Consider the following 272,064-nt stretch of genomic DNA (forward strand, 5'->3'; position numbering starts at 1 on the left):
TTTTTAAATTCCAAACATTAAAACCGAGGCCTAGCACAAATACAGGTCCCAAAGGCGGGGAATTCATTTCCTCGCCTTAAAATTTTCGTCGATTTTAAAAGTAGATTACGAGCGAAATAATTAAGGGAAAATTATGAAAGTAGTCTTAAATAAAACCTGGAAACTTACTAAAAATCATATGAAAAATTCAAAGTTGAGTACAAACACTAAAATTATTAAAATCATGTCTCCGAATTGCAACACAGTTAGGAAAACAAATTCCCGTAGGAAAAGCATTAGGGAGAAAAAACAATTTTCACGAATATTCGTCCGCTTAGACTCAGTTCGTGTCTCCGCCGTTCGGCAGAGCCACTTGATTTTTGAACCCCTCCTCTTCTATGGAGATGTCCGCTCCTATTGACTGAACGCAGTATCAGTCACGTGCTTCCTCCATGGTAGTACCAGAGAGTGTAAAGATTATGAGAGGCGTCTCTTCCCATTCCCGTAACGTTAAAATTTCGTACAAGATTTTGAGAGCGCGCGCCCATAGGAGAGGTTCCGATACTACCCGCCACACGATGGCGCTACTCAAAGAAATTTCAATTTTGTAAACATCCGGAAAATATTTTTCATCGGTCATGGCTGTTGAACATATTTGAATTATGCTAATTTAAAATTAATAAAATTCAATTCCATGAAAATAAAGAAACGTAAGTACAAGAAAGCGGACTATTTATAATATTTTAATACTAAAATAATTAATTTGTTTGATTAACCAAGGAAATTCATTGTAAATTTTATGAAATGGCCGAGGCTTAACAACACAATAAATTAAAAATATGATGTAATTAATACAAATTAGAGCGGAATAAATTAAAAAATACGAGGAAACATTGAAGTAGGTAAAATGAGATTAATGTGGTATTTTTAACAGTTTCCTATCTAATCTTTTCTGGGTTTTCATGTATTCATGGTCGAGATCTTGTTTTTTAAGGGAACTATGTATGCAGAATTCTATGAAAAAAGATATCATGTTTTGGTATGCAGTTGCACATGGAGAATCTTCGGTAACTTTAAACCATTTCTTGTCAATTCTTCGGCTGATAAATCTCTCCAAACGTCCTTTAATATTTGTCATGTGCGATAAAAGCTTAAAACTGGTGTCAAATACTTCATTTGTCTCCGTTACAAATTTGAAGAAATTATCAGTTGGTACAATGAGGCTGCTGATAGAAGAATTCTTTGATGTTTTGAACGCTTTAAAGTAAGAGAGCAGATTTGTTGGGTCAACAATTGGATTGTCTTTTTTGAGTTGACTTATGCAAGAAGAGCATTGATGGTTTGAGTAGCAGCGGTGAATTAGATATCCGGAAATGTAACTAAGAACATTTGGTTTTAGCAGGTTTGGACTTTCAATAGAATTACAAATTTCTAAGTCTTCATAGGAACATCGCCCCTGGCTTTGCAAGACTAAAAGATTTTCAAAATTGGAGAAATCTTCATCCGGTCCTGGAGCTGCAGTTTTAAAAGTGTCAATGTTTAAAATGAACTCATCCAAATCATCAATGCAATTAGAATCCGGTGGTTTCAAGAGATTATTCACAGAGGCAGCCCTGTATGCAGCTCGAAATTGTTGTGGATTGGGATGATCATGGTTGCCTCCTTTCTGTCTTATAGATCCAAGAAAATTATCTACAAAATCTTGGCTAATCCTGTCCGTTAATAAAAACTTAAAACCAAAATTATCCTTTAGATCTTCCCAGAGGAGTAGCAAGGCTTGAATTGAAATTACCATTTTCTGAAATTTCCAATGGTGTAGAGTCATTAAGACTGAAAATTGTTGGCACAGCAGATGGTGTGAGCCTATTTTTAGTTCTAATATTCATGAAACTGGCATCAATGAAATGATTCGCGCAAATTCTATGGTTAACGTTTAAATATTCCGTAGTTTTATTTGTAAGCCCATCATTATTTACATTTTTCAGTCACAAAATAGAACTAAAATTTATATTAAGTTAATATGCCAATAAGCCTATCTAATGAAAATGCGAATTTACCAGTCTTTTTCCTATGGAAACTTATAAAAAGATAAACAAGGATTTCTTGTTTTCGATATTTCACAATTTAAAACGGAACAATATACGCCAGACACACTAAATTATTTAAAAACCTTGTAAAACTAGCATTAAAAATCTGGAAAGTTTTTGCGTCTCTTTTAAACCTAACATCGAAACGCACGCGCTGTGAGAACGGCGCCACTGGTGGCGCCATCGCTCTTACGGTAGTAGTGGACATTTTTGGGAAAAAAAAAGTTAGTACGCTTTTTTGAAAGAGAGACGCCTCTCATAATCTTTACACTCTCTGGTAGTACATTGGATAGCTTGGCAAAAAACCTCAATAAAATCCCTGTAGTTTTGAGGGGAATTAACAACGGAGGTTTATTTATTACACATGATTCCCTAATGCCGTATGTGTCAACAGTTACAAAAATGGTTATCGGATCAGTTTCGCCTATCATCTGATAGAAATAATCCAGGGAAAACAATTAAAGAAACTACTTCAGTTGTGAAATATGATTAAAATTTAAAGAAACATTTTTAACTATAGTTCGAAAAGTCCCAGCGGTGATTGAGAAAAGTTTCAATATAAAATATTATACACGACAGGCTACATGGGACATTATCAACTGAAGTTAGTAATTTAATCGGGGTGCAGTTATCCACTTTTTATTTCTTCAACAGTGTAAAATCTTCATCACAATTTGTCTCCTTAGCAGCTTCATTTGGCTCACATTTACGTTTAGCACATTTAAGTTTATTAGTTGTAAAACAATTAATTTCATCCCCCTTTTCTTGAGATACAATTGAACCCAAAATCTCAGTTTGCGATTCTGCATTATTACCTTGGTTATTACTATCATTGATTAAATAACCTTATAAGGTTATTTAATCCATGTTACTATACTAAAATTTGTCTGTACATCCCTATCTACTGGAATTTTAGTTAAGCCGTGGTTTAAATCTTCACTGGTTTGTATAGTACCAGAAATACATGAACCGAAATTATCAGCGAACAAATTTTTCTCGGGCGGCAATTTCCCCGTGTGACAGGGGAGGGTTAAATAGGGAGGCCTTGTTAATTTTCCGCCTCCCGCGACTACAGAGAAAATTTCGAATGCACCACGGGTAACTAGACCGCCATCTAGTGAGGCTAAGATAAATTATTTCATCGAAGAAAATCGTGAGCAACGTGGTCTGCAAACCTAGGCTTAGCCGTGTTTTGATTTTGATAGAGGTCAGTGGAACTGTGGAACGCGGTAGCTGCAGCTAAAAGTAAATAAATTTAAACCTTTTTAACTATTCTTACCAGACCATTTATGTATGAAAGAACAGAGAAATACTTAAGTTTTATTAGAATTAGAAAATATACAAATTACTTAAAGGCACTATATCATGACCTATTTAAAAAAAAAACTTTCTTGTAGTTCCATTTTTTTAAATAGATGGCGCCAGGGTAGAAACGGACCTCCTAAAGTTTTGTTCGTATTTGACGGATAATGTTTGCTATGTGGCGAACATAGAAGAGTCCATTTTGGTTTTCCGGGTAGAACATCGAAAGAAGGATGTTCAATATGGAACCCGCAAATGGGCTTTTCTATTTCGAACCCCGGCGGGTGGCCAGTTTCTACTTGTTCCGATAGCTGTAGGCAGTATATTTCAATCCTATTTGTCCGGTCGAGAATTAATGGGCGAGATACGGAGGGGGGGGGGATCGTGGCGAAAATTGAAAAGGTAGGGTCATACCAATGATACCATGAATTTTGTCCGAGTTTTTGAAAGTTTGCTTCATTGAGTAGAACAGTGTAAGGAGCTTATAAATACTGTCCGCCGAAAAGCGTAAAAAGCGTAAAAAGTAAGCAATATGAAGTGAATTTAGGACTCTAAGGGTTTTAGCGTTGGTCAACGGACAGAAACTAATTATCTCTCACAAATATGCAGTTTATAAAATATTTCTTTGATAAATGGTAAGTCCAAAACTTTTATTTACGAGGCAAATCAGTTCGTTGATTTCTTTCAATTCAATCCCTACTATAACTATATTAAAGTTTAAATTTGTTCACAATATTTAAGTTTAATATGTTTTCTATATTAAAGTTTAATATGTTTTCAATATTAAAGTTTTAATTTGTTCACAATATTAAAGTTTTAATTTTTTCACAATATTAAAGTTTTAATTTTTTCACAATATTAAAGTTTTAATTTGTTCACAATATTTAAGTTTTAATATATGATCAGAGTTATAAATATTACGGGTTGCCCGTAGGGAAAGAGGAAGATGCGGTTTTCTCGCCCTTACTAATTTATTAATATAATCTTGGATTAATAATAGAAGCTAACGCTTAGCTTCTATTATTAATCCAAGATCATATAATAGAGTAATATCGGTGTTACGTAACTTGGCGTAACTATAAAAAAACTGCAGTCAGAAAGGTGACCATAACCGAAAGCTACAGGGCCGTCGAGTAACTTTTGCCCCGGGCCCTAAATTCCGTATTGATTTTCCGTACAGATGGTAGCAGTATTGGCCCGTGGTTCTGTCAAAATATGTATTTTTCAAAAATAATACAATTTCAATGATTTTGCTTAGGTGGGATAGTTACCAATCAAGAATCAAGAATATTGCTAGCGGCCATTGATTATAACGAACATTCAAATAGACCGCAAGCCCGTTCGAAATCTGGCGAACTTCAATACAGAATGTTTTGGAGCAAAAAATCGAAATCATACAATATTGGCAAATTGTATGAAGCAAAAAAACGGAGATGGTGTTTGACGCCAAAAAGAATTATATGGTTACTAAACACTTAATATTATAACACTTTTTTATATTAATGTTAGATGCTATGTACTTTTTTCATTTCAGGGTAATATTTCTGATCCAAAACTAATGGATAAGACCAATCCTCGTTATATTTGTAAACATATAAGTTTACAAGAACAAATCCCGTTTAAAAAAGACGTTTTAGCCCAACATAAATCTAGATTTTAATTTGAGGCATGAAGCTGTAAAGTACAATGATTAAAATATTTTACAGGCGTGATGATTGTTTTAACAATATTATTTACTAGCTGGGTAGCCCGTCCTTCAGTCGGGCCCCAGCTAGAACTATAATCCCGTGAAGACTGTTTCGGCCGGGCCCCAGCTAGAACTAAAATCCCGTGAAGACTGAGGCATAAACAAAAACCTTCCCCCCCCCCTCCCAGCGCAGCCGCTAAATTGACAGAAAAATATTGGTTGTATAGGTGTATGAAGGTTGCAGGATTCATGGCACCGTTCCAGGGGAGAAAATACATGATTTAATTAATTAACTTAATTGGAAATCGATGAAAATTGCGCGACTCGCTGCGTTTGCGCCATAGGAATAGCTGTGAAAGGAAATTGGAACGGCTCGGACGTCTATAGAGAAACAGACGCAAGACAGACAGAAGACACTTAGGAATATAGTATAGATAGATAGATAGATAGATAGCAAATATTAGGTATTTACATTTGAAATTTACGCTAACACTATACAACTTAAGCCAGCGTCGTAGCCAGGATTGGATTTCGGAGGGGGGTATGTATGGCAACATTGTTTTTATGTCTCGAGTAGCGGCTCTGCTACACGAATTCCTACATTTTCACGGGATTAATTCTCCATCTAATATATCCAAAGGCATATTTTCCATTTTATCCATGGTTATAGACTCGCCAACCAATATCAAAACGTGGCACATGCTCCCCAGAAACGTATGGTCGTACGTATAAATATTTTTATTTTTTTACTTTTTTTTCAATGGCGTGCCCCCCCCCCTCCCCGAAACAAAATCCTGGCTACGCCACTGAAACGTGGGACAGATCTGATAATATTTCTAGAAAAACCGTCACGCGACTGCTATGGGTTTTACTCAAATATACCACGTTACCGAAATGACCCTTTCGAAAAACATCGAATGGACCAAAGACTATATATACGCTTCGTTTACTAGATAGGCGTGTTCCTTGGAAAAACCTGTTACCACCTCTGAAGCACTGTAAAAGCTGGGTTAATATTTGAACCCGCGGCGCCACTATATAGTAACACAGCTCAAGCTAGGGGAAAATTTTGACCAGCGTCGAGATGGAGCTACAATCGGTATGCAAGTTGAGCCATAGAACACGCCTGTCTAGTAAGCGAATCGTATATATAGTCTTTGGAATGAACTCAAGTGGAAACATTTGGAATTTCCCAATCCCAGGCAATTCCCTTTTTACAGGCCCTCCATAGTGAAAGTTTGGGACCCCTCACTACTTCGTGTCTTTTTTATTTCGTTGCCCCTAAAAGGGGGAAACGAAATTATCATTTCCCTCTGAAACAGGTGTTGGTGATAGGATTACATCGATGTGTTCGTAAAGGCGCGAGCTCGGTGCAGTATGCGCTTGAGGTTGTGTAATATTGCTTATGGTTTTTATCCGTGGAAGTACGGTTATAGCTTACTTCATTTGAAACAGGTAGTTTTGTTTTTATAGTTTTAGTAGATTGATTAAATAAGTCATTTACGTTGTAATATTGTTTTTGGATTTGTCTTAATTTTTTATTCGTATTTCTATAACATTTTGATTTTTAATTTGTATTTTTATGAAATTCAATTTATATTTCTGATGAGCTTTCTTAGGATATTGAGGTTTCCTAGGGTATATTTTTGAATTTGTTTTTCAATGAAATATTTTATTATTGATAATTGTTGTTTTGAGGTATATTTTCTTATTTTTTTAAATTAAATTTTTATTTCTTGATTGGAGTACTATTTTATTGTGTTGTCAGTCACTTACCAGGACCAGTTTCGGGGCCATGTAGCGAGTGTCTATAAAAGTTATATTGATCGCCTTTCTTCCAGGGGCTTCCCCTTTCGCTTTGTAAACAAGTGTAGTGTTATTTTTCAATAAAATTAATTATTATTTTACCAAAGTAAGCCTTATTTACTCCATTGAAAACGCAATTCTATTTTTAAACTTTTTATAAAATAAAATCAATACGGAGGATTTCACCTATGTTTTATATACAGTAAACGAAATGTATTTATCAATCTCGCATTTGCGGAAGCATTCTTACTCTATAGGTGATAAGCTAGTTTTAAAAATTCCTCGAAATGAATTTAGACGAGGGTAGAGTTGCTCTTTGTTCAGTCCAGGGAACTAAAAAAAGATTATCTCTCTAGGGGTCCCTCTTCGCTCGGATCCGCGCGACCGTCGAAAACTTTCATAGCCCAATTTTCGTTTCTACCCTCCAGCAGTTCATCCCCCTTTGGATGGAACACTTCTCGGTATCTCGGTTCCTGTATCTTCAACACATGCTGTCCGCTTTTCAAAACCGGCCGATCTCCCCCCCCCCCCCCCGCCTAACCTTGAAAGTAATTTTGAAAACTCCCGCAAAAATACGAGGTCGCCACTATGCAGAACGTAAATATGGAATCACTTTTTAGAAAACAAGTGAGGTCAATACCGATTTTTTTTCGGTGATATAGTGCCTTTAATGGAGCTACTTAAGATATATGAAACCCAGATAAAAATATTTAGGCCTGCAGTAGTAAAGAATATGGGAAGACCAAAGAAACAGAAGGCTACGGAAGAAGAAGAAACTGAAATAAACCACGAGAAAAGAGCCAGTAGAAATAAGAAATAAAATTGATGATTTCGTTTACGAGTAAGGCTACATTTACGTTGCTATTCAGTTTTATATTTCAAATAAAACAAGTACAATTATTTTAACAAAATAATACAAATATTTATTGTTTATAATTCTTAACGTAGTCAAGTTAGTCTAGTTTTTATTAGTCGTTAACTGGGCTTCATTAATTAATAACAACTGATTACGATGATATTTGTTTGAGCTATTCTTTCCTTGGACGTTGCTTCTATGATGCACTTGTAATTTTTCCCCAGCAGCATATTTCATTTATTTGTTTTTCGAGAAAGTTTCGCTCGGCCGTCGCCAGGTAGCGTATTCAAACCTTCGCCGCGGAGGTGGGGAGATTCTCTTTTCGAGGAGGGGAAATTCTCTTTTCGAGGAGGGGAAGGTAGCACGCGGCCACTAAGGTGGGGAAAACGGGGAACTTGCCTCCTTGGTTAGAGGAATAGGACGCTGATAATTTCGGTTCATGTATTTCTGATAGTACCAATTGAATACAAATCTTTTATAAATAAATTACACTGACTAAATTTACTTTTCGGCTTTAAAGCTAACTCTTCTGGTGTATATTTCTTACGAGCTTGAGCCACGCTGAACTTAACAGAGGCAAAATTTTTGAAAAAGGAATAAATTAACCGAAATTAACCAACGTGACAACGTCTTCGGGAATTTTACCAAGGAATGCTTCTTGGATTTACCGCTAGGTTAGCTAGCATCGCCCATCTGAACTATTTCCTCTGACCGTGACGTCATGAGACATAGGCCAAACGTAACAGAGTCGTTCCTGATTGGCTCAATCATTGTATAGGGGAAACAGCTCCTCATTTTTGAAGGAAACCACTGAGAAAGCTAACGAACCCTTTTCCTCCCAGACTTTCGGTTTTATATCCACTTTTGCCATCATTTTATCTCACACAACCGTCTCAATAGCTTCATTTTCAAGAGATTTATTGCATAAATAACAAGGAGCGTTCGCCATCATTTAACCTGGGCTACGTTCAGCAGCAGTCAACGGAAAAAAACCCGATGGATTTGATATTTTCCACCGATGAGCTTTTTCGTCATAATGACGTCGTAAGTTGCTGAACGCTTTTATTCAGTCATCGGTGTTTTTTAAAATTCCGTAGCTTTCATAGTAGTTTTACGTCAGAAATGACGTCAGTCATCGGAAAAACCGACTCTTCCAGCCGATGACTTCGGTGAGTAACCGATGACTATCGTGACGTCAAAACCGGAAACGCGACAAAGCGTACAGTAGAAAACCATAGATATAGGAAATGTATATAAAGGTCTAGATAAAATATTTCAAAGGGAGTGAATACGGAGGTGACAGCTAGCAGAAACGCGTAATTTCTGCAGGCTATCCGTATAAGGCGCTATCTATCGGTAAGAAAGCTCGTGATATTGTCGCGAGAGCCATTGTCTCCGGCTTAAAAACTATACTAAAAGTCACCAACAGATGGTGTCTAAAGACTACGGCCTGCGGAAAGGTCAAGCACTTAATACTAAAATGCTAAGAGAGCTCGCGCTCTCGGTCACGTGCCTTCCTCGGTGTCTGCTAGGTGTCAATTCCGTATTTTATGTTAGGCTTAGACGCCCCAAAATTTATCTAGACCTATATATACATTTCTTATATCTATGTAGAAAACCGATGTCACCGATTATTAATCCAAGGTCCGATGAGCTCTGCTGAACGTACCCCAAGATTTGACGATAGTCATCGGGTTTTTCCGTTTCAAAATACGCAGACGATTAAACCGAGGCTTAAGACTGGGCAAGATTCCGCGCCTTAAAATTTTCGTCTACTTTAAAGATACATTCTGAACGAACCAATGGATGAAAAGTTATGAAACTAGCTTTTAAATAAACCTTGAAACTTATTTCAAGTCATATTTATAATTCACCGATGACAAAATTCGTGAAAAGTATTAATATCGTTCCGAATTACAACCTACTTTCTAAAATCTCATTTTTCTTTCTAATACGCTCGTTGACAACGCAAACTTTACCTAGACGATCAGATGCTCGGATATCTACATGGTGCGGGAAAAATATTATTTTTGAATGTTATAAAGCGATAAACGATTTTTCAAGACGATTTTATATTACATTTAAGTTCATATAAACGGGAAAAATTGTCGGTGGAATATTTCTTATATCATTTGGTAGGTTAATTAACGTTTAATTATCGCCAACTTTACATTAATTTCAATGTAATCTTATAGGTACCTTGTCAGCCCACGGACATTCTATATAATGTCCGTGGTCAGCCATTCGATTAAGCGTTCTAGTTTGTTATCCGATTTCTATGGTGCGTTCTTAGCGATTGGAAATTATGGTAAAAAGAAAACTTTTTCTAACACTAACCTGTGAAAAGATGTTTTCTTTTGTGTATTTACTCTTACATGATTTAATTACCCAATTTTGAGCCATTCTTTAACTTTAATTAAACATAAGTCGCTTTAAAGATATAAAAAAACCCGCATTAGCGTCGAGCTAAAGTTGGCTAAAGGGGCTCCCAAGTTCAATGGCAAAATGTGTGTAAAGTCAGTAAAGTGCGAAATTTACGGTTGACTCTGCCTGCCTCTGCCAAGGCCGAGTGAGGGGTTGGGTGGAAGAAAAAGCATGCTCAATATTCTTTTTTTTTGCCACCGAACTTTGGAGTCCCTTTAATCTTAGGCGAAATAGAGTGTTAGTTCACCAGTGTGGCGCAGATGGCGTAACTTTCGTTGCCAGCCAAACGAAAAGCACGGGCCAAAGGCAGGGTTTTTTAAAAGTTCTAATCGGACCACGCGTCAAAATTTCAAAAATCTTTCTAGTTTGTTATCCGATTTCTATGGCTTGAATGCTTGATACAAATGCAAAAATATCACTCTATCACTAATGTTTTACGAAATGGGGCTATTCAAATACAGCTTAGTAAATCCGTGCCTTTGAATAGTGTACCACAATATAATATATTATACTTTATTTCAGGATTTAGAAAGTGGGATACACTTATTGCGCTCCTGAGTACGCACTTAGTAACATACAACAGGTAGTCTATAGGAAAGTAGTAATACAAACCAAAATACAAATAGAGAGGCTTAAGGGAGAATTTACACACACACTATGGAAAGTTAATTAATTGAAAAGTGACACTCAAGGGTATTTACAAAGAGTGGATGGAGGTAACCAAAAAATATATATACATAAGTATTATAAAAAGGACGGAGTAGACTAAAAAGTCCAGCCACGAAACTTGTCCAGACGGGATTTAAAGGCACAGACCGAGGATTTAGCTTTTACAATAGAGGGAAGCTCGTTCCAGTTATTAATCACACGTTGCGTGTAAAAGACCCTTTTGGTTAGACTTTTGCATCTGGTTACGAACAAATTTGGTACTATATAATATCTTAAAAGATTTGGCACTGAAAAAAGAAAAGGAGCGCTTTAGTAGGTACAGGGCTCTCATTCCCCGAGCAGAAGCAGCTCTGTAGTGAGTGTCCCCCAACATGCGGGCCGAGAGCATTACCCCTAAATCACGAATGATATGCTTGGACTCATTAATTCGGCCACCAAGACGATATTGGAATTGGGGATTATTACTCCCGCAGCGCAGGACTGATGATTTTGCCGAATTAAAGCTCATACCGTTAGAGCAGACCCAAAGGTCGAGAGCATTTACATCTGATTGAAGCAGCAAGGCGTCGGCCGTTGAGGAAACACCCCGTCCAACCTTGCTGTCATTGGCGAAAAGTTTCAAAAACGACTCCTTGATCACGAGGGGAGATCATTAATAAAGATGACAAAAAGTGTGGGCAAAAACACCGACCCCTGGGGGACACCACTAGTAACCTCGCACCAGGATGAGGCTACACCATTGAGAACAACATGCTGAGACCTATTGCTCAGGAAATCCGCAATCCAGTTAACAATAATGGGGGGAACCTCTAAGAGCTCCAGTTTGCGAATGAGTAGGGAGTGGGGGACAGTGTCAAACGCTTTTCGCAGATCGAGGTATATAAGGTCAACCGAGTTTCCATTGTCAAGTCAGCGCGTGACCTCCTCCATTGTAGACAGCAGGTTTCTGAAGCACTAACGTCTGAGGAGGAAGCCATGCTGGTCATTGAAATTGAATTTTCGCATTTATGGAATGTGTGTCATTTTTAATCCGATAACTTCAGTATTTCGGTACACGGCGATTCCCGTAATATCAGCTAGGCTAGGCTAGGCTAATACCCAAGGCACCACCCTAGGCCTAAGTCATCATGTGACTTTTGAAGCCCTTAATTCAGGTGGCCGGGTTACAATGCGTAGGAGGGTGGTGGCAAGCCCTGCATGCCACGAGATCGAGCCAACAGCTCCCTACACTAACTATTACCGTTAACCTCAACAAGTTTTTATATATGTTGCCAAAATGGTGTGAGAAAATATTTATATGGCGGAGGATAAAGAAGGTGTGTAATTTGGTGCATAGAAATCTCATAGGTAACTAGAATGCTGCCGCCTACGGCCGAGCTTGTCGCCAGTTCGTTTTGAACCTTCAGCCAATGAGAGACCGTAGAGTGGTTCCGGCAAGGAGGATAATAATCCTCCTTGGTTCCGCGTAACTATAGCGGGAGCTAGGCGTTGTCACTCTCTCTGGTGACATTAAATTCTTGGCAGAACCACTCTTTGAGCTCTGATTGGCTGAGATATGGCTATCGTCTGCCACGGAGTTGGGTCCATTTGCCAATTACACGGCAGCATTCTAGTTACCTATGAGATTTCTATGATTTGGTGTGTCGTTTAGCCATGGTTTAGCCCAGGCTTCGTGATTACGTCAAAAACCCATACTTTGAGTAACCAATGAAATCAAGTTGCGCGCTCTCCGCAGACTCCGCCATTTTGAGAAAAAGTCATAATGAATCGTGTTTCAATTTTACGCGTCGTGTAGGCTTTGTGTTGTTTTGTTCGTTATTATGTTTTGTAATATTTATTGGTAAATTTTTAATAATTTTCACGGAAAGGAAAACTAATTGGAAGTAAAATGAGTACCATAGTGCCGGGTAAACTTAAAGTCCTTGAGTTGAGAGCCGAACTGGCTGCGCGAGGATTGGATACCAAGGGTAACAAAGTGGCCCTCGTTGAAAGATTAAAAGCTGCCTTGAAAGCCGGTAAATTATTTTTATCACGCTTTGTAGTGTAGATTTGGTTGCTTGATATGGCTACTTATCATTAAAATCAATTTGACTTCCAAATATTAACTTCTTTATACTTATTGTGATTTCAATAAATTATTTAACAAATCATTGCTTTGTGGGCCTTTGAGTTGACAAACAAATACTGTTATGATTCATGAGTGTTTTAATGGCTGCCTGTTTCAATAATGACTTTGACAAGTAACAGTAATGAAAGTCATAAGTAAATTATTAATTGATCAACTGGGTTGCTTACTTGTAAAAGTGAATTTTTTTAATTTAATAAATATGGTTTAATAATTAATTTATATTATAACAGAGAGTGATGAGCTAGATGAGAATGAACCTTCAACAGAACAGGGAAACAAAATTTTGACAGAAGCAGATGATAATTCACCAACGGAGACTGATATAAATCAAACAAATGCAACTGATTCATCTCAAGAAAATGACAATGGTGTAAAGGATGACGTCTCTGATAATATAGAAAAAGATGATGACACTAATCTTAAGAAAGACAAAGAAGCAATTAATGGAATTCCTTCTGAAGACGCGCAAATGGGTAATGAAGAATATTATTATGGTGGTAGAAAAATTTTTGCTAAAATTGTTTCAAAACATGCAAAACAAAAGTTCTAACTCAGTTATTCCATACAGATGATTACGAGGGTGGAGAAAACTTTGAAGGGTACGACAATTATGAAGAGGGAGATTTCGCTGGCGATGATTATTGTGAAAATAACTTTGAAAATGATAGTAATTTTATTACGAACTCTAAAACTGAGCCAGTAATACAAATACCTCAAATTGGTGAAGCTAAATCTCAACCGCAAATTAAGAATGAGATGAAAACCGAAGCCACATCAGAAACGGAAGAATCGGAAATTAGCCCTGTTAAAAGTTCGGAACCGAACTCAACTGATGTTAAAAATGAACCTGGTAGGGACATCAAACCATTTATTTACTGAGTTACATAGTGAAATATATAATTTTTTAGTAGCTTCTGGCAAATCTGAAACAGAATCTTCACTGAAAGGAGATGATAGGTAATTATGGATTTTGGTTGTTTTAAGTTAAAGTTTTGGTGTTGGAATGTGTTACGACAGAGTCTTACCCAATTTTGCTAATGGTTGAATGTCGTTAGCAGTGAAAATAAGGAAAACATCTCAAAAACCGAAGATGAAGTAATTGTTGAAGCAGAAATTAAGAAACAAATGCATATTAAACTTGATACATGTAAATATATATTTTTGGTTGTTGTTTTCACATTTTTATCATTGATATTCCATTTTTTACATTTTACAGACAATTCTGATTTAAACTTGGTCATAAACAACATTAACTGCACAGCTACACCTTTGACATCAGATGGTTTTGCTTTTATGTGGGCTGGTGCTCGTGCCTCCCACGGAGTTAAAACTGGGAAAGTTTTCTATGAAATCAAGGTGTTTTTAAAGCCTTTTCTTAAACACACTTTGCAATTTTAATATTTACATTTTATCTTAAAAGGTCATGAATCATTTATTCTCCAAAGAACTGGGTGACGAAGTTAATCCTTACGTAGTTAGACTTGGGTATTCTTGCGATGAAACATCTATGCAATTAGGTAATTTTTTTAAATAAATAAAATTTTTGCTTTAAAATGATGGATAAACTTCTTTCCCCGACTGAAACGAATTTGAGGATTAAGATTTTCTGATTATTTCATTGTCTATATTTTACATAAGTGTGAATATTTGCCTGTGTTGGTTTATATCTTGGTAAAATTTCAGGTGAAGAACCCTTGTCGTGGGGCTACGGAGGAACTGGAAAAGCCTCTACTGAATGCAAATTTTTCGATTACGGGGTGCCATTTGCAGAAGGGGACGTTGTGGCAGCTTTTCTTGTAAGACACGTTTTAAGTTATGTAATGTACACAAAATGATGGACAACCTTCTTTCCCCGACTGAAACGAATTTGAGGATTAAGAATTTCTGATAGTTACATTTATATCTTAATGAATATAATATATTCTTGCTCTTGTAAGTTAATACCAATGAATTTTTGCTTAAGGATTTGGATAGCAGCTCTGCCAAAATATCGTACGCTGTGAATGGAAGACCGACTGGAGTAGCTTTCACTATAGACAAATCCACTATCCTTGATCAAGCGATATTTCCTCACATACTGACTAAAAATAGTTCCTTTAGTTTCAATTTTGGTCAAACGGTATTTTTAACCCTTTTTTTTCATTCACAATGTAACTTTAAAATATTAATAACTTAAAATTTTCTTTTTTTATAGTCATATTGCTCTTATTCCGAACAATTTCCTGATTACATTTACATAAACCAAGTAAATGAAGAAGATTTGGTACTAGGAGGTCAGGGTCCACAAAGTCCTGCTGAATGCGAAGTCAGTACCCCCTCAATTTAACATAAATTGTAGGCATATGCGATTCTTGATTTTTGAGTTTTAAGCCGAGCTTCGAGTACGAAAAATTTCATTTTTCCAGTCTCGAGCCGAGCTTTTAGGCTTAGTTTAAAAAGTGGTTTCCAGTCCTTGAATAATTAGGCTTAGCTTAAAAATGGGTTTAGAGTACTCGAATAATTAGGCTTAGCTCTATAAAGGGGAGTTTCGAGTACTCTATGATAGATTTAGCTTAAAAAGGCTCTGATTAGTTGGGTTTATTAAGTAAAACATATTTAAAAAATAAAACTAGATTTATTAACAAGACATATTTGTGAAGTCTAAATTAATAACTAGCCATAGAAGGGATTACACCAAGAAAATATTGGACTGATGAACTGCCAAACAACTGACCCTACATTATGTAACTTATGGTTTTCCAAATTTAAAATTAGTGACCAATCAGAAACAACTAGAACTTGTACCTCCCCCAGTAAGAGATCTTAAGGCTGGACCAAAGGGATTTTTTTAGTAGCTTTCCCCACCATTTTTAAAAGCTCGTGAGTAGCGCCTTGGTAAGAATAATAGTTCTGAGTTCTCAAAAGTTAAGCCTAGGCCGCGATTTGAGGCTCGAACCATTTTCAAGCTTTTCTAGCTGTAATAAGAGTACTCGGCTCAAAGCTCGATCAAGTACTCGCACATTCCTAATAATTTGTTAATGAAATTTGAAATGATGTATAAATTTCTTTCCCCGAGTGATAAGAATTTGAGGATTAAGATTTTCTGATATATTTATAACACCATTTTCTAATCACTTATTGGACAGAAAAGAAGAGGTTTCATACTTATTATTTTGTTTTCTAGATGATTATGATGTGTGGCTTGCCTGGTTCTGGTAAATCAACTTGGGTGTTGAAATACTGTCAAGAAAATACAGATAAAAGATATAATGTTTTAGGGACAAATAACATAATTGATAAAATGAGGGTAAGCATTTGAATTTTTGTTAATTTCAGCACTGACTAATAGCGAAGCGCTGCACTTTAAACGTTTAGCTGCAAACAGTGCAATAGAAATTTGACTGTGTTGATATTTTAGCTTGACCCAAAAAATGGGTTCTAACTTCTTTCTTAATATCAGTCTACAGTTGTTTTGTTTTAATTTTTATATATTAAGGGTTGTTCGTGGATCCTTAGGTCTACATCCTTGACTCCAATCAGCTTAGGGTTGTCAATTTTAAATTTTTTTGGGTGTTTTTTTCAAAAAGTGTGCGAGTCATCCTTTTTGGGTTATGAGTCGAGTCCCGAGTACTGGGAAATTGGACTAGTTTGAGTCTCAAGTCCTCTAAGAAGCGTTAAGAGTCCTACTAGAGTCAAAAAATTCTAGTAGAGCCCAATTTGAGTCCTATAGAAAGTTAATAAAAATCATTGTAATATATTTAAATTTAAATAGACATTGCTGTTAAAAAGAATAAGAGTTAAAGCTAAATAGTTTTATACAATAAAAACACGGTAGCCATTTTTCTGCATTTTATCTCTTCACTGGTAGTACTGCATAAGTTGAGTGTACAATTATTAAAACAAGTAAACCATAGAAATTAGTACTTAGAAAAAAATAAGAAAGTGGTAAAAATATGGACTTGCCCTAAAAAATTGAACTCATCAATAACATATTTGGAACGTTGAATCCTCTTAGAGTAAATTGTAAGCCTCGACTCTAGTACCTAGCGAGTTAGAGGGAGTACTTGTGGTTTTTTTTTAAATCAAGATTTACATAGTTTAAATAACTTAATTTATTTCAATGGAGAAACAAAAAAGGGTTAAAATAGGTTCTTAAAAAATTAAAATACATAGAAAATCTGAGTAAACTAAAATATTAAATAGTAATTAAATTTAATTTGGATATCATTTAATTCAAGATTAGCTAACTGATAAAAGTAAAATATCCATTAATTATACACGATTAAAACCATTAACTGTATTAAAATTGATAAAAGTAAAAAAATCTTAGTGCCAACCCTGGTACTCACACACCACTACAATTTATCATTCGTTGTTTTTCCTTCTACTTAAACAATATCTGGTTAAGAATTTGTATAAATTGGGTGAAGACAGTTTCAACCCATTAAATTATATTAAACCTCTCTCTGTATGATCGCTATTTTATATTTTTGTGTTATAATTTTAGGTAATGGGTCTACCAAGAAAAAGAAATTACCATGGTAGATGGGATGTACTTATTCAATTATCAACGCGTTGCATAAATAAACTTTTTGAGATTGGCTCGAAATTGAACAGGAATTTCATTTTGGATCAGGTATCATTTTTGCTTTAGTGTTAGTTTTTTTTTTTTTTTCAATGTTTCCTAAATTGATTTCCTTTTATTTACCTTAAAGACAAATGTGTACCCCAGTGCCCAAAGAAGGAAAATGAAAAGTTTTAGTAAATTTAAAAGAATAGCCGTAGTTCTTGTACCTTCAGACGAAGAATTTAAGAGAAGGACTGAGAAACGTGAAAAAGACGAAGGCAAAGATGTTCCTGACTCTGCAGTCCTCGAAATGAAAGGTAAATATATAAACAACATTTAATGTTATAAAATGATATTTATTTTTTTTTGTGTTTTCAGCAAATTTTGCTCTTCCAGAAGCTGGTGAGGTATTTGATGAGGTTAAGTTTGTAGAACTACCTCAATCTGAAGCAGAAGTGCTTGTTAAACAATATAATGAGGAAGGAAGATCAGTAGTCGGTGCCCCAGTAAAAAGAGCGCGTCTTAGTGATTCCCCCGCTGTGTTTGTAAATCAAATGCAGGAAAGAAACCGCCAAAGAAGTCCCCAGTCTAAAAGGCAAAGAGAAAGCTCTAATGATTCCAGGAGGAGAAACAGAAGTTCGTCTCATGATAGAAATCGTTCGAGAGACCACTCTCGCGATCATTCTCAAGATAATGACCGATCTCAAGGCAGATTTGGTAGGGGATTTGGTAGAAATAATAGACAAGATGGAAGAGACAGAGGTGGACGCGGTGGTGGTTTCAGAGGTACATTTGTTGTGATAAAAGCTACGATTTACTAATTTTAATTTGAAATTTATTGTTCAGGTCGAGAAGGCTTAGGCTATGGTAATAGAGGAGGTGGAGGAGGTAGTTATCAATTAGTTTATTCATAAATTCGTGATTGTTTTCACATAAGTGTCTTTTTTGTTTTAAATATTTACTGAGAGCCATTGAAATTGCTGTGATAGGGAACTTCTAACAGCTTAGGCCTGTAGTTATGCTCGGACAGCTGTTAAGAATCTTATTTGCCAGATTTTTGAGCCTGTTAGGGAATTTTCTACAACAGCAAAGTGAAACTAAAATTAAAAACTAAAACCAAGTACGTCAAATTATTTGGTATTCGAAATAATATTTTAACAGGACCGAGTACCCAGTTTGTATTGTTTCAATGTTTTAAATATTAGATTTTTCGGTATGTGCGAGTCTTGATTTTTGGGTTTCGAGCCGAGTTAAGAGTATGAAAAATTTCACTTTTCAAGTATTGAGATGACCTTTAAAATTTTATCGAGCTTTTAGGCTTAGCTTAAAAAGTGGTTTCCAGTAATTGAATAATTAGGCTTAGCTTAAAAAGGGGTTTAGAGTACTCAAATAATTAGGCTAAGCTCTTTAAAGGGGGGTTTTGAGTACTCGATGATAGATTTAGCTTAAAAAGGCTCTGATTAGTTGGGTTTATTAAGTAAAACATATTTAAAAAATAAAACTAGATTTATTGACAAGACATATTTGTGAAGTCTAAATTAATAACTAGCCATACAAGGGATTACACCAAGAAAATATTGGACTGATGAACTGCCAAACAACTGACCCTACATTATTTAACTTATGGTTATGCCTATAGATTTTGTATTTGACATACCTAGAAAACCTATCATTGATATCCAATTTGGTCTCCAAAAAAATTGTATTTGCACAGCACTGTCATTAGAGCTCCATCATTCGACACGTAGTTATCACTATCGTTAATTTATTTCTACTAGTTTTACACTAATGGAGCATCATTATAGACATGTTTTATTATTTCACTTATACGTGCTTTTAGTTTGAATTTTTGTTTATAATTTTGTGTTTTGTTAATTACTTAAATTTTTTTACAATTTTGTATTTTAGGGAGAGATAATTTTGGTGGCCCTATGGGTGGTTGGGGAGGTGATCAAGGTTTTCGTGGAATGGATGACCAACGTGGAGGAATGGATAGAGGTGATTCTAATTTAATGCATGCAAACTATTAGAAATGGAACATGAATTCAACAATAGTGCTTAACTGTATTTTAACAGTAATAATTTATCTAACATGTTTGGAAATGTCATTAACTTCAGTTGGTTAATAACTTAAATCATTTTACTCAGTTTTGATACATCTAACGTTATCTTCTGTTGATTTAGGACGAGATGATATGGGTGGTTTCAACCGAAGAGGCGGAAGTCCAGGAAATAGAGGCGGTGGTGGACCAGGCAATAGAGGAGGAGGTTTTGGAGGCGGCGGCGGAAGAGGTGGTTTCCAGTCTGGAAGAGAAGGATTTGGAAACAGAGGCGGTGGAGGATTTGGAAATAGGGGAAGAGGAGCTGATGATAATGGAGGGTATGGCTCTAGGCGTGGTGGTGGCTCTAACCAAGGTAATATTTCTTGTTTCCAGAAATAGGTGGTATTTGCAATTTTAACAAACTTTTAATTGCTTTAGGCCGAGACAGCTTTGGAGGAAACAATTTTCAAGGAATGGGTGGCTTTAACCAAGGTATGAATCAATTGTGTTTATTTTTAATCACGTTGATTAATTATTTTTTTTTTCAGACCGAGATAGTTTTGGAAATAGCCCGAACCAAATGTCTCAAGGTAACTTTGGTGGCCAGCAGGGCAGTGGTGGCCAGCAGGGCAGTGGTGGCCAGCAGGGCAGTGGTGGCCAGCAGGGTAGTGGGGGGCAGCAGGGCAGTGGGGGGCAGCAGGGTAGTGGGGGGCAGCAGGGCAGTGGGGGGCAGCAGGGCAGTGGTGGACAATTCAGTTTTGGAGGAAATCAAAGTAAACAAGGTTTGTCTTACAATTATTTTACATTTTTCCTTTTAATTAAAATGTTGTTTCTCAGGATTTGGAAATGAAATGAACAGTCGGAACAGTTTTGGAAACAATCAAGGTGGACAAAGCAATTTCGGGAATGATCAAAGTGGTTTTGGCAACAATCAGAAAGGAAGAGGTGGTGGATTTGGAAGTGACCAAAGCAGTGGTGGATTTGGAGGCAATCGTTCGGGGCGTGGCAGTTTTGGAAATGATCAAAACTCTGGACGAGGCAGTTTTGGATCTGACCAAAGTGGTGGTGGTGGTGGTGGAAGACGAAATTTTGGAGCGGATCAGAGTGGTGGACGTGGTGGTTTTGGAAATGAGCATAGTGGAAGAAGCGGTTTCAGTAACGATCAAGCTGGAAGGAATAGTTTTGGGACTGACAAGAGCTCACGAAGTAGTTTTGGCAATGACCAAGGTGGAAGAAACAATTTTGGGCAGAACCAAGGTGGAAGAAGCAATTTGGGTAGTGACCAAAGCGGAAGGAACAATTTTGGTAATAATCAGACTGGACAAAATAACTTTGCTGGAAATCAAACTGGACGCGGCGGAAGTTTTGGAAATAACCAAAATCGATTCGGAGGTGACAAAACTGGACGAAATAGTTTTGGTAATGATGAAACCAAAGATAATTTAAACTCGTACCCTAGATTCGAATACTGAGAGCTTTCACATTGACGATTTTGTTACGAAGCGTTTACCCTTTCCCGGCATGTGACCTCAGAAAAATCAGACTCCATCGGTTGCGGCACGGACAACTTTGATCACGCGCTATATAGCGTGACAGCGCATGATCGAAGTTGGCCGTGGTTGCGGTAAGGCGCAAACCATGGAGCGAATTTTTTTCTGAGTTCCGGCGGGAAGTGGGTAAACGCTATCGGCAACGCGCGAGAGAGTGACTTCAAAATCTAGGGTACGAGTCTAAATTATCTTTGATGAAACTAACCAGAATACGTTTGGTTATGATAAAACTGAGAGCAGTTTTGGCACTGACCAAACTGGCCAGAACAGTTTTAGAAATGACCAAGTTGGAAGAGACGCAATTATGAGACTTGTTATTTATTGGCTGATTTTTTTTTTCAAGGTGGAAATAATGAGCAAAGTACTCCAAGTGGTAAAACGGGTTATGGTAATAGCCAAAATAACCAAGGTGGACGGGATAGTTTTGGTATACTGTTTTGCTATTCTTTGAACATTTGTGATTTTTGATTTACCGTATGTACATTTTCAGGTGGAAATAGTTCTCAAAATAGCCAAAGTGGTCGAAGTAGCTTTGGTAAGGTCTCCTGACCCTCAAAAAGGATTTTGGTATATTTAATCTTTTTTCTTGGCTTATGTTAATCAGGTGGTAATTCGAATCAGAGTGGTCAGAATTTGGGAAGTGGCTTTGGTACTGCAAATTCATCTGTAACAGGTGATCAGAGTTCTCTAAGTTCTCAAAATACTCTTTCTTATGGTCAAGTGACTTATGGAACCAGTCAAACTGGACAACAAGCCAGCTCAACAGTGGGTTCAACTTGGTTAATGGCCGGTACAATGCCAAATTTAAATCAGTCAACAACAACTGGAGGACAACAAAATCAGTACCAACAATTGCAGCAAAGCGCTCAAGGCAAGACCTATCTAATTTGGAAGTTTGGGCCATGGCTTAAATTTAGAGGGGTGACCAAATGGTAACACTTTGTCCTGCACCTGGAGAAGCTCAGTTTGATCCTGCTTTTAGCACTGGGTGAATCTAGGATACACTACCACACGTATTCAGGGTTTCGAGTTCTGTTCCCACTGGTTTATAGAAATTTTACGAGTGGTTCAGGCTGGTTGTTCCATATCCGTTTGTTCCATATACACTTGTTGAGGTTTAGCGTAATATTAAATCAGGTTGCATGCTACCGCACACTTACACAAACACATAAATGTACAGAATGTCTAAACTACCTACTAAATAGGAGGCATGAAAAATTGGAAAAATTATCACCACCATCTAATTTGTCTTAGTTGTTACTTTACTTTTTGTCTTCATTGCCTTCTGTTTATAATCAGAAAATATCCAGATGGATAAGTTTGTTTTAAATCAGAACAGAATGTGAATATGACATAGAAGTAACTATAAAAGTAAATTTTCAACAAAGGTGTGAAATGATGAATTTATGGCTAAGACAACCATTTTTGTTGGGTGCTAGACCTCTTTTAAAATTCATTTAGTGCGTGAAAAACATGTTTTCTAGAGGTGATTTTTAAAATTGAACAAAGAAGTTACCAAAATAAGGCCAAGGACTAGATGTTTATCCGTTGACTCATTTTATAAAGTATATTATGGCAATAAATATCTTAAATCTTTTCATTTACATTTTAGGATACGCCCAACAGACTGCTGCTGCTTACACTGCAGCGTATAATCAACAATTGGCTTACAACCAGAGTTACAACCAAAATTATGGTCAGCAGACTGGAACGGTAACTCCTACAGCCAATCCTGCCATGACTGGAACTGCTTCGGTCGCAGTTGCCGGTACTGGCTCCGTCCCTTCGATGACACCGCAAGCGTACGCCACCTCAACGCAAGCTGCTTTGCTTTATCAGCAACAATGGCAGCAAATGCAGCAACAGACAGCTCAACAAATGACGCCAATGACGGCTCAGTCTTATCAGGCTTTAACACAACCAGCCATGGCTGGATATACAACAGGACAAATGGCGACCCCGTCTTATCAACAGGCTTTACAACAACAACCGACTTCCGTGGCTGGCTATACAACCATGCAAGCCAGTTACACAGTCCCTCAAAAGTTTAGTTAATTTTAATTGAAGATTGAAATGATTTAGATGTGAAAGTGGGAAGGGTTAGATTACACAAAACTCTACATAGTATTTCTAATTATAGATCTATTTTACCTAATATTCTTTCGCACAGCTGGGTAAAAACCCGCAAGCTTTATATTATCATTTGAAACTTTACTTAGATCAAATTATTTGAAAATTGCAGTGAAAACATAGCACTCTTTCTTTCACTTCATAATTTTAGAAATCATCGGAGTAGTAGGAAAAACATTTTGGTTTATTGATAAGATGAGAAACCTGAAAACCCTTGTATAAACTACCATCGAGAATATTTCATTATCGATATCACTCATTAGCTCATCGATACAAAAATTAGCCTTTGGCCATTTTAATTTGAAATTCTCACTTCGTCTCATTCATCATTATGATGTTAATAGGATGAACGCGTTGTTCAATATCGATGTTACCCCATAATCCCCTGATTTTGTTTAGCTCTTATAATGGCAATCAATGGTTCTTATTCCTATTGACACCAAATGTGGGTTTTGGATTTACACAGAGAGAAAGTATAGTCTGATGATTTATTTTAACAAGTTTGCCTGTTATTATTCGTTCCAAATAAAGGGCAGTCCCATTTCTAGTGACTGGGAAACACGGGATCGAAAATTAACAAACCGAAGTACACGGCAGCGTTGTTAAATTTGATTCTGCTTCTCCTGCTACTTTCGTCTAATTCCTAAAAAGGAATAAGTTCCATTCGCCATAACATTTGACTATACAAAATTTAACTCTTTATGTAATGTAGAATCCGTGCATTTTTATCGTAATATTCTTGACATTGCTCTTTATTTTAACACTTTTTTGTAACCCCAATTAATTTCCATTGCAAGAAAAAAACTTTTATTAAAACAAAAGAGACATTGATTTTTATGGAAAATTGTGGCGTTTTCATGCAAAGAAAAACCTTTTTGAAGAGCTCTCATCATTGTATTTAAATTGAGAGTTATCCTTGTATAAAGTAAAATGTCGGCTTCATTTTTTGGTGATATTGTAATTGTTTTTCGTAAAAAGAAAATTAAATATCTTAAATTTTTAGGTGGTTATTTTTCAAAAGCATGTTTTATAATCAGAGGAGCTGGTAGCCTTTCTGCCTGAATTGGTGCTTTAAACTTGAGATTAATAATCTAAGCTTACTTTAAGCATATTTTTAAACCGAGGTTCGTACTTTTCTCTTGATCCCCCCCTGGAACATTGTTACATTTTGCATTTCTTTGGTCAATTTCTTACAGGAATTTTAAATAATTGCGTTTTTAACTTTTTTTCGTTAGAAAAAGTACAGTTTTGGCTTTACTCAGACCAATTATACATATTACTGTACATTTTCGTCGCGTTGAATTTCTAATCAAGAAATACTATGGAAAAACCTGCCCATTTTCATTTTGAAAAGCGCGCTTATGCGGTCTTCAACTTGTTTAGCGGCTTTCCTTTTATCTCTATTTGGCAAATTGCCATCATTGGTATGACGTCACATCACTAGAGGTTGAGTGCCATAAAAATTGGGAGGATCCTTTTCGAGTTGTAATTTCTAGCTTAGATTTTTAACTATTTTGGAAATTATCAGAAAATGATCCTACTAGAAATAAATAACCGAATAGTTGAAGATATACTGAGGCTAAAATTCAAAAATGCGACGCAGGGGTAAGTCTAGTTGCGAAGGGAAACAAAACAAAGTTGCCGGTAATCGACTCAATAGTTGTTGAAAGGCCAAGGCCCTTCTGCTTTGTCAAGCAGAGCCTCAAAGGAGTAATGAAAAAATAAGGGTGGACGCTTACATGCAGGATATTGGATGTTAATTACAGTTGATGTACTCAGTAAAAGTCATTTACCGGCAAGCGAGCTAACTGAATTGAAGTTTTATAACTGTACCGAATTTTACCCTTTTATAAGGTCAAAACCCGAATCTGTTGATGTTATAATTGCCGATTTTGATGGTGTATTATTTCACATTTCTAATCCAAATGGGGACAAGACTAAAATTAGAGTATGATCAATTTTATTTAATTATGCCTTTCCACAAAGTAAAACATTTGTCGCATTATACAATCTAGGTTAGCATATCCCTTAAGTTTTATAGAGAGCTGCAAGAACACGGTGCTGATGAGGTGAGTTGTAGAATATACATTGAATAGATGAGAGTGGTATTACATTATAAATGCTTTATTGAAGCTTCTACAAAGAGAGTACGGCTCGCTACTAATAAGTCCAGAAGAAGGCTATAATGTAACCCTTCTGTTTGATTTGGAAAACATTCCCGAAGAATATGAAACCTTAATTACAAAAGCTGGTCTTTTGAAAAGAAATTGTTTTGCTTCGGTATTTGAGAAATATTTTCAGTTTCAAGAGAAGGGAGAAGAGGCTCAGAAAAGAGCTGTTATACATTATCGAGATGATGAAACTATGTAATTTAACTAATTTTATTCAAAATAAATATTTGAACACTCATCGTCACATTGTTTTTGGTATTGTAGGTATGTGGAAGCCAAACCAGATAGAGTTACGGTTGTCTTTAGCACAATATTCAGAGACAAGGATGATGTCGTCATTGGCAAAGTGTTCATGCAAGAATTTAAAGAAGGCCGTAAAGCTGGTCATACCGCTCCTCAGGTTCTTTTTAGCCATAGAGAACCACCTATGGAGCTGGCAAACACTGATGCTAGGGTTGGGGACAATATAGGATACATAACATTTGGTAAATTAAAGTTAACACAAAATTATTTTAGAGCTGAGCTAATGATCTTTTTATTTGCATAGTTCTTTTTCCGAGACATACTAGTAAACAAGCAAGGGATAATACAATTAATCTTATTCATATCTTCAGAGATTATTTACATTATCACATAAAGTGTTCCAAAGTAATTGTGTAATTTAAATTTATTTTACACCATTTTAAAACATTTAAAAATTAAATAATTTTTAAGGCGTACATCCATTCAAGAATGAGAGCTAAAACTTCAGATTTTCTGAAAGTTTTGAACAGAGCCAGACCAGAACCAAAACTAGTCGAAAAGAAAACAATGAGGTTAATATACACAATATTCAGGCTGCGTTCATCTACTAAAATCTTAAAATAATACGATACTTCTGATCACGTTACCATTCGGTCTGATTTTTAAATGGTTGTTGAATGGCAAGACGCTCTTAACCCTTTTGAAAATGAATAAATCAAAATAGCGAAAAGCAGAGAAATCTTCTACGTGCGCGTTCAACAACCATATTTTTATTAAACGTATCAGAAAAACCTGCTCGTGCAACAGATTAATTTGATACCTTCCCGATACCTATTGGGATGTCCCAACTGGAAGAAGCAAAATTCATTCAACAACTGTTACGGTTTTTCTGATACGTAATCGGGAATGAATCAGAAGGTTGTTCAACGCATCCTCAGGATAGGGTTTTACAAAATTACTAATAGTAATGTTGAGTATTTTTTTCAGCGGCCGAACATTTGTACGTTCTTGAGACATTTTTCTTTCTTTCTCGCTGTTATTTCTGTTGCGAAAAAATTTGTTAATGAGAAAAAAAGCTCAACAATATAAAAATATGTAATGGTAATTTTTATTGCCATTAATTTTATCAAATAAAAATAATTACGAAAGCCAAAAAGCTTTTATTTTCGCTTTTTTGGGCGGATAGGTGGCGCTTCTTATGTATAAACACATTTGTCTACATAATAGTCGTCTACTTATCTCATCCTTGCATTGTCACTTGTCAGGTTTAATTGTTCCTCGTGTAGCCATACTAGCCAATTTGTTTATTATTATTTTAACGGTAACTCGAGTATACCTTTTAAGTAAAAGTAAAATGGGGAAAAAAGATAAAAAGAAAGAAAAAAAAATTAAAGGTGCTGTAAAAACTGCTGCTAAAACTGAAAAGAATGCCTTGAAACGAATGAAGAAAGAGTTTTCTACCAAAGGAGTAAAGCTAATTTATTAACCAGTGATTGTATTTAAATGTAGACTCCTTTAAAATGATTTAAAATTATAGGAAGATTTAGATGCTATAATAGCATCAGTGCAAGAGGAGGAACGTAAAAGGAATTTGGTCACTGAAAAACTCACCGAACCACCATCATCTAGGTAACAACTTAGTTTATCTTATGATGTAATTTAATGTACCATTAACAGTAATTTAAGTACAGGAGTGGGCTTACTATGTGTGCAAATATTGAGAAAGATGAAATTGCATTTTTCGGAGGGGAATATTTTAATGGAAACAAGGTACCTTTTTACACTTTTTAATAGAGATTGGGTTATTTTAATTAAAATTTAGCATTTCAGACCGTGATGTACAATGAATTGCTTGTCTATAATAATAAGAAAGCCAAATGGCTAGAAATATCTTGTCCAAATGGTCCCCTACCAAGATGTTCACATCAGGCAGTTTTTGCACCTCATTTTGGTGGCCAGTTGTGGGTTTTTGGTGGAGAATTTTCTAGTCCTACTCATTCACAATTCCGACACTATTCTGATTTGTGGGTTTTCCACTTTTCTGAAAAGAAATGGGAACAAGTAAAAGCTAGTGGGGGTCCATCTTCTCGCAGTGGACATCGTATGGTGCTTTCTCAGAAAAGATTAATAGTTTTTGGAGGATTTCACGAAAGTGTTAGGTATGATTTGGGTATTTTATTGCAATTTTCATTGGTCTAAAATTTTTAATTTTCCAGGGACTATAAATATTTTAATGATGTTTATGCCTTTGATTTGGAGACCCGTAAATGGTCTAAAATAGAAGGGAAGGGTAATGGGCCAAGTGCAAGATCCGCTTGTGTAATTTCCTCTTTGCCTGATGGAGGTGTATTAATTTATGGAGGCTATAGCCGTGAGAAAGTCAAGAGAGATGTAGATAAGGGCACTGTTCATACTGATATGTACACGTTAAGACCCGAAAAGAGCAAAGAAATCCCAGAATGCGCTTCGAATGATTCTGGTATGATTATTGTAAATATGTGCCCTCAATTTCTTGTTTTTATCCTCAAATGAATCCTCATTTCAGGGACTTCCATTAAATGGAAATGGAATTTGGTTAAGCAAAGTGGATCGTGTCCCAGCCCACGTTGTGGTTTTTCACTGGCAACTGTCCCACCAGGCAATCGTGCAGTTCTCTTTGGTGGTGTTTTTGACGTGGAAGAAAATGAGGAATCTATCCAAGGACAATTTTACAATGATTTGTATTCTTTGGATTTGGAGTCTTATAAATGGACGCAGTTGCACTTAAAGGGGCCTAATACAGGAGTGGGTGAGGAAAAAATGAAGCGTAGACGGAAGGTCAAAGATGAACACATGGAAGGGGATTCTGATGAAGGGGAGGGTGCTAATATAGATCCCAAAGTGGAAAATTTGACAATAGAGGATAAGGAGCAAGTGGTAAATGGGTTTTGCTTCTTGCAAATATCATGACTTTATAACCAGTTGAATTAACCCAACCTATCTTCTGCCATATGGGTTAAATAACAATTTTACCGATTTAATAGAAAAAAGGCTACGGAGACCAATTTTACAAAAAAAAAAAATTCACCAATAAGGGTAGATGAGGCAGATAACCATGGTCTTTTAAACATTGATCTAAGTAATGTCAGTTGCAAAGGTGATTACTTATGTCAGGGCCTAAAATAGTGGGCAGTTCTGGCAGTTCTAAAATCGGATTTGGGCAGTGCTATTTATTGTTAATTTATCGCGAAAAAGTATGAAAAATTTAAAATAGCTGATTACCTCATGGGAGATGTTGTGGTCGGTGTCTCTTTCCGGTACATATTGACCAACGCAGCCAATTTTGCTGAGCTAAGTTACTTATTGACAGTCATTTTTTCTCTCTCATCGGCGCTTTTTTAGCTAATTGAAATTATGTTTTGGGGGTACAGTTTGTATTTGTCAGTTCTAAAAAATGCTTATTTTAACCCCTGATAACCGTGATCTTTTAAACTTTGATCTACATAATGTCAGTTGCATAGGAGATTACTTATGTTCCCTTTCTGGTGGTATCAGTACTTATTTGCTGTATTAGTAAAAAAAATTGGTATCAGTACTAGAATCAGTCAACACTAAAATATAAGTACTCCAATTATGGTTATAAAATCTTGATCTTAGTTGTATATCTTGGGATTGATGGTGTACGTTGAAATTTAGGTTGCTGATGATGGCATCTTTGTTGTTAAAATGGGTCCACAGTCAACATCCGTTGAAGATACCTCCAAGTGTAATGTTGACGAGGCCACTCCGTCCAATCGTAACAAAGCCTTTGTTCCACATGCTAGAATGAATTCCTGTCTAGTGGCCAAAAATGGCATATTGTACTTATTTGGGGGCACATTTGAAGACGGTGATAGACAAATAACGTTAGCCGATTTTTATATGTTGGACTTGAAAAAACTTGACGAATGGAAAATCCTAGTGGCTATGGATGCCAAAACTCAAGAGTGGCTTGAGTCAGATAGTGGCTCTGATGATGATAAATCAGATGATGATGATGAAGAATCTGATGATAATGATGAAAATGACACTGATGATGATGAGGAAAAAGATAAAATGGATGTAGATAACTAATTCAATTTGTTGAAAATAAAGTTTTCTAAATTGGATGTGTAATTTGGTAGTTTCAAGTACTTAAGCTTATAAAAAATCCACGGTAGTTGAACAAGTTTCTATACAAATCATTTTTATTAGCACCATTCACACCAAAAAAACTTAAAAAGTTTTGTGTGTGTATCATAGTTGACCGAAGTAAAAGGTGTGTCAATTTTAATCAGAACTTTGGAGGGCAAATAGGGAAGTAAAATTGGCCAATTTATGGTACATATAATTGCAATAAAATAAAGTTAAGGTACCGGAATAGTTAACAACAATTGAATTTTTTTTAAATCAAGCCAACTTAAATTACCAAAATGTATTTATACTAAATTTGGTATAAAAAAACGCGAAAAAAGGAAGAGTTAAATATTGAATCGATTAACAATCCACAATATCGTAATAATAGATTGAGTATCTTTTTTTTTTGCTCCTTTTTTTACAAGATTTACCAGAGATGTAGTAGTAAAAATTTGTGTGAAAAAGTTGAGGATAGGTTTTGAGGGAGAAATGGGTTAAAGTTTCAGTAGTGTTCCTCTTAATTTACTTAAAAGAAGTCACGATAAATATTTAAGAAGATAGTGTAAAAGAAAAGTCATAGTTTTTGCTTATTTTTATTTTGTTCTAAACAAAGTGGCATTTTTTTTAATATATATCAGTCCGTGAGAATTTTTTTAAGAGCTCAGGCACGGGGAAATCACAGACCATTTTGTTTTAAGTTGAAAAGTGGTGGGCAGATTTGTATAGTTAAAAATAAAATATCGGTTTTCATAATTATTTAACCAATCACTAAATAGATAACAAATAAAAGGGAAAATAATTGATGGTGGTTAAGAAGTTATTCTTAAATACCGGTTAATAATTTTCAAAAAAAACTTTATACGAAATAATTTTAAATTATTTCTATTTGGAACAAAAATTATGAAGGGAGTTCAAACCACAGGGCTTTCACGAAGGATACTTTATTTTATGTAAAGTAATGGGCCAAAATAAGTACTAATTCCAAAAAATCGAAAAATCAGTTTCTTCAAAAACAACTTAATTAATACCGGTAACGTATTACAATTCTCCCAGTACGGTATTTAGAAAATTTTCCCCATTGTTTTTTAATATGATTTTTTTGCATTTTTATTAATTTTTTTTCCTTCATTCTGTGTAAAAAGCTAGTAACATACTGCGTAAATGTTTCTCTTTTTTTTGGCCTACGCCTAAGTTTTAATAATTTTTTTATTTAGTCACCAAAAATATTCTTTACCATCCTAATATTTTTCTCAATAGCTTTAATTTTTTAATCTACCGCAAAAACAATCATTATAAAAACTTTTTTTTATTAATTCTTCTCCGATTTTGTACGCTTCAGAATATATATCTTTTTTTATTTTAATTCACTTCGATGTTTTTATGTAAAAACTTCTTCCGTACCTCGACCCGACAGACACGTTTTGGAAAAAACATAAGTCGGAACCTTCTTGTTCTCATTCTTTCCCTATTTCTCAAAGCCCCAAATCGTCAATACAAAGTGATGGTTTTTTTTTAATTTATAATTGAATCTCGCCATTTTTTGTTTGCGCAACTTCTTGTAATATTTCAATAATAATAATAATAATATTTAATTATTAGGCACACCAGAGAAATCTATATATCTTGTCATTTTTTTAATCGTAACCATCGTTTTAAAAAACATTTTTCTTTTATTTCTAAAAATGAGAAATTATTTGGTTATTTAATAGTTTTTCAAAAGTGCGGAGTATTTATAATGCACAATGTGGGATTTTTTCCGAGTTTTTTTATTTCTTTGTTTTAATTAATCGTTATTTTTTTTTTGGTCTTTTGGTATAATTTTTAAAAGTTTTAGGCATTTTGATTTTTCTTAAACAAATTTCTCGAAGAGCGCTTAAAACTCACTGCCGCCACCGCGAATTTTTAATAAAATTTTCGCATCATTTGTCAGAAAGTATAGTTTAAGACACGAGCTTTTTTTGTAATTTAAAGAACGTTTCGGTTTCTGGAACCTTTTTCTTTCGGTATTTTGAAAAATTGTACGAGTTCCGACAGATCGAGAAATAGTGTTGTTGTTGTTGATTAAGTTAAATCTTTAAACGGTTGTTACGTCAGTAGCTTGAAGAACATGATTGCTAAACTGATGTTGATGAATAGAACCAACATCACCAGCTGCTGTCTTGAAAACCAGTCCTGGAAATAAAATAAATATTATTTAATAAAATCTATAAGAAAAATACTTTGCTTCACGCCTAAAAGAGGGCGACACCATTTGTTCTCTCGCTGTTGCCCAAGGTTCTTACAAGCGGCATTGTTGCCGCCATTCCCCATCACGTGACAGAGAAGGCCATGGCTGTAACGTATTTTTGAAAGAATTTTTGGCCAGATTTTAAATATAATTTATGTGAAAACCTGCTCATTTATCGACGAAAGTTTGAAACCATACTTTAGTATACAATGAAATGCCGATATCTCAATTTCGATTTACAATATTGCTATATGTTGAAAAATAGTCTATTCACGTAGGTTATTTCAGCTCTATAAAAAAAAATCGACTTTCTGGCTGGCTATTTAGCTAATTAAAAGATAGGGCAGTGGCTTAGCGAGAAACTGGTCAAGGGGGGTGTCAGACTATGTAAAAGTTAAAAGGGGTAAGGAAGTGCGTAAAAATTTACTACCGTCAAAGATATGCCCACCACCTTAGGCCTAAGTCATCAAGCGACTTTTAAAGCCATTATTTCAGGTGGCAGGGTTACAATGCGTAGGAATGGGGGTGGCAAGCCACGCGAGACAACAGCTACCTGCACTAAATATTACCGTTAACCTCAACAAGTTTTTATGGAAGGGGAAACCCCTTAAACTTGCACTTGCAAACTCAACGCCCAGTGCCACAAGCTGGGATCGAACCCGGCTCCTCTTGCTGCGAGGTGAAAGTGCTAACCACTCCGCCACCCCACCTTACACGAACAACTCCCCTTGTCTACGCCACTGAGATAGGGTACGTGTCTTGCTGTTAGTAGGTGCATACTGCCTAACTAAAAACAACCATAATAGTCTTGTCTTGTATAACATGGCGGTGCCCATAAAGTTTATACAGTGTAAATAATCCATTTACCATATTGCTGGCCAGTAGTGTATGCATGATTTTTAAAAACTTTGATTGCTGGCTGCTTCAGAAATTAACTTAAAGGGTGAAACCTTTAAGAAGAGAACACCTAATCTCCTCCAATGTGAAACTAAGTCAGGGTGGGGAGATTAACGGTAATAGTGAGTGTAGGGAGCTGTTGGCTCGCGTGGTATGAAGGGCACCCAATTTAAAGGCATTAAAAGTCGCTAGATAACTTGGTGGTGCTTTGGGTATTAGCCTAGCTGATTATTGTGATTTTTATTATTATGAAATTTTGTTTTAACGAGATTAGCGAAGGTGAGCACGTGCTCCACGATTCATAAAAGTGTTTAACCTGAACCTGTAATCTATGAGCACTCAATTGACGCTTCATTAAAGCGGTTGGTTACGGAGCTCCCCATTCACTTTGAGGACGACTATGTTCGGGATGCTTTACCGTTTCACCCCCGATTTTGGTGAGAAAATGGAATAGTCCAGTCGCCATAACTCACACTTCTTTTAGTTTTTAAGCATATATTAAAGCTTTTGCTATTTAATAATTAATTGATTATACTCCTCGTTTTATAATTCGGAGTTATTTTTATTTAATTGTGCATTAGTCCTTGATTTCGTTCGAAATTTAGTTAATAGACGCTTCAATAAATCATCCTCCAAGGAAAAGTTTCCATTATTTTAACAAGCAATAATTAAACCGTGACTTGTAGGTCCTGGCTTTCGGAAATATTACTTCTTGGTAATTTCGTTGAAAATGTTTTATTGAAGCGCCTATTCCCTCGGCTTTTTTGAGACTACGCGTGGCCTAAATAGGAAGTGCCGAGGGGTTAGTCACTTAAGTAATCAGGTGTACAAATCATAGGTAATCAGTATCACGGGACTTAACTTAAAATAATCACCATAAATCACTGAAAAATTGTGAGTAATCACTGGAAATCACCGAAACATTGTGAGTAATCACTGGAAATCTCTGGTAATCACCGAATATTTTACGAAAATCAGAAATCAGGTGTATACAATATTTAAGAGTGACTATACCATCTCGGGAAGTGCTGCTGTTGAACGTTAGCCACTACGAAGGGTTTAATTAAACCATTCTTCCTCCATGATTAAATCCGCACAACTATCGCGTAGTCTGAACTAAAATGTTTCTTGATTTTCCCATATTTTAAGAGGTAAAACTACGTGGCAGAATTGGCACAAACTGCACAGTGACACTAAAGCTCATACCCTTAGCGTAGCACGCCAACACCACAGGATAACTCACTTAGAACTGAATATTAAAAGTTTCCCCTTTGCCCAGTTTCACGGTGCGGTTGGTTTCCCCACGCCATTTTGGTTATTCATTATGTTCCATATTTATAGTGAATAATCTAATTTCTCATTTTTGCCACCGAATTAACAGAAGCTAGGAGCAAAGATAATTTAAACTCGTACCCTAGTTTCGAAATCACTCTATCGCGCGTTGCCGATAGCGTTTACCCACTTCCCGCTGGAACTCAGAAAAAAATCGCTCCATGGTTTGCGCCCATAGAAATCTCATAGGTAACTAGAATGCTGCCGTGTAACTGGCAAATGGGCCAAACGCCGTGGCAGACGATAGCCAGATCTCAGCCAATCAGAGCTCAAAGAGTGGTTCTGCCAAGAATTTAATGTCACCAGAGATAATGACGTCACCTATCTCCCGCTATGCCGGAACCACTCTACGGCCTCTCATTGGCTGAAGGTTCAAGGCGAACTGGCGTCAAGCTCGGCCGTAGGCGGCAGCATTCTAGTTACCTATGAGATTTATATGTTTGCGCCTTACCGCAACCGATGGAGCCCGATTTTTCTGAGGTCACGTGCCGGAAAAGGGTAAACGCTTCGTAACAAAACCGTCAATGGGAAAGCTCTCAGTATTCGAATCTAGGGTACGAGTTTAAATTATCTTTGCTAGGAGTAACTAGGTAGCGCGTGTTAGCAGACGAATGTAACCCTGGCAGGGAAGGTCAAACTCCCGACATTACTCACTCGTGGCGCGACAGTCAAGAACGCAGAAAATTTCAAATTTCAATTATAATTCGTGCTGCGAGGATAAGACTCTTAAACGCGCCTCCCCAATCGACCGCCATTACCTAAGTCTACGGGAAGGGTGATGAAATAACCGGTTTTGGGGGGATAAAATTTATGTGGTAGAGCGCTTGCTCGTCGGTTGCCTGTACGATAATGGCGGTACCCAGTAAACTTTTCTAAAAAGACTGTATAGGCTCGCAGAGGGATTTTCTACCACGTTCTAGTTTGTGCGAGTAGTGTCGGAAGCTTGACATTCTCTGCTAGTGTTATACTCTCTTTAATGTTTTTTTCTAAGCCAGAACAGTGAGTCCTTCTAGATTCTTGACCCGTGGACAAAGGTTTTTGAAATCCGTGGCAGTGACCGCGTCACCAATTAATTAGTTTTCTTACAAGGCGGCCAAATTACACGATGATAAAAACGATTTCAAATTCGACCCTTCTATTAATAACCGATAATGACCGAAATAAAGTACTTGAAGGGCGACAAAAAGTGGCATGGGGAAAACTACGTGGCAGAAACCACTCAAATTGCACCATGATACTGAAGCAAGTACCTTTGGCGTTGTACGGCAGTTGCGCCACAGGCGTACTTTCTTTCAACTAGATCGCGCTATATTTTTTCCCCTTTCACCGGTATCACGGTGCATTTTGAGCAGATTCTGCCAATTAGGTTTTCCCACGCCACATTTGTTGTACTTTAATAATAGTAATAATAATATAGATTCGGCCTGCAGCCTTTCAAAGAGCTATCAACTTAGTCAGCAATAGGCTATATAATCGCTTCTAACTGGATTCTTTCGCCTTTGAGACACGACATACCTTAGCCAAATTAGTCAAGATTTTGAGGCCGGGAACTCGAGTCACGGAGTAAAGTACTCTCGGTAGCGAGAAATAGAGAAGGGTGCGCCAAGAGAAGGGTGCGCTGTTGGCCTAATCCGAGCTTTGAAAGACGTCTGGCATTGAGCCCGCTGGTACAGGCGTCTTGAAATGAAAACTAAAACACTAGACTAGCTTTTTGTTCGAAGCTCTGAGTCTTGCCTCGCCGGAGATTTTCGCGGAGTATACCTAGACTAAGATAGACCTACTGGATGGAGGGCTAAAAATGTTCTTCCGCTTTGCTCGTTAAGGGGAATACGGCTTAACCTATTTTACGAAACCATCCCAGGCATACATGTTGCTCGAGAAATACCAACGTAGAATTAGTTCTTGGAGAAATATTATTACGTGGAGAAAATGAATTTTCACGCGAAATTAACGACCCCGAGAGAACATTTTAACGCGTGGTTGAATTTCGTTCAGGGCCCGGTTTTAGGAGGAACTTCGTTTTGGATAAAGGCTTTATGTTTCACAATGGTTTATTAAGGCCCTGTATTACTTTTGGAATGTATGTATAGAGAAATAAATTATGATTTAGTTGAATCCGTGATGCAACTATGAGGCCGAAAGGGTTGGAAGCTTTTGCGGGGTAAAACTATGAATAATCTTGATTAATATTTAAAACGGTATACATTTTTAAGTACACTAAAGCTACAAAATTTTGATTTAATCTGGTTTAATTATTAGGGGGTGTTTTAGTAATTACACGATGATCTGCGTATCGTGAAAAACTCTTTGATTTTTTACAAATAAACGAAATTAAGAAAGAACACTGAAAAAAATCGTTGTATCTCGCCAGAATATTTATCAAGATTTTAATATCACTACTAACCAACCAACTTGCCCTATATGTAAACAGTCTAATATATTTCGCCTTGGCCATATTTAAACATTATAGGGGGCTCTGTGCTGAATTAAATTTTGTTTGCGCAATAACGCCGAAAATCAGTTCGGATAATTTTTTTTAATTGTCATACGTATTGTTATTATGTTACTTATGATTTTTCGTGATAAGGGCAGCTTTCCGAGAATAGTTGTAATGATTATATGTGGAACTATTTCAACCCTTTCGGAATTTGACAAACAAATGTCCTTGTCTGAAAGGAGATCTTTAGCTGTCCGTAGCTTAATAATAATAATCTGCGAAGCTAATACAAAAGGCACCACCTTAAGCCTACGTCATCTAGTGACTTTTAATGCGTTTAAACAGGTGGCCGGGTTGCAATGTGTAGGAGAGTGGTGGCAAGCCCTTCATGCCACGCGAGCCAACCGCTCCCTACACTATCGTAGGCTATACAAAATAGGATTTAAATTCTAAACATACAGACGTAGATTAACTGTGCGTAGACTGTTTTCGTTATACGTTCTCCGTAGGCGTTTTTTAGCCCGAGCTTGCCATATTTAATCTTTGTCAAACTTCCAAATTTCAAATTATGACATTCGAATTAGGCAGCTTTAGGTATTATTATCTAAGCAACAGCTTAAATTTATATGCAAGATTTTAGAGAGAGTGAGAGAGTTGACATTCGCTGGACATTTACGATCGTTCAGAAGACATATAGACGTTGTCTAATGAAGCGAGCAACCCAGCGCGATTCTAAATGGACCTACCGCGATAATCAACGAGGGGGATTTCCGCTAAAAGACGCCTCCCTAATACGGGACAAAATAGCTTTCCTGGCTGGCTCTGGTTTGAATGCAATTATTAACTGTATATCTTCATTTCCACCAAGGATTTACAATATTTGAAGCGAAGCGAGCGTCAGTGGATAATCAGCGTGTTCCTTATCACCAACTGAAATGTTTGTCATCGTCGTTGGCAGAACAGGGGCGGATTAACCCTTTCGGCGCCTTTAGGCACAGAAACATTTCTGCCCCTGGGCATTGTCTAACGGGCTGGTCAGCTAAGTAGGGGCAAACCAAGTACTTCGACCGTCGGGCTTTATCAGAGTTTTGGGGCCCCTAGAAAAATGGCGTCCTAGGCACGTGCCTACTCTGCCTAATGGTTAATAAACCCCTGTGGCAGAATACAATTTTGGAAGTACCTAGATCTACCGACGAACTATGTGCTCATCAAATTTTAAATTTGAATCTGTGGTGTGGTTAAATTTTAGAACACGCGAGTCTATGGGAAGCTACGTCCGAATTAAAAAAGTTCAGTGGAATAAATAAAAATAAATAAATTTCGAGAGATTTTATGTATGTATTTAACTCGCGCTTACTGACTTAGTTCATTTTAAATATCAGTTCGCAAATTTAAGGTAATTTTCCCTGTAAAAGTGTTCCACCCGCGGCACACCGGTGATAAGGGAGTAGATAATTAACGGGGTATCGTTTAAAAAAATGTAATGTCTCACCTTAACGTCAGGATTGAGTAGGTAGAGCAGCGGGTTGGCCCTTAACCTCTCGGCCTCTTCGTCCCTCCTCCTGAGTTCTTCCCTCCTCATGGAGGACAGAGCGGCCACCTCTTCCCTGGACATGACTTTGGCCTTGGGGATGACGGCCGCGATATCTGGAAGACTCTTCTTGCGTTTGGGGGTCGCGCCGACCGCGCCCCCACCTCCTCCACCGCCTCCTCGGCCTCCGCCGCCCATTCTGCCGACCGGGGCGGCTTGCACCCTCCCCGTCGGGCTGACGTGCAGGGAGGAGGTTCGGGCGGGGCTGGAGGTGACGGGGGCCTCAGCCGTGGCCCTCTTGCGGGGGCCCTCCTCCTCCGGCGGGGCCCCCGCGCCGCTGAGCCCCACGCTGGGGTTGCTGCCCTCTTCGCTGTCACTCGGGGCGAAACTGAGGAGGCCAGGCACAACCCCGACTGGGTTCTGAAAGCTCTCGGCGTACAGGTTCGGCAGCGTCGACCTACGACCGGGTCTCGTCGGTGACATGTCGTCATTGTCCATGCTTTCCGAAACCCCAGAGTCCGGGGTACAATCTGGCCCGTAACCGGCTCTACGTTTTAAGATTTTGGTAATTATAAATGGGCTCAATTTGGGTGAAATAAATATCTTACCCGGTTTGACCGTAGGACCTTTGTAGCGAGGGTCCGGCGTGAAGGTCCCTGTGCAGTTCCCTCTGAGGACTCAATGTCCGGTTGACTTTGGAACTGGAACTGGCTCGGTTGGGCTCTACTCGGTACTGGTCGAAATGGTCGTTCATTGCCTGCTGGATGGTGTAGTCCCGGGGGCCTTCGCCACCCATGCCAGGCTCGTTTCGGTATCGACTCCGCCTCATGCTTCCCTCTCGATTGATCTGCGTCGACGGCTCGAGGTGGTGGTAGGGGTTCCCTCCTCCTGGACCCCTTCGTCCAGCTAATCCTCCGCCTACAAACCACAATCGAGTAATTTGTTCATCAATGACCATTACCACCACGTTATAGGTACGTTACGAAATAAGACGGTCCCATTCGGTCATGGCTAAACTATAATTAGCAAAACTGTAGATTCTAGAAACTGTCGTCTAAAGAATGGTGGTTTAGCAACGATTCTAGATTCTAGAAACGGTGGTCACCTTAATGGTGGCTCACCAATGAATCTAGATTCTAGAAACGGTCGACACCTGAATGGTGGTTTAGCAACCGCTCTAGATTCTAGAAACTGTCGACACATGAATTGCCGTTCAACAACGATTCTAGATTCTAGAAACGGTCGTCACCTGAATGGTGGTTTAGCAACAGCTCCTGATTCTAGAAACTGTCGACACCTGAATTGTCGTTCATCAACGATTCTATATTGTAGAAACTGTCGACACATGAATTGCCGTTCAACAACGATTCTAGATTCTAGAAACGGTCGTCACCTGAATGGTGGTTTAGCAACAGCTCCTGATTCTAGAAACTGTCGACACCTGAATTGTCGTTCATCAACGATTCTATATTGTAGAAACGGTCGTCACCTTAATGGTGGCTCACCAATGAATCTAGATTCTAGAAACGGTCGTCACCTGAATGGTGGTTTAGCAACCGCTCTAGATTCTAGAAACTTTCGTCACCTGAGTGGCGGTTCACCAACGAATTGAGATTCTAGAAACGGTCGTCACCTAAATGGCGATTCACCAACGAATCTAGAGATGGTGTGAGTGTAATTACAAGTTTTCGTCAGCTACGACAAGAATTTGCAGTAGGAGGAATCTCTAGTATATTTTGGCAAACGTAACCAGCGGAAATGACTGGTATTAACCATTCATAATATCCCACGTTTTTTCTTGACAATCTGGCATACGAAAATCGTGTTAGTCAGAGAAAAAACATCCTGTATATTAAGGGGACTATGAGGAGTGTATGATCTTTATGGAAAAAAAACCCCGAATAAGATTTTCATCGGCAGTAAAAAGCAACATTAGTATTAACGAGATCCTCGAGTAAACATAGATACTTTCGTAACGGCCGTAGAAGTGATCAAGATTGTGGAGTAGAGAAGTGCTTTTACCTTGCTGTATTAAGTCGGAGGCGGGATTGTGCGGCCGATTTAAGGGTCCTCCAGGCCCCGAAATTCCGCCTCCGCCGCCCAGGTAATTATGTTCGCTGTAGTCGTGATGATGGTGCGGCTGATCGAAGGCGCCGTCCCTGGAAGTGTCCGCGATGTAGAGTGAGCGCGACCTGGTGTTGAGAGCGCCGCTGCCGTACTCGTCCCTGCGGGCTCCCAGGCCCCGGCCCCGCTCCAACGACTCCCCTCTTCCGCCTCCGCTGTCCACTAACTTCCTTTTCAACAAATCGGTTCCTGCGTGACAACGAAGAGAGGATTAAATTAGCGACGGAAACCCCTACTCTCGATGGAATCTTTCCAGAGAGCTCCGGGGTCATTTGACAGTCGATGTAGCTACGTTCCATTTCGTACTAAATATCACTGCCGAATGACTCCGGTAACGTCTTAATTACTCTGACAATAAAGAACGATATTTAAAGGGGAACGGTCAAGCTTTAACCAGTTAGATAGCCCTATAGCCCATTAAAAACTAATATTTATGGCGAAAACCGCATCAAAAAATATTGAGTGGTTCATTTTTAATAAAATAAAGAAATTTCGGGAAATCGAAAAGCGCGCGTCCGCCGCGACACCTGGTGAGAAGTCGGTGAGACAGAAAAACAACGTAAAAGCGCGCGCTGCTGAAGACGTAAAAAATTAGTTTTTTCACGCGCGGCGCGTTCCAGTTATAAGAGACTTAAGCCTAAATTGCGCGATTTTAAAAGTTAGGATAGTTCGCAAATCGCTCATACGTGGTTAGGGGCGCTGGCGGCAGCCCCTAAGATGGCGGCGAAAATTCGAACTCAAACACCTGGCGTTATTTTTCATTTCAACTTTTTGGGCCAAAAGCTATTTTTTCAAGACAAAAAAAGGTACGTGTTGGTATATTGAACGTCTTGTTAATATTTTGATACGGAAATAAGGCCATATTTGGAAAAGCTTGGCCGTTCCCCTTTAAGAAATAAAAATAATTTTATACTATTGGAAAAGGATTTTAAATCTCCACTTTGTAACTTCGTATAAGCAGAAGTCTATAATATTGTTCCATATTATGCAAAATTTGTTATTATCCATGGTTAAAATTGTAATTATGGTAATTTAAAATAGAAGAATTAAACATGGTGGCATTTAAAAAAATTAAAAGCCTTTATTAAGGTTGTTTTAAAATCATAGGAGCTTTCTTTGATAAAGCTCGAAAGCTCCTATGATTTTAAAACAACCTTAATAAAGGCTTTTAATTTTTACCTCTCCGAGGGGACAAAGTCCCCTAGGAGGGGTTATACAACGACCGTGTCTGTCTGTGGGTGGGTCTGTGGGTGTGTCTGTCTGTCAGGACTGCGAACGCGTTCGCATTTTCGGTGCAAAGTGTAATCACTGCGTACGCAGTTTCTCAAAGGGTTGGCAAAACCACCGTGTGACGGTGAGCGTTAACGGATGCATTTGCGGTTTGGTTTGGATGGTGTTTTTTCGCTCACCGTCGTGACGGTTTGGTGTATTACGGTTTTTGTAATGTTTATGCGTAGGTTGTGAGTGTTGAATTTGTTGTGTTTGTGTTCTGATGGATGTGCATGTTGAGTCTGTTGTGTTTATATGGGCGTTTTTTCTCCAACTTCTTCTTAATGACTTTGGGACGGACCGAGTGCTGAGTGTAATGCTACCTCTCAACGTCCAATGGCAGGGTTTCCACCAGTTGTACACGGTATTCGTCTTAGTATCAATTTGCGATCGCATCGGGCGGGATTTGAACCCGAGACCTCCTGATTGACAGGCGGACGTTCTACCACAGAACCACCGACACTTGTTACGCCTTATTGAAAATTAGACCTTCAGCTTTATCGGAAGCGTATTTAATAGAGTACGAAATTTTGGTTTAATTGAAATAGAATTGAAATTGAAATTATTGCATCGAAGAAATTCTAATTTAGCGTTTCTCTATTGATTAAAAACAAATGCGCCACCCAGGTTTCGAACCCAGACCATTCGGCTTGGCAGTCGAGCGCTCTACCACAGAACCACCGATAGCTGCTTAGATTCACTGAAATTAAGACAGGCATCGTAAGCATAATAGGTAATAAAGTCTTTTTTTATTAATGAATTTATGAAGGCCTAATCTGGTATTTTTTAAAGGTTAAATCTTGTTTTAGCGCAGTCAGCCGAGATTAGAGGGTTAAAGGGTAGACCCTGTGGGTGGTCCACTTTCTTAACGACCTATATATAGTTCTGTTAATTCAAAGGAGATAATTTAACGTTAATTGCTTTAAAAGCTGGCGGTTAGTCAAGTGGCTCTCTGTGCTTTGTTGATGGTAAGGTTTTTGCTTCTTGTAAATACATTTGGTGTGGATATTTGGATATCTACGATTTCTAACGCAGTCAATGATTTCTTGGGTGTGCGAGTCATTATATGATATTGGAAATTGGACGGCATTGGTCTTTTTCATGTGGTATGCGTCACAACGTCAACAGGAAGTGAACGAGTCGTCCACTACCAGATATCTACGGTATCTTCATCAAGGGCGAGTGTTGAAATAAAATGAGCGTTAAAGATGCGGCAAGTATTTCGTAAGCGAGTAATTCCAAAAAGCCTCTGTAGATATTTCATTAAAATTTGCTTCGTATTATATTTAACTGATAAACTTGTTCTGTAAAAGGGTTTAATTCAATTGTGCATTGTTATAGTACGTCTAACTTACTGTTGTAACTACTTAACTTATGATATTCTGAATAAATTAAAATTGGTCGTTTCGTCTCAATTATTTTAATTATAATTAAAATTTTATACCGGGCGGGATAGAAATGGGTTAATATTTTTAACAAATAACTCTAAATTGCGGAGATATATCTTTAAGGGTTATCTCGAGAAATTAATACCACTAGGGACAATTCTTCCGAGGAGAGGTATATTTTGGCTTGCCAACTTGTTTTAAATGCCACCACGTGTAATTCTTCTATTTTAAATTACCATAATTGTTCCATAAGCTTGTAACTTTTTTGTAGAATTGTTAATTTTTCGGGAAAATAAAATGCGGAAAAATTTCCAGAAAATTTTCCGCAAATCGGAAAAATAAAACATTTTAATGTTTTTATCGATATAAAATGACTAATAACAGTAAACATGCTACAAAACATTAAGAAAGTGTTACATTGTTAATCAGTTTAAACTAATCTAGAGGTTTAGTTTTACTTTTAGATTCGAAAAAAATGAGGCGAAAAATGCCGCTTCATTTAAATTTGAAAACAATATATTAGACTAATCATGGAATGAAAACATATTTTATTTTTTTCGGAAAAATTCGGAAAATATTCCGGAAAAAATGCCTCGGTCATTTTCAGAATATTTTACTGAGAGCTAGTAACGGAGTGACGTCACCACAAGAAGAAAATCTCCCCCTAGCGAGGCGCTGTCTAAGGCTACGTGTGACGCGTTAGCAAGCGGACGCAAAACGGCGACGAAGCCCGTAATGCAGTCTGTCTTGTGAATAGCTCAAAATATAACTTTTTCATGTAAAGAATAGGAAGTGTCATGCTTATGTACCAATATTCTACACGTATGGTATAAGATACGTTTAGTTTCGGCGGTTCCAAATCGTAAAAAGGTTGTTATCGAGCCTCGAGGGCTGATCTAATCACTCCCTGTACGAGCGGTTCGTACGCTCATGGGAAAACTACTACCATAGTAGTTTGCCCATGGTACGCTATAGGCTTCGAGCTTAGGAAATATAGCGCCATCTACCTTAGTATCTGTCAACTAAATATGTGAAGAAATAGCAGACGACTTTTGAATCTCAATGTTTTTCGGTTTAAACTTTCAGCTGTTGTGCAGAGATAATTGCGAACGAACAGACAGCTTTCACATTTTCAATTTAAAACTCGGTCGGTAGAAGGCGATACTTGTGACCAAAATTTAAACTACGCACTAAGCTTATACAGAAAAATTATTTTTGGAATCTCGAAACTAGATTAAAATTGGAAAAGTGAACAGAAAAATCTGAAAATCTGTTTCGGGTTACCGAAATCACCTTGAAATTCCAAATCAGCTACTCCCTAAAATGCATAGGTGGCATAGTTGGCATAGTTCCGGGATAGGTCGATTTCCTACCGTAAACGTTGCTACTATAGTAAGTACACCAAGGAGCGGAATCACTATTTATAAGGAATTGTTGTTTTGTCGAGATTCGTAGGGATAGAATACTTTCCACGCCCGACTTTACCTGGTGCGTAAGGCTTGGTGCTGTCCTCTAGGTTGCGTTATAGATGGCCCATAGCATTTTTTAGTATGGGGTTGGGGGCGCCGTGCGAAGACTTCGATCGCGCGCTAAGTCCGGCGAATCCAAACCGCCACGTTTCTCGTGGGCCGATGTCGCGTCGGTCGATTTTGAGGAGCTATGCCAGAGAATACATATATAAAGATATCTAATACGAAAAGTTATGTCAGAGCAATGCCGATCTGCAAAAAGAGCTATGCCTGATTCAAAACAACAATGCCTTATAAATAGTGATTCCGCTCCTTGGTTTACTTGCTATAGTAGGAAATCGACCTATGCCGGAACTATGCCAACTATGCCACCTATGCATTTTAGGGAGTATCTCAAAATCAGTATTGGACCGTTCTAAACTGATTTTTTAACTGATTAAAGATTTAGCATTCTCAAAGGCGAGGAGTTAGCTACTCCATAAAATTCTGTACACCGATTACAGGCATATGAAACGGAGTGCAACCTTTGGTAATGCTAAATCCGTAATCAGTTACGTAATTACTTTCGAACAGTCAAAGCTACAGTCTTGCACACCGATTACGAGTAGTGAGCACTATTAAGTAGCATCTGCTTGTAATCGATTCCATTGTACAGATTTTAAGAAAGTGGTTAGCCCCTGCAGGGACCATGCTTAGCTTGATTTGCACCGAATGAAGACTAAATTAAGAGTCATTTTCTGTTCTCAATAGAAGACTGCCTTTGTAAGCTTTTTTTCGAACTAGCGAGGCTCAATGGAGACTGCCGTCATCGACGGAATAAAAAGGTCTATTGAACATTCGCTAGAAATTGTGGCCAATCAATAATTGACCCTTTTCTCTCGGTCAAGAAAAATTCGGCCCAAAAAGGAGGTCGGATGGAGTCTTTTAACTTGTCTTTAGCAGACATTGCCTCTGATAAATGGCCATCTACTTCCACGTCCAGCCCCCAGGGGGCCATTGCCTCTCTTCCGCCCATCATTTCGCAAAGTTCTTGCAAGCCTTATAATCCGTTTCTGGTGCGCCCTTCTAAATCATTTTAAATAAAACTTTAAGCCTTTTTTAATTTTGAGTGTTTTAATTATAGCGGATAGTTAAGCACACCAGAAGCGTATAATATATATCTTAAGAGATAAGTATCCATCTAGGCTCTAACTATTAAATAGAATCGCGGCCGAAAACTACCGCAACGCCCCTTTGGTTCACCATTGAAACCTAGATAGGTAGCGGTTATTAGTTTTTCCTCATCTTTATTCGTAATTTTGACTTTATAAATAATGATACTTGCATATTAATATAATTTTTGCTTAAATTTCGGTAAGTGTGTTCTTATGACTTTTTAATTTGTCTGTAGCAGACGCTAGATCATAGGCGCTACCTCGGAGAAGCTAGCGCCGTTACGCCACCTATACTCGTTTCAGTCGCGAAATATTTTCCTCGAAAGATATTTTGTCAAATCAGAGGGAGATTTCGGAGGTGGATGTTAAAATCGAATAATAATCAGTGGCGTAGTGAGGTTATATGGTGCCCAGGGCCAAACTCCAAAATTTGCGCCCCCCACCTCCCCCCACCTAAGCCGTCCCCAATTTACGCCATAAAATTTCTTGTTTTTAAACGAAACCTAATCATTATCAATAACAGAATAAATATTAATTTAATTGATATATTAAAAAAATTTCAAGTTTCCAATATCCGCTTTAATACTTTAGGCGCCTTTTTGGCACCCCCCTGACCGTCGGCGCCCGGGACGTATGCCCCCCTGCCCCCCTCACTACGCCTCTGAATAATAGTAACAGAAGAAGGGTACGAATACTTCCCGTTTAAATATGCATGATATACTTTTGGTCTCACTCATCTTTTTACAAAATACAAGGGTGTAGTTTGAAGAAAGTTAATTATAATAATAATATTAATCAGCTAAGCTAATACCCAAGGCACCACCTTAGGCCTAAGTCATCAAGCGACTTATAAAGCCATTAATCCAGGTGGCCGGGTTACAACGCGTAGGAGGGTGGTGGCAAGCCCTGCAAGCCACGCGAGCCAACAGCTCCCTACACTCACTATTACCGTTAACCTTGACAAGTTTTATGGGGACCAAATAGTTCAATGAACTGTATTTAATATTTATAAACTATTTAGTTTCAAAAAAATAAAGCTTTTAGAAGAAACGGAATTAAATGATGGGCTTGTTTCCCTTTTCTCTCACTAGAGGGCGAGAACCTCTCGGAAGGAGGAAGTGAGGGGAGCGTCGTCGTCAAATTAACGAAAGAAAATATGGCATGCTCTTCCAAGCGGTAAATATGTGATGTTTTCTGCTAGCATTCCGGAAAAGTCGACACTCGGCTCGACCAATCATTAATCATCAGGCGTCATACAACTTTTTTTCCTTACAAATGGCTTTATAAAAATAAGGGAGGGGTAACAGTTGGCTCTTTGGTTTTCCATAAAATAATAGACTTATGTCTTGTGATATATATTTTTCGGTTAGGTTGAATGTGATTTTTTATTGTAATTTTGTTTGTTTTTACTTTCTGCATTTTTACTTGTTATTTTGTGGATTTTATATTTGTTATATCTTAAACAGATATGATGCAAATTAAAAGAAATGTAAATGTTTATATTAGAGAAATTAATATTTATTGTCTAGTGTTCAAGGAGAAGCCCTCTTTACACGTTTTGGTCTATTTTACCACTTGATTTTAAAGTTTTTATAATATTAATATATCTATTTGTTTTATTGAAAATAAATTATTCAAATATTGATATTATTTGATATTTAATATTAATATTAATATTAATATTATAAGTTTAAATGTATTTTTAATAAAACACTATAAAATTAATATGTTTTTATAATCAAATAATATAACATTTCATTTGGAGTATAAAATAACCATTTTAATAATAATAATAATATTTATAATATTAATATATCTTTTTGTTTTATGAAAAAACCAATCATTGAGATCTACGGATATGTATTAATATTAATTATTATTAAAATATGTATGATTTTTTAAATAAATAACCACTATATAATATTAATATATTCATACAATCAATTAATATAACGTATGTTATTAAAACACATAATTGTTCATTAAAACCATCAATTTCAAATACGTAATATTTTTTAATTAATAATCACTGTAGAACATTAATACGCGAATCTATTAAGAATCTAAGCCAAAAAGATCTACAACAATTACAAAAACGGGAATTATTTGAATACGTTTTATACGCGCCTTGTATTTAAATATTTTCTAAAACTATATTCAAAGGAGTCAAAACGCACGATTTAGAACCGTTTTGGAAGTAGCCTTACAAAACTTCCCTAGTTTCCGGATCTGTATAAGAGAAGGGGATTTTTGGACGCCAGTAATCCGAGATCGAATGAATTCCGGTGGGAAGACTGCTGCCGGGATGATCAGAATATCGGGATTTTCAATCTAGAGAGCGATGCACGTTAGTTTGCGAAAAAGGAGAACGCGAGGGGGGGTAAAATGCAACCCCCCTTCACCTTCGTTCGAATATGCCCTCCCATCCCCCCCCCCCTGGTAAAGGTGATGAAAAGGAACCACCGGTGATAACCCCCGGAGACCTCGGAGCTTTAAGCTCGCTTCAATATACGTATATAAATATATATATTTATATATAAAATCATAACCTTCGTAAAACTCACGGTTTTGCGATGACGCCGGCTTTGCGAATATCTCTTCTCTCGAGGGACACGGATGCGCGTTCTACGAGAACCGCCGCGAATGATGCTGGAAAAATACTAATTTAACGGTAGCGACCTCTATCCGTATGCGATCACGACTAAAATCGTCTACGTGGCTAAGAAAACTTTATACAAGTCGCGTTCCCATTATGAATCGTTAATATTAATCATATTTAGTAAACGGTTTTTGAATAAGTAATCCGGTGGGATTTTAATAAGTAGCGTCTCCGTTGACGCTCGACTCTTGAATGAGTTTTAAAAGTCGCGTAATCCTGGATATTTTTTTATTTTTATAATCTATATGCGATCATATTCAAACTTATCCACTCAATTAAGGTCGCGTTCGTACACTTATCTAAATCGGGGAAAACGCGCGTAATGTTAGATATAATTAATGAGGTAATAGCCGACTAGACTCTTAATAATCCTTTTTAATCCGAACTTGACTAAGAGTTGCTAGATTGCCAAAAGACATTGGGTCCCCACCTCGAACGAAATTCTCGTTGGGTTAATCTTAAGAGTCTGAAACATTGCCAAACGTTGGATAGTGTGTTGGGACAAAATAAACTTTTTTTATTCTATACTTTTTCCAGCCCTCCAGAAACCGTTATAGCTTCTGCAGTGTGGATTACTGCAACGTCACCGGGTTATCGCTCCGTCGATGGAAGCCTCTTTGACTTTACCTTCGTCTATATCTTTACCGAATTACACGGTTAACTCGTCGTTTAACCTACAAGATACAGCTCTTTTTTCAAGCGATTAACGAAAACGGATTCTACGCGCTTTATTTAATTGAAAAGAACTTAAGTATTGAGGTTTATTTTTAGGTGTTTAGAGGTTATATTATAAAATAGAATGCCCACCAAAACACAATGGAATAAATTCCAGGCCTACTTCGTGTTGGCGTACTATTTCGTGTTGGTGAGAACGTAGTCAGGGTAACAGAGAATATGCGGTTGTAAAACTATAGCTTCTGTTGTCATGATTCCCCCGTTTACACCGGAGCGTCTCCCCCCTTACACTGCCCTTTAACCGGTAGAAAAGGGGAAAAGATGGCACGATGAAAGGCGGAGGGGCGAGGTACACCCCTCTTTAACCGGGAGAAAAGGGGAAAAGATGGCGCGATGAAAGGCGGAGAGGCGAGGTACACCCCCCTTTAACCGGGAGAAAAGGGGAAAAGATTGCGGGAGAAAAGGCGGAGGGGTGAGGTACACTCCCCTTTAACTGGGAGAAAAGGGGAAAAGATTGCGGGAGAAAAGGCGGAGGGGTGAGGTACACTCCCCTTTAACCGGGAGAAAAGGGGAAAAGATTGCGGGAGAAAAGGCGGAGGGGTGAGGTACACTCCCCTTTAACCGGGAGAAAAGGGGAAAAGATTGCGGAAGAAAAGGCGGAGGGGTGAGGTACACTCCCCTTTAACTGGGAGAAAAGGGGAAAAGATTGCGGGAGAAAAGGCGGAGGGGTGAGGTACACTCCCCTTTAACTGGGAGAAAAGGGGAAAAGATTGCGGGAGAAAAGGCGGAGGGGTGAGGTACACTCCCCTTTAACTGGGAGAAAAGGGGAAAAGATTGCGGGAGAAAAGGCGGAGGGGTGGGGTACACTCCCCTTTAACAGGGAGAAAAGGGGAAAAGATGGCACGATGAAAGGCGGAGGGGCGAGGTACACCCCTCTTTAACCGGGAGAAAAGGGGAAAAGATGGCGCGATGAAAGGCGGAGAGGCGAGGTACACCCCCCTTTAACCGGGAGAAAAGGGGAAAAGATTGCGGGAGAAAAGGCGGAGGGGTGAGGTACACTCCCCTTTAACTGGGAGAAAAGGGGAAAAGATTGCGGGAGAAAAGGCGGAGGGGTGAGGTACACTCCCCTTTAACCGGGAGAAAAGGGGAAAAGATTGCGGGAGAAAAGGCGGAGGGGTGAGGTACACTCCCCTTTAACCGGGAGAAAAGGGGAAAAGATTGCGGAAGAAAAGGCGGAGGGGTGAGGTACACTCCCCTTTAACTGGGAGAAAAGGGGAAAAGATTGCGGGAGAAAAGGCGGAGGGGTGAGGTACACTCCCCTTTAACTGGGAGAAAAGGGGAAAAGATTGCGGGAGAAAAGGCGGAGGGGTGAGGTACACTCCCCTTTAACTGGGAGAAAAGGGGAAAAGATTGCGGGAGAAAAGGCGGAGGGGTGGGGTACACTCCCCTTTAACAGGGAGAAAAGGGGAAAAGATTGCGGAAGAAAAGGCGGAGGGGTGGGGTACACTCCCCTTTAACCGGGAGAAAAGGGGAAAAGATTGCGGAAGAAAAGGCGGAGGGGTGGGGTACACTCCCCTTTAACCGGGAGAAAAGGGGAAAAGATTGCGGGAGAAAAGGCGGAGGGGTGAGGTACACTCCCCTTTAACCGGGAGAAAAGGGGAAAAGATTGCGGGAGAAAAGGCGGAGGGGTGAGGTACACTCCCCTTTAACCGGGAGAAAAGGGGAAAAGATTGCGGGAGAAAAGGCGGAGGGGTGGGGTACACTCCCCTTTAACCGGGAGAAAAGGGGAAAAGATTGCGGGAGAAAAGGCGGAGGGGTGGGGTACACTCCCCTTTAACCGGGAGAAAAGGGGAAAAGATTGCGGGAGAAAAGGCGGAGGGGTGAGGTACACTCCCCTTTAACCGGGAGAAAAGGGGAAAAGATTGCGGAAGAAAAGGCGGAGGGGTGGGGTACACTCCCCTTTAACCGGGAGAAAAGGGGAAAAGATTGCGGGAGAAAAGGCGGAGGGGTGGGGTACACTCCCCTTTAACAGGGAGAAAAGGGGAAAAGATTGCGGGAGAAAAGGCGGAGGGGTGAGGTACACTCCCCTTTAACCGGGAGAAAAGGGGAAAAGATTGCGGGAGAAAAGGCGGAGGGGTGAGGTACACTCCCCTTTAACCGGGAGAAAAGGGGAAAAGATTGCGGGAGAAAAGGCGGAGGGGTGGGGTACACTCCCCTTTAACTGGGAGAAAAGGGGAAAAGATTGCGGGAGAAAAGGCGGAGGGGTGAGGTACACTCCCCTTTAACCGGGAGAAAAGGGGAAAAGATTGCGGGAGAAAAGGCGGAGGGGTGGGGTACACTCCCCTTTAACTGGGAGAAAAGGGGAAAAGATTGCGGGAGAAAAGGCGGAGGGGTGAGGTACACTCCCCTTTAACCGGGAGAAAAGGGGAAAAGATTGCGGGAGAAAAGGCGGAGGGGTGAGGTACACTCCCCTTTAACCGGGAGAAAAGGGGAAAAGATTGCGGGAGAAAAGGCGGAGGGGTGGGGTACACCCCCTTTAACTGGGAGAAAAGGGGAAAAGATTGCGGGAGAAAAGGCGGAGGGGTGAGGTACACTCCCCTTTAACTGGGAGAAAAGGGGAAAAGATTGCGGGAGAAAAGGCGGAGGGGTGAGGTACACTCCCCTTTAACTGGGAGAAAAGGGGAAAAGATTACGGGAGAAAAGGCGGAGGGGTGGGGTACACTCCCCTTTAACAGGGAGAAAAGGGGAAAAGATTGCGGGAGAAAAGGCGGAGGGGTGAGGTACACTCCCCTTTAACCGGGAGAAAAGGGGAAAAGATTGCGGAAGAAAAGGCGGAGGGGTGGGGTACACTCCCCTTTAACCGGGAGAAAAGGGGAAAAGATTGCGGAAGAAAAGGCGGAGGGGTGGGGTACACTCCCCTTTAACCGGGAGAAAAGGGGAAAAGATTCCGGGAGAAAAGGGGAAAAGATTGCGGGAGAAAAGGCGGAGGGGTGAGGTACACTCCCCTTTAACCGGGAGAAAAGGGGAAAAGATTGCGGGAGAAAAGGCGGAGGGGTGGGGTACACTCCCCTTTAACTGGGAGAAAAGGGGAAAAGATTGCGGGAGAAAAGGCGGAAGGGTGAGGTACACTCCCCTTTAACCAGGAGAAAAGGGGAAAAGATTGCGGGAGAAAAGGCGGAGGGGTGAGGTACACTCCCCTTTAACCGGGAGAAAAGGGGAAAAGATTGCGGGAGAAAAGGCGGAGGGGTGGGGTACACTCCCCTTTAACTGGGAGAAATGGGGAAAAGATTGCGGGAGAAAAGGCGGAGGGGTGAGGTACACTCCCCTTTAACTGGGAGAAAAGGGGAAAAGATTGCGGGAGAAAAGGCGGAGGGGTGAGGTACACTCCCCTTTAACTGGGAGAAAAGGGGAAAAGATTGCGGGAGAAAAGGCGGAGGGGTGGGGTACACTCCCCTTTAACAGGGAGAAAAGGGGAAAAGATTGCGGGAGAAAAGGCGGAGGGGTGAGGTACACTCCCCTTTAACCGGGAGAAAAGGGGAAAAGATTGCGGAAGAAAAGGCGGAGGGGTGGGGTACACTCCCCTTTAACCGGGAGAAAAGGGGAAAAGATTGCGGAAGAAAAGGCGGAGGGGTGGGGTACACTCCCCTTTAACCGGGAGAAAAGGGGAAAAGATTGCGGGAGAAAAGGCGGAGGGGTGAGGTACACTCCCCTTTAACCGGGAGAAAAGGGGAAAGATTGCGGGAGAAAAGGCGGAGGGGTGAGGTACACTCCCCTTTAACCGGGAGAAAAGGGGAAAAGATTGCGGGAGAAAAGGCGGAGGGGTGGGGTACACTCCCCTTTAACCGGGAGAAAAGGGGAAAAGATTGCGGGAGAAAAGGCGGAGGGGTGAGGTACACTCCCCTTTAACCGGGAGAAAAGGGGAAAAGATTGCGGGAGAAAAGGCGGAGGGGTGAGGTACACTCCCCTTTAACCGGGAGAAAAGGGGAAAAGATTGCGGGAGAAAAGGCGGAGGGGTGGGGTACACTCCCCTTTAACTGGGAGAAAAGGGGAAAAGATTGCGGGAGAAAAGGCGGAGGGGTGAGGTACACTCCCCTTTAACTGGGAGAAAAGGGGAAAAGATTGCGGGAGAAAAGGGGAAAAGATTGCGGGAGAAAAGGCGGAGGGGTGAGGTACACTCCCCTTTAACTGGGAGAAAAGGGGAAAAGATTGCGGGAGAAAAGGCGGAGGGGTGGGGTACACTCCCCTTTAACCGGGAGAAAAGGGGAAAAGATTGCGGAAGAAAAGGCGGAGGGGTGGGGTACACTCCCCTTTAACCGGGAGAAAAGGGGAAAAGATTGCGGGAGAAAAGGCGGAGGGGTGAGGTACACTCCCCTTTAACCGGGAGAAAAGGGGAAAAGATTGCGGGAGAAAAGGCGGAGGGGTGAGGTACACTCCCCTTTAACCGGGAGAAAAGGGGAAAAGATTGCGGGAGAAAAGGCGGAGGGGTGGGGTACACTCCCCTTTAACCGGGAGAAAAGGGGAAAAGATTGCGGGAGAAAAGGCGGAGGGGTGAGGTACACTCCCCTTTAACCGAGAGAAAAGGGGAAAAGATTGCGGAAGAAAAGGCGGAGGGGTGGGGTACACTCCCCTTTAACCGGGAGAAAAGGGGAAAAGATTGCGGGAGAAAAGGCGGAGGGGTGGGGTACACTCCCCTTTAACAGGGAGAAAAGGGGAAAAGATTGCGGGAGAAAAGGCGGAGGGGTGAGGTACACTCCCCTTTAACCGGGAGAAAAGGGGAAAAGATTGCGGGAGAAAAGGCGGAGGGGTGAGGTACACTCCCCTTTAACCGGGAGAAAAGGGGAAAAGATTGCGGGAGAAAAGGCGGAGGGGTGAGGTACACTCCCCTTTAACCGGGAGAAAAGGGGAAAAGATTGCGGGAGAAAAGGCGGAGGGGTGGGGTACACTCCCCTTTAACCGGGAGAAAAGGGGAAAAGATTGCGGGAGAAAAGGCGGAGGGGTGGGGTACACTCCCCTTTAACCGGGAGAAAAGGGGAAAAGATTGCGGGAGAAAAGGCGGAGGGGTGGGGTACACTCCCCTTTAACTGGGAGAAAAGGGGAAAAGATTGCGGGAGAAAAGGCGGAAGGGTGAGGTACACTCCCCTTTAACCGGGAGAAAAGGGGAAAAGATTGCGGGAGAAAAGGCGGAGGGGTGAGGTACACTCCCCTTTAACCGGGAGAAAAGGGGAAAAGATTGCGGGAGAAAAGGCGGAGGGGTGGGGTACACTCCCCTTTAACTGGGAGAAAAGGGGAAAAGATTGCGGGAGAAAAGGCGGAGGGGTGAGGTACACTCCCCTTTAACTGGGAGAAAAGGGGAAAAGATTGCGGGAGAAAAGGCGGAGGGGTGAGGTACACTCCCCTTTAACTGGGAGAAAAGGGGAAAAGATTGCGGGAGAAAAGGCGGAGGGGTGGGGTACACTCCCCTTTAACAGGGAGAAAAGGGGAAAAGATTGCGGGAGAAAAGGCGGAGGGGTGAGGTACACTCCCCTTTAACCGGGAGAAAAGGGGAAAAGATTGCGGAAGAAAAGGCGGAGGGGTGGGGTACACTCCCCTTTAACCGGGAGAAAAGGGGAAAAGATTGCGGAAGAAAAGGCGGAGGGGTGGGGTACACTCCCCTTTAACCGGGAGAAAAGGGGAAAAGATTGCGGGAGAAAAGGCGGAGGGGTGAGGTACACTCCCCTTTAACCGGGAGAAAAGGGGAAAAGATTGCGGGAGAAAAGGCGGAGGGGTGAGGTACACTCCCCTTTAACCGGGAGAAAAGGGGAAAAGATTGCGGGAGAAAAGGCGGAGGGGTGGGGTACACTCCCCTTTAACCGGGAGAAAAGGGGAAAAGATTGCGGGAGAAAAGGCGGAGGGGTGAGGTACACTCCCCTTTAACCGGGAGAAAAGGGGAAAAGATTGCGGAAGAAAAGGCGGAGGGGTGGGGTACACTCCCCTTTAACCGGGAGAAAAGGGGAAAAGATTGCGGGAGAAAAGGCGGAGGGGTGGGGTACACTCCCCTTTAACAGGGAGAAAAGGGGAAAAGATTGCGGGAGAAAAGGCGGAGGGGTGAGGTACACTCCCCTTTAACCGGGAGAAAAGGGGAAAAGATTGCGGGAGAAAAGGCGGAGGGGTGGGGTACACTCCCCTTTAACTGGGAGAAAAGGGGAAAAGATTGCGGGAGAAAAGGCGGAGGGGTGAGGTACACTCCCCTTTAACTGGGAGAAAAGGGGAAAAGATTGCGGGAGAAAAGGGGAAAAGATTGCGGGAGAAAAGGCGGAGGGGTGAGGTACACTCCCCTTTAACTGGGAGAAAAGGGGAAAAGATTGCGGGAGAAAAGGCGGAGGGGTGGGGTACACTCCCCTTTAACAGGGAGAAAAGGGGAAAAGATTGCGGGAGAAAAGGCGGAGGGGTGAGGTACACTCCCCTTTAACCGGGAGAAAAGGGGAAAAGATTGCGGAAGAAAAGGCGGAGGGGTGGGGTACACTCCCCTTTAACCGGGAGAAAAGGGGAAAAGATTGCGGAAGAAAAGGCGGAGGGGTGGGGTACACTCCCCTTTAACCGGGAGAAAAGGGGAAAAGATTGCGGGAGAAAAGGCGGAGGGGTGAGGTACACTCCCCTTTAACCGGGAGAAAAGGGGAAAAGATTGCGGGAGAAAAGGCGGAGGGGTGAGGTACACTCCCCTTTAACCGGGAGAAAAGGGGAAAAGATTGCGGGAGAAAAGGCGGAGGGGTGGGGTACACTCCCCTTTAACTGGGAGAAAAGGGGAAAAGATTGCGGGAGAAAAGGCGGAGGGGTGAGGTACACTCCCCTTTAACTGGGAGAAAAGGGGAAAAGATTGCGGGAGAAAAGGCGGAGGGGTGAGGTACACTCCCCTTTAACTGGGAGAAAAGGGGAAAAGATTGCGGGAGAAAAGGCGGAGGGGTGGGGTACACTCCCCTTTAACAGGGAGAAAAGGGGAAAAGATTGCGGGAGAAAAGGCGGAGGGGTGAGGTACACTCCCCTTTAACCGGGAGAAAAGGGGAAAAGATTGCGGAAGAAAAGGCGGAGGGTTGGGGTACACTCCCCTTTAACCGGGAGAAAAGGGGAAAAGATTGCGGAAGAAAAGGCGGAGGGGTGGGGTACACTCCCCTTTAACCGGGAGAAAAGGGGAAAAGATTGCGGGAGAAAAGGCGGAGGGGTGAGGTACACTCCCCTTTAACCGGGAGAAAAGGGGAAAAGATTGCGGGAGAAAAGGCGGAGGGGTGAGGTACACTCCCCTTTAACCGGGAGAAAAGGGGAAAAGATTGCGGGAGAAAAGGCGGAGGGGTGGGGTACACTCCCCTTTAACCGGGAGAAAAGGGGAAAAGATTGCGGGAGAAAAGGCGGAGGGGTGAGGTACACTCCCCTTTAACCGGGAGAAAAGGGGAAAAGATTGCGGAAGAAAAGGCGGAGGGGTGGGGTACACTCCCCTTTAACCGGGAGAAAAGGGGAAAAGATTGCGGGAGAAAAGGCGGAGGGGTGGGGTACACTCCCCTTTAACCGGGAGAAAAGGGGAAAAGATTGCGGGAGAAAAGGCGGAGGGGTGAGGTACACTCCCCTTTAACCGGGAGAAAAGGGGAAAAGATTGCGGGAGAAAAGGCGGAGGGGTGAGGTACACTCCCCTTTAACCGGGAGAAAAGGGGAAAAGATTGCGGGAGAAAAGGCGGAGGGGTGAGGTACACTCCCCTTTAACCGGGAGAAAAGGGGAAAAGATTGCGGGAGAAAAGGCGGAGGGGTGGGGTACACTCCCCTTTAACTGGGAGAAAAGGGGAAAAGATTGCGGGAGAAAAGGCGGAGGGGTGAGGTACACTCCCCTTTAACTGGGAGAAAAGGGGAAAAGATTGCGGGAGAAAAGGCGGAGGGGTGAGGTACACTCCCCTTTAACTGGGAGAAAAGGGGAAAAGATTGCGGGAGAAAAGGCGGAGGGGTGGGGTACACTCCCCTTTAACAGGGAGAAAAGGGGAAAAGATTGCGGGAGAAAAGGCGGAGGGGTGAGGTACACTCCCCTTTAACCGGGAGAAAAGGGGAAAAGATTGCGGAAGAAAAGGCGGAGGGGTGGGGTACACTCCCCTTTAACCGGGAGAAAAGGGGAAAAGATTGCGGGAGAAAAGGCGGAGGGGTGAGGTACACTCCCCTTTAACCGGGAGAAAAGGGGAAAAGGTTGCGGGAGAAAAGGCGGAGGGGTGGGGTACACTCCCCTTTAACAGGGAGAAAAGGGGAAAAGATTGCGGGATTATTAATTTACTTATGGTCTTAGTCAGATGCATTGCCCTTGAAACGTAGCCATTTTCCTGGCGAGCGTAGCAATATTTCATAACATTATAAGGCAATTTTATTAATGGATGGTAACGTAATGAAGATCCCTCCAATGCCGACGTTGCCAAGTTTTCGCTGAGTTATTATAACAAGATTCCTCGTATAATTTTACTGCTTGGAAATGGGAATATAAACATACGCAAAGAAATTTCCCTTCAGTGGCATTTTATAAGACGCAAGAAGCTACTGTGTAATCATCCGCGACGGGGAAAAGTACCGTTATAGATACTTATTGGTTTCGAGAGTTGAAAATATACTGCCATCTGTTTTAATATTTTTAAACTAAATAGGAGGAAATATGAAATAATTTTTGTTCCAACTGTTGTACATGGAATTTCCTAGCAGACGACTCCCCCCTATTTATTTGGGAAAAGACACCACTACGGGGCGACACTGGTGGCATTTGGAACGTAACTCGAAATTAGAAATTGACCATTTACATTTTATTGTTGTATAAAGTCCTTTATGTTCCAACTACCGTACATGGATTAGTTTAGCAGACGACTTCCCCCTATTTAAATGGGATAAGTCACCACTACGGGGCGACACTGGTGGCATTTAAAACAAGGCAAAATTAGAAATTAACCATTTACATTTTACAATTTCTTCACGTGTACACTGATAAAAATTGGACTTAATTTATATCGCATCTTTTACATAATAGGTCTATTAATATATTTTAGACCCATTTTACTCTTTTATGTTGAATACAATACCTTTTGGGGTATTGAAAGGGTAGTAGCGCTAAGATTAAACCTTTTACAATTCTTGTGGCAAAGGTTTAAAAAAGTTACGTTCTGAAATTTAGTCCTTTTAAATAACCATTTAATTCCCTTAAACGAAGAAATAATTATATGAAAAATTTCAAGACTGGTATTAGAAAACTACGTTATTTTATTTTATTATATTTTCTTTAAAATAACACAATGCGAAGAAATTCTAATATTTAACCATATTTAAGTCTTTAAATTGCAGATTTTTTATATATGGGATATTAATTAAGGCGCCAGACTAAGCGTACCCAAATAGGGGCACCGAAGAATTTTGTTATATCTATATCAAATACCAAAATACTTCATCATTGGGCTATTGCCACCACCCGTTTAATCAGGCCATTTTAATGGTTAATATATTGAGTCGTATTGAATAATAAAAAAATGTAAATAAATGAAGAAAAGTGGATAAAAAGTGAAACATTTATAAAAACAAAAGTATAAAATAAAAAACACTGCAGATAAGGACTGAATTTGGAGAATAAAAGGTTTAAATATTTTAATAATAATCAGCTATGCTAATACCCAAGGCGACTTTTTATGTTCCGTGGCATTACCCTGAATATTGGAAAACGTTTTAGCCTCGGTTTTAACCACTTTAAAGGTCTAAAATAAAACCTTTATTTCTTCGCGCGTACGGCTACAGTGAAAGACTAAAGGTTTTGAACTTTGAAAATCGCTAAGCTGTGCATTTTTCTTCTTTTTGTTTCGCGAAATGCTGAAACGGGACATCCTATTTCAGAATCTCTCTCTCAGTCACTCGTCGACAGAGACAAGGACGGATAGAAAGAAGCTGAGCGAGTTTAGAGGTTTCTAGTCTGATGCCGTAACAATAGGGAGGGGGGATCATCACCCCCTGCCTCCTCTCTTCATCCGCTTCGTCCCTTTCGCGTCTCTCCTATCATACATTTACGTTTCTGGCACGCGGAGACCGAAGGAAGCTCAAGATGAATTTGGGATGGGATGAATACATTTTTCTTTTTCTGTGCCAAGAGAGATGCTAGCTGGCTGCGGATCGCTCTTATCAACATCTCTCGGAAAAAGCCCTGCCACGCGCTTATTTTTAATTTGAGGGAATTTTGGTTCCTCTGTACTTCGTCGGGTTTTTACGTGGACGACCAACTGTTATTTAACGGTTGGGAAAATGTCGACTGTGGTGGTTATAAAGTAGCAGTTCGAAATACATTATTGGTCTCATGGGGTAATAACGGTAATATTCATCCTTCTGTATACTGCTAATGTTATTCGCTTGCAACAAAAAGGTGGTTTCTTTAGGGTAAGAAGAGTAAGGCTATGACGTCATTTTCCTCCGATTCTGTGGGGGCGAATAATTTGAGTCGGAGTAAAATCGTTTTTCCAAAATGACTGCCTGTGGCCTTTTCAGCGGATAAATTCTGGCTAGCAGACGACAAAACCCGAACTCCTTTACACCTAATTTTCAGAAGGTGTAAAAAGAGTAGCCCTAATACTCCGGAACAAACGAATAGTTTATGGGCTAGCCAGAATTCAGTGGCGTACCTAGGGGGGCGGTCCACCCCGGGCGGCACTTTCTAGGGGCGGCATTTTTTTCACTCAAGAAAAAAATTGGTATTTTTAGTAATGGTTAACGTTTAGTCTTTTGTCGTAGTGAGCAGGCCCGGATTTAAGGGTAGGCATCCTAGGCACATGCCTAGGGGCCCCCACAAAAATTTAAAAAAAAACAATTCCAAAGGATTGAAAAAATCCGAAAATTTATTGAGACTTAGCTACGGCCCTGGGGAGTTCCAGAGGGCCCCTCTTTAGTTCATTTTATGACCTTGTTTTTATTTTATTCTATCACGGCACAAGGTATTCAGTCCTTAGGAAAAGATTTTTCGATAAATCGGGGATAATTATTAATGAAGAAATAAATACGAATTTTACATTCCTGAGTCCGGCGGTTACTATCGTAGTAATAACCGTAGATAAATGTCCGTCGAAGTTTTAGCCGATCGTTTTCAGTTTTTAGATTAACGGAAACGGATTATACGGATAGTTGAAATATATCTGTGCTGTGTAGTGAAGATTACTCATTTGACATTGACACCGACTTTTAAGTTTGTAAGTTCTTTTTTTTCTGTATTTGTTTTTACTTCATTAATTTTACATGACATTGATAATACATATAGTAAATTGTTAACCAAGTTTATTAATCTTGAATTAACCCTTGGTTTAAAATCGAAACTCTAACAATATTATCAATATATAATCTAAAGCAGTGTTGCCAATGTTTGAAAGTTGAAATTCCCATTGCTGGGTAATAAATTTCCCACTAATTCCCACACCCATATTTAGCCCCGCCCCCAAGGAAAACATAACGGAAAACATGCCATAATTTTCAAAATTTTTGAAAAATTACTTTTTAAAATTAAATTTTATTGAAATTACAAAACATTTTGGCTGTTAGGCTTGTGCATTGATTGATTGCAGTATTAGGAGGCACCTCCTTTATATTATTTATAAAATCACAAGATTCACGAAAATACACAGCTCTAGATAATTTTGGGCTTTCTGTTAATAGTCAAATTAAAAAAAAATAGAATAAATACCCGCGGACATGAAAATTCCCACAAAATCAACGTTTTGGAAAAAAAATTACCTTTTCCTACAGAGCCAAAATTAACCCTAAAAATTCCCACAATGTGGAAAATTTCCCACCATCTGGCAACACTGATCTAAAGTTAAACCAAAACTTTATCGTTTCCTTCAAACATAGTAGTGTGCACGACCACACAAGACGACATAAAAATATTTTTAGGTAATACTAATATACCGTTATATACAGGGTCTTTTTTTTTGCTCGGAAAAGTGTTTTTTTTCAAAAACTATTTATAGTACCGATTTCAAATTTGGAAGGTCAATTCTCTATACCGGGGGACATCAGTTTGAGAAATTTGAGCGTTTTCGGTAATGTTTTTCACCAATTTTGAAAAATTATTTTTCGACCACTAGGTGCGAGATAAAAAATTTCTATTATAAAGTTGTAGGCCGTCATCGAAAACCCTTAAAAATTGTTCACTCGACGAAAAACAACTTATTTATCAGTGAAAATTCGAGCTTGAAAAATTTACAAGTTGGTGAAGCCAAATTACGATTGTTTGAAACGATAATTGAAAAGGGAACAAGTCTAATACAAACGTAGTAGAGTTTTCACACTTGAAAAAATGTACACGTTTGGTTTTTAAATGCAGATATTTTATTCACATAATTTTTACAAAACATTTTCAATAATATCACCATTGGCTGCAACACAGGTTTGTGCGCGGACAATTAAGTTCTCAAACGCTTTCTCTACCATTTCTGGTGTGACGTCTCGGCAAGCACTGATTATTCGTCTAATGAGTTCCTCCCTAGTTTCAATGGGCGTGGCGTATACCTTTGCTTTAACGAATCCCCAGAGAAAATAATCCAGCGGTGTTAGGTCAGGTGACCTTGCTGGCCAATGCACTGGACCATTTCTCCCTATCCACCTTTCAGGAAACTCGTTGAGGTGCTCAGTTACTTGCCGGGAAAAATGCGGAGGGGCGCCATCTTGCTGAAACCACAACTGACGTCTTTCAGCCAATGGAAGGTCGTCGATTGCGTCACTCAGTTCGTTCTGTAGAAAATGTAAATACCTTTGGCCGTTGAGGTTCGTCGGCAGGAAAAAGGGACCAATCAAACGGTTTCCAACAAGTCCAACCCAAACATTGACCCGTTCAAATTGAACCTGGTGATGATATTCAAAACCCCAATGTGGGTTGATGTCAGACCAAAGATGGCTGTTTTGATGATTAAAGGGCCCATCTCTAGAAAATGACGCTTCGTCGGAGAACAAAACATGGCGCAAAAATTGTCTATCTTCTTGGACAGCATTTAGTAACCAGTTGCTAAATTCATAACGTCTTTGATGGTCTCCGTCAATTAGTCCTTGGTGGAGCGTAGCTCTGTATGGGTGATAGCGATTCTTACGAAGAATTTTCCACACACGATTTGCAGAACAACCCAAATCAGCAGCGGCGTTAGCGCAACTGTGACGAGGATATGCCACAAAGTACGCGAGTACATTGTTCTCGAAGTCTAAATCCGGTTGACCCAATCCGCGAAACCTAGGTTGCAAGTTACCAAATTGATTGAAATCGTGAATTGCTCGTCTTACTGTATTTACAGATGGTGCTCCATTTGGATGTCTTTCTGCGAAGATTTCAGTCACTCTTCTAAGGTTTTGCGCTGCTTCTCCATAGTAAATGGCAACTATCTCGGTACGCTCAGCTACTGAATAACGAGGCATTGTTCGAAATATTATCAAACACTGATAATAATCTCCCAAAGTTTTCCTTTAAATACCCAATGCATGTTTAGGATTGACCTATAGCCACGTGTTTTTTAAATCCGGTCGTTTTTTTAACCAAAGTTTCAACTGGATTAGGTAATTCGGTTTCAATTATCGTTTCAAACAATCGTAATTTGGCTTCACCAACTTGTAAATTTTTCAAGCTCGAATTTTCACTGATAAATAAATTGTTTTTCGTCGAGTGAACAATTTTTAAGGGTTTTCGATGACGGCCTACAACTTTATAATAGAAATTTTTTATCTCGCACCTAGTGGTCGAAAAATAATTTTTCAAAATTGGTGAAAAACATTACCGAAAACGCTCAAATTTCTCAAACTGATGTCCCCCGGTATAGACAATTGACCTTCCAAATTTGAAATCGGTACTATAAATAGTTTTTGAAAAAAAACACTTTTCCGAGCAAAAAAAAAGACCCTGTATAATCCGTTTTAATTCTTACTAAATACTAATATACCGTTATATATAATCCGTTTTAATTCTTACTAAATACTAATATACCGTTATATATAATCCGTTTTAATTCTTACTAAATACTAATTATACCGTATAGTTATACGTAGACACGTATAATACAGGGTTGCCACAAAATTTTCAGATTCAAATTCCCTGACTATTCCCTGACCATTTTAAGAGATTTTCCCTGACTTATTAATGCCAAATTTTTTCTTTTATATTTTACTTTTATCAGTTAAAAAATTTATATGGACTTATATTTCCGTAAAAAGGTTATTGCAATGTTGAAAAAATTAGCCAAACTTTCAAGGAAATAAATGATAATCGTGGAATTTGTCATATATCTAGAGTTAAATTACCTTAAAAAAGTGCCCAGATAAAATTGATTTCCCTGAATTTTTACCAATTTTTAAAATTCCCTGACTTTTTAGGCCCATTTTTAAATTCCCTGACTTTTCCCTGTTTTCCCTGACGTGTGGCAACCCTGTAATACGTGTCTACGTACCATAGATATAGGAAACGTATATAAAGGTCTAGATAAAATATTTCAAAGGGAGTGAATACGGAGGTGACAGCTAGCAGAAACGCGTAATTTCTGCAGGCTATCCTTATAACGCGCTATCTATCGGTAAGAAAGCTCGTGCTATCGTCGCGAGAGCCATTGTCTCCTGCTTAGAAATTATACTAAAAGTCACCAACAGATGGTGTCTAAAGACTTCCGCCTGCGGAAAGGTCAAGCACTTAGTACTAAAATGCTAAGAGAGCTCGCGCTCTTGGTCACGTGCCTTCCTCGGTGTCTGCTAGGTGTCAATTCCGTATTTTATGTTAGGCTTAGACGCCCCGAAATTTATCTAGACCTTTATATACATTTCTTATATCTATGCTACGTACGCTATGATGGGGAAATATAATTTTAAAACCTTTACAGCACGAAAATCGAAAAGAGTGCAATTTTGTTCGGTTTAAATACGTTTATCACATCTTAACGAGTTCTACTCTACTTCACTTTAACTTTCATTGTTAGACTGCCTTGAAATCAGCGTTGCCAGACGTACAATAATTATTGTACAAAACCATAATGTTAGGTTAAAATTTTGGTCGTACCATAATGTTAGGCTTGCACAATATTGTACGCTTATTTACAGTAATATAATATAATATTATATATACTTTACATTGCGTTTTGGCTCTTTTGGAAATTGGGAAGGGCGGCAAATTCGTGACCCGCCCCGGGCGTCAAAGGGTCTAGGTACGCCACTGCCAGAATTTGTCTGTTGAAAAGGCCACAGGCAGACCATTTTTTTTAGTCCGACTCAAACTATTCTCCACTGCACAGAATCAAAATAAAATGACGTCATAGCCTTACTCTTCTTACCTTACTCTGAAATCCCGGAACAAGCGAAAAGAAACCACCTAATTATGACCAAAATATAAACTACGGACGAAGCCTATTTTAACATTTTATATCGTTATTCGGAGTAATACACGCAGTAAAATTTGCGCCGCGGTGAGGGTTGGAGAGAAATTCGCGGCCCAAGGGAATCTTCATGGAACCCAAATTAATTGGGGAGGGAACGAAGTAAAAATCAACAAATATCGACTCGTAGTGAGGAACACGGAGGAACTAAGTAGCACTGGTAAAAGTGTATTTTTTGATATTTCGTCGTTCTGTGGAGATGCTATCGCCATCTACCTACGATATAATACCATAGACTAAAAAAAGATCAGGAAGGCGACAATAAATAGTCTTTTATGTGGTCGATCTCGAGTCGAGCATTCATTAAACCTTTTGCATACGAAAGTACAGGGATTGGTAATTATGCCACTTTTGGTAGCATCCGATGTATGTGACGTCATCAGATCTTTACAATAAAGGCCTAATTAAATTTCCCGTATCTTCTATTACATCATTCGCAAATCATGGAGGAAGAAACTATACTATCCTGGATAATAAAAGCAGGCGCGTGAACAGCGGTACAATTGACCTTTGTGCCTAGTAGAGTGTCGCCACCTATGGATGAACAGAATAACTATATGAAAATTCCGAAATGGCTGTCCTAAAATAGGAGTCGCTAAAGCCTACGAACCAGGCGTAACGCCTGGCGCCTCTAGCGGATTTTCGTGCCACACTTCGAATAATCGGCCCGTGCTAGAGGTATCGTATTCACCTCTCCATGCGCCAATGATGTAATTAAATAATATCCGAAGTTTATGATAAATATATGGAGAAATATTCACATGGGACAATAAAATCAACATGTATATTCGCGGGTTCAATGAAAAGGAATTTTTCACCAAATCGCTGAAAACTTACCGCTTGTATTACTTAGCTTAACGATGTAAAATTTAAGACTTACAATGCCTGGGGATTTTCACTTAATTAAAAAATGCTTAGTGCAAAATACTTTCTCCATAACTCAAAATGCTTAGTGCAACATACTTTCTCCATAAGTCAAAATGCTTAGTGCAAAATACTTTCTCCATAACTCAAAATGCAAAATACTTTCTGCATAACTCAAAATGCAAAATATAAAATGCATTTGAAAGTTGGTTTTTATAAAGTAAAATGTATTATGGTTTTGCAGCTCAAAATAAAAATACGAAATGCCTTTTGAAAGTTGGTTTTTCTAAATGCAAAAAGTAAACTGTAAAATGGTTTTTGCAGCTCAAAATAAAATACGAAATGCCTTTTGAAAGTTGGTTTTTCTAAATGCAAAAAGTAAAATGTAATATGGTTTTGCAGCTCAAAATAAAAATACAAAATGCATTTTGAAAGTTGGTTTTTCTAAATGCAAAAAGTAAAATGTAATATGGTTTTGCAGCTCAAAATAAAAATACAAAATGAATTTTGAAAATGGTAATGCAAAATGTTTTTACAAATGCACTCTGTTTACTTTTAATTATTTATATTTTAATTATTAATAATTAATTAATTATTGTTATTAATTGTAATCAATAATAATTAATTAATTATTGTTTTTAATTCTAATCAATAATAATTAATTAATTATTATTATTAATGGGTTATTAATAATAATTACGTAGAGATTTCAAAACCATCCTCGCAGCCAGCGGTGGCACTGTACAAATGTTCGTCTGCTTCTGAGTGAGTGAGTCACTGAGTATCGCCATCTATGATTACTTGGGAGTAACTAGCAGACGAACTTTCTCTACAAGAGCTGCGATGATGGTACCAGAGTAAAAACATTTTGAAAAAGCATTTTGAAAATTTTTTTCCACATATCAAACCCACAAAATGGAAAATGTAAAATACAAAATACTTTTTCTACCTCAAAATGCATTTTGAACAACCCTGTAAACCATATTATCTTTTAATAGTTTTAGAAAATCATAATATTTCAACCCGCCAATAACATTAGCAGTTAGAGTTAAATCATAAACTTCTGATAAAAATAACTTTCGTAATTAATAATAGCAACAACATTAAGAGTTAACCGAGAATTGGGGGTACGCACCCTATTCGCCTCATGGTCCCCGAAAAAATAGTCACTCTCCCTAAGTATAAATAAATATATTATTGCCAATACATATCCAATGACCCGTATTTATACTTTGAATTCCGCTGAAGTGTACAGTTCGGGAAATCCGCGCGTTGTTAGCACTATATCCGACCTCCTTTTAACGAATAACTGACAATGAGTGAAAGGGAGAGTGGGGTTATTTTTAAAAATAATGTTCGGCTGATTGGCACGCTTGCCAACTGGGCTTCCTCAAATACCGAAGATCTTCAACTCCATTCTTACTGAAATACCTCTCAACCTTTACCCTAAGGTATATATTCTAAATATACACTATCGGGTGTCGGTGAAAGAAAGTCCTCATTTAAATTTGGAAGGTTATTTTAAGCGTATTGTTTTTTCAGGGGCGTAGAAACGTTTGGGGCAAGGTAACTGAAACCTTGGGCTCCTTCAGGCGCCTAGGGGCTGATCGCACCCCGCAATCGGTGCCTGTATATTTTTGTTTGTCACTGATTACATATTTAGTACTACCAATAATGTACTTATTTATATTTAGGGAGGATAACTGTGAGAGGGAAGGACCTTACTCTTCGATCATGAGGAGGGAAGGAGCTAACCCTTAGAGCACGAGTGGAAGGAGCTTACACTTCGAGCAAGAGGGGAAGGAGCTTACACTTCGAGCAAGAGGGGAAGGAGCTTACACTTCGAGCACGAGGGGAAGGAGCTTACACCTCGAGCATGAGGGGAAGGAACTTACACTTCGAGCATGAGTGGGGAGGAACTTACACTTCGAGCACGATGGAAAAGGAGCTAACACTTCGAGCACGAGCGAGAAGGAGCTTACACTTCGAGCAAGAGGGGAAGGAGCTTACACTTGGAGCACGAGGGGAAGGAGCTTACACTTCGAGCATGAGGGGAAGGAACTTACACTTCGAGCACGAGGGAAAGGACCTTACACTTCGAGCATGAGGGGAAGGAACTTACACTTCGAGCATGAGTGGGGAGGAACTTACACTTCGAGCATGAGTGAGGAGGAACTTACACTTCGAGCACGATGGAAAAGGAGCTAACACTTCGAGCACGAGCGAGAAGGAGCTTACACTTCGAGCAAGAGGGGGAAGGAGCTTACACTTCGAGCATGAGTGGAAGGAGCTAACCCTTCGAGCATGAGGGGGAAGGACCTTACTCTTCGAGCACGATGGGAAGGAGCTTACACTTGGAGCACGAGGGGAAGGAGCTTACACTTGGAGCACGAGGGGAAGGAGCTTACACTTGGAGCACAAGGGGACCAAAATAGTATATAATATAGAGAGTTGCCACAGGTCAGGCATACAGGGAAAAGTTAAGTACTGTGAAAATAGGCAAAAATTTGGGAAAAGATCAAGAAATTTTAGGAATTTTTTTCAAAATTTAGAAAAAGATTAGGAAATTTTAAGAATTGGTAAAAAGGGAATTTGTCTTGATATTTTTGACGTTAGATCTGTGATACATTCGATGATTATTATTTAGTTCCTTAAATGTCCTGGTCAGTTTTGAGCGTTTCAATTATAAAAAGTGTTTTAGTTCAAACATAACTCCAAGTAAATTCGTTAACTTCTGATAAAAGTATAATGCAACTTTAAAAATTGTCCAATTTTGACCTTAAAAAGTTTCAGAAAAAATGGCCGGGTATAATTTAGCTAATTTGAATTTGAAAATATTGTGGCATTAAGGATAATTTATTATTATAATATAATATATATTCAAAACTAAAGATATTTCTCGTCTGGGATTAATTTTGGCTTCATTAAACCTTTAACAACTTTAACAAGTCAATTTTTACTTCAATACCGATCAAAAGTGTTGGAGGGTGCAAATAACATTTTTACCCCTACGGATAACTTATTATTATTATTATAAGTCTATAATATTATTGTATACAGTTTTGGTTAATATATAATACTAATAATATATAATAATAATAATATTAATAATAATAATAATAATAATAATGGTTTCATGTATTGAAGCCGTTTTGTAGAGCAATACATTTACAAATATGTAATATATCACTCCAGTAAAAACATGTGCGGGGAGGGGTTAGTAATAGCATAAGTCTATAATAATATTCTATAAGTTTGTCACTTTGGGGAATATTTTACTGAGAGCTAGTAACGATGTGACGTCATCACAAGAAGAAAATCTCCCCCTATCGAGGCGCTGTCAAGGCTACGTGTGACGCGTTAGCAAGCAGACGCAAAATGGCGACGAAGCCCGTAATGCAGTCTGTCTTGTGAATAGATCTCGGTTTACACTTTTGCATGTGAACAATAGGAAGTTTTACACTTATGTAACAATATTATAGACTTATGGTAAGGGGAATTACCCCTTTGGGTTCATACACCCCTGGTTTTTTGTGGATGAATGATGAATTTGAAAAATAACTCACCTAATTGATGAAAATCGGGAGCGAATTGTTTGGCGATGAGTCGAGCAATGTCGGAATCCTCTCTGGCGTGCATGGCCCCGATGTCGGCCTGCTCAGCTTTGCCCCTGGCCGTTGCCGTCCTGCAAAATCATCACACGCCATCGTCATTATTAGTTGGAGTGAAGCTCCCTTATCACCGACTCAAAAGTCGAAATGTTTGCAGAGTAAATGTTAACCGATTTGAATCGAATTTTGAAAGTAACTAGTCCTAACATTTGTGGTCTGAGATAAAAGATAAACTTTATAACACGGGGGTCTTTAGGAAGCTACGACGGTACGACCGCTCGTAACGTGAATGACGTGAAAAATATGTTTCTTTAAATAATGTAACTGATATTCGTTCTCTTCAGTTCACTAATTTAAATTTATTTATTTATTAAAATTCATAATATTTCAATGACGTATATTAAATATCGTAATGTTTGTCTGAGAATTCAATTAAATTTGGACTAAGAGCAAATATTCTTTCAACTTATTTGAAATTAAATTAATGGTTAAAATGGCAATGATTAATCATGGCATAAAATCCGATTTATTCAAATTTCCAAGTATCAAGATACGATAGGAATTATTTTAAAGGGGTCAATTTAAGATATAAGGAAATTTTGTCTAACGCGTTTCGATCATTATGCAAATATCGAAAATAGAGCGATAGAAAGATTACGTGTATTTGGTCATTACCTGGAAATGGCTATATCCGCTTTCTGAAGGGCGATCTGGGAGCCTCGAATGGACGCGCTGACGGCGGACTCGATCCTCTCTTTGAATTTGGCCGATCTGAGCAGGAAGAGGTGCTTCTTCTTTCCGGAAGTGACCAGGACGTTGTTCTTGTACTTGCCCTCCTCTTTGGTGCCGTCCTTGAAGGTCGTGACCCCGTAGCCGTACTTCTTGTTGTTGTACCACTCGCCTTCGTACTTGAGGCCGTCGGACCTCTCGGCGATGCCGAAGCCGCATCTCTTGTCGTTCTTCCACTCGCCCATGTACGTCTCGATCACGTTGGCGTCCGTGATGTCGTCCTGGCTGACGAAGCTGATATTGCTGTCCGTGTGCGCCGAGTTGCGGGTCAACCCGGAGTGGCTGGACTCCGAACTGGCCGAGCTCATGTTGGAACCCGTACTTCTGATGGACCCGGACCCTCGCTTATCGATGTCCCCCGTACTACGTTGTTTCTTGATTCGCAAACCCTGCGGAAGTCACGAGTTTAATGATTATTAGAATATTATCTTTATTTAAAGGACTAATCATTACGCGTAATCGGTGTACATGCTTCCCGTAATGAGTAATCTCGACCCTAATACGCGTAATTTAGACGACATCTTCTTACGCTCTCCCCGTACTTTTCGCGTAATCTCCCTGTACACCGCGTAATCTTCACGTAGTTCTCCCGTAATCTCGACGTACTTATTGTAATAATCGAGTAATCTCGACGTACTTATTGTAATAATCGAGTAATCTCGACGTACTTATTGTAATAATCGAGTAATCTCGTCGTACTTCTTGTAATAATCGAGTAATCTCGTCGTACTTATTGTAATAATCGAGTAATATCGTACTCCGCGTAATCTCTACAAATCCTTGGTGTAACCTGAGCGTATTCTTGGCGTTTTCAGCGTAATCTTAGAGTACTCTGAGTAACCTCTACGCACTCTTCACGTACTCATTGTAATCATCGCTTACTGTCAGCTTTCCCGCGTACTCTTAGCTTTATCCGTATACCCTTAGCGAACTCTTAGTGGTATCCCCGTACTCTAAGCGGTCTCTTCGTACTCTTAGCGGTCTTAGCGGTCTTTGCGTACTGAGTACTCTTATTGATCTCCCCGTATTCTCAGCGGTCTCTTCGTACTTTTAGCGCTCTCCGCGCTCTACGCCTACTCTAATAAATAATAATAATAATAATCAGCTATAGGCTAATACCCAAGGCACTACCCTAGGCCTAAGTCATCAAGCGACTTTTGAAGCCGTTAATTCAGGTGGCCGGGTTACAATGCGTAGGAGGGTGGTGGCAAGCCCTGCATGAAACGCGCTCGAGCCAACAGCTCCCTACACCTATTACCGTTAACCTCAACAAGTTTTTATGGAAGGGGAAACCGAAGATCTCGGGGGAAAAGCCCTTAAACCAGTGGGGGATAACTTGCAAACTCAACGCAGACTGAGTTGTTCCGAGTTTTAACCCAGTGCCACAAGCTGGGATCGAACCCGGCTCCTCTTGCTGCGAGGCGAAAGTGCTAACCATTCCGCCACCCCTCACCACTCCACGTACTCTTAGCTTTCTCCGCGTACTATTAGCTTTCTCAGCGTACTGTTTGCGGTCTCCGCGTACTGTTTGCGGTCTCCACGTACTCTTAGCTTTTTCCTTAGCGGTCTTCCTGTACTCTTAACTTTCTCCGCGTATTCTTAACTTTCTCCGCGTATTCTTAACTTTCTCCGCGTACTCTTAACTTTCTCCGCGTACTCTTAACTTTCTCCGCGTACTCTTAACTTTCTCCGCGTACTCTTAACTTTCTCCGCGTACTCTTAACGGTCTTCCCGTACTCTTAACTTTCTCCGCGTATTCTTAACTTTCTCCGCGTATTCTTAACTTTCTCCGGGTACTCTTAACTTTCTCCGGGTACTCTTAACTTTCTCCGGGTACTCTTAACTTTCTCCGGGTACTCTTAACTTTCTCCGGGTACTCTTAACTTTCTCCGGGTACTCTTAACTTTCTCCGCGTACTCTTAACTTTCTCCGCGTATTCTTAGCGGTCTCCGCGTACTCTTAGCGGTCTCCGCGTACTCTTAACTTTCTCCGCGTACTCTTAACTTTCTCCGCGTACTCTTAACTTTCTCCGCGTACTCTTAACTTTCTCCGCGTACTCTTAACAGTCTTCGCATACTATTAGCTTTCTCAGCGTACTCTTAACTTTCTCCGCGTGTTCTTAACTTTCTCCGCGTATTCTTAACTTTCTCAGCGTACTCTTTGCGGTCTCTGCGTTTTCTTAGCGGTCTCTGCGTATTCTTAGCGGTCTCCGCGTACTCTTAACTTTCTCCGCGTACTCTTAACAGTCTTCGCATACTATTAGCTTTCTCAGCGTACTCTTAACTTTCTCCGCGTATTCTTAACTTTCTCCGCGTATTCTTAACTTTCTCAGCGTACTCTTTGCGGTCTCTGCGTATTATTAGCGGTCTCTGCGTATTCTTAGCGGTCTCCGCGTACTCTTAACTTTCTCCGCGTACTCTTAACTTTCTCCGCGTACTCTTAACTTTCTCAGCGTACTCTTAACTTTCTCCGCGTACTCTTAACAGTCTTCGCATACTATTAGCTTTCTCAGCGTACTCTTAACTTTCTCCGCGTATTCTTAACTTTCTCCGCGTATTCTTAACTTTCTCAGCGTACTCTTTGCGGTCTCTGCGTATTATTAGCGGTCTCTGCGTATTCTTAGCGGTCTCCGCGTACTCTTAACTTTCTCCGCGTACTCTTAACTTTCTCCGCGTACTCTTAACTTTCTCAGCGTACTCTTAACTTTCTCCGCGTACTCTTAACAGTCTTCGCATACTATTAGCTTTCTCAGCGTACTCTTAACTTTCTCCGCGTATTCTTAACTTTCTCCGCGTATTCTTAACTTTCTCAGCGTACTCTTTGCGGTCTCTGCGTATTATTAGCGGTCTCCGCGTATTCTTAGCGGTCTCCGCGTACTCTTAACTTTCTCCGCGTACTCTTAACTTTCTCCGCGTACTCTTAACTTTCTCCGCGTACTCTTAACTTTCTCCGCGTACTCTTAACTTTCTCCGCGTATTCTTAGCGGTCTCCGCGTACTCTTCACTTTCTCCGCGTACTCTTAACGGTCTTCGCGTACTATTAGCTTTCTCAGCGTACTCTTTGTGGTCTCCGCGTACTCTTAACTTTCACCGCGTACTATTAGCTTTCTCAGCGTACTGTTAGCTTTATCAGCGTACTCTTTGTGGTCTCCCCGTACTCTTAGCTTTCTCCGTGTACTCTTAGAGGTCTTCGCGTACTCTTTGTGGTCTCCACATATTCTTAGCGGTTCCAGCGTACTCTTGGAGGTCTCCTCGAAACCTTTCGGTCTCCACTTTCTCTTAGAATACTGCGAGGAATCTCTACGTACTCTTCCAGTTCTCATCGTAATCACTGTATAATATTTGCGTCATCCACGTAAACAGTGCACAGTCAAACTCTAAAGTGGTTTCCACTAGGGCCCTTCAAAATGTATTTTACTTTACGCGCGTAAGCCGTTTGTACGTCTCAAAGTTGAATGACGCACTATTACGCGTTTATATGCTTTAATTTCGGATAAGCTCCGGTACACGCTCACCTGTAAGATGGATCTCTTGAGGTTGGTGGATTTTTCGACCAAGGATCGCCTTCTGGCCGGTGGCTCATCGCTGCGGGCCTTCAAGACGAACCCTCCGCGGCAATCGTCGATTTTCCGGTCCCTCTCGGATGCCGGGTCCACGTGTTCGCTTCGGAGGGATGTCAGAGATTCTCTTATGCTCTTTGGCCGGTAGTGAGACGCCAGTCCGAACGGGGCGCTGGACCTGACGCCGTACCCGTGTCGCATACCTCGCATCCATTGCCCTTGGTATATACCTGCAAACATGTACGAAACAAATATTAACTTAGCATAATAATCGTGTTCGCATTAGTACGCAATCGGAATATGATCCTAAATGTTGCCTTGTTACCAAACACCAGTGTGTTGCGTGTGGAATACTTTTAAGGCGTTTGTAGGTGGCGATAAGTTGTGCATATCTCTTATGAGATGAGTATCCATCTAGGCTATAAAAATGATACACGTACCTTCGTAGTACCTAGGAGCAACAAACACAAGGAGAACGCAGCTAGCCTTTAAACACGCTAACGCAGTGTTGTGTACAAATTTCATTGGACGAACCTTTACGCTGAACGATTTACGGGCGGGGGGGGGGAAGACAATTTCCGAATTTTCCCCTTCCGACGGCTGCAAGCGCTTAAGCGTCTAGCCAATGAAAAACGTACGCAAGAAAATCCACGACTTTTGACGGGTTGCGTTCTCCTTGTGTGTTTGTTGCTCCTAGGTGGCACCACATTAGGCCCAAGTCAACAGGGGGCCGGGTTACAATGCGTAGGAGGGTGGTGGCAAGCCCTTCATGCCATGCGAGCCAACAGCACACCCTGCACTAACTATTACCGTTAACCTCTACCAGTTTTTATGGAAAGACGTTAGCCTATCGAAATACAAGGGTGTAATTATAAATACTAAAATTTCGTTCCATGGTCGATATAACTTAAAGTAAAATTTAATAAAAGTTCTGCTACTACATGGAGGTTAATAAAATAAAATAAAATTTATTATTGGTAGCTTTCGGACCGCGGTCCTTCGTCAGCCGTTGTTACACAAGGGTGTAATTTGAAGGTAATTAATTATGATAGCTGGGGCCAAATAGTTCCATGAACTGTATTTAATATTTATAAACTATTTAGGAGGGTGGTGGCGAGCCCTACATGCCACGCGAGCCAACAGCTTCCAACACTTACTATTATTAAAAGTAACATAATAAATATGAGTATGGCACAGAACGAATTCGGTTAATGTAAGTCTGTCGTGGAGTGATTGCGAAATAGGAAGTTTCCGAACAGGAAACTCGTCCCTTCCTACTCTTTCCGTTGGCAAAATAGTTGGTTAGTTTGATGACGAGAAATATGAGCCTACACGCGTTTAGATTTGAAATTCGAAAATAGCTAGCTTCTGAAATGAAGAAACTGATTATAATCGTTATTTTTATCTTCCGATTCAATAATTCATCATTCCATTTTCCAAAAGTAAGCGTTATTTACACCGTCACCGATTTTGCGGGCATCCTCCAAATACTAGGAGAGTTGTCAGTCCGTCGGTACGTAATGGCTTAAGTTGTCATTGACGAAACAGACCATCATTAAAAAAATTTACATTGGGTGAATAGGAAGTGTCTTCCTTATATTTATCATGTTACTTATGCTATTGCCGTTAACCTTTTCAAAGGGGAACCGAAGAACTCGGGGGAAAACCCCTTAAGCCAGTGGGGAGAGAACTTGTAAACTCAACGCGGAAGGAGTTGTTCCGAGTTTCCACCCAGTGCCACAAGTATCCTGCTCCTCTTTAAAGGCCGACTACATAAATCTTCGGTTTACTCTGTCTTTCACTGGAAGTAGGCTTACTGCAAAACACGTGTGCCACGCAGTCAGCCTACTTACTGTGAAAGACAGACTAAACCGAAGATTTATGTAGTCGGCCTTTAAGCGGTAGCCAACGAAAGTACGTTTCAAGCTAATTTTGCCAATAACTTTAGCAATATTGGAAGATGAATACCTCTTACGTAAGAGATAACTTATATACTTCTGATAATAAATATTATTTTTGAAGAAGGAAATATTTATCTTCTGAAGATCGTTAATTAAAAGTGTATTAATTAATATAATGGAAATTACGCTACAAGAGCTCCCTAAACATTAGCGAATTAAAAAATTAGTGTTTTTCCCGTTGGCTCAACCTATAATTTAATTAATTACTCGTAATATTAGGGGTAGGACCCCGATATCAACTCGGCAACGTTATTCGAAGCAGCTACACTTGTGGGCCTAATTGCTACGTCTTGTTAGGCGCAGGAAAAGAAAGCTGGCCCTTCTCTAAATATACCCCTTTCATCAAGTATAATCATTACCTTTACCCGGAAGTGGGCGCTGGTACCGGAAGTTAGAGAAAAAGCAAAGAAACGCCGCCCCCTATTTTAACTCTGACAGGAACCCACGGGGGTAGTACCCATTCAAATCGCTATCTTAGTTCCAAAATCAGGTATCTCAAATAAAGGATATTTTGTGTAAAAAAGCATTTAAATTTATAAAAATGTATAGAGTTGCGAATTGCTTTTAATAAATGATTAAAAATCGTTAACTTTGAAAATATTTAGGCCAAATTTTACATATTTTTACTATAAACAAAATGATGATTTGGGCATTGCTACCAATAGACTTCGAGCTTAGGAAACATAGCGCCATCTGCCTTAATATCCGTGAAATAAATATGTGAAGAAATAGCAGACGACTTTTGAATTTCAATGTTTTTCGGTTGAAACTTTCCGCTGTTATGCCACGGCCAACTTTGATCTCTCGCGCTACAGCGGCCATCTCATTCGTTGACGTTTCTGTGTTAATCTATGAGCAAAAGATGTGTATGACGTGAGCGCCCCTAGCGGATTATTATTTTTAGTATAGTTTTTACATTGAAGTCAATATAACAAGCGAGCGTGACGCTGAACTCCTACACGTTATAGTACAGTTTATAGGGGGAAAATCCTTGCTCGCGGAATTTCGACGAATGTGTTGGCCGTTGTAGCGCGAACAACGCGTGATCAAAGTTGGCCGTGGTTGTGCAGAGATAATTTTTAACGAGCAGACAGCAAGACAGCTTTCATACATTAAATTTAAATATCGGTAGGCGGCGATACTTGTTATCAAAATTTAAACTACACACGAAGCTTATCGGCTGCCCCATGGCAAAACCTTATAACCACCAAATTTTTGAAAAATTAGATTTTTACGCATCAGTTTTACTAAGGCATGTATAAAAGTACTGTAAAAGTTTCAGGTAAAAGTCATAAATATTTAACTATTTATGACTTAAAAAATGGTTTTGGATTTTATAATTTTCGCATTAAAAACCACGTTAAAATCTTATAACTTAGGTTTTGAAAAAGTCAAATATCTCAAAATTACGATCGTGGTGGTTAAAAGGTTTTGCCATGGGACAGCCGTTATATCCCAATACGAAGTCATTCTCCCTTAAAGCAAGTGGCGGCTCTATCATTGCCACCTGTATTATGAAAAGGCCCCTGTTATTAGAGATGGCCATGAGTCTATCCGATTCTTCGAAAACCCAAACTTAACTGGAGAGCATGGTGCCATCTATTTATGGCAAAGGAAGCTAAAATTGAAAATAGCCAAATGATAACGTCGTCAGAGAGCCATTGTAGAGTATTATAGTTAGACAAATTATCCTCTATTTAGTGGATTTTAACCTATATTATATATCCCATGTAAAAATATTCATTATAATTGCTGTAATTATGTTATTGACCAATTTACAAACGAGCCAATCAACGCGAGGGTACATATAAGTACCGCCTTTTTTATTTCGACGCTAGCGACATCTATTGAAAAAGAGCTACTTAAGGTCGAGCCGCCACTTTAAGTAGAAATAAATTCTTGGTATAAATAAATAAATTCTGGCTATAAACGAAGGTTGAAATACCGTTTCGAAAAACTAAAAAAAAAAATCAAATTCGCGTAAGTGAAGTTACCTGATTTTGGAAGTAAGGTAGCGCAATGTTAAGTCGTTCCAGCTCGTAAACGATTTCGCGGAAAACGTTTTTACAGTCGCATTTCGGCAGAAATTTCAAACCATAATTTAAGTCTGAAATGTCATTTTTAGAGTCGAATTCGTTAATGATATTCTTGACACCAAAGCCTAATAAACTTTACAAACATCCCGCCTTCCATTTAAAGTATCGGGTTAAGTTGATGATAATGGCTATGTATCAATGACTATGTATCTAAAATTTATAATGTATAATGTCGACTGTACCGCCCTTAAGGTTTGAGCTCCACTTTCAACTTAAAGAGTGCTTTCGCTAATGGTCTACCCGGATTATTAGGTGTTATGTCGAGTCGTTCACCCACAATCTAATTAATTTAGACTTGTAAGTCGGAAAATTACCGAAGCCTTTTTCCCAGAAAATGTTTCGTATTTTTCAGAAAAAATGGAAAAAAAAAGGTTTTCATACCATGATTAGCCTAATTTTTTCGAATCCAAAAGTAAAATTAAACATCTAGACTTGCCTAAAACAAAAAACCCTTTAAAAGTAATTAATATAAGTTTAATTTTTTTATTTATACGATTACCGTAAAATGATCCACAATTCGAAAAACGTTCTGGAAAATTTTCCGGAGATTTTTCCGCATAATATTTTTCCGGAAAATTAACAACTCGAAATTAATTATTAATTGAGTTATTACCACCTACATTTTTCGCTATCATAAGCTCTTAATGATCTTTGAAGACATAAAAATTCTAGGCAGTGGAAAACACGTACTTTCCCTTAATTTTGTCTCCGATAAAATTACCGGCAAAGGTGTTTTCTGGACGAAATTAATTATTTGATCACCCTTGGGTGAAAATTTGTTATCTTCAACGTCCTTAAATAATATTAATTGGGTAATTTATCTGAATTAAAAAGCAATCAGACCAGAAAGTGTCAAAACGTCGTCTAGAGGTCAAAGGGGACCCGAAAACATTCAAGGCTAAAATCTAGTTCCATCCAAACGATTTCTATTTAACGTTAACAGCCAAAAACTACTTTTCTGTGATTAGTGCGTAAAATAGTGTTGCTGAGATTTTGTGGTTTAATTAAATTGATATAATGTAAAGTTAATAAATTATAATTAACTATTTACGTGTTAAAAACTATTAAATATTTTCTACCTTAAGTATATTAATTAAAATATAACTTATTTATATTGTAACTATATTTCCTTAATTTCTATGACTGGTGAAATGATCAATAAATATTCATTCATTCATTGGTCTAAAGTATTTTCCCTGTTACAATAATTATAGTAATACTAGCTGAGAAGACCGCTTTACAGGCGGGTCCTCAGCTAGTGCTGTGTTTCGAGGCACTCTTTACCCCATAGTCGAACCCCCCCCCCCCCCCAGTAAGGCCTCCTCCCCCTTTTTCCCAGGGGATAACTTCCATGGTACTCTTTCCCCTATAGTAGAACCCCCCCAGTAAAGCCTGATCCCCCTTTTTCCCAGGGGATAATTGCCATGGTACTCTTTCCCCCATAGTAGAAACCCCCAGTAAAGCCTGCTCCCCCTTTTTCCCAGGGGATAATTTCCATGGTACTCTTTCCCCCATAGTAGAACCCCCCCAGTAAAGTCTGCTCCCCTTTTTTCCCAGGGGATAATTTCCATGGTACTCTTTCCCCCATAGTAGAACCCCCCCAGTAAAGTCTGCTCCCCTTTTTTCCCAGGGGATAATTTCCATGGTACTCTTTCCCCCATAGTAGAACCCCCCCAGTAAAGTCTGCTCCCCTTTTTTCCCAGGGGATAATTGCCATGGTACTCTTTCCCCCATAGTAGAAACCCCCAGTAAAGCCTGCTCCCCCTTTTTCCCAGGGGATAATTTCCATGGTACTCTTTCCCCCATAGTAGAACCCCCCCAGTAAAGTCTGCTCCCCTTTTTTCCCAGGGGATAATTGCCATGGTACTCTTTCCCCCATAGTAGAAACCCCCAGTAAAGCCTGCTCCCCCTTTTTCCCAGGGGATAATTTCCATGGTACTCTTTCCCCCATAGTAGAACCCCCCAGTAAAGCCTGTTCCCCCTTTTTCCCAAGGGATAATTGCCATGGTACTCTTTCCCCCATAGTAGAACCCCCCCAGTAAAGTCTGCTCCCCTTTTTTCCCAGGGGATAATTGCCATGGTACTCTTTCCCCCATAGTAGAAACCCCCAGTAAAGTCTGCTCCCCCTTTTTCCCAGGGGATAATTTCCATGGTACTCTTTCCCCCATAGTAGAACCCCCCAGTAAAGCCTGTTCCCCCTTTTTCCCAAGGGATAATTGCCATGGTACTCTTTCCCCCATAGTAGAACCCCCCCAGTAAAGTCTGCTCCCCCTTTTTCCCAGGGGATAATTTCCATGGTACTCTTTCCCCCATAGTAGAAACCCCCAGTAAAGCCTGTTCCCCCTTTTTCCCAGGGGATAATTTCCATGGTACTCTTTCCCCCATAGTAGAACCCCCCAGTAAAGCCTGTTCCCCCTTTTTCCCAAGGGATAATTGCCATGGTACTCTTTCCCCCATAGTAGAACCCCCCAGTAAAGCCTGTTCCCCCTTTTTCCCAAGGGATAATTGCCATGGTACTCTTTCCCCCATAGTAGAACCCCCCAGTAAAGCCTCCTCCCCCTTTTTCCCAGGGGATAATGTCCATGGTACTCTTTCCCCCATAGTAGAACCCCCCAGTAAAGCCTGTTCCCCCTTTTTCCCAAGGGATAATTGCCATGGTACTCTTTCCCCCATAGTAGAACCCCCCCAGTAAAGTCTGCTCCCCTTTTTTCCCAGGGGATAATTGCCATGGTACTCTTTCCCCCATAGTAGAAACCCCCAGTAAAGTCTGCTCCCCCTTTTTCCCAGGGGATAATTTCCATGGTACTCTTTCCCCCATAGTAGAACCCCCCAGTAAAACCTGTTCCCCCTTTTTCCCAAGGGATAATTGCCATGGTACTCTTTCCCCCATAGTAGAACCCCCCCAGTAAAGTCTGCTCCCCCTTTTTCCCAGGGGATAATTTCCATGGTACTCTTTCCCCCATAGTAGAAACCCCCAGTAAAGTCTGCTCCCCCTTTTTCCCAGGGGATAATTTCCATGGTACTCTCTCCCCCATAGTAGAACCCCCCAGTAAAGCCTGTTCCCCCTTTTTCCCAAGGGATAATTGCCATGGTACTCTTTCCCCCATAGTAGAACCCCCCAGTAAAGCCTGTTCCCCCTTTTTCCCAAGGGATAATTGCCATGGTACTCTTTCCCCCATAGTAGAACCCCCCAGTAAAGCCTCCTCCCCCTTTTTCCCAGGGGATAATGTCCATGGTACTCTTTCCCCCATAGTAGAACCCCCCAGTAAAGCCTGTTCCCCCCTTTTCCCAAGGGATAATTGCCATGGTACTCTTTCCCCCATAGTAGAACCCCCCAGTAAAGCCTCCTCCCCCTTTTTCCCAAGGGATAATTTCCATGGTACTCTTTCCCCCATAGTAGAACCCCCCAGTAAAGCCTGTTCCCCCTTTTTCCCAAGGGATAATTGCCATGGTACTCTTTCCCCCATAGTAGAACCCCCCCAGTAAAGTCTGCTCCCCCTTTTTCCCAGGGGATAATTTCCATGGTACTCTTTCCCCCATAGTAGAACCCCCCAGTAAAGCCTGTTCCCCCTTTTTCCCAAGGGATAATTGCCATGGTACTCTTTCCCCCATAGTAGAACCCCCCCAGTAAAGCCTGCTCCCCTTTTTTCCCAGGGGATAATTTCCATGGTACTCTTTTCCCCATAGTAGAACCACCCCCCCGTAAAGCCTCCCCCCTTTTTCCCGGGGGATTATTTCCGTGGTACTCTTTTTCCCGTAGTAGAATCCCCCCAGTAAGGCCTCCTCCCCCTTTTTCCCAGGGGATAATTTCCATGGAACTCTTTTCCCCTTTGTAGAACCCCCCAGTAAAGCCTGCTCCCCTTTTTCCCAGGGGATAATTTCCATGGTACTCTTTTCCCCATTGTAGAACCCCCCAGTAAGGCCTCCTCCCCCTTTATCCCAGGGGATAATTTCCATGGTACTCTTTTCCCCATAGTAGAAACCCCCCCACCCCCCAGTAAGGCCTCCTCTCCCTTTTTCCAAGAGATAATTACCGGAGTACCCCCTCCCCCGTTTACCATGTGATGACTACCGTGGTACCCCCTCCCCCTTGTCCCATGTGATAATTACCTTGGTACTCCCTCCCCCTTTTCCCATGTGATAATAACCGTGGTACCCCCTCCCCCTTTTCCCATGTGATAATAATAATAATAATAATAATAATAATCAGCTAGGCTAATACCCAAGGCACCACCTTAGGCCTAAGTCATCAAGCGACTTTTGAAGCCATTAATTCAGGTGGCCGGGTTACAATGCGTAGGAGGGTGGTGGCAAGCCCTGCATGCCACGAGATCGAGCCAACAGCTCCCTACACTAACTATTACCGTTAACCTCGACAAGTTTTTATGGAAGGGGAAACCGAAGAACTCGGGGGAAAACCCCTTAAACCAGTGGGGAGAGAACTTGCAAACTCAACGCAGAAGGAGTTATTCCGAGTTTTCACCCAGTGCCACAAGCTGGGATCGAAACCGGCTCCTCTTGCTGCGAGGCGAAAGTGCTAACCACTCCGCCAACCCACCGTGGTATCCCCTACACCCTTTTCCCCATGTTATAAATACCGTGGTACCCCCTCCCCCCTTTTCCCATGCGAGAATTTCCGTGGTACCGTTTTCCCCGCTAAAATTACTTCAAATCTCGCAGGCGTCCCAAACGACTCCTTTAAACCCCCTGTACCGAATGGCTGATTTACTCTCATGACGAACAAATAAAAATACGGTCGCCCTTGAGTCCCGATTTACAGTGCGAAATTTGAGCCAGTGCGAAATCCGATCCGAAAATTCAAAAACAAACTTAATGACCAAAATAGATTTGACCTAGTATTAAAATTAAAACTAACGAACGACTGAAGAAGAGCCTCGGCTCGAAACGTCTTGTATAAAATAAGTTTTATCTTCTAATACCATGCCGTTTTCTCTGAATTAAACATAATTTCTACAGAGAAATTACCTTCGGCGATGTCACGTTAGACCCGATTTCTGAAATATACTCAATGACCTAGTATTAAGGCGAAGCTTTAGGGATACCTTCGGCGTGTACCTCCGGGTACCGTCCGGGTACCCGCGGCGATGCCACGTTAGAGTCGCGATTAACAGTCAGAAAGAAACGCGACGAAAGGCAGTCAGAAAAAAACGCGACGAAAGGGGCTTAGAGTTTTATTATATAGATTAAATATCAGAGTTAAAAAAATTTAATTTACAAAATGAAGTGTCTTTTTAATTTTATATGGAGCTACATTGAAATATAATTTATTTACAATGGTTAGGCTAGACACAGTTTATAAAGTCAGTGTCACATTTGTGAAGTGAGAAGATCCCCATTTTTCAATACCAGATGGCGCCATCTGTAACAAATAAAAGCATCAAAATCGAACATCTAATTTCTTCGCCCTAAACGTTCGTTTTCCGATGAGTATTTTCTGAATTGGTCCGTTGAATTTTAAATTACAAAACACTTTTTCTTAAACATAAAAAATTGCGCCCAAAATGGAACAACTTCTACGTTGAGTTCGCAAGTTCTCTCCCCGCTGGTTTAAGGGGTTTTCCCCAGAGTTTTTCGGTTTCCCCTTTCCATAAAAACTTGCTGAGGTTAAAAATAGTAGTAACAGTGCTTCCACTTTGAGGGTATTTTACCCTTTTCCGCGTAAAATTTACCTCGAGAGTTATTGTTTTTAGAGATTGAGGGTAATGGGTAAAATGAGAGTATTTTGAACATTTCATGGGAAATTTAAGGGTATTTAAAAATATTGAAAATAATCTACCATGAAATATAATTTCCCTTTTTGACAAAGTGTAACTAAGTTGGCCGTAAGTGGAAAACTGCTTTTGCTTATGTCGAGACCTTTTTAGGTTCTTTCTCTGTTGTCAGCTTTGCCAATTGGAGCAGACAAAAATATTGTTTTCGTCCCTTAGTAAGCGAATTGCATACCTACCATTAATATTAGTGTCTTTTTCTTTGTAAAAATTAGAGAAAAAACTGTGATAATTAAACTACATTTTTTAAATCGCTGTTTTTTATGGGAATTTTAAGGGTTTTTTTAAATTAAAAATGGGTAAAAGTGGGTATTTTATTGTTTGATTCTTGTGGGAATTTTAAGGGTATTTTTGAAATTTGGAAAAGGTAAAAGTGGGTATTTTTCAGATTATGTCTGGGTAAAATGATCTTTTGGAAGTGGAAGCACTGAGTAGTAAGTGTAGGGAGCTGTTGGCTCGCTTGGCACGAAGGGCTTGCCACCAAACTCTTACGCATTGTAACCCGGCCACCGGTAATTGGCTTTAGAAGTCGCTAGTTGAATACTTGAATTAGGCCTATGTTGGTACCTTGGGTATTAGCTTAGCTGATTATTATTGTTATTATTAAGCTACGGAGTGCTAAAGATCTCCTTTTAGTCCAGGAAATTTGTTTGCCAAATTCCGACACAAATTATATTAACAAAAGCACTTAGGTCGGAAAATGGTTCAAATAGCTCCACATATAATCATAAGTATTATCAGCAGCCAAGCTATAACATAATGTGGCTTTGCCTAATCTAACATTACATCATTTAGTTGCCGGGGGGTAATAGAAAAGGGGGAAGAAGATATAGCTTGTTTAGTCCATCAATGTCAGACAATAGTGGCCGAACACGGAATAGAATTGTATCGCGTCAAGAATGCATATATTTCTACGTAGGTCGAATGCCGTATGTCGAGACTATCCGTACAAGGAAAATCGCCAAAAATCGTCATTCTCCGCGTTCGAAATAAACGCGTTCTTGGTAGCGTATAGTAGCGACAGAGTGTAACGTAGGAAATAAACGGCTTTGTTTACGACTCGTTACTATAGTGACCGTACTTCGACCCTAACGCGAGCTAAAACCGGCGTCCGTCGCTAATCCGTAACTCGTACGTGACGGTAACAAGTGGAAAGCCGTTTGAGAGTACGTTACAAAGTAACAAAGAGGTTGGAATTTTTCGCGTAAATGGCGTTAAAATATGTAAGGGGAGGAGGTAAAGTCGCCAAAAAAGGAAGGGGGGTTGCGCAAAGGCTTATGATGAGAAGCACGTGCCCCGCGAAATTCCCAGCAATTATTTCAAGCGGCCTTCTCGATTTCTTTGTTTTTATTTATCACGTAGCGCGTGAAACTGCCGCTGGTGGCGCTGTACGTGGGCTACAGGTTAAAAGACAGGTTGCTGGTTTGGATTCCGGAAAGGCTATAAACTATAACGCCTTTAAATGAGTTTTATGGAAATACGTCTACTCCGGAACACCCTTTTGAATTACTTATAAAATAAATAACGCCTAATTAAGAATTTATTTCATTTATTTCGTTAGCTTTGTTTGCTTCCGGTTTATACGCATTTTTGGTACGCGTGACCTCGTTTGGTTGACCTGCCATTGTCATGGTACATGAAGTTATTATGAATACATAACCACGGTTTGATCTTGATTGTTACCTTTTTTATTACTAATTTTGTAAGAAATATTTGCGCAATTTCAGATTAAATATTTATTTATATAGAACCATAAGTAACTTAATATTTAAGTATGACAAATTTTATAGTCTTAGTCGATAGCTACGCCGCAAAATTTTCGTTTTGAAAACGAAAACATTTGAGAGAGTTGGCCGTTTTCGGTCTATCGAAATCTGGCAGCCTTGCCTGCCTTCCGGCCTGTATCTCCATACCGAAAATGGCCGACGATTACGCCGCCGAAAATATTTCACTAACTGATCGGCGGCGTTTTTGACCGTTATTTTGAATTATCGACTAAGACTATTAACAAAGCCATCAAGGTCTATTGAAAATTGAAAGGTTTTTAAATAAAACTACTTTGGCTTCCTTTCTGAAGGTAGCTATTTCTTGACTCAAATTTATTTCCGTCAAAATAACCTGGCAGTCATTCTGCCAACAAAGAGAGGGACCAGTTTCCGGTTTCGAAACGTCCGATTACGAAATAACTCTGTAACCGATTATCATTAACAGATATCGGTTAGTGTCATGTTTATGTTTATTAAGTTACTTATGAAATTACGTATTCTAATGCCATAGTTTATTTTTGAATAGTGAAAATTGAAAAGAAAATTGAAACACCAGGAATTTGGAAAACTATAGAGTGAAGCTATTCAACATTATACTTATTGAATCCAAGTTTAGTCGAACATACAAGCGTGATTATTTTTGGAAATTAATAATTATCCTTTATATGAACAAATATTTTCCCGAAATCACACACTTGCTATTCGCAAAGTATTTGCTTTCCACGTCAAACCACGTCAAATTCGATAATCACCAAAACGTGAGTGCGATTTCCTCTCAATATGTCCTTTATCATTAATTCATACCTCGAACTTGGAATGGTTATCTCGGCCAATTTCCGTCTCGATCTAGAGGGCCGTTTTTTTATCATTTTGACGTCAGAGCATACGTATTTTCTCTTACGATTTTCATTGGCTTAAAAATCTACCCAAAAATATCCTAGATCCTCCAGTGACTTAGTATAGTCGTCTACTAGAAAATCTGGACAAACCTAACCCTAAATTTCGAAATGGCTGGGATGTCGAAATTAAGGTTAAATCTATTGAAACAAAAATTAAATTCAATTAAAATAGATGAAGTTTTATAGGAACAAAAACGTTGGATAGGAAATTGCCATTTAAATTTCACAGCGAGCCAGAAAGAGATACAGGAATTCAATGAGAATAAGGAAACGCTTTCGAATCTTCACCATTAGGCCTTTGCTTTGGGTTTGGAGGAAAGAAAAAATGATCTTTACGCGTAATAATCATGACTCGATTTGAAGATGTGGGCTGACAAACTGATTTTGATTCTAAGTTTAATTTTTAATTGCTGCTTCAAATATGCAAAAGGCATCGGAAGTCACACTGGTCGCCATCGAAACGGTAGACGAATATGCGAACTGAGCAGACGACAACAAAACTACAGTTGTAAAAATAGGAAATTGCGCGGGGTAAAAACTCCTAAAGAGGGCAGACGCGTGCGAAGGGGAGATTTTTTTCTCATAGATGTCACCGAAAACGGTCCCCGAGATCTTACCATAGGGAATACCGCCGGATAACCATTCCAAGTTCGAGGTATGAATTGCTGCCTTTATCCATCACCTTGCAGTGATTTAGAAATAAAACCTCCCATGTTTCTAGACTCATCCTTCAGGCTACTGATAGATATCTTTCTACCTTTTGAGTCTCAAGCGGCAAAGTTTTTCCAGAGTTTTGCAAAGATTTACTCATTTATCGGTAAAATTTTTAAATAAACCATTGTATTCAGTGCAATAACGATATCTCATTGATTGTGTGAATATTCCATTACTAATATTACTATATTTTGAAAAATACTCTAGTCACTTATGTCATCTTAGCTAAATACAAAGAAATAGATATTCTGCCTTTCGAGCTACATACAAACCAAAAAGATAAGTGTGAGAATTGAATAGCTCCTTCCCTTTCTTACCTCATAATGTACTAGGATTATTTGCGTCCTGTTTGCGGAGTTCGCGAGTTAATAAAATTCAAACAGAAATAGTATTATTCTGGCAGTAATTAAGCACGGTCACACTAGATCTAGAGCTAAAAACCTAGTTTACGTCTGTTTCAAACAAGTTTCGACCACCGACAATAATACTTGGCTCACACGTCTGAAATCGCTTCACCCCGGTTCGCTTATAACCAAGGCTTAACGCCTTTCAAATTATGACCAGAATTTTGAATATACTAAAATGTATCCCAAAACAATGTTTACTATACATACAATAATATTATTTGACATTATTTAGAATTTTATGCCCATTATATTTGAAAATACGGCCATTTTTACTTCCCCACCTCGTTTGGAAAGCGATTCTAAGCAAAGCGACTTGGACAACAAGAATCGATTTCTCACGCTGGTTTGGAAAACTAGTTCTTTAAAACGAAGTGATTTTAGGGGTACGTGTGAACCTGACTTTAGATTCAAAGAAAATATGGTGTTGGTCCATTTGATCGAAAAATATGTGATCGACAGTCGATCATTATACGTTGCAATTGATCGAAATTCCATTTGATCGAATCCCATTTGTCATTTGTTTCATAAGATCGAACCTTCAAATGATCGAATTCAAAAGTATTTATAGTACCAGTTGGTATGTTTTTATTTTACCGAATGTCAATATGAAGTGCAGAAGGAATAATGATGGAATAATTCATTGCTTAAGTGCAGAAGGAATAATGATGGAATAATTCATTGCTTTAACTGTATTAATCCACAAAGATGAAGAGATTTTTACTTTATACACTATATGATGGAATTTTTTATGACATCGACGATAACGGCCCGTTGTTTTTGATATATATAAATAGGGTCAGGTTAGGTTAGGTTGATGTACGCACGCCGTAGGCGCGTATGCACCGTTGTCTTTTCGATTTACTCCCAAAAACTAGTAGTTTTACCCTACAGTAGCTTTCGATCAAATTTTGTTCGATCAAATGCCATTCGATCAAATGGAAATTCGATCAAATGGGACCCGTTCGATCATTTGGTAATCGATCAAATAGACTCAAACCGGAAATATACTGCCGACTAACAAACAACCAAGAAATCAGCGTTTCCGGTCATGGCTTGTTCATAATGACGGCGTGCACATTTTGTGGAGAAACAAAAAATATAACATGATTAAATACCCAACAGAAAGACGTTTATTTCCTTTTTACTGGAAATGAAATGTAAATGTAAACGGGGGGGGGGGGAATGCAGTCGGGGATTAAATTTGTTTACGGCGTAGAGCGCCTTCTATCTTCGTATTTGGATTTTCCAAGCTACAAATTGAGCAAATTAGATCTGAAAGCGGCGACGCTGCGTACGTGCTATATGGGCCTTAAAGCGCTTTCTAAAGGCCTTTTTATGGCGACGAAATTCGCCAGCCATAAACCATTCGCGCAAAGTGCCTACGTGTTTACGGTCCTTGCTTTTTAGCCGGCCTTCTGACTAAATTGACCAAAGTTCTGCGCCGAAGCATCTCGCCATGAGGGAAACGAATTTGTAAGCGTGTAGAACGGAGTAATTTAAGGATAATGCGTTAGCCCTAACTCGGACAATAATTTTGAATTATCAGAGTTGAAAGAATTCTACTAAAATTTAAGCTTTTACGCCTTTATTGAACATATTTTACACTATGATGGGCATTTTTTCAAACATCGTACTCAGCTCACAAGCAGCTCATTTTAATTTTCACAGGAGCACTTCAGATCATATCTCTGTCTAATGCACTCGTACCAAACCTGTTTACTTATAGCAACCTCTTTTCTGGCTCTAATTTCTAAGAAAATTCAGTGCTCTCTCATTCACTCACCATGGAATTGATAACAGCTAAAGATTTCGCACGCTCAGATCAATAAAGTTTGTAGAGAGTTGAAAAGTAAAAGAAGAGCGAGAGTCTTCTCTGGCTCATATTTTATTTTGGAGAAGCGCTCATCTTTTAGATACTATTACTTTCAGACCGAAGGAGACGCTTCGCTCTCCTGCGAATTAACCAAACTAAAATTTGGATACTCAGGTCAAAATTCTCGCTCATTCGGATTGCAAACGCTCCCACCGGCTCTAAATTGAGCAGAGCGCGCCCATCTCTGGTTTTGCTACCTTACTTCATAAATTAAAATTTAGTCAAATTTATTTGAAATCTAAGGAAAAATCGATAAATATTTAAATATTAGGGGTTTTTTAAAGAAAACTAACTGAAAGTTTTTGTTTGTGGAAGATTCCAGCCTATTGAAAAATTATTATTTTAAATTATTTTCTTTTACGTTGATTCCTTCACAATACAGCTCTATAAACTGTGCTATTTTTAAAGAAGATACATTTTCGACATTATTTAATTGAATTTATTTGAAACTATACGTGTATTAGCACTTTAAAATATTTTTGGTGTAAATGAGAAGCAAAGACACGTAAAAGCATTAACTTTGTAATCCAGGTACTGATTTCAGCTATTTCAATAATGGTAACACAGGAATCCATGGCTACCTCTGCTTGGAATGCTTATCGCAGCAGATTTTCGTCTCGATGTGGGTGACGGTTTTTTTGACGTCACTATAGCCACGGTCACACTAGAGCTTAAAACCCAGTTTTTGTCGGTTTGAAGGCCAGTTTTGACCGCCGACGATAATTCTTGGTTCACACGTGCGAAATCGCTTCACCCCGGTTCGCTTATAGCCAAGGCTTAACGTCATTTCAAATTATAACCAGAATTTTGAAAACACTAAAATATTTCCCAAAACAATTAGTTAATCATGTTTACTATACATACAGTATTATTATTTGACATTATTTAGAATTTTATTCCCATTATTTTGGAAAATACGAGCAATTTTACTTCCCCACCTTGTCGTTTTGAAAGCGATTCCAAGCGAACCGACTTGGACGAGTTTCTTCCCGAACCAACACAAAGCCATTTCTCACACTGGTTTTGAAAACTAGTTATCTAAAACGAAGCGATTTTAGGGTTAAGTGTGAACCGGGCTATGTTAACTTAACAAACAACCACGTGAGAGGAAGGCGGGGCCAAAGCCGTCAGAGTGAGCTTACCATACGTGATACGGCAGGATAAGAATTCCAAGTAGAGGTATGCAATCATGTAACACATTATGCAACTTCTGCTATACCTTATACCTAGGAGCAACAAACACAACACTCCACACAAGGAGAACGCAACCCGTCAAAAGTCGTGGATTTTCTTGCGTACGTTTTTCATTGGCTAGACGCTTTAGCGCCTGCTGCCGTCGGAAGGGGAAAATTCGGAAATTGTCTTCCCCCCCCGCCCGTAAAACGTTCAGCATAAAGGCTCGTGACGCTCGTCCAATGAAATTCGTACACAACTCTTCGTTAGCGTGTTTAAAGGCTAGCTGCGTTCTCCTTGTGTTTGTTGCTCATGCTTATACAATCTTCAATATTGAACAGAATTTATTAACGCCAAAAATCTTTTCTACATACACGCGGGTTAATATAACACGTTTTTCCATCGACTTAACCTCGCAATATATAATCTCTATACGTCTAGTAAGCTCCTCTAAATAGGAGCTATAAACGTCAAGAAATCGTGGTTAACTGGGAAAGGTGACTCGATTCGACATAGAACAAGATCATTTGTCGCTGAAGTGTAATGGCAGCGATGGTGTCCCCTTTTGGTTTGGTCCAAGTCCCGTCATATTTTTCCGATAAGCATCAACGCCAGTAACGGCTTTTGCCTAGCTTCCAAGCGGACGGACTTTGTTTTTCCGATGTCCGGCCGACTACCGGACCGCGTGATTTAGCCCCCAACCCTCCTTGGCCTTCTCGTGATGTCCATTTTTGCGCCCAGTTTGGGTCAGTGACTGTAAATGGTCTTCCCAAGCAGATATACCCGCGTCGAAGCGAGATTTCCAACGGCAGATATTGCTTTTCCGGGCGCGCCTGGAAAAACTCGTTCGTATAAGATCTCTTATTTCGGTAGTAAATCGACACTTTCGCGTGGCCCCAACCCTTCCGAGCCTTTTCCCTTATAAGGGATCAATATAACCAGGAAGTTAACGGGAGGAAGATCCTCTTTTTGGGTCCAGATTTTACGCTCTTCATAATCTTTGGCTACTATTTAGAGCAGTCCGCGTATACCACCAAGTCGGAGACACATTGCGAAATCTTCCCTCAGCCTAGATCGCTTTATGAAAGGATAGTCTTTTATTAAGAAATCGATTGTTAAAAGGCGATTGCGTTTTCTTTAAAGAACAGTGTAACCGTAGGACGTTTCTTTTTTGTCTTACTAATGCGCTTTTTATTTCGTTGTAGCTTTTATTTAGAAGGCATTGGTTCCGGTGATGTTTGTTTGTGGCATGTTTTTTCGATTGTTCTAGGTTAGGTTTTCCAGTTTATTGGACTCACAAGGAGAGTACCCGAGGTGTTTATTTGCCGATTTGGTTCAAAGTCGGGCGTAATGTAGACCTATATGAGATATGAAATTTCCCATTCGATTTGCCATGGCAACCGAAAATGTTTTTGATCACTTAAAACAATAAAATCTCCATTTCAAAAAGCATGAGAAACTTTAAAAATTTGAAAATCACGAAATGGGTAATCTGGACCACATTTAGGTAAATGTCATCAAGTTTGGGTAAATTGGAAAATTTTTGGGTAAAATAAGGAAAAAATCTGATTTTTGTTTTAAGTGGTCAAAAACATTTTCGATTGCCATGGCAAATCAAATGGGTAGAGCAACGTCTCCTTTTGGGAAATTCCCTATCTTATATAGGTCTACATTACGTCCGACTTTGAACAAAATTGGCAATAAACAACTCGGGTACTCTCCTTTTCAGTGTTACCTAAATGTCACTTTTTACCTCTCCGAGGGGACTTTGTACCCTAAGAGGGGTTATACAACCACCGTGTCTGTCGCATTTTCGGGGCAAAGGGTAATCACGGCGTACCCAGTTTCTTAGAATCAGGGAAAAGATTTTTCCAAAAGCGCCCTCTTTTTGTCATTGGGTGTAGTATAATTTTTTAATCGGCCGGGATTCGAACCCGAGCCCTCTTGCACGACAGGTGAGCGCTCTACCGCAGAACCACGGATAGAGTTACGCTTCACTGAAAATTAAAAACTCTTCCGAGGAGAGGTATATTTTGGCTTACCAACTTGTTTAGAATAAAGTCTATGTCAGTGTTAAATATGGAAAAAATTGGCAAAAAGTGTCAAATAGTGACTAATAATCAGTAAATGCATTTAAATGATGTAAATAATATCTTTCAGATATGTAGCATCACTTACATGTGAGATATAGTCTTAGTCGATAATTCAAAATAATGGTCAAAAACGCCGCCGATCAGTTAGTGAAATATTTTCGGCGGCGTAATCGTCGGCCATTTTCGGTATGGAGATACAGGCCGGAAGGCAGTCAAGGCTGCCTGATTTCGATAGACCGAAAACGGCCAACTCTCCCAAATGTTTTCGTTTTCAAAACGAAAATTTTGCGGCGTAGCTATCGATTAGGACTATTGTTTCAGTTTTTCACAAAAGAACCATTAAAAACAGCTTAAAGATATAGACTCTTAAACGCACCTCCCCAATCGACCGCCATTACCTTACAGTCTTCGGGGAGGGTGATGAAAAACCGGTTTGGGGGGATGAAATTTCTGCTCGTCGGTTGCCTGTACGATAATGGCGGCGCCCAGTAAACGTTCCTAAAAAGAGTGTATATAGCAGACGAATTCAAACTATGGAAAAATCGTTGAAATAACTAGATTGGGCTATAATTGAGTTTCTAGCCCAAAACCTGGCAACTAATCCAATATATTTGTCTAATATAGCACAAATATATTTTTTCTTTGATATGTTTTTTTTATTAAAATTTATTATTTGCCACTATTTAGCCTGTAAAAGTATTATTCCCCATGTCGGTATTTATTATTTGACACCTGACATTTATAGCTTCGGAACACTGATTGGACTGTCTTAGTATAAAGAGAAGTGTATAATATATAATATAAGTATTAATCTCCCTTTAATGGTAACTGCAATATCAGGTTGGTTACCAGCTAAATAGGCATCTGCACCTGATGGTCATCAGTGGGAACTTTACGTGAGGGGCAAGGGCGTATCCAGGATTTTATTTCAGGGGGGGTTTTGAGGAAAATTTCAAGGGTGGGGGTGCTGACGGAAGTTTCACTGGTTTTTATTAGGCACCCCCTCCCCGGTCATCAGCATTTCGGGGGGGGGGTTGAACAAACAAAACCTCCCCCTTAAATACGCCCTTGGTGAGGGGCATGCCTTGCAGAGGAGAAAACTTCCACTCATGACCTTTGAGTCTGTGAGTTTTACGCGCCCCAAAGGTTTGAGCATCTTGGTAGGCGCAGGTTGGAAACGAGAGATCTTTGAATATTTCGAATATCTCGGTGAAGCAGGTCTTGAGCTTCGTTTCCAAGAAGGGGCTTTTTCAGGTCTAAATGGCCGGGGCAACACAATGAACCTCTGGTCGAAGTGCTAGATAAAATAACTTCGTATAAAGATAGGAAACTTCATGTTGTAGAAGTGACGCCAGAATTTGGGCCGACATCTGGTGGCGGCACCCGAATAATATTATTTGGTGAACCTTGGTGTAACGCAATCCCAATTGCAAAGGCTTAAGTGAGCTTTATGTATTAAAAGTACCTTTTCTTGAACTGAGAGCAAATATAAAAAAATAGCACTAAAGAAATAGCATTAAAGATTTCCAGTTTGTTTTAAACGCTATTTCTGGTATATTTGAAGACATTTACCTTGCAAAATACGTTTATTCACAAAACTCAGACCTCAAATTCCTCAATACGTTCTACGCTCTTGAGAACACAGACAACTGGCACAGTCACTAGATGTCAAGGCAATCTCGTGGGAGTCAGTTTGCTCCATTGAAGTTTCCTATCTATATACGAAGTTATTTTATCTATGGGACGGACCCAATCACCCAACTCCTAATAATAATAATAATAATAATAATAATGGTAATGTTATTGACCTGAAACGTCTTTCATCGCACGATCCCGCTGATATTTCGAAAGACATTTTGTAAAACTAATGCATCAGAAAATATGCGTTATAAGTAAAAAAATAAACAAAAAGTAAATTTGTGTTGTGCACAACCGTAGATTGGTAAAAAATAGACCCACATTGGCATCTGCGAAAGTACATGCTTCATTTTTATGGCATAGATGAATACGTATCTAAAACAATCCAAAATTGAAACCATTGTTACAACTTACAAGGTTTTTTTTAATTTCTTAGTTTGCTTTTATACCTACGCATCATTATGCATAACGTCAAACTTTTGTAACAACCATCTCTATGTCAAGAAGTGTAAAATTATTTTCAACGAAATTACTAAAGAAATAACTTTGTTAAGAGTAGACTGATAATTCAAATGAATGTTGCAAGAAACTCGTGTAATTAGAAGGGGTTCAGCTAAGGCAGTGGCGTAAATAGCGCCCTTGCAGACCCCGCGGTGGGGGGGCCCCCGATAACTAGGGGCCCCCAAACGTTTATGATGAAAATCAGTGCTATTTAAAAGGGCCCCGAGTTGTTTTTTTGCGGGGGGGGCCCGGGGTTCCTAGTTACGCCACTGAGCTAAGGTAATACCCTAAGCACTATGGTAGGCCCAAGTTATCTACCGACTTTAAACGCCTTCAATTCAGGTGGGCGAGTTGAATTGCGTAGGAGGATGGTGGAAAGTCCTTCATGCCACGCGAGCGAACAACTCCCTTAACTAAATATTACCCTTAACCTTCAGTTTTTATGGAAACGGGAACTGAAGAGCTCGGGGAATACCCTTTAAACCAGTGAGGAGAATACTTGCAAACTCAACACGAAGATTTTAACCAATACCACAAGCTGGGATCGGAATTAGATAAAGCTTTGTATTAACAATAAACTTTTTAATGACAAGTTGAAAATCTCCGTTTAACACAGAGCAGATGAAAATTCCACAGGTAAGCGTTACCTTCACGCTTTAGTCGCTAGGTGTCTCTGTGGGAACTAAAAAAGCTAATTTTAGTATTTTAAAAATGGCTCCATAGAGAGGTTTTTGAATGAAAATGAACGCGTGCGCGGCTGCGAATTCCGTGAGCCATAGAATGAATCATGTCTGACTAATTCGAAATTGACGGGAAACCGGGTTTCAAAAATATTCTCTCTCCCCGTCTGCCTCTCGCTTCGCCCAAAACGAACCCGTCTGTTCAATCAGGAAGTTGCAAATTATGAAGAAAGACGCTCAAAAAATACGAACGTGATGAATCGTTTTCCCCAAATCGTTTTAATACCGCAGTGAAGAGACTAAGATGAGTATCAGAAGTATACAGGGTGTTTCAAAAGGTTATGCAAAAATTTTGAAGGAGTTGTAGGGGATGAATTGAGAAGTATTCCTTTTTTCCCATTTTCATACGATGAGTTAAAAGAGCGCCAGAGAGCTTCTCTCGGGTGGTGGCGGAGTGGTTAGCACTTTCGCCTCGCAGCAAGAGGAGCCGGGTTCGATGATTTCGATCCCAACTTGTGGCTCTGGGTGAAAACTCGGAACTAATCCTTCCGCGTTGAGTTTGCAAGTTCTCTCCCCCACTGGTTTAAGGGGTTTTCCCTCGAGCTCTTCGGTTTCCACTTCCATAAAAACTTGTTGATGTTAACGGTAATAGTGAGTGTAGGGAGCTGTTGGCTCGCGTGGCTTGCAGGGCTTGCCACCACCCTCCTACGCATTGTAACCCGGCCACCTGAATTTATGGCTTTAAAAGGTCGCTCGATGACTTAGGCCTAGGGTGGTGCATTGGGTATTAGCCTAGCTGATTATTTAAAGTGTGGCCTACTAGCCATTGGAAGTAGGCTGCAACTAGCACAAACCAAGACTTTAAATACTGTTTAAGTTCATTAATTTACGCTGGTTACCTCGATTGGTTTTCAAAGTCCTTTTTGACCTATCACATGAACCAAACTTTAATGTTCGCTTTTCCCTGCTGTTTGGTTTTGCACTTGTTGCAGTCTACTTCCAGGATCTAGTAGGAAACACTTTGAAGCTCTCTGGCGCTATTTTCACTCACCGTAGGAAAATGGGAAAAAACAGGCACATTTCTCAATTCACCCCTACAACTCCTTCAAATTTAAACACCTTGAATATATTTCTACGACTTAAAAATAACACATTTACCTTGGATAAACCTAGTGTTCGGCAGTCGATTAATTTTTATCCATGAATAAAATAAGCTTGGCTATATTTAAATAATATTTATTTAAATAACCAATAGTTGAATAAAAATATTAAAATGTTTAAATAATCGAAGGTGAATAAACCTATTATTTAAATAAAACAAACAATTATTTAAATAAAACAAACAATTATTTAAATAAAACAAACAATTATTTAAATAAATACCACTTTTATTCAAATTAATGCTTGGTTGCGTAAAAAACATAATTAAATAAGTTAAAATGATATTCGTTTTACCAACGTTTTTTAAATAAATCGGAAAATTTGTGGATAATGAATAAACAATTCCGTAACACTAGATAAACCCGGAATGCATACAAAATTTACCGCGTTAATTACGTCATTAAAAATGTATAATGTAAAAATTACATTTCGTAGGGATTTTTGCATATTTATAGGAAATATTTTTAGAAAAATGCTAAAATAACAACTTTCTGTTATACCAAAAATGTATTAATTTATACTTGGGGATAATGACTATTTTGAGACTATATTCGCAGGTATCATGGTCTAATTTTCCCATAGGGGGGGGGGGGGCACCCAATGAGATAAACTAAAATCGTATCACTGTATTAGTAATTCTCCTTAAGTATAAATACATTTTTGACTTAATTATTTATTCTTAAACGTATTTCGAAAAATCAGAATGAAAAATGCTTCGAATTAATAACATAAATAGCATAGGAAGATAAATACTTATCTCCTAAGATATTTATTATATACTTCTGGTTATATTGTAATTTTAAATTTTAAATTAGACCATATTAGCTTAACGCCAGGCTTCCAGAATTGAGAAGGTAGGCCAACTATTTTATTTTCTTCTAGCAAGTGCCCTTTAAAAATATTACGCGGAATTTTAATGAAGTTCAAAATTAAATCCCAGAGGTTTAATCCTATTTAATTTATTTTAATCGTATTTAATTTATTTGGGCCCCTTGGTAGGATTTAGGCTCACCATTTTAAATTTCACGGTACCTATCTTGCTGGCCTATCCCTAGCGCTGGACAAAATGTCTTCAAAGTTTTAAGTAGGTCTAAACCTTCGCGTTTATAACGAGGTATTACTTAACCTCTATAATGACAGGCTTCAAGGTCCTTATTTTTTACATTTCAATTTCTGGGAAACGGCTGAAACCTTTTCTTGATTCCTACGATCTTTGTTTGCTCCCCTCTCTCTCAAAACTCGGAAGATGGAAAACTGTTTATTCACAGGAAATACACAGTTTTCCTAGAAAATATACCGTTCTTACGCATTATTATATCAGTAGCACTTTGTATATTGTAAAACATATTTATCTATATTTTTTGTTTATTTATGTTCCGTCGCCTCACGTGCGCGGGTCATTATTATACCTTTGTATATAATGAAGTACTTTTTAATAGTGTTTTTAAACTTAACATAATAATAATCATAATTATTATATAATAAGTCATCAAGCGACTTTTTAAAGCCATTAATTCAGTTGGCCGGGTTACAATTAGAGGTCGGGGATGGTTAACTTTTATTCAATAGATAAAGCTCTCAAAATTAATCGTAAAACGTTTTGATCAAGTAATTTATATTTCCGTATTATCCGATTAATTTATTGATAAATTTGTAAAATTAATCGGAAAAACGAAGTTTTTTCCGATAAAAAGCTCAAATTTTCCGAATAATACATGTTTTTTAATCATTTTCCGAAATATTAACCGGTAAATTTCTTTGTTTACATTTTTTTCCCAAAAAAAAATCAATTTAATCATGGATAATGATTAACCGTTACCGACATCTAGTTACAATGCGTAGGAGGGTGGTGGCAAGCCCTTCATGCCACGTGAGCCAACAGCTCCCTACACTAACTATTACCGTTAGAACTTGCAAACTCTACGCGGAAGGATTAGTTCCGAGTTTTCCCCCAGTGCCAAAAGCTGGGAGGTGAAAGTACAAACCACTCCGCCACCCCACATATATTAACATGAAACATAATTTTAAAATTTATGATTATACCTTGACCTTGTTCATTAAATATCCATATTAATTCGAATGTTTTATTTTATTTACTATTTATTATTAATTCCCTTATTAATTAACGTTCCAAACTCGGCAAATTACTACGGAAAACATCTGGCCTATTTTACATCTATTAACGCCTGTAGAAGTGTTTCACCCGCGGCACACCTGTGTTTTTGGTGAAGGCCACTTCCAGGTTTATTTCTTTCGTTGCACTTTAGACAAAGTTAGTAGGAAGTGGTATAAATAATCTTAAAGCGTAAATTTAGATACGGTTTTACTAAATGACGTGACAACAATGGGGTCAAAGGGGAGGGAAGGTCATTTTCGAATGAAATCGTTGAAGCGAATTTAAAAATATATAAAATGGACTACCACTTTCAGCATCGCGTCCAGTTTAATCTCTCAATTCGGCAGTTTCGCTTCTAAAATACAGTCTCTATCAAAAAGATAGCCCCGATAAAAAGATATATTTTTCACGGTCCTTTGAATCTACTAAAGTGTCCTTTTCTCTAGAAAATTTTCTAATAGAGTTATAAGAAAATTTATTTTTGGGTTCAGTATTTTTATACAATCTAAGCCAGCCCATGAAAATCTCCGTTTTATAAAGTTGGTAACGCGTATGTATATTTATATACATTATTTAATGACGAAATTTTACAGTTGAATTACTTGTAATTTAAGGTTTTGACATTCTTTGACAACTTAAATTTTATATCGTAGGAAAAACGTTTTAAATTGGGACGTATTTTTTGCTTTCAGCCAAAGTTCTTATCGTTGTAAACTGATCTAGACGCTTGGAAAGTAGAGGTTTTTCTCTTTTGAAAAGTTATTTTTTGGGAAAGATTCCAGCCTATTGAGCTATTACTATTTTAAGTCGTTTTTTATTTCAACTTGATCGCTTTACTATACAACATTATAACTACGATTTTTCAAGCAATTCTTACGTCACCTTCAACCTTAAAGGGGAACGGTCAAGCTTGAACCAGTTAGATAGTCCTATAGCTCATTAAAAACTAAAATTTATGGCGAAAACCGCATCAAAAAATATTGAGTGATTAATTTTTAATAAAATAAAGAAATTTCGGGAAATCGAAAAGCGCGCGTCCACCGCGACCCCTGGTGAGTAGTCGGTGAAACAGAAAAACAACGTAAAAGCACGCGCTGCTGAAGATGCGAAAAATTAGTTTTGCACGCGCGGCGCGTTCCAGTTATAAGAGACTTAAGCCTAAATTTCGCGATTTTAAAAGTTAGGATAGTTCGCAAATCGCTCATACGGGGTTAGGGGCGCTGGCGGCAACCCCTAAGATGGCGGCGAACATTCAAACACAAACACCTGGCGTTATTTTTCGTTTCAACTTTTTGGGCCAAAAGCTATTTTTTCAAGACAAAAAAGGTACGTGTTAGTATATTGAACGTCTTGTTAATTTTTGGATACGGAAATAAGGCCATATTTGGAAAAGCTTGGCCGTTCCCCTTTAAGCAAAAATAAGACTCTGGATATCGTTTAAAAAATACATAATCAAAAACTTCACAGAAAAAGTCGTTAGCCCTGCGAATCAATTTGAAATAAAATTTCTTGGTCTCTTGGTTAATTGCTACTATTTAATTATAAGTAATTTCATCTTAATATAGTATTGTAACATACTGGTATGTCTAGATAAAATACTGGGGATAGCGGGGTAATGTTAAAATTATCTGAAAAGACTTAAAAGCTAAAATAAAATTGCGGTAGATTTCGCGTAGAGTCTATTAATCAAGTAGTTTCGTTACGTAGCTTGTACCCTCATCCGATATATTGAGTGAACCGTCTTCTAGGGGAGACCGAGATAAGTCCTCGCAAAGGCTTAAGTTAATGGACGCCAAAGGGGGAAACGGAGCCTCTATCTATCCGCGGTTTTCTGCCTCTTGGTGTTCTCTTTTTAAACATCCCTCCCTTTCTCGCCTCCGTTAAGTTTTCTTTGATATCAATGGCCTTGGAATTCAAACACCCCTTTTTTACCGTCAATGAGATCGACCAAGGACTTTCGGTTGTCATGGAAACCATGGCGCCCCATTTGGAACATTTCTACACGGAAATTCCTAGCCTTTTCTTTTTGCTTATTTTTGCTCTCAAAATTGTTTTAAATCGGAAGGCAAATATTTGTGAGAGTTCCATTATGCGCGACCCTCGCCAGAACCAACTCGAACTCGCCTTTTCCTTTGAAACATCATTCAACTTTATTCATTCTCATTCACTGTCAAATTCATTATAGAAAATTTTACTAGTTTATATTCTTTGAAATTGTTTCGTTTAACTATATATTACTCTTTAAAAAATTTATATACAACGATATTTCAGGTGCACAAGGAATTTTATTTAAAAGAAATAAAAATATTTACAACCCGACTAGTTTCGGACACACTATTGATGACGGACCAATAGTGTGTCCGAAACTAGTCGGGTTGTAAATATTTTTATTTCTTTTAAATAAAATTCCTTGTGCACTTGAAATATCGTTGTATATAAATTTTTTAAATAGTATATTTGCGCAAGCTAAAGCTTAAAACCATTTTAATATATATTACTCGATAGTATATATATATATATATATATATATATACTATTACCAAAGAAAAATCTGTCTTTAACTATATCTTATCAAATAATAACGTTTAATTTAACTATATATTATCAAATAATAACGTTTAATTTAACTATATATTATCAAATAATAACGTTTAATTTAACTATATATTATCAAATAATAACATTTAATTTAATTATATCAAATAATAACGTTTAATTTAACTATATATTATCGCATAGTAACGTTTAATTTAACTATATATTATCGGATAATAACGTTTAATTTAACTATATATTATCGGATAATAACGTTTAATTTAGCTATATATTATCGGATAATAACGTTTAATTTAACTATATATTATAGGATAGTAACGTTTAATTTAACTATATATATCGGATAGTAACGTTTAATTTAACTATATATTATCGGATAATAAAGTTTAATTTAACTATATATTATCGGATAGTAACGTTTAATTTAACTACATATTATCGGATAATAAGTTCAATTTAACTATACATTATCGGATAATAAGTTCAATTTAACTATATATTATCAGCTAAAAGAGCTTAATTTAACTATATATTATCAGCTAAAATAGCTTAATTTAACTATATATTATCAGCTAAAAGAGCTTAATTTAACTATATATTATCAGCTATAAGAGCTTAATTTAACTATATATTATCTCTTTTCATTTATATATTATCAGATAATAATTTTTATTTTATTGTTAATTTTCTTTTCTACCCTTAACTTATTGAAACTCGATATTAAAGCTATACTATAGTATAAGTCGCTTAAAAATTTAACGTAGCTTCTTAGCATAGTTATCAAAAAAAAATTTGGGGTCAAACTTTCACTTTTTGGTTGTGGAAATTTCTGGGTCGATATTTTGAAAGTCGTCTGCAAAACGTTCATTAATTCCTCGCCTGTTTTGCATACGTTAAATATCTCTGCTATTAATTTCAGGCGGGCGATCTTTTTGAAAAAGATTTATTTTAGGCCTGCTCTGGTGGTTTCATTCTGAAAAATTACCTCGTTTATTTCCAGAGTGATTCATTTATTTTAAGAGAAGTTCTTTTTAAGTGACTTGCTTTTTCAGACTAGATAGACCATGGATAGTAGATTTTGGAGGATCGGTAAAAAGCCTGGTTTTTAGCCCCCGTAAACCAATCACACTAAGGGAGTCGTCCAAGGTTATTTGAAGAAAAAAAAACAAGTATCGCTTGTATTCGAAAAAATAAAAAAAAATAAACACGAAGTACATTTTTACGCCAAAATGTATTTTTTCACGTTTTTATAGATTAAATGTGATATACTAAATATCAGTTGATAGTTTTTATTGAATTAAAAATCTAAAATTAAAAATTACTAAAATATAAAGTGCAAAAAATTACGTAACAATATCAACCGCGTTAGATTGCCCTTTTGAAATTTTAAGATCACGTGATACAAACGACCTAGACTCCCTCGGAGTCTCTCGAGCTGATTGATACGCGGGGAGAAATAAAATGCACTGTGGAAGGCTATCGAAAACCTGTCCTCTTAATTTACTGTCCATGGATAGACCGAATAATATTTTTTTTCTGACATTGTGATTGAAGAATTCTATTAAACCCAAAAATTATTTCTACGTGTAGTAGTAAAGATACTATCATTGCATGGGAGTTTTCAGCTATAAGACATCGAGATAATAGCAACTATTCCTACGTAACGTAGTAACGATATAATCATTGAACGTTTTTTATTACAATACATCGAGTTAATACATGGACAGTAAATTAAGAGGACAGGTTTTCGATAGCCTTCCACAGTGCATTTTATTTCTCCCCGCGTATCAATCAGCTCGAGACTCCGAGGGAGTCTTGCAAGGTCGTTTGTACCACGTGATCTTAAAATTTCAAAATGGCAATCTAACGCGGTTGATATTGTTACGTAATTTTTTACGCTTTATATTTTAGTAATTTTTAATTTTGGTTTTTTAATTCAATAAAAACTATCAACTGATATTTAGTATATCGTATCTATAAAAACGTGAAAAAATACCTTTTGGCGTAAAAATGTATTTCGTGTTTATCTTTTTTCTTTTTTAGAACAGTATCGTCACACTCTTAGCGATACTTGTTTTTTTCAAATAACCTTGGCCGACTCCCTGGTTTAATACTATCATTGAACTTTTTCTGATACAATACATCGAGTTAATATTATTACTATTTCTACGTATAGTAGTTAAGATATTATCATTGGGAGTTTTCTGCTATAATACATTGAGTTAAGGATTAGCCTATTAGGAATTTTCCACTAACACCACATTCCTCGTTATTCTAAATTAAGTAGACACTAGATCGAAATATCGTTTGCTAACACGCGTTATGACTTGGTTTTAACGTAATTAGCGCCAGCTAGGAGCAGTGTTCCAAAAATACAGGTTTTTTCGAATATTGTGCATACCACTATGGTAAATAGTGGTAAATATGGTAAGTAGTGGTAAATAGTGGTAAATATGGTAAATAGTGGTAAATAGTGGTAAATAATGGTAAATATGGTAAATAGTGGTAAATATGGTAAATAGTGGTAAATATGGTAAATAGTGGTAAATATGGTAAGTAGTGGTAAATAGTGGTAAATATGGTAAATAGTGGTAAATAATGGTAAATAATGGTAAATATGGTAAATAATGGTAAATATGGTAAATGGTGGTAAATAGTGCTAAATAGGGGTAAATATTGGTTTATATTGTGAATATACTATGTAAAATCAAGAAAATCATTCAAAAAAGGAATATATCAACCTTAGAAGATCTTAAACGTTATTTTCATTACTCTACACATCTGTTCCAAATCTTAAAGGTTTTATCTCCATAAATGTAGGTATAAGTTTTAAATACTGTAAATAATTAATGAAAATATATTATTTACCATTATCCACCACTTTTTCCATTTCACACGTTATTTACCATAATTTACCACTTCAAAACCCAGGCTATTAGCAATAATCACAGCACCTTGTCCACTTTATATCTTGTGATACAAATAACAATAATTATCATAAGTAAGTAAAATAGTAATGATAGTACCATTAAGTATGACAATTAGGCAAAATTATCTCCGAAATGATTTTAAGTGTTAATACGCAATCAAGGTTTAGTTCTCAGAGCAGATAAACCTAGTGCCAAAAATATGACCAAAGACTATAATATACTACTAATAAAGACGAAAATATACTTTTCATTTCGGTTGCGAGTCCAAGTTGGAGCTTGGCGAGAGTGTCAGTGTAGAAAAAATATTTGATAGGAAAATTCGGATTTCGACAACTTTATCTAAATTTTACCGAAATGTTTCTTCAAATAGGCGAAACTATAAAGTAAATTTGGTCTTAGCCAACTTGTTAAAATGGGAAAACAAAATCACGTGACTACCATATCACAGCCAACTTTGATTCGGTAACTGGTGTTCATAGTTGGCCGTGCGAAGTTAAAGGAAAAAATTATTCCTTCCAGAGGCAGATATTGCAGAAAGCAAATTAACTTTTACCTTAGTATTACAAGATATTTCAAATAATAATAATATTAATAATTAGATAATTTAGATGAATCAATTATCAATCAAAATTTAAACCACGATTGGCAAAAGAAAATGGATAATAATTCGTATTTCTTACGATAGATGGCGCTACAGCTCCCCACAAAGTCACGTGACTACCATCTTTTCAGCCCCCTGAACTTTATAGTTTCGCCTATTGTTTTTGAGAAAAAAATGGTTCCTAAAAATATGGCTCCAAGTCAACCTCATTTTGCCAATCACCTAACGTATTGGGGGGTGGTTTGCTCTATTCCCTCCAAGAGGACGTCCCTGATAAAGTGTAATACTTATTTATATTACGTTACTTATGTAACCACAAAAGTATTCTTTCGAAAGCAATTGTACATTTGAGAGCACAATGATTAGTTAATGCGGAATAAAATAGCAATTTGAATGGATGACTGGATTGTTTTATTCATTGGGGGATTCGATTTGCGGGATATTTCTGGTATGAGGTGGAAAGAGTCGTTATATAGACATTGGCGGGGTTTCCTAATAAGGCTGGGCGGGCTTAACCCCAGTTGATTGGGTTTAGCGAGCTGACAAAAAAATCGTCTTTTTGCGTATGACGTCAGTCCTGACGTGGCCTTTCTGATTTGGTGCCTCAGTGGGATCAGGGCGGTTCCCTTTTACGCGATCTAATTTTACGCTTAGTCGAGGCAGTGGCCGAAAATTATCCAAACAAAGCAAATGTCCCATTCGGGGCGGCCTATGTTTGGTTTTCTATTGTTTTGGTGTATCTCAAAAAGTAATGGATCCAAACAAGCATTTTAACAGTTAAAATGCTTGTTGTTGTTCTTAGCTTGATAGCGGGTGGAACTGTACCATCATTCGTTTGAAGAGTTGAATATATCTACCACCATGTGTAACATAATTACTCATAAGTATGCCACTAGCTCTATTTCTTCACTAACGGTTTTTTTTTCACAGATATTGAGTCATCCGTACCCTACGTAATATTTGACGTCATCGAATCTCTAATGCCGATTATGCCGTCGCACAATTAGCTCTACGTCTGATAAACCGACGGCCATTATTTTAGTAAACACACCGGTTTGAACAACCAAGGCTTAGGAACTAGAATGAACTACAATATACTGTCAAGTGCTTTTAATTCAATAAATATGCAAATTAATGAAGTTTTCAGAGACTCAGGTTCTAAAATAAATTTGCATTGTCAAATAAAAGAAGCGGGTTTATTGAAAAAAATAGTTGAAATTCAGGTTGAGCTTTTCTGGGGCATCTTCATGGTTGGAGTTGAAATTCAGGTTGAGCTTTTCTGGGGCATCTTCATGGTTGGAGTTGAAATTCAGGTTGAGCTTTTCTGGGGCATCTTCATGGTTGGAGTCTTTGCATATTCTTTTGAGCCTAGGCCTTACTTTTCTAGGCTTGGTATGGGTTTTAATAACGCTGGTGGAATATACCACTTCGACGACTTGTTCCATTTTCGGAAAGCGACCACTGAACCGTATTGGTCGTTTTCCCCAACATTTTATTTTTCTAAACTACTCATTATTTAACTTCATCCGCACAAACCGAGCGAGTTTATAAATTTCAATAAAGCTACATTGGACTGACTAAAATTCCGACACCACAAATTTCTTCTCAACTTAGGGGTTTTCCATTGGCTTAAATAAATATGTTACTAGCCAATAGTGTGACTTCTAAAATTTACTAGGATGAATAAAAAGGTTAAAATCTAACGTAGTCCACCTTTTTACTGGTTCGTGGTGAAACAAACCGTTAGTGAAGATTTTTGAATGGAATAAAGGTACAGTGGTATACTTATGTTACATATGATACCACGTGTGGCGCTCTTTGTCTTTGATAGACTGGTACCAAGGCTTAACTGTTTTTTTTTTTGTTTTTTTTTGGTATTCGACAATCTAATGGATATTGAGTAAGTACCGGTATTTAGGGAGTAGCTAGGTTATATATTTCTAAAAACCATACAAGTCATCGTATAGGTTCTTCCACCAGCAAGTATGAATAGGCGCTTAAATAAAACATCTTAAATTTAATCACCCAGAAGTAATATCTCCGAGAGCCAGGACCTCCAAGTTACTACTTGTTGAAATAATGGAAACTTTTCACTTGTAAACAGAACGTCGTGTTTTTGTTAAGCCTTGATATCGAGGGGTGGTCACTCGACTCACTCCGCGAACTCCGTGTACTCTGTCGTACCTCTGACTGTGCTAATAAGAGTTCGTGAACTCTTTAAAATCCGTACCTTTAACTCGGTGTACAGGTCATCCGAGAGTGACTTACCCCTCGCTTGATATTTCAAAAAAAGCTACCCAGTGGCGTAGCTAACATGGTTGACACCCGGAGCAGATATCATAGCATGGGGTGACACACAGGGCGGATATCATGATGTGCTACTTACTAGTCTCTAGTCTGTGTATTTTTTTATTTTTTCATGGTTGGGTGTCACCCCCCAATGACGCCCAAACGGGTGGAACCCGGGTTGGGCCGCCCCACTAGCTACACCACTGAAGCTACCTCGTTAAAAGGAAACACTTATTGCATGCATGGGCCCAATAATGATAAATCCAGGACCTGACTCTATGCGAAAAACCCGTCCAACAGCGCTAACACCCGACGACTATTGCCCCCTATTGGAAAAACGCGCGATCGCGGACCTACGTCATTTTTGTGGCAATTATTTTAGGGAAAGTTTTCAAAAATAATACACGTTGTCGTCGTAGTAAATATCCTGGAATATTTATTCACGGTTATCATATCTACGTGTGGTTATTAATGTAAGTACTTATTTTTATACGTACTAACGACGTAAGTTCATAATTAGTATAATATAATAGCTGAAAACTATTCGTGAGTTCTGAACCGTTCAACCAGTCCCCATGCGCACTATTCGGCAAAAAAAATTCTAGAACTACCCAAATGCAAACTATTCGCAGACAAGAACCTCTTGTTGAACCGTTCGGAACCGTTCTAAATGGTACCTGCTCAAGACCAAGTACTGGCCGGAACTCAAGGTTGAAATCTCTAAAATTCGTCTGCACATCGGGCTGCGTACGTCAAATCGTACGATTCTAATTTGAATGACAACTATTCGTACAAAAGTTCTGAACTATCCAGAACTTTTTCGTGACGTCACAGCTCAGTCCTAGGCCGTTCTCTTAACGTTTCAGAACTCACGAATAGTTTTCAGCTATTATTAAACATATACTGTCGTAGAATCGTTAAAATAAATCTAAAAATGAGGGGCCCAATATGGCAGGATTTTCTAATTACAACCGCCAATTATTTCCGAATTCCGACTTAGTCAACACTAGATGGCGTTCGGGAAACCGGAAATTTCTGCTTGATTTTGTTCCCAATTTATTTATTTGCTCCCTTCTCCCCTCCCCCCGTACTAAAATGGCCGCCTGTATCTTTTGGTGGACCGATTTAGTACGTGTGAAGGTACCAGAGTCATGTCCTGGATTTATCATTATTTGGCCCATGTAAAGGTGAAAAGTTTCAATTATTTCTTTAAGCACTAGATTTAAACAGTAACTTTCAAGTCCTGGGCTGCGTTCAGTAAGAGTAATCGGACCTGCAGCGGTTCTGAACCGTTTAATATCGTTTGCAGCGTTACGTCAAGAGCTACTGAACGCTTTTCTGTACTCACGCAATCGGTTAAACGCCATTACTTTCCTTAACGTTGTGACGTCACGCTGCAAATAAACCGGCTCGCCCAGACGATTGAAATGATTTCAATCGGTTGAGCAGCGTAACGTCATACCGGAAGTTTAAAAAATCGTACAGTAAAAAACCGGTTTCTAAATCTTGAACCGTTGAATTTGTTGCAAGTTACTGAACGTACCCCTGGTGATTTCCTTGAAGAGGTTTTAATAATACCGGACTGCAGATATTTGGAACCATAATAATAATAATCAGCTAAGCTTATACCTAAGGAACCACAGAGGTCTAAGTCAACTAGTGACTTGTGAAGCCAATTACCGGTGGCCGGGTTAAATTGCGTAGGAGGGTAGTGGCAAGCCCTTTAAGCCATACCCTCATGTACTTTGAAGCGAAAGTTCATTTTTTGCGTCAAATTTTCTAACAGACGATCGCCATCTATGTTTAATTTTTGTTAGTAAGAAGTAGACGAACTTTCACTTCGGAATAATATCAGAGGCTAATGCTATGGGCGGTTCAATAAAACATCTTCAAGGAAATCGCCAAGAAGTCATATTTCCGAGAGCCAGGACCTGCAACTTGCTGTTTATTTGGTGCTTGTTGAAATAATAGAAACCTTTCAGCTGTAAACAGAACGCTGCGTTTTTTCTAAGCCTTATTATGTCAAAAAAGCTACTTAGTTAAAAGAAAACACTTGTTGCATACCGTACAAGTGAAAAGTTTCCATGATTTCAACAAGGACTGTATAAAACAGAAACTTGCAGGTCCTGGCTCTCGGAAACATTACTTCTTGGCAGTTTTCCGGAAGATGTTTTATTGGAGATTCTATTGCACCATAATTTTAGGTATTACATGGTATTCTTGCCATTAGTAAATATTCTGATAGTAGCTTATGGTAGCACCTATTAAAAGAAGCACTTTTGAGGAATAAAGTATTCGAATAATAAATTATGTGACACATCGTGCCGTAATGGCGATGATATTTCACCCATAAACGGCATTTAGATTTTCTTTACCTGTCATCCTTGTCTTAGTTGTTTAACATTTACTACTAGTACTAAATCTCGAAATGTTAAACGAACAAGAATTAATTTAGGCAATTAAGAATATTGGGCTGCGGAAATTCTAAATCCTACCATCATTGAAGCGAAAATTCGTCTACTTTGGATTTTCGCGTCAAATTTTGTAACATACGATCGCCATCTAGGGCTGCGTTCGGTAACTCTCAACGAAGAATCTGAAAACTAATTTTCTCTGAGACCGTTGCTAAAGTTCTTGTTGAACGCTTTTTACGCTTGTTGTAAATTTTGTAAAATATCGTCTGTTGCGGCGTCTGCAGCTAGTCTTCCTCCGTGCTGCGACGTCACGTGACCGTTGAGCAACGGGAAAAAATTGCTCTTACAGCCGGTGACTTCGTTGCTCAACGGACGGGCAACGTGACGTCAAAAGCGGAAGTCAAAAAACCCGTTCAGTAAAAAACCTCTGACCGTTGAGCTCAGCGCTGAGCTTTTTTATAGTTACTGAAGGCAGTTAATGGCTACGTTCAGCGGGACTCAGCGGACTCAGCGCTGAGGTCAGCGCTGAGCGTTGAGCTTATGGCGTTTTCCATTGGAGTCCTCTGAGCGCTCCTAAATATAAAACGTGTTCCATTGGGACAAAAAGGGCAACTCCAAAAAGGAGGCACGTCTTCCATTGGCACTGTTGCCCCCTCGCGGATTGATCCGAGCTGCCCCAACTCGAGGGACGGGGCAACCAAAAAAGAGCAATTTTTAAGCAAAGTGACTCCGAGAAAAATTCGTATTCCATCGGGAGGGCTGGAAGTCTAGTCCTCCGAGCACCTAGCGGAGTTCTCCGTGGTAGAGACGTGACGTAGAAGGCAAATCCGGATCACGCTCGGAGCAGTCCCAATGGAAAACGCCATTACTGTACGCTTTTTTGAACTTCCGGTTTCTACGTCATGTTGCTCAACGAAGTCAGCGGTCGGAGGAGCAGGTTTTTCCGTTGCTCATCGGTGTCGTGACGTCACTCGACAAAGTTAAAGGAGGGGTAGCAGACGATATTTTGTTCGTTAAGTCAGCGAACGAGAAATCGTACAACAACTTTTAGATTTTTGTGACGTAGCGTTGATTAAAAGAACTCAACGATAACTCAGCGGTTTTTCTCCGTTGATAGTTGTTGAACGCAGCCAATGTTTACGATTTGTGATAAAAAAGCAGACGAACTTTCGATACGAAGCAAGCGAAGATGGCTAACGCTGAAATCCCCATATTCTTAGGTAGCTCAATGCATTCTTGATACGGGTATGTTATTTTGAAATGGGCTTACCTCCATCGGCGTACGTCTCGGAACCATATCCATCTTGCAAGCCGTTGGCCCAGGTGCCTTCGTACTTGGCTCCAGAGGTCAAGCTCTGTCTGACACCGTACCTCCCTTTGAAACCTTGAGTCCACTCTCCTCGGTAAGCCCATCGACCGCGAGTTTCAACTCCTAGTCCGTGTCTCTTTCCATTCTGCCACTGGCCCTCGTAGGCGCTTCCGCTGGGCCACGTATAGATGCCGGACACTTCGAAACCGTAATGCCAGGAGCCACTGTACTCGCCCTGACCTTTGGGGCCGGTGCACACGCCGTGACCGTGGGCCTTGCCATCTTCCCAACCACCGCAGTAGGTCCCGCCATCGTCGAAGTCGAAGCGACCGCCAGTAGCCGTGGGGGTCACGCCTCCCGCCATGGGCCCACCGGAGACCGACGGGGGCCCTAGGGACCCATCGGGGGGACGCGGGGGTATTTGATTCGGCGCGGCGTTCATTTTTTATATTATAATAATAATAATAATTTAATAATTAAAATTTAATAGTAATACACTAATATTAAAATTACTAAATATAATTTTTAAATTTCAATCCTCTACGTGGCGAATAAAACGGTACAGTTCTAACGTCCAAATTCATGTTGACCGAAAACGGCCACTCCCCGCCTACGATCGTAATTATCGATACAACTATCGATATTTATCATGATTTTAAATTTTTCAAATGCGACTTTTTTGAAAATATATTTTAAAAAATGTTTTTTTTTTACCTTTTTTTTTCAACGGGGTGTAATTCGGAACGATTCGCGAGAATTTCGCCTCGCGTTTACGCGCATTTGGTCGTTGTCCTAGATCGGTCACGCATTCCGCCAAAACTTTTTAATATCGCCTTTTTTAGCCAACGAAACCGACACGCGCACAGCAAAAAATCCCGTCTTTTTTTCTTCTTGCGCCGTTGTATTCCCCCGTCGACGTATTCTTATGGCAGAAGGATTCCTTATTATAGCTCCGCCACTTCTCTCTGTCGCAAAAAGAACTGTTCGGAGGAACCCGTCTTCTCTATCTGCAAAATAAGATATTTTTTAACACAAACGGTTTTAAAAACTCAGGCTTTTTCCAATTTATATACCTTTGTAAAAAAAGAAATTAAAAGTTCGAAAAAAAAATATATTCGGTTTTCGATTTCGATTGATTTAATTTCCGTTAAGATGGTTGGGATGAAACTATTCACTTTTTTATTTATCTGTATTTAGTTTTTACTTGGATGGGTTATATTTTTTTACCTCGCTCGTAACACTAATTATTATAGGGAAGCTAAGGCTTAACGGAATTGAGATTTATATATAGCCATTTTGTTTCGACGAGGGCCTGATGCTACGGCAAGATTTTCCCTAGCCGTAGCGGGCCCCAGTTAACCAACGGGGGAACAGGATGCCGCCAGAGGAGAAGTATTTTTTTGGGGGAAAAAAGGTCCCGGATCTAGATTCTAGTTCCCTTTGCCAAATTCTGTTCCTCTCTCTCTCTCTCTCTCTCTCTCTCTCTCTCTCTCTCTCTCTCTCTCTCTCTCTCTCTCTCTCTCTCTCTCTCTCTCTCTCTCTCTCTCTCTCTCTCTCTCTCTCTCTCTCTTCTCAACTCGGAGATCGCCTAGATGAACTTATAGTTGGGTTAAAACAAAAAGGTTTACTATAAATACTTTTCTCGAGCACCATTTAAATATGAAATATTTTGAATATTTTTTATTATTTTTATAATAAATAGAACACTATTCAACCAATAGTTATATTGGTTTTAAATTCGAAGGGGGTGATAAAAAATAACGTACCCCCCTTAGGTCGGAGTGAAACACGTGCCAAAAAGGTTCGTAAGGAGCATTCCGGTCTGATACTATTTTTAGTAATAATTGCTCTCCGCTGTGAACAAAATTTGATGAGTTAACGTCGTTGCTATGGGGATTTGCACCTTCCAGCTGACGTTCTTGGGAAGCTAAGCACTTTTATTTTTTCAGATGGAATTTTTTTTGTGTCGTGGTACTTTATAAAAATTAAAAGTCTGGATGTGTAACTACACAGCGCCGTTGGACTGTTTAGAAACGTATTACAAACCCGGAAATACTACTATCTATAACGGAAGTTGTATTTTACTGACATCTGGTGTGTGGTAGCTTAATATTTTTAAACTAAATGTGTAATTTAAAATTTTTACCATAATATAATATTTTGACTTTTTTTAAATTCACTTTATTTAAGATTGTTTAGATTTTAATTAGATTTAAATTTATTAAGTTTATAATATATTAACGTTGAAAAAAAATGTAGTCAATTTAAGTAGTCAAGAGTTGAAGCCTCCAAACTATGTAAAATATCAACTTTAACCAGTGCGTTTTTAAGAGCTTATTAAAAGTACCTCTTTTTCAAGATAATCTGCATAAATCTACGGATCAAAGCCCATAATTTATTAATTATGTTATTCTTTATACAGGGCTTAAACTATATAATATTTTACTGACACCTGGTGTTTGATATAAATATTGGAATAATCTATATTTATAATTACAGTCAACAAATATATGATGGTTTGATTTCATAAACTTTTTACTAAATATAATGTATGCCTTGTTTCCCCTGGAAAGTAGCCTATCCCTGAACGGCGATGTGTTGTGGGTAAAACACTTTTACAGGAGATAATCTCTCTTAATTTGTATTGGTAAAAAACTAAATAAAATGTCATATAAAATCACGTTAATCTCATTTTCTTTTCGATAAGCCGAAACCTAAATTGTATATATTAAATTAACGCAATCTGAACAATCTCCAAAAGGTAAACAAATCATTTGATGCTCTAATACTTACCATGAAAAACAAATTTAATAGTATTCCATTTTACGAGCTCAAAAACGTAATATTTGTTCCACACAATTTTATAATCCTGAATGTTAGAGATGGTAAAGTGACGAGAGACTTAAGACAACTTCATATCGAGATTAAAAGCGTTGATAAGGGTCCATATAATTACGTAGTACATACGTATAGTAAACAACGCACCGCGTATAATTCGACACGAAAGGCTGAGAATATAGTTTAGCGTTTGGGGATAAAAATTGGGAAATAAAACACACCTAACGATATAGAAAACGAGTCTAAAGAGAACGACAAAGGCTTACGGAATAAATGAAGTTAAAATCTTCGGAGACGCGTACAAAAAACGAACGTGGATTGGGGTATACGGTTTTGACGTTCGTGAAGGTGATATTCTCTCGGCGCGCTATTTATTTGTATAAAAAATAACGTAATCCAGACGTTTGAAGAATGAAGGAGGTTAAATCGAACCGCAATTGTTTTTAAGCTGGCCGTTAAGCCGAAAGGACAGATAGGAAAGTTATTTATTAGAAGATATAACGGCAATAATATCGGTGCGGAAGGCTTAACGAATACCTGCTTCGTTCCTCTCCGGCAGCGGCTGCGTTTGGAATTTTATTTAGGGACAATCGCTCCCGGTAGGCGACGTTGGCCGCGCTCTTCTATCCCCGGACGCGATCGAAACTACGGCGAGAGTTGCTGCAGCCCTAGGCTTATGCCTATGTCTCTCTCTTTACAAGTTGTCTACCAGACCAGCCATTGCGCCTTTTCTCCGGCAACGTTCAGGAAATTGAAATTATTTCTGAATGGTCTGCACGGACAAGGGCAAGCCCGACGACTGAGGGGGGGGAGGGAAACCGGTACAAATTACCGGGGCCCGTGCAGCTGGCGGGGCCCCGAGTTTGGACCTAAAGCTCCTACGTTTCTTCCCGAAATCGAATATTTATCTACTGTAATAATAACTCTCTTTGGGGTCCGGAATTATTGTTTTTATCGGGGCCCGGGCCCGCTTATGGCGGCCCGCCGTCTCAAGGGTGTCTGCTAAACGGTTTTGGGTTATAGGAGGCGGGTTGTACGGCTTGTACGGCTAATCTCATGATGGAATATAATTAAGAGTAATTAATCGCGCTAAATGGATTTTCATTTCTTGATTAATTCGGTGGGTAATTTGGTTTTTGATAGGCGAATTCTTTTAACCTGTTTCCGAACAGTTTACGGACATTTTCTTCTTATATACGTTTGCTGGAACAGAATGTAAAAGGTTGGTAGTGGTGTAGCTCGGAAAAAGTTAGCTAGGGCAAGATATATTTTTTTCTATTATTGTTTGGTTGTAGGTTTTACGATTTGGATTCCATGTTATTGTTCTATTACGAAGATCTATTTCTATGGTTTATTGATTTAGTAGATCTTTATTCGTACGCGAAGCAAAGAGGGTAGTTTTAAATTATTAATCTCTGCTATTTTTATTTGAGCTTGTAGATTTTCAATATTTTTACCTACTGCCCCTTCTGTTTTATGGGTACCTTTCCAGAGTACATATTGATGGTGATGGTCTATTTTGTTTTAAAAAATGTTTGCCACTGCGTAGAGATGGGAAAAATCCCTGCAGAGAAGCGTATTTCAGTTTTCAAACTTTATATAACTCGTATATGACCTCGCTGGAATGAGATATCTTCTGATGGTGATCTGCCCTACTTTTGCCCCTCGAGATGCCGGATGCTGTACGGCAGAACACATTGATGATGATCTGGCCTATTTTACTTTCGATCTAGTGAAAATGTTATAAATTTTTTAATCCATATTTTTAAATAAACATAATTAAATATTTTATTATGTGGGTTTAATATAGTCAAATTTTATATTAAATTGTATTTTAAAAACTTGTATGACAGAATTTTAAATGATAGATGGCGGTACTAACCTCGTTTCAATTTTTTTCTTTAAATCTCTAACCCAATCGAAACTTTTCTAGCAGACGAGAGCTAAGAGCTTAGTTTAAAATTCCATCATGTGTACGAAGGGTTTTATTGTTTTCAATTTAATATATAAAAGGTAATTTACATACTAATTTATTTATAATCATGACAATTTTTCTAATGAGTGTGTTTTTCAGTAACAAAAATTACGTTCTTTTAAATAAGAAGTTAAATAGGCAAATAACTCCAATATGTTTGGCAAGCAGCAAAGTTGTGCAACAGCTATATGAAAGGAAAATTGTCAAAGATATTTTCCCTGAAGATTGGTATGCCAATTCATTTAATATAAGTTAGTGTTAAATTAATTGATTAAACTATTTTTATTTCAGTCCAGAATTACCCAAACTGCTATTAAGCCAATGTGAAACACAATGCGCCTATGCTGGATTCGATCCTACAGCAAATTCATTACATTTGGGAAATTTAGCAATAATTATGGGACTACTTCATTGGGCCAGAACTGGACATAAAGCTATAGCTTTGGTGAATTATTATCTTAATTATATTTAGGAAAACTATAATACTAATCGGAGGGATCTGTTTCAGATTGGAGGTGCTACGGCTCTTATTGGTGATCCGAGTGGTAGAAAATCCGAAAGAGCCGAATCGAAGAAAGAAATTGTTGAAGCAAATTCCTTAGCTATACGTCAATGCCTAGAAAGAATTTTTGGTAATCATGTTGAGTACTTCAGTAAAAATACCAAATATGAACCAATTAGGTACGATAATCATTATTAACGTAAGTTCTGTTAAAATATTATTAAATTGAAAATTTTATTATAGTATCCTTAATAATGAAAGTTGGTATAAAGATACGAATGTAATTGACTTTCTATCAAGCGCTGGTAGGTGGTTTAGAATGGGTCCAATGTTATCTCGAACAAGGTATACCCCGATAAATTTCCAACTCTTTGGTCATATTATTTAAAATTAAATCGTTATTCCAGTGTTCAAACCAGGTTGAAAAGTAGTGAAGGGCTAGGATTTTCCGAGTTTTCGTATCAAGTTTTTCAGTCTTACGATTGGTTGTATTTATTTGAGAAATATAAGTGCCACTTTCAAGTTAGTAGTGCATTATTTACCAGTTAATTAACCCCCCTTAACTGATGGAATGTAATGTTTTCTAAGTAGTTTGGAGGTCAAGACCAAATGGGAAACATCCACACAGGACGTGATGTGATTCATAAAGTTAAAAAAGCATCGGTTTATGGATTAATGTTGCCCTTACTACGGTCGGAAACTGGTGATAAATTTGGCAAAACTGGTGGGGAGGCACTATGGCTGGAATGGGAGCGTACTAGTCCATTTGATCTTTACCAGTTCTTATTTCGACTTCCGGATGCTGATATTGAACAATATTTGAGAATTTTCCTATTTGAAAGTGAAGCTGCGATACAATCATTGATAGAAAAACACATTGTAAATAACTGTCGTTTGCAACCCCGCTGAAAATTTATTTATTTATTCTATTTTCAGAAAAATCCTGAAAATCGTTCCGCTCAAAAAAAATTAGCCGAGACAATAACATTATTAGTTCATGGCGGTAAGTTTAACCATAAGTCTATAATATTGTTCCATAAGTTTGTTACTTTGGGGAATATTTTACTGAGAGCTAGTAACGGAGTGACTTCATCACAAGAAGAAAATCTCCTCCTAGCGAGGCGCTCTCAAAGGCTACATGTGACGGGTTAGCAAGCGGACGCAAAACAGCGACGAAGCCCGTAATGCAGTCTGTCTTGTGAATAGCTCTCAGTAAAACTTTGGCATGTGAAGAATAGGAAGTGTCACACTTATATTACAATATTATACACTTATGGCTTAACTTATGGAGTTTGAAATAGTACCTCTAGAATTAGTTTCAATCTGCCTTCCGCGAAACAAATTTTTCAAAACTGAAAACTCTATCATTTGTCGGTGGCGCCATCCGCTGTTAGCGGAGGAAACTATATCCTATGAAAATGACTTTTTCCAATATTCCAACTATAAATTGATAGACGGCGCCACCGTATAATGATAGAGTTGACGGCTGAGTGCGCCGACTCACAATTTCAGAATTTGTTTCGCGAAACCACGACTCCCGAACGCTCCTATGTAATTCTAGCGGTGCTATTCGCAATTCAATGGTTTAACTTTTCATTTACAATTGATCGTAAACAAAATTAACTTTTTTTTGATACAGAAAAAGGTTTGCAATCCGCAATAGCTTGCACAAATGCGTTATTCAAATCTACTCCTGAATCTCTAGGAGCATTAAATTCGCACGAGATTTTGGAAGTATTTAAATCTGCCTCAATAGCTAAATTAAACTACAAACCTGGAATTTCATTCTTAGACATAGCAATGGAAGCTAAATGCTTTAATTCAATAGGTCTGTGTTAATAATTAATAATAGACTAAAAGTCTTGGATTTTCACAATTACAAATTATCTTCATTCAGATAATGCACATCGGATAATTTCAAGTGGGGGATTTTACTTGAATAACTTAAAAGCTACTAATCCCAAGCAAGTTTTGGTTCCCGAAGATCATATTCTTCCCAATGGTTTAACTATCCTTAGGGTTGGCAAAAAAAATTACTACCTTGTTAGATGGAATTAAAATAAATTTATTTTTAAAACATTTTTTATAAATATTAATTTTGCGTAAAAATAAATTAAGGATAAATTAATTTAAGCTTTCTTCTTTTTATCTTTGTTAATTTCGTTCGAAATTAATTGTACTACACTCTTAATTCCATCCCAACTCTCTTCCGCAGTTGGAATAATTTGTTCTTTTGGTAATAAGAAACCTTGTTGTCCTTGATCTCTCAATTCCAGGATAAAACTGTATTTAACTCCACCAACGTCGTGAGCCCAATCGGCAGACGAACCTGTCGCAGCGTCTGTGGGAAAATTTCAAATTAATAGGATCATACTATCACTAACTTCTGAACACAGTCATATATGGATAATATTGGGGATTGTAGTCGTTAAACGCCATAAACCCTACGCTATAATCAGGATGATTATATGGAGAGGTCACCGAACTGGCCTATGTCAGTCTAAAATATAACCCGTTCGTCACATGCGTTCATAGAGCTAGAAATATCAGTGATTCGTCGCGCCATCTAACTACTGTTATTGGTACTAATATGATTTTTTACGCTTTAGTTAAGGTAGATTGAATCAGATTTGGAAATAGTGATATTTTTAACGGGAGCCCTAGGGTCTCCCGGCCCCCCTTAAGTTTATTTTTATTGTGGGCCCCTGGCATAGGGGGGTTGAAATGGGGGGGATTTTAAAAATAGGGAGGGGAAATACGATAATTTAAATTGGTTACGTTATTTAAGCAAACATTTATGGACTTTAAAACGTTAACTTCAACGCTTGATTTCGCTGTTGACTACGGTTGGCAAACAGCGTTTCTGAGACGGCTTAAAAAATATTTTCCGGAAATTTTTTTTATAGATATTTTTATTAAATTTGGGGGCCCCGGTGGCCCGCAACTCCCTTTCGAATGATTTATTTTAAGGGCCCCCTGGTTTTTTTAAGAGCCATTGGCGACAGGACTCCCGCTATTTCCAAGTCTGGATTGAATATATAATAATATAATATCGATGCTCTTTATATTGAATCTTAACATTTAAACCTTTATGTAACATATCTTTAAATATAAGAAATAATTAAGAAGACAAAATAATTATTTTTGGGTCATAATATAATTTGTTTGGTATAATTTCTTATATGTAGTTTAGATTACCAGTATAGATATTACAAAGTTAAGTTAGAAGAAACCACCTATGGACTATGAGAAGGATGATAAAATACGCGAAAAAGTAGATAAGTCCATAATTAAAAGGGATAATATAGCTAAATCCTAAACAAATTTGAAGAAAATTAAAAACTTACTAATAACTCGTACCGATAGGTCTTCGAGCAACGCGAAACTCGGATCAAATAGATCTTCGAGTAATAAACTAAATTAAAAATAAATAAAATAGCCAGAAATTCCAACGGTAGACCGGTTTCGTTCTATTTGGAACTCATCAGTACCGTGCGGGTCTACCGTTGGAATTTCTGGCTATTTTATTTATTTTTAATTTAGTTTATTACTCGAAAATCCATTTGATCCGAGTTTCGCGTTGCTCGAAGACCTATCGGTACGAGTTATTAGTAAGTTTTTAATTTTCTTCAAATTTGTTTAGGATTTAGCTATATTATCCCTTTTAATTATGGACTTATCTACTTTTTCGCGTATTTTATCATAGATATTACAAAACCGTACTGAGTTTTTCGCCGGCCTGAAACTGACGGATGAGTTAGAAAATAAATCGGGATTGCTGTGACCTCTACGTTAAAAGATCCTGCTATAATAAACTCAATTGAATTTTTATACTTACATAGGACATCAGCTACGGGTCCATATCGGTAATTCATGCCGTGCTTTCTTTGGATGGCGTCCGTCGCGAGTTTAGACGCTTTTTGCTGCAATGTTTTAAAAATTAATATAAATTAGTAGGGTGTTTACGTAGTCTCCACTTTCTCGCTTGCGATTTACCAGATCTTCGTGATGCTTGCTATGGGCACCTCTGGCGTAACCGTACGGCGTGAGCCACAGTTGCGAGTAGGAGTGAATGGTGAAATATCCTTTGATGCGATCCTTCAACCTGAGTACGACTTCCCTAATGGCTTGACTTTCACGCTCAGAGAAAGCGCGGGGTCCGTGATACACGTCCGAACATGGGTTTCCACTCGTACCGGCCCCTGTCATTACGTTAATTTTGTATTTCATTCAAACAAATGAGGAAAGTGACAAATATTAACCTCCAAAATTGGCCTGGAAGTTTCGGTTCGGATCGGTTCCCAAGCAATTACGGTTGTATTGCGAACTTGGAGCTCTGTTTTTCCTCCACAATCGATTCTAGGAAGCGACCATAGAGATACTTACAATTACAGTTTACCATCGTTTTTGCCATAGACGTACCGTGGACCAAGTGTATTCGTATCCGTCGGGATTGACCATAGGCAGAAAATAGAAGTCGAATTTATCAACTAGATCTTTCAGTTCTGGGTCCGAGTCGTACTTGGTGATCAAATTAGTGAGCATATGCAGGGCGGACGCCGAAGCTACCCATTCTCTAGCGTGGATACCAGCGTCGATCACGATGGCTGGTTTCACCCTTACCAGTCCCGTTCCAACCTGTAAACCCAATCACGCGTTAATTCGATACAAAAACTTCAAATAGTAAGCAGTAAGTTACTTTAATTCCTCTTATTCTGTTGCCATTATGTGTCTGTCCAATATCGAACATTTTCGATACTTTTGGGTACTTCTCCGCGAGCATGGCTATGTACGAAATGATTTCTTGTAGCGGATGGTAGGTATCCAGAGCGAAACCTTCAACACCTCGCGCACTCAAATCTCCTTGTTCTACGATGTTTTCCCGTCGTTCTTTATCTATCCAACTACGTAAAAGAGTGCCAATAGTGTTAAACATTGTCTTGTCTGGGTTAATTTCTGAGTTATTTACCTTTGTAGATTATCAGTCATGATATAATAGTCAATACCCTGATCGCGCAAGTTCTTTTCGACGGTTTCTGAGATGTTTGGTGATAAGTGGATGGATACTTTGTCATACGCGGATAGTGGTTCGTTCCAGAGGTCAACCTTATAGAATTTTGAGTTTCTTATTAATGCGCAACTAGAGATCAATCTTATAAAGTTTCAATTTTGGTCTATCTTTTCCAATCTGGATGGTATTATTGTATCCTCAAATCACAGATTTTTTTATGGTCTAACATTAATTGCAACTTTGTTGGGTTTCATTTAAAAATTAATCGCTATTCGCTACCTCATAACCATCCAAGGATAATAACGTTTCAGTGGGAAAAAATAGGCCAAAATTTATAATTTTTATATTTATATACTTCTGGATCGTCTTGCAGTTTTCTTAAATACTCTATCTCTTCTTTACTGCTCGGAAAAGCGCCTATGACTTTATGACTACGTACATGAATGAAATTAGTTCTAATGTTACATCTAGCGCAATATTGCTGTCTCTCTTACTTGGTAAAATCTTTGACTTTCTCCATCGGCATAGCTTCGTCCTCGACCATTTCTCCGTCGCCCTTGACCATATCATCTCCACCCTTGACCATACCACCGTCCTTGACCATATCATCTCCACCCTTGACCATACCACCGTCCTTCGGTATTCCGGCGTCCCTACTCGTAATCATATCGTCATCGATGGGTCCCATTTGATCCATATTTAGCACGCTGGCGTCGGAGGTGACTCCGAGAAGTCCCAACAGAAGGCTTCCCAGTAGCCATACCCTGAAGAGTACCCTCAACATAATAGCTTAGAAATAAATCACGGTCTCGTTGATCGGGTATATTATTAATGATACTTTGTGGGGAGCAGTTTCTAGGACCGCTGTGCTTCGACCACGACACCCTTGCGTAAATTAACGGTATCCGAGGAATGGACGGCTGTTTTTAGAGTGTTTGTTAGAAGGAGTAAAAAAAGATTTGACCTTGTTTTTCGTATTTGCCCCCTTAGATGGGTAGATCTTTCTAACCAAGGTGACTTATATCAGCATTTGAAACCAGTTTGACAGGGTGTTCCGTTAAAATCGGATAAGATGGGGAGTAATTATTAAAATGATTGAAAATTCAGTCAATGCCCTCAAGTCCTTTCAACCGTCTAGCTCCGTAAACTTTTCAAATCGCGCTCTCAAATCCTTTGTCGCGACCTTTATTAGGCGAGATTTAAAAAAAAAGATGTCCCGGATATTTGATAATTCTTTGGTACATGTTTCCAGAATTTTAAAGTAGATCTCTGACGAGATCAGTATTCCTATACGCCACCAAAAATGAACGGGGTCTATGCAGTTTTCAAAAGACGCATATAACTCCAACTAACTATGAAAAATTTAAAAACTAAACTAGTTATTTACTAATTTACATATACTTACGTTTAACATTTGCAATATATTTATCTCAGTACGTCACCCATGCTCTTTCCTATAGATAAAAAATTTGCGACCAAAATGGCGGCATTGGCCAAAGCTACGGAGTGCTACTACTCTATTTATGTGTTATTCATTTATGATGGTTGCATTTTCACTGGAGAAGGGATAATTAATTATTAATAGTTAATATTTATTAATTATTAATAGTATTATGATTCTTCATCAAGGCAGTGGTGTAGCGAGGATTTTGGTTGGGGGGAAGCACCCAATTGGAAAAAAAAAATTAACCTCCTAGTTACGCCACTGCATCAGGGCTGGATTAAGAACTTAAGTAGCCCTAGGCTCCTAACAGAATTTGGTAACTCCTTATTCAATTCAAAATTTAAACAAAAAAAAGCCGGTTTTTTTAATAAAACAAAATTTACATACACCTAATATAATTACATTTGAAACATTTTCTCATCGTTTTTCACTTTATCTAATATTCTCGCAATACCCTAAGAGCGTGTTTATTTTGCCTAATGATTACTTCACCATGATTATTTAATTATTTCGGATGTTTTGACCAAATTTAAAAGATACTTAATAAATGTATTGTGTTCTTTGGCGGTGTTAAACAAATTACAATCGAAACAGTTAGTAAAAATTCTCATTTGGCAATGCAATTTGGAATTCTCAAATTTATAGTTTTTGGTGGAATTATTTTAATACATTTTATTTGTTTAGTTAATTACAAAAAGTACACGCTTGCGAAAGCTTTGCATCGAATTAAAAGGTGATACATTATGAAAATTTTGTACAAAAATAAATATAAGTTTATTGTTTTTCATTTGACTAAAGACAGACTTGGTAAATAAAACCATGAGATGAAACTGGAACTACATCCATCATCAAACAAAATAGTTTTCAACTTCTATTTCCGGTATTTTTGGGTGTAGGGCAGGATTCTATCTTCGTAACTGGTCTTATTATCAGTCGGCTCTCTATCTCTTTGACATAATAATAGACAAGTTAAGCCCGCGCTAGAAAACGCGAAGGGGAAACGTGTAGGATTGTACACGTAGCTCTATTGTACACAGACGGACGAGACGGTTTACCCTACATGTTCCCCTAGCGTATTATCCAGTACATTTCTTCCATAGGAATCTTTACACAACTCTTTAAATCCCATTAAAAATAAAAGGATATGTAGATAGCGCATCAAATCATCACTAGAGACTGAGCAACGGATGATTCGAGGAGTCTTCTTTCCTTCCAAGTGAAAAAACTGGTCTTTAAATATCTTTGGGTCAAACATTTACCGGGTTCTCATATTTGTTATAAAAAATATAATTAGACCTGTTTATATTGCATATTTGGCTTTGCATAGGATGATTGGTAGATAATACACCATTCAGCGTTGCCAGACGTCCTATAATTATAGGAAAGATCTATAATTTTGCCACAAAATATTCGGTGTCCTATAATTTTAACAGTGTACTATATAGGGCGTTTTTTCCGATTTTCGATATTGATGACCTATAAATCCTATAATCTGAAAATCTCTTACTGTAAGCGTTAACCGTCGAAGAATTTCTCGGATCGCAGCCGACAAATGCGATGAATAAATGTGTTTTTATTATTTTTAATATTTTATTTGTTTTTATTTAAAAGGTTTTATTTTACCATACGTCAATGGGTTTATTTGAAAGTGAAATTTTATCAAACATCAGTGGTATATCCGATGCAAAATTGGAATTACCGCCAAATACAATGTTTGCTATAATTTGAACTGGAAATCTATAATTTTTAGTCCTTGGGCCTATAATTTGATTTTGGCTATCTGGCAACGCTGACACCATTCTCTAACGGATAAATATAACTCTTTGCAAACGTTTACACTCGCAACGCGGCGCTATTTGCGTATTATAATTTATAATTTCGGCTACAACGTTGCTGTGGGAACTTGGGAAGTCATAGTAGTAAACCTCTATTTTATTCGTTTTATAGCCCAATGTACTCGAATTTTACCATTAACCAGTCAAATTAACCTCTTAATTAGAAGATTGATTATGTCTACCTCTTCTCAAAAGAGAAAAAGCGATAGAAATGGTACTCACAAAAAGTTAGGCCAAGCCTCGGTCTGGAGCAGGGCAATAACTCCATGTTCTCAATGGCCTGATAAGGTAGGCCTACCAGATATTAAAATCAACCGAGTTATTTTTAATTAATTCCTTTTTTAGGACGAATTTTTGGACATAATATATTGGTCCCGTCAAGTTTTAGGTTTTATATTAGGTCTAGTGTGGGGTGTAATCCCATTAAAAGGTCTTGTAGCCATTATATTGTAAGTGAACCATTATTGCATATCATTCTAATTTCTCAGTTTTTAATGATGAATATGTTCTAGGTTTTGTATCGTCAATACTGTGGTAATTTATATATACTCCAATTCATTTCAAAAAATTGACGAAGAGGAATTCGGAGGGGCTTGGGAATTAATAAAAGAAGGGTTTATGACATCATTTGCAGGGTTTTTGGTATATTCTGAAGTTTTTTATACGTAACAATTGTTAAAACTCATAATTTTTTTCCCATTCTAGGTATCGTGGGTAATCGTCTATTCTGCCATTCATTTTGATTAGCTAAATAATATACTTTTGAAATGGACTGTTATACTTTACCAAAATTATGATCCTGTATTGTACAAAGAAGTAATATATTTTATACCAGGCTTCATTGAAAACTAAATTGTGAATCATATCATTTCACATGGTAGATGGGTCAACAAAGAAAACAAATCATTCTAGGATTTTTTTACAAGACATTATACATATTTTGTACATAAAGTTTTACAAGTTTACTAAAGCCTTATAAAATTTGGTTGAGAAAATAAAAACAAATGCGTAAATGTCTATAGCTTTGTGAACAACGCAACCAATCAATATATTGATTCAGTTAGTAAGATTTACTTACATTCCTAAGAAAACCTTTTTTTAAGAACGCTTAACATTTTATTTGATGGGAAAATACTTTTTTCTACATTTTATTTGATGGGAAAATACTTTTTTCTACATTTTATTTGATGGGAAAATACTTTTTTCTACATTTTATTTGATGGGAAAATACTTTTTTCTTTCTGGGCCTTGGCTGTAAGATAAAAACAGTGTGAACACTGTCATCTCTGCCGGGATTCGAACCCGGGACCTTTGGATTAGAAGTCCAACGCGCTAAATCCACTGCGCCACAGAGACACGAGGGGGGGAGGAACAAAGGGTACAGCAGGTCGAACCCCTTTGACCAATAATTTAAATTCCCATTCCTGTAGGTCCTGTGCGTATACAATATAGTGCCATCTGCATTTACAAATCAAACTATAGTTTTTTTATTTCCCCCCTTGACTCCGTATTATCAAGGATTCTATATTTTAAATATAGAATCCTTGGTATTATGTCTTATTTAGCAGTTGCTAAAGTGGTTTGTTTTTAAAGGTTTTGAAAATGAATAGAGAAGATAAAAAATACAACCGGTTTTTTCATTTTCCACAGCTCCACGTAACTAATCTTCCAAAAAAAATTAACTACTATTTTCCCATTTTCCCAATCACACTCCCATCGATTTAAAAATGGCGTATGGCGGCTCCATGTGAAAAGTGCGACATCTCTGTTTCGACAAACGAAGTATTTTATAACTATTTAACCTCTAAATCGTCGGAACTTATGAAATTTAAATGATATTTTGACGTATTTTTCACTGTTTTTCATTGTTATAACGCAATACAATACACATTAATTTTACTTTTTAAGAATTGTATTGTTATAGAAATGAACCTCCCTAGTTATTTCCGTACGTACGGTATTTATAATAACCAAGGCTTATATTTATTTTCAATATTTTTATTTACATTTTCTTTTAATCATATTTATAGGGTGTACCTTAAAGTTATCATCAAATACGTTTAATTCCATATGCGCCAGTCTTTTTTCGACATCATCTACATGTTCATATAACAATTTTTGGAGAGAAAAGTATGCAAGAATTGTCTATGAAAATTGAACAAAAAATTTATTAAATGTTAAATTTTAGACGTAACATGACGAGATGTGGCAATGAGTATGGACCCCTGACTGATTTACCCGATTGGTCCTACTTAGGTATATTTAAAATATTTTAAAATAGAAATTTAATGATTAATGTAATTTTTGTGTAACAATTAAATTTAGATGGAAGACCTGCTCCTTTGGGTGTTCGACAAAATTCTAGACGATTGAAACAAATTGAATTAACTGTAAGGGAAATAACATTTGAAAAAATTTCAATTAAATAAAATTATGATAAAAGTATCCATTTAGTGTATTAAAATGAACCATGAACCTTTGCAATCATAAGCAGTTTTGAATGTATAGCAAACCACGAATGTGTCCACTAAAATTTAAAACTTTTATTACCAAACTTGAGGTTTAAAATGTAAACATTACACTCCGTAGATCTTTATAGTTAATAATAAATAAAATCATATTTTATCTCTGTAATAAAAATCACTATCTGAAGTACTTTTCCCTATATTATTTTATTATTAAAAATCAACAGAAGCATCCGAAGGTACATGTTTCAAGCAAATGATATTACAGTGTTGTTAGATGAAACGTTTTTTTTTTAGAACAAACTTATAGTGTTGGCCAGAGGCCTTAGACACCAAAATTAGATGAATAATTATCTTGTAAAAGCTACGCTCCATACTACTGATAATAATAAAATTTTATTTGCAGAAGAGAGTGGTGAAACTTCTTCATGAAGTAGATTTTGCCACTGAAAACTATCCGAAAATAGAAGAACAACAGCGTAATGAAAGAAATTTGTTATTAGAAAATAAACTTAAACCTAAGGGCTATAATTTATTGCGATCTAAACAGAAATAAATATGTACTGTTGCCTTGTTTATTAAAAATACTAAATAAATAGTTTTCCCCTTCAGTATTTTTACATTATTGGTTAACAAATTGGCATATTATATTACTTGACTTATGAGTTTTTGTCATCCTAGAAAAATCATAACAGCGTTATAGAAAAACAAATCTCATGAGTTTGGTTAACAAAATATAGGTGAGAGCTAAATCATAGGAAGTCGAAATACTTGACTTGTGGAAGAAATTCTAAATAAATGTTTGCCTACTTTTAAATAAGTCTGATTCTATACTTAAATTTAATACTTTTTAGTTTTTTTTATTAATATGTTAACATTATTAAGACATTGCTATTATTAAACATTTGAAACTCGTTTGCCTCCAAAAAGAAGTTTTTAAACTTGCTTGATTTTTACCGTGAAGGAGGAAATTTTATGGGATCCTCCCAATGTGGCTGCAGTATAGAGCTCTAGCCGTTAGCCTCCCCCCTCCGGGTCTCTGTAGTGTAGTGGATAGCACATTGGACTTCTAATCCAAAGGTCCCGGGTTCGAATCCCGGCAGAGATGGTTATTTTTGGTAAAATTTAATTTATTTTCTTTTCAATACCCGATTTACGGTTCATCGCGGACAATATAACTTTTCGCGTGAAACAAAACCACGCAATAATGCAAGTTTACAAGGCCAGATCATATTTATCGACATCTTTGGGTCAAAATGGTGGTTTATTTATAATATAATATTGTACAAACTACACTTATAGAAAAAAATTTATAACAATTTACATAAAAAAAACAGTAGGTAAAATTTTTACATAGGTAAATTTGGATAAAACCAGACAAGCGCGATTTTAAAAACCTGATTTGCGTTCCAAGAAAAAATATACCACGTTTCATCTGAATTTTCCAAAATTATATTCTTTCGGTACCTGCAAACCATAAATTATTATGTATTTTAATAAATTGTTTAATATTATAGTATAATAACATAAATAAAATAATTGTGTTACTCACGATAATCCATGCCAATAGCAATACATTCGCTAAAAGCGCGAATGTTTACAAAACGCGTCAAATTGTAATGCAATACACAACAAACGTTAAAAATAGTCTGATAAACCCAAATATTTTCAGAAAAAAACCCATAGGGTTTAGCTTTTAATGCGATATGTCGTAATAATGGCCCATAAACTTAAAAGGTCCCGTTTTCCCGGGGTCTGCTCAGCTGTGATGCGGTGTAGCCCAACTTTCGGTAGGTAAGGTCCATCTTCGTCTACCAAGAAAACCTGAGGGATGATCTATCGACGCCACCCTCGGACTAGGCTAATGAAACCATCCCGTCTCCATAGCGACGATCATATGGCATCACCCAAGCTGCTCATCCTTTTGTTATTATGAATTCCCCATAGGTATAAGTCCTACACGGGAGAGGGGGTTGTTCAAACGATATACACTTTATTGATAAACTCGACGAACGGAGGGGATAGGAGGGGGTTGGAGGGCAACGCTTGGTCGGGAGCAGCTTGGCTTCGCGGACAGGATGTTCCTGTAGACCGACGAGACTATGTAGGTCGAATTACGGGGGATGTAGGTCAAAAGAGAGCGTCCCAGGGTCGTCCATAGTAGGGTACTGTGCTTCCAATGTCCAAAATATAGGCTCCGCGAATTCCCAAGGTGAAAATCGACGTTTTAACCGGATACAAGACATTCTTCGAACGAGATGGCCTTACGTCGCGTTTAACCGAGTTTATGGGAGCAATAATTAGAGTGAAAAGAAACCGCGTCTATTTAAAAGAAAATGGTCTGTAAAAAATGACATTGTATCCTACTTTATTCTTTTAAAACCGTCAATGTTTCCTTGACTCTTAAACGAGAAAAACCCCCCTGACTTTAATAATAAACTCGTTCGGTCGCATTGTACGAAACGAACTTGAGGAGTTACTCAAGTTTATATAAATTAGATTTATAGATTTGTAGAGCGTAAAGCGTTGACACATATTACAGAAATACACCTCGGCGAACCGTTAGTTGCACCCCTGACCGAATTTCAGTGTCTATTACCCCTTATTTTGTTTACCTGAATACCTAGTAGTCTAAATTTCGCGGCCCAAACGCCGCTATCCTTATAACACTTTTAAAAGAAGTTGAACTGTTGACTTTGTTCCACCGTTTTTGAGAAGGCATTTTTTTCTTAATTTTAAGTCCGCGACTTGTGGGTTTATTGGTTTCTAGGACCCGGGCCACTGACCTATAGTCACCGCGTTACGTTTTTTGACAATGGCATCGAACTAGATTCACGCCTTTATTTTTAATTTAGTCAAAAGTGGGTATATAGAGAATGCGGCGGCGTTCGGTATCAAGTGTTATAGTAGGCCAATATGTTAGCGGGGCTGGAACTGGGAGTTTATTTCGGTGAATGTGGCACGCTCCGTCGCCAAATAAAATTTGAATTGTGTTTCGGGATTATTGTGTTAGATATTTTACCTTGTAAACTAGTTTACACGCGCTGCTATCAAAATTAAACCATGTCTAATATCTGAACTAAATACACACTTTGCATATGGGTTTGTAGACTGATGTGTTGATTTCCATGGCCTAATCCGATACCCTTATTTACGGGTTTAAGGGGTTTCAAATTAATTAGGAATTTGCGTGTTAAGATTTCATTTACGAATATAAAAGGAAAAATATTTCAACGATAGTTCAACTTGGCGTTAAATGTATATTTTATGTTTAATTATGAACCTTAATTAAACCAATATTTGTTTAAATTATAAAAAATAAACCTCAATTAATGTTATTAAAATATTATATTATATTATATCATTAGTTTATTTCCTAAATTAGTTACGAAATGTAAAAAGGAAATATTTCACTAAAAGTCGTTTGCTATGTCAGTTCAAACGTCTAGACTCCAAAATCAAAACTTAATTTGTCTTCAAAGATCACTAATGTAAATTTTCGAGGATGCTAAAACCATAGACTAAGAAATGTTAACATTTCTTAGTCTATGCTAAAACTCATCAAATGTAAACTTTATTAAAATATATGCATAATATATACACACTTTATGAAAATTTTACGAATAAAGTTAATAAGGGTAAATTTCATCGTCGCTAAACAGTTCTCAAAATAAAATAAAAGGCAAAAAATAAAATGTTGAAAACAGGTAGCGCCTTTTTATCGGCTTCCACACGCAACACGTCTCCCCCTGGCAATGCAACTACCCCTCATATCGAGCGTATAAAGAGGGGAAGCCGTCGACTTTTTTAACGCTCTCCTTTCACCTAGAGCTAGAACATCCACCTACGCCTCCCTCACGCCATCCCCGCGATGTCGTAACCGTCTCACTTTCCGAAAACGGGGGATCGTTCTACTCCCATCCTGAAGAAGAGTCGAAAAAGTGTCCCGTAACCTCGGCACATTTCGGTCTCAACCCCTCCGGGCGGACTGTTGGGGCGGCGTGGGAGTCGCTCTCGAGCCGGGGGAGGACCTTCGAAGGTCGGCTGCCACGGTACGCTCCCTATTTCTACGGTCTCAAGGACTCTTCCGGCGGGGAAGAGACCGCGATTAGCGGCGTCCAAGGTCGAAAGTTCGCCGGGTCGCCGACGACGAGGTCGTGAGACGGGGAGAAAGCGGGTCCCGGCCTTCGCGGGGTTCCTGACCTCCCTCGTCCACGGCGACCCCACTCCACTCCCGACGATTATTTGCCACTCTATCCCCGCTATTTTGCTTTCTCTTTCTTTCGCGGGTCGATACGCATTTTTTTAGGGCCCGATGTAAGGAGAGTTCCTTTCCTTGACAAGAAAAAACATTCTATTATGTATCACACCCCTCGACCCGGGTCCCTTTCAACAATAAAGGTCTTTCCCCACTTTTTCAAGTTAACTGATGAAACACTTAATCCTTATAAAGATTCACTATTGTACGTGTAACAGTACCGTGATTTCCCTTTTCGATACGAATGGTCTTGCAAATTTCGAAAATTTAAAATGAATTTATCAAGTATTAGGTAAAGTTTATTCACATTATATTATTAAGGAGGTAAAGTTTATTCACATTATATTATCAAGGAGGTAAAGTATATTAACTTTACATTATCAAGGAGGTAAAGTTTATTCACATTATATTATCATGAAGGTAAAAGTTATACACATTATATTATCAAGGAGGTAGAGTTTATTCACATTATATTATCAATGAGGTAAAGTTTATTCACATTATATTATTAAGGAGGTAAAGTTTATTCACATTATATTATCAATGAGGTAAAGTTTATTCACATTATATTATCAAGGAGGTAAAAGTTATACACATTATTTTATCAAGGAGGTAAAGTTTATTCACATTATATTATCAAGGAGGTAAAGTTTATTCACATTATATTATCAAGGAGGTAAAGTTTATTCACATTATATTATCAAGGAGGTAAAAGTTATACACATTATTTTATCAAGGAGGTAAAGTTTATTCACATTATATTATCAAGGAGGTAAAGGTTATACACATTATATTACTAAGGAGGTAATGTTTATTCACATTATATTATCAAGGAGGTAAAAGTTATACACATTATATTACTAAGGAGGTAACGTTTATTCACAATATATTATCAAGAAGGTAATATCTAAAATCTAGTTAATTACTCTGCAAAGAAAACGTTTTAACAGACGAAACGTAGAACAATTTTCGAAATTTATATTAGCAGATCTGACTCATCTGAGAGCTTTTTTAAAATTAATGTCGCAGTGCCATCTGTGTATTAATGGCTGAACTAGTCCAAAGCCATCGCGTGAAAGTGGAAGCACACTATTCGAGGTTTCAGGGGCGTAGGAACGTTCTAGAAGTTGGAGGGGGCAAAGAGAAACCAAAATTGGTCTGGAGAATGGTTTTGAATTTTTAATGGAGTGTAGCTTTTCCGAATGCACGTGTACATTTTACTACTATGTAAATTGGCGGGAAAAGACTGAAATTTAAACACAGTTGAGGTTCTATAAGTTTTTTATGTTTTTAAAATGAGAATTTGAGCCTTTTGAAGATTTCAACTGACCAAAAAGTTGGAGGGGGCAATAACATTAGTTGCCCCTCCCAGCAAATTTCTATGGAGGGGCATTGCCCCCCTTGCCTCACCCTGGCTCCTACGCCCCTGCGAGGTTTATTGAACATGACAGTTCTATAGAAGGCGCTGACTGAGTAAAGACTAGCTACCACTATCAAAGTTCCTACGAGATGAATACCGAGAAAATAGTGCGGCCAAAACCCACTTTAATTCGAAGCGCTACCTCTCTCCGATTCGTTTCAAGGTTCATTCAATTTGGCAGTTGTATCAAAGGCAGGGCTGGGGTAAAATCTCTTTAGCCTCACTACACTTGTAAGGTAACCTTTAAACTAGATATACTGGCGTCCGTGGCGCGGCTGAGCGGCCCTTTTCACGTTTTTCAAGGTAGCGCGAGGCGTCTGTATGAAGGTAGAGGTGAATTACAGGGGCCCCTTCGCCGCTCTCAACGTACGGAAGGTGTATTTCAACCCTTTCGCTCCTCAATTGTGGCTCGAAGGTCTTTGGCCAGGTAGAGTAGGAAGATCGAGTCTATCGCAAGGCTACCTCTAGGGTAAATCGTCGTATCCGGCTAAGGTGAAGGGGAGAGATTTGAACTCAAGGATCCCGATGTTTTCCTCCCCTACGCCGTCTCTACCCCCTCCGCCACCGCCAAGAGCGAGACTACGGCCAGGTGAAAGGCGGTTGGGGGTTACCCCTGGTTACGGAGCTCCCCATTCGCTTTGAGGACGGCTGTGTTCGGGATGCTATACCATTTCACCCCCGTTTTTGGTGGGGAAAATGGAATAGTCCAGTCGCCATAATTCACACTTCTTTTCGTTTTTAAGCATATATTAAAGTTTTTGCTATTTATTAATTGATTATACTCCTCGTTTTATAATTCGGAGTTATTTTTATATTATTGTGCATGTTTGAAATGTATTTGCTAACGGAGAAGTTTAAACATTTAGTTAATAAATCATCCTCCAAGGAAATCGCCCAGAAGTAATATTTCCGAGAGCCAGTACCTGCAAGCGAGGGGCTAACCACTCTTAGAAAGTCTGTACACCGGATTACGCTAAGATTACCACTGCCAAAGGCAGGGACTTCAAAGATTACGCGTAATCCCATTAGTACAGTCAAAGGTACGGCTCTGTACACCAATTACGCGGAGTGATCAGCCCCTCGCCTGCAAGTCACTGTTTATATAGTGCTTGTTAAAATAATGGAAATTTTTAAATTTTACGGCAGCAACAAGCGTTCCCTTTTAACCAGGTAGCCTTTTTTTGACATATTAAGCCTTGGCAAAAACACGACGTTCTGTTTACAGTTGAAACGTTTCCATTATTTCAACAAGCACTATATAAACTATAACTTGCGGGTCCTGGCTCTCGGAAATATTACTTCTTGGCGATTTCTTTTTAGTAAGATTTATTTAAGCGCCTACTGTAGTGAGTTTATAAAATTTATTAATCAATGGTACACCACTGTTTTTTATTGTTTTCTAATTTGATTAAGCTCATGTTGTGCATTCGTGTCTTACGAGAGAGAATGAGAGTTTGTACAAATTTTGGGGACAATTAGCCAGAACAATTTGCACAATCAACGTTTAGTTTAGTGGTTAAATATGCCCAAGGTGAAATATATAAATATCATCAATTGTTTTATTAAATATGCAAATATAACGAAGTCGTTTTTATTCCTCATAATTATGTTACTTATGTCTATAGTAATAATAACTCTCATGAGACCCGGAATTAATAAATTAATTATAAAAATAATAATTCGTAGTTTAACGCTTTGTGTTTATAACATCAAATCGTCTGCTTAGCAAAGGAAAATCTTGTAATTTATGAACTTATCACGTTGGCCGCTACGTGGCTCTTTGTAAAATAAAGAGGCGGATTAAACGCCCGTAAAGCAATCGAGAATGGACTAGCGCATGTCTCTAGGGAAAGAGGCTAAAAATGCTTGTTCCTTGTAGTGGCTTTCGCGTGTTCCTCTTGCGGAGAGCGAATCGCGGATCCTTGGTTTATTTTCCCCCTTCGTCGAACGCGTCGCTTCCTGCTCAGTTCCTCGCGTTGCTCCAGATTCGAGCTCGGAGCGGAGATAGCGAAAGTCTACGCGCGGACGTCTGCCCTTCGCCGAGTCAATTTGACCTATTTCTGGGCCGCCATTGTACTTGAAGGCGTCTTTTCCCGCTTTCACCCATTCGCCAGTTTTCCCTTCTTATGATCTTGAATTCGAGTCCACTCGCGCGGAGCTTCCCCCGCTCTCTCCTTCGAACGGGGAAAAATCCAGATAAAAAGTCGAAACGAAAGTTCTTCCCCCAGATAAAAACCGTTACTTTTCTATTCAAGGACAACGATTTCTCCCTCTACGATTTTCCTTCGTTATTACCCGACATCTCGCGGCCGATTTCGTAAATACTATCGGAAGTTTAATTTGGTAGTTTATTTTTGAAATTTCATATTTGCTACCGAAAATTTAAGTTGCAATTTATTTATATAATTAAAGTTTCCTAGAAAAGAAACTAGAAATGTATTAATTTCGGGATTTAAATTATTTTGGGAGGAGTTTAAATAACTTTATTATACCATTGCATTAAGTTAAAATGAAATTAATATTACTTTAATTCCACGATTAAATTTATTCTTGATTGAGTTTTAACAATTTTATTCTACCATTGATTTTAGTTGAAATTTATCTAATTAAGGTTTCTTCGAAAGTTAATTAAAATTTAATAATCCCATAATTAAAATTTTTTGGGAGTATTTCAACAGTTGATTAATATATTTATTTGTTTTAATGTAAATTAAAATTAATTAAAATTGATATAAAATTAAAATTAATGTAAAAATGGACTAACGCCTAACGTCATACTTGTGAGTAATACACCCGTGTTCATGGAGAAGCTAACATTTAGGCGTACGTTTCCCTAATTCAATTCAGCACCTACCATTAAATTCACATTGTTTTAAGTTTTATATGCCAGTCAGTCGGAAGTCTAGATAAAATATGTTATCCCTCCCCCCAATGACATTACTTAATAAATAATAAAAACGTCAAAAATCCATAATTCCTTCGAAGGGCCCCCTAGCCTTGATGATAAAACGCGGAACCAAAAACAATGAGCAAACAAAGATATGTCCTAGGTCACGGTTTTATTTTTGGAAAATGGAGTGTGAAAATAACAGAGAAGGCCTTAGAACGTCGGATTTGACCTAATTTTTCTCTAACCGGGGACCGTTTGTTCTTGAACGCTTCCAAATGCCCGGTTAAACCCTTAACTCTTTCGATTTAACCGTTAACTCTTTTGCTTTACCCGTTAACTCTTTCACTTTACCCGTTAACTCTTTCGTCGCGTAGAGTAAAATGATTAGTCAACATTATACGTTAACCCTTTGCTCTACAAAATCTGTCTCTGTGTCAAGGATATGAATACAGAAGTAAAGCGCTAAAAGGGGGGAGTTCGTCGAATGGATTCCTCCGATTCTAACAACCTTCGCCCGTATTCCGCAATCTTTACAACAAAGTCATCCCCCCTCGCGACTTCAAATTTTCAAAATGGGTCTCGTCCTAACATAGCTAGACGAGACGACTTACTCACTGGCGCGGAAACTTTACCCCAATCTCCGCCTTTTCGTAAATATTAGATTGAATCGCGCGAATGTCTTAAGAGGGATCTACTGGTTTTTCGACGCGTAAACCTTACCCACGTACGCGCCTTCGGCCTAGCTAGCAGCTGAGCGCAATTTTAGCCGAAAGCCCCAAAACCAATTGACGGGGGAGGATGCGATGCCTGCGCGCGATCGCGGGGACCCACTCTCGAGGTGTCTCCGTTAAAGAGGTGAGCGACCTCGGGTAACCGGGTCATTCAACTTAGCCGGTGATGGCCCATCGTCGGAGGCCAAATCTCGACCTCTTCCGATCCCCCCCCCCTCCTTCGCGAGGTCATTTTCATCTGGCATCCCTCCGCTTCCAAAGTCACCTCACCCCTGGTTCGGTTCATTGTTGTTTTACGCGATTATGAAAATGGACTATTCCGGCAGCGGTGGAAAAGGCTACTGGGTTTCCCCCCTCACGTGTTCACGCCGGTCCACCATCCACACCTCCCTCGTTGTTTCGCGTCTAGAATACGCGCTTTACGACACGTGTTGCTGCGGAGATGTACAACAGTCGCTAACGGGCCCTCCCTCGCAATCGTGCTTTAGAACTGGTCGGACTGTCCCATTATTCGTTATTAAGCTCAGGTGCTATCCGTTTTTTTACGATATTTTTTAATTGGGTGTTATAACTATAATATAATAAACCCATAATTACATACAAAAACCCACAAATACACCATAACTTACATAATACCTATTGCTAATTTTCTTAACGATTTTTGTTAGGAAAGGTGTAAAAAACAATGAAAATAATTTTGTTTCATGAGTGAAGGTATAATTGAGAGCAGTGACGTAGACAAGGGGAGGGTTTCGTGTAATTTTAGCTGTACTAAAATATCACCCCCTTCTCACGTATCTTTCATAATTTGAAAACTTTGAATCCCACCCTTGAAGGATTTCTGGCTACGCCACTGGTTGAGAGTATATTAGAAGGCGAATAATCATCTGTTAAAACGTTTTGCACCTGGTTTTTAACGCAACTAGCGCTAATTACCCTACGAGAAATTAGGTGATCCATCATGAACATGACAATTTATAAATCCCATTAACACCCCCCAATCCGACATGGTCCCTCCCAAAATGAACCCTGACTCCCTTTTAAAATAAATGGTTAGCTCCGAAGCTATCACTTTGATGACGACAGTAAAGACCATTCTTGTCAGAAAAGGGGTACTAGCAGCAAACAGCGCGCACAAAGAGGGAGACGTAATCAATCAAAAGGCGGTTCCATGGAATATTTTCGGAAATAACATCTGCTAAGCGGCAGCCTAGTTGGGGTTCATCAGCCCCTACCCTCCTTGAGCGCGTTTCTTTTTGGTATTGTCCGCTTTCCCTTCCCTTGCATTATACGTAGTGGAGTTCAAAGAGTCTAAACAGTCTAGGAAACGAGAGGGGAGATCCCTGCACGCGGAAGCGATTGTCGGCTTCCGTTTCCAGCAAAATTGGGGAGGTTGGGGGAGTAGCGGCGGGAAAGGGGAAAGGGCCGATGGACCACTTTCACTGGTGACTGATCCCTCTAGCGGAGGAGGCGGAACCAGGAAACGTAACAGGCGCCTCCGAAGGACGAGAGCGCGTTGCACCCCCTCAAAACGCCGCAGCCCGGCGTCTGAACAAACTATTTTGGAAAAGCGCGCCAAGTGTTACGTAACGCGGCGCGTTCCCGTTTCGGCCGGGGTGGCGAGAGCATTCATCCCGACCCCACACCATCGCTCGTATCATTCCACCCGGACCCGAAATGGGACGGAACGCTAAACGATTATCTACTTACCACCCCTCGCGAATGGAATATTCCGTATAAAATAAGCGACGAGAGCGGTTCACTAATCATCTCCAGGGGTACGATATGATTTTCTCATCCCTTGACTCGAAGGTGGAATAAACCCGACCAGCTCTTGTCCCCGCTCCCGTTTAGAATTAATCCTTGTTTTTTGTTGCAAAAAACGGCGCTAACCTCTGTTGTAATAAAATATAGCTCGACGAAATCAGAGTTGAAACACCTCCAAACGGGTCGGTTCGATTAGCGAGTATTGTAACGCTACTCGTAAGTTTTAAACTATATGAGAGCGTCAACGAGGACAATTCGGGGAGGGGGTTTTTGGTTGGGAATTCGGCGCAATGACCCATCTGTTGGTGCTAACGCTCTCGATTTCGGGGAATTACGAGTCGGTGAAAGCTTAAAGGCCTATAACGGGGTTAACGGAATTCATTATGAGTCGTTGAATCCAGGAAGACCAATTTCGGCTGCGAAGGACACTGGGTTTATTTTTGAAAAAAAACGGAAAGTTATTGATCCACTTTCCAAATTCAGTACCACTCTCACACAAGGATAATTTTGTACTTTCGTTTACGTTAAACAAAAGCGTTTTAAATTTAAAAAAACATTTACAATAGATGTAATAGGAAAGTTCGTGGATTAAAATTTCGTTCCCTCTACCTGGTGAAGATTCACTTCCCCTACGTGATGACGCGTAGTTTCCGTGGTCTTCCCTTAAAGGGAATATGAACTAATGTTAAATTCGATCATTTTTCGATGATCATAGACCCCCTTTAAATAAGGGCGGATGCCAGGGGGGGGGGACACAGGGGGCAAATGCCCCCCCCCCAAAGGTATGGTCGTACGTACAAATATTTTTATTTTTTTACAATGGCGTGCCCCCCCCCCGAAACAAAATCCTGGCTACGCTACAGGCGGATGCACACATAGTCTTCGCGCGCGAAATTTCGCTGGCAAATCGCGTGACTTAGAATGGAAGTCATGGCGCATGGGAACGTGCGCGAAAATTCCCAGGCGAAATGGCTTGTGAACCGTATGTGTGTTTGGGCCTTTAAGGAGAGTGGGAGAGATATGGGAAGGGAATTTCCATCCACTGACTTTCGGTAGCTACCTATTCGCAGCATTGCATTCATTTAATCAAAGATAATATAGAACTCCATACCCTAGATTCTTTCTGATTGACGGTTTTGTAACGAAGCGTTTACCCGTTTCCGGCACGGGACCTCCATTCGGTCGCTGTATTGTTCTATCACGGCCAATTTGATGACGCGCCAATTTTTCAAAAATTCTCGTCGATGTTGATTTTTTTCGGTGGCGTGAAAAGTTTCTCCCATAGAAATCTCATAGGTAACTAGAATGCTGCCGTGTAACTGGCAAATGGGCCAAACGCCGTAGCAGACGATAGCCAGATCTCAGCCAATCAGAGCTCAAAGAGTGGTTCTGCCAAGAATTTAATCTCACCAGAGAGAATGACGTCACCTATCTCCCGCTATAGTAGCGGATCCAAGGAGGATTATTATCCTCCTTGGCGGAACCACTCTACGGCCTCTCATTGGCTGAAGGTTCAAGGCGAACTGGCGTCAAGCTCGGCCGTAGGCGGCAGCATTCTAGTTACCTATGAGATTTCTATGGTTTCTCCTCCCTTTTGAAAATTTGGAAAAAAAATTTCCAAAATGTTTTTGAAGAAATACCAAAAAAAGTTACGTAGAAAATCTCAAAAACAAAATCTGCGGCGGAATCAAAATTTATCGGTGACGTTAGGCTCTAGCAGTAAAACGCTGAGCTTGATTATCAAAACGTCTAATGAAGAAAAATGTCGGCACAAGAGAAAATTTAGACTTTTACAAATTACTGAACGCATCCTATAGTTGGTTACCATGGTAACTACGGAGGTAATTTTTCCGAGTTCCGGCAGATAGTGGGTAAACGCTATTGACTACCTAGGAGCAACCATAGAGGAATAGCCCTGGAGTGGTATTGATAGTTCTGATTGGGCTAAGCACTGACGTTCCTCTTCAGAAATCGCGTAAAGGGGGATGTAGAAACGGGGGGTATGTCGAAGTAGACTTTTATCTATTCCTCCATGTTTTCATACATTCCAACACAGGCAGCGCGATCATGGCGCGATCTACCGGTTAGGGTTTGAATTCTTTAAAAAGTCTACCTCGACTTTCCCCCCCTTTTACCCCCGCCTCGAACTGGCACTACGCTGTCGGATTTAGCGTCTTCTTTCCTTTCCCCTCCTCTACTATTCCTCCATGGAGCAACAAACACACAAGGAGAACGCAACCCGTCAAAGGTCGTGCATTTTCTTGTGTACAGTTTTCATTGGTTAGACGCTTTAGTGTCTGCTGCCGTCGGAAGGGGAAAATTCGGAAATTGTCTTCCCCCTTTCCGTAAAACGTTCAGCATAAAGGTTCGTCCAATGAAATTTGTACACAACACTGCGTTAGCGTGTTTAAAGGCTAGATGCGTTCTCCTTGTGTTTGTTGCTCCAGCTCCTAGTTGACTACGAGCCAGGGGCGCGTCAAAATTCTGAGAAGAAATTCTTCTCTTGAGAAGAGTTCTTCGTGAGAGTTTTGCTCCCCGTGAGAACTCGCTAAAATGCGGCAATGTAAAAAGATTCTTCTAAAGATGGCGGCTTACGATAATGCCAAGAACGTTGTAAACTAAGCCTTTGACAATAAATATTATTTTTACTGTTTTACACGATTTCACGACAATATATGAAGGAAGAAAATATTTTATTTATAATTTAAAAGGAAATGTTTCATCGGAAATTAACTAATCATTCTATTTTCTCTGAAATTCATTTTCGTCCACAAAAATATCCTAATGTTTATTTTCTTCAGCATCAAGTAAACTGATTAGAATATTAGCTGCCATAGTTAATTTTTTATTTATATTATAATATCAACCCCTTTTTGACCAAGTGAGAATGCTAAGAGAACTCGTGAGAAGAGATTACGTCACCTCCTGTGAGAAGGACCGTCAAAAATTTGAGAAGTGAAAATTCTCACTATCAAAGGAAGAATTCTTAGAATTTTGACGAGCCCCAGGCAGTTTTTTCAATCTAGGCCACGAGGTTTATATTATCTTTGACTTAATTTACCGTTTTTTAAACGTTAATTGTTTTATGAAAAACAATAATAGGAATATAAAAAAATTATATTTTATTTCCAGTATAAAAATAGTTTACTTTAACATATTTTTTAGTTATTCATACACAGAATTTTCTCACAGTTTTCTTGGTAAGCCTTGTTCATGTGGTCAAGATTTGAATTCGCGTTTAAAACCTGGGGAAATATAAATCCATTTTGAATTTGCCGCCATTTGTACGAAAACCAAAAGTACTCTGCTCATGCGTATTACTATAACGGGACGGTAGGAAGGTTTAAAATTACCAAAATTGGACCTGGAACAGCAAAACATTTCTTGTGAATTAGCCAGTTTTCATGCAATTCGTGTAGTTTCTCGATGTAGTCCTATTTTATTGAAACATTTTAGTAATTATACTTAATTATAATTCTTATGCAATTTCACCATAGGTATACTCATTTCTTCTGGTCTCTTTCTCTCCAAAATTCGTTTATAAACTACTTTAGGATCTGTTCTTAGATAAACTTATAAATAATAATAATAAATAATAAAATAATTTAAATAATTTTTACCTCAAAATTTTAAATATTTAATACCTATTAAATCTAAATTGACTTTTTCATTTTGAACTATCCAGTCAAACCATTCCCCCAGGACTACGTATTCAACCTCCGGCAATTTTCCACTAATATTGAGTATTATATATTAATCAATAGGTAATTATTTTATATTTTGTCTATACCTTTGGTATAAATTTTCTACAAAACAATATTTGGCACTGTAAATTGATCTTTCCATCAATTTAACATGGCCTTTGTCTTTGGAAGTGTGTTGTTGTAACATTGTCAGTTGCACATATGTTTGAAATGTCAAACCCCATCTAGAAGGATCTTGATACATCAGACCCTAATTACAACAATTTAAAGATGATTTCTCAATATATAAAACACTTATAAGTATTCAAACTAATTTACCAATAAATTATGGTCTTTTAAATTTCTCCATTTTTGCACTGGTTCCTCAATTGTCTAAGATTATAGAATTTTATTTATGTGAATATTTAAAATTTTAAAATTTACACACCACAGTATTTGGAAATTTTGAAAAGTAATTTAAGAGGGTCGTTTTTCCTGAACCAATATTCCCTTCTACAGCAACTGTAAATTTTCTCTGACTTTGTTGCATAACTGGTTTAATGACTAAGAATATGTTTTTTATGAATCTTGTATTCATAATTTACTAACAAATATTAAATGTTTAATTTGATTACTAATAATCGCGAACATGAGGCTATTTTATTTTGACGGCTTAAGGCCTTAAAGCAGAATCTCTTTGGATGAAGCTACATAGGCAGCTGTCGCCATCTAGGTGATAAAGAAAGAAACATTTCTTCAAAGAATTTTAATTTCTCGATTTAAAAATAAACCTTTTATAAATACATAATTTAAAAATTTCCCGAACATTTGGTAAATATAAAAACTGTAAAAAAAATTCCTTTCTAAAGTTCCAAAGGAATTCCTTTGCCCTTTCTCACCAATGGCGCAAATGTTGATTTGCCTATAAAATAAAACCATCATTTTAATTTATAATACTTCTTAATTTATTTCTTAAATATTATGAAAGCATATGATAGTAGCATTACTGGGCGGAGGATTCATTTTCGAGGTTAAATATATAAAAGGTTCAATCAAAGATCTTGGGTCTGCTACACTAACTTCGTAGAGTTTAACTGAAAATGTTTAAATTATGATATTTACAGTTTGCTCGATAGTCATAGTTTATAAAGTAATTTACTTTTCTCTCGATGTGCCCATGATTGTGCTGAGACAGTATCTACTTGACGCTCTTGGACTAAATCTGCTTTGTTAGCAAGAGCAACTATAGCAATCTTTTTATAACAATAAAGCCCCGTTAATAATGATTAAACAATTTAAACTATAAAATGCTGCATCACCTCTTTCTTTTCTTTATGTTTTTCTAAATCCTTTTTCATAAGATCCATCAGTCTAAAAGAGTCTATATTATTTACGCTAAAAACTAAAACAGCACCCTATAAAAATAAAAATTGTAAATATTTCACTTTTTCTGTTATTTAATATCTCTTTTAACTAATTACATCTGCGTGAGCTATGTGCGCTCTTGAGACTTCAAAATTCTTCAAATCCTATGAAATATTTTTTGAATTCATACAAATTTAATCATCAAATACAATTCCTAATTTAGTAATAATTTACCAATCCAGAGGTATCGTAAAATATAACTTTCTCCTTGCTACCTCTGTCCGTATCTACATGTGCTAAATAAATATCTTCAATAGTAGAATGCATATCCTGGTAAAAATTAAATTATGATTAAATTTATCATTAATTAAAATATTATTATATCTTACAGTTCCCACTGCATGGCTTCCATAGATGAATTGTTCCAAAATAGCAGTTTTCCCACATCCTTGATAGCCACAAACGACAACTTTGGAAACTTTAGCAGCTTGCACCGAAGATTTTAACATTATTTGCTTCAATATTTAATGAAAATGGTTAAAGTTCGATAGAAAAGTTGACATTTGTTAGGCCTTGGCTTTTTCTAAACTGTAACTATTCTTGTCGAGCTTATGACCTTGGCCTATTGACACTGGGACCCCACGCTGGCGGGTCTGGCGCCAAAGTATCTAACACGAAATTAAAAATTTCGCTGCAGTAGTATGCTAGTTGAGGTTTGTCGCAGGAGCAGTGCAGTCGTTGTCCCGCTTGTAGGACACCTTGTCCCACAACTCAAGCCCCTTAGCGTCGCGCAATTAAAGTGTTTCTCATTTTAAAAGTTTTGCAAATTTAAGTCGTCTTCCTAGGTCCAAGCTTTATCTTTAAATAGTTGAAAGAAATATCCTATGCAGTTAAGTCTTTTTGCTCAAAAACTCGTGTTTTTTCTATTTCGCGTCGTAAATTTCCGTCCGCAATAAACTTTATTGCTTAAGTTATCACTTCATCTTTGCCCTCTAAGGGATTTTTCCAAAATTCTTCCAAGATCAAGAAAGTATTGTAGCTAAGCCTTAACAACTTAAGTACTCGTGAATTATCGCGTCAATACACCCCCATTCTTATCAGTGGTAAAGTCCAAGTATTCACCATGCTTCCGTCGTCGGTAAATTGCTTATCCTCGTCGGCTCATAATCGTATCCTTGCGAGGTCTCTGTTTAAATCTCTCGGTGAGGGAGTGAGTTGTAAGAGTAGGAGATACAAAAATATCAGCTCCGCGGTGCAATTAATTCAGCCGGTAAAAGGCACCAATTTAACTGTAATCAAAAGTTTTCACTCCACCACTTTGAGGAGAAACGCACCTGCAACCACAATGGCAGGCAAAACTGTTACACTGGAGAATATGAATCCCAATATTAAACAGATGGAATATGCTGTAAGGGGTCCATTGGTAATCAGGGCTGTTGAACTGGAGAAAGAACTTCAAAGGGTAATATATTTCTTCTTATAATATATTAATTCTTAGTTATGTTATGGTGTATGAGTTGAGTTGTGTCTTATGCAAAAAAAGTTTAATTTACATCATGCCAGTGATATTCATTATGATTGCACAATTGTGTGAGATATATAAATTCTTAGAAATAAAGTAATGTATGCATGGGTGTCACGGGTGTGTGCCTAGTAATATCATTTGCTTATATCAGGAGTGTTATTTTAATGTAGACCTGTCTGGAGCCTACAATCAATAGTTTTTTAGGCTGCAACTCCTTAACCTATATTTCTTAATGATGTGGGCAGGCAAAATTCCATCTTATCAAAGTTTCATTGGGCATCTAGCTTTTGCTCTGATTACAATTTATTAGCGCAGAAGAAAATTGCTGTACAAATATAAAATAATTATATTGCGGATATTGATATGACTTGATACTCTCATAAAAAAATAATCTTTTTTTTAGTAGGTGTATGAAGTGTTGACATAATGTATAGGATAGTCCTTATTTTTCCCCCACTGATATATTATAATTTCTAAAACTTTGGTTGAAAATTTAAATAAGAAAATAATAGCTTTCACCGGAAATTTATAAAAAAAAAATTATTTCCTGCTGTAATATTACATTTATTTTTAGAATGTTACATTTGCATTGATTGTCATGTGTCTACTGTGATCGACAGTAGGCTTTTTTAACATTTTACTTAACAGCTATAATTATTTTTAGAAAGTACAAAAATTGCTTTCTAAAAGGCGCATTATGAGGGTTAAGGGAAAAAATTTTAATTTTTTTTAGGCCAAAATATAGCAATGTTTATATTTTGATGTCCATTTACTTAAAGAACACAAAGATTTAAAATATTTATTTTAATAAAGGGAGTAAAAAAGCCATTCACAGAGGTTCTAAAAGCCAATATTGGAGATTGTCAGGCTATGGGACAAAAACCACTAACCTTTATAAGACAGGTACAGGTTTACTTATTAGCAATTCAAATTATGATTTCGTAAAAAACCTGCTTTTTTAAATGGAAGGTTCTGACACTGTGTGCTTACCCAGAACTTCTAAATGATAATAAATTTCCAAGTGATGCTAAAGAGAGGGCTAAAGCCATTTTGGATGGATGTGGAGGACATAGCGTTGGCAAGTTACCCCTTTTATGCAAATTAAATGGGAAATTTTTAATAATACTTTTACTGTTTTAACTCGTAGGTTCATACACTGACAGTGCTGGTATTGAAATTATTCGCAAGCATGCAGCGCAATACATTGAAAAACGTGATGGTGTTGCCGCTGACTATAAAAATGTTCTTCTTTCCACCGGAGCGACTGAAGGAATTAAAGTACATTAATACCATAGCCATCTTTGACAGTTCAAAAATTCATGATTTTCTACTCTATTAAGTCAATCCTAAATGTATTCAATTACACTGCGAATGGTAAACCTCCTGGTGTTATGATTCCCATTCCACAATATCCGTTATATTCGGCTACTCTCGCTGAATATGGAATCAAACAGGTTAATAACTTTTCTGAGGATTAAATCTTGTTCACTGGAAGGAATTTAACTGTACAATAATCAATTTTAGATAAACTACTACTTGGACGAAGACAAAGAATGGGCCCTTGATATTAAAGAATTGAAGCGTTCCATTGTTGAAGCTCGTCAAACGATGATGCCTAGAGCTATAGTTATTATTAATCCAGGAAATCCAACTGGTAATGCCATTATTGAAACTGATCTGTGAAATTTTAAACCTCGCACTGCTAATTTAACACGTATCTTTGAAAAGGTTCCGTGTTAACTAAAGAAAATATTACCGAAATTATAAAATTTGCGCATGAGGAGAAATTATTTATTTTGGCTGATGAAGTCTATCAAGACAATGTTTATGCTGAAGGGTGCTCATTCCATTCGTTTAAAAAGGTCATGACTGAAATGGGACCCCCTTATTCGCAAATGGAGTTGGCTTCCTTTATGTCCTCTTCCAAAGGATACATGGGAGAGTATGTTTTTTTTTTTTTTTAAAGATCGTACAGGGAATTCCCAGTTTTGTATCCCTTTTGACGGAATCAGGGTGGCCAATTTTTGAGATGGGTTTTACAAAGATTTATAAAACATTTTTTCCTTTGTTAACATTTGTTCCAATGAAGCATTAATATTCTAAGAAAGGATTAGAAATGTTAAATTGAGTTTACATTGGTGTCTAAGGCCCTTGGCCGACACCATAAGTTTTTTCTCAAAAGAAAATTGAGGTTATAGCATAATTTCTCATTAGAAATCAAATCTTGTGTACGATCTCAAATTTTTGAGGTTGGTTCTTTAGTTAATTATGCATTTTCCTAAATTTCTTTAAAGATGTGGGCTACGTGGAGGCTATTGCGAGCTTATAAACGTTGACAGTGCTGTGCTTCAAATGATACTCAAATCCATATCTGCTAAATTATGCTCCAGTGTCTTAGGACAGGTATATTTGGATTTAAATACTGACTTCGATAGTATTTTTTACTTAATAAAAGCTATTTGTGATTGAAGGTTGTGATGGACTGTGTTGTGAACCCTCCTCAACCTGGCGAACCTTCCTATGAGCTATTCGCAAAAGTAAGAAATCTTGAGTGTTCGTTTCATTGAAAGCTCATTGTTTAACTTCTTTAAATTTTGAAGGAAAAGAAAGCTGTACTGGATTCCTTAAAACTTAGAGCGGGGATGATTGCAGAAACGTTTAACAGTATGCCTGGTTTTAAGTGCAACAAAGTTGCGGGTGCTATGTACGCCTTTCCAAAAATTTCGCTTCCAGAAAAAGCAATCGCCAAAGCTAAAGTAAATTAGTTTTGTTATTGAGGGTAATATACTGTATCTTAAACTTATTACTTTTATTTAGACCCTCGGGCAAGCGCCAGACTTTTTCTACGCAATGCAATTGTTAGAAAGTACTGGTATTTGCGTGGTACCTGGTAGTGGGTTTGGCCAAATTCCAGGAACGTATCATTTCAGGTAATAAAACTTTTACTATAAGTGTGTCAGGTCTGTATTTACATGTTAAATTCTTAATGAGAAACGTTTCTAAAATAATATAATATTTTGGGTGTAATACATACTCTTTACTAAGGGTGTGCGAGTCCTGTTTTTTGAAATTCGAGTCGAGTCTCGAGTCTTAGAAACTTGGACTCGCGAGTCCTCGAGTCCAAATATTAAGGACTTGATCGAGTCCTCGAGTCCTAAAGAATTAGGCTTAAAGCTTTCGAGTCCAATACGAGTCCGGAATGTTTTTAACGAGTCCAATTCGAGTCCTAATTTTTATCGAGTTCAATTCGAGTCCAAGTTATCGTGGCTAATTCGTCTGAAATTTATTTGTCGCTGTTTAAGTAATCGCCGAGAAATAATGGACTTGCCCAATAATAATGGACTCGCCGAGTAATAATGGACTCGCCGAGTAATATTAGACTCGCCGGGTAATTTTCAAATTATCTATTTACTCGAGTCCGCTTCGAGTAATTATGTACCCTTTTCGTGGGAATCGGGTACCCGTGCGAGTAATAAAATTACGTATTCCGAGTCCGAGTCCGAGTACTCGGACTCGGACTCGATAACGAGTACTCGCAATTTTCGAGTACTCGCACACCACTACTCTTTACCTTATTGTTAAAAATGAGCACGTAAATGGGATTTAGGACTGGTGCATTATAATTAGTGTATTTTCTTATTGGTTACAATCAATTCTGCATCAATCTATAACTATTGGCAGAAGCCTTATTAATAGTTATTATACATATAATGATAGAAGTTTCCAAATAGCTATAGTAATAATGCTATATACTTGAAACACGTACCATCTCAAACTCCTGTTAATTTTTAATAATACATTTTGAAAAAAAAATTTGCTTTGGAAATTCATTGTTATAGATAATTTCTTAAATTATTTCATCAGGAAAATATGGTTTAAAAAATACTAAAAATTCCTAACTTTTGTAATTTTTACATTTTAAATGGGTTATCCTTAAATGATTGACCTTGATGAGGTGGGAAATTAGCGGCCATTGGATGGTACCTAGAGCCCGCAAAGGTGCATGTTTAATTTTTATGGCCTAAATGGATGCCACCACCCTCCTATGCATTGTAACCCCTTCTCTCCTCCAAGGTAACCCGGCCACCTGAATTAATGGTTTTAAAAGTCGCTTGTTAACTTAGGCCTAAGTTGATGCCTTGAGTATTAGCCTAGCTGATTATTATTATTATTATTATTTTATAATAAATTACAATTGGTAACATAAGTGTTATATTTCCTATTTTTCACATGGAAAAGTTTTACTGAGAGCTATTCACAAAACAGACTGCATTACGGGCTTCGTTGCCTATTTGCGTCCACTTGCTAACACATCACACTTAGCCTTTGACAGCGCCTCGCTAGGAGGAGATTTTCTTCTGGTGATGACGTTATTTCGTTACTAGCTCTCAGTAAAATATTCCCTAAAGTGACAAACTTATGGAATAATATAATAGATGTATGTCGGTAATTATTTCTACTAACTGACACGTTTATAGAAAATAATTAATTATAGACTTAATTAAAATCTTCCCTATAATATTTAGGACAACGATTTTACCGCAACCTGACAAACTGAAATCCATGCTTAATCGATTCAAAGAATTCCATGAGAAGTTTGTAAAAGACTATAGTTAAATGTTAAAAGCGGATACCCCAATTATAAGGGTAGCAGTTGTTGATTGATTCCGTAAGTGTGATTTATGTATTGGAAAGATTTGCCGTTACATGTTGTAATAATGAGTCAAGTTCGTGTCTTCTCCAATGTGTGACCAAAAAAAATACCACCGTCTTGATGAAGGAACAAAATTTTTAATCTTAAAATATGCGTACAAGAAATTTTAAATTTGTAGCTTTGTGAGCCATTTTATGGTAAAATATTGGTAAATATACCAAAAAGAAAAGAGTAATATACAAGTTACTTTGGGGTGCTGCTTGGCTATTTTCTACCACATGGCTATATTTTCACACTGCCCCCTATACCGAAACTAATGCACTTTTACTGCTTAAAATCAAAAATCATGAGTAAATTTTTAAAGTGAAAATAATGAGGTGGTAGATTATAGCCACAAATATGATTTGGAATAATTAATTATTATTTATGAAAGTTTACTTAAGTTTTAATTTACATTACGGGCAATAATGCAGTGCCTAGAACCAGTTTAAATTATTTCTATAACTATAAAGGCAGGGATGTCATTCCTTGACCTAACTAAGCCTAGTGTTACTATAGGCTTATTTTCGTACATTTCAATTTACGGAAGAAACAAAAACGTTGGATCATTGTATAGTTTATTGACTGTTGTTAATAAAGATTGTTATAAACAGTATCATTCAGGTTTAATATATATATCCTCATTTATACTTTCTTGCATGGACGCAACCCTCGCAATTGTAAACAAATAATCACTGAGTCTGTTGAGGAAACGAAGGGCTTTATCGTCGACTTCTATGGCTATTACTAATGGCACAACTCTTCTTTCTGCTCTGCGGCATATAGCTCTTGCTAGATGCAAATGCGCGCTGGCTTTTCCTCCTGATGGTATTATAAAATTTTTAAGTTCTGGTAGTTTATCTGTATGTTCGTCGATCCACTTTTCTATCTGTATGACATGGTTTTCATCGAAATAGGTTTGGCGTAAGTGAGCAGGGCGGGCAAATTTTTTTGGAGTTGCTACATTTGATGACAAATCTTGCAGGATACATTGAATTTTAAATAGCTGATCATTTAGTAATTGTAATTTTTCATCACCTAAGTATTGACGAGCAACACCAATAGCGCTGGTTAATTCATCTGTAGCGCCTAAAGCTTCAAATATAATATCAGTTTTGGGTCTTCTGTCACCCGCAAAAGTGGCTGATGTCCCTTTATCACCAGTTTTGGTGTAGATTTTTACGTCATTTACACTAGAAGTTGCTATACTCTTATTTATTGTAATGTATTTTAAAGAATTATCCATTAAATAAGACTTCCTAAACAATTTTTGGTAGATCAGGTTATTTACTTCCGAAAAATTACGCAAATTATAATATTTTGAAATTAAGTTTCTTAGTAAACTCATGTTTTACGCGTAGATGGACAGTCAAACTTAGAACATTCATAAGCCGCTTCTACAACACGCTGACCTTTTAAAGTTTAAAGGGAACCACTTGACCTTTGCACATAGGAGGTTGTTACTAGCCTTAGTTTATTTTGTACCAGTCGATTTTGTAGAATCACCTTCTAAATATTTGTCTTTTACGATTACTTCTGTGAATAAGCAACGGCTTTCGTGGGTGCTAGTAGACAGATAAACGATAAAAAAAGGGGAAAAACCTTGATAACTTATTTGCGGTCAACAACTGATGGCGCTACGTATTTACATTGATTGTTCTTCTGTGCTATGTTAAAAGGCTATGCGTCATATGATTTTGTGACCCCATGTTGGAAGCTAAGGAAAAGTTGTATTTCTTTTTATATTTTAACTTTTAAGTTCGTTTGTGACCATGCCTAGTAAAGACGAGGAACGCGCTCCTTTGCTTCAAGGATCAAGTGGGACTTCTTATGGACAAATATCTCCTTCTGGTATTATATTTTTAGCAAATCCACATTCTGACAATTTGGGACTTGGCTTTTTTTGTGGGAGGGGGTTATTTTGTGTACCAAAGTTGGTTTTTTATTTCTAAAACCATTAAGCCTCTAGTTTGACCTTCACTAAATTAGAGTGACACAGGTAAAAACCAAATACTTAATTGTCATTAATAAGCCTTAACTTAATTTTATTTCTTAAAATTTCAATTTGGTTTTTAAATTTGTGAACTATGGTAAACCAGATTATATAAAATTTCTTCCAACTCAACAATTGGTTTGAGCTTTGTTTTCAACGTATTTATAAACATATAACACTATTAACCGAAGTCACCAACAAATTCACGCTCCCTGGGCAGTTATCCTAAACACATGTTACCCACAAATATAAATAACAATGATTTTGTTTATCATGTTTAAGCTCCACCAATTGCTAGTACAGATGCAAATAGTACTTATGTCACAGTACCACCAATTGGACCAGATGAACTTCCCCCTCCTTATAGTCCTTCACCCAGTGATGGTAAATGTTATTAAATTCAACCTCAGTTCTGATTTATATTCCAAAAATGTAAATTTTGGTGAAATCTCTTGATAACTAGGCATGCCCATGGTCAACTGTCGAGTATGTAATACCATGATTGATATAAGTAACAAAAGAGACCAACATGTGGTTAAATGCAATTCTTGTGGTGAAGCCACTGTAAGATTTAAAATCTTTTTATTTTGATGTATTAAAGACAACATATTTGAAATTAAAGTTTATTTTTAGCCTATCAAAAGTGCTCCTCCGGGCAAAAAGTACGTTCGATGTCCTTGTCATTGCTTATTAATTTGCAAAGCAACTTCTCAAAGGATCGCTTGCCCTCGACCTAACTGGTAAAAAGTCATTTAATTACATTGCATTTCTCCCTCAATAATAGTTTCTACGTAATTCCAGTAAAAGAGTAATTAACTTGGCTCCAAGCCCCGTTACACCTCCAGTTGGTGCTAACATTCCTGGAATGTGTCATGTCACTTGCGGGCATTGTCGATCAACTTTCTTGGTTGGTTCAAGTTTTCCCCCCCTCTCTTCTGATAATAAATTTATTTATGCAAACTTTTAATTTCAGTTTAATACATTGACCAATGCTTTGGCAAGGTGCCCTCATTGTAGGAAAATGTAAATATCAACTGTACTTATCAAAATAACGTAAAATATTTAAAAAAAATTTAAATTTAATTAGATCCACAGTTGGATCTGACTTTGCTCGTAGCCGTGGCTTGATATTTTTTGTGATATCTGTCGTGTTCCTTATAATTGCCATAGGAGTAACGGCAAGTATACAAGAATTAAATTACAATTTCAAATTAATTTAAGTTATATTTTGGCATAGGTTGGAACACTATCCATAACTAACAAAGGAATGTACGTCGTCTATATCGGTAAATATAAAAAACCTTTACAAATTATTAAATAAAGAGTTAATTGAATAATTTTAATTTAGGTTTGTTTATCGCTGTCCTCGTATTTTTTATCCGAGCTCTTTATTATTTCACTATGAAAGTGAGTCAAGTTGACGGGCCAGCATAACGGCGATTATTTACAACTCGTGGACTTGTAATGCCAGTTTTTCTTTTTCCCGTAATATTTAAAAAGAGTCCGCAATTTAAGAATGCATCTATAGGGCATTTGTTAAAAGCGTAAGAGACACTTTGAAAAGAAAAATAAAACTATAATATTGCAGCGGATGTATGAAAATCTATATATATAGGACTTTTTTAAACAAAATTAAGATTTTTGAGAATCCAAAAAAAAATATGAAATACAAAACCGTTATATTCTCGCACTGCGTAATATTTAAATGTTTAATAAAACCTTTACAGCATGGCAATTAAATACATCAGTGAGAATTAAGTAAAAAAAAGCTTCAAATTGTTTATAATTAGTTCATTTTATATTTTAACAAACTATATTTTGTAGTAAATTGATTTTTTTTTGCTATTTAAAATGTATGTGTAAAATTTAGATTTTTCATTAAATATGAAAATTTTCCCCTAAAAAAATCTTTAATTATAAATTTCTATACATTTAAAGGTCCTAAACAACTACATTTTTATTATTTGTATAATATGAAGTATAGAAAAATAGAAATATTATTGCGATTTAATTTTGGGTGGCTTTAAAATTCCTTTTCCTCGTAAATACCGTACAATAAATGGTGTAGTTGAAAGTGTTATAAATATTCTAACAGGTGCAAAAACTTTATGAACCGCATAAGCAATAACAAAGGTACTCCCACCAACCGCAACTTGGTTCTTTGTAAGAGATTCAGATATGCCGATATTGGATAATAAAGCAGGCAAATCTAATCCGCTGAAATTATAGCAAAAAGATATATTAATTTAAATTTTTATATTTCCTTCTCAAATTTTATGGATCACCTTGAAATAGCCAAATAGCAGACACCCAAGGAAGTTAAGGATATTGCAACGTGAAATACTATAACGGTTGAGCCATAATCACGAACTGCTTGTTTTAATTTTTGTCTCATTGTGAGCTGCGCTACATTTGCTTTATCTTCTTCCTTGGATGGAGCTGATTGGCTGTGACAAAACCTTTTTTGATCACCTACAATTTGTTTATTAATAAATCAAAAACTTTTTGTAGGGTTAAGACAAAGATATTGTGGTACATTGAATATGCAAGTACGTACAAGATTTCTTAGTATCTGATGAGTTCGGATTATTATAGGTATACGATCCTTGGTGAGTTAGCTGTCTCCATTCGGAAAGATACTTTTGACCCTGGGATTGAGATCCACCTGGCATATTCAAATGCACAGGAGCTTCACCTGTAGTTGTGAATGGTTCTGGAACGTTGGTTTGCATAACAGCGCTTAAGCTGATGTTTTGACTCATATATGCAGAAATGTGCTCTTTGTCATCTTCGTTTGCTTCTGGTTGATCAGCGTAGCGATATTCTGAATTCTGGTCTTTAGATGAAGCATTCTCCACTGGATTTTGGAAAACTTCACGACCCCTTGCTGGATTGAATACCCCGTCTTGTGATCGAAATCTATCAACTTGAGCTTCGGGCGACCCAATATTCTTGTACTTATCATTACTGTCGCTACTGTATGCAACAATATGCTTGTTTTTAAATTCTGATACAATTACATTAGCATTATAGAAACGGTTCCTACTACAATGTAACACACGACTGGAAAAAACTTTCAGCATTTTATTTGTTTATTTAAATTTACCGGTTAGTGATTTGGTTTTTACTGTGCCATAATTGTTTTCGGAATGGATTTGCAGTTTTGTACACAAAAGAAAACAAAATCGTCAATGTTACCCCTGGATCAGCGTTGCCAGACGTACGATAATTATCGTACATGTAGATAATTTCGAGATAATTTTTGGGACGTACGATATTTTAAATGGCGTACTATCAGAGAGTGTATAATATACTATACTCTATTATACGCAGTATTTTTACCAACCTTGTACTATACTCTCTCTGGTTACAATCAGAGAGTGTATAATATACTATACACTCTCTGGTACCATTTGTAACATAATTACTCATTATTATGTTACATATGCTGGTACTATAGAGTAATGGCACTGTGACGTCCTAGTACGTCACCCATGCTCTCTCCTATAGATAAATAATTTGCGACCAAAATGGCGGCCATGGCCAAAGCTACGGAGTGCTACTACTCTATATAGTACGCATTTTTCGATAATTAAGCTCACGCGTACGATAATGTACGATACTTTTTTAATTGGCTGAAAACCAGTTGAAACTGCGATTTTTAAACATAAGATTTCAATCGCTCGGTGTTATTAAAAATTTTGATTTCACAAGTTTAACGTCACTATTTTACCCAATTTAAATCTACCGCCAGTTTTCAGGCATACGATAATTTTTTCTGAGATCGATAATTTTTTAGCTGTGGTACGATAATTTGAGTTTCAGGAACTGGCAATGCTGCCCCTGGTATTACATAATTAATACTTTTCTGCTAGATGTCACCACTTTTAATATAAATTTTGGCTGCTAGATGTCGCCAAGTTTTCAACTTTTAATCAAAACCATAGAGATAGAAAAGAAATAGAGGGAAGATTACCGCGTTAAGGCACCCTTGTTTTTGACCGGGAAAATTCATCCCCCCCCCACGCATGTATGAAAGCGGAGATGGGCAGAATTTGCAACGCCATCTATCCTTCCTTTGTTTACATCAAATGACAGTTGATTTTCCAAAAGGCATAATGTATTTCATTTCACCGCGCAGCGATGGCGCCACGTAATCTGTCCATCTCATGGCTTCCTACATTGTCGAAAAGGGGGTCGGCACTCGCGGTCAACTTCGCCAGATACAATAGTGCCTCTATTTCTTTTCTATCTCTATGATCAAAACCCTTTGACCTTTCATCAGGGGTAGTGAGTAAAATATGAGTCATCTTTGTTTAGCGACACGGTTTGACGCTGATTAAGACAACTCGTTATTCTGACTCAATTATGAGTAATTATTGGTATAAATTAAATCCTGTAATTTAATTTTTTTCTTCTCTTGAAAATTTGTATGATTATGGTCGTAAGTCTGTTGATCAAGTAACCAAATTACGGTAAAATGGTGAAAGTTGCAGTTATTGGATGTGGAACTTTAGGCTCTAAAGTAGCAGGTAACATTTAATTATATAATGAAAATAATGTGAATTAAAAAGAAAACCACACATTTTACAGGTGAACTAGCCTATTATGGACACGAAGTACGTGTATTTGACCAAAGTATGGATGCTCTTGATAGACTGCGACCACGACTAAAAGAAGACAGAAAAATGCTGAGAGAGGATGGTTTATTGGTCCAGTCTGAATTTGTGGTAAAATCAGTGTGAAATGTGTATTTTTAGTTTCATTTTTAATAAAAGTAGGTTTTTTACCACTATTAGGGAGAAGTATTTAGTTTAAGTCGTCTTGAAGATGCAGTTAAAGGTGCCGAGTTCATTTTTGAAGTTATTGCTGAAGATTTGGCAGCTAAACAAGATATTTTTGAAAGTCAGTTTTCAATACCATTCTGTTAAGCTAATTGTAAAATACTAAAATGTATGTTTTTTAAGGAATCTCTCATTGTTGTAAAAAAGACACTGTGATTGGTACATGTGCGATGGTTTTGGGGGTTGATGATATTATCGATAGAGCTGCCCATAAAGAGGTATTGTTTACTTATAATTTATAAGTGTATGTTTTCCGAAAATTAATTATCTTTATCTATTCTAGAGATGTTTGGGTATTCGTTTCTTATATCCTGTTTATTGTATTCCCGAAGTTGAAGTTGTACCGTGCGAATCTACCTCAGTACAAACTCTTAAGAAAGGTACTTTATGATAACTAGGTTAAAATTTATCTGTGGTTAATACAATATTTTCCTACTTAATAGTGTTAGATTTGTTAGAAAGAATGGGTAAAACTGCCTTTTTCCGTTCTGGTTCCGAGCCCTTGGTTCTTTCGGAAGAACAAAGAGAAGCTAGGCGACTAGGTATGGTTTATAACTTTAATTATAGATAACCAAGTTGATATTGATAATTTAAATTTTTTATTTTAGCTCATATGCAGCAAGTACGTCAAAGTAAATTAATTAGAGGACGACCTAATTTTGGAGTGCCTGATCTGGCAAATAAAGTTGCGATTTCTTCAGCATTAAACACCACATACGGTAAACTTATTATTTCTATATTCAAGTTAATAACACATTAAAAAGTCGTAAAAAGTAGTGATGTGCGAGCGCTCAAAATTGGTCGAGAGATCGAGTATTTTAAATTTGTGATGTAAATTTTTATATATTTAATATTTTTTAAGTAAAATTTAATTTACAAAATTTATTAATTTAGACTCAGCATTTGGAGGAAATGCTGGCGTTGGTGATAAAGATTGCGTAGTTTGTATGGATGAAGAGAGAAATTGCGTGTTGCATCCTTGCCACCACCTTTGCACATGCACAGCTTGCGGCAGACTGCTGTTAAAAAGGCAAGACGCGTGCCCAATTTGCCGCAAGCAAATTGCCTCTATTTTTCGTATATTTCATTCGTAAAATTATAATTAAAGCTAAATTATCTAGGAGGAATCAAACTTACAATTTTTTCCCTCTGTGGCAACTAATTTGTAATCAATCATTACTTTTTCAGTATTCTTTTTTATTATTCTCAGAGAAAAGTGGTGTTTTCCACTTTGTTCTTTGTATTTAGTGGTAAATGCGCTGCTATTTGTATTCTTTTAATTACTTTAAATCTCAGGACATAAAATATCACAATGCTAGACAACTTGTTATATATATAAATAATTATATATCACGTGTACAAAAACGTTTCTTTTGAGAGTTTTATATAATATTGGTAGGGCTGCTTTAGCACTTTTTGGGAACATAGGCAAAGTTTATTGCCTAGTCGGCAACCCTACCCTGAATCACTGGTCTGTGATGGATTATATTGCCTTATCCGTAATAAAGGCCTTAAATTTGTGAAATATCTTGCAATTAAATGAACGACACATTAAGTTGCAGTGTTTTATAAAAACGTACTAGTCAGTTTTAACACTGCTTTTAATTCGAGGAATATCTTGCTATTAAATGAAAGACATATTGTTAAGTGGCAGTGTTTAATAAGAACGTACTAGTCAGTTTTAACACTGCTTTTATATTTTAGAAATTAATGTACATGTAATGCAAGTTGTTGATACTTTGTAAACACTTTATTTTAATTAAAATGTGTACATTGTTAATGCAATGTTATATTGTTTTATATAAATTATTATTCATAAAATATTCATATTAATTTTTTTAGAACTAGTAGTCCTTGTCTGAAACTGGTTCCATAAAATAACATGGAAATTTTAAGCTAGTTTTGTCTCCCCACCCAATTCACATTTTATTATCTACTTATATTGTAATATTCAGGAAATTCTAAGCGTAAAGCTTTTTTTTTTAAAAGCGATAAAATCACTGGATTTTGTTTATTCCATTTACTAACCCTTGACCTGAAAAGTGCCCTGGGGTATGTTATAGGTGGGGGACAGTGACTGAACTATTAAATCACAGAATCGGGGTAAAATGACGTCATAGGCTTTTATTTACCTTACTCACATGGAACTAATATTACCTTACTCCCATGGAACTAATATTATTATTAAAAGGTAGGTAAAAATAACGACCCACCCAGCAAAATTTGAATTTATATGAAAGTCCAATAAGAAACTGTTATTTCGTTACACGTCGTCTGAAATACAGGCGATTTTAAACTGAAAACACGAAACTACGCAAGACAATAAATTCGTTTTCATATAAATTCAAATTTCGCAGGGTGTGTGGACATTTTTACCCACCTTTTAATATAGGCGTAAGCCGCTACGTGGATCTATCTAAATTGAAAAAGTAATTTACATTTTCAAAATAAAAGTTTTAAATATGACGTTTGTGATTTTGCCGTTTCATCGAATCGTGAAAAAACGCGTTTACATATAGGGAGTTTACAGTATGACGTGCCACTACGTCACCCGTCCTTTTTCCTATTGATAAAAAATTTCCCCCCACAATGGCGGCCATGCTCAAAGCTACGGAGTGATATTTCCCTATTGGGAGAGAGAACTTAAGTACTTAAAAGAAATGGCATACGTCATAAAAATTTTGGCGTAATTTTAGAATTTGTTTCGATTTGCCATGAAATTGGACTATTGAAGCTGTGTTTAAATCAAGTCCCAAGACTTAAATCTTAGCCTTAAACGTCGCCTTTTGAGATATTTTTCTCAAAAGCGAGAAAAACGCTAAAATAACAGAATTCCCCATTTTAAAAATAAGCTATTCATTTTGCCATGTTAGGGTAAAAAGCAGCGAAATAAGCTAAACCAAAAGTGGATGGAAATCGATCAATTGGGCCTTGGCTTGAAAATTGGCGGCGTTTTCATCATTGTGATATAAGTGTGGATAGGAACGTGTTGATTCTTCTTATCAGAGTAGAAAAACAATTGAAAAAAGTAATTTAAATCTTATCACAAAGATATGGTTTATTTTTAGGTAACAACCAGTATTAGGGGCTGGAGGGGGGCAAAAACGCCACTTTTATGTTTTTCTACTTTCCTTCATAATACGAGTGTAATTACAATGTTAATAAAAATTGACATACAGGAAAAGTTATTTTTCGTACATTTATCTCGAGACAATTTTCATCAGCATCCAAATCCAGCCAGCGGCCTTGAAAGCTGGTGGCTTCGTTACCCATTGCTGGTTTTTGCGTAACTCTTATTTCAAGGTCATGGAGAAATGTGTTAAAAACGTGCACTGGGGGCCTAATCTTCTTTAGAGGCATGAGAAATTTAAGATATTTTTTAGCTGTAGATAGTTTTTCCCTAATAAGTGCTTGTCACCCTTGGAAAATTCGGGGTTGTAATGTTAAATTATCCTTTAAATTACTTTAATTAATCGAGTTTGCCAAGATATTTGGATACAGAAATTAATTTGATCGAATACCAAATATTCGTATTTTCCCGGATAAATAGTCGAATATTCGAAAAAGGCAGTAAAAATATTTGATATTTCCGATGGTTTGCAAACCATGTCGAATAAACGGTTGGTTTTTCTTGATTGTTGAGTTTCAAAGCCGAATGGTACGTGTGGTGGCGCTCCTTTAGCTCTTAGGTCTCTTGAAATTTCCAAGAACACCAGACTAAAAATAAAACAAAAACTGTATAAATAAATACGCCAAATTGTTTGATTTTCGAAATACTATTTGATATTCGATCTGTTAACTAGCCCAGTTTTTTCATTCAAAGATACCCGACCAAACTATTCGACGTTTTAAATATCCGATTAGATATTCTACGTTTTAAATATTAGATTATGTATTTGACGTTTAAAATATTCGATTAGGTATTCGACGTTTTAAATATTCGATTAGGTATTTGACGTTTTAAATATTCGATTAGGTATTCTACGTTTTAAATATTCGATTAGGTATTCGACGTTTTAAATATTCGATTAGGTATTTGACGTTTTAAATATTCGATTAGGTATTTGACGTTTTAAATATTCGATTAGGTATTTGACGTTTTGAATATTCGATTAGGTATTTGACGTTATATATATTTGATTAGGTATTTGACGTTATATATATTTGATTAGGTATTCGAAGTTTTAAATAGTCGATTAGGTATTTGACGTTTTAAATATTCGATTAGGTAGAAGTCTTAAATATTCGATTAGATAGAAGTTTTAAATATTCGATTAGGTATTCGACGTTTTAAATATTAGATTTTGTATTCGACGTGATTAGAAAACAAATATTTAATATCTGATTCGATCCCTAAAAAATTGAGCTTGCACTAACAGAAATGTTTTCAAGATAATTTTTAGAAATTGAAAACTTGAGCTATTTGGCGGCGAATTCCTAAATAAGGCCTCTTTCAAAACGGCACGGGGATCGAATTTCAGGTGCGCGCAAAATAAATACGATTGGGTGGGTTCTTTTTTCGGTTGTATCTACAGATTATTTAGTACGTTGAACTTGAAGCGTAGGCATTACAATCTCTGATCAAAATAAAATAGAGCTGGGGCGTGGTCTCAATTTCAACCGCTAGGGTAATTGCGGGGCGCTCTAAGCCATACACATTTATTTTCTAAACTAATCTTGTAACGAAACAAATTTTAATTTGATGAGACATTTTCTGACACGTATTTTCAAAATGAAAAGAAAGGAAAAAGGTTTTTGTAATTAAAAAAAAAGGAGAAGTAAACCTGTCCTAATTTGAATAAAAATGATTCATTGACTCCACCCCAAGGTTCTTCGGGTATTTTTCGCGGTCAATGTCAGCTGACCTATTTGAGGTTTTATTTTTGTTTTACGAATTATTTGTTAGTTACTTACTTCTTCGAGAAGCGCCCCCCCCCTTTTTGTGACGTTATTCATATTTAAATCACGCAGTATAATTCTTATCCCCATTATAATGTTTAATATATCCATTTTATTGCACCTCCAGGCAATAGACTAAAGCCGGCGCCACCGCACTTAATAATTACCCTTTTTTCCTTTACCGATCACTTTTGAAAAGTGTCGTTTATTTAGTTTTTATTGCGGCATCCTTAAAATTGAAGAAATAGTTCCTCGTTGAAAGGTTGCAAGGTTTACTTTTAAAAAGAAACTAAAATTGCGCAGGCTCATTTTATAATTATACTTTTCAGGTAACGTAGAGCTATCTACTGGACAATGTGAGAAGTAGACTTTTCAGAGAACTTAGAGCCATCTACTGGGTAATGGCAGAAGTAGACTTTTCAGAGAACTTAGAGCCATCTACTGGGCAATGTGAAAAGTAGATTTTTCAGAGAATTTAGAGCCATCTACTGGGCAATGTGAAAAGTAGACTTTTCAGTGAACGTGGAGCCATCTAGTGGGCAATGTGATAAATTTACTTTTCAGTTAACGTAGGGACCCCTAGTGGGCAATGTGAGAAGTAAGCTTTTCTGATAACTAAGAGCCATCTCGTAGGCAATGTAAGAAGTCAGACTTGGAAATAGTGATATTTTTAACGGGGGCCCTATGGTCTCCCGGCCCCTCTAAGTTTATTTTTATTGAGGGCCACTGGTCTAGGGGGAGGGGTGAAATGGGGGAAACATTTTAAAAATAGGGAGGGAAAATACGAGAATAGAAATTTGTTACGTTACTTAAAGCAAACTTTAAAACGTTAACTTTAACTCTAGATTTCGCTCTCGACTATGGTAGGAAAACAGTGTTTCTGAGATGGCGTAAAATATTTTCCAGAGTTTCCCTGAGGTTTTTTATAACTATTTTTAATAAACTTTGGGGGCCCCGGTGGCCCGCAACCCCCTTTCGAATGATTTATTTTAAGGGCCCCCTGATTTTTTTAAGAGCCATTGGCCCCAGGACTCCCGCTATTTCCAAGTCTGTAAGAAGTAGACTTTTCAGTTAACATAGAGCCACCTAGTGTTAAATGTGAGAAGCTCACGTAACTGCAGGATTTTCAACTTCTAAGCGGGCCATTTGTCATTTTAAAACACGAATTAATCAATTAATTGAGTCTCTCGCAGTTCCCATTAAGTGAGCCGAAAATACTTATTAGTAACAGAAGTAAATAACACATTTCTTATGAGAGAAGTATTCATCTACCAATCCTGCTAATCTTATTCGCTTGAAAACTTGAAACATGTACCTTCACAGGCTCCCATTGATTTTGCGAAAACAATTTAGCGTAAAAAAAAAGTACGCGAAGAGGACTGCCATACATTGATTTTCTAATACCATTTCATCGAGTAAATATGGTTTATTAATAGGTAAATATCCCTGCGCAGTGTAATTTTGACATATTAGTCTTTCCGTGAAGTAATAAACGCGGTAAATTTTGCGCATTGATGTGGTATACCGTATACACAATTCATAGATTGGCAACACTTTTGGTCTCCAGTCTCCATCACGGCTAGAGGCCTCAGGTCTCCAGTCTCCATCACGGCTAGAGGCCTCTTGTCTCCAGTCTCCATCACAGCTAGAGGCCTCTTGTCTCCAGTCTCCATCGTGACTAAAGGCCTAGAGTCTCCATAAAAATCGCGGGTCTCCGGTCTCGGAGACTGAAACTGGAGGCCGTAGCCGCCGATGTATCGTTGGCAACATGTTTGAACCCCAGTCTCCGGTCCTCTAGTTTCCACAGGAAGGTTGAGCCTCCAGTCTCCAGGTCTCCATCATGATTAGAGGCCTCCAGTCTCCATAGATATCACGGGTCTCCGGCACCGGAGACTGGAGGCCGGAGCCACCGATGTATCGTACACCCGCGATTTGGTGGGAAATTCTCGCCCAATGGAATCTGGGTACTTCTCTCCTAAAATATGTATTATAAATTTCTGGTATTACCTATAGAACTGGTTTAGGGTCTAGATAAAGTAGTACCACGTAATTACACGATGATTTTATTTGAAAGTGCCAATAACACCTTTCATCCCACTTAGAAAGTTTACTACTAACAAAATCACGTGCTTCCCACCAGAGCATGTTCACCGAGGTTGCATATCATTTTAAATATTTTAATAACACCAATAATTAACAACTGTATGTGGTATATGTATTATCATAAGTGTATAATTAAATACCTTAAGTGTGGTGTGACGTAAAGTTGACGTGTTACATTAATAGATAAGTAACTGGAAACAAAAATACGCAACATAAATTTGAGATCCAAAACCGTAAATGGAATTTATCCTTTGAATATTCAGAAGCATTTAGTGTCCTGTAGATGGCGCCAAAATCGCTAATTGCGTGGTTTTCCGTAAAGTACTTTTACTTTATAATTTGAGGTATACTAGTACGGCAGATTTTTGTTCCTGTTAAAAAAATGTAAAGTAAAATTATCTCCTATGACAAATTATAAAATTGAATTAAATTAGAAATAGCGTAATTAATTTTTTTATACGACGCTGTAGGCAAAAAATTGTAACTCTTAATAGGGCAGTCATAGAGGATAAATAAAATTAAATAAATTATACAGGGAAACTTCTTTCAAATTGTTTGATAAACGCTTTAAATATCCGATTATGTTTTTTTTTGCAATTTTTCTTTAATTTTTTTTCTTCGAAGCGCGGTAAAATTTGGCGCGAAATATTGGGCTGGTTTTTTATTTTATTTAGCTAACGTGTGAGAAAGCCGGAGTTTTTTTTCTTTTCTTTCTTCTACGGATGAACGGGCTTACTAATTTCTCTCGTAAATAGGGTCACAGCCTTGGGCTACGCCAATTCGGTTGGTTTTTCGCGCCAAAATGGCAAATATTTATGCATGAAAATGCAAACAAAAATTCTAGATTATTTTCACTTGTTTGTAAAAATATTTTAAAATATAATTGTTTTTTTGCTCTTGTTCGAATTACCGTTTTAAGAATTTCTATTGTTTGAAACCTATTTTACCCTGGTAATTGTTTTTAAATATTTAACTTCATTTGTCAGGGGTTTTTTTGGGGGGGGGATTTGAGAGGGGGTAGCTACCCTCCAATAATTTTGGTCAATTGGCAAGATTTTAATGACTAAAAAAATAGTGGTTGAGATGGTGTAATTTTACACTCCTTCAAAACCTTCGAAATACGATAATTACAGCCATTATAGGTTTTATTTTAATGTTGTTATTTATACTATATGTTGCCATATTAAACTTTTTGGTGAAAATGGAATACATATTTGTTACATTATTTTAAGCAATGTAAAAATTATAAACAAAAATTAAACTCCGGAAATATTTTGCATAAAAATATTTTTTAAGCGGTTTTTGGATAATTTAATCTGGTAAGATTCCGTGTATTTAAAAAACCAGCTCTTACGGTGTTACTCGAGGGGTCCGTCACTTAAGGAAAATGTGTACAAGATACGGAATCAAGGAATCTTAGAGTTGATTCTTGTTGATTCCAAATATTCGTGATTCCATCTGGATTCCGTGATTCCACGTTGATTCTATGATTTCGCACTGATTAAGTGATTCCGTGATTCCACGCGCTTATTCGGTATGATTCCAGATTCCAGGTATGATTCCAGAATGATTCGGTATGATTCCATGATTTGGGTATGATTCCAGCATGATTCGGTATGATTCCAGATTCCAGGTATGATTCCATGATTCGGTATGATTCCATGATTTGGGTATGATTCCAGATTCCAGGTATGATTCCAGCATGATTCGGTATGATTCCATGATTTGGGTATGATTCCAGATTCCAGGTATGATTCCAGTATGATTCGGTATGTTTCCATGATTTGGATATGATTCCAGATTCCAGGTATGATTCCAGTATGATTCGGTATGATTCGGTATGATTCCATGATTCGGTATGATTCCAGTATGATTCGGTATGATTCCATGATTCGATATGATTCCATGATTTGGGTATGATTCCAGATTCCAGGTATGATTCCAGCATGATTCGGTATGATTCCATGATTCGATATGATTCCAGATTCCAGGTATGATTCCAGATTCCAGGTATGATTCCAGTATGATTCAGTATGATTCCATGATTCGGTATGATTCCATGATTTGGGTATGATTCCAGATTCCAGGTATGATTCAGTAGGATTCCATGATTCGGTATGATTCCATGATTTGGGTATGATTCCAGATTCCAGGTATGATTCCAGCATGATTCGGTATGATTCCATGATTTGGGTATGATTCCAGATTCCAGGTATGATTCCAGTATGATTCAGTATGATTCCATGATTCGGTATGATTCCATGATTTGGGTATGATTCCAGATTCCAGGTATGATTCCAGCATGATTCGGTATGATTCCATGATTTGGGTATGATTCCAGATTCCAGGTATGATTCCAGTATGATTCGGTATGTTTCCAGCATGATTCGGTATGATTCCATGATTTGGGTATGATTCCAGATTCCAGGTATGATTCCAGTATGATTCGGTATGTTTCCAGCATGATTCGGTATGATTCCATGATTTGGGTATGATTCCAGATTCCAGGTATGATTCCAGTATGATTCAGTATGATTCCATGATTCGGGTATGATTCCAGATTCCAGGTATGATTCCAGCATGATTCGGTATGATTCCATGATTTGGGTATGATTCCAGTATGATTCGGTATGTTTCCAGCATGATTCGGTATGATTCCATGATTTGGGTATGATTCCAGTATGATTCGGTATGATTCCAGTATGATTCGGTATGTTTCCATGATTTGGGTATGATTCCAGATTCCAGGTATGATTCCAGTATGATTCGGTATGATTCCATGATTTGGGTATGATTCCAGATTCCAGGTATGATTCCAGCATGATTCGGTATGATTCCATGATTTGGGTATGATTCCAGATTCCAGGTATGATTCCAGCATGATTCGGTATGATTCCATGATTTGGGTATGATTCCAGATTCCAGGTATGATTCCAGTATGATTCGGTATGTTTCCATGATTTGGGTATGATTCCAGATTCCAGGTATGATTCCTGTATGATTCCATGATTCGGTATGATTCCATGATTTGGGTATGATTCCAGATTCCAGGTATGATTCCAGCATGATTCGGTATGATTCCATGATTTGGGTATGATTCCAGACTCCAGGTAAGATTTCAGGTATGATTCCAGTATGATTCGGTATGATTCCATGATTTGGGTATGATTACAGATTCCAGGTATGATTCCAGCATGATTCGGTATGATTCGAGATTCCAGGTATGATTTCAGCATTATTCGGTATGATTCCAGATTCCAGGTATGATTTCAGCATTATTCGGTATGATTCCATGATTTGGGTATGATTCCAGATTCCTGGTAAGATTTCAGGTATGATTCCAGCATGATTCGGTATGATTCCATGATTTGGGTATGATTCCAGATTCCAGGTATGATTCCACAATTCGGGGATGATTCTAGCTGATTCTAGAGGTGATTCCAGGATTCGAAGTTGATTCCCTTATGATTCCATGATTCGAACACGATTTTTTGATTCTGAAAAATTGATGATTCCCGCCTAGATTCCTGCGATCAGGGCCTGTACATGATTCCTTGAAGTGACGGACCCCGCTCGGTGTTACTCCAGTCATCATGCTCCCGTGAAAGGAGCTTCTCCCTTGCGAAATGTGTCTATTTGACCTAAAATATAAACAAAAGTTGAACTCGGTAAAAATCCAGCATAAAAAAAAACATGAATAATTGGGATTTAAAAAAAAATTAAATTCTACATTTGAGATTGCAGGCGCCATCTGCTAAGACTTCGTGTATTTAAAAATCAAACTCTAATGGCGTTACCAATGTGAAAGGATCTTCTCCAGAAATATGTATTATCCTTTTTAACCTAAAATTTAATCTTCTTTAGGAAGCTCGCGTTTATAACTTCCAAGAAAAATAAATATTTAAAGTTAAGTTCACCAAAATTATTTTTTTTTTAAATTTACTTTATCTGTTGAAGAAACGAGCTACCCTTTCAACACCTGGCCGATGCGTGTAGTTGTCAGAACTTCGGAAGTTGTCTGTTTAAGGCTTTGACCAGCACGCGGCGCTGCGATCGACTTCCGCGAATGAAACAAAAACATGAACGGCTGAGTTTATACAGAAATATTGTAGTTTTTCTCTCCAGGTTTTAAATAATATTTCTATAAACCAGGTGGCGCCAAAATCGGCTATTTCCGTTCATTTTTCGCCTGCACGCTACGCTGGAAACACTGCTTTATTATACTTTATATGCAATAATGTATCTAATCCACGGTGTAGGTTTGCCAACCCTTTCGTGACCACTCACGGATATATAAATATATCTATAAGATTTAAAGCGACAATTTTGGCTCCTTTTGTCTATGACTAACAGCGGGACGTCAACCACGTGCCCGGCTTTGATTAGATCTATTTAATTTACCTATCAGAGATTACTGTATCCTTCCGCGTTCAAATATTCTTCATTTTCTACCCTTTCTTTCTAAGAAAGTTTTCATTAATCGCACTGCCATCTATCGACTTCAAAATTAATAATTAGGCTGATACTTTTATCGTAGGTATATTTCTCCAAACTGGGCAGTGAGATTAACTTTAAACTTTTTTTCAGGCTAAAAAGTCGGGGGAAATCAAGGATCGTTGCTATTTCCGTCTGTGTTTCGTGTGGAAATAGCATCCCTCTTAAAAGTTAACTATTTTCATCCGAAAAACAGGTCAAACTTGGATCAGGCTTATTTGGACAAAAAACAGGTCGAAATAGACACTTTATAGTAAATTCATAACTTGAAGAATCAAACTTATAATATACAACTCTTTCTGCGTAGGGTTTACAAGTTCTCTCCCCACTAGTTAATGGGGTTTTCCCTCGAGTTCTTCGGTTTCCCCTTTCTATAAAAACTTGTTGAGGTTAACGTTAATAGTAAGTGTTGGCTCGCTTGGAATGAAGGGCTTTCCACCACCCTCTTACGCAATTTAACCCGGCCACCGGAATTAAAGGCAATAAAAGTTGTTGGATGACTTGGACCTAAAGTGGTGTCTTTGGTATTAGCCTAGCAAAAAAATGTATAATACTCCATAATTTGTTTAAATTTTCCTAGCGAACGTTGTTAGTGGCATAATACGCCATGTACATATTTAGACACTAGGGGACTCTGTGCTTAACTAATAATTTATTTTCCATAAAATATTTCTACGTGCTTACACTGTTTTTTTTTCTACGTCACCAACCACCAAATTCGCTAAAACTAAATAAAAAGCTGGCTGTACTTTTTGCATTTTCCGGTAAGATTTCCCCAAACATTTTACACAGAACTCGGGTTAGGCTTAGTGACTTCGGAGTTCAAACTGATTTTAAATTATTTTCGATACTAATTAAATGAATTATTATTGCAATACTCATATCAACTCTGTAAAAGTATTGTTAATACTTAGATATTTATTAGCTAGTATTTTATGATAAACAACAATCTTTACCTGATACACTACTAGTACTGTGGCTGGCAGTGAAATGTTAAGCCTTAGTTCAAAAGGCTATAGTTTTGTCGTCTGATACGATTTTGAAAACTTGTAACGTCACAGCTGTAGTGTTAATAGTGGCCGCCATGACAGTAACCGTTTTTTATCAATAGGTAAATTACAATGGTGACGTCGCAGGTTTCAGACGACAACACTCTATAAACAATTTTAAACATCATCGAAACCCATTGAGTTGGGAATATTAATCTAGAGGTCCAATCAAAACGTCGGATTTCAGTATTTCGCGAAACAAGTTTTTAAAAAATAAGAATACTGCCGTCTGCTCCCAAATGACGAGAAAACTTTATCAATCTACCAGTGGCGCCGTCTATCTCTCAATGGTTCGTTCAAATAAGACGCGTTTTCCGGCAAAAAGATTTGTTTTTCAAAAATAATGGATGGCGTCACGGGTTATATGATAACCTTTTCTCGTCATTTTAGAGGAGACGGCACATTCGTAATTTTTAAAAATTTGTTTCGCGGGGAGCAAATTTGATTGGATCTCTAGATTAATATTCCCAACTCAATGTTGAAACCGTGCTAAATTTTTCGTTATTTTAAATATTTAAATCCTCTCCTTTTATGACTATAGTTGAGTAAACGAAATACTTTTATACTTTAAACATTTGATATAACAAATTTATTAATATAACTTGGATTAATTTTAATCCGAAGTGTTTTGTAAATACTTACACTCGGTAGCAGACGACATACCGAGCTCAAGAGTCAAGAAGTAATATATCATGGACGAATCAACTAGTTGATTCGTCCATGAATATATATAACGTTGATCTAAATCATCCTTGCAGAAACGTTTTCCTTCTCCCTCTTACCGTAAGGAACATTTTATGGAAAGGTCTATTCAGTTCAAAGACAATTTTTGTTTATTGTCATACTTAATTGGTATGATTATTCTAAAATATAGGCTGAAGAAATTCATTTGGTTCTTATAAAATTGAAATCAAAGTTAAAAATTGTCTAATTTTGCCCTTAAAAAGGTCGTGAAAAATTGACAAGGGATTTTAAATTGGAAAATCTTGTGGCAACACTGAAATCGCACCTTATTTATCGATAATTTTCCATTGTTTTCACCCCGTGGCGAAATATAATTACTTTGGCAAATGATCATTTTCCCGGGCGGTTGAAGCACTTCCCCGGGTCTAGTGTCTAGATTAATTTCCAACTTCCTCCGAGTGTGTCGGTTGCATACGGAAATGACACGACGGAGAGACCGGTAGTTACTTTCTGCGGCGCGTGTTAAGGTTTTGGTTCCGGAAGCTTGCAACGGCTGCTTTACCAGTCGAGATTGATAAAAACGCGAAAGAATGAGGCAGGGGGGCATCTGTTTATAACCCCCAAATGAGGAAGACAGGGAGGGAAGAGGTATTCAAAGTTTTACAAATTTCCTATTTCTACGCAATATTAGCAGATGTGTCTATGTATATTTATGGTAGGAAGTGTAGAGATACGCTTGGAGAGACTCGCATCTTTTGTTATTTCATGTTATTTTAGGTTTTTTACATGTTATTTTGGTTATTTATTTAATGTTATATTTTGGTTTTAATTTCTTGTCATTTTTGTTTTATTTACTATAATTTTTGGTTTTCATTTCTTGTAATTTGTGGTTTTATTTCTTGTTATTTTTGTTATTTATTTCATATTTTTTAATATCATGTTATTTTTGCTTCATATTATTTAATATGTTATTTTTGCTTCATATTATTTAATATGTTATTTTTGCTTCATATTATTTAATATCATGTTATTTTTGCTTCATATTATTTAATATCATGTTATTTTTGCTTCATATTATTTAATATCATGTTATTTTTGCTTCATATTATTTAATATCATGTTATTTTTGCTTCATATTATTTAATATCATGTTATTTTTGCTTCATATTATTTAATATCATGTTATTTTTGCTTCATATTATTTAATATCATGTTATTTTTGCTTCATATTATTTAATATCACGTTATTTTTGCTTCATGTTATTTAATATCACGTTATTTTTGCTTCATGTTATTTAATATCACGTTATTTTTGCTTCATGTTATTTAATATCATGTTATTTTTGTCATTATTGTTATTTAATGTTATTTTTGTCATTATTGTTATTTAATGTTATTTTTGTCATTATTGTTATTTAATGTTATTTTTGTCATTATTGTTATTTAATGTTATTTTTGTCATTATTGTTATTTAATGTTATTTTTGTCATTATTGTTATTTAATGTTATTTTTGTCATTATTGTTATTTAATGTTATTTTTGTCATTATTGTTATTTAATGTTATTTTTGTCATTATTGTTATTTAATGTTATTTTTGTCATTATTGTTATTTAATGTTATTTTTGTCATTATTGTTATTTAATGTTATTTTTGTCATTATTGTTATTTAATGTTATTTTTGTCATTATTGTTATTTAATGTTATTTTTGTTATTTATTAAATGTTATTTTTGTTATTTATTTCTTGTCATTTCTGTTAATTAGTCATTCTGCCTAGTTTTTTAATTGACTTTAAATAAAACATGTAAATTTAAGTGTCTTTTTGACTTTTAATCTATTAATTAAATGATATTATTTATTTATTTTTTAATGTAATTTTTTATTTTTGTATGCAATTTGTTTTTATTTTTGTATGTTATTTTTTATTGGTTTTTGTATGTTACTTTGTATTTGTTTTTGCATGTTATTTATTATTTAGTGCACTCTATTTTGGTTAGTTGTTTGTTGATTTGTGTAATTTGATTTGGTGTTTTAATTTTAGAAGTATTTATCTTCTCTTAATAGCGTAGATATATAGGCTTTTAATAGTGACGGGAAATTTTGATTTGCGGGTTTTCAGTATTTCCCCGATAAATTTTTTTAATATTTAAAGATTTTTTTAACAGATGCGCTATAACCACTTTGGAATATTTTGGGGAGCAGATTTAGGTTTTTCCAAACAGTAAATCCTTAAAGGGATATTTTTTAAATACCGCAAGACTTACCAGATGGCGCCAAGAGTGTGAAATGTAGAAATTTAAACTTATCTAAAAAGTTATTAATTTTCCATGTTTCTTTTGTGAGGAATTTTTAATTAGTTTTATTTACTTTTCTTACAGTTTGAATAGTGTTAAATGTGATTTTGATTATAATTCAGTGAGTAGTTATTCCTTTACTAATAATAATAATAATAATAATAATAATAATAATAATAATAATAATAATCAGCTAGGCTAATAGCCTAATAGGGTGATAAAATACGCGAAAAAGTAGATTAGTCCATAATTAAAAGGGATAATATAGCTAAATCCTAAACAAATTTGAAGAAATTAAAAAACTTACTAATAACTCGCGTATTTTATCATCTTTTTCGCGTATTTTATCATCCTTCTCACAGTCCATAGGTTTCTTCTAACTTAACTAATAGCCTAATACCGAAGGCGCCACCTTAGGCCTAAGTCATGGAGCGACTTTTAAAGCCGTTAGTTCAGGTGGCGGGGTTACAATGCGTAGGAGGGTGGTGGAAAGCCCTTCATGCCACGCGAGCCAACAGCAAGCATAGCTTTTTTCTAGGAACCTTGAGCCAACAGTCCCCCTTCACTAACTATAAACCAAAAGGCTTAAACTGACGCCATCTAGTATAAATAAAAGCATAAAAATCGAACCTCTAAGGGATGCCATTTAAATGTTTTTCTATTATAATAATAGCGAATGATTTGTAGGGTTTTTCCACTATTCTATACATAAAATATATCGACATTTTAACCTAAAGATTACTTATATACTTTCTGAGGGTATTATATTTTAGGTTTAAGATTTTAAGCCCAAGGGGTGGTCACTCCGTGAACTCGGTGTACACTGTCGTACCTCTGACTATGCTAATAAGAGTTCGTGAACTCTTAAAAATCCGTACTTTTAACAGTACTAAATATGCGAACTCGGTGTACAGGTCATCCGAGAGTGACTTAACCCTCGCTTAAGCCTAATCATAATTTATAACGCCTACATCCAGTTTGAAGCAAGTCATAAAAAATTAGCGATTTCAGTAAAAATAGTTATCATAAGGGTTGAAAATTGGCTGTAAATTGGAATTTGGTCGAAATATTGGTGTTAAATTGGAATTTGGTCGAAATATTGGTGTTAAATTGGAATTTGGTCGGAATATTACTGTTAAATTGGAATTTGGTCGGAATATTGGTGTTAAATTGGAATTTGGTCGGAATATTGCTGTTAAATTGGAATTTGGTCGGAATATTGCTGTTAAATTGGAATTTGGCCTAAGGTGGTGCCTTGGGTATTAGCCTAGCTGATTATTATTTTTATTATCATTATTATTATTGCTGTTAAATTGGAATTTTGTCGGAATATTGCTGTTAAATTGGAATTTGGTCGGAATATTGCTGTTAAATTTGGTCAGTCAATTTGAGTCTATTAAAAAAAACTTTATTACCATAAAAAATAAAATAATTATTAATAGCTTAAATGTTTACCGGATTTACCCTATATCGAAAATTATCGTACATTATCGTACGATTACGCTGAATTATCCAAAAATAACTTACTAAATAGCAAACCGTTGAAATTATCGTACGGCTTAAAATTATCAACGTGCACGATAATGATCGTACGTTTGGCAACGTGGACCCTATAGCTTAGGCTGATTCATTGAAAATAGCTTACTACATAGTACATAATAAACTGTTGAAATTATCGTAAGACTATAATTATCATACGTATGGCAACGGTGACTAAAGCCGAATATCTACAACCGTTCTTTAGTGGTACGTTCAGTAGCAGTCAACGGAAAAAAAACCCGATGGATTTGATATTTTCCAGCGATGAGCTTTTTCGTCATAATGACGTCGTAAGTTGCTGAACGCTTTTATTCAGTCATCGGCGTTTTTTAAAATGGCGTAGCTTTTATAGTAGTTTTACGTCAGCCGATGACTTCAGTGAGTAACCGATGACTATCGTGACGTCAAAACCGGAAACGCGAAAAAGCGTACAGTAGGAAACCGATGTCACCGATTAGTAATCGGTGAGTCCGATGAGCGCTGTTGAACGTACCCTTGGTATCTTCCAAACAGCTTTCGATCTGTGAAATAAATCTTTTGAAACAGACTGTACTTGAAAATCTTTCTAGCGTAACAGAAGGTAAAGAGAGGGTGGTTAGTTTTGGAATCAGACTGTACACTGTCGTCAAATGGAAAGAGTTTTCCCGATTTCTTTTTCTAGGTCAGTAAGTCGGTCATCGACTCCTCGACACTGGAAAACGCAGATTAATTTTCTTTTGCTTTTTTTGCCGGCGCATGCGCGGTCGCCATATACCGCCGCAACTAGCACGTGTGCGTGATTGAGCTTTTTCCAGTTTTGGTTGCCATTTTTTGTTTTTCTTTCGGGACGATTTCTCGATATTACTCAACACTTAAATATTTCCTTTTTCCAAAACTGGGATTGTAGAGAGGATAATCACTTCGGTTTCGGTTAAAGGAAAATGTAATTGTTTTAATTTTGGAATTATTTAGTAATTTATTTCTCGTGAAATTGTTTGCAACCAAAAAGTGTCTCTAAAAATGGACAGGATTGTCTGATTTGAATCGCGATGGAATTCCAATGATTTTTAAATGAAATCTTATGATTTAAATCATTTATTATACTTTTATGGATTTCTCAAAAATTTCCAAAATGTTTGCTGTTGGAACGAAAATACTAAAAATTAATTATTTTTTTATTTATTTTATATTATTAACTAAAAATTTCATTCATATTAATTTGATTTTGGTTTTACATTAACAATGCAAGAAAATTATCAATAAATTTTCATTTGAAAAATTAATTATAGGTTTAAAAATAATTAAAATAAAAAACCATATTGATTTCGATATAAAAAAATAAAAGATTTTATAATTAACTTTTCCGAATGATTTTATAAAAATTCTGTATTTTATTAAAGTAGGTTTGAACTATTATTTTACTGGTAAGATGTAGGCTAAATTCCAAAAATTGGAATAACAAATTCAGTAAATTAAAAGTTGGCGAAAGTTTTCTTTGAATTAAAAATTTGGGAAAGGTTTTCGGAGAAGTTATAGTTGGCGAAAGTTTCGGTAAAGTAAAAAGTTTGCGAAAACTTTCAGAAAAGTCAAACGTTGGAGAAATATCTGATATATTAAAAAGTTGGAAAAATGATATATTAAAAAGTTGGAAAAATATCTGATATATTAAAAGTTGGAAAAATATTTGATATATTAAATAGTTGGAAAAACATCTGATATATTAAAAAGTTGGCAAAATATATAATATATTAAAAAGTTGGAAAAATAGCTAATATATTAAAAAGTTGGAAAAATATCTAATATATTAAAAAGTATGAAAAATACCTGGTGTATTAAAAAGTTGGTCAAATATCTGATGCATTATAAAGTTGGCCAAATATCTGATATATTAAAAATATCGGATTTACTAAAGATTTGACAAACATCTGATGTATTAAAAAGGTGACAGAAATATACAAAAAATACCAATAAAACTAATTGTTGGAAAGTGGCGTAGCTATTTTTTTAAATCAGGGCTCCCAACTGGAATTGAATTATAAAAATTACAATCATGGCCGAAATTATAAAGTTAATACAATTCTAAAATACGTAGATTTGTGTATTTTTTAACTTGGGCAAAATCACGGCGGGGAAACTTCACGGCGGATGACTTAACATCTCATTCTACTCTTTTTCTAATATCATTAAATAGAAATTGCGTACGATGGCGCAATAGACGTTGTCGATGATATCGTTCAAACCGGCTTTATTAAACCCTGTCTGGCTGTCCTTAAACGCGCACAGGGGATCGCGAAGTTCTTCACCATCAAAATGTCCGCCTTATCGCTCTCCTGAACGCACCCATCTGAATTTCGAAATTCTCCCCGGGTCCATCGGGAATTATAAATCTCTTCAAATATCAGAGGTTTTTTCTTTAAGAGAGTCGATTCGTAGTTTCATATGGCATAGAGAGCTAGGACGGCGCGGGGGGTGAAGTTTGTTCGGGATGAATGTCAGATAATCTCAGGCCTACTTGTAAAAAGTGGTACTTGTATATTTCGAAACGATCGAACGCGTTTCGTCATATCGCGTCGTTGGAAGACGGAACTTATAAAGGAGCTAAGTCGACGTTTATTTTTCGTCCGCGCTTACAGATTCGCGTTGTTGACGAAATGCTTCGAATCGTTACGGTCGTTTTTGGTGTTGGGGAAGACAAATCTTAACATTTTGGTATTGATATGACACGGATTGCACGAGGGGTAAGACAGTCTCCGATAATCTGTACACCGAGTTTGTGCATTTAGCACTGTTAAAGGTACATATTTTCAAGAGTTCGCGAGTTCCATTTAGCACTGTCAAAGGTACGGCAGTGTACACCGAGTTCGCACAGTGTCTTACCCCTCGTGATTGCCCAATTTAAATTGAACAAGTGTTGATTTTAGTTGTTATTGTAGGGAGCTGTTGGCTCGCGTGGCACTACCCGGCCACATGTTTAAGGCATTATAAGTCGCTAGAGGACTTGGGCCTAAGGTGGTGCCAAGGGTATTAGCATAGCTGATTATTATTATTATTATTATTATTAAAATCGAAAATTTAATGAATTTATGAAATCTACAATTTTTGTACGTAACGAGTAGTAACAGAAGGAAGTAATATCAGAAATGTATTTCGATTTTAATGCCAGTTTTGACCAATAAAATGTTTATAGTTTTAGAAAGTTATTTAAAAAATTAGCAGTTTTCTTTCCAAGATACTCCTGGTTTCACTGAACCATTTATGAATAATAAACTTATGGTTTAAGAGGGAAAAATCAGCAGTGGCGGAGCTTGGGTTAGTAGCGCCCCCACGCCGCATAAGATTTTGCGCCCCTTTCTATATATATATATATATATAGATAGATAGATATTAGTGATGCAACGGTTCTATGTTTTCGGACTATCTCGGTTCCGGTTCTTAAATTTGCGCTAGGTCGGTTCCGGTTCTGGTTCCTAGCATTTTTCATTGTTCAACAAAAATGATGTAGGGTACGTGACGGTACTTAGACAAAACTACATCGAATATCCAGTGGCGGCGCCAGGGGTAGGCTACGCAGGCTACAGCCTACTTTTATTTCGCCTGTAGGGGCCTCAAATCTAGATGAAGGGGCCCCGAACAGCCCCCTAAAATGATTTGCGAAACTAGAAATATCAAAATCCGAATTAAAAGCCTGCTGTTTTTAAGTTGCGAATTTACAGTAATTTTAAACAATATTTTTACATGGGATATATAGTTTAGGTTAAAGCCCGCTAAATGAAGTATAAGTTGTCGAAATATAATCCCCTACAAAGGTTCTCTGACGACGTTATCATTTGGCTATTTTGAATTTGATTTTCTTTGCTTGATGACTTAGGCCTAAGGTGGTGCCTTGGGTATTAGCCTAGCTGATTATTTTTATTTTTTCATAATATAGGTGGCAATGATAGAGCCGACAGTTGCTTTAAAGGCTAGCTGCGTTCTCCTTGCGTAAGGTGCTGTGTTTATCGCTCCTAGGTGGCATGCAGTCACGTATTTTATATGGAAAGTGAATCCAATATTGAGAAGCACCGCTTATACCATCCCATGACGCGCTTATTCCTCTATATAACCATTGCATTTTTTCTATATTCTTTAGAAGAGGAGAATCGAGGAGGGGGCTGAATATGAAATCGACCCACTAAAGTCTTGACGTTTGAACTCGGGACGTTTTGTCTCCGATTGTGGACCCCCCCCCAGAAAAGGTTTGCCGAGTACTAGTCACTTAAAATTTCAACCCTTTTTTTCGCAATATGTATCCGTCCTTTGAGTTTCCTCAAAGACGAATGTCTCCTTTTCATTTTCTTGAAGTGAATGTTTATCTCGTTTTTTTTTGCGAAATCGAACTTTATTTGATTCGTTCCATTTTAGAAATAGAACGTATTTTCTTTTTGTTTTCTTCGAATTACGTATAAACTGCTTCTTATTGTTACGCCTTTCAGTCGGTATCAAGTTTCTTCACGTTTGTTTTCGTAATTCCAAATCGGAAAATATTGCGAAAAATTTGTCGTAAATTTAGGTTTGTTGACAACTTTTTTTCTCGCGTTGTTTTGGATGATTCATTTAAATCGTGATGTAAAGATATAATGTTTAATCGGATTTCTATTTTTATTTGTTAAATTTAAAATGTATAGATGAATCGAGGGGCTGACCATTATCCGTAATCGATGTACAATCCCGTAGCTTTGACTGTACTAAAGTGATTACGTAATCGATTACAGATTTAGCACTACCAAAGGCTGTACTCGCTGTAATCGGTGTACAGAATTGAAGGAAGTGGTTAGCCCCACGGGATGAATTCAGATAGGTTTAAATTTTGTGTAAGCTACGTTTCGCGCCAAAACATAGACCCCATTACTGCTTACTAATTTGAATGTAGTGGGAGACTGTAGTTGGTCGGCTGTAGTAGGAGACTGTAGTGGGAGACTGTAGTAAGATAATAGAAGGAGATTGTACTAGGAGACTGTTGTAGGAGACTGTAGTAGGAGACTGTACTAGAAGACTTTACTAGGAGACTAGTATCTGACTGTTATAGGAGCCTAGTATCTGACTGTAATATGAGACTGTAGTAGGAGACTGTACTAGGAGACTTTAGTAGGAGGCTTTAGTAGGAGACAGTACTAGAAGACTGTACTAGGAGACTAGTATCTGACTGTAATAGGAGACTGTATTAAGAGAATAGTAGGAGACTGTACTAGGATATTGTACTAGGAGACTGTAATAGGAGACTTTAGTAGGAGACTGTACTAGGAGACTAGTATCTGACTGTAATAGGAGACTGTAGTAGGAGATTGTACTAAGAGACTTTAGTAAGAGACTGTACTAAGATACTAGTATCTGACTGTAATAGGAGACTGTAGTAGGAGACTGTATTAAGAGACTTTAGTAGGAGACTGTACTAGGACACTGTAGTAAGAGAATAGTAGGAGACTGTACTTGGATATTGTACTAGGAGACTGTAGTAGGTGACTATAGTAGAGGACCCAAATTTATTTATTTTGGACAATATTTAATCAAATAAGCGTCAACATTTTTTTTATATAAACCGAACATTATATATATATATATAAATTGGATTTTCGTGAGTCCGAACCCCGTTGCATACCGGTTTGTTTTTGCTATCTATAAAAACGGGCATTTCCTGGATGAGACCGAAAAAGTGTGTTGCTTAGAACGCTCCACTGATTTTAATACCGTAGCTTGAAACACAGTTATAATGTCACCTGACAATACCCCCAGAACTAAATCGACAGGGGGCAGTCTGCGTACGACTTCGTTACGTTAAACTGTTAGTTTAAAGTTGATGGGGTTAGGGGCGAAAGTGAATGTTGAGATTCACGCGTGAGTTGGGGGAGAGTTTTAATCGTGATACCATTTGATAATAGGGGGGATGGAAAAGGGGGGCATACAGCGCGTCTGTTGTCTAACTAGGAAATGATCTCTTTTCACGCACGCCTTATACCCCTACTTGAGCGCAAAAATATAATAACTCGCTTTAGAACGAAATTTCTTTTGATATTAATTGATTCCGTGAGAAGAAATTATGTTAGATAGTTAAATAAAATTAATTCGGCAGTTTGCAGAAATTAAACTAATGACTGTGTCATTATTAATATTAATTGATTCCGTGAGAAGAAATTATGTTAGATAGTTAAATAAAATTAATTCGGCAGTTTGCAGAAATTAAACTAATGACTGTGTCATTATTAATATGACATAATTAATTTAATTTAATTCAAGGGTTGTCAGAAATTAAACTAATGACTGTGTCATTATTAATATGACATAATTAATTTAATTTAATTCAAGGGTTATTGTCTAAATTTAAGCTAATAAAATGGTCATTATTGCCTAAATTTAATCTAATAAAATGGTCATTATTGCCTAAATTTAAGCTAATAAAATGGTCATTATTGCCTAAATTTAAGCTAATAAAGTGGTCATTATTGCCTAAATTTAAGCTAATAAAGTGGTCATTATTACCTAAATTTAAGCTAATAAAGTGATCATTATTGCCTAAATAATTAATTTAATATTTAAATATTAATTAAAATACTAAGCTGTAGGATTAGAACTGCCTACCTCGCCGCCCACATGATTTTCCAAAACAAGAAGAAACCTTCCAAGTCTAATGTTCTCCAAAAAAGATCTCTTTCGCGAGTTACATGAATGTTGCAATGAGGTGGTCGTTCTGATGTTGCGTTGTTTCCTAGTCTTTCTATTTTTCCGGTTTAATGTTTTCGTATCTTTTATTTGGAATAGCGTTATGATATTTTGGGTATCGGCTGTATTGAGATTTCTTAATCAATCATAAAATCGTAAGCTGGAATATGTACAATAGGGTGTAACTTTAATTTCCAGTTCAGAATTATTTTTAACCTCCCATTGAATACGAGATTTGAATAGAATTTGAATGATGTTTGCATTGTATTGCCCAAAAAAGTCTCAATTCATCTTTTCTGTATCACTGGAAATACATGAAATTTAGAGCTTTCGGGTTTCAACTTTCCACGAAGGGTTAGTCACTTTAAGAATCAGGTGTACAATCGAAGGAAGTTACGGGAAATCGTTGAAAGAAATCAGTGGAAATTACCGATACATTGTGATAAATCAGTGGAAAATCACCTAATGTTTTTCGAAAATCACTAACCAGCTGTACAAAGAAATGTTTTTTCAATGAAAATATCGAGTAAATTAAAATTTAAAATATTAAATCGATGTTTTTGCAATGAAATGATTGAGTGAATTAAACTTTTCAATTTAATAATATAATTTTTTCCAACGACAGATACTTCATGGTGCTATTTTTATTTTTAAAAACATTTATACACATTATGTTGTATTGACAAGTATCCGTCGTTGGAAAAAATTATATTATTAAATTAGTTATTAAACCATGGTAAAAAAATTAAACATATACGATTAAACTTTTCAATATTAAATCGATGTTTTTTCCATGAAACTATCGGGTGAACTAAACTTTTCAATTTTAAATCGATGTTTTTAATAAAAACTAAAGAGAATTAAACTTTCCAACATTAAATCGGTGTTTTTTCAATGAAAATATCGAGTGAATTAAACTTGCCAATAGGAAATCGATGTTTCTTCAATGAAAATATCGAGTGAATGAAACTTCTCAATATTAAATCGATGTTTTTTCAATGAAAATATCGGGTAAATTAAACTTTCCAATATTAAATCGATGTTTTTTCAATGAAACTATCGGGTGAATTAGGCTTTCCAATATTAAATCGATTTTTTCTTAATGAAAACCGAGTGAATTAAATCCGCCAATAATAAAAATATATTTTTTAATAAAAATCTCGACGAAATGGTTGCGGAATACTTCTAACGTAAGAAATAAATGATAAACTTCTGAAGAACTGTTGGTGCTCAAGGGGTGAGCCATTGAGAAATCATTATTGAAATAATTGACGTCAAGGGAATCCCCATTTATCGGAAATCGGCGAACTCCGTGGCAGCTTCCCCCTTTTTTGGAACCGTGGATCATTAATATCAAACAAGGACTACCGGCTTCTCGCAACACTCTCGAATCGGGGAAAGCGCTGGTTAGCAGGGCAGCGGGCCACTCTCACTCGCGCCGTCGGGGTTAATGTCCCCGTTGTCTGCCCCCTCTCCCCCCTCGTCCGACAGTAACTGACGTTACTCTACAAATTACCAATGAGTCTCGATACAAAAAAATAAACGTGTTTAATGTTCCACTTACGTAAAGGCCGCCGCTCGTCATCGTGACGTACTGTGGGGAAATTTTATCGCGTTGCTACAATACCAAGGAAGTTGAGCTTTGGCGAATGGTACGGGGTTAGGTTTGCAGTTAACGGTTTTTATGGGCTTACTAAAGCGAGGTTCACACTTCCCGCTAAAATAGATCCCAACTTGTGGCTGAGATAATCTGTACACCGAGTTCGTGCATTTAGCACTGTTAAAGGTACATATTTTCAAGAGTTCGCGAGTTCCATTTAGCACTGCCAAAGGTACGGCAGTGTACACCGAGTTCGCAGAGTGTCTTACCCCTCGCTTGTGGCACTGGGTGAAAACTCGGAACTACTCCTTCCACGTCGAGTTTGCGAGTTCTTTCCCCATTGGTTAAAGGGGTTTACCCCCGAGTTCTTCGGTTTCCCCTTCCATAAAAACTTGTCGAGGTTAACGGTAATAGTTAGTGTAGGGAACTGTTGGCTCGCGTGGCGTGAAGGGCTTGCCACCACACTCCTACGCATTGTAACCCGGCCACCTGTTTAAAGGCATTAAATGTCGCTAGATGACTGGGGCCTAAGGTGGTGCCTTGGGTATTAGCCTGGCTGATTATTATTATTATTATCGCTTCGTATTAGATAACTACTTTTCAAAACCAGCGTGATAAATCGCTTCGTGTTGGTTCGGGAAGCAACTCGTCCAAGTCGGTTCGCTTAGAATCGCTTTCAAAACGACAAGGCGGAGAAGTCAAATTGCTCGTATTTTCCAAAATATGGGAATACAATTCTAAATAATGTCCAATAATATTGTTGTACTGTATAGAAAACATGATTAACTAATTGTTTTTGGATAAATTTTCAAAATTCTGGTCATAATTTGAAATGACGTTAAGGCTTGGCTATAAGCGAACCGGGGTGAACCAAGAATTATCGTCGGGGGTCAAAACTGGCATTCAAACCGACATAAACTGGGTTTTAAGCTCTAGTGTGACCGTGGCTTTATTCAGATTGTTTTGAACGCAGACTGTACCTGGCTAGAGGGTTTCGAACCCAACTGTCTATTTAGTATGATCCGAAGTGTATCTAACTATCTTTAAAGTTATTCGCTTGAAACACACGGTTTTGTTATTTTTTGATTTTCTTAATTTTTTATGCCTGTTTTTCTTCACAAATTCATTAGGGATTTGAGTGCAGCCGTAATATAAATTTAATTCAATAATTTAATTAATTTGATCTGAATTGACATTGAACCTATACGTTCGTATTTTTTCATAAATACATTTAAGTATAACAGGTGTTTATATCACTGTTTTAAATCCGTCAACTTTGTTGAAACAAATTTGTTTATTTGATTTTTCATATAAACGTTTGGGAAGAAAATATAGTGTGAAGACTGTCATATATTGATTTTCTGATACTATTTGTCTATTTCATCGGAAAAATATGTTTTATCAATAAGCAAATATCCCTACGCATTGTAACTTTCACATTTTACATCTTCAATTGAATTAATAGCTAATTTTTGAGTCATGACAAGGCGTACGCCTCCGTAATTTGTCGGCAAATTCGCACGCAACTAAATCCCCGTCGACTCTTCGAAGTTACATTTTACATATTAACGGATACTTATATCTTAAGAACTATCTTATAAACTTCTGGTATGACGTTCACACCCGCGCGTGTTATATCGGTGGTTTTTGCATCGAATTAGCCGTTTTTTGTTATTATTGGGGATGCGTAATATTTTTGTTTTTTGGGTGGTGACTGGTTATACCGTCTTGCAATGTTTGGGGTTGGTTTACATCTTGTTACGTGGGGGTATTTAGTTATGTCGAGATTACACCTTTTTGGCGGGAATTTTGTAGATTTTTATCGGTGTTGTTGATCGTAACTATAAAGGGTGCTTCTACCTTTTTTATTAATGAAAAATAAAATTAATCGATTTTTATTTATTATTATTAAAAATCAAATCACTCGAATTTTTTTTATTAAATTGAAAATTAACCAATTTTTATTTATTAAGAATCAAGATAATCGATTTATTTTTAAAAATCAACATACACGATTTTTCTCATTAAGAATCAAGATAATTGATTTTTTATTTAAGTTATATTTTTGTTTTACCGAAGTTATTGATTTTTGAACAGATAATGGCTCATTTGATTTCAAAACCATTTGATTTAAATCAAATTGGTTTAATTAATAGTTTAATTCCAATCAAATTGGTTTAAATAATATTTTAATTCCAATCAAATTGGTTTAAATATTAGTTTAATTCCAATCAAATTGGTTTAAATAGTATTTTAATTTCAATCAAATTCGTTTTAATAATATTTTAATTTCAATCAAATTCGTTTTAATAATATTTTAATTTCTGTCAAATTCGTTTTAATAATATTTTAATTCCAATCAAATTGCTTTGAATAATATTTTAATTTCAATCAAATTGGTTTAAATAATATTTTAATTTCAATCAAATTGGTTTTAATAATATTTTAATTTCAATTGATTTAAATATAATTTTGATTTAAATCGATTAAGATATAATTTTGATTTAAATAACATTTTTATTTAAATTGATTTCAATAACATTTTAATTTAAATTGATTTAAATAACATTTTGATTTAAATTGATTTAAATAACATTTTGATTTAAATCAAATTGATTTAAATAACATTTTGATTTAAATCAAATTGATTTAAATAACATTTTGATTTAAATCAAATTGATTTAAATAACATTTTGATTTAAATCGATTTAGATATAATTTTGATTTAAATAACATTTTTATTTAAATTGATTTCAATAACATTTTAATTTAAATTGATTTAAATAACATTTGGATTTAAATCAAATTGATTTAAATAACATTTTGATTTAAATAAAATTGATTTAAATAACATTTTGATTTAAATCAAATTGATTTAAATGAGTCACCTCTTGTTTCTGTTCGGGTCAAAATGAATCATCAAATAAGAACTGTGTGTCAGAGTAAATATTACATTCCCGTCGGTCGACGTTCACAAAATATCAATTTCACATGAGCAATTCGTTCGTTAATTATTTACAAAAAATGCATGCTTGAGGGGGGGGTCACCTTTATTTTAAAGGCCAAGAAACCGCGTCAAATATGATCTGGCGTTGAGTCATTTGGAGTGCACCCAAGGGTGAAAAAGGTCTCGTTTAAGAATGAGCGTGCAAGAATCCGCCGATGCATTCCTCTTTCTTAATATTATCTTCATTTGCATAAATTCCCCGTTCTGCTCTTTGTTATTCACAATGGATCCGCCATTTGTAATTGGGTGAATGGATTTGAAAGGCTCCAACTGGGCTCGTGGCCGCCGATTCGCTTCTGAGAAAACGATCTTCTTGTTTACGCTCTTTTGTCCGTTCCAAAAGAAAATATTTACGTTTCCATTGATCCTGTTTATAAATTTATTCGCGTCACCGTGTATTTACGTGACTGCAACTCTTCATTTTCTATTTTTTTGACAGTTCCATCGATTTAGATCATGTATACGGGTCGTTTTTAATCGATTATGAATCGTATCCAGATCGATTCTTTCGATTATGAATCGTATTCAGATCGATTCTTTCGATTATGAATCGTATCCAGATCGATTCTTTCGATTAAAATCGTGTACGGATCGATTCTTTCGATTTAAAGGGTGTACGGTTCGATTCTTTCGATTTAAATGGTGTACGGATCGTTTCTATCGATTTAGATCGTATATGGCTCGATTCTATCGATTTAGATCGTATATGGCTCGATTCTATCGATTTAGATCGTATACGGATCGTTCCTATCAATTTAGGATCGTATATGGCTCGATTCTATCGATTTAGATCGTATACGGATCGTTCCTATCAATTTAGGATCGTATATGGATCGTTTATATCTATTAGGAATGTTATCCAGATTGATTCTATCGATTGAAATAGTGTTCTGATCGATGCTATCTAGTGGTGGTCGTATACGGATCGTTTCTATTAATTGATGATCGTATTATGATCGTTTATGTCAATTGATGATCGTATACGGATCGTTTATATCAATTGATGATCGTTTACGGATTGTTTCTATCAATTGATGATCGTATAAAGATCATTTCTATCAATTGATGATCGTATAAAGATCGTTTCTATCAATTGATGATCGTATATGGATCGTTTCTATCGGTTAGGAATCATATCCAGATCGATTCTATCGATTAAAATAGTGTACGGATCGAAGCTATCTATTGGTGGTCGTATACGGATCGAAGCTATCTATTGGTGGTCGTATACGGATCGTTTCTATCAATTGATGATTATATACGGATCTTTTCTATCGATTAGGAATCGTATCCAGATCGATTCTATCGATTGAAATCGTATAAGGATCGATTTTGCCGACTGGTGATTGTATCGGGATCGTTTCTGTGAATTGGTGATTCTACACTGGATTGAGCTCTTATGCAGATCGATTGAATGGATTTAAATCGTATTCGAAACATTCTATCGATTGAGATCGTATCCGGGTCGCTTCTGTCGGTTGATATTGTATCCGAATCGATTCTATCGATTGAGGTTGCATCCTAACCAATTCTATCGATTGAGTTTACATCCTAATCGATTCTATCGATTGAGTTTACATCCTAATCGATTCTATCGATTGAGATTTTAACCAAAATTACTTCTATTGCTAGAAGAAACATGGCATTCTGCTCTAGCTTTAGAGTAATTGATAAGAAATAGTTCGGCCACTTACAGTGTGTTATAGTCGTATGAAAGTATAGTTCCTTTCTCACGGCAACTCTGTCGTTTTCCAAATTTAGTTTTTCTCGGCGTTTAACCTTTTGATATATGTTTTCCTCTTTGGCGAAAGCTCTCTTTGCGCGCGGGTTTGATGTTTGGAGCGCTGTAGCGATAGCCGCAGGGGATTTTCGATAATAAGCCCTTTGTTTTCAATATTTTTGACGTGTGGTTACGCTACTTTTCGGAGCTTTGTTCCCGATTTTAAAAGGGGCCAGCCGGGGCCCCCCGAAGAGAAAATTCTACATCGGATTCTACCCTTACGCGAAAATTTCACATTTTAGTCTTTGTTTTTGAACGTAAAAAGTACGCGGATAAAAAACGTGTAGAAATTTTCGGTTTAATCGGTATAGACAAGTTAGTTTTTCTCATTAAGGTAATCACCGGCAATCACTGGTAATCACCGATTGTTTTACGAAAATCAGTAATAAGGTGTACAAAATATTTACGAGTGACTACCACTCGGTTACGAAATGCACTGAATATGATTCAACTGAATGTTCGATTGTATAGCTACAGTTTTAATGGTGAGATACAAAGCTGATGCGAAATGGTACTACACTTTGATCCTAGTAAAATGGTACTGCACTTTGATCTTAGCGAAATGTTGCTACAGTGTGAAATTTCTATCTTAGAAAAATGGTACTCCACTTTGATTTTTGTGAAACGGTTTTACACTTTGATCGTAGCGAAATGGTTTTACACTTTGATCTAAGCGAAATGGTTTTACACTTTGATCTAAGTGAAATGGTTTTACACTTTGATCTAAGCGAAATGGTTTTACACTTTGATCTAAGTGAAATGGTTTTACACTTTGATCTAAGTGAAATGGTTTTACACTTTGATCGTAGCGAAATGGTTTTACACTTTGATCTAAGCGAAATGGTTTTACACTTTGATCTAAGTGAAATGGTTTTACACTTTGATCTAAGCGAAATGGTTTTACACTTTGCTCTAAGTGAAATGGTTTTACACTTTGATCGTAGCGAAATGGTTTTACACTTTGATCGTAGTGAAATGGTTTTACACTTTGATCGTAGCGAAATGGTTTTACACTTTGATCGTAGTGAAATGGTTTTACACTTTGATCGTAGCGAAATGGTTTTACACTTTGATCGTAGTGAAATGGTTTTACACTTTGATCGTAGCGAAATGGTTTTACACTTTGATCAAAGCGAAATGATTTTACACTTTGATCGTAGCGAAATGGTTTTACACTTTGATCTAAGTGAAATGGTTTTACACTTTGATCGTAGCGAAATGGTTTTACACTTTGATCTAAGTGAAATGGTTTTACACTTTGATCGTAGCGAAATGGTTTTACACTTTGATCGTAGCGAAATGGTTTTACACTTTGATCTAAGCGAAATGGTTTTACACTTTGATCTAAGTGAAATGGTTTTACACTTTGATCGTAGCGAAATGGTTTTACACTTTGATCGTAGTGAAATGGTTTTACACTTTGATCGTAGCGAAATGGTTTTACACTTTGATCTAAGTGAAATGGTTTTACACTTTGATCTAAGTGAAATGGTTTTACACTTTGATCGTAGCGAAATGGTTTTACACTTTGATCGTAGCGAAATGGTTTTACACTTTGATCGTAGTGAAATGGTTTTACACTTTGATCGTAGCGAAATGGTTTTACACTTTGATCGTAGTGAAATGGTTTTACACTTTGATCGTAGCGAAATGATTTTACACTTTGATCGTAGTGAAATGGTTTTACACTTTGATCGTAGTGAAATGGTTTTACACTTTGATCGTAGCGAAATGGTTTTACACTTTGATCGTAGCGAAATGGTTTTACACTTTGATCGTAGTGAAATGGTTTTACACTTTGATCGTAGCGAAATGGTTTTACACTTTGATCGTAGTGAAATGGTTTTACACTTTGATCGTAGCGAAATGATTTTACACTTTGATCGTAGTGAAATGGTTTTACACTTTGATCGTAGCGAAATGGTTTTACAATTTGATCTAAGCGAAATGGTTTTACACTTTGATCTAAGTGAAATGGTTTTACACTTTGATCGTAGCGAAATGGTTTTACACTTTGATCGTAGTGAAATGGTTTTACACTTTGATCGTAGCGAAATGGTTTTACACTTTGATCGTAGCGAAATGGTTTTACACTTTGATCGTAGTGAAATGGTTTTACACTTTGATCGTAGCGAAATGGTTTTACACTTTGATCGTAGTGAAATGGTTTTACACTTTGATCGTAGCGAAATGGTTTTACACTTTGATCTAAGCGAAATGATTTTACACTTTGATCGTAGCGAAATGGTTTTACACTTTGATCTAAGTGAAATGGTTTTACACTTTGATCGTAGCGAAATGGTTTTACACTTTGATCTAAGTGAAATGGTTTTACACTTTGATCTAAGTGAAATGGTTTTACACTTTGATCGTAGCGAATGCATTTACACTTTGATCTAAGCGAAATGGTTTTACACTTTGATCTAAGTGAAATGGTTTTACACTTTGATCTAAGCGAAATGGTTTTACACTTTGATCGTAGTGAAATGGTTTTACACTTTGATCGTAGCGAAATGGTTTTACACTTTGATCTAAGCGAAATGGTTTTACACTTTGATCTAAGTGAAATGGTTTTACACTTTGATCGTAGCGAAATGGTTTTACACTTTGATCTAAGCGAAATGGTTTTACACTTTGATCTAAGTGAAATGGTTTTACACTTTGATCGTAGCGAAATGATTTTACACTTTGATCGTAGTGAAATGGTTTTACACTTTGATCGTAGTGAAATGGTTTTACACTTTGATCGTAGCGAAATGGTTTTACACTTTGATCGTAGTGAAATTGTTTTACACTTTGATCGTAGCGAATGCATTTACACTTTGATCTAAGCGAAATGGTTTTACACTTTGATCTAAGTGAAATGGTTTTACACTTTGATCTAAGCGAAATGGTTTTACACTTTGCTCTAAGTGAAATGGTTTTACACTTTGATCGTAGTGAAATGATTTTACACTTTGGGGGTTGTTATCGCGTCAAGACAACACCAAAATTACTTCGAGTCTACTAGGCCTAGTTATTTAACAATTTAACCTTTTTTTTATCAACCCATTTACAGTGCTTCAATTTTTGATGAAATGACGACCTCTAAGTTGACCCCAAATAATCGTACTCGTCACAAATGGTTTTCAGTCAACCCTAAGTAACCTTTAAGTTAGGAATAGTTGAGACGGCCTCGAATATATCCAATTTCACGAAGACTTACACGCTATATAATAAAAGAGAATTATATCAAATTTATTGAGCATTTTGTTCTCGTATTAATTTATCGTGAGTATCACACTGCAGCGAAAGAGGGGTTAATTGGCTGGTCGTTTTCGTGTTCTTCAAAACTGGCGGAACAATTTTTCAAAAGAAAGCCCACGAAATAAGGTCTGCTTGTAAGATTTTTGGAGAATTCGGTGTTTCGCCCCTCGCGAAGAGTTGAAAGGTCACACGCACAGTCCCGCTCATTCGTGACGCGAAATTATTAAAGAAAAAATTTAATGATGGTCCTTCGCTTCCCCCTTTCCCCTACGACCGACTTCTAACATCATCGTGAAATGTGAAAGAACACGGTGTCAGATTGTGTTCCTGTAATCTCGATTAGAACTGGCTTTCCGATTTTTTAATTAAATTATATAATATCTCGGCACGGCTTCTTCGTTTTGATTGTTTTAATTAGCGGCTATCCCTTCCCCCGTCTCTCCCCCTCTCCCCCGTTGCCGTCGACGTTGATTAATGAGTGGATCGTGCTCTTGTTCGCTCGTGGAGATTTTATTCGAAATTACATTAATGATATGATGCAGTTGATTTTTAGTGCTGGAGCAGGGTTTGGTGCAGTATTCAGTATGGGTTGGTGGGATAATGATTGTGTTGCCGGGGCTGGCTTTCTAAGTATACAGTATAGAGGTGGCGTATGGGTTTTTCCCCGTGTAAAGGTGCCGTATATGGGTTATTAACTGTGTAGAGGTGTCGTATGAGTTTCTCCCTTTGTAAAGGCATATGGGTTATTAACAGTGTAGAGGTGTCGTATGAGTTTCTCCCTTTGTAAAGGCATATGGGTTATTAACAGTGTAGAGGTGTCGTATGAGTTTCTCCCTTTGTAAAGGCATATGGGTTATTAACAGTGTAGAGATGTCGTATGAGTTTCTCCCTTTGTAAAGGCATATGGGTTATTAACAGTGTAGAGATGTCGTATGAGTTTCTCCCTTTGTAAAGGCATATGGGTTATTAACAGTGTAGAGGTGTCGTATGAGTTTCTCCCTTTGTAAAGGCATATAGGCTATTAACAGTGTAGAGGTGTCGTATGAGTTTCTCCCTTTGTAAAGGCATATAGGTTATTAACAGTGTAGAGGTGTCGTATGAGTTTCTCCCTTTGTAAAGGCCTATGGGTTATTAACAGTGTAGAGGTGTCGTATGAGTTTCTCCCTTTGTAAAGGCATATGGGTTATTAACAGTGTAGAGGTGTCGTATGAGTTTCTCCCTTTGTAAAGGCATATGGGTTATTAACAGTGTAGAGGTGTCGTATGAGTTTCTCCCTTTGTAAAGGCATATGGGTTATTAACAGTGTAGAGGTGTCGTATGAGTTTCTCCCTTTGTAAAGGCATATGGGCTATTAACAGTGTAGAGGTGTCGTATGAGTTTCTCCCTTTGTAAAGGCATATGGGTTATTAACAGTGTAGAGGTGTCGTATGAGTTTCTCCCTTTGTAAAGGCATATGGGCTATTAACAGTGTAGAGGTGTCGTATGAGTTTCTCCCTTTGTAAAGGCATATAGGTTATTAACAGTGTAGAGGTGTCGTATGAGTTTCTCCCTTTGTAAAGGCCTATGGGTTATTAACAGTGTAGAGGTGTCGTATGAGTTTCTCCCTTTGTAAAGGCATATGGGTTATTAACAGTGTAGAGGTGTCGTATGAGTTTCTCCCTTTGTAAAGGCATATGGGTTATTAACAGTGTAGAGGTGTCGTATGAGTTTCTCCCTTTGTAAAGGCATATGGGCTATTAACAGTGTAGAGGTGTCGTATGAGTTTCTCCCTTTGTAAAGGCATATGGGCTATTAACAGTGTAGAGGTGTCGTATGAGTTTCTCCCTTTGTAAAGGCATATAGGTTATTAACAGTGTAGAGGTGTCGTATGAGTTTCTCCCTTTGTAAAGGCATATGGGTTATTAACAGTGTAGAGGTGTCGTATGAGTTTCTCCCTTTGTAAAGGCATATGGGCTATTAACAGTGTAGAGGTGTCGTATGAGTTTCTCCCTTTGTAAAGGCATATAGGTTATTAACAGTGTAGAGGTGGCGTATGGGTTTTTCCCCGTGTAAAGGTGCCGTATATGGGTTATTAACTGTGTAGAGGTGTCGTATGAGTTTCTCCCTTTGTAAAGGCATATGGGTTATTAACAGTGTAGAGGTGTCGTATGAGTTTTTCCCTTAATACAGGTGCCGTATATGGAGTATTAACTGTGTAGAGGTGTCGTATGAGTTTCTCCCTTTGTAAAGGCATATGGGTTATTAACAGTGTAGAGGTGTCGTATGAGTTTCTCCCTTTGTAAAGGCATATGGGTTATTAACAGTGTAGAGGTGTCGTATGAGTTTCTCCCTTTGTAAAGGCATATGGGTTATTAACAGTGTAGAGGTGTCGTATGAGTTTCTCCCTTTGTAAAGGCATATGGGCTATTAACAGTGTAGAGGTGTCGTATGAGTTTCTCCCTTTGTAAAGGCATATAGGTTATTAACAGTGTAGAGGTGTCGTATGAGTTTCTCCCTTTGTAAAGGCATATGGGTTATTAACAGTGTAGAGGTGTCGTATGAGTTTCTCCCTTTGTAAAGGCATATGGGCTATTAACAGTGTAGAGGTGTCGTACGAGTTTCTCCCTTTGTAAAGGCATATAGGTTATTAACAGTGTAGAGGTGGCGTATGGGTTTTTCCCCGTGTAAAGGTGCCGTATATGGGTTATTAACTGTGTAGAGGTGTCGTATGAGTTTCTCCCTTTGTAAAGGCATATGGGTTATTAACAGTGTAGAGGTGTCGTATGAGTTTTTCCCTTAATACAGGTGCCGTATATGGAGTATTAACTGTGTAGAGGTGTCGTATGAGTTTCTCCCTTTGTAAAGGCATATGGGTTATTAACAGTGTAGAGATGTCGTATGAGTTTCTCCCTTTGTAAAGGCATATGGGTTATTAACAGTGTAGAGGTGTCGTATGAGTTTCTCCCTTTGTAAAGGCATATGGGCTATTAACAGTGTAGAGGTGTCGTATGAATTTCTCCCTTTGTAAAGGCATATAGGTTATTAACAGTGTAGAGGTGTCGTATGAGTTTCTCCCTTTGTAAAGGCCTATGGGTTATTAACAGTGTAGAGGTGTCGTATGAGTTTCTCCCTTTGTAAAGGCATATGGGTTATTAACAGTGTAGAGGTGTCGTATGAGTTTCTCCCTTTGTAAAGGCATATGGGTTATTAACAGTGTAGAGGTGTCGTATGAGTTTCTCCCTTTGTAAAGGCATATGGGTTATTAACAGTGTAGAGGTGTCGTATGAGTTTCTCCCTTTGTAAAGGCATATGGGCTATTAACAGTGTAGAGGTGTCGTATGAGTTTCTCCCTTTGTAAAGGCATATGGGTTATTAACAGTGTAGAGGTGTCGTATGAGTTTCTCCCTTTGTAAAGGCATATGGGCTATTAACAGTGTAGAGGTGTCGTATGAGTTTCTCCCTTTGTAAAGGCATATAGGTTATTAACAGTGTAGAGGTGTCGTATGAGTTTCTCCCTTTGTAAAGGCCTATGGGTTATTAACAGTGTAGAGGTGTCGTATGAGTTTCTCCCTTTGTAAAGGCATATGGGTTATTAACAGTGTAGAGGTGTCGTATGAGTTTCTCCCTTTGTAAAGGCATATGGGTTATTAACAGTGTAGAGGTGTCGTATGAGTTTCTCCCTTTGTAAAGGCATATGGGTTATTAACAGTGTAGAGGTGTCGTATGAGTTTCTCCCTTTGTAAAGGCATATGGGTTATTAACAGTGTAGAGATGTCGTATGAGTTTCTCCCTTTGTAAAGGCATATGGGTTATTAACAGTGTAGAGATGTCGTATGAGTTTTTCCCTTAATACAGGTGCCGTATATGGAGTATTAACTGTGTAGAGATGTAATATGAGTTTTTCCCTTAATACAGGTGCCGTATATGGAGTATTAACTGTGTAGAGGTGTCGTATGAGTTTCTCCCTTTGTAAAGGCATATGGGCTATTAACAGTGTAGAGGTGTCGTATGAGTTTCTCCCTTTGTAAAGGCATATGGGTTATTAACAGTGTAGAGGTGTCGTATGAGTTTCTCCCTTTGTAAAGGCATATGGGCTATTAACAGTGTAGAGGTGTCGTATGAGTTTCTCCCTTTGTAAAGGCATATAGGTTATTAACAGTGTAGAGGTGTCGTATGAGTTTCTCCCTTTGTAAAGGCCTATGGGTTATTAACAGTGTAGAGGTGTCGTATGAGTTTCTCCCTTTGTAAAGGCATATGGGTTATTAACAGTGTAGAGGTGTCGTATGAGTTTCTCCCTTTGTAAAGGCATATGGGTTATTAACAGTGTAGAGGTGTCGTATGAGTTTCTCCCTTTGTAAAGGCATATGGGTTATTAACAGTGTAGAGGTGTCGTATGAGTTTCTCCCTTTGTAAAGGCATATGGGTTATTAACAGTGTAGAGATGTCGTATGAGTTTCTCCCTTTGTAAAGGCATATGGGTTATTAACAGTGTAGAGATGTCGTATGAGTTTTTCCCTTAATACAGGTGCCGTATATGGAGTATTAACTGTGTAGAGATGTAATATGAGTTTTTCCCTTAATACAGGTGCCGTATATGGAGTATTAACTGTGTAGAGGTGTCGTATGAGTTTCTCCCTTTGTAAAGGCATATGGGCTATTAACAGTGTAGAGGTGTCGTATGAGTTTCTCCCTTTGTAAAGGCATATGGGTTATTAACAGTGTAGAGGTGTCGTATGAGTTTCTCCCTTTGTAAAGGCATATGGGCTATTAACAGTGTAGAGGTGTCGTATGAGTTTCTCCTTTTGTAAAGGCATATAGGTTATTAACAGTGTAGAGGTGTCGTATGAGTTTCTCCCTTTGTAAAGGCCTATGGGTTATTAACAGTGTAGAGGTGTCGTATGAGTTTCTCCCTTTGTAAAGGCATATGGGTTATTAACAGTGTAGAGGTGTCGTATGAGTTTCTCCCTTTGTAAAGGCATATGGGTTATTAACAGTGTAGAGGTGTCGTATGAGTTTCTCCCTTTGTAAAGGCATATGGGTTATTAACAGTGTAGAGGTGTCGTATGAGTTTCTCCCTTTGTAAAGGCATATGGGTTATTAACAGTGTAGAGATGTCGTATGAGTTTCTCCCTTTGTAAAGGCATATGGGTTATTAACAGTGTAGAGATGTCGTATGAGTTTTTCCCTTAATACAGGTGCCGTATATGGAGTATTAACTGTGTAGAGATGTAATATGAGTTTTTCCCTTAATACAGGTGCCGTATATGGAGTATTAACTGTGTAGAGGTGTCGTATGAGTTTCTCCCTTTGTAAAGGCATATGGGCTATTAACAGTGTAGAGGTGTCGTATGAGTTTCTCCCTTTGTAAAGGCATATGGGTTATTAACAGTGTAGAGGTGTCGTATGAGTTTCTCCCTTTGTAAAGGCATATGGGCTATTAACAGTGTAGAGGTGTCGTATGAGTTTCTCCCTTTGTAAAGGCATATGGGTTATTAACAGTGTAGAGGTGTCGTATGAGTTTCTCCCTTTGTAAAGGCCTATGGGTTATTAACAGTGTAGAGGTGTCGTATGAGTTTCTCCCTTTGTAAAGGCATATGGGTTATTAACAGTGTAGAGGTGTCGTATGAGTTTCTCCCTTTGTAAAGGCATATGGGTTATTAACAGTGTAGAGGTGTCGTATGAGTTTCTCCCTTTGTAAAGGCCTATGGGTTATTAACAGTGTAGAGGTGTCGTATGAGTTTCTCCCTTTGTAAAGGCATATGGGTTATTAACAGTGTAGAGGTGTCGTATGAGTTTCTCCCTTTGTAAAGGCATATGGGTTATTAACAGTGTAGAGGTGTCGTATGAGTTTCTCCCTTTGTAAAGGCCTATGGGTTATTAACAGTGTAGAGGTGTCGTATGAGTTTCTCCCTTTGTAAAGGCATATGGGTTATTAACAGTGTAGAGGTGTCGTATGAGTTTCTCCCTTTGTAAAGGCATATGGGTTATTAACAGTGTAGAGGTGTCGTATGAGTTTCTCCCTTTGTAAAGGCATATGGGTTATTAACAGTGTAGAGGTGTCGTATGAGTTTCTCCCTTTGTAAAGGCATATGGGTTATTAACAGTGTAGAGGTGTCGTATGAGTTTCTCCCTTTGTAAAGGCCTATGGGTTATTAACAGTGTAGAGGTGTCGTATGAGTTTCTCCCTTTGTAAAGGCATATGGGTTATTAACAGTGTAGAGGTGTCGTATGAGTTTCTCCCTTTGTAAAGGCATATGGGTTATTAACAGTGTAGAGGTGTCGTATGAGTTTCTCCCTTTGTAAAGGCATATGGGTTATTAACAGTGTAGAGGTGTCGTATGAGTTTCTCCCTTTGTAAAGGCATATGGGTTATTAACAGTGTAGAGATGTCGTATGAGTTTCTCCCTTTGTAAAGGCATATGGGTTATTAACAGTGTAGAGATGTCGTATGAGTTTTTCCCTTAATACAGGTGCCGTATATGGAGTATTAACTGTGTAGAGATGTAATATGAGTTTTTCCCTTAATACAGGTGCCGTATATGGAGTATTAACTGTGTAGAGGTGTCGTATGAGTTTCTCCCTTTGTAAAGGCATATGGGCTATTAACAGTGTAGAGGTGTCGTATGAGTTTCTCCCTTTGTAAAGGCATATGGGTTATTAACAGTGTAGAGGTGTCGTATGAGTTTCTCCCTTTGTAAAGGCATATGGGCTATTAACAGTGTAGAGGTGTCGTATGAGTTTCTCCCTTTGTAAAGGCATATAGGTTATTAACAGTGTAGAGGTGTCGTATGAGTTTCTCCCTTTGTAAAGGCCTATGGGTTATTAACAGTGTAGAGGTGTCGTATGAGTTTCTCCCTTTGTAAAGGCATATGGGTTATTAACAGTGTAGAGGTGTCGTATGAGTTTCTCCCTTTGTAAAGGCATATGGGTTATTAACAGTGTAGAGGTGTCGTATGAGTTTCTCCCTTTGTAAAGGCATATGGGTTATTAACAGTGTAGAGGTGTCGTATGAGTTTCTCCCTTTGTAAAGGCATATGGGTTATTAACAGTGTAGAGATGTCGTATGAGTTTCTCCCTTTGTAAAGGCATATGGGTTATTAACAGTGTAGAGATGTCGTATGAGTTTTTCCCTTAATACAGGTGCCGTATATGGAGTATTAACTGTGTAGAGATGTAATATGAGTTTTTCCCTTAATACAGGTGCCGTATATGGAGTATTAACTGTGTAGAGGTGTCGTATGAGTTTCTCCCTTTGTAAAGGCATATGGGCTATTAACAGTGTAGAGGTGTCGTATGAGTTTCTCCCTTTGTAAAGGCATATGGGTTATTAACAGTGTAGAGGTGTCGTATGAGTTTCTCCCTTTGTAAAGGCATATGGGCTATTAACAGTGTAGAGGTGTCGTATGAGTTTCTCCCTTTGTAAAGGCATATAGGTTATTAACAGTGTAGAGGTGTCGTATGAGTTTCTCCCTTTGTAAAGGCCTATGGGTTATTAACAGTGTAGAGGTGTCGTATGAGTTTCTCCCTTTGTAAAGGCATATGGGTTATTAACAGTGTAGAGGTGTCGTATGAGTTTCTCCCTTTGTAAAGGCATATGGGTTATTAACAGTGTAGAGGTGTCGTATGAGTTTCTCCCTTTGTAAAGGCATATGGGTTATTAACAGTGTAGAGGTGTCGTATGAGTTTCTCCCTTTGTAAAGGCATATGGGTTATTAACAGTGTAGAGATGTCGTATGAGTTTCTCCCTTTGTAAAGGCATATGGGTTATTAACAGTGTAGAGATGTCGTATGAGTTTTTCCCTTAATACAGGTGCCGTATATGGAGTATTAACTGTGTAGAGATGTAATATGAGTTTTTCCCTTAATACAGGTGCCGTATATGGAGTATTAACTGTGTAGAGGTGTCGTATGAGTTTCTCCCTTTGTAAAGGCATATGGGCTATTAACAGTGTAGAGGTTTCGTATGAGTTTCTCCCTTTGTAAAGGCATATGGGTTATTAACAGTGTAGAGGTGTCGTATGAGTTTCTCCCTTTGTAAAGGCATATGGGCTATTAACAGTGTAGAGGTGTCGTATGAGTTTCTCCCTTTGTAAAGGCATATGGGTTATTAACAGTGTAGAGGTGTCGTATGAGTTTCTCCCTTTGTAAAGGCCTATGGGTTATTAACAGTGTAGAGGTGTCGTATGAGTTTCTCCCTTTGTAAAGGCATATGGGTTATTAACAGTGTAGAGGTGTCGTATGAGTTTCTCCCTTTGTAAAGGCATATGGGTTATTAACAGTGTAGAGGTGTCGTATGAGTTTCTCCCTTTGTAAAGGCCTATGGGTTATTAACAGTGTAGAGGTGTCGTATGAGTTTCTCCCTTTGTAAAGGCATATGGGTTATTAACAGTGTAGAGGTGTCGTATGAGTTTCTCCCTTTGTAAAGGCATATGGGTTATTAACAGTGTAGAGGTGTCGTATGAGTTTCTCCCTTTGTAAAGGCCTATGGGTTATTAACAGTGTAGAGGTGTCGTATGAGTTTCTCCCTTTGTAAAGGCATATGGGTTATTAACAGTGTAGAGGTGTCGTATGAGTTTCTCCCTTTGTAAAGGCATATGGGTTATTAACAGTGTAGAGGTGTCGTATGAGTTTCTCCCTTTGTAAAGGCATATGGGTTATTAACAGTGTAGAGGTGTCGTATGAGTTTCTCCCTTTGTAAAGGCATATGGGTTATTAACAGTGTAGAGGTGTCGTATGAGTTTCTCCCTTTGTAAAGGCCTATGGGTTATTAACAGTGTAGAGGTGTCGTATGAGTTTCTCCCTTTGTAAAGGCATATGGGTTATTAACAGTGTAGAGGTGTCGTATGAGTTTCTCCCTTTGTAAAGGCATATGGGTTATTAACAGTGTAGAGGTGTCGTATGAGTTTCTCCCTTTGTAAAGGCATATGGGTTATTAACAGTGTAGAGGTGTCGTATGAGTTTCTCCCTTTGTAAAGGCCTATGGGTTATTAACAGTGTAGAGGTGTCGTATGAGTTTCTCCCTTTGTAAAGGCATATGGGTTATTAACAGTGTAGAGGTGTCGTATGAGTTTCTCCCTTTGTAAAGGCATATGGGTTATTAACAGTGTAGAGGTGTCGTATGAGTTTCTCCCTTTGTAAAGGCCTATGGGTTATTAACAGTGTAGAGGTGTCGTATGAGTTTCTCCCTTTGTAAAGGCATATGGGTTATTAACAGTGTAGAGGTGTCGTATGAGTTTCTCCCTTTGTAAAGGCATATGGGTTATTAACAGTGTAGAGGTGTCGTATGAGTTTCTCCCTTTGTAAAGGCATATGGGTTATTAACTGTGTAGAGGTGTCGTATGAGTTTCTCCCTTTGTAAAGGCATATGGGTTATTAACAGTGTAGAGATGTCGTATGAGTTTTTCCCTTAATACAGGTGCCGTATATGGGGTATTAACTGTGTAGAGGTGTCGTATGAGTTTTTCCCTTAATACAGGTGCCGTATATGGGTTATTAACGGTGTAGAGGTGTCGTATGAGTTTCTCTATACTAGGTTTTCCACTACGTAGAGGCGCTATACTAGGTTTTCCACTACCTAAAGTCACTATACTAGGTTTTCCACAACCTAGAGGCACTTTACTAGGTTTTCCACTACGTAGAGGCACTATACTAGGGTTTACACTACCTAGAGGCACTATACTGGGTTTTCCACTACGAAGAGGCGCTATACTAGGTTTTCCACTACGTAGAGGCGCTATACTAGGTTTTCCACTACGTAAAGGCACTATAGTAGGTTTTCCACTATGTAGAGGCGCTATACTAGGTTTTCCACTACCCAGAGGCGCTATACTAGGTTTTCCACTACGTAGAGGCGCTATACTAGGTTTTACACTATGTAGAGGCGCTATACTAGGTTTTCCACTACCTAGAGGTGCTATACTAGGTTTTCCACTACCCAGAGGCGCTATACTAGGTTTTCCACTACGTAGAGGCGCTATACTAGGTTTTCCACTACGTAGAGGTGCTATACTAGGTTTTCCACTACGTAGAGGCGCTATACTAGGATTTCCACTACCTAGAGGCACTATACTAGGTTTTCCACTACCTAGAGGCACTATACTAGGTTTTAAAAAAAGAAGAGGCGCTATACAAGGTTTTCCACTACGTAGAGGCGCTATACTAGGTTTATCACTACCCAGAGGCACTATACTAGGTTTTCCACTACGTAGAGGCACTATACTAGGTTTTCCACTACCAAGAGGCACTATACTAGTAGGTTTTCCACTACGAAGAGGCGCTATACTAGGTTTTCCACTACGTAGAGGCGCTATACTAGGTTTTCCACTACCTAGAGGCACTATACTAGGTTTTCCACTACGTAGAGGCACTATACTAGGTTTTCCGCTACCTAGAGGCACTATACTAGGTTTTCCACTACCTAGAGGCACTATACTAGGTTTTCCACTACGTAAATGTGTCGTATGGGTTTCCATTACTTAGAAACACTAATAAGTGTTTCACTATGTTAAGATATATCTTTAATTTTATCCATTTGTACCATTAATTTAAATTATTCCTATTGAAATAAATACTCGTCAGCAACTACCCACTTACGCGAGTTGAAAAGATTTCCCGAGGGGCTGATCACTCCGCGTAATCGGTGTACAGAGCCGTACCTTTAACTGTACTATTGGGATTACGCGTAATCTTTGAAGTCCCTGCCTTTGGCAGTGCTAATCTAAGCGTAATCCGGTGTACTGACTTTCTAAGAGTGGTTAGCCTCTCGAGATTTCCCAAGAAACCCTCTTTAAAAAAAATTAAGATAAAATGTAATTTCTTTCACGACAAATATAGAGAAAATTCCAGTGAATATTCTAAATAGGTACTCAGTCCGAGCTACTTACGAACGGATTTTTAAGAAACGTTCCACAATAAAAGGCGTTTTTTTTTTACTTTCTTCATTATCAATGTGTAAAAAGCCAGTTAGTTTCGTATGTAGCCGCTAGGAAATTTTCTCTTTCAATCCGTTAGATTTATATAGCTGGCTGATTTTTTTCCCTTTCATGTCTTTGGCAAAAGTTCGCTAACCTCCTTTCAGGGTGCCCAGAAAACGTTTTCTCTCTCTCTAGCTCTCGGTTGCGTAATAAACCTTTTTCTAAACGAGATAAAAGAGAGTGAGAGGGGTTGACTGCTGGGATATCGTGTTTGGCGAGCCCTACATTCGACAAAAAATATAAATCGCTTTCCAAAGAATTGGCCTTCTTCGTGCACGCTCGGGACGAGGCTTAGAAACATTCATCGTCGAAGAAGTATATAAGTTATATAAGTATTCATCTTCGCCAATTCGTCGTAGGTTAATTGTGGTTTATTTTCGTCGCCATGGTAACGAATTTATTTCGGCCATTACATGACGACGTTCATGGTGATTACGTTGTTATTTGCCAAGCGGAGAAGGGTGGTCTGTGATCAGGGCCGTTTTATCCAATGGGCACAATGGGCACTGTGTCAAGGGCTTACGGAAGTTTGAAGGGGCCTACGAAAGTCTATGAGAATGAAAAAATTCAATTTAATAAATTATTTCTTAGAAATAGGGCCTACAAAGGTCTTAGTGCCCAGCTCCTACGAAGGTCTTAAAACAGCACTCTCTGTGACGTAGGATAAGGTCATGGCGGGGCTTAACTTTGACCATAAGTCTATAATATTGTTCCATAAGTTTGTCACTTTGGGGAATATTTTACTGAGAGCTATTAACGGAGTGACGTCGTCCCAAGAATAAAATCTCCCCCTAGCGAGGCAAAACGGCGATGAAGCCCGTAATGCAGTCTGTCTTGTAAAACTTTTGTATGTGAAGAATAGGAAGTTTCACACTTATGTAACAATATTATACACTTATGATATGACGTATGATCTACGCCGTTACAAAGAAACAGCTCAATTTTTACAGACAAATAGTAAAATTACACTGCGTAGGGATATTTACTGATTAATAAAGCATATTTTTCCAGTGTAATTAGTATAAAAAGGAAGAATTTAATGTATTTTGTCCTGCACTATTTTTTCTTCCGAATTTTTTTGTAAAAATCAGGTAATAACATTAGCTGAATAAAGAGATGTACACTTTTCTCGTAAGAGGTGTATCATATACTTATGTTAATACGCATACGCTTCACTGTAAGCTCTCTAGGAACAGTTTTTCTTTAACTTTTCTTTTTCAAAAGGCTTTAAATAGGTAATGGTGGGTTTGGGCATAATTTGTTTTGTACTGTTGTTGTTAAAAATTTTTCCGTAGAATTTAAGTAATTACATTTACTTCCTAGATGTGTTCTTTCGTTGTATCAATTAGGTAAAGTTGTCTCGAAAGAAGGAAGCTATTTAAACCTAATATCTTTGTGTGACGTTATCCTGTGGCGTAACAAGGGGGCGGGGCAAACAATTGATTTAAAACAAATTGTAAAATAGTTTCTTCATACAATCCTACAGCTCTTGGGGATGGGGGCGGGAATATTTTGCCCCCCGGGCTACGCTACTGACGTCACCGTTTAGATAGTGGAAGGCTAATGTCGTTCACCCTTTTCCCATTACGTCCTGCCTTTGTGCCATGACCGCCATATTGATTCAGTAAAATTTCATTTTAAATTTCATGATTATACTCACATTGTCAGTTGCAGGTTAAGAAAAACAAAATATCTAGTACATTTGGCATGAATTCCCTGTAAATCAGCGGCGGGAATTTAGAATTTCGCCCATTTTCTGTTGAATTCCTAAAAGTTCTTACGCGTCGTATATTAATCCATTTTAGAAATGTCTATTGCAAAATTTAAAAGTGCTCAATAAATATTTAACGTAGATTATTATTTTTAAGCTTCATTGTAGCTTATTTTTAGTATTATACTCCTAAACAATCCTCAAATCGCACTTTTATGTACGTCAACGTGGTAATCTCGGCATTTTTCGTTCTATACTTACCCTGGACTCTCCAAACGAAATATAATTTAAAATATTCAATCTTCCTTGTATTTTACTCTTAATTAGTTTAATTAGTTAATCTTTTCTATTTGAATTAATTATCAATTTGAAACATAGCGCAATAGACGGTATTTTTCTAAATAATATAACGCGCGCAAGAATACTTAGAAATTCAATCGTAAACAGTCCAAATTATAAATTCCAGCCACCGATTTACCGGAAATTTGTTCTAGTATTTTTCCGACAAATGTACTAGATATTTTGCCTTTCATAACCTGCAACTGAATAACACTTATTTTACGTAATTGTAAAACAATTTTAACCTTTGACCTATTCTTCGGGTCCAAAAAAATCGTCTGCTAATACGGGCTACGAAGTGTTTTAGAGCCAATCAACCCTAGTGGCAGAAATTTGAAATTAATTGATTCACCATAAGTTCATACTTCCTTTAAAGGTTTAATATAAGCTAGGGTTGATTGACGGTAAAAACCATTTGTTTATATTCCCTTTAAGAACTTACACAAACGTGTTTCTTTTGCCATTAATTAATTCGTTAATATAAGCTAGCAAACGACTTTTGATTTAGTTTATATTCCCTTTAAGAACTTACACAAACGTGTTTCTTATTCCATTAATTAATTGATTAATAAAAGCTAGCACACGACTTTTTATTTAGTTTATATTCCCTTTAAGAACTTACACAAACGTGTTTCTTATTCCATTAATTAATTGATTAATATAAGCTAGCACACGACTTTTTATTTAGTTTATATTCCCTTTAAGAACTTACACAAACGTGTTTCTTATTCCATTAATTAATTGATTAATATAAGCTAGCACACGACTTTTTATTTAGTTTATATTCCCTTTAAGAACTTACACAAACGTGTTTCTTATTCCATTAATTAATTGATTAATATAAGCTAGCACACGACGTTTTATTTAGTTTATATTCCCTTTAAGAACTTACACAAACGTGTTTCTTATTCCATTAATTAATTCGTTAATATAAGCTAGCACACGACTTTTTATTTAGTTTATATTCCCTTTAAGAACTTACACAAACGTGTTTCTTATTCCATTAATTAATTCATTAATATAAGCTAGCACACGACTTTTTATTTAGTTTATATTCCCTTTAAGAACTTACACAAACGTGTTTCTTATTCCATTAATTAATTCGTTAATATAAGCTAGCAGACGACTTTTTATTTAATTTATATTCCCTTTAAGAACTTACACAAACGTGTTTCTTATTCCATTAATTAATTCGTTAATATAAGCTAGCACACGACTTTTTATTTAGTTTATATTCCCTTTAAGACCTTACACAAACGTGTTTCTTATTCCATTAATTAATTGATTAATATAAGCTAGCACACGACTTTTTATTTAGTTTATATTCCCTTTAAGAACTTACACAAACGTGTTTCTTATTCCATTAATTAATTCGTTAATATAAATTAGCACACGATTTTTTATTTAGTTCATATTCCCTTTAAGAACTTACACAAACGTGTTTCTTATTCCATTAATTAATTCATTAATATAAGCTAGCACACGACTTTTTATTTAGTTTATATTCCCTTTAAGAACTTACACAAACGTGTTTCTTATTCCATTAATTAATTCGTTAATATAAATTAGCACACGATTTTTTATTTAGTTCATATTCCCTTTAAGAACTTACACAAACGTGTTTCTTTTTCCATTAATTAATTCATTAATATAAGATAGCACACGACTTTTTATTTAGTTTATATTCCCTTTAAGAACTTACACAAACGTGTTTCTTATGCCATTAATTAATTCCTTAATATAAGCTAGCACACGACTTTTTATTTAGTTTATATTCCCTTTAAGAACTTACACAAACGTGTTTCTTATTCCATTAATTAATTCGTTAATATAAATTAGCACACGATTTTTTATTTAGTTCATATTCCCTTTAAGAACTTACACAAACGTGTTTCTTTTTCCATTAATTAATTCATTAATATAGGCTAGCACACGACTTTTTATTTAGTTTATATTCCCTTTAAGAACTTACACAAACGTGTTTCTTATTCCATTAATTAATTCATTAATATAAGCTAGCACACGACTTTTTATTTAGTTTATATTCCCTTTAAGAACTTACACAAACGTGTTTCTTATTCCATTAATTAATTCGTTAATATAAGCTAGCACACGACTTTTTATTTAGTTTATATTCCCTTTAAGAACTTACACAAACGTGTTTCTTATTAAATCTTATGACATTAATTAATTCATTAATATAAACTATACTTATAGAAATACTTCCTTTAATGAACCGTTTGAAAAATTAAAACCTTAAATAGAAACCTAGTAAAACGAAACTGTAACAAGAAACAGAATCGTGACACCAAAATTGAAAATTAAATACCGGTCTATAGATCTTAATAATACCAAATCCAGGTTCGACTACAATTAAATGAGATTAATTTATTCCCATTATAATTTCCTATTCAAACCCGTTGATTTAAATTAGTACGAAATTGACGTTAGGTTATTATACCGTGTTATTAAATATTATTCTGTTGTTTTAAATTTTTTAATTAAAGAAAAATTTACAGCCGGAGGGCGCGCATTTGGAACTAGAGAACCAGGACGTTTTTGTCTTTTGAAAGTGAATTCTTATTTCGAAAAGAGTACCGTTCAACTGACGCTACGTAGAAAGTATCGGAGTGGGGTCCGGTATGCGCCCATCGAAGTGAACGCGGATTAGATCGAGAAGAGTATTTGCTCGCGGCGTTAATTACGCGGGTTATGATTGTAGAAATGACTTCTGTAGAACGCGCGCCTTTTCTCTTCTAATGAATTAGTTTCGGGAACGCGTGGCTTTTTTCGGTGTTTTTTCGCGCCAATTTCCCACAGGGGTGGGTCCTCTTTTTAAAGAAAACGTTAAGTTTCTTCGGGAAGAAAATGAACCTTGCAACGTCGAATTTCGTCTATTCTCGAATACGCCCAAAAATTCTTTCCCCGCAAAGTGGGGCCCACTAGCTCCTGGAAGTAGGCTGCAATAAGCGCAAAACTAAGCAGCAGGGACTTTAAATACTGTTTAAGTTTAGTTTTTTACGTTGGTTACCTCGATTGGTTTACAAAGTCCTTTTTTACCTATCACACGAACCCAAACCTGAATGTTCGCATTTCCCTGCTGTTTGGTTTTGCGCTCGTTGCAGCCTACTTCCAGGGACTAGTAGGCCACACTTTGAAGCTCTCTGGCGCTCTTTTCACTCATCGTAGGAAAATGGGGAAAAACTGGCATAGTTCTCAACTCATCCCTACAACTCCTTAAAATTTTTGCATCACCTTTTGAAACACCCTGTATAACGGCATCTGAAATTTCCTCATTTTTAACGTTATTTTCTATTGCCCGAGGAATTTTGGGATAATTGTAATTGATTGCTTTTATGAGGTTTGTATAAATTATTTTCTAATCCGTTGGATGTAACAAAGATGCATAGCAATTCGGCCGATTTATCACCTTAAGACCTATCAACTTCCGGTAATGTCACGTCTTAAGCCTCGTCTATTGATGTATATATTAACCGGAAGTACAAAACGCAAGCCCATGGCTTTAAAGCCTCTAGAAATATCTTGAAGCCTTGGACAAAGATATAGTGGATATTCCACTTCTATATTTTCTATGGTTGTAATACATATTTTATATTAAAAATGGAGCCACCTTTCGGTTAAAAATGGAGCCACCTTTCGGTTAAAATTGAAAGCTCTTCTTTCAGATAATTTTTATTGTTTTTAATTGGTTTTGAAATATTTAAAGCTTCTTTTAATTCGAGTTTTTTCTTGTAAATTAGAATTAATCTTAATTAAATTTAAATTTGTAATTTGCTTGCTTTGAATTGGTATTGCAAAAAAAATTATTAAGTACATTTTCGTTAAAAATTTTAAATTATATCATATCATTTTTAAATCAAGTTTCTTATATTTAAATTAGATTGATTCAAACAACCCAGCTACTTACTATAACCAAGAATCCTTAAACGTATAAATTATCTCCAATAAGTTAGTTTTGACTGCGAATTGTAGCTGGGCATGTAAGCTATAATTCCGAGAAACTTCATAGCAGAAAAACCTGAAAATTAGTTTGTTCAAAAAAGGGCAGGGAAATAACTAAATAATTAGTGCAAGTAATTGAAATCAGAGAAATTTGAAGAGGTTTAATAAATTATCTCTTAAATTTCAAAATAAACTTATGTTATTTTGAACCTGGAAATATCAGGGTCAAATATATTAGAAAAATATCAGGGGAAAATATATTAGAAAAACCTGGAAATATCAGGGAAAATTATATTAGAAAAACGTGGAAATATCAGGGGAAAATATATTAGAAAAACGTGGAAATATCAGGGGAAAATATATTAGAAAAACGTGGAAAAATATATTAGAAAAACCTGGAAATATCATTGAAAATAATTAGTAAAACGTGGAAACATCATTAAAATTAATTGGTAAAACATGGAGATAATATGGAAAATTAACAAAAACCTTGGAAATATCATAGAAAGTTAATGAGAATTATGGAAATAACAGGGTAAATTTAATGATTAACCGGGAAATATCGGGAAAAATGTATTAGAAAAACCTTGAAACATTAGTTGAAAATTTATTAGAAAATCCTGGATATATCAGGGAAAGTTAATGAAAAACATGGAAATATTAGGGTAAAATTAATGATTAACTGGGAAATAACACGGTGAAATTAATGGTTAAGTGGGAAATAACAGGTTAAAATTTATGATTAACCGGAAAATATCAGTGGAAACTCTATTACAAAAACCTGGAAATATCAGGGTGAAATTTCTTAGAAAAACCTGAAAATATCAGGGGAAAATTTATTAGAAAAACCAGGAAATATCAGGGAAATATTGAAATAAAACCTGGAAATATCAGGGAACCATTTATTAGAAAAACCAGGAAATATCAGGGAAATATTGAAATAAAACCTGGAAATATCAGGGAACCATTTATTAGAAAAACCAGGGAATATCAGGGAAATATTGAAATAAAACCTGGAAATATCAGGGAACCATTTATTAGAAAAACCTTGAAATATCATTGAAAATAATTAGTAAAACGTGGAAACATTATTTAAGTTAATTAGTAAAACCTGGAGATATTATGGAAAATTCACATAAACCCTGGGAATATCATGGAAAGTTAATTAAAAACATGGAAATAACCGGATAAAATTATTTATTAACCGGGAAATAACAGGATACAATTCGTTAGTAACTGGGAAATATCAGGAAAACATTAACGAAAAAGTCTGGAGTATAAAACCCAATGTTGTCTTTTAGAAGTTAACTAAGTTCCGATAGCAATGCCAGGTTAGCTAGAAACGTCTTCAAAGCATTATGGAATCCTAGAGGTTACCGTACATAACTTCAAGTGCTTAACCTCCATGTTTACTGGCTATTTATTAACTGAAACTTTCGCTATTTGCCTTTGTAATTATTTTTCTTCCAAACTGAAAGTGATTTAGAAGCGAAACGCCCTTTGCGGTTTCGAAGCGATTTGTTTTAAATAAGTTTGTCTAGCTCTCTCTTTAATTTTCGAGCCAGGAAATTGCGTTTTCGTATTCCGAGTGGGACTTACATATAGACCATTATCACGACACCATGTTATTCGTCTCTAGGATGGGCTTTGGTTATTTTGAAACGATTCATGGCCCCTCCCACAGCGTGGCTCGGGAAAGTAGTCGCTGATCCCATGCGTAATTGAAAGGCGAAAGTTTTTAAAGATTATGCTAATTAGACGTTCAACCCTTAATTCGTTTTCGTTTCTTGGAAAAAATTGCTCTAAAAATCATTTTAGCGTGTTACTTTTGACCTTCCGGTTGGCAATGACGTGTCCTCAGATGAGAAAATAGCTTAGAAAATATCCACTTTCAGATAATGAAGTTCCCTTAAAGGGAGTGTACTCTAAAGTGAAAATCGCCTGCTAACACGATTTGTTTTTACGTAACTAATTTATAAATTAATAATGAATTAATTAATTCATTATAAATTGATTAATTTATCTCTTGATAATTTATGGTTTGATTAAATAAAATTTCTACGAAAATCCAAAGTATCAACTATCAAAATTGAACTGTAAGTGATTTTTATATCTTGCTTCGTTCATTTGATAAACGACATTTTAATTAGAAATGCACGTCATCTGATGTTGTTTTCCAAATCATTTTTTAAATTTATAATTTATTATTTTATTATAATATTCATGGAAATTGGAATGTTGCAGGTTATATTCCCTTTAAATAAAACAAGCAATTATTTAAATAAATACCACTTTTATTCAAATAAATGCTTGGTTGCGTAAAAAACATAATTAAATAAGTTAAAATGATATTCTTTTTACCAAGGTTTTTTAAATAAATCGGAAAATTTGTGGATAATGAATAAACAATTCCGAGCACTACGTAACTAACGCCAGTTACCAGCCCTTAACTTCTGATCAGAGTTTCGGATTTGTTTTAAATCGAAAAAGATTATTTATTTGCTTTAAATAAACTTGATCTGATTTTTTATTTTAAACATTTAAAGGCGATTTATTTTCTTTAAATCGATTTTATCTGATTTTTTATTTAAAAAAATTGAAATGTGGATTATTTACTTTAAATCAATTTTAATTAATTTTAAATTTTAAAAATTGGGAAAAACGATTTATTTGCTTGAAATCGATTTTAATTAATTATTTATTTGAATTGATTTTTAATCATTTTATGACATTTCTTCTTGGCAAATTTATTGAAAATATGCAGGTAATGAAAACCAAAATTTAAATTAATCAGAATTAAATATAATTAGTTCGCTCTAAATTTTCATTGCATAGTATCCAATTTTTGTACATATTTGTAAATACATAAAAGAATAGTAGGTAATTTAAATCAGAGAATTGTTTTCAAATTAATTTGAATTGCGGTTTAATTAAAATTATCCTGTTTCTGTGACATTTGGTGGTTCATCAGAAATTTGGAACTTTATGATCCTATTCAAAGGCTGTCATAACATTTATTTTTTTATTCTAAATAATACGCTATCCTCTAAAGCTGATAGTAAGAAATCAAATTAAAGATTATTTTTGTAGCGTTAAGTAACAAATTGTACAGACTAAGAAATTTATAGAGGGACAAAGAGAAGCTCGTGCTTATACGAGAAAAGCTCTGATCTAATTCATTATGGGCATACAAGGGGGGGGGGCTAAGGTCTAATATTACAGTTTATAGGGACATGGCAGCATGACGTAGATAATACGTCTCCCATGCTATTGGGAAAAAAGTATACTTACAGCATCAGCGAACCATGGTGATGAACAGAAGCTGTACGTCCCACTAAAGACGTTTTGGTCCACAAACTGTCTTATCAAGAGCTGATTTGTAAAATTCCTGTTTAATATTTTACTATCAATATTTGAAGAGACTAACAAAAATAAATGATGCAACATCCTTTTAAAACCCCATCACGAATACAAAGTAACTATAAATCCCAACACTTTCATATCCTAGCTGACAATAAACTGCCGGCTTTTTAAGAAAAGCATTAATTATCAAATCAAGTACAATCCTAACAAAGAAAGGGAGTGGTATTTAAAACCTCTCTCCGGAAAATATGCGGAATAAAGAGTCTTGTCTTTCAAATAAAAGAGACAGATTGAGCCCGTGCGAGAAAACTCCAACGTGTAGGATTGTCGACTTCAGTTATAAGTTATTTTCGTATTTTAATGGACATATGTTTATTATTTAAAATATGAAATTTAAAAAAAAAACATTTTATTTTAATGGACATATTTTTATTATTTAAAATATGAAAATTAAAATAACATTTTATTTTAATGGACATATTTTTATTAATTAAAATATGAAAATTAAAAAAAAAACATTTTATTTTAATGGACATATTTTTATTATTAAAAATATGAAAATTAAAAAACATTTTATTTTAATGGACATATTTTTATTATTTAAAATATGAAAATTAAAATAACATTTTATTTTAATGGACATATTTTTATTAATTAAAATATGAAAATTAAAAAAAAAACATTTTATTTTAATGGACATATTTTTATTATTAAAAATATGAAAATTAAAAAACATTTTATTTTAATTGACATATTTTTATTATTTAAAATATGAAAATTAAAAAAAGATGTAGGCCTACTTGTATTTTTCCATTTCTTGTATGAATATATTTATGGTGGAACTCACACTTTAAATAATACTAATCAGCTAGGCACCACCCTAGGCCCAAGTCATCTAACGACTTTTATTGCCTTTAATTCCGGTGGCAGAGGCTAGCGGTGATTGGTGGTACTAGTTAAGTATTATTCGATTTTAATTTTATTCACTTTAATTATTATATTTTTTAATTAAAAATATTAAAATATAAAAATATTTGTTATTTTCCCGTCTCTTAAAGACATTATTTAATTATATATTATATAATTATAATAATTTAAAGTTTATACCAACCAAGGGGTGATTGACGTTAGTTACCTTAAATATTGTAACGGGCATTTGTAAACGATTTTAGCTTACTTTGTTCAATATTTAATGAACGCAATTTTTAATTAAAAATATTAAAATTAAATAAATGCAATAGTATTTTTCTGTTTCTTAAAGGGAGTATGATATTCCCTAATTTTATGGTGGATTAACGAATTGTCCATTTCTTCCACCATGGCGTTACGTTAAAAAAATCTTGGCGCGTTTTAGCAGACAATTTTTAGTTTATACTCAATTTAAATAAAATAGAAATGGCATCTCAAAATATGAAGAAACAGCCTATACTTTAAGGTGCACAGACTGCTGTCGCTACAAGTCACTCCAACGCGTTCAACCATTGTAGGCTTAAGCTCCTTTACCGTTAAAAATAATCCGATTAACCTTGCGAAATGTATGAGATTTTCCCTCGCTACGGGAACTTTTTCTCCTGACAGGACAATTTGAAAAAGGAGGCTCGAAATAGGCTTTCTATTGTGCTCTCCCGCCTCAGCGTTCTACACTGTGACTTTGCAATAATTTTTCAATTGAGATTAACTCAATCATAATCGGATGAACAATACTCCCCGGCTCCCGACTACTACATTTTCGAAGTCTAGTTCGTTGACTGGAGGGTTTTGGGAGACTCGGTAGAGAGATGCTTACAGGGTTGCCGGTTACGTGGAGCTACGGCCAAATTGGGCGGTTTGGTGGAGATTGTTTAACGTTTAAATTATTCAACCCGGGAATTGTGGAAATTTAAATAACCTAAAATGGATTATAAATAAATTTATTTAATTTGAAATTGTGGAAATTTGAATAATCTAAAACGGATTTTAACTAAATTTTATTTGATTTAAAAAAATTCTAAGTAAATTGTAGTTAATTTTAAATAATCTAAAATGGATTTAAAATAAATTTTAGTTCATTTTAAATTATGGTATTCCAATAATCTAAAACGGTTTTAAAGTTTTATTTAATATAAAAAAATCTAGAATAGATTTAAATTAAATTTTATTTAATTTAAAAAATCTAGAATAGATTTAAACTAAATTTTATTTAATTTAAAAAATCTAGAATGGATTTAAACTAAATTTAATTTAATTTAAAAATCTAGAACGGATTTTAAATGAAATTTTAGTTTATTTTAAATAATCTAAAACAGATAGAAAATAAATTTAATCATAATCTCTCTTGAAGCTTTGTTTATAAAGATTATAGTGTTAAAATACATTTCTTTAAATTGAATTCAATTTAATTTTTATCTAATATAAAATTATGGAAATTAATTAATATTAATCTAAAATTGTGAATAATAATAATTTAAAATCTTGTAGCTTTTTTGGTGGTTAGGTTGAGTTAATGTGCGTTTTTTAAAATGCATCAGGCGGAAAATTTGAGTTTTTACCTGGCAACCCTGATCCTTCAGTGCGGGGGAGTCAAATTTGATGAAGCTCTTCGACAAGTGGTAGATTGAAGTAGATAGTGGATTTAAGCCGTCATCTAGCACTTAGCGGTAGAACTCGCGATTCGGTAAAGTCTACACTAGTTTTCCAAATCACTGACTGGGCCAAAATAGCGGATTAGGGGTGGGTTTAAAGTCACTCCCTCAATTTATCCTCAGTCGAAGGGGCCATGCAAGAGACGACCCCCATTTTGAGGTGTTTTTCCAAATGGAGCGAACCGAGGGGGGAGTTATTTTGGAACCCCCCGTCTTGATAATGTATTTTTATGGGGAGATGCTTGTCGCTTTGGATAGCATATGCTCAGAAATGTAGTTGGCATCGCGTTGTATCGAATTTAATAGGAGATATTTCTCGAATTGAACTTAAGTCGACAAATTGAACGTCGACCAGGACGAAAAAGTTGTCGGATTCTCTTCATTGTTATAGTTGTTCGAGTTTATTTTCCTAGTAAATTTGATAGACAGTCGTAGTTGTCAGTAAAAATAACAGAATATTTCGCCGCGGTTACCACACGGCGGGCTTGTACAGTCGCAGCCTTCGCTGTCAATTTGGGGTGACTTTGATCGAGGGCTGAGCTGACCCCAGAGAAAGTTTATAGGCTATAATTCCCACCGTCCGTTTTTGACCACTTACGGGCGTCGTTAACGCGCCACTCGTTGCAGTTCGTTATCTAGTGCTCTTTTTTTGCGAAGGCTGTCTGTGGCTCTTCTGTCGTATTTATCTTTCCCCTTTGTGACGTCACTCTCGACGTCATAGCCAATCTCTTTCGTCAGAATGAAACGTCTGGCCTCGTGTCTGCCGTTTCAAGATCAAACGTTTCAGATATCCTTCGGTTAAGAGTTCAATTACCGACTTTCAATTAAAAGCATTCAACTTGATATTAACCGTACGAGTTTCATTGAGATATCGCTGTTAAAACACTCCCAGGTCCGATGTGAAGAAAGGCTGTACAAATTATAGGGCCCCTTTCAGACTGAAGGCCCTTGTTTGAACAATCGAGGAATTCTTATCCCGGGGTACTTTCAGAAACTGTATAGTTAATCTCCAGTAATAATGACACTTACATAAGTGTTCTACAAGGGTCCGGTTCCACTCTGGGATACCCCAGGGGCGTAGGAACGTTCTAGAAGTTGGAGGGGGCAAAGAGAAACGAAAAGTTGTCTGGAGAATGGTTTTGAATTTTTAATGGAGTGTACCTTCTTCGAATGCATGTGTACTTTTTACAACTGTGTAAATTGACGGGAAAATACTGAAATTTAAACACAGTTGAGGTTCTACAAGCTTCATATGCTTTCAAAATGAGAATTTAAGCCTTTTGAAGATTTCAACTGACCAAAAAGTTGGAGGGGGCAATAACATTAGTTGCCCCTCCCAGCAAAATTATAGGGAGGGGCATTGCCCCCCTGCCCCTACCGGTTCCTACGCCTATGGGCTACCCGGGCTTAGACAAGCTAGGTATTTTTCATTCTTCTACCAGTACTTTCTTTAGCAATGCCAATACGGATCTAACTAAATTACGCATAGCAATTAAATTTAATGAAAATTAATGTAAAATTTAGTTAACATTACCGCTGCACCAAAATAATTAATTAATTTTTCAAGAAATCAATTGAAATAAATTAAAATAATATCTATTAAAATAAAATAAATGCATTAAAGAAAAGTAATTTTCCATTATCACAACCAACAACAACAACAAATATTCTTTGAAATATAATTAAATAACGCGCAAATAAATTAAAATAAAGTTGTTGTTGAAGCTAATAAACTACAATTACCGGACCGTACACTATTGGGGTCGAGAATAACTTTAATTCAAAGCAATCACGAAACAAACCTTTCAGCTATTATCAAATAACCAAAAGAAACTTTACAAGAACTAATTACGAATTTCCATATTTTGCGCATCAATTTTCAGCGAAAATTAGCGTGGTTGATTGAGCGAATAATACGGTATTTGGGGGGTGAGCTTCCTATAAGTTTCCCTGGCCCACCTTAAAACGAAGCCGACACGTTTTTCGTAGTCCCCGTGCCATATTCCCATGTGGCTGGACGTGAACAAAAGAAAGCGATTCATGAATTTCATGTTCCTGCAGCGCCCTTAACATCCACCTTCATTGTCCGCTCCTAAACGTTAAATAACAGGGGAGTGGTGGGGGGGGGTCGGGCTTATTTGAAAGCCCACTTGGCATTATTAATGACTTATTGTGTGTGGCGCCGGTTTTCGGGGTCCTTTTTTCAAGAGGTATCTCGGATTTCTCCGGGATAAGCGTCACGCGCGCCGCATAAATTAAATTACAAGAGCCGACTTTTTATAATACGTTTTATTTTCTAGTCAAAATATCATGTAATTTTTTTTTAATTTTCGGTGGTAAAAATTAGGTCGTGTTATGTCTACTTGTCTGCTTACGTTCAATGTACTGCCTAGCTTAGAACGATTTTGGTATTTTATTTTTGGTTGGTTTAATTTGAATTGGGATGCTAAAGGGTGTTTTATGGTCTCCCATTTAAGAGCTAAAGTTTAATTTTATTTTGTTACCTTCATACCGAGGTTCTAAGTACTTCATATTTCTCCGTATATTGCAATGATTATGGATCTATTACAGAGATTTCAAAATGATTACGCGCGGCGATTACGGTGATTATAATTTGAGGGGTCGGACATTCATCAAAATCTCATACACTTTATTAAAACGTTAAAACAGATATTTTGAAATGAATTCGAAAAACCTGAAATTGGGGCCAACCTCCCATACGAAAATGCTGGATCAAATTTTATTATAAAATTTGGCAAATCCTAATTTGATTTTGATCAAAATTTTTATCCAAATTAATCCATATTTGATCCATTTACTAAGTATGAAATTCAACTTTATTCCGATTTAATTCAAACAGAATTGGACTCTAATTGGATGTGTCCTGATTCTAGTTAGATCCAATTGACATTGAATCAAGTAATTTTGGTAATTACAAAATCAGCAAATAATAACAAATTGAATTCAAAGAATTGTGTTTCATATTTCCGAAATCATCTTCAGATTCTAAATCTCGTAGACAATAAGTGTAAATGTCCAATCCTTCGTTACGAAGCTATAATAGCGAGTGGTCAGCCCCTTCGTTCAAACCGTCTGTTATGGGAACAACTGTTTCCTTGGACAACGGATGTCGGTTTAAACTGAGCTATTGGCCCAAGGACAGAATTTAGAAACCATCTCTTTTTGGCCCAAGGAACATTAACTAAGGTGAAGTTTATCATTGGGAGGCTTTGATGATCTTCATGTCCTGTGGGAACAATTTTGGTCTGAGCTACTTCCCGTTGGAGTGTCCGGGTGACATTAAAGTTCAGGTATAAGTTAATTTACGGTGGCAGAGATTAACGGTAAGAGTTAGTGTAGGGAGCTGTTGGCTCGATCGCGTGGCATGCAGGGCTTGCCACCACCCTCCTACGCATTGTAACCCGGCCACCTGAAATAATGGCTTCAAAAGTAGCTTGATGACTTAGGCCTAAGGTGGTGCCATAGGTATTAGCCGAGGGGCTGATCACTCCCCGTAATCGGTGTACAAGCCTGTAGCTTTGACTGCACTAAAATGATTACGTAAGTGAGTACAGATTTAGCACTACCAAAGGCTGTACTCATTTTCATATTTACGTAATCGGTGTACAGATTATCAGAGAGTGGTTAGCCCCTCGGTATTAGCCTAGCTGATAATAATAACTCTACGGTTATATCTACAATTTAACATAAATAAATTCTGGGTAAAGGCCACAATTTAAACCATATTTTTATTGATAGCCCGTATTTATTTGGTCTTCTTTTACAGTGTTGTGTAAGGAGATGGAATGATATAGCGTAAAAGTCAACTCCATTCACAGGGAAAGTTATTTTCGTCGAATGCAGTCGTATTTCGCGAGCATTATGTTGTTTTGACGGCCGCCTTGATTGGCGTTTTTTCTTGTTTCGTCTTAATGAAGCTCATTTTACGCCGCATCACGCGCAAAGCGCCTCTCTGGCTCGCTTTTATTTTTGTGTTGATGATGTTTAGGCGGCCACTCGCTCTTTAAAGAGTATGCATAATCGTGCGCTTTCTCTGGAAGGAATGTCACGTGGAAGCGAACTACATAAAAACGTAGTCGTAGAAGCTAGCATCCTTAACCTTAAGTAACAATTGGCAATAATCATAGAAATGCGCTAATAACAGAACTATATGTCTGTTACGAGAGAACTATCCTCTTTAGGATATATATTCTTAGTATATAATTCAAATTAATGGTAGGTTGAGCCACCGACCTGCTAAGGAAGAAATTCCGGAAACATTCGACATTAGCTGACAAGTAGGAATATCTTATAGTTGGGCAAAAAAAGATAGCAGTTTTGCCAGATTCAGATTATTTGGTTGCTAGATTCGGATTATTTTCTGGCCAGATTCATATTATTTTGTGAATAGATTCATATTATTTTGTGGCCAGATTCAGATTATTTTGTAAATAGATTCATATTTTTTTGTGGCCAGATTCAGATTATTTTGTGGCCAATTTCAGAAATTTTTTTGTGGCCAGATTCAGATTATTTTGTTAATAGATTCATATTATTTTGTTCACAGATTCATATTATATTTTCACAGATTCAGATTATTTTCTGGCTAGATTCAGATTATTTGGTTCACAGATTCAGATTATTTTGTTCACAGATTCAGATTATTTTGTGGCCAATTTCAGATTATTTTGTGGCCAATTTCAGAAATTTTTGTGGCCACATTCAGATTATTTTGTGGCCAATTTCAGAAATTTTTGTGGCCACATTCAGATAATTTTGCTTCAAAATTCACTGATAATGGCGGCCATTTGTTTTCCTGGACGATGTATTGGACAGGATTATTAAACGTGTACCTTGAAAGGCCGCCGCTGTGTTCGATTTACAGCCAATCTTAGATGTGCACACCGCACCACGGCTCAAAATTTAACCCTCGTATTACTAATCAGGAATAATTGAAAAAATATATTGATGTTATTTAGGAAACGTCTATGCGCGATGTATTTGACCCAACACTATATTTGGTTTAAAAAAATTGTATGAAAAATCAACGGGAACCTGCAAAGGTAAATTTTTCATGATTATAACATTAGCAGTATTGGAAGATGGATACTTAACTTCTGAAGATATATTAAATATACTTCTGATTATAAAAATAACAACAATATAATCCCCCGGAGACAAAGACGTCGTAACAAAATATTACGATGATGGCTTGGTATGGTTAACGATTTCTCTGGGGAGAATCATGTCCTTGGTCTACTTGGTGACACTTCATCTCTACAACACCGGATTTAATAAATTCTTCGACGATTCATTTATTCCTTCGACCAAGACACTAGATTGACAGCTTTTATTGGGGAAAGTTTGACTTGTGGAATTAAGTTTATTTCAAAACCCTGTAGGCGTAGTTTAATTTATAATTTGGTTCAAGGATTGTGGTTGGAAGGTATTAACGCTGTATTAGACGAAATATGTAAATTGAACTAAACAAATTTACGTAGAATGAAAGAGAAGAAAAACTAACTAGGTAAACGATAGGAAATATAGGCACTTAAACATTAGGGAGCGTCCATTAATTACGTGAGGCGATTTTGGAGTTTTTTCGACTACCCCCCCCCCCCTGGTGAGATGTCGTGAGATTTGGCTCGACCCCCTCCCTCCCCTCTAATATCACGTGAGATTTTTCAAAATGCGTATTTTTAGTGTAAATACGTTAATCTGTGTTTGATTGCGTTGGATTTAATTAATTAAAAACATAATTTGCTTAATTATTTATATTTAAGACTAGTAGTCTAGAATCACAGTGAGAAAATCGAACAATAAAATACTTAAATTTTAAGTATTAAGGAACTACTAAAATTTAACCTAGTTTTATCGCAATTTTACACTGTTTCTTGCTGGAAAATAATTGATATTTACCGAAACCCCCCCTCTCCTCCACGTGAGATTGGGTGAGATTCAGCTTGACCCCCTCCCTCCCCTAAACGCCTCACGTAATTTATGGACGCTCCCGTGATTTAGAGAACTACAAAACGGTGTTTATTTTTATTAGTTGCTTACAATTGTTAGTGAAGATCCATTGTCTATTGAATGTTTAATACGTCAGCTTTACTATTATTGGATGTTTATTTTTTATGTATTTATTCTTTATTTCTATTTTATGCCTAATATTTATTCCTTATTATGGATGCCTAATATTTATTCCTTATTATGGATGCCTAATATTTATTCCTTATTATGGATGCCTAATATTTATTCCTTATTATGGATGCCTAATATTTATTCCTTATTATGGATGCCTAATATTTATTCCTTATTATGGATGCCTAATATTTATTCCTTATTATGGATGCCTAATATTTATTCCTTATTATGGATGCCTAATATTTATTCCTTATTATGGATGCCTAATATTTATTCCTTATTATGGATGCCTAATATTTATTCCTTATTATGGATGACTATTATTTGTTCCATATTTCTATTGGATTAATAATATTTAATATTCCTTATTTCTATTGGATGCCTAATATTTAATATTCCTTATTTCTATTGGATGCCTAATATGTATTCCTTGTTCCTATTGGATGCTTAATATTTATTCCTTATTTCTATTGGATGCCTAATATTTATTCTTAATTTTTTTTGGATGTCTAAATTTTATAATATTTATTCCTTATTTCTATTCGATGATTAATTTTTTATTTTTAATTTCTATTGCATGCTTAATATGAGTAATATATTTCAAGTGGATGCTGAAAATAGACCCTTTATTTCTATTGGATGTTTAATATAGACCCTTTATTTCTATTGGATGTTTAATATAGACCCTTTATTTCTATTGGATGTTTAATATAGACCCTTTATTTCTATTGGATGTTTAATATAGACCCTTTATTTCTATTGGATGTTTAATATAGACCCTTTATTTCTATTGGATGTTTAATATAGACCCTTTATTTCTATGGATTCCTAATAGGGATCCTTTATTTCTTTTAGGGGTCTGATATGGGTCCTTTATTAATTTTGGCACAGTTAAGAGGTTTATTTATTCTTATAAATAAATAAATTGACCATCTGTTTCATTGCCTCATCAGTTTTAAATTAATAAAAAAACGGGGCTTATTAAATTTCATGAAATCGTTTTAATGTCAATAAACTATTTCATGGAGACCTTGGGTGATTCGTAACAGGATATTCGTTTGCAAAGCTCCCCACCCACTACAAATGAACAAATATTCCCTCTTGTAAATTTGTAACGATAAAAAAATTCTGTTATCAGTGTAGTTCTAAGCGGTTTGAAATTAATTCCACTGTTAACTTTTTTCTGGAACGACCGATAAGAAAACGAATTGCATTTCGGTTCGTATGTAACTGTTTTCCTTATCATTTTTGCTCTCATCGTATATTTCAACGAGGATTACATACCCCCCTTTCGCCTCCCCCTTCTGGCCGCCATTATAATACTATATTTCTGGTGATTAGGAATTGGAACGGAGCGCTGGACTGATATCGGGCCGAAATTGTCCCTATCGCCAAAGATAATGGAAAATTAAGTTGTAATCTAACCACCGCGACCACCTTCGAAATTGGGTTTCCCGTCGATTACAAATTTGTTACCCTTTATTGAACCCGTCTTTCGATTAACGACCAATTTGGGGTTTAACAACGGTAGGTGTAAGCCTGGTGACGTCACCTTGACGTCAGAGGTACTTCACTCTTCTATCGCGTAGGTTTACTGTATTTTCAAGATTTTGTTTAATGGATTAATATAGGCGAATTAATCTTTTTCAAGCTTTGCTCGTTCACGTTTCAAAATGTGAACGGGTATATCACGATTTCACTTTGATTCTTATTTTATTACATTATTATCCGACGTTTACGGTTTTTTCGAAGGTTTTATTCAATGGAGTAATTTAAGTACAGTAATTTAATCGATTAACGTTTCATAAACTAATGTTTGTCTAATCAAAATATAATGGATAAAAGAAGGATGAAAATATAAATTTTATTTTAATAATATTAATTTCTTTAATCGAGTACGATGCCTGAATTAATCGACGTTAATTTATTTTTGAAGGTTTTTTATTAAATGAATAAATGTATTATTTTATGTGCGTATATAATTTAATCGATTAAAATTTCATGAATTAATCGAATTCAATTTCTGACCACCCGCGTTTCATTCAAAATTTAAAGGGTTAAACGAAGATACATTTTAATATTACTCGATTACATTTTTTAAAATTGAATCGATTCGTGAAATAATCGACGTTGATTTATTTCAAAACAATCTTATGAATAAATTTTTTAGGGTTAACGCTTTCCTTTGTTTAATTAGGATAAGAAAATATAATTATATCCTAATTCGTTATTATCGCGCTAGTCATTGTAATAACCTAACAGTCTCGCTAGAAGCTAGACGAAGCAGCGCTGCCTTTGACGCTGGTGTCAACTAAGCTTCGTTCCAAAGTCTAGCGCGATACTTCTGCCAAAGGTTAACAAATTTCCACTTGTTTACAGCTTCCCGCCGTTTTTTTGGTCGTTTAATTCACAGGCTCAGTGCGAAACGGGTTCATTGATTGAACTTTACGGGATGAATAGCTCTGATAAGGTTTGCGATGATTAGAATACTGTCTAATCTAAATGTCCCGTTAATTCGGGGGCACCGTTCTTAAAGCGCACGATCCCTGATTCTCTGCCACCGAAACGAGTGAGATGGATGAAAAATTAAGGGCGAGAATAAAGTCTGTCATTGCGAAGCCCTCCATCTATCGGGGGTTTTTAGCTCCACTTACGCCTCGAATATGAATCAAGAATGCATTGGGATGAACAGAGAATATGCAGCCACAACTATATCCTCTGTTTTCATGATACCCGAGGTATATTCTCCGCCTACACGGAGAGAGAGGCTGCAATTGTACCGGAGTGTCTTCCCCCCTTAGTAAGAACCTGGGGGGAAGATTACGCGACGAAAGGCGGAGGGGGCGTGGCTTTTCCTTCGGGAATCACGAGACGAACCGGGTGCTGTTTGCGTATTCTCTGTTAAGGCTAATGAATACTTGGAGGGTATAAGGCGTCGTTTGTCGGGGAGGAGCCGAAAAATGATTGTTTAATGCGCTCTAAGACTCTGAGAATGGAAGCAGGAATGTCGAGTGTTTTCATTCGGAATTCATGACTGACTTTCTCTTTGTGACCATTAACCGCCCAACGCGTCTGACGCTCCAGTAATGCGCCGCATTAGTTCACTAATCTTTTTTGAAACTGCTTTTATAAGCTGGTCTCGCTGAAAGTGACGAAATTGTGAATGTTGTAGATATGGTCGTTACTTTAATTTATGCAGCTGTTGCTCTGTATAGAGTTTTTCGCGTCCAAATGCCAGGGGCTGACCACTATCCGTTACCGGTGTACAAGCCCGTAGCTTTGACTGTACTAAAGGATGATAAAATTAGCGAATAGGTAGATTAGTCCATTATGAAAAGGGATAATAAAGCTAAACCCTAAGCAAATTTGAAGAAATTTAAAAACTTACTAATAGCTCGTACCGATAGGTCTTCGAAAAGGGAAACTAAGCCTAAATATTAACAATTTCAAAACGAGTTGCATAGCAACAATGGAAAGCCGAATAGGGGGAGAGTGGTGGAGATTAGTATATACGCAATGTTAAGTTAAAAGGAACCTTTAACTTGACTGTACTAAAGTGATTATGTTATCGATTACAGATTTAGAACTTCCAAAGGCTGTACTCGCTGTAATCGGTGTAGAGAATTTAAGCAAGTGGTTAGCCCCTCGTCAAAACGTGACCATTTACCACGATGGGTTCGATATTCGTACAAATTTTGAAATCAACTTGAAATCCCGAAATCTGGCCGGAAATCAGCCGAATACAACTAGAAATCAATATAAAAATTGCGCTCCAAAATTTCAAAATCAGGTTCTGATTTGAGATCAAAAATCCCGTACACAAATTTTGCAAACGTTGGACCCCTCGATTTCCTATCACAATAAACGCCATTCTTCATCACCTAATAGCATAAGTCTATAATATTATTCTATTAGTTTGTCACTTTGAGGAATATTTTCTGAGAGCTAGTAACGGAGTGACGTCTTCACAATAAGAAAATCTCCCCCTAGCGAGGCGTTGTCAAAGGCTTAGTGTGACGCGTTAGCAAGAGGACGCAAAACGTTGACGAAACCCGTAATGCAGTCTGTCTTGTGAATAGCTCTCAGCAGTGACGTAGCCGGGGGGGGGGGGCACAGGGGCACGTGCCCCCCCCCCCGAGACGTATGGTCGTGTGTACAATTTTTTTATTTTTTGTTTTACTTTTTTCCATTGCGTGCTCTCCCCGAAAGCAAATCCTGGCTCTCGGTAAAACCTTTGCATGTGAAGAATAGGAAGTGTCACACTTATGTAAAATTTATCGAATCTACTCAGGGCCAGATTAACACTATTGGGTGCCCTGTGCCAAGTAGAATTTGGGGCTTCTAAAAAATCCAGACCTTACTTTTTGACTTGAAAATTGACTTGAATTAATAATATTCAAAAATGAAAAAACATTTATTTCGAAGACGGGGCCACCTAACCTTGGATGCCCCTGTGCCATGGCACACTTGTCACATGCCTTACTACGGCCCTGAATTTACTACAGACTTCTGCTGAAGTGTTTTCTTAAATTGAGAAAAAAAGTGAAGGTGGCTTAATTAGATTTTAATTATAAATATATTTTAAATGGGGTTGTTCAAAATGCTTTTTTTTCAAAATGCCAAATGCAAAATACTTTCTCCATAACACATAATGCAAAATACAAAATGAAAAATACTTTCTGCATAACTCAAAATGCATTTTGAAAATTGGTTTTTCTCAATGCAAAATGTAAAATGTAAAATGGTTTTTCCAGCTCAAAATAAAAATACAAAATGTTTTTACAAATGCACTCTGTTTACTTTTACCACTACTGTGGTAACTAATTATTAATTAGAAACTCAAAATGCAAATGTAAAATGCAAAATAGTTTCGTAGAAACTCAAAATTCAAAACGTAAAATTCCTTAAATTAAAGGTAATATAACCTCTATTATTTCTATCACCCTGAAATGATAACTATATTGTCCGCTCCCTCCTTTAGTTTGGACATTTTCGGCACTGCTTAGTGGTTTGTTGTATAAAAAATGTGAATGGGCCATATTTCCTTTAAAAGTTTGAAAATGACTCTACCGATGTAAAACCTTTTCATTACGACTTGACAATCTTGTTTAATTTTTCCTCCAACTGGATTCCCCGTTCTAAGATATTAGCATTTCTCTATTATCATTTTTTGATTGTGGGCCAATGAGTATTTCGGAATCATTTGTGACGTGACACTTTGATAACTATCAACTGTCTTCAGTGTACCAATTCAATTTTCGGGGCGAATCCGAACTGCAGAGAAGGCCTTCTTTTCATCTATTCTTGTTCCGCTTCAAAGTCATCTTCGAGAGTCATCGTGTTAAAACTGTAAATTCGTTGTCCATTATTCGTCTCTCCAAAATTTCCGCTCTAAAACGGCAGCTTTTTCAGCACCTTCGATTCGCCATGTGCTTTCCTTGTTTCGCTTTTTTTGTTTTCTTTCGTGGCCAGGAAGACAGTGTTTCATTTCCTTTATCTTTTCCATGCCTCCTCCCTGATCTCCTTATTTAAATTCAACAAAGTATATATCGTACGACTTACAAATAATAAATCTGCTTCTTTTGGAACGGGTCTATTTATTTTGGGTGTTTTTTTATAGTGTGTTTATAGTTACTTACTTGACTAATAGGTGTCGCTGTTGGTCCGTTTGGTTTAAATTATAATAAAATATTAAATATTAGTTAGTTAGCAATTCTATATGCGTGTTTAAAGTTTTTGAAATAAAATTCTTCGTTAAATTCGCATATACAGGGTGTTTCAAAAGGTTATGCAAAAATGTTAAGGAGTTGTAGGGGGTGAGTAGAAAAGTATGCCTGTTTTTCCCCCATTTTCCTACGATGAGTTAAAAGAGCGCCAGAGAGCTTCAAAGTGTGGCCTACTAGCCCCTGGAAGTAGGCTGCAACAACGCGAAACCAAGCAGCAGGTCAATGCGAACATTCAGGTTTGGGTTCGTGTGATAGGTGAAAAAGGACTTTGTAACCCATTCGAGGTCACCAGCGTAAAAAAGTAAACTTAAACAGTATTTAAAGTCCCTGCTGCTTGGTTTTGCGCTCGTTGCAGCCTACTTCCAGGGGTTAGTAGGCCACACTTTGAAGCTCTCTGGCGCTCTTTTAACTCATTGTAGGAAAACTTCTCAACTCACCCCCTACATCTCCTTAAAAATTTTGCATAACCTTAAAAAAATTGAAAGATAATTCTGTTATATAGTTTGTAATTTAATGTCATCCGTGTTAAAAAGCGCACGTAGTGGTTTAAATTGAAATTAAATAATTAATTAAATCTCAATTGGTACGACTATACAAAAGCAGGGCCGTAGCTAGAGAAAATGGCGCCAGTGGCGAGCTGTAATTTTGGCGCCCCCTAATATAATAATATGGACCAATTTTGGCGCCCCTATACCCTATCGTGCGGACGGCCAGCCCTTGCTACGGCCCTGTACATAAGAGAGCGAGACATTTCTTATTATCGTAGACAGGGTTAAAAAATGTTTTATGTGAAACACCTGTAGACAGGTGAATAAGTGGTTTTTTTTAAACATTTCGCATTTGTCAATCTCTTTGAAAAGAGGTTGTCTTATACGTACAATTTCATTTAAAAGATTCATTTCAATTACATTTTAAATTTATATATTTTTACATTCTCAACTTTGGTCGTAATTACTTGAAAATTTACAAACTCTATGTGTGTAATTTTGAAAGAAATAAAATTTAAAAATAAAATTACTTTTCTTCAACAAGTAGTAAATAAAATATACAGCGCTTCTGGTCAGAAATCGTCTTTTGTACAGAAGCGAAAAGCGTATATCCTGAAAACTTCCTGATCGCTCTATAAATAAATATACTAGTTTAGGTCGTGTTTATATTAGCCATGTTTTATTTTTAATAGCATTTTCTAATTCCGGTAGCTAGAGTAGCCAAGCCTAACAAATCAGCTCCTTTTAATCCCGTCAGTTGAGCAAGCTACTTGTGTTACAATCATTCTTTATTTTTAAAGTAAAGAATTTTCTTTCGACACCTTTTGTTCACTTTCGGTTTTTTTGGGATAAATTTGTTTTAAAACGTTTTATTTTTTTAAACTTTTTTTCTCGATTTCCGTCGTCGCTAGTCCCGCTTAACCGCTTTTGCCACTGTCTTTTATAGCAATGGAAGGAAGCGATTTCCTTCTCGCTGTGTGCATTTTTGTTATTATTTTAGTAAGGCGCGTCGTAGATGGCACCGGATCTATACTCTGATCAAAGAACAAAATTAATAAATTTCATTTTAATTGACACTATTGACAAAACGGCTGTCAAATGGCAAAACCAAGTAAACGACATTTTTTTTAATTCGAAATATTTCTGTTTCTTTTGATTAGCATTATTTCCTATGGTAACGTAAGTGGTCGTTACTGGTATTACTTGAACAGGATTTGTTTTTGCTGGTTGAAATTATTCCAGTAGGTTTCGATTATTTGGAAAATTGGCGTTTTCGAAGATTTGCCATGAGACAGTCAAAATGGAGAGCGGGCCTTCAAACTGGGTTTTTTTTGCTTCGTCGCTGTCTGTTCTAAGAACATGAAGCACTCTATAAAGTACGGCTAGAAGTTACACTTAAAAGCGTAATTTTAATATATAATTATTTTTAAATTAAAATACAATTACAAATTTGAATTAAAATTAAATACCGAATTGAATTAAAGTTAAATAACGAATTGAATTAAAATTAAATACCGAATTGAATTAAAGTTAAATAACGAATTGAATTAAAATTAAATACCGAATTGAATTAAAATTAAATAACGAATTGAATTAAAACTAAATAACGAATTGAATTAAAACTAAATAACGAATTGAATTAAAATTAAATAACGAATTGAATTAAAATTAAATGCCGAATTAAATTAAAATTAAATGCCGAATTGAATTAAAAATAATAACGAATTGAATTGAAATTAAATAACGAATTGAGTTAAAATTAAGGATTAAATCGATATTGAATTACAATTAAGGATTAAATCGATATTGAATTACAATTAAGGATTAAATCGATATTGAATTACAATTAAGGATTAAATCGATATTGAATTACAATTAAGGATTAAATCGATATTGAATTACAATTAAGGATTAAACTAACATTTAATTAAAATTAAGGATTAACTTAAAATGGAATTATAATTAAGGATTAAATTAATTTGTAATTAAAATTAAGGATTAAATTTATATGGAATAAAAATTAGGGATTAAATTTATATGGAATAAAAATTAGGGATTATATTTATATGGAATTAAAATTTAGCATTAAATTTATATTAAATAAATTAACTTAATATTGAAATATGATTACCGTGCTTTTCTCGGTAAATGTTGATTGGCGAATGGGAAACGTCATCGCCAAACTAGATTATAATCTTTGGCCAGCTTGTTTTCGCGCGCGCTGTTCTCCGAAACGGTGTCAATGTGAAAAAGGGGGAAGTGGCTGGTTCGGCTAACTGCCGTTTTCTATTTTGTAGTACGTTAACGCGTTTTAATTACTGTGTCAAAATGAGAAAAGATGTGAGAGTGAATGACCTCGCGGTTGATTTAACACCGTTCTGTCGGCGGGAGCAGCCCTCGAGGTTACGCGCTTTTTATTATAATATAGCTTTTATTTGACTTTTTCTTTTAAATGTCCTTTCGTGTTCTGGTATTTGTTCATTTGTATAGGATTATTCTTAAAACCTAGATTTCTATTGTTTGTCGTCAGTTACGTAATGACGTATTGACTCTTTCCCAAAACATTTGCGTTTTTAAACAGTGGCGTTTATCGATAGGAAATGGATTTTGTTTCTGCGGAGCAAACGACTTAATTTTTTGTATATTTTATGTATTATATAATCAATAATATAATAAGTATATTATATAATATATTACATTTCATTACATTTCATTACATTTCATTACATTTCATTACATTTCATTACATTACACTACATTACATTACACTGCATTACACTACATTACATTACATTACATTGCATTACATTACACTACAGTACACTACATTACATTACACTACATTACACTGCATTACATTACATTAGAGTAAATTACATTACATTACATTACATTACATTGCTTTACATTGCATTAAATTGCATTATATTGCTTCACATTGCATTAATTTACATTACTTTACATTACTTTACTTTACATTACTTTAAATTACTTTACATTACATTACATTACACATTTTTAAAATGATTGAAGAAATACGTAAATGACTTGATCCAAAATCCAAATAAGGATGCAACTGGAATCAAAACACATCCAATTCAGTGTGGATCAATTCAATTACCCTAAAGTTTATTTTGTGCATTGTAATTCCATCAAATATAACACATTTTTAAATCTAAATTTCGATCAAAGCCGAATTTATATCTACCCTCAATTTTGGGTACTCATGGCCACCATTTTGTTCGCGTATATTTTTATATTAGAAACTGTATGGGCGACATCGTGCAACGTCACAGTGCAATTACTCTATTATCGACTATAGACTATATAAAACTGAATACTCCCTTTAAATGGCTTTATTTAAAAATCGATGCGTTCGTTGATAGACCTAATAATGCCAATCGGAATAATTCTCAAAGCGGATATAGCTTATGGTAAATAGTTAAAACATAATTAGCAAAATCGTCGCGCCTTGTTAGGGGGGGCCTACGTCAGTATAAAGGCACTCTGCAATTCCTTCTCTGTTCCGTCCCACACGTTTCAAGCCCTAAAACAACAAGTATTGTTTGTGCAGTCATCCGATATGTTCTCTCTGTCTCTGATCTGCTCGCTCGCTGTTGTGTTGGGAGCGGAGGATGAATGATATGTCTCTGAAATTACCATTCCCTCTTATTGAGCTATGCCTTCCTTCTTGATAGCTCGCTCTCAGCGGACCAAGTGCCTTTCTTGTTCCATATATCCACCTCACGAAACGGATGTAATATGTCTTTACACATGTATGCTTTCAAGAATGTATTTATTTTTGGGGAGAATGAATGTTCAGACGATTTTTAGGGCTGTTCGCAATAAAAGCAGATCAGTGAGTCCCCAAGGAGTAATAGCACTGAGAGCGTAGAATGGAAAGCTACGTTTTATTTAGTCCTTGTCTCTTGGTTTTGAAGCGGTGCCGAAAATAAGACCATATTTTAGGCGGTAAAAGTTATATAAGATTTAAAAAAGAAAAGTTTACCTTTATATCATATAAAATTTATCATTTACTTCGACCAGGACGAACACGTGCAAGGGCTTGTCTCTTTTGTGAAGCATGGTGAAAGTGAAACGCAAAATCTATTTTACAAGTCGGATTGAAGTTGGCTTGGTTGGTTGGTTACCGGTTGAATTGGCAACCCTGTTACCGAAACTATAAAGTCCATGGGGGCTGAAAAGATGGTAGTCACGTGACTTTGTGGAGAACTTCAACGCCATCTATCATTGGAAATACGAATTATTATTCATTTTCTTTTGCTAATGGCGGTTTAAATTTTGTTCGATTCATCTAAATTATCTAATTATTATTATTTAAAACATCTTGTACTAAAAAGGTAAAAGTTAATTAGCTTTCTGCAGTATGTGGAAGGAATATTTTTTTCTTTACCGTAGCACGGCCAACTATGAACACGATTTATCGAATCGAAGTTGGCTGTGATATGATAGTCACGTGATTTTGTTTTCCCATTTTAACAAGATTTTTAAGACAAAATTTATTTTATAGTTTCGTCTATTCCATCTTGTTAATTTTCCGGAAAAATAAAATGCGGAAAAATTTTCCGCAAATCGAAAAACAAAATTGAAACATAAATTCCTTTTTAAGGGTTTTTAATGTTTTTAACTTTTTATCGATATAAAATGTCTAATAACAGTAAATATACTACAAAACATTAATAGTGTTACATTGTTAATCAGTTTAAAGGTAGTCTAAAGGGTTAGTTTTACTTTTAGATTCGAAAAAATGAGGCGAAAATGCCGCTTTATTTAAATTTGCAAACATTATTAGATTAATCATGGAATTAAAACATTTTTTTATTTTTTTCAAATAAACACATTCTTGGTGTTTTATTGTTATTTTCCCTTTTAAGTTAGGTTGTCTCTAGATCGTGGTTGTTGGGGTAAATGATGTGGGTTTTCAGTTGGCAGAGTTTTGTAATTAGAATTTTACGGCTTTGAATAGTAATATTTAAAAAATGTTGTTAATTGTAATATTTAAAAAATGATGTTGAATTGTAATATTTAAAAAATGATGTTGAATTGTAATATTTAAAAAATGTTGTTGAATTGTAATATTTAAAAAAAATGTAATTGAATTGTAATATTTGAAAAATGTTGTCGAATTGTAATATTTGAAAAATGTTGTTGAATTGTAATATTTGAAAAATGTTGTTGAATTGTAATATTTAAAAAAATGTTGTCGAATTGTAATATTAAAAAAATTACGAGGGGGAACACAGTGATTTATACAAATAAACACATTCTTGGATTCTCTAGAATCTGAAATTCGAAAAGTGAGTTAGTGGGTATACAGTACCGTAACTAAATTTCAATCCCGGTTTTCCTTTACTCTGACCACACTGCAGGACCTTGAAACCGGTTCAATACAAAATACAGTTTTAACTATACAGGGTGTCCACTAAAAAACGATCCAGGGCAAATATCTCAGAAACCGTTTTCTCTAGGAATTTAATTTTTTTTTATGTTACATAGCTCGTGCAGGGGTCCAAAGAAGGATGATAACCTCGATGACCTTGAACCATGTCTTCAAGGTTACCCAAAAACTATCTCGAGAACCGTAGGTGTTAGAAAGTTGGTTCCAATTAGAAAAGTGTTCCCCGTCACGTTTTATGCCTACATAGCCCGTAAATGATCGGATTCGACCAATAGTAAGTCGAGAAAAATTTTACCAATATCGCAAAGGTCGTAAAAGGGAAAATTGCAAGACAGCGCTAATAACTCCAAAACAAGTCGTGCTGAATTAATTAATTAATTTTAATATTCGTAAAATTGTATGACCTTGAACCATGTCTTCAAGGTCATACTAAAATTATCTCGAGAACCATTAGGTTTAGAGCAAAAATTCAAATAAGAAATTATAATTTCAAAACTTATTTCAAGTTATTAATAATACTTAAAAGGTGACGAAGAACAACTTTCTATTGGAATTTTTGCCTTAGGCCTAAGTCATCTAGCGACTTTTGAAGCCATTAATTCAGGTGGCCGGGTTTTTAGTGGACACCCTGTATAAGTTTGTGTGTAAGTAAAAATAATTTGATGATCATGAATTTTGATCACCTTAACGAGTTTCTACCTAAGGTAAATATATCAATTATAACTGCCAAGAGCGTATTCAGGATTTTATTGTATGTTTTGCTTTTGGGCGTTTAAGCTCTCAAAAACCCCCTCTTCAAAATACGTCCTTGAAAGTCATGCGATAATTGACCGAAATTACTAAATATTTCTTAATATTTGAAATACCAAATATTTTATGGGTTATTGTGAGCCCACTGCAACATTTTTTTGAAACAACTAACCCGCCTTGGATTATACCAACTGCTGCTATTCAGAGGTGTAGCGTGGGGGGCATAGGTCCAGGGCGCCGATGGCTAGGGGGCGCCAAAGGGGTGATGTAATATCCTCTATAATAATAACCAATATACATGTATATAACAGCATTATGTCAGACATTTGAAAATTGGCGCGCTCGCTAAAAAAGAACGTAGATTTTCACGGGAGCACGGTTTAAAATTGTAAAAGGATTATAAGGATAGTCGTTATTAAATAAATCAAACTATACGGGTGCGTTTTATTCCAACGGAACAAATCTTACTAAGTCTAACGTAAGAAAACATGAAAGGTGCCCAAAGTATTACACGTAAAATGGATTTGTTGGACTATATATTAAACTATTTTTTTTTAATGTGAAACTTAAACTTTTTTTAAAAACTGAAATAAAATAATGTGCTTTTTCAGAGGCCAATTTGCGTGTTTTGCCCCGGGGATCAAATATCCTCGCTACGCCACTGTTTAGTATTTGTAGTAGTGGATTGTAGAAAACAAGTGAAACCACCAAGATATATAATAATTTAAAAAAGTGGAACTGTTTTTTGAAATGTGTACTTTTAAAAGTGGTGCTCCGACTTTGACCTTTAAGCAATGTTGCAAAATTTTATTCAAATCTTGAGTAAAATCTGCACGTAGCCAATGCTACCCGTGAAAAGAGTTGAAGATGTTACGGAAAAACAGTAACCTGGATGATCAGAACCGGGTTTTCGGTTCCAAATTAAAGTGAAGTAATTTGCGTAGTTAGGATTTTAGCTCAGGAAGGCTATTACATTTATCCATATACTTTAGGGGGTGGGGGTTACTGGCCACACTGCCCCCCTGGTTACGACACTGAGTTAAATATTATCCCAAAGGATTAATTCAAATAACATTTCGTAGCCTGGTAAAATAGTAATAGGCGAAAAATAAATTCTCAAAACCAATAAAATTTTTAGAAAGTTTAATATTTGAAGAATTCAGGAATATATCCACTAAATTTTGATTAACTTAATATGGTATAATCGTTTAGGCGTGTTATGAAATAAGCTCTGTGTATTACTCTGATGACTGACGGTAACAAGGTTGAAATCTTCCATCAAAAAGTTAAGTATTTTAATTTTTTAACCGGGTGGAGGGGTGGTTGGGGATATTTCCCGGATATTTCAAACAAAGAATGCCCGGGAAATTATTTGTCTTTTAATAATCATCGAATATTGATTCAGCCACTTTCAGTTTCGGGAAATATTTAAATTAGTTTGCGAGCTTGTAGTACCCCCTTCCCCCCCTTCCCCAGCAATACACGATTGATCTGGGGAATAGCGTGTTTCTTATTTACTCCGGCGCCTCATAGAGGACGCCAGCAATTATAATTTGATAAAAGGACCAATTTCGTTTTAGTTTCCACTTTTGACACAGTTAGAGTAGCACCTTATATATCTGCAAACTAGCTTCCCTGGCATAGAGGGAGAGTATATAAAGGATCTTCGTCGCTGTCTGTTCTAAGATTATGAACTGGAGCTAGAATCTAAAATTTAACGTTACTTTAGAATTAAATTAAAATGAAGAATTCTTTAAGTATAATTTTAGGATTAAATTAAAATGAAGAATTCTTTAAGTATAATTTTAGAATTAAATTAAAATGAAGAACTATTTAACCATAATTTTAGAATTAAATTAAAATTAAGAATTATTTAAGTATAATTTATAATTAAATAAAAATTAAGAATTATTTAAGTCTAATTCTATAATTAAATTAAGAATTATTTAAGCATAACTTTAGAATTAAATTAAAATGAAGAATTATTTAAGCATAATTTTATAATTAAATTAAGAATTATTTAAGCATAACTTTAGAATTAAATTAAAATGAAGAATTATTTAAGCATAATTTTATAATTAAATTAAAATTAAGAATTATTTAAGCATAATTTTATAATTAAATTATTAATACATTAAACTAATTTTAAAGTAAATTAAAAATTTCAACTAATAATAAATTAAATTTAAGAATTCAACTAATAATAAAGTAAATTAAAAATTTCAACTAATAATAAATTAAATTGAAGAAATCAACTAATAATAAATTAAATTGAATAATTAAATAAATAAGAAATAATTTAAATTGAATAATTAAATAAATAAGAAATAATTTAAATTGAATAATTAAATAAATAAGAAATAAATTAAATTGAATAATTAAATAAATAAGAAGTAAATTAAATTAAATTAATATCAAAGTATAACTGTGTTTGTTTCTACAAATGTCCGGTTTCCCAAATGTGCCGGACTAAATTCAGCCTTTCGCCAACTTGTTTGCGTGTTTATCGTCGAGTGTGGATACAGGTGTCTCGTGGAACTGTCTCTGGCAGTCGGCGGCGATGTCGTGTCAGCTGTTTTGTAGGAAGTCACCGTCCAATAGATCCTCGGATCCGTATTGAAAAAAAATCGCTTATTCCTCTCTATTGTCATTGTTTCGGGGAACAATGCGTCTCCATCACGCCTGAATTTTTTATTGGGATGCCACGCTAGAGTCGACCCCCCTCCCTCCCCCGCTTCGGCTTCTTGTAAACGTATTGTCATACTTCGGAATAAGCACGTCGGGGAGACCAAATCCGTCAGATATATTTGGTTCACTGAACTATCCCACCTTGCAATATAGCAATCGAATTTAAATTCGCTCTTGCCTATGATCATTATCCACGGAGCACGATAGAATAGAATAACATGTTTAAAACGCGCATTAACAGTACAAACCTTCAAAGATATACGTAGCAAATTTGATAATATTTATAAATTCATATAAGGTGCAATATCACAATATAAATTACAAAAAAAGAAACTTGGATATATATATACAGGGTGTTTCAAAAATAATTTAAATTGAATATTTAAATAAATAGGAAATAATTTAAATTAAATAAATAAGAAATAAATTAAATTGAATAATTAAATAAATAAGAAATAAATTAAATTGAATAATTAAATAAATAATAAATAAATTAAATTGAACAATTAAATAAATAAGAAATAAATTAAATTGAATAATTAAATAAATAAGAAATAAATTAAATTGAATAATTAAATAAATAAGAAATAAATTATATTGAATAATTAAATAAATAAGAAATAAATTCAATTGAATAATTAAATAAATAAGAAATAAATTAAATTGAATAATTAAATAAATAAGAAATACATTAAATTGAATAATTAAATAAATAAGAAATAAATTAAATTGAATAATTAAATAAATAAGAAATACATTAAATTGAATAATACATAGAAAAAAATAACATGTTTAAGTCGCCCACTAACAACGATATACGCAGCAAATTTGATAATATTTATAAATTCAAATAAGGTACAATATCACAATATAAATTACAAAAAAAGAAACTTGGATATATATACAGTATGTTTCAAAAGGTTATTCGAAAATGTTAAGGAGTTGTAGGGGGTGAGTAGAGAAGTATGCCTTTTTTTCATTTTCCTACGATGAGTTAAAAGAGCGCCAGAGGGCTTCAAAGTGTGTCATACTAGCCCCTGGAAGTAGGCTGCAACGAGCGCAAAACCAAGCAGCAGGGACTTTAAATACTGTTTAAGTTTACTTTTTTACGTTGGTTACCTCGATGTGTTTACAAAGTTCTTTTCTACCTATCACACGAACCCAAACCTGAATGTTCGCATTTCCGCGCTGCTTGGTTTCGCGCTTGTTGCAGCCTACTTCCAGGGGCTAGTAGGCCACACTTGGAAGCTCTCTGGCGCTCTTTTAACTCATCGTAGGAAAATGGGGGAAAAACAGGCATACTTCTGTACTCAACCCCTACAACTCCTTCACATTTTTGCATAACCTTATGAAACACCCTGTATATATATACATTTTGAGTAATCAATTTTTTTTCGTTTAAGCTTTAAAATATGTTGGTATATACAGGAGAAAATACCTATTTTGTCACTGAAATCTTTACTAGTCATTTGAAATCTCGTTAAAGGAGATGAAATGTTATTTTTAGAAAATGTTATCTTTGACCTCGTTTTTATAGAGGGTACGTGAAATTTGAGAGATTGTATTAAGTCTGGAACGTTGATTTAAATCACATAATCTGTATGCACAAAACTAAAATATTAAATATTAATTTAATTTAATTTAATTTTAGATTAGAATGTAATCGATATAAGCCAATTATCCCTCAGTTAGACTGGAAGAAAGTCTTTGATTGTTTAACTAGTTCCGCACTTCAAATTGTCGAGTTGAAGATAATAAAGTTAACATTTACCGTAAATATTGCTCTTTGGGGACAAATTATAATGTAAAATTGGCATCTTAAATACATCTAAAAATATTGAAAAAGTCAAAAAATCAAACCTGGATTTTTTTAGTTTTGAAAAAAACTTTTTTCGGAGACACGTACCGGATCTAACCCTAAAATCATTCGTCAACAAATTATCATTATTGCCAACAAATTTTCATTATTTCCAATATATTTTTATTATTGCCAACAAATTTTCATTATTTCCAATATATCTTTATTATTGCCAACAAATTGTCATTATTTCCAATATATTTTTATTATTGCCAACAAATTTTCATTATTTCCAATATATTTTTATTATTGCCAACAAATTTTCATTATTTCCAATATATTTTTATTATTGCCAACAAATTTTCATTATTTCCAATATATTTTTATTATTGCCAACAAATTTTCATTATTTCCAATATATTTTTATTATTGCCAACAAATTTTCATTATTTCCAATATATTTTTATTATTGCCAACAAATATTCATTATTTCCAATAAAATTTTCAACAATATTTCAATTTGCAACAGATTTTCATTTGCCAAGAAACTTTCATTCATTTTACCAAACCAATTTTAAATCATTGCCATCAAAATTCGCATTAATTTTTCAATACAAATTTTCATTATTTCTAACAAAATTTTCATTCATTTAGCCAAACAAAATTTAGTATTGCCAACAAAATTACCATTCATTTTGCCAAATGAATTTTGGGTTTTTGCCAACGACATTACCACTTATTTTGCCAAACATATTTTTCGTTTTTGCCAACAAAATTACCATTCATTTTGCCAAAGGAATTTTTGTTTTGCCAACAAATTTCCATTTGGCCACGTGGCCGAATTTGAAAGCGGATAAAAAGCAAAAAATTTACAAACTTTCACAGTTGAATATATTTTCCACTTACACCAGAATTTTTTTTTCATACAGTTTCATGCGCTTTCTTTGGCAAGCAACTTTGGCGTTGTAAGCAGATGGTCATCGATCCTTTAGCCTGTTTACAGTACCGATTCAGTAAACCCCCATTTTTTTCTCTTAATCCTTGTTTACGAAAGTATAACGTAAACGGAATTCGCCCACAATATATAATTTTATTTTTAGGTCTCTCCTCTGTACTCTGTAGCCATAACTATCAGATAAGCTAAAACAGGAATGCATTCGAGATAACGTAGAATAAGTAACCTCGACTATATCCTCTGTTTTGATGATGTCTTGAAGATAGGCCCCGCCTACATGGAGATACATCCTTCGATCGTGCCGGAGTGTTTTGCCCCTTACAGAGGAAAGATTGGAAATGGGCGTGGTTTTTCTTCGGGGATTCACGAACCCAACACATATTTGACCAAGGACGTGTATATTTTTACTTATGGATAATGACTATGATAATAATAATAATAATAATAATAATAATAATAATAATAATAATCAGCTAAGCTAATACCCAAGGCACCACCATATTTCTAACAAGGAGACATCCCGAGGTGTTTCTCTCCGATTTTATTTCAATTTCGGGGGTTAATTAGACCTTCATGTACCTTGAAAGCTCCTAAAGGGATAAGTTTCAATGGCCATTTGTTTTGCCATGGCAACCAAAAATGTTTTCACAACTCGAAGTTCAAACTTTCTCTATACGTAAAATAGCATGGGAAAATCACCCAATTAGATACCGTGCTGATTTGATCGAATTTTAAGAGGAGGAGCTTACTGTTAGAGCACGAGGCGGACCTTGAGCAACGCCAAAAATCGTCTTGACAAATTTGTTTATAAATAAATACATTCTAAAGATATACAGGGTGTTTCAAAGGTTTTACAAAAAATTTAAGGAGTTGTAAGGGGTGAGTTGAGAGGTATGCCAGTTTTTCCCCATTTTCCTACGATCAGTTAAAAGAGCGCCAGAGAGCTTCAAAGCGTCGCCTACTAGCCCCTGGAAGTAGGCTGCAATAAGCGCAAAAGCAAGCAGCAGGGAAATGCGAACATTAAGATTTGGGTTCATGTGATAAGTAAAAAATGACTTTGTAAACAAATCGAGGTAACCAGCGTAAAAAAGTAAACTTAATCAGTATTTAAAGTCCTTGCTGCTTGGTTTTGCGCTCGTTGCAGCCTACTTCCAGGGGCTAGTAGGCCACACTTTGAAGCTCTCTGGCGCTCTTTTCACTCATCATTGGAAAATGGGGGGAAACAGGCATACTTCTCTACTCACCCCCTACAACTCCTTAAAATTTTTGCATAACCTTTCTTTTGAAACACCCTGTATTTGTAATTTCTTTTAAGCCCAAGCTTATCAGGACCTATATTTTGTTTGTGTCAATTATATCCAAGAGAGAGAGAGAGAGAGAGAGAGAGAGAGAGAGAGAGAGAGAGAGAGGGGGGGGGAGTGAAATTGGTCCCCCCTACCGCGTCTTTATTTCCTTTTTTTGAGGTCTTGAGTGCAGTCAACTCTCAACGGTTTCCCGATTATGAAATATATAAAGATAAAAAATACAATTTGTACAATATATTGAATGGGAATAACGTTTAAAAATAGATTCATTGTTATTTTTGTTATTCGGCAAGAGAAATTGAAGTCAAGGGCGTTTATTTTAAAAGTTTTTTCACCGGCACCAAAAATTTACAATCTCGCTTTCAAAATTTCTCTATCGGCGTATTGAACAATACCTTACCTGATTCCGCGTTTAAAGGTACGGGCGATGGGTACAGTTTGTTTATCCGCAGTCGATGAGTCAACTGTCCTACAGTATTTTTGACTGTGACGATGATATTTATTTGAAGCGCTTGGTTGATTTTTATTTACGTCACTATGACGTCACTGTGTCTTTACTGGGTCTGTAGGATTCGCAGAAATAACGTTTATAACGGCTCGATTCGGACGCAGCCGAGCGTGCTACGTCAAAAGTAGAAAATATGCCTAAATGACTGGGCCTCTCATTTAAATACGTGAAGGATGTTAAAGGGGGGTTTATGTGGTTGATGTCTGTGGCTGTCTGAAGAAAATTTATGTTTTTCACCGGAACGTTAGAACGTTTTGATAGTATCACGAGTAAGAAAAATAAGTATGACAAATAGAAAAAGATTATCACGGAACTGTTTATTAGAGGTTTTGCGCAATCAATGTTTAGTTCAACACAGAGCCACCTAGTGTCTAAAATATGGCCATATATGATAATATACTACCCAGTTAGGTTTCGAGTCAAAGTCGGAGCTGCATGAGTGTCAGTTTTAAAAAAGGTCTTAAGAAAATGAACAATGAGAAGTATGTTATTATGTTACTTATGATAACACTGGAAAATTTATCCAGAAATATCGGCAGAGCACTGTTGAAGTTTAATGTCGTCGGGCTCTTAAAAACAGTATAGATTCTCAATATAATTTTATATTTTATAGAAAGTTCAAGCTTTTCTCTGTTCCATAGATTACTTCACTATTTCTATAGAAAATTCATCGATATTTCTAGGGTTTTTTTCCAATAGAAAAATTATAGGTTTCCAATTACATTTTTGTAGAATTTATATACAGTGTTTTTGTACTCGGTTGCAAACTTAGAACTTAGATAACAATTCTACTGCCATTTTGGAAAATATTTCAAAATGTATTTCCGGAATTTCAAATTAAATTTCTGTAAATAAAGTCTACTGCGTGTTATCAGAAGTATATGATACATCTCTATCGAGTGAATGAAGTATTCACACTGCTCATGTTAGGCGCAAGCTACCATTGACTTTTCAAAATACGTTTCGCAATGAAAAAATGTGTGAGGGGAAATACGCCATATAATAAGTAAATATCGCTACGCACTGTAATTTCTACATTTTACACTGTTAAGTAATACGCACGGTACATTTTGAGTGATAGACCTCCGGTGGTGTGGTTTAAATCTTACCGGTACACCGGGCTATAAATTCTGACAGACTGACACATGTACATTTTGAGTACACGGTGTTCGAGCCTGCATTACATTTAATGGCCAAGATGGATACTTATTTCCGTAAGAAATATTTTATATACTTCTGGCATTATTTAAAACCATTTCTCTATTAGAATGTAACCTTTTGATATGGCCTTAATCTTTTTCATTCTATAAAATTAAACCAGAATTATGTATAAATATGAAACTCTACATAATGTTTACTTATTGCTATCCAACTTGTGCATTTACTTTGGTTTTAACGTCCACTATTAATTATAGTTAATTTTGAACTTGACCATTTAATGTTTACTTCTTAAAGATGTTACAAAACACGTAACATAATTTAAATATAATTCTTGTTTTTGTAACGGATTATTTTAAATTATATAAGACATCATATGTCAAAATTTGTTGGTTTTCTGTAAACTGTTTTTTTTAACAAAACAAATCTCTGTTCTCATCTACTCTATTTTCTAAGATTGCAACCGTATTCTATCCGTATTCTATTCTATTTTCTAAGGTTGGAAGCGTATTCTATTCTATTTTCTAAGATTTCAACCGTATTCTATCCGTATTCTATTCTATTTTCTAAGGTTGGAAGCGTATTCTATTCTATTTTCTAAGATTGCAACCGTATTCTATACTATTTTCTAAGATTGCAACCGTATTCTATACTATTTTCTAAGATTGCAACCGTATTTTATTCTATTTTCTAAGATTGCAACCGTATTCTATTCCATTTTCTAAGATTGGAACCGTATTATATACTATTTTCTAAGATGACGACCGTATTCTATTATATTTTCAAAGATTACGACCGTATTCTGTTCTATTTTGTAAGATCGCAAACGTATTCTATTCTTATCTATTTTCTATTAGATTGCAACAGTATTCTATTCTATTTTCTAAGATTGCAGCCGAATTCTTTCTATTCTATTTTATTTTCTAAGATTGCAGCCGAATTCTTTCTATTCTATTCTATTTTCTAAGATTGCAACCATATTCTATTTAATTCTCTAAGATTACAACCATATTCTATTTTATTATACTTCCTAAGATTGGAACCATAATCTATTCTATTCTATTTTCTAAGATTGGAACCATATTCTATTATTTTCTATTTTCTAAGATTGGAACCATATTCTATTATTTTCTATTTTCTAAGATTGCGACCGTACCCTACTCTTATCTGTTTTCTAAAATTGTGAACGTATTCTATTCTATTTTCTAAGATTGCAACCGTATCCTACTCTTTTCTATTTTCTAAAATTGCGATCATATTCTATTCTATTCTATTCTTTTTTCTAAAATTGCGACCGTATTCTATTCTATTCTCTAAGATTGCAACCATATTCTATTCTATTTTCTAACTAAGATTTCAACCGAGTATATTTTGAAAGATTGATCTTTTCCAACTTATTTTCTATAAAAAATAGCGAGAGTTAAAAAACACACAGCCTGTATATTTCTAAACAGTTTCGCTTAAAAGCCCCTAATTTAGGAATGAAGACGCGATGTTGCCCGCCTCCTTTTTCGACTGTATTCAATTCTTCCTAGAGTAAACATGTAATTACAAGAATATTTTCAATAGGTCGAAAAAGTTATTTTTACCGCGGCGAAGAATCTGTTTGTTTCGCGAATGCAAATCGAAAGGGGCCCTGGCGGTTTTATTTTTGCTTTCGAATACTCGCTATAATGAACTAAATGTTAATAGGAAAACTGGAGGGTTATATTTAACCCGTGAACTGGGTCTATTATTGTACCTCTAACGCGGGGGAGAAAGACACCCAAATAATATCTTCGCCACTTCAATTCCTTCAACGTATATCGCGCGTTTCAGTTTTAAAAAATGATTTCCCCGTGTACTGATAAAAAGGTATAATTACCAGCTCCACGGGGCAAATAGAGCTTTTTCTATTAAGCTAAATATTGCTTAAACTTTCCCTTAAATACTATTTAAAGTCATACCGGTATTCGACTTGTTTATCAAAGATTTTAACGGTTTTATTTTTATTGTTGTGGTTTTTCTTTAATAAAAATCGAAATTATCGATTTATATCGGATTTTTTTATATTACTGTATTTTTTATTTCATGGATTTTTAAGCAATCTTTCTATATATTTTTTAATTTATTAATAATTGATTAGATATTATTATTTTAATTATTTAATTAATAGTAATTTTAATTAATTATAAAAATAAAATTTACAAATATTAATAATTTTTAATATAAAATTATTATTAATGATTAATGATTAATTATTAGCTATTAACTATATTTTATTAATAATTAATTAAATAATTTATAATATTAATTTATTATAAATTATTGGCGATTAACTATATTTTATTAATAATTATTTAAATAATTTATAATATTAATTTATTATAAATTATTAGCGATTAACTATATTTTATTAATAATTATTTAAATAATTTATAATATTAATTTAATATAAATTATTAGCGATTAATTATTTATTATGTATTATGTATTATTTGTTATTAATAATTATCTATTATGTTTTATTTATTATTAATAATTAATTACTTATCAATTATTAGTTATTAATAATTAATTACTTATCATTTATTAGTTATTAATAATTAATTAGTAATAATGTAAACTAAAATATATGTTAAATCTTAATTAAATTTAATTACCATTTGAAATTTAGTTGGCTTTGATTTGGAATTGCTACAGAAACTAATTTAGAGTAGAGTAAATTTTTATTGTGCAATGCAACATACTTTTGATAATGTTACATGATTAGATTCAAAAATCACATTACCCTAGTGTCATTAAGATATACACAGGAAAAATAGAACTAATTGATTTAGGCTCTTGTTAGAAAGTTATATAATTATTATTATTGCTTTAATTTATATAATAGTTATAATTATATTAAATAATACTTATGTACATTTTCATAAAGACAATGAAGTGTAGTAATTAAGGGAATTAAATCAATTAATCAAAAACATTGGATTTAAATCAGGTAACCCTGATTGTAGCTTTCCCAATGAGTAAAATCCTTTAAGGGCATAGTTTTAAATTCAATTTCAAATAACACTAGTTGTCTCTCGTGACCTCAAATATTAGGATTTTAAAATTACGGTTAAGTTACTAGCAAACATTAATAAGATATTTCTATTGTTAAGGAATTTATAAATTAAAATTTTTGTAATTTTTCGCTCATTGCCCAAAACTTGAGCAATGTTAAGAAAGGGAATTTAAATAAAAACATTAAATAAGAATTTTTCCTTGATTGCAATTTCCCAAAACTACCTTTCTGGTATAGGTTTTACGGTACCGACATTTTCACTTCTTTGACCTTTGAAATACAGTATAATCAAGGTTAAAAAACCCAATCCGAAAAGCAATTGCCTAACCAGGCTTACATGGAGAAAACGTACGGAGTCGCGTAGTAAAGCAATTTTATCACTTCACCGTTGGGTCAATTAGATGACAAATAAGAGGTTGACACTGGGCCTTCATTTAATGCGTAATTACGTGAAAGCCACTAATTCCCAAGATGGCGTCCTCACGTCCAAAAAAGAACAGAAGTTTTGCTCGGAGGGGGGAGGGGCACAGGGGGCGCGTATGTACAATTGCATTTTGGTTTTTAGTGAGAAAAACATAAATTGGGATAAATGAGATGGTGGTTAAATAGCAACTGCAACAATCGCATGGCGTATACATACGGACGTTGACCTAGGCAAATGGATTCTAGCCATTGTTAAATCTTCGCTGGTCTAACGAGGGTAGAGTCGTAGCCAGGGGAAACGTAAGGTTATATGTACATTTTTTATTTATTTATTAAATTGCGCACCCCCCCCCCCTTGATAACCAAAGTCACTGCATTACTTTTGCGGTGTCTGAAATTGAGGATCGTTGATGAAAAGCTGTTTTCCATACAGTATCTACTATCCTACTGTTAATTCTATTAGTTTAAAAAAATAGTTGTAGCGTGGGAGATCACTTTTAGGGCTTTGTGATTTACCATTCATTTCGTTAGTATTTAAGAGAACACAAATATTAAAAGTAAGCTTAATTAGTTTTTATGTTTTATGAGTTAAAAGCTCTAAAGGATCAAAATTAGGAAAAGTACACGGGCTAAAATGGGGCAAGGCTTAGAATCTTCAATCGCTCACGTGGTCTCTATGTCCCTGCTACAATGTAATCAGCTGCGATTCCCCTGGAAAGAAATATCCTTTTTTCATCCTACTGAAATATCCTACTAAAGGTGATGTTGGGGGGTTACCCATACTGAAGGTGACTTGGGGGGCTGTCGTAACGGGGAAAATAATAAAAAATTGTAGCCCCCAGTCGAAAGCGCCGCAAACTATCTATAACGCGTTATAATGATTTCACAATACCACTCCTGATGTTTTCTCCATGATGCCAACCATTAATTATCTATACATCATAATCGTAGCCGGTCTCAAAATTACAATATTTAGCGAATTACCGTAAGACAGTCAGTTACCGCTAAAAATATTTCCCATTAACGCGAATGGCGGAGAACGGGAGACGTCAAATTACCGATGTATTTCCCCTTTTAATGAAACGTTCGAAACAAAGAAAGTCGAAAAAGATAAAAAGAATTCTAGTCTTTCGCCGATTACGCGTATCCCATATTTTACATCATTAAGGACGTCCGCTTCGCCCTCGGGCAGACTTCGGAAAATCCGTATTGAATTCTGTTATCTATCATTATTATTATTATTACACATTTTAATTGGTTTCTCTCTTGGCTACCGGAAATGGAGTCATACCGAAACAACCATTCTAATGCGATAGATAAGTACGGATATCTTTTGGACGCCCCCAAATCATTACCCCCAACCAAGAAGGTATTTAGGGGAACAGAGATCCGAGTTCGCCTCGTGATTCCCGGTCGATAAACCACGCCCTCTCCGCCTTACCAGGCGTATTATTTCCCCCATTTTTTCCGGTAAGGGGGGAAGACACTCCAATACGATCGTGTGGGCGGTGAATATATAGCGGAGATCATGAGAACAAAGGCTACAGTTGGTGGTTTCGTATTCTTTGTTAACGCAAGTGCATTCTTGGCACAATCTAATCAGAATGGCCCTATCCGTTCTGGAAATTGTAGATAAAGTCAATTCGATTTTTCTATTTTTAGAAATTTCCCCGTCAGAGCCACCGCCTCCACCGAGTTTCTTTCAACATTGGCTAATCTGCGGCAGCGGATCTGACCTCCATAATTCAATGGGACGGTGTGAGGTCCCTGCCCATTAGCCCTCGTTAGTTTTCAAGTGTATACGATCGCTTTCTCGTCCGACTTTTGTTTAGAAGCATCCCATAAAGATTACCTCAATTTTTTATCTTATCTAAAAAGCCAGCGCATGCGTCATTTTATTTACTGTTCGGTTTTGCGTCATATAGGTCTATTTACACACTTTACTGTAACCAGGATTATTTTTATGGAGATTTTATTTTGGGTTGTAGCTATATTGGGGACGTTTGGTTGGTTTTTACGACACTAGATGGCGCCATTGCGTAAATTTTATCAGATTGGCTTTTTCAGGCCCGTAACCAGCCGCCAAAACTAGGGGGCGCTAATTTTTTGGAGAGGGTGGCGGAGTGGTTAGCACTTTCGCCTCGCAGCAAGAGGAGCCGGGTTCAATCCCAGCATGTGGCACTGGGTGAAAACTCGGAACCAATCCTTCGGCGTAAAGTTTGCAAGTTCTCTCCCTACTGGTTTAAGGGGTTTTCCCCCGAGCTCTTCGGTTTCCCTTCCATAAAAACTTGTTTAGGTTAACGGTAATAGTCAGTGTGGGGAGCTGTTGGCTCGCGTGGCTTGAAGGGCTTGCCACCACCCTCCTACGCGTTGTAACCCGGCCACCTAAATTAATGGCTTTAAATGTCGCTTGAAGACTTACGCCTAAGGTGATGCCTTGGGTATTAGCCTAGCTGATTATTATTATTACTAAAAAGAGTAATTTTTCACTCCCACTCCTACAATTTGTAAATATACTTTATTTTGTTATTTTTTAAATTATGAATTTCGACTTCGTTGAAAACAGAATTTATTTAGTTTGTGTTTGTTATATTATTATTTACGCTTGCCAATAGGGTATTTCAGTAAAATTTAGTGTAAATTTATTTTTCAGCTTTTACTTCAAAATTTGACTTTTCAGTTTGCATAGAGCCTAACAGTGTGAGAAATAAGGCACTATCACAGACCAATCTCCAGTTTAAAAATTAGCTGGGCCAGTTTAAAAATTAAATGCTTGGGGCGTTAGTGGCCCTAGTGACCACTTAATTAATTCAAAAGTTTTTTCCTTCAAGATTTTAGTTCATTAAAAAAATACTATATCAATCCCTAAAATTGTTTGGTCTTTGCTTCTATGCTCTGTGCTTGGTCTTGTGTCAATTGTGTGAAAGCCTGATTTTGAAGGTTAGAAATGGTAAGTTTCCAGTGTCCAGTTTTTTAATAAAACTACCTAGGCTCTACTGGCCACAGGTCCAGTTTAAAAAAATTCCTTATTTCTCAGCCTGGAGCCTAATTGTCTACGTCCAATTTGAAACTGACAAAAGTGCCACCAATTAGGATGAATTGTAAGTAATTTAATAAATTAATATTAATTAATATCTGACTAAAATCCTATGCCTACGTTTGTTAAAGTTCCACTGAAAAAAAATTAAAATGAAGGATTTCTGGTAAATTTTCTCTCCGAATGATATTGTTCGTGTGATCGTGTTTACCGTTTATGATCGGTGAGCAGCCCTATCGGCGATAAATACCATTAAAATTTTAAAATTTACCACTTTCAAAAATAATTACTCTCATTCTTAGAAAAGAAATGATATAAAAAATATTAAGAAATGATTAAATTCATTTTGCGTAATGACCAAAACAAAGCGTGATAATTAAAATAAATGAATTATCATTTGTCGGGTAATATTTCGGAGAAAAATTGCGTTGCGAAATATTTTTCGTATCAATTCATTTTAATAATTTTCGTATTGATCTTAATTTTATTTTTTTCACTCGATTCCAAAGACTGAACCTTTTCCCGGAATTTAGGTTTCAATGGTTCTCGCTTTCAGTACAATACATACGACCAGAAGTATATAACCTATGTCTTACGAGATAAGTATCCGTCTTCTTAAATAGATGATTATATTTGCTTTAAATATGCTACTTCACAGGCTCCCACTATTTTTTATTTTTTTAAATACATTTTGGAGAAGAAATACTGCAGAAATAAATATTTAATATAATAATCGTAGAAGTTAAAATTATTAACCATAGTTAAATTAAATATAATAATATTAATTAAACAAACGACTGATGGTGTACACATATTTATTATTTGAATTTAAAACTTCGTGGTTTAAACGTATTTATTATTTGAATTTAAAACTTCGTGGCTTAAACATATTTATTATTTGAAATTGAAACTTCGTGGTTTAAACATATTGATTATTTGAATTTAAAACTTCGTGGTTTAATCATATTTATTATTTGAATTTAAAACTTCGTGGTTCAAACATATTGATTATTTGAATTTAAAACTTCGTGGTTTAAACGTATTTATTATTTGAATTTAAAACTTCGTGGTTTAAACATATTGATTATTTGAATTTAAAACTTCGTGATTTAAACATATTTATTATTTGAATTTAAAACTTCGTGGTTTAAACATATTTATTATTTGAATTTAAAATTTCGTGGTTCAAATATATTGATTATTTGAATTTAAAACTTCGTGGTTTAAACGTATTTATTATTTGAATTTAAAACTTCGTGGTTTAAACGTATTTATTATTTGAATTTAAAACTTCGTGGTTTAAACGTATTTATTATTTGAATTTAAAACTTCGTGGTTCAAATATATTGATTATTTGAATTTAAAACTTCGTGGTTTAAACGTATTTATTATTTGAATTTAAAACTTCGTGGTTCAAATATATTTATTATATGAATTTAAAACTTCGTGGTTTAAACGTATTTATTATTTGAATTTAAAACTTCGTGGTTCAAACATATTGATTATTTGAATTTAAAACTTCGTGGCTTAAACATATAGTTTGGATCCTTTGAATATAAATATAGTTTTGTTAAGTGAGTTAATATTATGTCTATTCAAAATATTGAATTATTATTTGAATTTAAAACTTCGAGGTTCAAACATATTGATTATTTGAATTTAAAACTTCGTGGTTTAAACGTATTTATTATTTGAATTTAAAACTTCGTGGTTTAAACATATTTATTATTTGAATTTAAAACTTCGTGGTTCAAACATATTGATTATTTGAATTTAAAACTTCGTGGTTTAAACGTATTTATTATTTGAATTTAAAACTTCGTGGTTTAAACATATTGATTATTTGAATTTAAAACTTCGTGATTTAAACGTATTTATTATTTGAATTTAAAACTTCGTGGTTTAAACGTATTTATTATTTGAAGTTAAAACTTCGTGGTTTAAACATATTTATTATTTGAATTTAAAATTTCGTGGTTCAAACATATTGATTATTTGAATTTAAAACTTCGTGGTTTAAACGTATTTATTATTTGAATTTAAAACTTCGTGGTTTAAACGTATTTATTATTTGAATTTAAAACTTCGTGGTTTAAACGTATTTATTATTTGAATTTAAAACTTCGTGGTTCAAATATATTTATTATTTGAATTTAAAACTTCGTGGTTTAAACGTATTTATTATTTGAAGTTAAAACTTCGTGGTTTAAACATATTTATTATTTGAATTTAAAATTTCGTGGTTCAAACATATTGATTATTTGAATTTAAAACTTCGTGGTTTAAACGTATTTATTATTTGAATTTAAAACTTCGTGGTTTAAACGTATTTATTATTTGAATTTAAAACTTCGTGGTTTAAACATATTTATTATTTGAATTTAAAACTTCGTGGTTCAAACATATATATTATATGAATTTAAAACTTCGTGGTTTAAACGTATTCATTTTTGGAATTTAAAACTTCGTGGTTTAAACATATTTATTATTTGAATTTAAAACTTCGTGATTTAAACATATTTATTATTTGAATTTAAAACTTCGTGGTTTAAACATATTTATTATTTGAATTTAAAATTTAAATTCAAAGAATAAGTATGATTAAACCATGGAGTATCAATCGTTTGTTTTTAATTAATATTATTATAATATAATAACTTTATAAATCTATTATTTTGTATTATTTATATATAGGTAAATATAAAAAATTGCACTGTCGAATAAACACCAAATTTCCCATCACTCTCACTGCAAATCGGAAATGTAATTTGAAACCGAATTATACAATACAAAACTAATAGATGGCGCTTCATATTCATGGGGGTGTGATGTGTTGCCTCCCGGATTCGGTGAGGAATTACCTCTCATTGAAAATTAGCGGAGGTACATGTTTCTTCGTAATGGCTTCGATGGATACATCTCTAGAAAAATACACGTTATATACTTCTGATATGACGGAGAAAGTATTTTTCTCCGAAAGTAGAAAATGAATGATATTTGGTGTGGTGAGTGAATTCCGACAACCCGCAGTTTCCAAACTCGTTTTCATCCAACGTGCTGTCTCATTTATTTGCATATATCGAAGGCCAACTTCTCAATAATGCCACCGCTCGTCTCTCTCTCATTTCAAGTTTTCCTCTTTTTTGGACATTGTTAGATTAGCGTTGCGCGGTCGCTTTTTGGGGGAGGTATCAAAATGAACAAGATCGTAGCTGTAGTCGTGTCTGTTTTCTTCGGTTCCTAAATGAAATGGTATTTTACTTAATAATCCAGGATTTTGGTTGAGGGGACACAACTGAGAAAACATTTACATACAACCGTTCGATTCGACTACCGCCGGCTACGCCTATGCTCTCGTTAGACTGGTTAATATTCTAACAAGGCTTAGAATCCATTTACGCGAATATGTAGAAAAGTTCATAATGAAAAAGGATAAAAAATCTATTTTAAACGAAATTTAAAAACTTACAAATAGCTAGTACCAATTGTTCTTCGAGGAGGTTAGAGCAAACATAAAGACGCGAATCTCGGACCAAATAGATCTTCGAGTGAAAAACTAAATGAAATAAAATAAAATAAAATAGCCAGAAATTCCAGCGATAGACCAGTTTCGTCCTATTTGCGACTCATCAGCACCGTGTGGGAAATCCGGCTTGTGACTGTTACACCGAAAAGATAAACTAAGCCTAAACATTAAACATTTCAAAACACGTTGCGTAGCAATGGATAGCCGAATAGGCGGAGAGTGGTGGAGAATAATATGTACGAAATGTTCAGTTCCTTTTAAAGGCCGACTACATAAATCTTCGGTTTACTCTGTCTTTCACTGGAAGTAGGCTTACTGCAATACACTTGTGCCATGCAGTCAGCCTACTTCCAGTGAAAGACAGAGTAAACCGAAGATTTATGTAGTCGGCCTTTAACTTAGAATCCATTTTCAGAGCTCAACTTCCGTTTGTATGCGTGACCTAAGCAGACCGTTGCATTTTCCATTTTAACCACGATCTCATTGATCACAATATACGTTAAGCTCGTGATGAAAAATCTTCACGTTAATTTATGTAGAAAAATCAAGAATCAATTGCCTTCGGTCGGGTTATTGAAGGTAGATTGTCAGTTTACGATCACAAAGATTTGGTAATCTTAATAGAACAAAAGCTTCAATGTAAACAATTTGTTTTGCTTTAACATTTCAAAAATTCAGTTTTCATGGGCTTAATGCGAACCAAATGCGTTTTGAATTCAGTATCGAGCGGTGGAATTACCTATTTCTTCCCTTGACGAACTTGTTTTTATTCTTATGCCCACTAAATAGAGAGGGGAAAGCGACTGTAATTGTCAATGCTGTTAACGATGGTGAAAACATTTCGTCGCTAGTTCTGATTGAGTCCCACCTATTTTGTCCCTAGCACTTGATAAAATTTAGAATGGTTACAGCTCCTACTATCTAACTTTTCCAGAATTTTATTTAGACAGCTATATAAATTTGTGCAATCGGGATCTATAAAAATGGGAATTTGATTTCTACGAAACCATTTGAGGATAAATTGGGACTACATGACAATTCATACTTCATAGGGCAAATAGGGAGCTAACAGCTCTACGTCACACGACGTCACCCAGGTTTCCCTATTAAAAAATATTCTACCCAACATGGCGGCCACAGCCAATGCTACGGAATGTTAGTTTCCTATAGAACTTATCAAATATGCGCTTAAATAAACCCCTCTCTGACTGTCTTGCCCCCCTGTTGAAAGATGCTGCCAGATCTATGCGTAGAAAATTCTCAACTTTGGCAGTATAATGAGAAGCCATAGACAAACCGGTTATATGTCCAGTCGCAGCAGCACAAACTCTATAATCGGCTATGAATGATCTTTTATTTAAAGGACTATTTAGTGGTGCGCTTATAGAAATATGAAACTCCCAATACCCGCAGTGAACCTCAATTTTTTGCCGATGGTGGCGCCCCCGAAGTGGTCTGGGAGAAAGCTATTGCAATGCCATAAGCGAAAAATGGGTTTTCTCCCGGCCGAGCGGCGGCGCAGATGCTAGAATTTATCTTGACGCGTTTTCGTGAGAGTTTCATATCTCTAAAAGCGCAGCGACTAGCAGGATCTCTGGTTCAAGGCTGCAGCTGGTGAAGCTACTATTATGGCCCGTGTCATCTTGTTTGGCTTTTGGTTTTGTTATGACCCTCTCGGATGATTTGGAAGATAAGAGCAGTCAGTAGGCTATAAAATTCTTCGAAACTGGTAAGTTTGGAGAATAGAAACACGTGGCGCGTTCTCGACTGCCACCGAGTCCTCTCGGGAAAGAATGCCGACTGATTCTTCTTAGACACCCGCCGCTTTTAATCGCCTTTAATGAATAACACATTTTGGGAGCGTTACTTTCGACGAAAATATTTCGCTTTCTCTTACGGTGGTTGAATTTCGTCATTGGGGTTGCCACGTTCATCGTTTCATTTGAAAGTTGAAGGCTATTTCATTACTAATCATTATCAATTAGTACCGGTAGTAACAAATATAAACATTTAGTTTGTTTATAACGATAACACTTTTAAGGGTGCTATTGTTAGAACGTTTGAGAACCTTATGCTTAGGACGTTTACGAACTCTTTTAGAACGTCTTAAGAACCCTTTTAGTAGAACGTTTAAGAACCCTTTTTGGTAGATCATTTCAGAACTCTTTTAGTAGGGCGTTTCAGAACTCTTTTTGGTAGAGCATTTCAGAACTCTTTTAGTAGGGCGTTTAAGAACTCTTTTAGTAGAGCGTTTAAGAACTCTTTAAGTAGAATGTTTAAGAACTCTTTTAGTAGAGCGTTTAAGAACTATTTTAGTAGAGCGTTTAAGAACTCTTTAAGTAGAATGTTTAAGAACTCTTTTAGTAGAGCGTTTAAGAACTATTTTAGTAGAGCGTTTAAGAACTCTTTTAGTAGAACGTTTAAGAACCCTTTTAGTAGAGCGTATAAGAACTCTTTTAGTTAACGTTTAAGAACCCTTTTAGGAGAGCGTATAAGAACTCTTTTAGTTAACGTTTAAGAACCCTTTTAGGAGAGCGTTTAAGAACTCTTTTAGTAGAACGTTTAAGAACCCTTTTAGTAGAGCGTATAAGAACTCTTTTAGTTAACGTTTAAGAACCCTTTTAGGAGAGCGTATAAGAACTCTTTTAGTTAACGTTTAAGAACCCTTTTAGGAGAGCGTTTAAGAACTCTTTTAGTAGAACGTTTAAGAACCCTTTTAGTAGAGCGTATAAGAACTCTTTTAGTTAACGTTTAAGAACCCTTTTAGGAGAGCGTATAAGAACTCTTTTAGTTAACGTTTAAGAACCCTTTTAGGAGAGCGTTTAAGAACTCTTTTAGTAGAACGTTTAAGAACCCTTTTAGTAGAGCGTATAAGAACTCTTTTAGTTAACGTTTAAGAACCCTTTTAGGAGAGCGTTTAAGAACTCTTTTAGTAGAACGTTTAAGAACCCTTTTAGTAGAGCGTATAAGAACTCTTTTAGTTAACGTTTAAGAACCCTTTTAGGAGAGCGTTTAAGAACTCTTTTAGTAGAACGTTTAAGAACCCTTTTAGTAGATCGTTTAACATCTCCTTTAGTAGAGCGTATAAGAACTCTTTTAGTAGAGCATAAAAGAACTCTTTTAGTAGAACGTTTAACAACTCTTGAAGTAGAATGTTTAAGAACTCTTTTAGTAGAACGTTTAAGACCTTGTTCGTGAAACGTTAAAGACCCTTGTTCGTGAAACGTTTAAGAACCTTATTCATAGAGGGTTTAAGAAAGCTATTAGCAGTATGTTTAAAAACGCTGTTCAAAGAACGTTTAAAACCCCTAGTCGCAGAACGTTTAAAATCCTTATTAATAGAATATTTAAGAACCTTATTAATAGAACATTTAAGAAACTTATTAATAAAATGTTTAAGAACCTTATTCGTAGAGCGTTTAAGAGTCTTCTTAATAGAATATTTAAGATCCTTATTAATAGAACATTTAAGAAACTTATTAATAAAACGTTTAAGAACCTAATTCGTAAAGCGTTTAAGAACCCTATTCATAGAACCTTATTCGTAGAACGTCTAAGAATCTTATAAATAGAATATTTAAGATCCTTATTAATAGAACATTTAAGAAACTTATTAATAAAACGTTTAAGAACCTTATTCGTAAAGCGTTTAAGAACCCTATTCATAGAACCTTATTCGTAGAACGTCTAAGAATCTTATTAATAGAATATTTAAGATCCTTATTAATAGAACATTTAAGAAACTTATTAATAAAACGTTTAAGAACCCTATTCATAGAAAGTTTAAAAGCAGTATTCGTAAAACGATTAAAACACTATTCGTAGAATGCTTAAGAAAAGCGAAGAACGTGAAATAAATGTCCATAGAACGTCAAAATAGCCATTGTTTATTTTTTACGGGAGTATTTACGAGGATTTCGTCGCTTTAAGCGGCATTTCAACACATGTAACCAAGCAGGAAACGCTATTCACAAAGAAAAAGTCCAAATAATGCGTTTTGTAGAAAAAACCCTCTTTAAACAGTTCCCTAATTTGATGTTTCTTAATATTTCTCATTCAAGAAAAGATCATATTGAGTCTAAAACCACTAGGCGCACTTTGTACCCAATCCCGCTTTCTAGTTGAATAGACTTTACCCTCGTATCTACCTTCGTTCCACACTACCAAGTTAGACCGTATTGTAAAGCCTGTTTAAAAAAAAAACGTATTTTTTTCTTCCCATTCTCCGTGAAATTATGAAAGCAGGCCGGGCCATTAAGTCAGTGTATATATTTTTTTGTTTGTGACGTTGGTTGAGTTCTTTTCGCGTTTTCCTTTCTTCTCGTACGGCACCCCCCTGGCGTGGTTTGCCGCTCTCCCCACTACGTGGCGCTCTCTCTCTCTTGGGAATATTGTCTTTTGGAGGGAACACCCTTGACCGAGATTTCTCCTAATTCACCTGGGCTTCTTTCTCTCGAAGCCAACAAGATAGAAAAATAGAAACGAGAAATGGAGGAGACAGATATTATTAAAAAAAAAGCCACAGCAACTCTAAAAAGCCCTGTTATGGAGACCCAAGTATTTTTATAGTTTTTTTTGGTTTGGGTTGAGAATGGGATACTTTGGTTGGATTTTGTAACGCCATTTTGGGGGGACTTTTTACGTATATTTTATCCTGGCTTGGCAGGTTTTCAATCGATTTCATTCAAATTAAGTGATTTTTCTTAATATATATATTTTTGTTAAAATTTAATAAAAATTATTTTTTAATTACGTATTTTTGTTAAAATTTAATAAAAATTATTTTTTAATTACGTATTTTTGTTAAAATTTAATAAAAAACATTTTTTAATTACGTATTTTTGTTAAAATTTAATAAAAATTATTTTTTAATTACGTATTTTTGTTAAAATTTAATAAAAATTATTTTTTAATTACGTATTTTTGTTAAATATTTCTAAAAATTATTTTTAGATACATATTTATGTTAAATATTTCTAAAAGTTATTTTTTAGATACATATTTTTGTTAAAATTTAATAATAAAAACTATTTTTTAAATACATATTTTGGTTAAAGTTAAATCAAAATTATTTTTAAATACACATTTTTGTTAAAATTTAATAAACACTTTTTTAAATACACATTTTTATTAAAATTTAATAAAAACTTTTTTAAATACATTCCTTTGTTAAAATTTATTCAAAATTATTTTTAATTACACATTTTTGTTAAAATTTAATAAAAACTTTTTTAAATACACATTTTTGTTAAAATTTAATAAAAACTTTTTTAAATACATTCCTTTGTTAAAATTTATTCAAAATTATTTTTAAATACACATTTTTGTTAAAATTTAATAAAAACTTTTTTAAATACACATTTTTGTTAAAATTTAATAAAAACTTTTTTAAATACACATTTTTGTTAAAATTTAATAAAAACTTTTTTAAATACATTCCTTTGTTAAAATTTATTCAAAATTATTTTTAAATACATTTAATAAAAATTATTTCTAAATACTTTTTTTAAAATTAAATCCAAATTATTTTTAAATACATTTCTTTCTTTAAATTAAATCAAAATTATTTTTAAATACATTTCTTTCTTTAAATTAATTCAAAATTATTTTTAAATGCATTTCTTTGTTAAAATTTAATCCAAATAATTTTTAAATACAGTTCTTTGTTAAAATTTAAATAAATTTAATTTTTATTAGAAAATAAAAAAGTTCCAAACCTATTGTGTAAATAAAGTTGAATTTTTAATCTTTCAATTCTGAGTATATACACAAGTCGCCTTACAAGCCATTTTATTCCAAACCTGATTGTATCATAAGAAACCTAATAAGCATAGTTAAGACAGTCTATTTCCGCCATTGAAAAATTAATGAAATAATTATATTTTATAATAATTGCATTGTATTACTATAATAACCCCAAACTTTTGTGAAATAAATGAAACGAAATGATAATTTTTAATTCCGATTTAATTAATCGTAATTATTTTCCTTGAATAAGCGTTAGATTTAATTAAGACCTCATTTGAAACATCTGACCAGTGGTGATTACATTCGCGAAGGCGCTACAAGGTGGCGATATTTTTTTACGTTACTGTGAGGAAATGTAATGTAATAAAATAATTATCCTTAATGTGTCATACTTCTTGATATTACGTTACTTATGATTTTATATTTCATGTTTTTCTGTAAATTTGGCCTATATATGCTTTACAAAAAAAAAAGTTAAATTGGTAAACTTTGCCGAATCTTGTTAAAGGTTCGGTGACGTCGCCAAAGGGGTACCCCACAAAACGTAAGGTTGTATGTATACTATTATTATTTATTGGCAAATTGTGTGCCCCCCCCCCCTGAACCAAAATCCTTGCTACGCTACTGTAACGATTACAGAAACATCCATTTCCTCAATAATTTTGATTATTTGGAAACTTTTAAAATGTTGATTACGTGTCTATGGAAACCATTATTGATTTTTATTTTATACGCTATGAGAAATAATGAAATAGTTATTTTAAAAGCATGATATCCATTTAATATAAATTTAATTTTTAAATTATAAATAATTATTTAGTGCAACGTTTTATCATCTGTAACAAGCTGGAATTAATAAGCAACGTGAAAATGGCACAGAAAATTTAAAAAATGCGGTTACAAACATATTAATTACTTCGAAGCGATCCAACAATGATATGAAAACTACAATAACTTGATTAATATGGGATATATGCTTGTAACGAATACGCCTTCGAAATTAAATAAGAGAATTCAATAAATCAAAACTGGCGAAATACATTTTGTACACGCGTATTAAGTTGACCTAGGTAACCCTTAGCTATTTTTTCAAGCTGCAGTTTATACAATAATCCTATTCGTTTCCAACAGATTACGGCTCTCAACAAAAAATAAATCTGCCCCCCTTTTTTTTTTACGAAACTATATAATCTGTCAGTGAAACAGGGGGGGGGGGGGTACAGTGTTTCCTTTCTCTTATAGCGTCGGCGTCGTTGGTTCCGGAGCCGGCTCTGACCCAGATTTCTCCCCGCCGAGTTGACCTCAAAAAAAGGAAAGGGGTGAACGGCACCATTGGTCAATGATCCCGCATCATCAGGGCCACGCTGCTGCACTCTCCTCTATACCTCCTTTATTCTCTATTACCTCCCCCCCCCCCCTCCCACACGCGCTTATCATCATATTTTATCCTAGCGCCTTTAAGGAAGTAAGGGGGAGGTTATTGAATTGGGTGGTTATGATGATGTAGCTGTCGTCGTTGTGTATCGGGTTGTTTGGAGGGGCAGCTCACTACAATGATTACTAGGACATCTTCATATGATTAAATCATGATAAGATTAGATTAAAATTAAATCTGTAGATTAAAAATGATTTAATCATGATTACATTTTTAATCATGATTATTAGGACACCCTGTAAAAAAGTGATCTGCCTCTCAGGTTGTGTAGGCTATTGAATTTATAATTTATCACAAACCTGGGATTTGGGAGACGTTTTCGAAGAGTATCGAATATAGCGTAGGTGATGGTATTTCGACCACTATTTGCTTTGTTGTTTGTTTGTTAAGACAAAATTTCTAAATAGTATTGTGGTCTAGTGTTGGATTTTAGATTGTTAGCTTAATGATAATTGGTTGCTAAAAGAGATGTCCAATCCTTAGAATACTAATACTTCCCTGTTGCAACTTTAACTCACTCGTGTGTTGTGATAATACAATACCACCTAATACCTAAGACGCAGAGTTCAAGAAGAAACCGTCATTTTGAAGAGAAACAAATTTTTCAAAATAGAAAGTTACTAAAATTGTTGGATCTGAATTTATTTTTTCATTTCTTAATGTGATATTTTAACAAAATGATATGGTAATTTTCGAACGCGTTAAGGTAAATTACGAGCTCACCCAAAGGATGCAACCAAATAATTAACGAACTACAGCTAATTATTTTTAACTTTAGTCTTCTAAAATTCTGTCTTTACCAAATCGAGAGATTAGGTGAATGAGGTATGTAGTTTTCCAAATAGAAAGAAGATGCCAAGTGAAACAGGTATACTATCAGTACGGCCAACTTGTTAGCTGCGCCTGCCCCCTTCATTATTCTATTTACTTTTTTTCGGTGTCCTTCTAAGCCTTTTTTCCGCGCTGGAGGAAAGTTAACCGTTGCGTCGGGTTCTATCATAATCAGACAATTTCGTATTCAGTCTCGCTTCATTATACCTCCCCAGTTCTACGGATTTGGTGTCCACTTGTTTCATTGCCTAATCACTTTCTGGCCCCCTCCCGTCAAGTATCTCGTTTTAATGGGATATTGGTTGCCCAGTCTTTTGAATAAAACAATATGGGATAAATTATATTCATATTTCTCATTGTTTATTCTCGTTCCATATATAATTTTGCCTTGAATATTCCCGTATATATTTATAAAAATCTCTTTCTGTTCTTTCGTTATCACTATTATTATGATTTATGGTCGATACGCTTCGATCCATTTTCCCCAATAACCTTTCATGCCAGTTGAATTTATACACCACCTTTTAAATAATAATTAAAAAAGTTTCGTTATAGTTTTAACTTTATATGGCAATTGTTTATATTGACCAAAAAATATTACAAATTGGAGAGATAAAAACTTGAACGACGAAGCTGTAGGATCGAAATACATTTTTAATCGTTAAAATCTCAGATACTTCTTAAAAAAGACAGTTTTTAAATTTTTAAATTGACGTGCAAATTATGCAATCCAATGTAAAAATTTGTTCAAAACCTCGAAATGAGGATTAAAACTAAACCAAATTGGGTTTAACGTCAAACATTTTAAGCGAAATCGTATTTTAAACTCTCAAACGTTGGAAAATATATCCTAATTCTAAAATTATGAAATACGATATAAAATTTGTTGAAAACCTCGAAATAAGATTAAAACTGAATAAAACTTTATTTAACGTCAAAGATCAAAATAATATTCTAAGCGCTTAAAAATTAACGAAATACACTTTCTAGCAAATGTATTTGGCAATCTTGATTTAACAATTATGAAATACGTATAAAAATGTGGTCATCAGGTTAAAACTTTTGATAATCGACCTTTACGAATGAAAATCCCAATGCAAAATCGCTAATCTCCTAAAAATTATTTTTTGGAATTCCGAAATAAGATGATATTTAAATTCCCGTACACTTAAATATATTAAAAAAAATCATTTAATTTAATTAAACTTGAAATTTGGGGCAAAAAACCTTTACGGAAATAAAATTTCAGTCTAAAAATGGCAATTTCTAATTTGATAATAGTTAAACAGACAATGAAAACTTAAATGTGGTTCAATAAATTATAATAAATAAAGTTGGATAAATAAGAAAAGCGACAAGCGTTCAATTTAAAATAACCCTTCCACAAACCCGAACATTTTAAATTTCGTACAATTAAAATACAAAGTTTCCCGTTTCGTTTTATATATCCTCGCAAATTGCAAATTCCGCGACTTTGTGTTTTAACCGTCAAATTTTAATTAGGCGTGCCAAATCGTCGTTAGGCAATCTCAGTCGATTTAAGCGGCAGAAAAGGCAGTCGCTTGTCAGTAGAGCGGATCACCAACTATTGAGCAACCTTCGAATTTCTTCGTTAAGAGCCAAGTCAGCCACCACTGAAAAGATGGACTTATATTCCTCTCCGGGGAGGGTGGGGGGATTCATTTGATTGATTTTCCTCCTGCGAAAGTGACTTTCCGCTTCCCCTCCCCCCTGGTTCTTTTAGATTTAGTTCCTGTACGATTTTAGGGGTGGTAGAAAAGCAGCGTTTCCTGTTGATACGGAGTGCTACATCGAGGGGGTGTTATTTCCGAATTGGCCCAACCATTGTTTCCATCGCTATCGTGTTATTACGCTACGAACCGGGGTGTACGAGGTACAGTTTGCGCTGGTCGACGGTGTTGGAGACTGTCGGTATTATTTCTATATTAGTTTCAGTTTGCCCGTTTTATCCTGAGTTAGTGCTTCCTGTTTCGAGGAACTGTTCGTTTGTTATTTTGCTTTTTTATTTATAGCATTTCCAGTGGTTTCCCCTTCGTACGCAATTCAAAAATATCTAGGTGCCGATAACAGCAGATTTTTATAACATAATGCCATTATTTGTTGTTGTTCAAGCGTGGTTCAAAGGTTCTTATATATTAGTTATGAGTTTACCATACTGCTGAAATTGGAGACTATCAAATTTTATTTGTTTCGGTACATCGAGATGGTCGAATTGATTTTGACAATGACAACTCTATCGTAATTTTTAAGACTATGTAAAATATTAGGAAGATCGATAAAAGTGGTAAATAGTTAGTATAGTAAAAACTATGTCCCAGAAGGGGTAGACACGGAAACAGCTCTTTGTCTATGACACTGATTATAGCAAATTCCATTCTATTGCAGTTTGTAACTTTCAGTGCAAACTATAGGTAGCTTTCATATTATTTCCTTAAATTGAATCGTTAAAAGCAAGTCAACAAACAAACAAACAAAAACACCATTCTAAGAAATTAATCAGATTTGACTTATTTAGGCATATTTGAACCTAGTTCACAATCAAAGCATCTTTGCACTTGTGGAACTGCATAGTTACGATTAATTTCTGACGATTTAAGAATATCATGCATAGATGATATGACAACTTGTGAGACAACAGAATTTCGATTAATTTCTGTAGATTTAGGAAATAACCATGCATATATAATATATCAACTTGTAAAACTAGAGCTAATATCAAAATCTGAAAATTTAAGAAATATCCTGTATAGTACATATGCCATTTATGAAATAACATAATAACTATTAATTTCGGAAGATTTAAGAAATATCGTGCATAGATGATTTGACAACTTGGGAAACAACAGAATAACGATTAATTTCGGAAGATTTAAGAAACATAGCGCATAGATGATATGACAACTTGGGAAACAACAGAATAACGATTAATTTCGGAAGATTTAAGAAACATAGCGCATAGATGATATGACAACTTGGGAAACAACATAATAACGATTAATTTCGGAAGATTTAAGAAACATAGTGCATAGATGATATGACAACTTGGGAAACAACATAATAAAGATTAATTTCGGAAGATTTAAGAAACATAGTGCATAGATGATATGACAACTTGGGAAACAACAGAATAACGATTAATTTCGGAAGATTTAAGAAACATAGTGCATAGATGATATGACAACTTTTGAAACAACATAATAACGATTAATTTCGGAAGATTTAAGAAACATCGCGCATAGATGACAACTTGTGAAACAACAGAATTACGATTAAGTTCTGAAGTAAAGATTTCGAGCATATCATTATTGTTAAGACTTATGGCGTTTTCCATTGGAGTCCTCTGAGCGCTCCTGGAGCGCTCCTAAATATAAAACGTGTTCCATTGGGACAAAAAGGGCAACTCCAAAAAGGAGGCACGTCTTCCATTGGCACTGTTGCTCCCTCGCCCCAACTCGAGGGACGGGGCAACCAAAAAAGAGCAATTTTTAAGCAAAGTGACTCCGAGAAAAATTCGTATTCCATTGGGAGGGCTGGAAGTCTAGTCCTCCGAGCACCTAGCGGAGTTCTCCGTGGTAGAGACGTGACGTAGAAGGCAAATCCGGATCACGCTCGGAGCAGTCCCAATGGAAAACGCCATTATAATGCGGATAGGAGTTAGTCCTAAATGAACACAGAGGAAAATGAAATATATCATTAGTATATATAAATGTTATTAAATCTACGCAACCATTGACCCTGAAAAGGCAGCAAACACGTCGCGTACCGCAACTCTTCGTCATGGGACAATTTCTGCAATAACAGAGGCACCAAAATTGAAATGATATGCGCATAGAAATGGCGCGCTTTTTTCAATTCCTAGAAGACGCGTAGCGAGTAGAAGCGCGTATTTGGGGTCTATTCCGGGAACGGACCCCAAACCCCCTGTTGCTTCATTTCCAAATTTGTAGAAGCGCTCTTCTTGCATAATACGCGCCGCAGTTGCTGCTTTGACGTGTTTCTCTACTTTCTCACGATCTACTTTGATCATCTCGAATTCACTATTTCGCGTTTCTGTCACCAAGTTTATCAAATGTTATCATAAAATCAGAGCGAGTGTTAGCGGATAAATTTTCGAATTTGTAACCCGTGTTAGCCGACAATTTTTGGAATTCGTACCTCGTGTTAACAGACAATTGTTTTCGAATTTGTACCTCGTGTTAGTAGACAAATTTTCGAATTTGTACCTCATGTTAGCAGACAAATTTTCGAATTTCTACCTCGTGTTAACAGTCAATTTTTCGAATTTGTACCTCGTGTTAGCAGTCAATTTTTCGAATTTGTAACCCGTGTTGGCAGACAAATTTTCGAATTTGTACCTCATGTTAGCAGACAAATTTTCGAATTTCTACCTCGTGTTAACAGTCAATTTTTTGAATTTGTACCTCGTGTTAGCAGACATGATTTTTCGAATTTGTAACCCGTTTTAGCAGACAAATTTTCGAATTTGTACCTCATGTTAGCAGACAAATTTTCGAATTTCTACCTCGTGTTAACAGTCAATTTTTTGAATTTGTACCTCGTGTTAGCAGACATGATTTTTCGAATTTGTAACCCGTGTAAGCAGACATGATTTTTCGAATTTGTACCTCGTGTTAACAGTCAATTTTTCGAATTTGTAACCCGTGTAAGCAGACATGATTTTTCGAATTTGTACCTCGTGTTAGCAGATATGATTTTTCGAATTTGTAACCCGTGTTAGCAGATAAATTTTCGAATTTGTAAATCGTGTTAGCAGATATGATTTTTCGAATTTGTAACCCGTGTTAGCAGACAAATTTTTTAATTTGTACCTCGTGTTAGCAGTCAATTTTTCGAATTTCTACCTCGTGTTAACAGTCAATTTTTTGAATTTGTACCTCGTGTTAGCAGACATGATTTTTCGAATTTGTAACCCGTGTTAACAGTCAATTTTTCGAATTTGTACCTCGTGTTAGCAGACATGATTTTTCGAATTTGTAACCCGTGTAAGCAGACATGATTTTTCGAATTTGTACCTCGTGTTAACAGTCAATTTTTCGAATTTGTAACCCGTGTTAGCAGACATGATTTTTCGATTTCGTACCCCGTGTTAGCAGACGATTTTTCTATTTCGAATATACGGCCCCTTTAAGCAGGAAGACGAACCATTCCTTCAAAAAGGCTGAAACGTGCCGTTTAATGAATTCGGTTCTGGCGACACGCCTTTTCCATTTTCTTGGACGCTCAAATTTTAATTTAATTTTCCCCTTTGTGGTTTCCTTATCTCAATCTGTCTTATCTGAGTCGGTTTTTTCGCCGCCCCACCCTTTCCCTCAAATCGAGTATTTTGGAACATAACTCTACGCGCTAATTCCATCAATTACCATCCTTTCGAAGAAAGACATTTTGAAGTGTGCCAGGGTTTCACTAGAAATTTGGTTAGGATGGTGCGAAGAGCAGTGGCGTAGCCAGAAATCCTTCAACTAAGTAAAGTACCTAAGAGGGGTCGATAAGGGGCTGAAATTTTAGTACATCGAAACCTACGCCCAAGGGGGGGGGGGGGGGGTGGACACAGAAACCCTCCCCTTGTCTACGCCACTGGCGAAGAGATAGTCACTAAAGTAATCAGCAGTTGTGCAAATCGTAGGAAATCACGAAAAATCACTTGACACCATCAATAATTTGGAAATCACCGAGAATCTCTGTGAAATCAGTGGAAATCACAGAAATTTTGTGAGAAATCCTTTAAGACCATCATTAGAAATCGCTGAGAATCTCTGTGAAATCAGTGGAAATTCCAGAAATATGGTGAGAAATCACTTAGGACCATGATTGTAAATCACCGAGACCCCGTGGGAAATCAGTGGAAATCACAGAACTACTGTGATAAATCCTTGGAAATCAAAAAGGTTTTCCAAAATCAGCAATCAAATGTACAACAAACGTTTCATGGTTTGGCTTCCAAGGCGTAAATTGGAGGAACGGAGGATGAAGTAACTGTAGTTTACTAACTGTAGTTTTAAACCGGTTTTGTAAGCCTCGTCTGAAATGAGTGTCTCGAGAAATCATTAGGTTATTATTGTAATTGTATCACTCTGACTAGTGTAAATATAATTAACTTGAAATAAAGTAATTTTCAACGACTGACTTTACTTAATTTTTAAAAACAAAATTTTAAAGTTTTTGTAACATTAAATAATTTATAAAAATCGTAATAATTTTAAAAACTCGTAATAATTTTGAAACCTCGTAATAATTTTGAAAATTCGTAATGATTTTGAAAACTCGTAATAATTTTGAAAAGTCGTAATAGTAATAATTTTGAAAAGTCGTAATAGTAATAATTTTGAAAAGTCGTAATAGTAATAATTTTGAAAAGTCGTAATAGTAATAATTTTGAAAAGTAGTAATAGTAATAATTTTGAAAAGTCGTAATAGTAATAATTTTGAAAAGTCGTAATAGTAATAATTTTGAAAAGTCGTAATAGTAATAATTTTGAAAAGTCGTAATAGTAATAATTTTGAAAAGTCGTAATAGTAATAATTTTGAAAAGTCGTAATAGTAATAATTTTGAAAAGTCGTAATAGTAATAATTTTGAAAAGTCGTAATAGTAATAATTTTGAAAAGTCGTAATAGTAATAATTTTGAAAAGTCGTAATAGTAATAATTTTGAAAAGTCGTAATAGTAATAATTTTGAAAAGTCTTAATAGTAATAATTTTGAAAAGTCGTAATAATTTTGAAAAATCGTATTAATTTTGAAAAGTCGCAAAAATTTAAAACAATTGTAATCATTTAGAAAAATCGTAAAATTTTGAAAAGTCGTAATAATTTTGAAAAATCGTATAAATTTTGAAAAATCGTAAAAATTTTGAAAAATCGTATTAATTTTGAAAAGTCGTAATAATTTTGAAAAATCGTAATAATTTTGAAAAGTCGTAATAATTTTGAAAAATCGTATAAATTTTGAAAAGTCGTAATAATTTTGAAAAGTCGTAATAATTTTGAAAAATCGTAATAATTTGGAAAAATCGTATTAATTTTGAAAAGTCTTAATAATTTGGAAAAATCGTATTAATTTTGAAAAGCCGCAAAAATTTAAAACAATTGTAATCATTTAGAAAAATCGTAAAATTTTGAAAAATTGTAATAATTATGGAAATAGGTAATAATTATATTTTAAATCGTCGTTCAATATTTTCAAAAGCTGTCTTAAATTTCAAATGAAGGTAATTGGCTCAAACATTGTACCATTAAATTCGTATCGGTCTCTGCGGTCTTGCAGACATATCGAAAAACAGAAATAATAACTTCATTGTGTGCAGGGACTTTTATTGTGAAAAGAACCTTGGAATTTTTGATGAGATTTCGTTCGAAGGGAGGGGCCAAATCCGTTGCGCGTCCCCCCCTCAGGAAAGCGTGACGTTTCGCCCGGTGCTCTTATTTGTATCTCGTCACACGTGACACGGAATCACGGTTGGATTCGTGACGTCGTTGAATCAGGTGGCGTTCCCTGTTGTCCAATTTCTTTCTCCCTCTTTTGGCACCGCGTGGTGGCGCTGTTTTCCATTGTCGAAACCTTTCTTTTTTGGAATATTCGGTCCCCCCCGCTGGAGTTCCCTTTCACCCTCAATTTCCGATATTCCGGACCCTGTACTTCCGACTAGGGTATCCCGAAGAAGTGGGGCCTCTTTGGTCCTGTTTTTTTTTAAATAATATTAGATAAGCCTTGGAGTTTTTTTATTATATTGTTATTCTCACCTGTTGATGTAGAAATGTTACTTTTTTCCGCGACTGTATTATAATAGGTTTGACTGTATGTTTTACATTCGCTGCCCTCTGGTGGTCATGCTTTGTAGTTCACGGTCTGCCCCTGATATTAGTGTTTAGACTTTTGTCCAATTTCTATTTTTCTCCCTCTAGGCCTTTTCTGCGATTGTGCGCGGTCGTATTGTTGGTTTGTGTGATCGAGAACAACTATTGTTTTGAGTTTTGATTTATTAAAATTCAAATATTTTTATTTTGGAATATTTAATAATTCAGTCTACTTTCTAGTTTAGTTTTAGTAATAATAATAATCATTAATAATAATAGACACTATTAATCATTTTGAAGAACCTTTATTTTTCAAGACCAAATTCGAAGAAATTGTTTTCAGTTGACTCGGTTAAATTATTATAGAGTGTGGCAAAATACAAGCTTCTTCCCCTCCTCAATTTGACTCCCCTTCAGTACAACCCTGATGGCTTGATATGTTTGATTGCTGATTCTAAAATATACTACACTTTCATCTTAGGCAAACAATGAAGAAGCTTATTATTAAATAAGTATATTTGAAACGAAGTTATGTATTTTGTTAAATAGAGACAAAAATGATTTTGCCTATAAATTATTTTTTAATAAAAATTATAATATTTTTAATGAAATATACAATATTTTTAATGAAATATACAATATTTTTAATGAAATATACAATATTTTTAATGAAATATACAGTATTTTTAATGAAATATACAATATTTTTAATAAAATATACAATATTTTTAATAAAATATACAATATTTTTAATAAAATATACAATATTTTTAATGAAATACAATATTTTTTAATGAAATATACAATATTTTTAATGAACATTATAATATTTATAATGAGATTTACATTATTTTAATCGAAAATTATATTACTTCTTTAATACAAATTATAATGTTTTTTAATATTTTATCTAAATAATTCGCGTTTGTCTCAAATGTACAAAAATGTTTTACTGTGATAACTAAATTGTGGTACTTTGTGCAATTATGTAATTGTTTCTGTACTGTGGAGATTATAAAAAAAATAACTTTAAATTCGTTATTTAATATAATTACATAATTTGAATATTGCCAGTCAACCAAAAAAAAAGGCCAAGAGAGTTTCATAATTTATGGAAGATCCCTTTCGGGTGGGACCAAATGGCAAGCCCGTAATTATCGGCCGGGGATGAGACACACTGTCTGTGACAGGTGATGGAAAGATTTTCATAATGGTTCTTTTTACTACCGGACTCTTTATTGAAATATTTTTTTGGTCTCCTCTTCGAAAACGCACCTTTTGCAACATCGTAGTCTTTCAATCTGTCAGAAATCTTATCACTATTAGGGGAGTCTGTAACCGACGTTAGGAAGTTTCAGTAGGCGTCTGTTGGATATTATCTTATAAATTATAAATTAAATCAGATAGAGAATAAAATTAAGAGGATAAAATAAAAACTCGATAAGTTAGGAAATCATATATTTTCTTGATTTTATATTAATCGACTCGTATGGCAGGGATTAGAAAATATTTATGAGATAAAGACAAATGGCCTTGACTTTCAAAATGGATTTCTTGAGCCACTCACGGCGAAAGTTAATTGAGCTACGATAAATGAAAATCGTGATTGGATCATTTGCCGAATTTTCAACTACGAGCCGTGAAAAGGTCGAAGTCGTTTCGTCAATATTTACTACGAAGAAAAATTTTGCCACGCGCTTATTTTTAAATAAAATTTTAAAATTAATTACTTCGTTGGTTCTACTACACCATTTATGTTAAAAATAAAACATTTTACACCTAGAATTCAGGTATTAATATTGTGCACCTTAATTCGGATATTAAGTGTGTACACCAAGAACAAGGAATTTAAGTGTGTACACCAAGAACAAGGAATTTAAGTGTGTACACCTAAAATTCAAATATTAAGTGTGTACACCTAAAATTCAAATATTAAGTGCGTACACCTAAATTCAAATATTAAGTGCGTACACCTAAAATTCAAATATTAAGTGCGTACACCTAAAATTCAAATATTAAGTGCGTACACCTAAAATTTAAATATTAAGTGCGTACACCTAAAATTCAAATAATAAATGTGTACAAATAAAATTCAAATATTAAGCGCGTACACCTAAAATTCAAATAATAAATGTGTACAAATAAAATTCAAATATTAAGCGCGTACACCTAAAATTCAAATATTAAGTGTGTACACCTAAAATTCAAATATTAAGTGCGTACACCTAAAATTCAAATATTAAGTGCGTACACCTTAAATTCAAATACTAAGCGCGTACACCTAAAATTCAAATAATAAATGTTTACAAATAAAATTCAAATATTAAGCGCGTACACCTAAAATTCAAATATTAAGTGTGTACACCTAAAATTCAAATATTAAGCACGTACACCTAAAATTCAAATATTAAGTGCGTACACCTTAAATTCAAATACTAAGCGCGTACACCTAAAATTCAAATAATAAATGTGTACAAATAAAATTCAAATATTAAGCACGTACACCTAAAATTCAAATATTAAGTGTGTACACCTAAAATTCAAATATTAAGCGCGTACACCTAAAATTCAAATATTAAGTGCGTACACCTAAAATTCAAATACTAAGCGCGTACACCTAAAATTCAAATAATAAATGTGTACAAATAAAATTCAAATATTAAGCGCGTACACCTAAAATTCAAATATTAAGTGTGTACACCTAAAATTTAAATATTAAGTGCGTACACCTAAAATTCAAATATTAAGTTGGTACGCCTAAAATTGAATTCTAGGTGTACAGTGTATTTTAAGTCTTAATTTTATTTCTATCTAAAATCGTCTGCTAATATGCCTTGTTTAGAACTTAACCAGAGCCAATCACCCCTAGCTTCTACTAAACCTGGTGTCATTAATTTTAAATTTGTCGATTAACTATAAAAATTGAGCTTTTCAGAGTAGATAACATATTTAACATTAAAAATAATGTTTAGAAGTTTAAAATAAAGTTCTACGCGTACACGTTTCTTTATGAGGCTTACTCTCTAATACTAAACCTTGTACGCCTAAAAAGATAATAATTATAGTAATATTACCAAAAAGAAAAACATTGTAACAATAAAATAGACTATAGATGTCTCCACTATCCTAAAAATAAATCGTATCTATCGAAAAATAGATACGCCTAGAGGGAGGCGGATTCGAAATTGGTTTTCTACTCCCCCCGCAACCAAGCAGGGAGTACCCGGTTTTCAAAGTCGCGGGGAGAGCCGAGAAGCCAGTGGTTTTATATTTTCTCTATAAAAAAGCCCTACAATCCTCAATCTTGCGCGTCGAGTAGAACCAAATCTTCCTAAAATCTTCGCGTCCCTTCCTAGCTAGAAGTGCATATATATAACTGGTTTTTTTCCATCGCTGCCCCTCTTTCAGGTGCCCCAGGGGGTTGAGTATAGCCGAAAACCGGGTTGTTTGCGTTTTCTTCCAAACGGGCTGGCGTCAGGGGGGCGCGGAGTTGGAGGGAAGGAAAGTATATCTTCGTGGTTGAATGCAAAGACGTCGAGGAGGGAAGGAAATAGCACGAGGGGGTTGCATTTTGTAAAAGTAATGGCCGCCTTTTTTCAAGGTCAGCTAGAGTCGGCGCTTCCCCCCTCTCGCCTCCCCCCTTCTTCTTCTCCATCTATAGAAATCAACGCTCAAATTTTAGCTAAAAGGAAAAACGCTCTTCGCTGGAAAATGCCTTTGGCTATGGGCGACCACTTTTCAAACCTGCTACCCTAGAAATATTTTTGCTTTTATGTAGGCCTATGTATTTTTTAAATGTACCGGGTTACTTGGCACTGATACGATTTGGCGCTGGCGGTATCTTTTCCACTTCGGTCTCGCTGCAGAGTCTAACCGTGACAACGGTGCCTCTAGAACCTATCTCGGGGAGTTGTAAAATTAAATAGACGTATACCCTCTGATTTTTTTAAGGAGACAAAACCGGAATTATTGTGGCTTGAAGCTTCACGTTATGTTTTTTTTTTATTATTTTACTTTTTTTTATTCAGTGGTTTTTTTAATCTTTTGGCTTATTTTTTTACTTATACTTTTTATAGTGTTTACGTGATTGCAATGTAGAATGATTTTTCATTTAGTTTATTTTTTTTAAAGTTGTGGGAATGGGGACTTTATCTAGTATAATGCCGAATTGTAATTAATTACGAGGTAAGGGGAAAATTATTTATTTGACTTTCAAATTTCGGATCATTTTTTTTTAAGATGGGTAGTTTTTATTTTGCCACAAACAGGGTTGTTGATTTTTAAAAATGAATTTTTAACCTAAATTGAATTTTTCCACTTTGAATTCATTTATTTGGGTTTTTTTCATTGAAATTGTTTTTTTTACTTTAAATTAATTTTTTTTTATATTTTATTGATTTATAAACATTTCGTGCATCGTGTTCTTGATAAATTGATTAATAAATTGCGTGCAGCGTTTGTGTACTCGATTAATATTATTTTTTTTATAAATAAAATTGGCGATTTAAATCAATAATCTAACAAAATAATTTAATTATATCACTGAATTTTACTAAACACCAATGCATGTCATACATGGGTTTCAATTTATTCGGTATGAAACTTCTAAATATTTTTGGAGACTGTTCCGTTATCATTTCTCATATCATAAGTAATATAATAGAGGTATGACACGTTCTGGTATCAAAACATTTTTTTAAATTAAAGTATGTTTCGCAATTGACAACATAAATTATATCGTGGTTAAGGACTTGGTTACAGTGGCGTAATATGTATTAATAATATATTAATATTAATACATATATAAATATTAATACCATATAAATTAATACATATATTAATATTAATACCACATACATTAATACGTATATTAATATTAATACCACATACATTATTATTAATACCATATATTAATATTAATCCCACATACATTATTATTAATACCATATATTAATACATATATTAATATTAATACCATATGCATTAATACATATATTATAATTAATACCATATACATTAATACATATATTAATATTAATACCATTTATGTGTGTGAATATATTAATATTAATACCATATATATGTGTGAGTGAATATATTAATATTAATACCATATATATGTGTGAGTGAATATATTAATATTAATACCATATATGTGAGTGAATATATTAATATTAATACCATATAATTATAAATTTAATTTCATATATATATTAATATATTAATGTATTAAAATTGATATCATATATATATTAATATTATAATATCGATTTTAGCTAATTCATGCTGGAAACGTAGCGATAATATCTAAACGTTATTCGCTTTACATTTGATGATTAAACAAAACACGAAAAACTAGCTGATTTAAATACTTTTGAATAATTCATGACCCCTTCGTGATGTTCAATATTTTTCCAGAATCCTATAAAAATAAGATTAAAAAAATACGTTGATGGCCGCGCTTTTTAACCTTGAAAAATACATTTTTTTTCGTTCACTAATAAACAGGAAAGTTGAATATTTTTGTGTAATTCTTTCAGCGCGGAATATGTCGGCCCTAACAATAAATAGAATTTTAGCTAATAGCGACATTTCTACACGTATATTCTTTTGTGAATCCCCCTTTTTTATTTATAATCAATAGATGGACTTCGCCAAATAGACTAAAGGGGGCGGTGCTAACGGAAGTTCACGACTGTGACGTCACAGCCGCCCTTTATCTTTATCGGGAGTCGCGACGGTAGGATATCCGTTATTACGCCGCCCTCTTTGAACGGTTTTTCGCGATTTTGCGTTTTATTTTCGTTCACGGTCTGGGCCTTCAATTTACCTTTATTTTACTTTTTTATAGGAAATGAGAAAGAATATTTATACTTGTATTTTGGTTATAAACTACCTATTATGTTTCTATTATTATTATATACTTGTATTTTGATATTATTATTATTTTATTTCATTTTATTTAGAATAAAATGGTTTCGAAATTTCAACGTATAACCGTAAGCACTTTCCAAATCTAACTGTCGTTTTTCTTTTGTACGAGTTACCGGGTAGTTGTTATTTTGCAGAAATTTTCGAATGCGTTTTGAAAAAGTAGCGGAACTGCATCTTGCCCATGATTGCGTTCGTTGGAAATGAATTTGGAAGTTTTATACGAACAGAGAGATTCAACTTGGCGTCTGTTATGTCAACGCTGTTATCGATAAAATTAAAAAATATGTTAATAAGGATGTAGTGTTGGTTTGTGTGTAAAAATTTAAATATTAAAATGTTTAGTCCCAAAAGGTATATCTGATGTGTTTGTTTTTAATTTTTAATGTAATTGGCTTCCACTTAATTGTCATTGGCTTCCATCAGGGGTGTCAAAACACGGGGGCGTAGGGTGCTCAAGCCGAGGGGCAGTTCACTTCGATGATCAAGTTTGCATCCTTGATTAAGATGATTAAATGGATTAAATCACGATTAAATTGAGTTAGTGATTATGTTGATTAAATCACGATTAAGATGATTAAATGGATTAAATCACGATTAAGATGATTAAACGGATTAAATCACGATTAAATCGAGTTAGTGATTAAGTTGATTAAATCATGATTAAGATGATTAAATGGATTAAATCACGATTAAGATGATTAAATGGATTATATCACGATTAAGATGATTGAATAACGATTACGCTGATTAAAAAATAAATATATTTCAAAAATTTGATCGTGATTAAATCTAATCAGTGATTAAGCTGATTAAATCACGATTAAGATTATTAAATAACGATTAAGCTTATTAAATCTCGATTAAAAAATAAATATATTTCAAAAATTAGATCATGAAAAGTCGATTAAAAGATTAGATCGTGATTAATCAGACTAGCTTGTGATTAAATCAAGATTAAAAAGATTAAATCAAGATTAAAAAGATTAAATCAAGATTAAAAAGAGTAAATCAAGATTAAAAAGATTAAATCAAGATTAAAAAGATTAAATCAAGATTAAAAAGATTAAATCAAGATTAAAAAGATTAAATGAAGATTAAAAGACAAAATTTAAGGGTGATCGAATATTCATTTCGACTTTTTACTAGGTAATTTATTTTCAAAATATTTTTTTAAATTTATAGAAGACGAAATTACAAATATTCATTGCATTTGAAAATCCTCTACCGAAATCTTTATTATAAATAAGCTATAAATATAATGTTTTAAAACATAAATTGCTATTATCTAAGAAATTTCGCATTAGATACGTTATGTATCCGTTTATTTTCGCTTTTTCACGATAGGTAGCGCTTTGGTAACTTGTGGATTTGGAAATAAATTTTAAACATTAATTTCAACCAATTTTATTTCAACCTCATAATTTACGTGGCGGAATGGCTACCATCTTGACAGAATTTCCCGTTAATCTTTCCAACAGTAATTTACTACCTTATTCCCTTTAAATTTCCTCGTTTAATCACAAAAATACCCCCTAAAAAAAGAATAAGATTTACGTTATTTTGACGCAATTATTCTTCATACTTTCTCGAAATTATCAATAACTAGTCTTTCGTTTTATGAAAATTCCAAAATCTTTCCTCTTATAAG

General features: G+C 36.1%; 15 protein-coding genes and 2 non-coding genes across 28 annotated transcripts; 10 read left to right on the forward strand and 7 right to left on the reverse strand.

The window, feature by feature from the left end:
* Positions 1-12,543: 12,543 nt before the first annotated feature.
* On the forward strand, positions 12,544-24,208 carry LOC149951865 (uncharacterized). 8 transcript variants are annotated; one of them, XM_090168320.1, is made up of 25 exons: positions 12,544-12,825; positions 13,169-13,411; positions 13,507-13,788; positions 13,847-13,895; positions 13,994-14,085; positions 14,155-14,294; positions 14,359-14,455; positions 14,622-14,734; positions 14,902-15,057; positions 15,133-15,243; positions 16,102-16,224; positions 17,425-17,553; positions 17,633-17,801; positions 17,863-18,270; positions 18,331-18,372; positions 19,393-19,482; positions 19,669-19,899; positions 19,965-20,018; positions 20,075-20,308; positions 20,364-20,945; positions 21,420-21,503; positions 21,567-21,611; positions 21,681-21,725; positions 21,798-21,947; positions 22,689-24,208. In XM_090168320.1, the coding sequence occupies exons 1-25, from the start codon at positions 12,699-12,701 to the stop codon at positions 23,129-23,131; spliced, it is 4,239 nt and encodes a 1,412-aa protein (XP_090024446.1). In that variant the 5' UTR covers positions 12,544-12,698; the 3' UTR covers positions 23,132-24,208. The 8 variants fall into 8 exon arrangements, with proteins under 8 accessions (XP_090024446.1, XP_090024440.1, XP_090024447.1 ...); XM_090168314.1 differs by having other exon boundaries at positions 21,681-21,947; XM_090168321.1 differs by lacking the exon at positions 21,798-21,947 and having other exon boundaries at positions 21,681-21,749.
* A 415-nt stretch (positions 24,209-24,623) lies between these two features.
* Positions 24,624-26,769, forward strand: Arpc2 (Actin-related protein 2/3 complex, subunit 2). Its single transcript, XM_090170139.1, has 8 exons — positions 24,624-24,811; positions 25,061-25,154; positions 25,222-25,275; positions 25,340-25,572; positions 25,642-25,862; positions 25,925-26,025; positions 26,092-26,192; positions 26,608-26,769. The coding sequence occupies exons 1-8, from the start codon at positions 24,738-24,740 to the stop codon at positions 26,630-26,632; spliced, it is 903 nt and encodes a 300-aa protein (XP_090026265.1). The 5' UTR covers positions 24,624-24,737; the 3' UTR covers positions 26,633-26,769.
* A 102-nt stretch (positions 26,770-26,871) lies between these two features.
* Positions 26,872-29,732, forward strand: LOC149951867 (kelch domain-containing protein 4). The gene is made up of 7 exons (XM_090168322.1): positions 26,872-27,088; positions 27,158-27,249; positions 27,312-27,390; positions 27,451-27,779; positions 27,837-28,099; positions 28,166-28,536; positions 29,296-29,732. The coding sequence occupies exons 1-7, from the start codon at positions 26,975-26,977 to the stop codon at positions 29,710-29,712; spliced, it is 1,665 nt and encodes a 554-aa protein (XP_090024448.1). The 5' UTR covers positions 26,872-26,974; the 3' UTR covers positions 29,713-29,732.
* A 653-nt stretch (positions 29,733-30,385) lies between these two features.
* On the reverse strand, positions 30,386-112,979 carry jp (junctophilin). Of its 2 annotated transcripts, none has more exons than XM_090168324.1 (9): positions 112,906-112,979; positions 110,074-111,119; positions 73,102-73,376; positions 69,474-69,976; positions 68,754-68,872; positions 40,201-40,491; positions 38,787-39,096; positions 38,140-38,725; positions 30,386-31,926 (listed from the first exon to the last, which is right to left on the reverse strand). In XM_090168324.1, exons 2-9 carry the CDS (start codon positions 110,552-110,554, stop codon positions 31,840-31,842), a joined length of 2,652 nt encoding a protein of 883 aa, XP_090024450.1. In that variant the 5' UTR covers positions 110,555-111,119; positions 112,906-112,979; the 3' UTR covers positions 30,386-31,839. The 2 variants fall into 2 exon arrangements, with proteins under 2 accessions (XP_090024450.1, XP_090024449.1); XM_090168323.1 differs by lacking the exon at positions 112,906-112,979 and adding an exon at positions 111,186-111,514.
* Positions 112,980-114,900: 1,921 nt separating this feature from the next.
* TyrRS-m (Tyrosine--tRNA ligase, mitochondrial) lies at positions 114,901-117,533 on the forward strand. Its single transcript, XM_090170140.1, has 10 exons — positions 114,901-114,963; positions 115,025-115,153; positions 115,217-115,370; positions 115,434-115,606; positions 115,671-115,772; positions 115,835-115,949; positions 116,019-116,306; positions 116,364-116,430; positions 117,067-117,255; positions 117,325-117,533. The coding sequence occupies exons 1-10, from the start codon at positions 114,920-114,922 to the stop codon at positions 117,483-117,485; spliced, it is 1,422 nt and encodes a 473-aa protein (XP_090026266.1). The 5' UTR covers positions 114,901-114,919; the 3' UTR covers positions 117,486-117,533.
* Positions 117,534-117,556: 23 nt separating this feature from the next.
* Positions 117,557-121,222, reverse strand: LOC149951870 (carboxypeptidase B-like). The gene is made up of 9 exons (XM_090169688.1): positions 120,933-121,222; positions 120,794-120,869; positions 120,397-120,533; positions 120,127-120,331; positions 119,850-120,065; positions 119,690-119,786; positions 119,424-119,629; positions 119,266-119,350; positions 117,557-117,768 (listed from the first exon to the last, which is right to left on the reverse strand). The coding sequence occupies exons 1-9, from the start codon at positions 121,220-121,222 to the stop codon at positions 117,557-117,559; spliced, it is 1,524 nt and encodes a 507-aa protein (XP_090025814.1).
* A 2,492-nt stretch (positions 121,223-123,714) lies between these two features.
* On the forward strand, positions 123,715-124,570 carry LOC149951871 (GEL complex subunit OPTI). 2 transcript variants are annotated; one of them, XM_090170142.1, is made up of 5 exons: positions 123,715-123,801; positions 123,882-124,005; positions 124,063-124,166; positions 124,230-124,359; positions 124,423-124,570. In XM_090170142.1, exons 2-5 carry the CDS (start codon positions 123,892-123,894, stop codon positions 124,462-124,464), a joined length of 390 nt encoding a protein of 129 aa, XP_090026268.1. In that variant the 5' UTR covers positions 123,715-123,801; positions 123,882-123,891; the 3' UTR covers positions 124,465-124,570. The 2 variants fall into 2 exon arrangements, with proteins under 2 accessions (XP_090026268.1, XP_090026267.1); XM_090170141.1 differs by having other exon boundaries at positions 123,741-124,005.
* Positions 124,571-124,998: 428 nt separating this feature from the next.
* TRNAR-UCU (transfer RNA arginine (anticodon UCU)) lies at positions 124,999-125,073 on the reverse strand. Its single transcript has one exon. It is a non-coding gene; the product is annotated as a tRNA-Arg (tRNA).
* Positions 125,074-125,415: 342 nt separating this feature from the next.
* Positions 125,416-126,761, forward strand: mRpL52 (mitochondrial ribosomal protein L52). 2 transcript variants are annotated; one of them, XM_090170143.1, is made up of 5 exons: positions 125,416-125,674; positions 125,748-125,847; positions 125,906-125,973; positions 126,043-126,107; positions 126,589-126,761. In XM_090170143.1, exons 1-5 carry the CDS (start codon positions 125,644-125,646, stop codon positions 126,736-126,738), a joined length of 414 nt encoding a protein of 137 aa, XP_090026269.1. In that variant the 5' UTR covers positions 125,416-125,643; the 3' UTR covers positions 126,739-126,761. The 2 variants fall into 2 exon arrangements, with proteins under 2 accessions (XP_090026269.1, XP_090026270.1); XM_090170144.1 differs by having other exon boundaries at positions 125,420-125,665; positions 126,589-126,758.
* Positions 126,762-127,217: 456 nt separating this feature from the next.
* Positions 127,218-127,290, forward strand: TRNAR-UCU (transfer RNA arginine (anticodon UCU)). The gene has a single exon. It is a non-coding gene; the product is annotated as a tRNA-Arg (tRNA).
* A 13,089-nt stretch (positions 127,291-140,379) lies between these two features.
* dnk (deoxynucleoside kinase) lies at positions 140,380-141,622 on the reverse strand. 2 transcript variants are annotated; one of them, XM_090170146.1, is made up of 7 exons: positions 141,380-141,622; positions 141,271-141,324; positions 141,039-141,202; positions 140,893-140,981; positions 140,741-140,805; positions 140,602-140,682; positions 140,380-140,493 (listed from the first exon to the last, which is right to left on the reverse strand). In XM_090170146.1, the coding sequence occupies exons 1-7, from the start codon at positions 141,527-141,529 to the stop codon at positions 140,410-140,412; spliced, it is 687 nt and encodes a 228-aa protein (XP_090026272.1). In that variant the 5' UTR covers positions 141,530-141,622; the 3' UTR covers positions 140,380-140,409. The 2 variants fall into 2 exon arrangements, with proteins under 2 accessions (XP_090026272.1, XP_090026271.1); XM_090170145.1 differs by having other exon boundaries at positions 140,741-140,820; positions 141,380-141,619.
* Positions 141,623-141,682: 60 nt separating this feature from the next.
* kappaB-Ras (NFKB inhibitor interacting Ras like 1) lies at positions 141,683-143,167 on the reverse strand. The gene is made up of 7 exons (XM_090168330.1): positions 142,686-143,167; positions 142,531-142,626; positions 142,413-142,460; positions 142,251-142,346; positions 142,091-142,184; positions 141,939-142,025; positions 141,683-141,853 (listed from the first exon to the last, which is right to left on the reverse strand). The coding sequence occupies exons 1-7, from the start codon at positions 142,803-142,805 to the stop codon at positions 141,795-141,797; spliced, it is 600 nt and encodes a 199-aa protein (XP_090024456.1). The 5' UTR covers positions 142,806-143,167; the 3' UTR covers positions 141,683-141,794.
* LOC149951877 (alanine aminotransferase 1-like) lies at positions 142,983-149,133 on the forward strand. The gene is made up of 12 exons (XM_090168325.1): positions 142,983-143,758; positions 144,635-144,724; positions 144,791-144,899; positions 144,969-145,099; positions 145,162-145,275; positions 145,346-145,475; positions 145,550-145,763; positions 146,116-146,224; positions 146,293-146,358; positions 146,422-146,577; positions 146,639-146,751; positions 148,348-149,133. Exons 1-12 carry the CDS (start codon positions 143,420-143,422, stop codon positions 148,436-148,438), a joined length of 1,662 nt encoding a protein of 553 aa, XP_090024451.1. The 5' UTR covers positions 142,983-143,419; the 3' UTR covers positions 148,439-149,133.
* On the reverse strand, positions 149,076-150,198 carry LOC149951878 (corrinoid adenosyltransferase MMAB-like). Its single transcript, XM_090168329.1, has 2 exons — positions 149,553-150,198; positions 149,076-149,492 (listed from the first exon to the last, which is right to left on the reverse strand). The coding sequence occupies exons 1-2, from the start codon at positions 149,860-149,862 to the stop codon at positions 149,131-149,133; spliced, it is 672 nt and encodes a 223-aa protein (XP_090024455.1). The 5' UTR covers positions 149,863-150,198; the 3' UTR covers positions 149,076-149,130.
* On the forward strand, positions 149,971-152,099 carry LOC149951879 (type I phosphatidylinositol 4,5-bisphosphate 4-phosphatase-A). Its single transcript, XM_090168327.1, has 9 exons — positions 149,971-150,365; positions 150,790-150,891; positions 150,971-151,071; positions 151,141-151,247; positions 151,309-151,414; positions 151,481-151,530; positions 151,595-151,685; positions 151,745-151,793; positions 151,856-152,099. The coding sequence occupies exons 1-9, from the start codon at positions 150,287-150,289 to the stop codon at positions 151,939-151,941; spliced, it is 771 nt and encodes a 256-aa protein (XP_090024453.1). The 5' UTR covers positions 149,971-150,286; the 3' UTR covers positions 151,942-152,099.
* Positions 152,100-152,353: 254 nt separating this feature from the next.
* On the reverse strand, positions 152,354-153,707 carry LOC149951880 (uncharacterized). The gene is made up of 3 exons (XM_090168326.1): positions 153,065-153,707; positions 152,793-152,979; positions 152,354-152,724 (listed from the first exon to the last, which is right to left on the reverse strand). The coding sequence occupies exons 1-3, from the start codon at positions 153,588-153,590 to the stop codon at positions 152,505-152,507; spliced, it is 933 nt and encodes a 310-aa protein (XP_090024452.1). The 5' UTR covers positions 153,591-153,707; the 3' UTR covers positions 152,354-152,504.
* A 1,098-nt stretch (positions 153,708-154,805) lies between these two features.
* Positions 154,806-157,049, forward strand: LOC149951881 (uncharacterized). Its single transcript, XM_090170147.1, has 8 exons — positions 154,806-155,039; positions 155,101-155,237; positions 155,307-155,412; positions 155,475-155,569; positions 155,635-155,731; positions 155,795-155,893; positions 155,960-156,070; positions 156,246-157,049. The coding sequence occupies exons 1-8, from the start codon at positions 154,988-154,990 to the stop codon at positions 156,443-156,445; spliced, it is 897 nt and encodes a 298-aa protein (XP_090026273.1). The 5' UTR covers positions 154,806-154,987; the 3' UTR covers positions 156,446-157,049.
* Positions 157,050-272,064: the final 115,015 nt, after the last annotated feature.

Source organism: Leiobunum rupestre, chromosome 3 (assembly GCF_980474605.1).
Source record: "Leiobunum rupestre chromosome 3, qqLeiRupe1.1.hap1, whole genome shotgun sequence".
Lineage (NCBI taxonomy): Eukaryota > Metazoa > Arthropoda > Arachnida > Opiliones > Sclerosomatidae > Leiobunum > Leiobunum rupestre.

Bases quoted from the DNA above. Each gene is read 5' to 3' on its own strand.
- LOC149951881 (XM_090170147.1), top strand. From the start codon at position 154,988: ATGGTGAAAGTTGCAGTTATTGGATGTGGAACTTTAGGCTCTAAAGTA. The intron at 155,570-155,634 runs GTATTGTTTACT...TATCTATTCTAG, and splicing joins ATAGAGCTGCCCATAAAGAG to AGATGTTTGGGTATTCGTTT. The intron at 155,894-155,959 runs GTATGGTTTATA...TTTTTATTTTAG, and splicing joins AAGAGAAGCTAGGCGACTAG to CTCATATGCAGCAAGTACGT.
- LOC149951880 (XM_090168326.1), bottom strand. From the start codon at position 153,590: ATGCTGAAAGTTTTTTCCAGTCGTGTGTTACATTGTAGTAGGAACCGT. The intron at 152,980-153,064 runs GTACGTACTTGC...AACAAATTGTAG, and splicing joins ATCAGATACTAAGAAATCTT to GTGATCAAAAAAGGTTTTGT. The intron at 152,725-152,792 runs GTGATCCATAAA...CTATAATTTCAG, and splicing joins TGCTATTTGGCTATTTCAAG to CGGATTAGATTTGCCTGCTT.
- jp (XM_090168324.1), bottom strand. From the start codon at position 110,554: ATGAACGCCGCGCCGAATCAAATACCCCCGCGTCCCCCCGATGGGTCC. The intron at 73,377-110,073 runs GTAAGCCCATTT...ACATGTTTGCAG, and splicing joins CGAGACGTACGCCGATGGAG to GTATATACCAAGGGCAATGG. The intron at 31,927-38,139 runs GTGAGACATTAC...TTTTATTTCCAG, and splicing joins TACTCAATCCTGACGTTAAG to GACTGGTTTTCAAGACAGCA.
- LOC149951871 (XM_090170142.1), top strand. From the start codon at position 123,892: ATGTCTACCTCTTCTCAAAAGAGAAAAAGCGATAGAAATGGTACTCAC. The intron at 124,006-124,062 runs GTAGGCCTACCA...TTCCTTTTTTAG, and splicing joins GTTCTCAATGGCCTGATAAG to GACGAATTTTTGGACATAAT. The intron at 124,167-124,229 runs GTAAGTGAACCA...AATATGTTCTAG, and splicing joins GGTCTTGTAGCCATTATATT to GTTTTGTATCGTCAATACTG.
- Arpc2 (XM_090170139.1), top strand. From the start codon at position 24,738: ATGATCCTACTAGAAATAAATAACCGAATAGTTGAAGATATACTGAGG. The intron at 25,276-25,339 runs GTGAGTTGTAGA...GCTTTATTGAAG, and splicing joins AAGAACACGGTGCTGATGAG to CTTCTACAAAGAGAGTACGG. The intron at 25,573-25,641 runs GTAATTTAACTA...TTGGTATTGTAG, and splicing joins TATCGAGATGATGAAACTAT to GTATGTGGAAGCCAAACCAG.
- kappaB-Ras (XM_090168330.1), bottom strand. From the start codon at position 142,805: ATGTTAAAATCTTCGGTGCAAGCTGCTAAAGTTTCCAAAGTTGTCGTT. The intron at 142,627-142,685 runs GTAAGATATAAT...AATTTTTACCAG, and splicing joins GAAGCCATGCAGTGGGAACT to GATATGCATTCTACTATTGA. The intron at 142,026-142,090 runs GTAAATTACTTT...AAACATTTTCAG, and splicing joins ATGGGCACATCGAGAGAAAA to TTAAACTCTACGAAGTTAGT.
- LOC149951877 (XM_090168325.1), top strand. From the start codon at position 143,420: ATGCTTCCGTCGTCGGTAAATTGCTTATCCTCGTCGGCTCATAATCGT. The intron at 144,725-144,790 runs GTACAGGTTTAC...TTTAAATGGAAG, and splicing joins CACTAACCTTTATAAGACAG to GTTCTGACACTGTGTGCTTA. The intron at 145,100-145,161 runs GTACATTAATAC...TACTCTATTAAG, and splicing joins GAGCGACTGAAGGAATTAAA to TCAATCCTAAATGTATTCAA.
- TyrRS-m (XM_090170140.1), top strand. From the start codon at position 114,920: ATGTGTACGAAGGGTTTTATTGTTTTCAATTTAATATATAAAAG. The intron at 114,964-115,024 runs GTAATTTACATA...TGTGTTTTTCAG, and splicing joins TTCAATTTAATATATAAAAG to TAACAAAAATTACGTTCTTT. The intron at 116,307-116,363 runs GTAAATAACTGT...TTCTATTTTCAG, and splicing joins CATTGATAGAAAAACACATT to AAAAATCCTGAAAATCGTTC.
- LOC149951865 (XM_090168314.1), top strand. From the start codon at position 12,699: ATGAGTACCATAGTGCCGGGTAAACTTAAAGTCCTTGAGTTGAGAGCC. The intron at 15,058-15,132 runs GTATTTTTAACC...CTTTTTTTATAG, and splicing joins GTTTCAATTTTGGTCAAACG to TCATATTGCTCTTATTCCGA. The intron at 18,271-18,330 runs GTACATTTGTTG...TTTATTGTTCAG, and splicing joins ACGCGGTGGTGGTTTCAGAG to GTCGAGAAGGCTTAGGCTAT.
- mRpL52 (XM_090170143.1), top strand. From the start codon at position 125,644: ATGAACCTCCCTAGTTATTTCCGTACGTACG. The intron at 125,848-125,905 runs GTATGCAAGAAT...GTTAAATTTTAG, and splicing joins AACAATTTTTGGAGAGAAAA to ACGTAACATGACGAGATGTG. The intron at 126,108-126,588 runs GTAAGGGAAATA...TTTTATTTGCAG, and splicing joins TGAAACAAATTGAATTAACT to AAGAGAGTGGTGAAACTTCT.
- LOC149951870 (XM_090169688.1), bottom strand. From the start codon at position 121,222: ATGTTGAGGGTACTCTTCAGGGTATGGCTACTGGGAAGCCTTCTGTTG. The intron at 120,332-120,396 runs GTAAATAACTCA...TCTTTTACGTAG, and splicing joins ATGACTGATAATCTACAAAG to TTGGATAGATAAAGAACGAC. The intron at 119,630-119,689 runs GTTAATATTTGT...ACGTAATGACAG, and splicing joins CTTCCAGGCCAATTTTGGAG to GGGCCGGTACGAGTGGAAAC.
- dnk (XM_090170145.1), bottom strand. From the start codon at position 141,529: ATGAATACAAGATTCATAAAAAACATATTCTTAGTCATTAAACCAGTT. The intron at 140,982-141,038 runs GTATAGACAAAA...ACTCAATATTAG, and splicing joins GTAGAAAATTTATACCAAAG to TGGAAAATTGCCGGAGGTTG. The intron at 140,821-140,892 runs GTATTAAATATT...ATTATTTATAAG, and splicing joins AGTCAATTTAGATTTAATAG to TTTATCTAAGAACAGATCCT.
- LOC149951879 (XM_090168327.1), top strand. From the start codon at position 150,287: ATGCCTAGTAAAGACGAGGAACGCGCTCCTTTGCTTCAAGGATCAAGT. The intron at 151,072-151,140 runs GTAAGATTTAAA...GTTTATTTTTAG, and splicing joins ATTCTTGTGGTGAAGCCACT to CCTATCAAAAGTGCTCCTCC. The intron at 151,248-151,308 runs GTAAAAAGTCAT...ACGTAATTCCAG, and splicing joins GCTTGCCCTCGACCTAACTG to TAAAAGAGTAATTAACTTGG.
- LOC149951878 (XM_090168329.1), bottom strand. From the start codon at position 149,862: ATGAGTTTACTAAGAAACTTAATTTCAAAATATTATAATTTGCGTAAT. The intron at 149,493-149,552 runs GTGATGAAAAAT...GTATCCTGCAAG, and splicing joins TGTTGCTCGTCAATACTTAG to ATTTGTCATCAAATGTAGCA.
- LOC149951867 (XM_090168322.1), top strand. From the start codon at position 26,975: ATGGGGAAAAAAGATAAAAAGAAAGAAAAAAAAATTAAAGGTGCTGTA. The intron at 27,780-27,836 runs GTATGATTTGGG...TTAATTTTCCAG, and splicing joins GGATTTCACGAAAGTGTTAG to GGACTATAAATATTTTAATG. The intron at 28,100-28,165 runs GTATGATTATTG...TCCTCATTTCAG, and splicing joins ATGCGCTTCGAATGATTCTG to GGACTTCCATTAAATGGAAA.